General features: G+C 52.0%; 12 protein-coding genes across 30 annotated transcripts; 3 read left to right on the forward strand and 9 right to left on the reverse strand.

Moving 5' to 3' along the window:
• Positions 1 to 4,673: 4,673 nt before the first annotated feature.
• On the reverse strand, positions 4,674 to 27,913 carry RFWD3 (ring finger and WD repeat domain 3). Its single transcript, XM_074913476.1, has 13 exons — positions 27,876 to 27,913; positions 25,261 to 25,642; positions 23,672 to 23,907; positions 21,818 to 21,918; positions 21,520 to 21,717; positions 19,327 to 19,418; positions 17,105 to 17,219; positions 11,916 to 12,144; positions 10,568 to 10,718; positions 8,209 to 8,385; positions 7,403 to 7,617; positions 6,924 to 7,141; positions 4,674 to 6,316 (listed from the first exon to the last, which is right to left on the reverse strand). The coding sequence occupies exons 2-13, from the start codon at positions 25,638 to 25,640 to the stop codon at positions 6,173 to 6,175; spliced, it is 2,256 nt and encodes a 751-aa protein (XP_074769577.1). The 5' UTR covers positions 25,641 to 25,642; positions 27,876 to 27,913; the 3' UTR covers positions 4,674 to 6,172.
• Positions 27,911 to 34,380, reverse strand: MLKL (mixed lineage kinase domain like pseudokinase). 2 transcript variants are annotated; one of them, XM_074913477.1, is made up of 11 exons: positions 34,331 to 34,380; positions 32,977 to 33,546; positions 32,671 to 32,784; positions 32,393 to 32,567; positions 32,188 to 32,285; positions 31,921 to 32,056; positions 31,231 to 31,315; positions 30,674 to 30,822; positions 30,423 to 30,472; positions 29,811 to 29,951; positions 27,911 to 28,708 (listed from the first exon to the last, which is right to left on the reverse strand). In XM_074913477.1, the coding sequence occupies exons 2-11, from the start codon at positions 33,431 to 33,433 to the stop codon at positions 28,656 to 28,658; spliced, it is 1,458 nt and encodes a 485-aa protein (XP_074769578.1). In that variant the 5' UTR covers positions 33,434 to 33,546; positions 34,331 to 34,380; the 3' UTR covers positions 27,911 to 28,655. The 2 variants fall into 2 exon arrangements, with proteins under 2 accessions (XP_074769578.1, XP_074769579.1); XM_074913478.1 differs by lacking the exon at positions 34,331 to 34,380 and adding an exon at positions 34,228 to 34,269.
• Positions 34,381 to 35,768: 1,388 nt separating this feature from the next.
• On the reverse strand, positions 35,769 to 47,451 carry FA2H (fatty acid 2-hydroxylase). 3 transcript variants are annotated; one of them, XM_074913287.1, is made up of 8 exons: positions 47,155 to 47,451; positions 45,747 to 45,810; positions 41,007 to 41,047; positions 39,326 to 39,468; positions 39,133 to 39,239; positions 37,695 to 37,867; positions 36,944 to 37,196; positions 35,769 to 36,154 (listed from the first exon to the last, which is right to left on the reverse strand). In XM_074913287.1, the coding sequence occupies exons 1-8, from the start codon at positions 47,413 to 47,415 to the stop codon at positions 36,075 to 36,077; spliced, it is 1,122 nt and encodes a 373-aa protein (XP_074769388.1). In that variant the 5' UTR covers positions 47,416 to 47,451; the 3' UTR covers positions 35,769 to 36,074. The 3 variants fall into 3 exon arrangements, with proteins under 3 accessions (XP_074769388.1, XP_074769386.1, XP_074769387.1); XM_074913285.1 differs by lacking the exon at positions 45,747 to 45,810 and having other exon boundaries at positions 41,007 to 41,102; XM_074913286.1 differs by lacking the exon at positions 45,747 to 45,810 and having other exon boundaries at positions 47,103 to 47,451.
• A 4,730-nt stretch (positions 47,452 to 52,181) lies between these two features.
• Positions 52,182 to 102,355, reverse strand: WDR59 (WD repeat domain 59). 4 transcript variants are annotated; one of them, XM_074913262.1, is made up of 27 exons: positions 102,292 to 102,355; positions 98,370 to 98,419; positions 96,511 to 96,646; positions 91,917 to 92,002; positions 90,928 to 91,008; positions 88,970 to 89,007; positions 86,896 to 86,984; positions 86,333 to 86,449; positions 85,304 to 85,381; positions 84,134 to 84,290; positions 82,375 to 82,454; positions 80,171 to 80,303; positions 76,936 to 77,060; positions 75,933 to 76,097; positions 75,031 to 75,126; positions 73,449 to 73,605; positions 72,149 to 72,218; positions 71,704 to 71,857; positions 67,929 to 67,985; positions 61,850 to 61,983; positions 60,494 to 60,575; positions 58,516 to 58,628; positions 57,284 to 57,431; positions 57,124 to 57,196; positions 55,519 to 55,645; positions 54,954 to 55,096; positions 52,182 to 53,841 (listed from the first exon to the last, which is right to left on the reverse strand). In XM_074913262.1, exons 1-27 carry the CDS (start codon positions 102,343 to 102,345, stop codon positions 53,606 to 53,608), a joined length of 2,979 nt encoding a protein of 992 aa, XP_074769363.1. In that variant the 5' UTR covers positions 102,346 to 102,355; the 3' UTR covers positions 52,182 to 53,605. The 4 variants fall into 4 exon arrangements, with proteins under 4 accessions (XP_074769363.1, XP_074769364.1, XP_074769365.1 ...); XM_074913263.1 differs by lacking the exon at positions 67,929 to 67,985; XM_074913264.1 differs by lacking the exons at positions 52,182 to 53,841; positions 54,954 to 55,096; positions 55,519 to 55,645; ... (3 more) ...; positions 60,494 to 60,575; positions 67,929 to 67,985 and having other exon boundaries at positions 61,856 to 63,032.
• A 476-nt stretch (positions 102,356 to 102,831) lies between these two features.
• Positions 102,832 to 123,096, forward strand: ZNRF1 (zinc and ring finger 1). 2 transcript variants are annotated; one of them, XM_074913227.1, is made up of 5 exons: positions 102,832 to 103,822; positions 120,625 to 120,720; positions 121,387 to 121,492; positions 121,602 to 121,692; positions 122,055 to 123,096. In XM_074913227.1, the coding sequence occupies exons 1-4, from the start codon at positions 103,378 to 103,380 to the stop codon at positions 121,657 to 121,659; spliced, it is 705 nt and encodes a 234-aa protein (XP_074769328.1). In that variant the 5' UTR covers positions 102,832 to 103,377; the 3' UTR covers positions 121,660 to 121,692; positions 122,055 to 123,096. The 2 variants fall into 2 exon arrangements, with proteins under 2 accessions (XP_074769328.1, XP_074769327.1); XM_074913226.1 differs by having other exon boundaries at positions 102,836 to 103,822; positions 121,836 to 123,096.
• Positions 123,097 to 123,360: 264 nt separating this feature from the next.
• Positions 123,361 to 127,295, reverse strand: LDHD (lactate dehydrogenase D). The gene is made up of 11 exons (XM_074913225.1): positions 127,205 to 127,295; positions 126,941 to 127,053; positions 126,575 to 126,716; positions 126,354 to 126,495; positions 125,476 to 125,635; positions 125,208 to 125,407; positions 125,002 to 125,130; positions 124,186 to 124,313; positions 124,005 to 124,095; positions 123,799 to 123,910; positions 123,361 to 123,724 (listed from the first exon to the last, which is right to left on the reverse strand). The coding sequence occupies exons 1-11, from the start codon at positions 127,280 to 127,282 to the stop codon at positions 123,559 to 123,561; spliced, it is 1,461 nt and encodes a 486-aa protein (XP_074769326.1). The 5' UTR covers positions 127,283 to 127,295; the 3' UTR covers positions 123,361 to 123,558.
• Positions 127,296 to 127,817: 522 nt separating this feature from the next.
• On the reverse strand, positions 127,818 to 129,911 carry LOC141963677 (chymotrypsinogen 2-like). 2 transcript variants are annotated; one of them, XM_074913236.1, is made up of 7 exons: positions 129,863 to 129,911; positions 129,612 to 129,715; positions 129,393 to 129,472; positions 129,200 to 129,278; positions 128,391 to 128,571; positions 128,057 to 128,190; positions 127,818 to 127,979 (listed from the first exon to the last, which is right to left on the reverse strand). In XM_074913236.1, the coding sequence occupies exons 1-7, from the start codon at positions 129,909 to 129,911 to the stop codon at positions 127,818 to 127,820; spliced, it is 789 nt and encodes a 262-aa protein (XP_074769337.1). The 2 variants fall into 2 exon arrangements, with proteins under 2 accessions (XP_074769337.1, XP_074769336.1); XM_074913235.1 differs by having other exon boundaries at positions 129,842 to 129,911.
• Positions 129,912 to 130,413: 502 nt separating this feature from the next.
• On the forward strand, positions 130,414 to 132,519 carry LOC141963699 (chymotrypsinogen 2-like). 2 transcript variants are annotated; one of them, XM_074913273.1, is made up of 7 exons: positions 130,414 to 130,483; positions 130,610 to 130,713; positions 130,853 to 130,932; positions 131,059 to 131,137; positions 131,766 to 131,946; positions 132,147 to 132,280; positions 132,358 to 132,519. In XM_074913273.1, the coding sequence occupies exons 1-7, from the start codon at positions 130,414 to 130,416 to the stop codon at positions 132,517 to 132,519; spliced, it is 810 nt and encodes a 269-aa protein (XP_074769374.1). The 2 variants fall into 2 exon arrangements, with proteins under 2 accessions (XP_074769374.1, XP_074769375.1); XM_074913274.1 differs by having other exon boundaries at positions 130,414 to 130,462.
• A 2,865-nt stretch (positions 132,520 to 135,384) lies between these two features.
• On the reverse strand, positions 135,385 to 142,312 carry BCAR1 (BCAR1 scaffold protein, Cas family member). Of its 5 annotated transcripts, none has more exons than XM_074913362.1 (7): positions 142,186 to 142,312; positions 140,542 to 141,231; positions 139,141 to 139,302; positions 138,810 to 138,914; positions 137,259 to 138,407; positions 136,939 to 137,028; positions 135,385 to 136,613 (listed from the first exon to the last, which is right to left on the reverse strand). In XM_074913362.1, the coding sequence occupies exons 1-7, from the start codon at positions 142,195 to 142,197 to the stop codon at positions 136,098 to 136,100; spliced, it is 2,724 nt and encodes a 907-aa protein (XP_074769463.1). In that variant the 5' UTR covers positions 142,198 to 142,312; the 3' UTR covers positions 135,385 to 136,097. The 5 variants fall into 5 exon arrangements, with proteins under 5 accessions (XP_074769463.1, XP_074769462.1, XP_074769464.1 ...); XM_074913361.1 differs by having other exon boundaries at positions 138,786 to 138,914; XM_074913363.1 differs by lacking the exon at positions 142,186 to 142,312 and having other exon boundaries at positions 140,542 to 140,613; positions 140,686 to 141,402.
• A 7,642-nt stretch (positions 142,313 to 149,954) lies between these two features.
• Positions 149,955 to 217,600, reverse strand: CFDP1 (craniofacial development protein 1). Its single transcript, XM_074913175.1, has 7 exons — positions 217,467 to 217,600; positions 217,284 to 217,389; positions 216,439 to 216,664; positions 214,519 to 214,619; positions 197,542 to 197,646; positions 156,147 to 156,305; positions 149,955 to 150,688 (listed from the first exon to the last, which is right to left on the reverse strand). Exons 1-7 carry the CDS (start codon positions 217,519 to 217,521, stop codon positions 150,598 to 150,600), a joined length of 843 nt encoding a protein of 280 aa, XP_074769276.1. The 5' UTR covers positions 217,522 to 217,600; the 3' UTR covers positions 149,955 to 150,597.
• A 315-nt stretch (positions 217,601 to 217,915) lies between these two features.
• Positions 217,916 to 222,908, forward strand: TMEM170A (transmembrane protein 170A). The gene is made up of 3 exons (XM_074913465.1): positions 217,916 to 218,061; positions 218,173 to 218,343; positions 218,941 to 222,908. Exons 1-3 carry the CDS (start codon positions 217,941 to 217,943, stop codon positions 219,069 to 219,071), a joined length of 423 nt encoding a protein of 140 aa, XP_074769566.1. The 5' UTR covers positions 217,916 to 217,940; the 3' UTR covers positions 219,072 to 222,908.
• A 702-nt stretch (positions 222,909 to 223,610) lies between these two features.
• SLC12A3 (solute carrier family 12 member 3) lies at positions 223,611 to 232,558 on the reverse strand. Of its 6 annotated transcripts, XM_074912895.1 has the most exons (27): positions 232,077 to 232,558; positions 231,717 to 231,863; positions 231,386 to 231,461; positions 231,135 to 231,230; positions 230,828 to 230,967; positions 230,507 to 230,617; positions 230,203 to 230,314; positions 229,819 to 229,949; positions 229,475 to 229,559; positions 228,947 to 229,101; positions 228,515 to 228,622; positions 228,136 to 228,259; positions 227,927 to 228,028; positions 227,674 to 227,829; positions 227,497 to 227,596; positions 226,973 to 227,084; positions 226,274 to 226,414; positions 225,990 to 226,096; positions 225,744 to 225,826; positions 225,511 to 225,582; positions 225,386 to 225,388; positions 225,219 to 225,323; positions 224,919 to 225,030; positions 224,540 to 224,626; positions 224,318 to 224,453; positions 224,139 to 224,206; positions 223,611 to 223,764 (listed from the first exon to the last, which is right to left on the reverse strand). In XM_074912895.1, the coding sequence occupies exons 1-27, from the start codon at positions 232,374 to 232,376 to the stop codon at positions 223,623 to 223,625; spliced, it is 3,111 nt and encodes a 1,036-aa protein (XP_074768996.1). In that variant the 5' UTR covers positions 232,377 to 232,558; the 3' UTR covers positions 223,611 to 223,622. The 6 variants fall into 6 exon arrangements, with proteins under 6 accessions (XP_074768996.1, XP_074768995.1, XP_074768997.1 ...); XM_074912894.1 differs by lacking the exon at positions 225,386 to 225,388 and having other exon boundaries at positions 225,219 to 225,320; positions 232,077 to 232,557; XM_074912896.1 differs by lacking the exons at positions 225,386 to 225,388; positions 227,927 to 228,028 and having other exon boundaries at positions 225,219 to 225,320; positions 232,077 to 232,557.
• Positions 232,559 to 233,164: the final 606 nt, after the last annotated feature.

The raw sequence follows: 233,164 nt of genomic DNA on the forward strand, positions 1-233,164 counted from the left end.
CCAGCCATCTCACCCACGCCAGGAGCTACCAAAGCACCATGAGCAAACTGGAGCCCACCGTGGACACCAACCCGCAGCCGTCTCATCCAGGTGGAGACAAGGGCAGGAGAGGGAGGGGGGTCAGCTGGCAAAGTCCCTGTGAGTGTCATGCTGGGACATGGTGCTCGGGAAAGTGTCTTTGTGCTGGCGCCCAGGGGCTGCGCAGCTGGGAACACTTAAAAACAAAAGCCAGCAACATCCATCCCGTGCTTGGCAGCTTGTTTGGCTTTGTGGAAGTTATTTGAAGAGCTAGCCCAGCGCAAGAGCTGGCTCTGCTCCTCCACCCGTCACAGGACGAGGACAGAGAGGAGCAGTGGAGCTGGGTTACAGCTCTCTTCTCCTTCCCACACCCTTGGGAGCTCTCCAGAGGCTCATTTTTTGACAAGCAGCCCACATACTTCTGCCGAGCATCCTGTGCTCAAGGGAAACCTCCTCCCAACCTTGGATTTTACCATCCTGTGTAATCCACCATTAAATAAGCATTTCATAAAAAGAGCCCTACGCTCACTGTGTCCACGCAGCAAGTTAAACAAGGAAGAGGTATTTCTTTGTGCATAGCGACATCTCTGCCCATGCAATAATCCCAGCAGCTCATTACAACAGCAGCCCCTTTCCCTCAGCTCAGGCTTGGTGGAAATTCCCTTATTGCCACATTTTAAGCATTTTACCAGCAAGGCTCTCAGACTCTGGGTGCTGCATTAAGTGCTTGCAGTCGTCTGCTTTTGTAGCGGGCAGCCCATTTAAGTGTCACTGCTTCAAGCAATAAAATGCATTTATATTGCCCCCAGCTTTGCAGAGTGAGGCTGGGGTGAGCTGAGATGCTGGGATGCCTCTCACTCCTTCCCAGCAGCATCCTCACCCTCTAGCTCACCACCTCAGGGAGAAAAGCTCTTCCTCAGTCCACACAGAGGAGCTGCTCCAATTTTTAATTAGCTACAGACCGCTCACTCCCATGTAGCCATGATCATAGCTCCGAATCTCAGCTCAGCCTCCACACGGCACCCTGAGGCCCTCTCCCTTGCATGTACTGGCTCAGCTGCCTCCCTCCAACACTGTGGGTCCCCCAAAACTTTCCCAACCGGTGGTCATCTCCACCGGCAAATGCTGTTGCAGAGAACCTAGTTGGGTGCTTTGTTACCGCTACCATCCAACGCTTTTTCTTGATGGCCAAGGCAGCAACGCTAGCCTGGTATTTCAAGTTTTATTTGCACAACATGCACAGGTTCAGCCCCACTTTGTTTTAGCTTTTCTCATAGCTGAGAGTCCTGCAGCACCATTGTTCGTCCACGTTAGGAAATAACCAGAGGGCCACAGCAGTATTTAGCTTCCAAGGAGGCTGTGGACAAACACGAGACAATACTCCAGCTGCAGCCTCATGAGTGTCAAGCGCAAAGGGAGCTTTGTGCCTTTTATGCACAATTCCTCATCCAGGCCAACATGACATTTGTGGTTTTCACAAAAGAGCAATGCTGTTGACACATCTTTACTTCTTGAAGCATCAGATGCCCCAGGTTGTTCCTGCAGAGCTTGTTGCTCACCCCCATATGTGTGCAGCTCTGTGTTGCAGTTAGCATCTACCTTTACCAAAAAAAACGGGCAACTTTCCAACTCTTCCTCCAACCTGCCACAATTCTTTCCCAATCCTGCTTCTGCCTTCCCAAGCACTCGGTGCTGCTCCCAGCTTGACACCGTCGGAAGGATGGGGGGCTCACTCCCCCTTCTGCCACCTCTGCCGCTAGTGGAAACACCAAATTGGACTTGATGTGACACTAAACCCCCTGGACCTGCAAATTAATTATGCTTCACTGGGTAGGATAATCACTGAAATTAGTTTGAGGAATTTTTTTTCTCTTGACCAGCACAGGCCACACAGTGTTTGTTACCTGCTAAGTTTGTCCCAAGGCTTAGATAAGCATTTCAGGGCATAGTTCCCCAAATTCCTCTACTTTTTTTTTTTTTTTTTTCCTACTTAGAGGCACTATTTTGCAAGAAATGGGATAGGGACAACATCTCACATGCCCTTGGTGCTCTCAAGATGCTGCTACAGCTCCAAGATTTTACCAATGAACTCCCCTGTCCCGGAGCAGGATTTTCCTGCAGGCACCCCCCTCGCAGCACCCAGTGCTGTGATACCAGGGCACCCTCAGCTCTGGCTGCCACCCGAGCACAGCCCCTCTTTAGCAAAGAGAAGCATGAGGCCTTTCTGCCTTCTCAGCATTATCTCTAACTATCTCAAAAACAGATAAATAATGATAAATAGTGTTATCTTAAGTGGTGGAGGCTGTTTGCCCCAACATGCTTGACTTGGCAGGCAGAGAGCACTTGCAGGGGACACCAGCAGCTCAGCAGGGGGTCAGTCCCGCTACCAAGCTGCCCTGACCCGCTCTGTTCGATTTTGCAGGCAACTCTACAACCTTTAGGGAGGAAGCTGGACTCCCATTTTAGCTGGGCAAAGCCTTTACTGCAGATTTGCGAATAGAAAGTTGAAAGCGCATCCCAACAGGGGAGACCTATCCCCTTTCTCCTTAATCTCTCTTGGCAGTGAAATCTGTTCTTTTGCATTTACTAGTTCTTGTATTTGATGCAAATCAAGCCCAATAGAAAACTAGTTTTTTGCTTGCTTGTTCCTTTGTTTCCCTCCTCTCCTTTCTCCCGGAATTCCTTTTCCTCATATTCTCTCTCCTTCATAAACCAGCAGAAAGCCAGCTCTGTTAAGGGATTTGCTGCCTCAGTAGAAAATCTGCTAATCTACATTAGCAGAAGATCCTGCCACATCTCCTCACAAACCAGAAAGGGGAACCAAATGAAATCCTACTGGGATGCTCTGGCTACCTCAGTGTAACAAGGTTTAGATTAAGCTGCTTGTTTCACTTGCTGCATTGCCTGGTTTAAATCCAATTTGGTTTGGGACACATAAAATAGCTGCTTTTCCACCCTCCAGGAAGCAGCAGGCACAGCCAGAGCCAAGTGAAGCCCTGGCAGGTCCTCCCTTACGTGCACACATGCCAAGCTATGCTCGCTTCTTTGCTCACACTTTATTAGCACTACCTTTTGCCATCTGCAACATTTTGTACTATATTTGTTAAAAATCTTACCCCTGAAACGCTATGAACCAACAGCTCAAACACAAGGGTGGGTGCTGTGGCAGGGAAGCCCCCGTGGTGCAGAGGCCAGGCACAGACAGGGAGCTGGCTGCCTCCCGACCTTGCCCTGGCCAGACTTTGCTCGCCCCCATCACCCAGCCTGACCCCAGCTGGGTCACTCCTGCTCGAGGGACAGGAGGACAGCCCTTCTCAGGAAAACACGGATCCCTCCGACTCTGGCCTCCCCTTCCCAGCCTGCCTCCCCCCGACCCTGCACCTCCGCAGGGAGCAGCAGGGGCTGCCCAGGCTGGGTTGTGTTCAGCACCGGCGCAGCCCCTGGGTTTCCTGCCAAGCTGCCACCGCAGCCAGCTCTGGCCAACGCTGTCCCTCAGGCCTGGTTTTGCAAGAATTAAAATTAGAAAAGGTGCTCCCCTCCAACAGCCTGGAGAAAAATGTTTAAAAATGCTGGTGCAGAGCTAAGAGCAAGACCGTCTGCAGGAGCCACAGCGCTGCCCAGCTTTACCTATTGCCTCACATCAGATTTACTACAGGAATTGCCAAGGGGCCGCCCTGCTTCACAATAACAAAATCTTCCCAGAGACAGAGGCAGAAATAGCCACAGAGTGGCTTATTGCCTAAAACACCAGTGAAACAGCTCAGCCTCTAATGACAGCTGCCCTGCACCCTGCAGAGACACTGATTTTTTTCTTCCTTCTATCCCAGAATCTGCCCCTTTGACTCTAGGCAGTGATGAGCAAATATTTAATTAACATATTTGACCTTTTATCAGCCCTCAATACTGATAGCTTTCTGCATGCAATTTAGGTGCTCTTTTCCAGAACCTGCTGCAAACCTGTGAGTAGGACAGTGTTACAAGGTTCTTCACATCTCAAATCTTGGAAAGTTTTCTTAAACTCTGGATTTGAAAACTGAGAGAGTTTGTCATCTTCCATTATTATAGCATTTAAGTTTGTACTTCTTAGTCCTGTAGGGCAGTATAAAGTAGAAAACAAGTGCTACCTAGAAAATCAAAAAGCTAAAAAGTCCTTTAATTCCTTTTCCTGTATACATTTCCCAGATTTCTTGTGGGAAGGGGTTGGAGTTGACTGAGCATAAATGATGGCTCAAAATGGCTGAGAACAAGCAGTTCATTGCACTAAGTTGCCAGAGTGCAGCCTGCTTCCTCTGGTTTTAGCTGGTCTTACTGCAGACCGTCTCAGTTATTCTTTCTAACTCTTTGTTCCTGATCATCATTAAAATGCCAAAAAGTCTCACATCAGTGAGTTTGTTTCCAGTTAAAAAGACGTGTCAGTTGCAGCTTGGCTCAACCTTTCCTTTCCCCTCACCTGGTCAGAGCAGAGTGGTTCAGTGAAGACTATTTTGTCACTAAAGGCCTCCATTATTTCAGTTTGAAGCCAAGTGTGACTTGAAAACACTACAAAGCATGAGAAATCTCACCTGCATCCAGGGATGCTTGTTGATGTTCAAAGATACACACTGTATATCACTGAGACATATTTTTAAAGTACAGCAGCACCAGTTATACTTGATAAACTATGAAGACTTTATTTGTACAGTATATAAAAATATAGGAACAAAATACTATACAGAAAAATATAAAGTTAAAAATGAGATTGAGAAGATCTCTGTTTAAGAGGGAAGACAAACAGGATCACACTGTGCAAGCCTCAGACTTCAGAAAATAAAACTGTTCTGGCAATTTAAGTGGTGGCACACACAATCCAAACAGAAAAGATGCTGCTTACCACAGCCAGAGACAGAGGTGTGCCGAGGGATAAGTTTCCAGCACAGGGAACTTGTCTTGCAGCTTCCAACATCCTTGCAAGTTTGTTTTCGTTAAACAAAGTGAAACGTAAGTCCTCTTCCACGATCTGACCTGGAGATAAACATTCTCATACCCCGCAGCATATTTATGGTAAGGGTGCCAAGAGCCCACTGTACCTGGCCATCAACACATCTCCTGCCTGTGATCCCATGCCATGGGTTCAGATTTATGTAAACCAACAAGTCTGCAGCACACCTGCACACAAATACAACCGGAAGCTGCCTGTGACCTGCCAGTGAACTGCTAACTATGATTTAAGGAAGGCAAAAGGTCAGTGAAAGCAATCTGATGAAATCCCTGAGTCTCCACCAGTTCCTCAAAGGGAGGAAAAAACAAAAACCAACAACAAAAAAAACCCCCAACTGAAAAACAGCAACCAGCATTCCTTTCCAAGGTACTGTCTCAGTACACTGCTGTCTTTAAGGACAACACAGCCTTCAGCAGCCAATAGTACATCTCCTCCTCTTTACCTGTACTTCTAGTGTTTCATCTTCCACAATCAAACTGTCCAAGTTTGCTTGTGAGTGAAGCAGGAAAGAGAGGAGAAGGAAATGGGAGCAGAGATTAATGAATTACAGTGCAAAGTATATAGATTTTCCAAGCCTGTGCTCTCCATGAGTACAAAACAGGGTCTGTCCTCATCAGGCAATAACTGCCAACTGACCCTAGACCTTCAAAAGAACACGAGAGTATGTTCTCTAAAGCAGTGAGCCTGCCTTTACACTGAGTATCAGCCACGCTAGCAAGATGCCAATATTGCCACCTTTTTATCACCCAGTAATCACACCAGGACTCCACAAGAAAGTGTGGTGGGAGTCTCAGGTCTTCAAGTTCTTCTTATTTTGTTGATTTGTAGAAGAGATTTGCAAGTCCCTGTGCTGTATTCACACTGGAAAAGAGTGCAGCAACACACGCTGGAGACAGTCCAAGAATTACTGCTGTGCTGAGGCAACTTGCGGAGTCTGACTGAAGAAAATTGACCTAAGAAGAAATAAGGGTAGACATAAAAAGGAAGATGAAGGAAGAAGGGAATTGCTCCAGGCACCAGCACATTGCAGTTCCTGCCTACTGCCAGAAAGGTGCTGCAGCGGTTCCCGTCTCCTGTAAGCAGCATGTGCAGGACAGCAGAGCCTGGGACTGAGCAGTTGTGCAGGGTTGATCAGCAGCACGTTTGGAAAACCTCTGGCAGGCGTAGGGACCACTCTCACTGCCACCTGTAGATCTTCACCGCCTTCTCAGTCAGAGTAGCCAGGAGGTGGGTTTGGTTCACTTCCAGGGGGCAGATATCCAGCACAGGCAGGTCAGCCTGCAGCTTCTGCAGCAAGGAGCCACTGCCAGCATCCCAGAGCTGTGGGACAGAGAGGGTCAAAGGCTGCAGGAATCCCCCCTCCCATCCAGAACAGATTCCTCTCTCTAGAGGAAAGACTTTCAAGTTACTTACAGGACTCTTTCTCTACTTTTGTACCCTGCTTGGATGATCTCAACAGACTTGAACACGATGTTGCCCAGACTGCCCTCTCCTCTGACCCTGACTCACACAGCCCATCCCCTGCAGTCAAGCTGCTTTTTCACATAAAGGGCAGCCCTTCCCCTCAGCGTCCCTGTCAGTCCCAAAGAGCCTGCACCCTCTCTCACAGCACATACCACCTCAGCTATCCGGCCAAGCCTGTTACACCACTCACAGTGCCCAGTTGCACCAGCATGCCCAACTGCATTCCTCTGGTGGACAATTGGGGCTCGCTGTCTACATTCCTTTCAATGGATGTGGACCTTGGCTGATAATGAGTGTCCCATGCCATCAGAGAGTTACACCAGCTACAGCAAGTACAACAGTCCAGCCTGCACAGAGTAAGGTGCATGACAAGACCAAAACACACCGATGCTGTGACTGATAAGGCTTCTCTCCTAAGAAGTGCAATAAAACCCTCCACCACACTGAAGAGCAACATAGATACCAGGGCTGAATTAGACGCCTCATCACCGGCACACACAAAGATGCTGCCATCCTCCTCTGGGCTCTGAAAAATGGCGTTCTTGGTCAGCAACTTGCAGGTGGGCCCAGCACTGAAAGTCTGAACCGGGTTAGAAGAACACACCACGTCTTCCGAGGCCTCTGTCAGTGGGCTGCAAGTCAGTTCCATCATCACACAACGTACGCATGGGTTATTTTTACCTGTGGCAGAAATAAAAAGATAACCTTGGGAAAACTGAATTGCAGACAAGTTTTAACTGTAGGAATACAAGCAACACCACCTTGCAGCTGCCTCCTTTTGCCCTCACGCAATTCTTATCTATGTGCAGATGCTCATTGCTCCAGCTAGGGCAGCTACTACATTTCTGCTGTACCCTCGGCACCAAAGCTGCTCCTGAACTCAATGAGCAGCAGGCCAGAGCAGTGACGAAAAGCGCATTGCAGACACGTGCCATTACGTACTAGGCCTGTATGTCGCAAGGCAGTGCCGTGTGCTGATCTCCGTTTGAATATCGATGCATCCTCCAGGTTCCAGTGGCAGGTGATGAGGCCGGTAGGAGTTGCCAGCTTTCTGTTCCCAAAAACAGGCTCCTTCCAAGGTCCCAGCTAATATTCCACCGTGAGGCAGTGAGGCTGAGGCCATCCGGGGCAGATAGGACAGTGATACCATGGGGCACCTGCAAGTGGGACTGGTAAGTCAGTGCTGCCAGCTGCAACCACGTTGGCATTCTGCCTCACCACTTCAGAGCTCCTCTCTCCCACCACATTGCAAAGAAAGAGCCTAAGCAGGCTACAAAATGGTCCTTCAAGCAAGGAACCCCAATGAATTTCTTATTGACAAACTCAACTTAACTACTGAGCCTCATGTTTTAAAGGAGTGTAAATCAGCATTTGATTCCCTGAATATAAGAGATGGAAGTACCAGCATCTCACATCTCTTTCTAATTTGTTCTTTCTGAATTAAATACTAAACCCAACTCCAAAACAAATTCATTTCTCCTGCTTAGGCAGCACTGACTGGTGAGTCCTTTTTTGACCACTGTGTGCCTTGAAAAGCTACAGGTGCCAAGCACTCGTACTAAGTTATACATGTATCATGCAACCTTATGAAAGGCTTCTCACATCTGTGCTAAATTTGAACATCTGAACAAGAGATTCACATAAAACAATTTAAACTGTTATAATTGCTGTGTGATTTATGAAAGAAGCTATGTTTAGTTTAAGTATATTGGTGAAGTTGAAAGGAATGAAAAGTCCTTATTCTGTACTTGGACTTCTGAGGGACTAGTTCCTGGACATGAGAGTTGGTGTCTCTCAAATCATATATCATGATGGAGCCATTGACTAATCCAGCATAGATGTAGTTTGCATCATCGAGGCACCAGCAGCAGCTCCAGACAGGACGGCCAGCATTGTATGTCTGCACCACAGTGTTTGTTGCCAAGCTGCAGAAGAAGAGCAAAGTGTTGGCCCATTGCAAACATCTACTGATGACAAAATAGCATAATTAAGGTAAGTAAACATAGCTTTTAAAAGTCTTTAGACAAATGCCTTTCTCTCAAGTGAATTCTGAATTAACTCCTCCTTTATTCAAGACACGAATCTGGAAAATCTAGACAGAATCATCACTCAGATATTGTCAAGTGATTTATAATTCTTCTAGACCAACACTTCTTTTTCCAGATTCATTTTTGGAGACTGGGAAAGGAACTGCCAGAGCAGGGTCTCAGCTGCCTTACTGGAAAGAGAAAGCTAAGTTACTTTTCTGGAAACAGTTAGGAGAAGCGACTATAGTGTAATCCCGTAATACCACGTATTCCTGAGATCACATCTCTTCAGATTACATTTCTCTCTCTCTTTTTTCTTCCCACCCCCCCCCCCCCCCCAAGAGTAACAGTGCTTATGCCTCAAAAGAATCCAGTTTAAGCAAGAGTGGGACAGTGAGCAGGGTAAAGACAATTAAGTGTTAATTTTTTAGAAACAATTTGTGGAAGGAAGAAGAGGGGAGTACAGAGGGGCACAACCCAGAATAGCAGATAAAGTTGGTGTCCGATAGAACATACTTGCAGTGGACAGTGCTGTCAGCAGAAGCTTGGCACATTAAGAACAGTGCGAGATAGAAGACAGCACATGTCAAAGTCACTCTGGACATCCTTTGAAACACATGGGTTTCTCCCCAGGGGAGGTGATTATGCTCAGAACTCCAGAGAAGCAAGTCATTGCTCCCAGGTAAGTACAAGGGGAACAACCACAAAGACGAATCTGGCTGGGGAAACAGGGAGTTTGATATCAGAACAGCGACTAGTTCAAAACAACAGGAAAAAAACCCAAAGTCATGGTGCTATTTTAAACTCCTGCAAGCCAGAACAGGAGACTTAAGGACATCTAGCACAATTCCTTTTGGTAGGTTGACTATGAAATCGTAAGTAGAGAAGAAAGATGACCAGAGGAGAACTTCTATTTCAGAGGGAGACTGAAAGAAGTACAAGGATGCTGCTAAAGCAAGCACTTAACCCCAGGACATTCTGGGATCAAGCACAACAGCAAGAGGTTCACAAGTTCCGATGCAGAAAAGGCAGTGGGAGGCAGATAGGGGAGTCAAACGTCTAAGGAGATACTGCAATGAGAAGCCACTCTTCAGATTAAACCAGGAAAAGAATACCAACCTCATCAGTTAGAAATCTGACATGCTGACTTTAGCATAGGAGACACAGTTTTGTTTACTTTTAACTAGTCTAGCAAACATTTCAACATGGTAAGAAGAAAGCAACATTCTTTACGTTTTTGTTGCAGGATTAAGTTCTCTTCATTGCTTTGCTCATGGGAAAGAATTGGGACTAATCAGTCATAACAGGCACATACCCTGCCTAACCCTATACTGACAGACAGATGTGCGTAAAGATGTTAATAGAACTCAGTAAGAATCAATCAGCCAAAATTCTGAAGCAGCTTAAGTTTAGGATTGAAGAGCAGCAGAGTAGCAAGAAAACAGTCATAGGCTGTAAATTCTAACAGGACTGGACACATTTTTCTCTCAGCTTCTGCATAATTAGTCTCCAACCTGCTGCTTTAAGCCTCTGCTAGCTCTAGAGAACCCATGCTCCTCTAGCATGAGCTCAACAGTGCTGTCTACGCCTTCTGTGTCCCAGATGAACCCCATGCTCTGCAAGAAGTTTAAAGTCAGAGAAGCCTATGGAAGGGTTAGCTCAGGGAAGAAAGCACCCAACCTAAACCCCCTCATTTCTGTTTTATGCCATACAAGTTTCCATGCTTCACACTTCCCTGCAGTAACAGAAAACTAAGTGAACAGTAAATTTCACATCTATACATTAAGCTATGTTTGTTCTCAAGACAACTTGGCCAATCTGTGTTGAGTTCCTTGTTTTCCACTGGGAAAAGCATCACAGACAGCTGGCTCCGTAACACCTCCACCTAAAAGATCCAAAAGCATGAACAAGTCTTTCCCTCTTTTAGTTCCCTCACGCAGGGAGAATACACCTGATCTCATTTTAGCAACATACTTTAGAAAGCAGAATAGCAGTTGCTGCAAGACATTTCTAGCAAGACAGAAAAAAATCCAATCCACTCTCTTGCACATAAGCAAAACTCTGCTGGGACAGGGCTCACCTGGTAAGTTTGAGAGTGTTGTCCAGAGCAGCAGAGAGCAGCAAGCCGTCTGCTCGGCTGCCAAAAGCCAGTCCCCGAATCTGTTTACTATGGATGGGAATGTACTGACTGCTCTTCAGGTTGGCCACACTCATCATCTTAACACCACAACCTGTCACAGAGTAAGGATAAAGCAGGTTATCACAAAGCAGCATATGTGTAGAACCAGGAATTCAATGCCAGAACTACGTCTGTTCTGAAGCCTGTGGTGGGGTGAACATGTAAAAGTTATTTGCTGTTCTGGAGAAGAACTGCCACAAATCATTCTTTAGTTCAAAAGGCAACAGGCCTAAATCCTTAAGGATCCCAGCCAGAAAGAGCAAACTCAGTATCAGTGTTACAATTCTTGTTACAAGAGCCTGCTGCTCTTCAGCCAGTTTCTTCAAAGACATTCTTGCCTAGATAAAAACACACACAGTAGGATTACATGGCTATTTAAGAGAACAAGTGTCATTGCAAAGAATGGTTACAGGTGAACTTAGCCTGTGTGCTACAAGAATTACCACAAAGCCTCCATTCAGAGATTCATTCCCTGGCTCCAAAAGCCAGAAAAATAAGGTCAGTGGAATGCAGAAAACAATTTTGTTATGCCTAGATAAGGCATATTAATCTCAAAACCATTAACCAAATAAAGTAAGCTTCATCATTCAGCTGGCATTGAAGTACTTTGCAAATAAACTCTCTCAGACTCCTTATGCTACATCTATTTCATTGAAAAAGCAAGTTGGTGCTGGTCCAAATGTCAGGTCACTTGCCCCTGCCCCTAACAGTGAGACAAAAACAAGGCTGCCCATGACTGCTTGGCTTCCTATTTCCTCACTGAGAAACAGTGCTCCTATCAGTCATATTCAAAGGTTTTTTTGCCCACCCCCCTGATTTTTTTTTTTTTAAAGAGTATTGACAAATCAGCAGCACGTGGATCAATCCACCTGCAGTTTGGGGTAATATTTCTCACTCAAGCACTGGAAGCTTCTCTGCAGGCCCCCAGTGTGCTGGCCCCTTGTTATTTCAGAAGACTCACCTTTGCAAGGAGTACCAGACACACCTCTTCTTGTGGATGTGGCACTTCAGCAGAAGAGCCGGAGACCCTCTGCTAGAATTCTGCCATAGAAGTGACAGGGGAAAGAAGGTACCTCGCTAAGCAGAAGCAACCAGTGCAGGGGCCAGATGAACTGCAGGGAGTCTTACGAGTATTCCCAGTTTACAAGGCACATGCAGAGGTCAAGCAGAGAAGGGGGGAGCAGGGAGCAAGCAGAAAATACATTTTACCATCACCTATGAACCCCCAAATCTTGACTTGCTTAATTACCAGGAATAAAAGTAGACTGTGGAGAAGGCTGTGATACCACGAGACAACTCAGCGAGTCACAGTATGCCATTACTCTGCAGTTCCCAGTCTGAGACACCACAAAAACCTTTTCCAAGTGGTACTTGCGCTGGCTTTGGCTGGAGGGGAGACTGCCTGGGGGGCAGGTGCGGGAGCTGCCAGGTTGCTGAGAAGCACTCACATTGTGCTGGGCCACCAGAGCCTTCAGCTCCTGCAAAGAAAAAACCTAAAGAGCTTTAATGCGTCACTGTGATGTAACCTTCCATGCAATCTGTTCCAAATGCTCCAACTGTACTTGTTCTCAGATAAAGAGGGAAAATATGGTCCCATTTCCACGCTGTTCCTGAAATGCTGTATGACAGTGAGCAACAGAAGCATTCAAATGCTATGCAAGTTCTGGCATAGCGTACTCAAAGTCTGTTACTGTATGTATTAGACCCTGTGAAAGAGGACTCTTGGGCAACACATAAAAGCCAGTAACAATTATTACCAGATCAATGCTGTTTAGAAGAGAATGAACTGCCAAGTATTACATGCAGCTAAACCACAAGAGAAAGTCAATTAAAACCATTTTCCAGAATTTTCAGAATGCCCCATAAAAAAATAAAAGCCCAAGTTTTAACATAAAGGGTGTTGCAGGAAACAAGTCAGTCTATTTAATGAAGATGACCCTGTTCTTGTAAATCCTAGGCAGCAAATTCCAGGAACAACACAACTCTCAAGAGCTCCAGCCCTGTTTTCCACCACGTCCTCCCCCCTCTTCCTCCACCTCAGCTGATGAATGCTCGTGGATGCTCAGCAGAGACATGGCCAAAGGCAGCTTCCATCAGCAGCAACGTACTCCTAGAATTCCTCTTTCCACAGAGATTGTCAGGGGTGAGGTGGGTATGCAAGTAGTGGCACTGACATATTGTGAGTCAACTAAAAATGTCCCTCAAAAAAGCACGTTGACCACCTTATTGCAATCCAAGGGCAAAACCAGATAGTACAGAACCCCAGGGATATTAGAGGGAATGTACATATTAAGAAAATTGCTACTTGCTTTCTGTTATCTGAGCAAGATATGCTTCAAATACTATGTAATTTTTAAACAATTAAGGACCATAAGAGTGATATTATGAATATATTAGCAGACTGCAAGCTAGCTTCAGTACTGAACCAGCCACTACCACTTAAATGCTGTCTAAGGCAGGCAGCAGTTCCCAAAGACATAAGATCAAAGATCAAGCTCTACATTAATAGTTATCATCAAGACCTATAATGTTTGGAAACTGCTCAAGAGGAGAGCAATTCTGATATTTTACAGAGGTCTGATGTGTTTTGCATCAAGTGCATTGCAAATTCCCCAAGGAAATAAAAGAATTGAAGCTGAAAACTCAAGATGATCCCATTAGATCATGCAAAGACGAAACAACCTGGGGAGACAGGTGTGAGGGTTGCCAGGATTCTTATGATGGAAGCTATAGCGTTGGGCTTAAAGTAGCCAGTGAAAACACAGATAACTTAGAAAAAAGTGACTTTTAATCAAAAGTTTAATAAACTAATTTCTAAAAGGCAGGAGGATATTACCACCACTGAGGATCAGAAAAGATTAAAGTTATTTGTTGCTCTGGGGAGTTTACAAAACTCTCCTTGTCACCTGCACTCAACATACAACTTTTACACAAGTTATTAAAAAGGAAACCAGACAATTAAAAGCAAAGAACTATTAGTTCCATGTTTACATTTAAACACAATGGACGAACTCAGCAGAATCAGGAAGTCTTACTGGAGACACATTACCACGGGGATTAAAAATGTTACTCTGCAGAACAAATTCCACTAATTGTGCTCAAAAGAACACTCTCTTCTGATAAATGTAAGCCTATACTTTCCTTCAAGATGCTTTGCAAAGTTTTCCCTATGCCTGGTGTTAACTAAGGGCCTCGAGAGCACACTCGTGTCCACCTCCTAGATTTCAGCTTACCATTGCAGCGGTGAATGAACACAGTAACGCAGGTTGAGGAAAGAAGGGGATATAAAGCAGAAGTCTTCCCGAGGAGCATGCATGATAAGTAGAAGCAGGAGAGCGCAATGAATACGAAAGGAAAACCACCAACTACAAGAAATTCAGAACACTTTTCTTTTGAGTATTAGGTTACAGTCTTAATAGCCGGTATGAAGCTTTAAAGACAAAGGCAGTTATCAGATGACTGTCCCTCTCCGGCTGTGCCCCCACAGACCTCTCACAGAAGCCATGCCTGCTGGCTTGCACCACACTGCCCCAACCCTGCTTTAACAGAGAAACACAGAGGAGGGTACAACCTCGAGCTGTGGTGCAGTACACTACAGGCATTCCACCTTCCAGGTTCAGGTTCAAATTCAAAGGGTCACAGAGCATTTTTAATTGGCTTCACTATAAGTAACAGCTGAATGAAATATCATCTTTTACTTCTTGTAGATCTTCCCCAGACATCAACTGGAGGTGATCAAAGATGAAAGATTTTTATGTCATAAAACCATTAGCCTAAAATTTTTCTAAAGGTATTAGGTTCACAAATTTTAATTGATAATTTGCCACCCAATTCTTTTTGGATGCTCTGAAAATCATATTTAAAAAAGCTTTTCCAATACATCAAGCAATATAAACTGACCTTTGCAAGGCTCACAATTACACTTGCTTTCTTCTCCACAGCAGCATGCAATCTCCTGCCATTTCCCTGCCAGACCTCCTTTTACTGCTCCATACGCAAACAGAGATACTGTTTCCCACTTGCAGAAATGAAGCTAACTTACACTGAAAATTTTGGCAGATTCAGGAGGTGTACCGCAATAGCTCCCATCTGATTCCCTAGGCTTCCAAAATGCAAGTCTGAACCTGCCATGCAGTGCACACCATATAGCTCAGCATAGCACACACAGCAGGTTTGCAAATAGAAACAACAGTTTAGAGCTTTCTTCCAGAGTTTCAGTTAACTACCTACCCTCTCTCCCCTCAACTTCAAGTTCCTTTCCCCACGTATTTTCATATAGCTAAAGACTTAGAAAACATCCCTTTTCTAGCCTCAATCATTCTAAATACTTCAATAAAAGTACAACGCACAATACTGTTAATGGACAAGGGCAGGGAAAAACGTATACAAACCTAAAACCAGGTCATAATTAGTGACTGCTGATGAGGCACAGCTCTCAAGGCTGTTAGCAACAAAAAATGATTCACACAATGACTTCTGGGGGGAACCGATGGCATTTGCTTTCCTAAAACTTCAGACACTAAGGTTTGTACGCAACCAATGAACATCAAAACTATTCCAATAAAGTTCTGTGCAACTGAACTTTGCCATACCAACCATCCCTCTGTGTGTACGGACATTACATACATTTCTTTTGTAATCCCAAAGCACTTTGGTTTCTGTATTGACTTACAGCTTTATACCCCAGTTAAACATACTGTTTTCTTACACCATCAGTAACACCGCCTGCTGAAAGGACCAGGGCAACAGACTGCCTTGTTACATCTTCAAGTTCAACTTAGAGGTTAGGAAAAAACACCCCAATTTCTCAGTAAGGATGCTCAAACAATGGGATGTCCAGACAGGATGTGTGATCTGGTTGCGTACACTCAATGCCTGACATGACAGCGCCCTGAGCAACCCAGCCCAACGCTGAAGTTACCCAACTAGAGTTGGGCTAGAAACCTCCAGGGGTCCCTTCCAACCTAAACCATTCTATGCAAGCAATTGCTTTACTAGATGACCTCTCTCATAAGACGAGGAACTCGTTAGACATACGCTCCAAATATAATCAAACAACTTTAGAGACTTATTCCAGACTTCCTGCTCATTTTCTGCTCCCCAGCAAATTGTTTTACTTTCCGTTTAGTCACAGTATAAACAACCACCTTAAAATTGCTTCCAGCATTCACATTAACCACTACAGGACAGTGATGAATGCAATATAAATAGTGAACCAGAGCTGAAAGAACACAGGGTACTTAATCTTTAACACATGCAACTTCAATTCAGTTAGGCTGGGTACTCTATCATTTAACACCAAAAAAAATTGCAGGAAGACATTATGGACCTGCAGTTTTATCTTATTCACATTTTTCTTAAGCCAGAGTTTGAAGTGGACCAATTTTCTATTAGCTCCAATAAGCATACAGCTTCATGTAGGAATTTAGGCAAGCAATTTATAAAGCCTTATCTTACGTCACACAGGAAGATTTCAACAAAGAGGATGTTGCTTAATTTACAGACATGAATAGCCAAGGCTATAAAAAAAAAATCCAAGAGTAGAGAAAAAGCATAAAATCAAGTGAGTTGCTAGACAGCAAGAGATTAGATATTATCTACTTCATGCAACAAAAAAGTAGCAAACTGGCTATGAAACAGGCTCTTGGAAAACCTAGCACTGGTGGAACGTGCCAGATAATTCACAGTTGAGAGCACCGAGTCCACAATTTACAGGAATCCTGCAAAAGCAGCTGTGATAGGTTACAAAATATCACAGTATTGCATAAGCCAGAAAGGAAGAAATCATTTAGCAACCGGTCATTAATTTTCAGTAATTTGCATTCTAAGGGGACAGAGGTGCCTCTCAGCAGCTGTTCAGCCTACCCTACTGACAGGCCAGGTCTCATGGTACCAGTAGGTGCTTAAGGAGAACGCTGACTGACCTTCACAAAAAAATTAGGCTTTTTTTGTTGTTTCCTTTTGTTTTTGCAAATAGCCATACCTCTTCATAAATTACTTCTCAAAGGCTCTTGACTAACTAGTGATAACAGGTCCCATTATAGGTTTACTGTAGGCATTTTCAAAACTTATTTTGATGCAGCTGAGAGAAAGATGGGGAGAATAAGTTTGGTGTGTACTACGAGGCCTTTCCAGTCACCACAAAACCTGAGGAGGAATCTGCAACAGCAGCAAAAAAACTCTACTGCTAAACTGCACTTGCAACTTTGCTTAAGTCTTAGAAGCACAAAAAAAAAAAAAAAAAAAAAAAGTCAGTGTTATGTAGTATACATGAATATGCCAGCCTGGGATGTTTAGGATATTCCTGATGATTCACCAGTTGTTTACTAAATCTTGCTTATTAAAGCTGGAAGCCTACTTTCTCTCCTCTAAGGAAACACATAAAACACAGGTTGAAGAGAAAGGGAATCCTCTTTGTATTAGTAGCATGAGACTCACCTGAACTTGTTTGCGGAGTTTGCTGCATTCATCTGTCAAAACCTGCAACTGGAGACGGCTCTGTGCAGATTCCAGCTCTGCCTGTCTCCGTAACATTTGCTCCTTTTCTAAAGAGCTGAAGGAACAAGAGAAAAAGCAATCCTTAGGACTAGGATGCTTCTCCGGGCTGTCAATTCCTACCTTCAGACTTCACCCCAACTCAAGTCCTGTTCAATTCAATCCTGTAAATTCGTAAGTTACAGAAAATCTGGTACCACACTCATCCAGTACATTTACCTCAAGATGTTCTCAGTTATGCAATCGTACCAAATGACTCACTCAAGTATTGTTCCATAGAAACAACAGCCTTTCTCCTCACCCTCTCCAAATGTACTAATTTTGTAGAGAAGAGTGAAAGAGAAATCACTTTTTTTTTTCCCCTACAGAAACAGTTTAGCAAATTCTCTGCCATCAATGTCCATGTAATATACCATGTCAGCAACACAGCAAGTCATAGCACAGCAGGATCTTCAAGCTTGTTATTACTACCCATATCTAATTTTGTCTTTCAGGAAAATACAGCTGTATCAGAAATACACAGATAGAGGTAAGTTCTCTGTGACTGCCATATAGAAGCCATACCCCACCTTTAACCTAAAAGTGCACATCATTTAGCAGCAGCAGTTTTGATAACATACTTCAAGTTTTCTTTCATATAGGCTTTATGTATGAAGGAATAGTTAGAGGGGGAAGAAACACCAGTATTCCTTAAAATTATCTGTACATTTGGTCTATAATATTGACCATCGCATTCTGCACTTCAAAAGCTGCAATATTCCAGTTATTTCAGAAGTTCATGTGCAGGAAGATGTAGCTTGCCTAAGTACCTTCTAAATATACAGACCTAGCCTTGCATGTTCACAATGCACTGTCATTTCACTTCAGCTTTTTCATGCAATTTTTTTTTTCTGCAGAAGAAACAGGTGAAATGCTGTATTTAACCATAGCAAACACATCCTTTATGCAAGTACCCAGTGCCTGAAGGCGAAGAACAAAACCCATGATCTTACACCTAATTCAAGGCTATGTGCAGATAATATTGATGCCTGCATCGGTGTTCACATTTGTCCTCCACTTGTGGCCATGTGCCACAAAGCAGTTGCTGCCAGCAACTTCACGGGACTGACAGGCAGTCATTGCTGTCTGCCTCCCAAGAAAAACAGGAGGCAGAGGAGGTGTAGGGCAATTGGGGAAGGGCTGCAGTGAGATTCTGAGACACAAGCAGCAGTGAGAGATAACAAGATTTAAACACCCAAATGCCTTCTGTGCTTTTGAAAAAAAATACCATTCATCATTTGTTTTGCAGTGTCAAACCAGTAAAAGAAGCGTGACCCTCCTAAAGGTACAGTTCAAACACCATCGGGAAGTGGCAATCTGGACAGAAGAGATATTTTCCCTTCCTGACAGTTACTCCTCAATCATTTCTGATTAATAATTACCAGGATAGCAGGGCTTCTATTGAAAGACTGCACTGAAAGAACAGCAGTATAGTTGGAGATATGTGAAGATGACCCCAATTAAATTCTATTCACTACAACATTCGGGAGAACTCAGATATCTGCAGTCTTTTAATTTCAGAATAATATCTGTGACAACATCTTACCGAAATTAGTCCCCATTTTCATACCCGCTTCTCCTTTTTTTTCAACAAAATGTCTACCTTTACATTGGAGAGGGAAGTAGAGTCATAGTAATGCTTGCTGACCTTTTATAAGTAAAGCTACATGAAGAGTTTGACAAAGCACGATGGAAAGTGATTCATATGAGAGATTACTCTGTTTAATGCATGCAGAAAAGATGGCAGAAAAGGTCAGCTATTCACCCCCCTTGCATTTCTAACTATGTCTCACTTTTCTCATATAATGATGAATTAGCAATATAGGGCTTTCTGGCAACAACTCTGCATGTTCTCCCGTGATGACATTTCAGGATACAGCTACTTCAGTGCCACAAAGCACAAACTCAAGAATTCTGTTCCAAAAGAAAATTCTTCTCACAGGTAAGACACATGCAACCCAGCAAGGCCTTGGTTTGTTAAGCCACTCACACTCGTGATAATCCCCAAGAGAATGCACAAATTGCTTTAGACAATACAGGCAATTAAAGCATGAGGTGGAAGCCAGACTGCAGCTTTCAGTGGAATGCAATCAGAGAGGTCGTAGCTCTGTGTGGAGACTCTGTACCTTTTCATGTGCTCCTGTTCACTGGTATCCAGCGCTTTCAGAGTGCGAGCGTACAGGATCACAATGTCAGAACGTTTTGCTTTCTTATTACACTGAAATAAAAGACAAGTTTGGTTCATCTACAAGCATTTAAATATCTCTCAAAATAAAAAACTATGCACCCCTACAAGCTGCTAGGTATTATTCTGAAAAATCCCAATAGGTTTGAAGGGAGGGGTTGTCTACTTGAAAACAAATCCACAAAACCACAAACATTAACACAGCACGTTTGCAAGACGCTCCCTCATATAGACACCAGAGCTCTAATTGGGGCGACAACAGTTTAGGTCATGTATCCTACTGCAACTTTAATAGTGCATCTCCTTGTTTCCCACTAAATTTATTCTTCTAAAGCACCAGTGACACAGCATGGTCAGGTAAGTTCCAGGGACAAAAAAAAAAAAATTCAGACAAAGAGGGGAAAAAAGATCTAAAAGAAAACACCAGCCCAACCCTTATTATCAAAACTGGCTGCTTGGCTAACAGACAATGATCTTGGAACCCCTGAGCATACGCCCAACTCTGTTACTGACATTCTATATTCCTTTAATCAAATCCTATAGGCTCAAATCCATAAAAGCACTCCAGTGTCAGTATGAAACACTGACGTCCCACTGATTTCAGCAACACACAGAGAGTCAGATATTTCAATAATTTTGTGCATCTGGCTGTTAGATTCACCTTAAAAAGAAGGGATAATACCTCCCCCTGAGTTGGAACTTGGAAGAAATTATAGCATCTGCAAGCTCACTGTTTTGCAAATATACTCTGCTGATCAGAAAAGAGGCAGTGAATACTCAAATCAAGTAACCTCTGCTGAACATTAAATTACTATGTGCACTTAAAATGCAGACTTCTCTATTATTTAGTAGCATGAAGATATCATGGGCAACAGTTTCAGATCAGACAACCTCCCCTCCCTTTGTAAAGAGCTGCCTTGCAGAGCAGTAAGTGACTAAGACAGCTTTCCTGGCAGCCAGCAGCTGTCACTGGCAGGATCAGGAATGCTGCAATTTCACAGTAACTTGCACTCAAGCCACTTAGTATACAGAGCACCACGCACAGCAACTCTGTGCTATTCAATCAGAGAATGCCCAGTCGCAAAGGACAGCGACTGAAAATGAAGGGAAGATGATTTAGCTGCAAGGTTCTCTCCAGAGCAAGTTCTCCCGGGAAATTTTCAGTAAGTACATCACTGGAAGAAAAAGAGGGAGCAAGCACCCCTTAGGAGTTGTTAGTGTTCAAGAAGAAAGCAGTCACAAAATTCCTAAGAGCAAAGATGCCGGGAAGGTCTGAGAATTCTGTCTGGGCCTGGAGTGGGTGAAGAAAAGCTTACACAGAATTGACAGGGATGAGAAAAATAAGGTTTGGGCCTTTGCTATGGCAACAGTGATTCTTTAGGTTTAATCACAGTGCATGTCAACAGGAAGCTTCTTTGTGCAGGATTGCCTCCTCTCAACAAGTCAAGTAAGACTATGGAAGCTCTCAAAATGACAAAGCCAAAGAAAACCTGGGCTTCCAGCCACCAACTCGGAAAATGGCAGAACTGATTCCTATTTACAAGGTACTCATTGACCTATTTTTTGCCAACATTCTCTTCTGGAAAAAAGGAGTAAGTAATGGAAGCATACCACTTGCAAACAGACATTAAAGGATGCAACTTGTTTCTCAGTTCACTCTCTTCGAGCTACCTAAAAACAACCTGCTTAAAGGCTGTAAAAGCAGATAAAGCTCCAAACAGAAGATTAATTGACTGAAAACGGTTCTCAAACAGATTTCTTGTCCAATAACGTATTCTTTATGCTTAGTTAATTGCTTCTAGGAATCTGTCTGCCATTCCCACACTCCAGGACAACAGTGCAGTGCTCTGAAACCAATTACAGGTTTAGTACTTGAACTCTCAAACTTTTGAGTCTGCTACTCACAAATGTTCTACTTCAGAGAGAAAATCCAAGTCAGAATTCTCCCTTTAAAGGGGTGCTAGTTGTTCCTGGCCTAGCTACATCAAAATAAAGGTGATTTTGGTTATTGCTGACAGCAGCCAAAAGGGGATTCTTCATGCAGCAAACAGTTGTAACAGTTACAGCGAGCACACCTGCAGCACAAGTTACCCGCTAGCAAGTCCTCTCCAGTGGACATAAGCGTCCATTTTACCTGGGGGCACTTCCCTGCTTGTCCCTTGAGCCACCTCTCGATGCAGGTGTAACCAAACAGGTGTCCACACCGCAACGCTGAGAGACGGTGGTCCCCAGCGTTGGTCCACTGCTCAAAGCAGATTGCACAGGTATCCCCTTCCTCCTCATCCGGCGGCGCAACAGGAACCGACAGTTCCAGTTTCTTTAGTGGAGTTCTCTAGGATTAAAAATAAACACAAACACAATTTTTTTTTTTTTAGAAGAATACAGCACGGCCCATATTTAATCTGTCTCCAAAAGCATTTAGGTCATCTTACCTGTTTTTGCTGGACTTCAGCCTCTTCACCTTCTTGACTTCCATGTTCTGCAGAAGCTTGAGACAAAGCTTGAGATGGCTCTGCTTGGACCTGACTGGAAACTAAAGAAGGCATTGCTTAAATGAACTGATACATAATGGTGGGGAAAGGAGTTCTCCTTGACTTGATTGGAAAGCATCAGGGCAAGCAGTGCAACAACTGCACAAATTACACACAAAGCTTCAGATCAGCATCCTGGATCTGAAGGTCAGGCAGTCTGTGCATAAGCCCTTCTATTCACCCGTGGTAGTGCTGAAAAACTACAATTTCTTTTACAGAAAGCAGCAGAATTTCAGCATATTCAGTGGAAAAGGAGAGGTCTTTTAAAGACAGCAACTGTTATCAGGATTTTCTGTCCTGCTGGAAATAAATATATCTGTGTACAGGTCTCTAGTTAGGCTGATTTAAGGATAGAACCCTGCATCATTATGCCCAGAGAAAGACAGACCCCAATATGAAGAAGTTATTTTGCCAAGGGATCTAAGCATGCATATTTCATGCACCAAGAAAGCATTTACCGTATGCTATCTGCCCATTCACCCTGACTTAAGCAGTTTTCCAGCTTGTAGTTATCCGAACTATCAATTCTTCTGGGGTATATGTTTTTCTGGTGGGCCTCTGTTAGCCCTTCTGTTGAAGCATGGGCACACAGAAATGCTAAGTTTAGATTACCACCACTAGCATATTAAAAAAGGAGCAGAAATCACTGTCTCCCCCCCAGTCTCCTGACAAAACAAAAGAGTTTAGTCACATTTAGTATTCGAGGCAGGTATTCTCAATCCCGTAGAGAGGTATCACCTAACCCTGGCTAATGTCAATGAAGTTTTCAGCCTTTGTGGTCCAGGGCTGAACAGGAACCAGTGGCTTATATAAGCAAAAAAGACAAGGGAATTCCAGAAAACCCTACAGAGAGCATATGTTCACACAATATTAGACAGCACTGAACAGCTTGAGCTCCTGTCACGTGTAAGAGTAGCTCAAAGCAAGCAGAATGAATCTGTTCAAAAGACACCTCATCTATGTACCCTCAAAAAAAGTGTCAAGGTAGGCTAGCCAGTCAAAAACAAAACCAAGGGCAGAGAGTGAAGCCTAAGGACATTCCTTAAGAGACTGAAGTAAAAAAATAACCTTGTTCTCATATTCTCTGGGCATCAGTAACCTTGACTAGCAAGTTAACTACTTGTCACTCTTACATAAACTGCATATGTTCACCATAAACAATGTCACTGAAGTGATGTGGCAGCCTGTGAACATCAGTCTAGATAAAGGATTGCAAGCCAGAAAAAGCCAAGGAAAGAAAGAGACAAAGAGCCCACTGTCCTAAGTATCTCTACTTCCTCAGCTAACTGTCACAAGAAGTTACAGGAATGAAAACTCTAAATTGAAGCAGACCGAAATCACAAATAATTAAAAAAATACTGAATCATATCCTTCTCTGAAAGCACTGCTGATCTCCAGAGATGTGACAATGTTCAGTAACACTCCTTGATAATATATAACAGCAGAAGTGTGCTAAATACTAATCTCTAAGCCTGAAGTTATTCTGAACATTTCCAGGATTATTTATAAGCAACAGCCTGCAAACAGCAAAGACTGTATTTAACATTATGGTAGCAATCCCCCATTGCTGCTTCTACTCTCAGGAACTGCTTGCCAAAAAGCCTTGTGGTAGCAACCTGCTCCTGTCAGCTGTGGGCATAATGATCTCTTAGCACCGTCTGTCATGAAGCTTGAAAGGATTTCCCCACTGAGTTTTGAAACAGCAAGATGAGTTTCTGAAATCAAGTCTCTACACAGCTCAAATATAGCACAAACCTCCCGAGCTAGCTGCTGGAGGTGTCTCCTGGGCCGACGGTAACAGCAGTGCTGCAGCCTCCACCACTTCCTCCTCCTCAGCAGAAGAGCTGCTGTCAGAGCTGCTCACTACTATTGTTTCATCTGAGCTGTGTTCCTGGTTGTCCCTCACAATATGCAAGCGCTCCAGATGTGGAACTGGTCCTGTAGTTGGCTCTTGGGTCCTGCTGACTTGAAAGTAACTGTCCAATGCTGCCCTGAATCCAGAAAAGCAAGAAATAAAGCCAGTTATTTCAGGTAAGCTAAAGGCTCAGCATGTTCCTCCACACTTCTTTGCAGTAAAATTCCTAGGCTCTGACTGCAATAGGAAAGTATCAAAGTTATCAGGACAGACCTTCTCTGGTAGAGAAGCAATCCCATACAATTGCCCACTTTACAAATAATAGGCAGTTATCATACAGTGACCATTTATTTTACTCAGCTCAAAGAAAATCTCCCTTCTCGTTACAGCAACGATGTCTTCTTTTGGGGTGGTGGTGGGTTGTAGAGAAGAAAAGCAAAGACATAAGTCTTGTTTGCTAATAGCCTAAGGAACTCCTAACCTGTACTTAGAATCCTAACTTAGACCTGGTTCCCAAAGCCACTGGCAATATTAGATACATGAGGCCTGTATCAGAGTTTCATTCCGTGGACTACTTTTTCTTTCTTCTTTCCTACTGGAACTTCAACCCTGGATAGAAACACCCTCCCCTCTCCCCCCATCAGTTCAGCTATCATCTCAATCACCCTTCTGATTCAAAAGAGAAGTCTGTCAGGCTGCCTTCTAGCCCCAAGAACTCCAGTGACCTTCACAGACACATCAAGGGCAAACAGTACAGTTATGTTTAATCATCTGGGAGGAGAGGAGTTCTTGTTCTCACTGAATTTAAAGGTAATGCTCCGGTTAATTATAATCTCACCCACAGCATTTACAAAAGCTACAAAAATGAGACAAAACCCAAACAAACCAGAAATGGCTATTTCTTTCTGACTGGAGAGCAACACACTTTAAACCCATCACAAATGGTATTAAACACAGAATTTTTATTTTCTTTGCCCAGAGGTAACAAAAAAAACCTTTTAGAAAAATACTAGTTGGCATGTTTGTGAAAGCTTCTGCAGCAATTGTCACCAGAAAACCTAATCAGGCAATCCCCAAATCAAAGGTGAAATGCAAAACAGAGCACAAGATCCACAGAGCTAAATGCTGGCTGGAACTGCAAAGAGTCAGCACTGCTGCAGGAAGCACTGACAGGAATCTGGCAGAGCAGAGAGAATGGTGCGAGCAGAAGCTCTGCAAGCAAGATGGAAAGCATAGAAGGGCTCAGAAGTCAACACCACCACTTCCAACATTAAGAAACACGAAGATACACTCAAGAAGAGCAAAGATCCTGCCAGCAGAGATCAGAGAGCACTGTGCCATTATTGAGCTTAAAAGGTATGTGAGCTGCCCAGAACTTGGCCAAAACCCGGGCTGAGCTGGGCTCTGTAAGCCAGGAAGAAAAGTAGTTTTAAACCGATGCCAGACTTGGTAAGAGTGTAGTTCAGACCCAACTTCATTTCTGCTTTACCTGGCACTGACTGTCCTCTGGGAACCACCAGCTCTCTGCTGCCTGCGAGCTCTCCTCACTCGCGGACGCTGCGTGACCTGTGGCACAGGCACTGGCCGATACGGATCAAACGCTCCTTGCGGCCTTTGCAGCCTGTTGAGAGCCCCAGCTGGACCCACCTGCAAGTCAGGCTCAGCAGCTGCTTCCCTTGTACCAGCATTTATTATGCCAACAGCATCAGCAGCGGGAAGAACTGTAACGCTGCCTCCTCCATCATCAAGCACTGCAGCATGGGAGGACAGCGCTGTGTGACCAGACGGCTCTGTGGGAAGTATCCTGAGGTTCTCTACAGAGTAACCAGCCACTGGTTGGAGATCAACTTCCATCTCTTCTTGAGCCATTTCTGCAAAGATTTGAAGAAAACTAGTATTTATTTGCAAGCATGCACCTTACTTCTAGCCTGACGGTAGCAAGAATCAGGTGCAGCAGTCAGTGACGACAACAGACTTTGGAATTCAGACTCAAATTTATCCTTTTGCAGCAGAGCTAAATCATCTCAAGTCAATACACATACGCGAGCTGGTATAGCAGGGAGCACCCTCCCAGAGTCCTGGACTCCAAGTCTTTGGCTCAACAGCAGCTAGCACAAAAGGCACATTGCAAAATCAACTTAACTAAGCCTTGGGATGAATATGTAAAGTTAAGGATGTCTTGCTGGCATCACTTACTTGCCAGTAAATTCATATGGATCTTGGAGAAGAGAATTTGGAAATACTCTAGAGCAGCACTGCACAAACACCCAGAAATAGAGCCAGAAATAAGCTCCACAATGCAGTTGTGTGTCCATCACACCGCGCTCTCTGGAGGTGGGTTTATTTTCAAGTTTCTTCAGATAAAATTCCAGTACGGTAACAGATCACTGCAAACCTTGCCCACAGCTCACTCAACAGGCCTTCCAGGTACTTTAAATTCACCAACACCATGGAAACCCAGAAAGGGTATCACAACAGAACCCACAACTGAGATGTTATAGGTAGCAAGTTACCTACAGCATCAGCATTTGTGGATCCCTATTCAGCCTGAGACTAGATAAACATGAAATCTGCAGTAAAACCTCACATATATTACTTAAGGATGGTTGCCCTGCAAACATCTTTGGGATAAAGATTTCAGGTTCCCTCCTAAATAGTTAGGTTTGGAGAACAGAGACAACAGTCTGTGCATTGCTAATTATTGTGCTGCTGTCAGCTACCAAATTAGAGCACTTCAGTCACCCTGTTCTACAAGCTGTCTTACAACACAAAAAAAGTTCAAGATTATTTCATTAAATAGGTGCACCAAAAAAAATATAGTCCTTTTTTGGAGACGGGGGTGTGGATTAAATTCTGCAAGCTGCTGAAGGTCATTCACATTCTCAAAAAATACTTAGGCAATCAAAAACCTGAAAAGCCTTGGGAATTGTAGACCTTTAGTATTACTTAAGAGCCCAAAGCACACACCAAAAGTTATTAGGCCAGGTGTTGTGCAAACAGAGTAAAGGCTGCTCTTAGTACAAAGAATAACCAGAAAAATGTACACAAAGAGTTAGTAGAGGGGGATATTTTTATAGACTTTTTAAGAAATTCTAACTTACAAATAATTTTATAATTCTTATCCTAACTACCAATTCAGCCTGTTTGGTCAAAAATAGATGTTAAAAGCCACCTCCCACCAGAACATTGTCAAGATATAATAATATTCAATGACCAAGTACTGCTTCTTTAGCACTAAACTAGTTTGTAATAAAATTGCTACCTGTAAGCATAGCAGACCCTTTACTTTCCCCATAAATTAACTGTGAGACTTCAAAATACTGCATATATTCACCATCGTGGGTTAACTAAACCAGTGGATTTAAGAAAAAAAAAAAAAAAAGAAAAAAGTGAGATGTTAATACTGATATTTTCACTATTGGAGTCTCCCTGGAAGACCCCGCAGATGGAAGGTCTCCATAAACAAGCTTCTTGGGCCCAGCTGAGAAAGGCCGGAGTGCCTTCAGAGGACAGAGTGCGGGGCAGGGCAGCGCCACAGAAGCCTCTGCAGTCCCGACCCGCAGGCTGAACGCTGAAGCACAAGCTTCCCCTTGCGGAGGGCCGCCTCACTCGGCGCTGCTCGGGCAAAGCCAGGCCCGGCTCCGCCGCTCCAGGAGTGACTCCGCGGCACCTGTTTTCCCACAGTTAACCAAAAAAAAACGCGAAGCAAACGACGAGCACGCTCCACAGGCACGCGTTTATTTCTGGCTTTTTACAGGGCTCACTTATCCGAGCTAAGAGCCCGAATAAATTCGAACACACGGCGCGGGAGGGGGAACATTTCCCCTCCGGCAGCCGCAGGCACCCCGAGCGCTCGGGACACCACCCCCGACCTCCCCGCGGGCTCCTCGCAGCCCCCCGGGCCAGGGCCCGACACCACCCAGGCCTCCCGCCGCCCGGCCCCCGAGAGCCCAGGCCGCGGCGGGACCCCGCACCCCTCCCCAGCGCCCGGCCGTGGAGGCCCGGCCGCGCCCGCGGTGCTCGGGGGCCGCCGGGCCGGGGGGGGAGAGAGGCGGGGGCGGTAAGCCGCGGGCCCGGGCCCCGTCCCCGCCAGCCGCCGCTCACCTGCCAGCGGGCCCAACCGCCCCGCTCGAGCTCCGCGCCGCCCCACCCCCAACCGGCCTACTGGCTGGCCACTATCCTGCGCCCGCTTCTATTGGGCGAGCCGGGACCAAGCCCGCCTTCTCATTGGCCAGTCGTTCTGTCCGTCTGGCCGACGGAACTAGGGGTGAAGGGGGCGAGGGGAGGGGAGCCAGAGCCTGCTCTGATTGGCCAGAACGTCGTAGGGAAGGCCCGGCTGATTGGGCGGCCAGACGACCGGCAGCCGTAGGGGGCGGGGCAGGTTCCGGGGAGCGAATTTCCATTGGGGGAGCTGCGGCTGGGGCGAAAAGAGCGGGAGCTCCGGCGGATTCAAACAGGGATCGAGGTGGGCGGGGCGTTACCATGGCGGCGGGAGGGAGCCCGGAGGCAGCCGGGCCCCAGCGCCCCGCGGGCAGCGGCCGGGGCCGGGGGAAGGGCGCCGGGTGTCGTCCCTCTGGTTCCCCCGGCCCCTGGGGTTCCTGCGGCCTCCCCTGGAGTCCCCGGGGCGGTGTCTCGGGGTGTCTGTGGCAGGGTGCCCTCGCCCGCCAGCTGCCTCTGCAGCGAACCCAGGCACGGCCCCTCGGAGAGGTGAATGTCTGGGCATACAGAAATAAATACACGGGTATTGAGCGATCGGTCTCTGCGAGGCGGGGAAGAGGGGCGAGCCGCGAGCTTTGGCCTGCGAGGGGAAGGCCCGCTGCTTTCCCTTGGGTTGCTTTCCGAGGCACCCAACTGCTTTTGGTCACCCGATCCTGTTTTCTGCGGTTAACTTCCTTGGTTTCTGCTTTTCTGCAGGTCAGCCAGCGAGTCCACAATCTCTGCAAAACACAAGGTGCTGTTAATCAAAACGGAACATTTGTTGTAGGCGCTTTTTTTTTTTTTTTTTTTCCCCTTGATGAGAAGATAGCTTTCCCTCTGATAACAACTGGGACATGGAGTCACTCTCTCCTAAGGCCAGTGTGACTGGGCAGCCCTTAGCAGGGGACAGGCCTGAGCAGACACAGGTGAGTACAGCCCAAAGACAAGCAGCCACGTATACGGCGAGATGCTTGGAAACAGTGGCGGGAAGATGTCTTTCCAGCTCAGCACCACACAGGCACAGCTGGGCATTGGATTAGAGTAATAAAGACAGGTTGTATCCTCAGTGTGGCTTTGCCAATGTCTCGGATTATTTTTTGGGTGTCTTCACTTCAGCCAAGGCGATTCCCTGCAGCAGGGTCTGCTGAGGGAACTGCTGTTGGGTGATGGAGGCACAGAGAGCACAGCACACAGTGGTTTCTTATGCCCATTTTCCACATCTCTTGTGTGGAAACTGAGCCCATAGAATGGAGCAGATGAGACTGAAGGAAGGAAGGTTTCTGCCCTTAGATGAACTGAGGGAACCCCTGCTCCTTCAGGCACACCAGATTCCTCTATCTTTTCCTGCCATTTCTGCTAAGTCTTCTGATGGAGACCTGATCAGACCCAGACCAACTGCAGAGACACTGAAATCTTCCCTGCCACAGAGCAATTCCCAAGATTACAATTTACTGCTCAAAGCCCAAGGCAGGAATTGTTCCTGCGCTGTGTGGTGGCTACTCCTCCAATTTACGGGATCTTCAGGGCCTGAGAGGGGATTAACCCATGCACCCCTGCTCCCAGTTCAGCACTTGTCTGAGAAAAAAAAGCTTACTCTTATGTGATGCCAAATGAACAGCCTGGTGATTAGTGTCATGGCATGGGTAAATGTTAACTGTATCATCACGCTACAGAAGAGAGATCTAGTACTAGGGGACTCGTTAGCATGAGAAGGTAGATGAAGGAGGGATCCAAAACAGAGAGGCAGACAAATTCATATGGAAAATAAGGGGCAAACTGACCACTGAAGCAGGTGATTGAGAGATACAACAGGCCTTTGGAGTAGATGTCCAGGACACCTACCCTCAGCAGAAGGGCGTTGGGAAGGGTCAAAGGCCCGGCACTGGTCAATGACTTTCCGCAGGTCTTCAGGACAATCTTCCCCAACAGGGTCCTGGTAACGGTCGTTGCAGATTTTCTCCATGATCTCCTCAGGAGTGCAGCCTATACAATGTGCATGCAAACAGGAGCATCACGATGGAGCTCTGCTGCCACAGGAGGGTGCATGGGAGGAAACCCAGTACAAAGGCACGCCAATAGCCTTCCTGCAGCCCATGGCATGGTGAAACCAGCAGAGAAGCCACCCAAAATATCTGCAGTGAACCCCCCCCAGTATTTGGCATGACGCCGTTGGGCTCCAGTGGAGCACGGAGAAGAGTTTATGCTTCAATGCCCAGGAACATCAAATAGAGACAAAAATTACTTGAATGTTTGTGGTTTAAGTATGTTGCTGAAAAGCTTTACTGAATAGGAGTCCCAGGAGAAGCTATGAAGCTGTTGTGCAGAGCCAGGCACACCAGGCACTGCCACTGGGACTCACACAGGGTGGGATGCTCCAGGGAGGAGCAGGGAGCAGACAGGAGCAGTATTGGGCTGTGTGGCTTTTACACAGGGGACCGGATACTTCTGTCTCACCTTCAAATGGGATTTTGGAGGTTGCAATCTCCCACAGCACGATCCCAAAGCTGGAAAAAAGACAAGCAAGAGTCTCAGCATTCATCCCACCACATTGTCCTCCCTTCTAACAGAGGGGACTGTTGGGCTATGCCAACTGCAAACAGCTGCTTATGTGTTTGATTAAACCTGGCTGCCTTCCACAGCTCAGCAGCTATTCTGCCAGACATCTGCCTGCTTACGGTCATCTCTCCCAGGAGGGGCAGACACACCTGTATATTTCACAGGGCCTCTTGTAGGGGTAGTTGATGTCTTTCAGGTTCTCAGGGGCAACATAAGCCAGCATAGAGACTTGTTTCCGGTTCTTCTGGGCTTTCCTCTTGATGGATGACTCTGTTTCACACAGCTCAAATCCTGACAGCTAGTTAAGATAAAGAGAGAGAGAAAGGGAGAAGTGGTAGAAACACAGAAACCTGTGGCATGGCTGGGGACTGCCCTGAGATGGAGAAAACAGAGCGAGGTGCCCTGGGCATCAAAGGCTGGCATGCAGCTGTGTTCAGCCTGGAATGTGGTCTTTCTGCAAACACAGGTGGAAGCAGGTGAATTGCTCTAGTTTCAGCTCATCCCAGGGTGGATGGCTCAGAAACGCTTGCTTTGCAGATGATAAAACAGAGATAATGACAAACTGCGGTGTAAATGTCTAAGGTGACAGGAGAGATGGCTCTAATCCTGGGTTTTGTTCTGGACCATTGTAAATCCCTTTGGTGGTGGGGAGGCATCCACAAAAACATGCAAAACTCCCCAAAGCTTCTCCAAGCATTATCCTTACCTTCACACAGTAATCCCCGGCCACCAGGAACTTGATACTGCAGATGCAGCCATGGAGTCGGGACTTCTCCTCTGTCTGGTGCAACCTGCAGTCGGACAGAACCAAAGGCAAGATCTGATGGACCCATCCCCACCTTGAGGCTCTCTCCTGCTGCGTAGGGGATGGACTGACATGCACTCAGAGAAACTGGCAGCTCTTTGCCTGTCTTGGTGGATCAACCTTGTCAAGCCAACCTTTCCAGAAGGTGTTGAAAGAGCCGCTGTGGGCAAAATAATGAGCCTTTGGGATGAGCAGGACCCATAAGTAGAACTGGCCTTATGTAGGGAGAACTTATGTAAGGAGAACTTATCCTAGCCTTATGTAAGGAGAACTTATCCTAGCCTTATGTAAGGAGAACTTATCCTTATGTAGGATGCTCCTGAAGCTGCCCTATGGGGGTAGGGAAGAGGGTTTCTCCCTTCCAGGCCTTTGCAGGCTTGAAGCCAGATGTAGGGGCCAGTGACCAAGGGAGATGGACACTACTGCATCCAAACCCACTGCCTACCTCCTCACCAGCCTCCATCCCATTGTTCCCAGGTGGCGGAAACTGTGTCTAACAGGATACCACTGCTTACTGAGAGACACCAGGAAGCTGAGCGTGGCCTGTGGATCATCATGTGCACTTACTCACTGATTTATACAGGAGCTCACCTGTACAGGCCTCTGGCGGCTCCCAGGGCCATCCGAATGCGAACCTCCCAGGAGAGATGCCGTTGCTTGGTCAGCACATCCCGCAGCGTCCCGTGCTTACAGTACTCCATGACAATCGAGAAGCAGGGGCTCCCATCTGCAAGGTGAAACCTTGAGCACCCTGCCTTGTGCTACCTCTTGGGAGGGGACCACAACAAACTCTGCTACCAGCTAGTGCTGGGGACAAGCAGGGGAGGGAAAGGGTGACATTAATGTGACACCCTTTACCTTTCTCCTCAATGCAGATCCCATACATGCGCAGGATGTTTGGAGACTCAAACTTCTTCAGGGTCTGAATCTCCTTCTCAAAGATGTGTCTCACCTTCCTGCAGAAAGGGACAGCACAGTGAGATTTCTGGAACAAGTCATGGCACAGCTCTGTGCACCCTCCTGTCCTGGCTGCCCCGTGTCACTCCCATCCAAGACAACTCACGCTGGGTCAGTGGTCAGCGGCCTCTTGAAGGTTTTGATGGCGACAGGGTACTTGAGGTACTCGCCCTCGTAGAGGTCATAGCTCTCTGTGTCCTGCAGGTGGCTGTAGAAGGTGAGGTGGTCCCGCTCGATCTCCGTGATGTCTTCTCTTTTACCAACATTGACCTTCTTCAAACCTGCTCCCGCCGTGCATCGGGAGGGAACAAGGGACATATTAGTCAGGGCTCAGGGGGAAAGGACAGAGTGCACAGGGTGCTCAGAGGTGCTACGCCAACTTACATTCCATCACGCGCATGATTTTGTTCAGCTCACTTTGCATCCAGTCCACCTTGCTCTCCATACATTCCCTGTCGATGTAGATCTCCCTGGTCACATCTTCAGGCTCCTCAGTACCTGGGGAGAGAAACGCGCAGAGGTGAGACTGCTGGATGAAAGTACAGGACTGATGCAGTTAGTTTTTCTCATGGTTTAAATGTCCCTTTGGGTCTCCTTGGCCATGTCCATTAAGCCAAAGCTGGACAGCAGCTGGGGAGAGGTGCCAACCGCTGGTCTCAGGGAAAGAGGATTTGCTAAATGCGCACTTACTTGCAATCACCTGGTCCAAGAAAGCTCTGTCATCCCTCAGGTCCTCAGCATCCTGCCTGCGACATGTCTTTGACTGGAAAGCCTCCAGGAAAGCCTGCTTCTGTTCCGCCTGCAACAGGAGTGAGAGCCCCTGGGCAATGTCCTCCAGGCTCTCGTTCACCCAGATGAACTCCTCACCGGTGCTGCGGGCTCTCAGGAATTTCTGAATCCAGCTGGCCTGGCTATATTTCATCACCAGTTTCTGGGCTTCCCCCAGTGCTTGAAGCAGCTTTTTTAGCAGTTCTTCTTCTTGATGGGGGATGTACTTGTGTGGCTGAGCCTCAAGGATCCTCACGGGCTCCAGCAGGATCTGGATGCGCTCCACGAGGCGCTGGCACTGGTGCTTACAGCACTTCACCTGCTCGAGTTGGGCATGGATGGTCTGGGCCACGGAGAAGAGTCTCTCCACAATTTCCATGCTTACAGCAAAGGGCTTGGCCACTGGGGATGTAGGCTGGTGGTGTCTGGTGGAGATGAGCCTCAGGCACTGCTCGGAGATCAGCCGGATGCGGCTCTTCCACGACTTCCACCCTAAGGAAACACCCTTAATGTGGCACACCACCCTCCAAGTCTCCTATAGCCCCTTATACCTCCTCCGGCTGCTTTACTTCCTCTGCTTTGCCCGGCACCATGGCTACTCATGCAGCCCAGAGTGGGCACACGCAAACAGAGACATCAGTAGCAGCAGTATTGACACATCTCACTCCGCATTAGCAAGAGATGTTTTGACTTGATGTATGTAAATTAATTTAGTGATAGCCATTCTCAGAGGGTGTACACACAGACGAGCAGTGTCAGGAATGGCCCAAGGAGCATGCCCTGGGCAGTGCTCCCCAGCACCGGCCCCATGCCACCCTGGGGTCCTGCCCACAGAGCCTACATCTTTGACCATAAAGTTCCATTTTCATTTCTAGCCAACATCTCTCTCTGTTGTCACCCATCTAATAAAAACTTTCACGCCTTCACAGCCCCAGCGTCCCCAACTTCTTTAAATATTCTTCCCATAGCCCTGTCACTTAAGACTTTAAATTAAACTCTATGGCTCAGCCTCCCTGCAGAGATGGTTCCAGCTCCCCAGCCCACATCCAGGCAGTGGGGGCAGAAAATTGCCCCCATTGCAGGGAAATTAGCAGCAGCCACCTGCACCATTGATGCAGCCAGCGCTGAGAAGGGTGCCGGGCTCTGTCGGCTGGAAACGAGACAGAAACGCACCAGAGACAAGCTGCAGTCACTCTCCTTCCTCTTCAGGCTCTCTCCAGCATGGCCCCCAAGGAGGAAGCTAGTCTGCTTGCTAAGAGAAATCAGCTGGGTTTACCTGGTCCTGCTTCGCTCGCCTCTGTCTCTGCTGCCTCCGCCTCGGCTGCCTCTGCAGACTGAGGAGGCACAGCAGGACGACAGTGAATTTATAGGGTGCCTTCCCTGGCTGCTGCTCTGACCGGCAGCGGAAGGGATGTTGTGCAACCCACCGCGGCTTCCCATGCAACCTCAGCTCCCCTTTCCTGGCAAGCTGCTCGGGGTGGCAGAAGAAGGGGCCAGACAAGCTCTATCCCCCTCTGCTGGGTCTTGCCTGCTGGAAGATGGAGTTGCCCATGAGGAGCACAGCAGGAAGAAGGCAATGGAGGAGGCTGTGCACCCCACATTGACAATTTCGAGCACCCCAACCCCTTCTGCTGTGCCGCCAGCTGTGGAAAGGCTGGCCCAGGGTGCTATAACACCCTCGGCATCAGCTTGGCACCCTGCTGAACTTCTCGCTTCAGGCAGCAGGACCCTCGAGCACACCCATCCTGCATGAGGGATGCTGGTCCTTTGGGACCTTCCGCTCCCCTCCCCATCCCTGCAGGATCAGGACCCTCCAGCATCAAAGGGAGCAGGCTGCGGGCACCAGTGCTGGAAACAGCGCTTGGCCTCTGCCAGGAGCGCAGGAAGCTTGGCAGGTGGCTTCGTCAGAGGGCCAGGCAGATTTTGGGAAGTGTGAGGCAGCACATGATGTCATTGCCCAACTTCGGAGAATTGAGCGGTGGCTTCAGCCAGCTTCTGCTTACCGAGAGCCCAGGGTCAAGCAGGTTTGCTGTGGTTCCCCTCTACAAAAAGCATCTCCTTCGCTGGTGTCAACAGCACAGCTTTCGTCAGCGTGGGGAGCCAAGAAAGGCAACCGCAAGTTATCGCGGCATCGAGGGCCATCAGCGATGGGAAAGGATGCGCCAAGGGTGGGGGAACGTGGGAGCAGCCCTGAGGGATACAGTCACCAGACCCTTTTTTAATGGCTTTATTTTTCAAAATATACAGTTTATTTACAATTATAGTGTCTACAGTTTTATGTATAACTTTATTCCAGACCTTTAAATATCTGCAGTAAACATTAGAAAAAAAATAATCACAGGATCAGCAAAAAAAGGCATCTCGTAGCAATTCTGTTCATTGGAGTTTGAGTTTCAAGTAGCCAATGTCTACAAAAAACATGAACTTGATAAATCTGGCAGAGAAATATGGGTGCACTGGTTAGAAAATGGCAAAATCCAGACCTGCAGGATCCCCACCCAAAGGGCTGCAGGCCAAGAAAACCCTGTGCTGGGATCAGGCCGGGAGCAGGATCCGGGATACAAAAGCCCCTCGGCACAAGTTAGGTGATGAGGTTAACTGCAGCGTGTCGGATGCCCCAGGCAGGGGGGCACCCGGGAGGGCCAGGGGCTTGGGAGCTCCGACAAGGTGTCAGGGTTGAGGAGGGAGGGCAGCATCAGGCACTTCATCTCTTGGGCAGCAAGACCTGCCTGTGCATCCGTGGCCTGGAGCAGGAAGGCAGCGAGGAAGGGGCAGGAGCCCCCCAGGGAGCCCCACGACCTCCTCCTCCCCTTTCCCTGCATCCTCGCCCCCGCGTCCCCCTCAGCAGTACCACAGCTGGACCGCAGTGCGCCACGGGGGTGCTCTGTTGTGGGGTCACCGCTGTGGCACAGCCCCCGGGAAGGGGCCAGGGGCCAGCCGGCCTCACAGAGGGCTGGAGAGGGGTGCCAGCCCCAGCCCCGGAGGAACGGAGCCAGCAGCCAGGCACCGCGCCAGGGCCCTCAGTCCTCTTTCTCGAAGGTCTCCTCAGGGATGAGCGTCCGGAAGGGGTAATCCCAGAAGCGGGTGCTGATGCCGAAGCCTGCGAGCAGGGGAGAGAGCGCTCAGCCCACAGCACCGCCGTTATCGGGATGCTGTCGGGGACAGGGCGCAGCTCGCTCGATATTAACCGAGACGGTGCCACCGTCACTGAGAGCGGCAGGGCTGGGAGCAGCCCGCATGAGGGGCACGTGGCAGGGATGGGACCTGTCTGGGTGCAAAGATGACGACAGCTGCCAGCACTGCCGGGGCCAGGAGGGAGGACTGCCTGCATTTTAGGGAGGGAGGAAGGCAAGGCAAGGAGGAAGAGCCGCGGGAGCAGAAGGAGCTGGCTGGGCCATGCCACCAGCCCCATGGATGATAGCTTATCTGGACAGGGCGTTTTCTCCTAGGAAACCGGGCAAAGGGCAGGTTGAGCAAGTGTCGGGCTGGGGAAGGTGTGGGATGGACCCGGGGAAGCCTGGGGCCTCACCCTGTGCCTGCCAACGCCTCCCGGCAGGAGGAGATACTGCCCCAGGTGGGGATGGGCACCCACATCCCGGCGTCAAAAAGGCTCTGCCTCTACCCCGGCATCTCCCGGTGGCATTGGTGTCTGTCAGCAAGACAGGCTGCTGCCTTTGCCCCTGTGCTGCACTGGCTCCCCATCCTCAACCTGGGGGCCAAGAAACGTACCCCATGGGGCTGCAGCAGCTCGTAGGCCCCATCCCCAGCAATGCCTGGGTTTCCCCATCCCAAAGGCCAAATATTTCAGAGCATCAGCTGCACACACGCAGGCAGATGGGGCTTCTACAGCCCTTGTCCCTGCCGGCACGCACAGGGAACATGGTGCTACCTGATTTTTGGTGTTCAAAGTGGTGCTTGACGTGATAAGCCTTCAGTCCGTACAGGTAGGTGCCTTTTTTCGGCGAGCCATAGTGGAGGTAATAGTGCATCATGTCATAGATGACGTAGCCGCAGAGCCCCCCAACGAACACCGAGAGCCCCAGCACCTCAGGCAGCAGGAGCTGCAGGACGCCGTAGAAGAAGCCGATCACCAGCGAGGCTGGCACAGGAGGAAAGACCAGGCGGGAGCTGTCAAAGGGAGACTGGAAGCAGAGAAGGACGGTGGGACAGGCAGCTCCTAGCTCATCTCACGTCCCCACCATCGGGGAACACCAGCATTGGGCCCTGCCAAGCACTGGGGATGCCCATTCAGGACAAGCCAACATCAAAGCAGCCCCCAGAAACCCTCCCCAAAAGAGGTACCCGGTGGCAGGAGCAGCCCCTCGCCCACACCGAGGTGGCCAGCCAGGCAGTGGCTTTGGTTGGCAGGTCCCCAGGCTCCATGGAGACATTTCCTCCAGCAAAGCTAGAGGGAGCCCATGGCTTTTTTGGTCTTCCCCCTTGCCCAACCAGAGCTTGCAGATTTAACTCCAGCTCCTCCGAGCCCGTCTTGCAGTCCTCACCAGTATTAGGTAAGGGCCCAAGCTTGGGGCGAAGATGCCACGAGTCACGTCGAACACGCACAAACAGGCTCCGCCTGAGCAAAGGCCACGGTTCCCACAGCCCGGAGGGTGCCGGTGGAGGCGTAAGCTGCGACTCACCTTGTGATGCTGCCCATGCAGCAAGAAATGCAGGGTGATGAGATAGTAGTTACTAGCAGGTGGCTTCATGTGGAAGACAAAGCGATGGATGAGGTACTCTAGCAGGGACCACAGGAACATCCCCAGGAGGAAGATGAAGGGGAAGTAGTATTTGTGGACGGGGATGGAGTACTCTACACAACAAGACGTGCAGCGGTCAGCAGGGCAGGCAACATGCGGGTGCTCTTATCCATCGCCATCCTCCCATAGGCATTCAGGTGAAGCTCGGCTCTCCCTCCCTCTCACCCTGAGCTTCCCCAGGGAGCTTCCCAAGCCCCGCTCCAAAGCACGTTTTCCTTTGATTCCCATTAATTTACACTCTTTAAGAAACAGTCGGCTTCTCGCTGCCGCAATTTGCTGGCGAGGGGGGTCCCCTGCATCCCAGATGCCACTGGGAGCTTGGACATGACATGAACTCCAGGGATAGCCCCATCCTTACAGAGCTGCTTCACCCACCAGAACAAGGCAGGAGGGGCCTTCTCTGCACAGGCAGCATTTGTGATGGTTAAACAGTGTTGCTGGCGTTGGTTGGTTGTTTTTTTTTATGTTGGGGAAAAAGAATAGGTTTGTTGGGCACTTTCCCCCGCAGAGCATTTTTCAGCCACCTCCTCTTTTCAGGGCTGGCTGCCAGTCCTGCAGCCTCGCTAGCAGAATTCAGATCCCCCCCTCAAACCTGTTCATTTTTGAGGAAAAGAAAAACAAACCTCTTGGCAGCAAGGTGCCTAATGCCTCAAGGAGCAGGGGGGTGCCGGTGTAAATAGCTCCACCCTGCAGCCAGGCACAGCTGGCACTGGGTGGCACCTTGCAAAAAAAATAGGGAGCCCAGCAAAAAAAAGGACAACAAAGAAGACAGGCTGCCCCGGCCACGCTTGTTATTCCCGGGGGAGCAGACAGTGGGAGATTCAAGAACAAGTGCTTCAGGGAAACAAGCCCCGCACTGTGCAACGCCGGCAGCGCTGAGAGCCGGGTTTGTTCGCCCGCCACGCCGGCATTCAGCCGCAGCCCAGGGTGGGCGTCAGCGGGGGGGCACACACCACAGTCCTGGCGGGGCTCGGTTTTGGGGATGGAGGGAAGGGAGGCAATCAGGAGCAGGCTGCACCCTGGGCCAGTGGGCTCTGTGCCTCCCTCGATCCTCACAGGGTGACTGAATCATGTAGGTGAGAGGAGGGGATGGAGGTGGGTGAGCTCAAGCTTTAAAGCAGCGCAGGCGGCTTCGTGCAGGGGACAAGCTGGTGGCTGCAGGGACAGGGGGTCACCCTTGCATGTGGCTCATGGTGAGCATGCATGGAAGGAGGGATGGGGAAAGGATGCAAAGATTTCCCCTGTCCATGGCTGTCCGGCCCTCAGCCCCGGAGTGGGGGCAGTGAGCTGAGGCCAAAGGCTTTGCCACTGCTCGTACCTGTGGTGAAGGAGGAGAAGAGCCTGGTGTTGCCCTGGGCGAGGGAGGTGTAGCTGACCCAGCTGAGATAGAGCACCACGGGAGCCCACACCAGGAACACCACATACCTGCAGGGTAGAGGGAGATGTCAGAGGGAGCACCCCGTGGGGTGGCGAGCCATCCCCCCCTCCCCGTGCAGCCCCCGGGGGCTCACCATGCCGTTTTGGAGAGGGACTCGAGGAGATCTGAGTGGAAGAGGCGGATGGGCCGATCCACAGGCTGGTGCACCCACTCGTCGTACTTCTCCCCCAAGTAGCCCACCTGCCACAGCAAGGGCTTCTGCCAGTCCACCAGGTCCTGGGGAGCAGACAGCAGTTGTAACCCCGTGGGACCCACACACCACCCAGTACCAGGCACAAAGCTGCACTGCAGCTGCTGGATTTCAGGCTGGAAACCCCTTCTCATTCCCCAGAAGCAGCTGTTTCTTGCTCCAAGCAGCCCTAAGTTCCCCACAAGGAACGGGGCAGACAAGCAGAGCCAGGCACACATCAACCCCATCTACCCAGGAACACGGGGCTGAGGTCACCCCCGTGCCACCGGGTACCTGCTGGCAGTTCAAGGTGAAGGTGGCTGTATCTGGACCTGGCTCAGTGTCAGGCCCTGATAACCGAGGCTCCTTCCCCACCCCAGGAGCTGCCAAGATTAGATAGTGAGCAGCGGTGCTCTCCGCTCACTAGCCATGCCAGCGAGCCATCGGTAGGACATGGAGCCCACCCCCATAGCACTGCCCTGGCCAAGGGCTTTTCCCCTTGTGGAGAGGATGCGTGGGGTACCTGCAGCCATTCACGTGCTCTGGCAGCGAGGAGCAAAGCAGAAAAGGATGGGGAGCAGGGATACAGGATGGGAATGCAAATGCCAGTTGCTGCTCCAGCACCTGACTGTGTTCAGATGGTTGCAAGAGCAAGAAGGGACCTGTGCAGGCACGCATGTGTGCACAGGATGAAAATAGAGAGACCCAACCAGCAGCACCACCTCTACTGCCACTCAGCATCCCTGGACGTGTCTTCTGCTGCCCCGGCCAGATAAGGTGGTTTATCAGTCCCACCTCTGCCCCAAGACAGAAACCACGCTCGCCCAGCCGAACCCCAGGCCTGGCAGCTCTCCATCGGGGATGGAGACACCCTCTGTCAGGGAGACAGGGGAATAGTTAGAGCAAAAAGGTCACTTTGGGATGGCAGATTTGCTTTTACAGGCAGTCAGCAGCAAAATATTAAGAAAGGGGGAAGGTGTTCTCCTGCTTAAAAAAAAAAAAAATCCTTTTGCAAGAGAAAAGCATGCTCACTGTGAGCTGGGGCTGTGCAAGGCACGATGGCCAGATGGTACCGTGAAAGCTAAGGACGTCCAAAGGCACCTTGGGGACAAATCCCTGCTCCCGTGGTGTGTTCAGAGAGGAGCTGGCAGGGCAGGAAGCACCCTGCACCATGGGGATTGCCTTGTCTGGGCAGGGGACCCCTTAGTGTTCATTACTGGTACTCAGTCAAGAGGAAAAAATGAAAAAAATTTAAAAAAGAAAGGAAGAAAAAGATAAAATAAAGCAAGCAAGGTGCAGCTTGGCAGCACGTCCCGCTTGAAGGACACAGCTGCTGTCAGAGAAAGCCACCTCCACCCACGCTGCTGCCACAGGAGCCTCCCAGCGTGGCCACACCTGGGCAACAAAGCGCAAGCGATGCTGTCTGCTCTGGGAAAAAGGGCAGGAGCAGCCAGAACGGCTCCCTCCCAGCATCCCTCCCATCCCAGGGTCAGCAGAAAGCCAGTGCTCATGCGGGGAAGAGGAGACCTCGTCTGCCCCGGGAACACTCAGGCAAACAGCGTGCTGGAGGCACCCTGGCTCTTACTGTCTCCACATCCACCGTTTTGCAGCGGGGATCCATCCGCGCTGGGCTCTGGGCTGCAGCTTCCACCACTTTCTCATCCACCGGCTCAGGGTGGCTCTGAAAAGAGAAGGAAACCCCACGGTGAAACACTGGTGGCAGATGTGGTTGGGGATGGTGGTGGCCATGTCACCCAGGGGCACGGGCAGAATGAGTTTGCGCCCGCCTGCTAAATAAATAAGGGAAAAAATGTGATGAATTTAAGTCAGTCAGTTCCTGCAGAGCAGGTTCCCGAGGGAAACGGCTGCCAGCGAGCTGTGCTGCCCTTCAAACCGTGCGCCGAGCATCGTGTGCTCGGGTCTTTCAGGAAACCTTCCCCCAAGCCCGGTTTTGGGACCATCCCACCGGGCTGCATTGGGCCAGCGTTTCCCCGGCGGAGGGGCAGTGCCACAGCGCAGCTCACCCTCCCGCAGGCCAGTGGCCTGGTGAGCACCGGCCTGAGCCAACGCTGCGGCCAGCGAAGCGAGGGGCATCGCTGGGTTAGTGCCCACAATGCTGCCACCCCCCAACCCTGCTGCTCTCCAGCAAAAGCCCAGACTGGCGTTTTGGTCCCTGAGGAAGCTGGGCTGCCAGAGCAGGGGAGCGTGACACGGCCTCTGCCACCATCCTGGTTCTGGGCACAGGGGAAAAAAATGCAGCGGGACCTCACTTGCCCCAGGAAAAAAGGCAGAGTGCCCTTTGCAGGGCGGTGCTGGGCCAGGCAGCTTTGCCACGGGCCATGCAAGGTGGGGTGGAGGGTTGGTTTTGGCTGGAGAGGGCATGCCGAGGCCCGGGGGACTCGCTGGTGTGGCAGGACGAAGCCCAGGCTGTGGACCCGCTGCCAGGGCTGGCAGAGAAACAGGAGGAACCTGCCTCATCTGATGCTTGGAAACAAACACATCGCCGACTGCCAGCACCGTCCTCCTTCCCGCGGCCCTGCAAGCTCCGGCGCGGGCCCTGATGCCAGTGGGGGGCTTGGCGAGGCCGCAGTGTGTCCGTGCAAGCCCCGAGCCAGCCGTGCCCCCCGGCAGCCCGACGGCTCCGCAGGCAGGACGTGCCAAACATGCCTTTTCTCCTGCTTTGTCACCTTGAGTTACCCATTAACCCGGGAGCAGGGCACGGCGCGGCAGCCCCGGCACAGCACAGCAATGCCCGCCGGGGTTCCCAGCCCTGCCGCTTGCAGCCAGCAAGAGTTTTCTCCCAGCAGCTGCAGCACAAACGGAGCCCCTCGATGGATGCGATTCCCTTGAGGGACACGAGGGCATCACATCCCTGTTGGGAATAACCCCCCACCCCAGGAGCTGGGATGCAGGAGGACCTGCGTCACCTCACCGGCATGGACAGGACTTTGTGCCGTGTTGGTGACGCCGAGGCAGGGCCTGGGTGCTGTTTGCCGACAGCAGGCACTCCTTGCCAGCTGGGCTCCCACCCCTTTCCCAGGCTAGCCAGGTTTCAAGCCTCATCCCACTGGTAGAAGAGCTGCGCTACTCAGTCCAGGGTAGCCCCTTGCCCCGGGAGAGCAGCGGGGCAGGAGATATTTCTAGCCAGGCTGGACTCAAGCAGGCAGCAGAGCGCTGGTGCGAGCTTGTGCTGGGGACCACCACACCTCTCTCTGTGAGGGTTCCAACCACTAGTTTCAGCTTCGCATGCTCCATCCTTCCACCAGACAACCTGAAATCCCAGGGGAGGTGGGATGACTTGAAATCCAGATGAGGATGGTCAAGTCATGGTTTTGGTACCTCCCTGCAGGTGCTTTGGAAGAACATTTGGCTTGAAGAGAGAGAGAGACAACTTCTCCATCCCTCAAGAAATGAGCCTGGGCTCCACCTCACCACTTTCACCGCAGCCTCAGTGGCAGGAAGGATGCTTAGGAAAGCCAGGCTGATGCAACGTCCCGGTACTCTCCTCCCCTTTCCGAAACGTCCACGCGCCTCCAACTCCTCTGCCCCACAAATGCCCAAGCATCACGTCATGGCTGGAGGCAGACAGGGGGCTCAGACCCCACCTCGCCAGCAGCACCCAGGCTGGGGAGGATGGGTGCCACCAGTGAGATGCCATCCCCCTGCATGCCATGGCAGCTCCCTGCCAGCACCTGAGTCACCTCCTCCTCCTCTTTCTCGGCCAGGGAACAGGAGGAAGACTCTCCTCTTGTTCACCCCAGGGCTGGCACTGAAAGGACGGGCAGCCATGGCGCAACCAGGGTGCAAGCCATGCCTGCGTGCCCCAGCTTGCTCCCTGAAGCAGCAGCACGCTCCTGCCTGTCCTGAGCACACAGAGGCCCCATGGGGACTGAGCCCCAGCAGCACCTAGACCAGTGCTGGGGCTTCTGCCCGTCCTCCTCCTCCAAATAAAAGGTGGGTTCAAAGGAGGCTAGAGGGGTCTTGGCGAGTGCTGGGCTCTGCCTGTCACCCGTGGGTGATGCTGATGCATCTGACTCGTCCCCAGGCAAACAGGTCCTGCCAGGAAAGATGTGCAAGAGGCCTGATGTAACAAAGGGAAAGTTAACGCCTATGAAGCGCTGCCTTCCCACACTGCTGCCCTGGAAAATGGCAGCACCAGTGAGGTGCTGGCTCCCCTGCCGGCAGGCAATGGGGCCAAACACCCAGGGCACAGCACAGCGTGGTGACTGGGTGACCCAGCATCCACCTCCAAGCATCCCGCTGCCTGGCGTGGCTCCGGTGGAGAGCTTGGCACTGGTCCCACACCGGGTGGGGAGCACTGGCTATGCCACCATGGTGCTGCCCCAGAGCAGGACTCACGGTGTTAAAAGAAAACCAAAATCCAGCTGTGATGTGAGCAGGTACAGACAGGAGGGATGGTCCCGGCATAGTGCCTGGTGTGCCAGGGATGCAGGCAGGAAGAGAAGCTGGAAACCTCCCCCTGGCCCAAGCAGGGCAATGCTGCCTGCAGACAGCTACTCTGCCAGCAGCCCAGACCTGAGTTTTTCTTTCTGGACCCGTTTTCCCAGTGAGTCAAATACTGCAGGAGCCCTGCCGTACCTCTGCGTCACCCCACGGCCTCCAGCACCTTCACCGAGCTCCTAAACGGCTCAATTTGGTGATGTCCTCACAGGCCAGGCTGCGCTGGCAGCGCAGGTTCAGGCATGTAGCACAAGGACACCCCCTGAGGCACAGGGAGCCCAAGCGAGGTCCCCACCTGCAGTGGCACAGTCCCAGCATCACCATCCCAACAGCATCACGGCTCCCGGGCAGAGGCTGGCAGAGCCCCACCAGGTTGCATCTCAGCCCATTAAACACTGGGTGCAGCAGGACTATTAAAAGGAGGCTGACTTTAACTTGATCTAATAATAATTGAAAAATCCACTTCTTGTGACACCCCTGAAGAACATGCAAGCGCCTACGTCCAAGTGAGCTCAGGCTGGGATGGAGAGCCAGGACAAGCCCAACCCGCAGCAATGTGGGTGAAAGGAAGGGGAGGACACCAACCCCGAGAGGGACGAGGGATTTACTGTGACTCACAGCCACGTCACGCACCCCAAAGAGGCTGTGATGAAAGTCTCTCATTGCTTAAATTGGAGGGGTAATTAGATGATCCAGTTTCCCTCTAGCAAGGCTGTTAAAATCCACTGTCTAGTTTGGGCAATTATTGCTTCTCACTTTGATCTCCCCTATAGTTCTGTTTGCATAGATAAAAAGTTTGGGGGTTAATTTGTCCTTTGCCAAATGGGGCTGGGTGACGCAGAAGAGGCATCTGCGGCCGAAGGATGGAGCTGAGCTCCTGAGACCCACAGGAAGGGCTGTGGAGAGGTGTGCTGGTGTGATAAAAGCTTGCTCTCATCTTCCTCTTCACCCCTCCTGCATCAACGTATTTTTTTCCCCTTTTCTAAAACCCTTGAAGTCCCTGGGTGTAAGCAGGGGATGCTGGATGCCTGTGGGACCACAGGCTCCCACATCCCTCAACATGGGGATGGAGTAGCCCTGGGACCTCCGATGGATGAGGAGAGGCGCAGGCAAAGCCATGGGGGTCCAGACCTGGACTGGGGCCATGCAACGCCTCCTTCAAAGAGCTGCTTGGGGTACGCCTGCCCAAAAGCAGTCAAAGAAAGAGCCCAGGCACTACCAAGGCCATTGACTCCCCCCACCTCCCTCCAAAGGTGATATCTTGGGGGTGGCAAGTCTGGCAGAGCCGCTCACACGAGGCGCATGCCAGACACGGCATGGGCAGCCTCGTGGCGTGGCGGGCAGCTTTCATCCCTGCCCGCCATGTCACAGCCTGGGACGGTTTATCTAGGACCAGGCAGTGTCTGATCCCCTTGCGCCCCAGCGTTATCACACTGTGTATTTGCATTGGGACGGTGGCAATTCCCCTCAGCGCAGGCTGCGGCATGAGAACTCGTTTATCCGGTACCTTCCTTTGCCCCAACCCGTCAGGCTTGTCATGCCTGTGAGGTGGCGGCAACAAGTGTCCCAACAGAGGAGGTGCCATCGCCGGGATCTGGGGAAAGAGCAGGCATCGCACCGAGGCGGAACAAAGCCCCTTCTGTGGTGCTGCCGCCCATCGGGGCCGAGGCTGTGCCACGGGGAGGAAAACCCAGTGCAAACAACCAGCCTGGAGGGACCGACCGGTCACTGACCTCTCCGGGATGTCCGGAGGGGAAAGCGGCTGCTGGGCTGGCGAAGGGGGCTGGGCTGGCCCGCTGCTCGGGTGTCCTGCCCACGGCGTGCCGCGAGGGCCGGGAATCCGGGCGGCAGTGCCCAGTGCCACGCTGACTCCTGGAAGTTGAGACAGAGGCGGTGGCGATACTTCCCCGGGGCACTTTCCCTTCCGCCTGGGCAGTGGCTGAGCGTGGCGGGGACAGCACTGGGTGACGGCCACCCCACGCCTGGATGGTGAGCAAGGTGGCCAGGCTCCGCTCCTGGCAGCAGCCGCTTGTCACCAGCGGACCCCAGAGCCCAGCACTCTGACGTCCTGCTCCATCACCCACCCTGTGCCACATGGCCCTGCTAGAGCCAACACTGAGCTGCATGTCCCAGTGTCCCACACCCCTCCGAAGACCCAAAGGGCTCCGTGTTGTGCTGGCACACCAGGGTGACCCAGCAGCCCTGCCCCCTGGCTCAGGCAGGGTGGGATGTGACCACGGGGTGGGATGTTGTAGGTCCCAGGCTTTGCACAGCTGAGACAGGGTCCATCCCGGGACCTGAGGAGCCTGGACCCTCTGCACCTCGTTATCTTCAGGCCCACAGACCCCAGCCCTGCAGACCTCCCCAGAACCGCTGTGCCCCATGCACCCAGACCCTTGCACCCTGTACCCCTCAGGCCCCAGGGGACTCAAACACCCCTTGCCCCATACACCCCTCCTGCCTCAGACCCTGCTCAGCCTGGGCCCCGAGCATCCCATGCAGCTCAGACCCAACACACGCCACATCCCGCGCAGCTCAGACCTGGGCGCCCTATACACCCGGTACACTACATGCACCCCAAAGATTCCACGACCTATAGACCCCGCAGAGCCTCTACGTGCCCCGTATGGCTCAGACCCTGCACAGCCCGGTCCTGGGGTGCCCTATAGACCCTGTAAGGCTTAGGTCCTGTGCACCCTGGACCTGGGATGCCCTATAGACCCTGCACTGCCTGGTCCTGGGGGACCCTATAGACGCTGTACCTCCCAGACTTGGGGGCACTCTGTCGACTCTGTATGCCCCAGACATGGGACACCCTGGACCTGGGGCACCCTACAAACACTGCACCTCCTGGATCCGGGGGCACCCTACAGACTCTGCATACCCCAGACGCGGGACACCCCAGACCTGGGGCACCCTGCAGCCTCTGTATACCCCAGACACAGGACACCCCGGCCCCAGGGGCACCCTACAGACTCTGTATATCCCAGACATGGGACACCCCAGACCTGGGGCACCCTACAAGCTCTGCACCTCCCAGACCTGGGAGCACTCTATAGCCTCTGTATACCCCAGACACGGGACACCTCGGCCCTGGGGGCACCCTACAGACTCTATATATCCTAGACATGGGGCACCCTGGACCTGTGGACACCTTGTAGCCTCTGTATACCCCAGATACGGGACACCCCGGACCTGGGGCACTCAACAGCCTCCGCACCTCCCGGCCCCGGGGCAGCCGCAGAGCCCGGCCGCGGGGCAGCCGGCGGTACCTGCTCGTCGCCGGGCTCCATCTCCCCCACGTAGTACTGCTCCAGCCAGCGGCGGGCGTTGGCGGAGTGCCGGTGGGGCGGCCCGTCGAGCGCGGCGCTCACGTCGGTGCCCGCCCGGCGCCGCAGGAGCTGTTCGCCGCCCGGGTGCAGCCGCACGAAGCCGCTGAGGTCGTAGAGGCGGCGGCGGCAGCGGACCAGGCAGGCGCCCTGCGCGCAGCGCGCCCGCACCTCCGCGGCGCTGAAGGAGCGCGGCGCCGCCATGGCCCGCGCTGCCCGTCCCGCTGCCCGCCCCGCTGCTCGCCGCGCTCTGCCCGCACCTGCTCATCTGCATACATGCATATGCCGACAGGACACGCCCCCCGGCCACGCCCCCCTCACCGCCCGTTGGGCTGCGCCGAAGGGATGAGGCTCCGCCCCGCGGCAGGTGCCCTGCTCCGGGGGTAGGGGGCCCGCACCCACGGGGGGGCCTGCGGGGTGTCCTGGGGGAATGACGGCGGGAGTGGGTGCCCCGGGGGGAGGGGGGCGAACGGGCGCACATGTGGGGCACACTCGTGGGGGAGGGGAATGGGGGGGGTCTGGGCAAGCCCGGGTGGGTTTTGGGGGTCACCCGGGCACCCCGGGGAGAAGGGGAGTCTGGGCAACCTCGGGAGGGAATGGGGGGTGTAGGGCATCCCGGGCGGCGAGAGAGTACCTGGAGGGGGAGTTGGGTGTATAGGGCAAGCGCAGGGAGTTGTGGGGGGTGTGGGGGACCCCCGGGGGTATTGCCCTTCCCAGGGTGACCCCCTGCTGCAAGCTCAGCAGCGCTCAAGGCAGACGGAGCCCCAGTCCCTGCTCAGCCCCCAGGAGAGTGGGGGTCCCCCCTGGGGCCACCCCAAACTCTTGTTACCTGCCACGATGTGCCACATCTCCCGTTTGCAGATTTATTTAAATATTAATTAAATTTCACAGATGCAATTAGCCCAGGCGGGTGGCACTGCAGCTGGGGGGGGGCGGGACCAAGCAGCCCCAAACCCCCCAGAGATTCACAAACAAATAAATCACAAAGAAAGGAGTTTTTCTTCCCATTTTTTGGTAAGCCTTCCCTCCAAGCAGCCCCTGGGATTTGGGGGGAGCTGCTTTGGGGTGACACCCTTGACCACAGGGCTGGCCACGTGCCAGCAAATTTTTGGCGTCACCAGCCCCACCAGGCTGCAGCCAGTGATTAATGTGGGGTTTGCCGGCTCAGGAATGGGGAGCCCCCCGGCCCTGCCCTGGCCCCCCGGCTGTGGGGCGCTGTGGGGTGCTGTCAGGCACGGCTGGGCGGGCGTTAAGCGAGGCCTTTAATCAAGACGGATGCCAAACCAGCTGTGGTGGCTGGTGTCGGTGTCGGCTTCACCTCCCCACTGGGCTCCTGGCATCGCCCTGCCACCAGCTCCGGGAAGAAAGTCCTTTTTGGGGGGGTGGGGGGTGTTAATTTTTCACCCTGATGGGAGCAGCAGAACTGGGAGGTCACGTCCCTGAGCAGGGCTCCCACGGTGCATCAGCAGGCGGGTGCAGAGGGCTCCCATGGAGAGGTCTTAGGGTGGTGGTCAGACACATCCTTCGGGGGCCGGGCGCGAGGGCCGGAGGAGCCCCGAGAGGCTGCTGGGAGCCCCCAAAGGAGGTGCTGGGGGTGGGAGGCTCCGCTCACCCGGGGGGCTCTCCTGACACCCTCCGTGGCTGGGGGCGGCTCCAGTCTGGTGGGTGAGCTCAGCCCCGGTGTGGCAGGGAGGTTCCTTGGCGGGGGTGAAGGTTTTTCGGGCGAGTGTGTGTCGAGGTGGGGATGGAGGCGGATCCGGACAAGCTGGGGTGCTCAGCTGGAGGCGGCTGCACCCACACCCTGAACCTGGTGGGCACCCCAGACACCAGGCGTGTGCGGGGCGGGCACAATGGCCATCACCCCAGCGTGGGGTGCCAGGGGAGGCAGAGGGGATCCCTGGCCATGACCCCACCAGGCCATCCCCACTGGCTGTGCCGCCTCCCTGGCCAGCCCCACCAGTGGCGTGGGCTCAGGGTGACCTTTGGGGCCCAGCCCTGCCACAGCCTCCAGTGGCCATGGCAGTGTGGGGAGCAGCACCCCCCAGCGCTTCCAGGTCTGTCCCAGCCTCTCCCCGCAGCCGCAGGGGCTGGTGAAACCCAGGAAAGGCATTTCCTTCCCTTCCCTTCCCACCCACGCCCCAAACGGCACTCGCGGGCAAGGAGGGTGAGGGAGGGCAGGCCGGGTGCCACGGTGATGGCCCAGGAGCTGGGGGGATGCACTGCACACCTGGATTTTGGGGTGTCCAGGCCCCTTGGGTACCCCGTGGTTCAAAGGGTCATGCTGGGGGTTCGCTCGTGGTCCCAGCTTGGCGGGGCAGGGGTGTCCAGCCTTCACCAGCCCCAGGTTTCACGGCATGGCACAGGGTGCAAAGCCACTCGCTGCACCTGTGTGTCTCTGCCACCACCCTCTCCCTGGCACGGGGGGTTGCTGTCCTCAGCCTCACCGCAGCAAGCCTCGGGGACATCAGTGAGCCCATTGTGAGCTGACACCCCACCTGCCCCCCATTACAGGATGCTGATGGCTCCTGGGCTCCATCACGGGGGCTGTGTCCCTCACATGAGGGACTGGGGTGTCCCCAGGGCAGGCGAGCTGACCCCCAGCTCTGCAGTGAGCATGAGGGAGCAGGAATGCACCGAGCACTGAGAAGGACAGTGCTGGGACCGAGCTGTACAGCAGACGCTGCTGTAGCAGCACCAAAGTGGCAGCAGAGGGCTTTGCCAATGGCTGCCCATCCCCTTGCTGTCCCTGTCCCCACACCTTGCTGGTCCCCGGGCTGAGCAGCATCGGGGAGTGGAGCCGGCTGACAACCAGCCTGGCCAAAACGAGAGCAGCCAAATGGTTTTGGCTCATCAGTTCCTGAACTGGTTTACCCACCAGACAGACGAACTGACGCTGGGGCCGGCCCGAGGGAGACAGCAGGAATGTGCCGCTGGGCTTGGGGCAGGATCGGGCCCTACAGTGCTGGCACAGGCTGACGCTGGGCTAATGGGGCTGTGAGCACAGAGGAGGAGGGGGCTGACCCAAACAGAGCGAGGAGCAGTGTCCACGGGGAAAGGCTTTCCTTGGCACCTTCCCCAATATCATCATTCCTCAGATCTCTGCCAAACTCTAATCGTCGGAGATTAAAATTCCACATGCAGAGAGCCTCAGCAGGGATGGGGAAGGCACCCCACGCTCGTTACACCCCTGCTAGCTCCACGGAACACAGAAAAGGTTTAAAAAGCTGAGGGTGGCCTCGAGGGCAGAGCCTGGGTTTGTCGTGGGAGCGTTCTCCTCCAGCCCTCCTTGGGAAAGTCAGCACAGATGCACTGGAAACAGCCCTGAGGACGCGCTCAGCAGGCAGCTGAGGCAAGTCTTACCCAAGCAGCTACTTGGGGTCGGCCCAAAAGTCCCCCCCATGCTCAGCATCCGCCTCTGCAATGGCCGGCAGCGACGGGCAGGGAAGGCTGCAAGAGGGAGAGCAGGGTGCGGCGGCATCTCTGCAGAGCGCTGCCAGGGGGGAACACAGGGTCAGCTCTCCGACCACCGGCAGCCTCGGTGGTGGCCTGGGATGGAGATTCCCTCCCTGGAAGTGCCTGGTCGCTCCTGGAGCCCTGGCAAACCGTGGCACTGGCGATGCCCTGAGGGAAGCGGTTTTGCACCCTCCCCACGCAGCGTATGTGTGAGGAGCCTGCTCCTGCCTCTGGCTGAGCAGCGTTTAACTCGATGTCCCCCCATTCCTGCACCAGCAGGAAGGATGAAGGGTCACCGACCTCCCCAGCAGGCAGGACCAGCCCTGGTCTGTGGCACTGTCCTTCTCCTGGATGACTGGTTTGATTTGCCTGGTTTGACCACGTCAGTGGTTTGGTGCATGCCGAGACGCTTCGTGCTGAGCCCTGCTTCCCGAGCAGCACCCGCCATCTCTCCCTCTCCTGCCCCCTCTCCAAAGCCTTGATAAAGCCTGAAATTCAGAGTGAGATTTGGCCAGAATTTTTTTGCACTTTACCAAGTTATTCCAAAGAGTAGGTGGGTAAGAGAACAAGCAGATGGGGGGCAGAGCAGATGGAGGGGCTGGCATGGGTCACCAGTGCAGCAGCACACCCTGTTTCTGATCATTTATTCTGGAGAGGGGCTGCCGAGCACAGCGAAGGCAACGCATTTCCCTTCTTGCCAGGCTCCAGGCAGGTGAGAATAAGCCATTCCTGTTTCCTTGCAAGAGTCACTTCTGCATTGAGCAAGACCACTCCCAAAGCGACCGCCACACATGCTGCTGGGTGTGAGTCCGGGAAGAAATTCTACCTACCTGTGCAGGGTTGCACAAACACCCACGGCAAGAGGTGGTGCTTTTCCGCCTTCCTCTGAAGCACCAGCCGCCCTCCACCTCGGAGGTATTCAGATATTATGGAGATAGACCATAATGAACAGTAATAACACACATAAATACCACAATCTGTCGGTCTGTCACCTTTAAATAACAAGGCTCCTTTCCCTTCCACCCTACACACGCACTCAAGCATGGAAATGAAAATACTTCCGAGGTGAATGGCTGTCACGTAGGACGGCGAGGGCGGGAGCCCTCTCCCCGCGGCGCCGGGCAGGACCCCAGCGTGCCCGCCTGCCGGCTGGGGGTGCAGACGCTGCCCGGGGCCTCCCCAAACTGCAGGACGTGGGGTTTGGTTTGCCGGCAGCTCAGACACCGCCCGGGTTCGTTTTCGCAAGAGGCACACCAGGACCCACGGGCAGTTCCCAGCGCAGGGCCAGGCTGCGAGCGCCAGGGCTGGGGGTGCCAGTGCAGTCAGCGAGCCCCCCAGCTACTGCAGGTCTCTGCTGCCACTGAGCACCGGTATCCAGAGTGGGACCCCCTGCTTTGGGGTGCGGGGAGAGGGCTGTGGGGTGCAACGCTGACCGCCGTGCTGGGAGGGAGAGCTGCTGGGGGCTCCCCATGGAGGGAGAACTAGCACAGCGACACCAAGTTCGATCAGAACAGCACTTAAAAAAATAATTTTAATGTTTGAATGTTTAAGATACACCATCCTGTTTATTCCACAGCAGGAGCCCAGATCCGGAGTGAGCACAAAGGCTGGGAGCGGGCAGGGCAGGCGGCCCTGCTCAGCAGGCAAGCGCGGGGGGACAGGATCAGCGCCGCGCGGGCAGGGGGTGACTCCAGCCGGCTCGTCCCTGACCACACATTTGCCCAAAGCCAAAGCTCAGGCTGACGCTGCTCAGGAGAGGCAGAGGCTGCGTGCTCAGGGTGTGCACCCCCACAGGCAGCGGCACAGCCCGGAGGGATCCAGCGCTCACATTCTCCAACTGAAAGCTCCACAGGGAGGAAAGGCACAAACCTTTTGCCTCTGTGAATCCCACCACCCTTCCAAACCCTTTTTTCCCCTAGAAATTGCTGCCTCTCAGGCTCGGGAGCCTCATCTCTCAAGCATAGTGGCAGCAAATCTCAAATTATTCATTGATTTCCCCCCACAGAGCCTGGAGAAAACAGGCAATCCCAGTAAGGAAGCAAAGGCTTTTCGAAACGCCCTCAGGTGCCACTGTCCATGGAAACACCGTGTGGATCCCAAAGATGCCCTTCCCAGTCACCGGGTCACGCTGACAAGGCAGGGACAGGCAAGTTAAAGTGCATTGTATCACCCAGTCAGAGCAAGAGACGGAGACACCTTCAGAGTAAGGGTACTGGGCCAGCAGGAAGAAAGCAACTTGTCCTAGGGAGCCTGGGCGCAGGGCTGGGCTTTGCACACCAGCCACGGGTACGGACCAGGGAGTAGGAAGCGGTGCAGGAAATAATCCTGGAAAAAATGCAGTTTCATTCTCTTGTTTTATGGGGAAATCTAAACGATGTAAACAGCCATTCAAAACAAGGACCCTGTTGCTTCCAAAAGTAACCGAGCGCAGTCCCATGGAGTATTTGCTCTTCGAGCACAGTTTACAGGTCGCTTTTAGAGCTCACTGTTGCTTGTGAATTAGTTCTGCTTTAACTGTGCAAAGAACAACTACTTTTCTCACTTTGAGCCCCTGTCAGGAGGCACCTGGAAAGACACTATGTAGCTGGAGAGTCCGACTCTACCAGGTGAGCCCTTTCCAAAGGAGCTTTTTAAAACCACCTCATCCCAATGGAGAGTAGCCAATATTCACACACCCTTCTGCAGGAGAGAACAATTTTTCCAGTCTGGCATCCATTGCCAGCAATGGACACAGGGAGTTTGGTCAAATCAGTCTGAAAGCAACCTGGGAAGCGTAGGAATACTGGAAGGACTTGTAAACATCACTGCAGTGCACCGCCGGGACATCCTGCTTCAGCTCCCTGTGGCGTCTCCTCCAGACACCGTGGAGCAGCGCTGATTCAACATGGCTTGGGAATTAAATATTAAATCCAGTTTGCAGGCGCCCTGCTGTCAGCACTGCTCAGAAGGTGCTCTCGAGCAGGCAGTGGCATCCACAGCCCGTGGGACACACCTCCTGGGTGCGAAACCACTCCATCATATGGCTGGTGTGGCCTCCGTGTCCGCACGTCAGGCAGAAATTAGAGGAGCCCCGCACTGCCACGTGGCAGATGGCACACTGGAAGGTGAAGCCCTTGCAGATGGCACACTGGGTGCCACGCACCTCGCTGCGGCAGTGGCTGCAGTACACACCGAACTCTGGCCGGAGGAAAGAAATGGAGAGCAAGACAATTAGTGCTGGCAGAATCATGGACAGAGAAGCCCTGCACAGAGCCCCCCTTTGACAGATGAGTCTGCCGAGCCCATGGCCCAAGGGATCTGCCTCAAACTTCCTTCAGGGTGGGAAAAATGTATCTTTTAGAGATCTCCGTTTGGTCTCCATATGGAAGCAAAGAAATGGGGAATTGGCGTGCCGAGGCACACACTGGCCCACCGATCCCTGAGGGCCGAACAGCTGGGAACATGTGTCAGGTTTCTACCTTGGGACATGCTGACACACGCTGCGGAGATGAAGGCTTCCCGCTGGTCTCATCTGCCTCACATCACTGCAAAGTGTAACTAAGAGCAATCAAGAACAGCCTTTGTCTCTCATCACAGAGAGCACAGAGTGCGCTTGAAGTGTGCTACAGCAGCGCCCTGACTGTCAGCCAAGGAGGGGCAATGGCAGTGGTTGAAGTCACCAATTCTGACTCCAGCTACTCCCCAGGAGGAATCCCTGGTGACAAGGTGGGACAACCGCTGCTTCTCTGGCATCTCTCACCTGCTTCTCGCCTCCTTAAGTGCATTTTTTTCCCAGAGGCCTAGGAAGATGACATTTTGGCAGCTATTCTTAAGTGGCAGTTCTGGGCACCTACACTGCTGAAAATATTTTTGAGAAATGTTCTATTTGCCTATTTCTTGGCTAGCTCATCAACAGTTAGAGACCTTGCAGTTTTACGCATGCACTATAAGGACACTTCAGCCCAGAATCAGAGATTAGAACAGGGAATAAAGAATAGCCATCAGCATAAACAGCTGAACATTGCTAGCGTAGCAGTATGTGCGGTTCCAGCTTTGCTGGAGAGATGTTGCAGTCTACAAAGCCCTTGAACTAACATCTGCAAGCCTCATCTCCACCCAGGGCTGCAAAGCAGCCAAACCCCTCTGCTGGCAGAGCTAACCCCTGGGCCGACTGATGGGCGCTTTTCATCCCGCCAGCTGCTTGCATGTTCCTAAGGCAGAGCTGGATGGTTGGACTAGATGACCTTCAAGGTCTTTTCCAACCTAGATGATTCTGTGACTCTGCCTGGGCAGCCGGAGCAGACACTCACCAATGCCTTTGTGGGGATCAGGAGGACAAGAGACAAACTTCAGAACCTCAGCCCGCTTCTCGCGCAGGCCCCAGCGATAAAGGATTTCTCCATAGCACTTCTTAAAGTCATCAAATTGCTGAGTGTTGGCAGGATCCAGGAGCCTAGAGGAACAAGAGGGTTGTCATCCACCTGACTGACTCTGAGTCTCTGGTCGCAATCCTCTTCCCAGCAACAGCTACACAACCAGCTCACATGGCCAGAAGAGCAGCGGATTGCTTTCCACATGTTGCTGAAACATGGCCGAACGCTAACTGCTCTGGCATTCACGTGTTCTAACACTCAAGGGTGTAGACTCAACGGGTGGACTGCCCTCTGGGGCACCCGCCATGGCCACTTATAGATGTATCATATGCAGTCCCAGCAGAGCTCATCTGCAGCATGAAGCTTCTGCAAATGCCTACCTGAATGAAAAGGTCTAGGACCAGGTGAGGTACTTCACAGCATGAACAGAGACCTGGCTGTAGAGTTCCAGCTGACTTGGGTACAGAGAAACGCATCTCTTAGTGCCCCCAAGGCAACCTACCTTTTGTTTTTCTCATGCTGGTCTTTCTCACGCTCCCGATGATCGGGATACATTAGGTTTCCATAGCGGAAGTCATCCGGAGAAGACTCACACCAGGGAGTGGAGGCCTGCTCCGCATCTTTGTTTGCTGCAAGCATCAAAAGGTTGTGAGCACACCTCAGAAAGCACAACCTCATCAAAACCACGGAAGGAGATGTGAAAGGCCACACATTCGCCCACCTCGGTTTCCTCTCTAAGACACGGTTGTATCACCTTCTGCCCTGCCTCAGAAAACTAAGTGCCATCCTCTACTTGCCAAATGCTTCTACTGCACTTCTGGTGACAGGATGAGAATGAGGATCATCAGGCAGAGAAATCTAATATGAAGGAATCTGTTTTGCATTCCACTTTAGACAAAAAGTAACCAGGCAACCAATCCCATGGAGTTTCCTTGGGAATGTTATTCCCAGCGGGTCTGGGCTCCTCTTTCCTAGACAGGGAGGTCTCTCATCACCAGGGCTGATGTTATGTAAAGGGGCCTCTGTATGTAGGGCATTGCCCTGGGGCAGGGAGAAGACTGCTATTAACCACTACATCAGCTCAGCTAACCTGCATCCTCCACTCTTCCTCATGTGACAGACACCTTGGTATCACACTGAAACGGCACAGCTTTGGTGCTAACAGGGCAGATGCTGCCCCAGGCCACGTACATCACTAGGAATCAGCCAACAGCTTCAAACTGGACACGAACCCTTAAGAGTGACTTGTCTTTGACACCTTTGCAGCTCAACAGAAAAAGTCCTTAGGCCTGTGGGCATGCATGGCACCAAGAACCCAGCCTTCCCAACTGCAGCTGTTTTTCCAGTGACAGGAGAAAGCACAGCATTGCTTTTTCCCCAAAAACCCTGTGGAATTAGCTGGCTGATAACACTGTGAGGCCGCTCTTGATAACTGTTGAATGATTTTGGTGATTGGAAGGGGTGTCTGAGGACTGGAGGAAAGCAAGTGTCACTCCTGTCTTCACAAAGGACAAGGAGGAGGACCTAGGGAACTGCAGGCCAGACAGCCCGACCTTGATCCCTGGCAGCTAATCCTAGGAAAATATGTCCAGGCACATGCAGGATAAGGAAATTACCAGGAGTCACTGGCATGGATAACAGCTTCCAACTGTGCAAAGCGCTGGGGCTGTGGAAAGCTTATGGCACCAGGCAAGCACCCCGAGTGCTTGCTACAGCCAGGCTGGAAGCAAAACAGTACAAACTGGTCTGTCTCTTCACCTGTGTCCAACTGGAAAAGGCAGCAGTGGGAGCTCTTGGCTCTGGGTTAACCTGTGATCCAGGGGCCTAGCTTGCTAGGTCTAGGGTGTTTGTAACAGTTTCTCCCAGTTGCACACATGGAAATCAGAAGGGGAAAGACTGCAGGAACGTTGACATGGTTACTGCAAGCCCTGCTCACCTCCAGCCACAGAGTCACAACACATCGGCCAAACCCTGGAAAGCTGCTCTGGCAGAGCACATCTGCAGTCACAGCCAGTACTAACTCCCTTCTTCCCCCACCACAGGAGCCATCTAAAACCTAGGCCAGAAGGGAGGCAGATTCCTCTATTTACTACCCAGGTCTCAGTACCTATGCTCCAGCCTCCGGTGCCAAGTCCAGGATCTGACATGCTGGAACAGGAGCCAGAGGAAGTAAAGCTGGGCTGTTGAGGGGGAAAGGAAATCATGTCACCTACATGAGAGATGTTCAAAGATATGCAAGGCAAATGGGAAAGAAATGGCGATCATACGTATCGGCTGTGGGAGGCCAGGTTGGAGGCACGCTGAGGAAAGGGGCCGTAGGAGTTTGGGCACCCCTGTAGCCTGGATTGGGCTTCAAATACACTGCACAGCATGGCCAGGGTCTGCACATCGTGGAGCTGCGAGTAATGAGCCAGCCTGGGAAATGAAAAGACAGACAGCATGAGACTGGGCACAATTCAGCGGCAAAAGCATCGAGACTCCAGGGCAACTAATTTTGAGCCTGTTGCATAAATCAATTTGGGTCACATTACACCCACAGGAGGCATGTGCGCTCTGCGGGACCAGGTTGTCTTTTCTGCCATGCCTTTGAGAAGCTAAGTCCTCCTCCTGAAAACAGTCATGGCCTAACAGGCGGGAAAAAGATGGGAGTTCTGGAAACACTTCAGTACTTGTGGCCTGATTATCCCAAGTTTGTGCAGCTTCAGGAACAACATCACAGAACTGATTTTAAGTGGATGTAAAGCTGAAGCCATTAGACTCACCCCAAAAATGTCTTTTTGACAAAACCCTCTATGTGCAAGCATCCCACATCTAGATCACAAGGCAAAACCCCACCACAGGCTTTCTGGATGGCTGTGAAGTTTCTGGTTTGCTCTAAAGATTGAGAGCAACGAAGAACAACCTGCACTCCACTCCCATTGCTGCCATAACAGCAGGAAAAGAGCTAGGTCAAGCAACAACATGCAAAGTACACCACACAAATCCTGTGTCTCCAAACAAGGTGTATCGACAGATAATATCAATTACTAATTTTGTCCCCTCCTGGACAGATTCACTGGCAGGAAGATATCTGCAGCTAACACTTTTGAGACCAGTGGAATGATTTCTCAGTAATTCTATATGGCAACAGCAAATTTGAAGGTGAAAAAAAGCAGCTGCACCAACATGTTCATTTAAGAGGTGGGGAGTGGAAACCCAAAATCTCCAATCAGGCATTGTGGGCACGCTGGAAAGCAGAGCTCCAACTGCCCCTGGTCTATTGCTCAATGTTGGCCAAGGAAGACCTGGATGCTAGATGGGAGGCCAAATGCCACCTCCTGTATGTCTTAAACACACTTGCAGCTTCCTTTCTTGATGCATCTCAGGCTTGAATGGGTAAAAAAACTACACGCTGTGGCACTACTCCAAATGTGAAATGATGCCTTACAACTTACATAGTTATCGAGGGCTACGCTTCAGCAACCATTCCCCAACCCCTCCCTGGCATTCAGACACCTACAAGGACTCCAGTAATTGACGTCCAAATGGATGTTGTGCCCAAGGTATCTCCAAATCTGGGTCAGACTTTGGTCCAAGGCAGAGATCGGTGGCTACCATGGCCAGTGACCAAACCTGGCAGACAGGAAGGAAAAGCATCAAAGCTACAATTAGAAATCACCACACTCCCAGGGCATAGGCGTGCACAAATTCACTCACAGACAGATAATAATGGAGCTTGCCTCCCCCCCCCCCCCCCGCCCCCCACCCGGCAGCAGGGAACAGTTTCAGCCTCTGTGTCACAGATAATATACAGATTAACACAAACCTGTCCCACTTGCTTTGAGTTTGGGTTAAACTTTGAAGAATAGTCTAACAGACCTGTCAGGATAGCTTAACAGACCTATTAATGCATTTCATATTCGCAAACTTCCAACAGGTTTGATACAGTTCTTGGGTTCGGAGATGTCTGCTGGCAGAAAGTTTACCGGTGAATCATAATTATCATGAAAAGTATCTTTTGATTAGCTGTGAGTGTTACTGAACACCTCTGTTCTCCTAGCACAGCCCAGCGCAGACAAGAGTACAGTTTGCCATTTCTACTCCAACAGTTTAACTATCTCACATGAAATTTTCCTCTATTTACCATGGTCCCATCTTTTCAGTCTCTCTACCACTGTTCTGGGACTCTTTTTTCTGCTGTGCCTTTTAAAATGGGGCAATTAGAATACTCCAGAGAAAAGTAAAACTCCTAGTTTGGCATGAAAAAAGGGCAGGGAAGGGAAAGGAGCATGGTGCTGGAAAACCAGCAGAAATCAGAGAGCTCACAACATGGGAAAGTAAAGAAAAAACGTGCTCCAAATACAAAAAGCAGCCAGGAACAGTAGTCCCACAGCTGCTCGCTGTGAAGCCAGAGAGAAAGAAACAGGAGAGAAACTGATATGAGGACAAGGCTGAGTACAAGAGAGCACAGAAAGGAAATGGGAAAGATGCCACTTCCTACACTGCTATAAAGCACATCTTAAGTGTAACCTGCAACTCAAGCCTCTGTGTCTGCCAGGAACAAGGCAAGCTGCAGTACAGGCTGGACTTACACAGGACAGGGGAAAACAAGCAAGAAAGAGGTATCTCAGAGAAATCTTGCTGAAGCTATTCCACCCAAGCTCTGGCCCAGTGTGGGTAAACCAGACATCAAGATGAAGCACAGACAAAGGAGAACTAGACCTACCTTCTCTCCTCTGGTCTAGCAGAACTCACCAAGAAGCAAGACAACAGCCTGAGTTTGCTTCTGCTCAGATCAGGTAAGCCTACGTGTGTTCTCTGCCCAGGTCTAGGAAGAGCCAAATGCTCAGGAGAGGTGCACAGGCACCTCTGGCATTGCCAGCCCACTCCCATCTCTTTCAGGCACTCCAGAGTCCTGTCAAATGTTCTGCATGTTGCAATGACTGACCAAATGGAAAAGGATGGGCCACGATAACCATTTTTCTCCTATTATTAGCTGAAGGCAAGTAGCCAGTCCCATTCTGGAGCTGGGTCCCTGGGCTCAGACTCTTGGGGAGAAGCTAGCTGCAGTTAGCTCCCAGTGCCAGCACAGATGAATACCAAATGGGGACAATTACGTAAGTAAGAAAAAATCACCCATCAAAATGCTGACAGCAACTAGGCAACTCTGTGCACAGTTACTCCATTTGCTGACTCAAAAGCAGGCTGTGTTCCTCATTTTGCCTGCAGGAATTCCCTGAAAAACGTTCTTCACTCAGTTTGGCAAAGGGCATAACACAATCTGCTTGCAGCCCTGGGAAAGGATCTCTGGATGCCAAGAGTCAGCAAGGCTGTTCCTCAGGCTCCTATGTGGCTGTTACACAGGCCTTGGTTCACCAATCAGAGACTCCCTGGAACAACTTCTGAACCTAGGTGGCTGTTTGGGTATCCAGGTGACAGCACAGGCCATTGGAGCGTGGCAAGGCACACTGAGGAAGAGGTCCAATTCAACGTCATACCTGTACAAGATCCCTCCGTCCCACAGCCAAGGCTGAGGCAGCATTCTTCTGGCAAGTTTCCTGGATATTATTCACATTCAGTCTAAAAAGAAAGGAGATAGCTCAGCTCTAATTGGCACGTTACCTGCAAAGGTGGGGAGGGATGGGGGAAAAGTGGTACTGGCAGCAGTGAGCAGCCCAGAGCTTCCTGATCAATACGAGCCTGCTAGCACAGTCAGGATCCCATCCCTTCCTTCTCTGTTATTCAGGGATCCCTGCCATCCTTCTCCCACTATTCACCTTCAGTAACACATCGCACATCAAGTCCAGCTCCAGACTAGCTGAGATTGATTTTAAACAGCACCATTTCCAAGGAGGTATCAGACTGAACTTGTGCCAGGGTATCGCCAAGCCAAGATGCATTCTTGTCCCTAGAAGCTAGTGCCAGCAGTTAGGTGTCCTGTTCCCATTCAGCCTGTTGGTCTGCTCTGCCTGACCGGGAGGGACGCAGTGGTACACCGTGGAGAAGTAGGCTGGTCTTCAGCCTGTTCCCCAGTGGGATAACGCACCCACTGGAGGGTCTCCGAGAGGCTGGCAAGGTGGGCTGAGGAAACCCACATGGGCTTTCCTGCTTATCATCATAAATCTTCCTGAGACAACTGATATTTTCACCACTTAAGATGTTACAGCAAACAGAAAACAGTCTATGTCCATACACTGGAAATTCTGTGAAAGACCGGACAGTATTACCAAAGCTGAGGAAGCAAAAATTCAGTAACAGAGATTTTGTAACTGTCTGAATTAGACAGTTTGGAAAAAGAAGTTCCTTGTTTAAAAAAACCCCCAAACAAACAGAACTTCTCCGTCCTTTCCATTAAAGCAGAAGAACTTGCTATACAGTCACTGTCACGTACAACCAAGTCTCCAAGTGAATTGGGCACTCCAAACACTTCTGAAATTAAAAAGCCTTAGGAGCTAATAACAGTGTTATAGTATGACAGTGGGCATTTATTGGGATTTTTAAGCCTGTGTGTTTAAGTGTGGAGTTTAACATGACATTTGAAAAAGAATTGGTACTGATAATTTATCTCTTCAGCTGATGAAAACCTGAACCTGCAGTGGTGATGCTGGAGCACTGGTTCAAACTCTGTGTACAATACCCCATCACAAACTTCTTCTATCACACTTTTCAGATTTATAGGAGACAAGTCCCCTCTCACAGGCAGAGAGGGATACCACAAAAAAGCAGCAAGGCAAGAACAGAGGAAAAAGATAAGAAAACATTCAAAGATCAGTGTTGACTGATTCAAAATTAAAATATAGCAGTGCCAAAAGACAGCTGCTTTCATTTGGGAAAGGATGCCAGCTCGTACTCACATGTAGAGCTCTCCCAGCAGCTTGTGGACAGGCAGCAAGCAGGAAATATCTTGGATAATAACTTTCCCAGCAGCTTTGATGGGTCGGTTGTTGGCATCTGTCCCTTCTCGTTTGCTTTTCCACCTCCTTGATTTCTGAGAACAAATGGCACCGTGTTACTGGGAAGAGGACATGAGGCTTCTTGGGCCAGGGAACAAAGCACTAGGGTCAGGAATAATGCAAGCAGCACCCAAACCTGCCTTTCAGAAGGCTCTGTGTTACCCTGGAAAACATCCATGACATGCCCAGGAGAACAAGCATCTCCATCTGTAGGAAGTGAAAAGCAGGTCAAGGCAGCGAGCTCAAGGTCAAACTCACTCAAAAAGTATTTTGTGAGTTCCCCTGTGAAAGCCAATAAGAGAACAAATCATCATTGGGATGCCAATCAAACCTGGGCAGGTTTGGCAGGAGGATCGTTCAATTATCATTCTCATTAGGTCTGGCCTGGGAACCCTCTGCACAGACCACTGCTGACTTCAGCCAGCATCAGCACAGAGACATGTGGGAGGCAGCTTCTGCTTGCCCTTAGCTTCAGGGCAAGCTGACAGCTCCAGACTGTCTCTTTTGGGTCTCCTCTTTCAGTGTTTGAGTACGCCCCTGTTTAGTGCCAGGACAGGGCTCCCACCTCCTGCTTCACCAACAGCTTCAAACAAACATTGGCAGATGATAAAGCAGGGCCCAAGTTTTCCTAGCAAGGATCCTTAGCTACCATGCTCACAGCTACTTCCAGCTGGCTCAGGACATAAGGCAGGGGGGGAGAAGAAAGGAGCGGAATCAACACAAGGGGACAAAATCAAGAAGCCAAGATGATTCCCAAATACTCCCAGTAATAGACACAGAGGCTGTCTTAATGCCAAGCTGCGTAAAGCTACCTTGGCTGTATGAAACACCGTAGAGTATTTGGCTGGTATCCCGGTCTCTTCCAGCTCCTGGCTCTAGGAGGGTGAGGAGGAGGGATGAGAGGATGTGCGATGTGCGGCAGCACGACAGGCAGAAGGCACTGGAGCTCTACCGAGGAAGCACCGGCGGCTACGCAGGGTTCCCAATGCAGTGAAGGATGCTTTGCAATGCTGCTCCCCTGTGGCGTGTACCCTCATTGACACACGGAGTCCACGCTCCTGCGCAGAAGTGTCTCCTGGTCATACTGAATTATGGAGAGTCTCCTCAGGCACTTGAGGGGGGCTTCCTACACCCCTATCTGAAGCAGAACGGTACCTTGGAAGGGGCCAGCAAAGCAGCCTTGTGCTGATGGCTCCGCAGGGCAGGCAGAGCTCACACAGGCAACACACCGGCGCTCCTAAAGAGCAGGCTGGGCTACAGGAAGGGCAGGACTTGGACCTGCAAGCTGGGTCCCTTCTGCTGTGGATGTCAGGCCAGCTCTGGGATGGCTGGGTGCCAAACTGCCTTTGGCCGTGACCATGCAATCCTATGAGAATCTGAGCAGGCTTCTCACGGACACAAAATGCCCATAAAAAACCCTAAGAACCTTAAGAAATCAATTCCTTCTTCACTGCCTGCCTGGCCCAAGCTTAGGCCCGTGTGCTGAGAAGGTCTTGCCACACTGAGCATACTGCTAGCACATGCCACAAGAAGTAAAAAGGATGTGCTCCTGAAGTCACTGTGGACGTGGGGTGATCAAGGCTCAGAGGCTCAAGCATAGACCTGACAGTAAGTGCAGGAGGTGTTCCAGACTTGGAGGAGGTGCAGGTAGATTTTTTCCAAGGATGCCCAAGTGACAGAACATCACCAGAGTTCCCCTGATTTTCCATTGCTCCCCAGAGTAAAGAGGAACAGAGTGTGCATGCTGTCCAGCACTGAGGTGCCAAATGCTGGTGGGAACAGGGCTGTCAGTATTCAGTGCTTTGGAAAAGCTGGCTGACTAGGGCATGATCCTGTTCTCTGCCATGTCCCCTCAAGTCCTAATCCATTCAAGCAGAATTTGCCTGCAGTATTTATCTGCTACATAACTCTGAAGCCGAGAAGCATTATGCAGAGGAAGGCTAGAAGGTGGTTGGGCAGGAGACTGAACTCTCTTCAGTCCACAAGTACCTAATCAAGGCAGTGTCGGGATCAGCTCTGGCTCTCTTGCTGTCAGGCAGACTGTACCTCTTTTGGTAACACCTAAAACGTAACTACCCTTCCGTGCTGAAGGATGTGCACAGCAAGGAGCTGCTGATGCTGCCAAAACCAATACTTGAGCAAAGCTTGGGAGCCCCAGCACAATGCCATGCCATTGGTGCAAGAGCTCAGGCACTGTCCTGGAAGAGCTGCCAGGCTTTTCCCAACAAAAGCTGTTGTTTGTGCTGTGTCTGAGCAGGTATTTGAACCCAGGCTTACAGATGCAGAACCATATTCTGCTGGTCTATCACCATGGGCTTCTAAGAGCTTGGCAGGTAATTTGGAGAGCAACTTGTCACCTCCTGACCATCTGTAATCCAACTGCCCCCAGGTCTCACGGCAGATGGAAGGTTCCCCTCTGACCAAAGCAGGTTCACTGCCCCGTCATCAGGAACAGATTCAAGCTGCTCCTGCCCTCTGCAAAAGCGGACTGAAGAAGCCTCCCAACAGGCATTTCAAAGACTAGAAACATGGACAACACATATCACTTTCCACAGGTAATTAAGTCACTTTTTTTTTTGGAAGAAAATGACAACAAATGAGGATGAGAATGGACAAGAGATCCCATGAATGGTTTCCACTGCTTACTGTTAGCATATCACCAGACAAATGAAGACACTAAATGTATCAGAACCCCCTGAAAACTTGGACTCACAACAAAATCATCCTGTTTTCTTCCTCTTCACACTGCCTATTTTCTGGCAAAAAGGGAAGCCCTAATTCTTTACTGGTGCAGCTCCTGGAGTAGTCAGTGGATGGCCACATGCCCTGCCAGTACTACACTTTCATGACCACTACTTCCTGCCCCTCGAGCTGTGACAGAAGAAAAACCACAAAGCCACATGCAGAGTCACCATTAAAAACGTCCTGGTTTTTGCAATTAGGTTTGCCTCAGCTACAGCAACAAAGTGTTAGAAAAAACTACAATCAGAAGTATGGGAACCATTATGGATGAGATAAAGCCCATCACCATTGACAGCAGAAGCTCTACTTTGAGCCAAATAACTGCTAGTGTTTGTTACAGGAGTAGCTCTCCATCAGTCAGTATTTGAGCTCTATTAACAGGGATTACCAGAGCCAAGGAGAGCTTTAGCTTGGGTCTATCTGGTCAAGGTCCAGCTCAAAGTTCTTCTCTCCCTTCTGCTTCACCTCTTCTCCCAGGACAAGCTCCTTCTATGGTGTTATCAAAAGCTGTCACCAAGGCCCACGGTCATTAGGGTAGAACAGAAGGTAAGTCTCTTCCTAGGGGCTCGAGCACAGGTCATGAGGGGGAGCAGGGAACGTAACGGTTGGAGCTGAAGCAGAAATCAACACGCATGCACCAAGCTAACTGTTGACAGCTGAAGGTCAAAGACACAGGTCTTCTGTACTGCCCCCAACATTTCTAGCTCTTTCTGCAGCCTAGAATCCATGCCAAGGAGAACTGCATCTACCCAGCTGCTCCTGAGAGTTTAAGGAGAGGAAGAAAAGAAAATAGCAACAGTGATAGTAAATTAAGACTCATCAGTTCCTCACAGCACCAGAAGGAAAGAAACCAGAGCATTTATGACAATCATGGGGTTGGAGGTGACAGCGGGGAATAGCACTGAATAATGACTAAAAAAGCCAGCCTGCACCTTCACTACCATACCCAAGCCTGTAATTTGCCGCAATCTGAGGTGATAATGATGGCAGTAAATGGGTTACATGTAGAAACAGATAGCCCAAGAATAAGCCACCAACTGCTTCGTAGCAACCACCATCATCACTGCATACTCAGCAGAAGTAGTTACAAAATGCTGCATGCCTGCTCAGAAAGGATGCTGAACAGTTGGGGGGGTGTGTGTCTTTGGATCCTGTTGAGGCAGGCAGCGCTGTAAGTAGCATCGTGAAACAAAGTGTCGGTTTTGCATAAGCATATGCAAAATTTCAAAGTTCGTGGTATAAACTTGTGTTAGTAGGCCAAAAGGAAAGTTTGCAGACAGAAGGGAACAGACTTGATGCTGAACATTAAGCTGCAATAAGGCATTTACAAAATAGTTAAACCTGCTCAAAGTCAGGTTCAAGCTGCATCTAGTATTATTTTTTTAAAATAAAATCTTAAAATTGCTGCCTCCCTGAGGAAAGCTATGCTGCCTACAGATAAACTCCCCCATGTAGGTCATGCAGCACTGCCTGGATTTTCTCTTCAAAATAACCAACATTTACTATTTCCAGCATCTCCCACAGTAGCAAGCACTTTCCACAAAGGGACTAAAAAATCTGAGGCACTTTTGAATCAAGTGCCCCAGAGCAATAATATTTCTTTATAGCTTCCACCATTTAATAGCTGGCACCTGCCTGCAGCACAGGCATTTCTGAAGTGGAGGCTAGTCACTACCTAGAAAGAGGGCTGAATAATTCCTTCTTCTAGACTTGCTAAACTCTTGCTTCCCTGAGCACCTTCAGCAATGCTGAGCTCTGCTTCCAAAGGGAAGGCACTTGGTATGCACAATTAATACACACCTCTCTTGGTGCATGCCTGCGTCTTCGCCTTGGGCACTGTTGCCCACTTTAGAGAGGTGATTAGCCTCTTCCAAAGGTTATCCACAAATACAATAAATCCTTCAAGGCCTGGAAGAAGGCATGTATCATTTTTAAGCATACGCTACACAAAACTATAACTTTATCACATCACTGTTTGCTCTTCCTTCCAAGCCAGTGGTAAGGGAATTAAACTGTGGCCCTTTGTGCGCCCCAACTTACCACACCACAAGCTGGCAAATTCCTTGCTTGGTTTTCTTTCTTAGCCTGTTCCTGATCCAAGACAGAACTTCATTTCTTGCCTCCACTGCTCACATTTCTTTATAACCTCTTTGCAAAAAGCCTTAATGGAGTCAAGTAAATTACTTCTGGTTTCTTTCACCTATTATTTGCTAGTATAGTCTTAGAGCCTATACATTAGGAAGGCTTGATCCTATTACACCAAGTTAAATTGGGTGTTACAGGATTCTCTTTTATTCCCTGATGTCTTACAAAGAGATAGCATGAAGGACAGCGGCTGTGAAAAACCAGTTGTTCGCAGAGACATAAAGAAAAACGGACCTAAAGAGATCATCTTTAAATTGAAATGGAGTTTTCTAAGCTTTGCCTGTGCTTGGCAGATGAGTGATGAGACAGTAATTGCCCAAATTTACAGCACAGCTTGAGCAACGCTGATATCATCAAGACATTCACATGAATAATGTTCAAGCTTGAGGGACACGTGGACCTGACTAACAGAAAACGACCGTCAAAGCAGTCTTGAAAGGGCAGGTGCCAGGAGGAGGGAGTACCTGCCAGGGTGCCTGGAAATGCAACCACTCAAACTCAGTGCAGGGTGGTGCGATTCCAAGGGCTGCGAGAAGATCACAAATTAAGGAGAAATTCTATTTATTGCTCCAGGAAATAAGATCTCATGGTGCGTTGCACTGAGAATAGGCAGCTCATTTTAATGAGATGACAGATCGTTGTGAGCAACTCAACCAGTTTGTTTCTTCCACAGCTCTTAAGTGATCCTCCCTCTCCAGCAAGGCTTCATCATTCTCAGAAATGAGGTGCTCTAATGTCAGTCTCATCAGTTGGCTGGTGATGCATAAGAATCATTCAAGCTCCTCTACAGTGCACTCTGTTTCTTAGAGGTTGATTCTTTCTCACACTTCAAACTACCCCTTGGCATCCTTCCCTGACTGCTAGACCAGGGAAATTAGGCATGTTGTGGGTCAGTATTTGTACCCTGCAAGCTCGTGCCTGCTCCTGTCCACTTGCACGTGCATTCACTCTTACTGGAGAAGGCCCTGTGTAGAGTGCAAGTCCCCCACCTCTGTGCAGGTTACTCAAAGGCAGGCAGGTGGCATTTTATTCTTGGGCCCTTGGGCAGAAGACAGGGTTATATCAAGGACAGTATTAGCACAGCGCACAGTACCGGGAAGTCGTTAATTGCTTGTATGGACCAACGTCGCCGGGCAGAGCGAGGAGACATCTGTATGTGAAAACATTATACCCAGGAAAAGGGAAGAAAGACACCAAGAAAATTAAAGACAAAGGTAAATAAACTGAAACGAAAACTGCCCTGAACCAGCAGAGTAAAAGATACTGTTCCCAATGGTTCTGTTACACAACGAACAGTTGCAAACCATGATCCCCACTTTCATCCACACACCATTGTGCTGTACAACATTACCTACAGCCCCGCCAAGGCAAAGGCTGCTGTGTCTGTGCCCCACACCAGCCACTGTAGAAGACTTCAGCAACCACAAATCTGAATAAAGTCTTCCACATGGAGCTGTATTACTGCAAGAACCACTGAACTGCTTCATGGGACCTTGTTTGTACCATGAATTGACAGCAGAGCAGAGGACAACACCCTGGATCCCCACATGCCAAGCTCCTACTCTAATTACTTTACTCCTCTTGGCTGAAGAGGAAGGCAGCTAAGTGCAAACTGCATCCTTTTTAAACACAGCTGTCCAGCACCATGGCACAGAAATCTGCAGGAAAGTAAGTAAACACTCCTGCTTACTCAGATATCCCTTTAACATCCAGCATCCTCCAGGACTTAATTCACTGGAACCAGTTGTAACTGTTCACTTTAATTTTAAACAATAAAAGTCACATGTCAGGATATTAGAAGGGATGTACAGACCCTGCTACTTGGCAGGGCCATGTGGAAATTGTCATTATTGAGGTTGAGGAACTCATTCAGGTTGAGGGAGTAATCAAATTCACTGATTGGCTATGCAGAATAGCTCCATTACAAGTCTGCAGACGTTTCATTAAGTACTCAATGCAGTATTATAGCAACAATAAACGGAATCTCTCAAAGCACATTACTGTGACCTCACTTGAAAAAAGAATTCTGTTCTAGTTCTGTACAAGTCAACACCACAAAAACAGTTATTTGCATCGTGTGCAATGTATTTTACAATGATTTCTAGCTGATGATAGGCAGTCAGGCCCATCAGCCTCTACCTTCCCTCGCACCTCACTGCTGGGAGAACCCTGCAGCCAGGGAGGAGAGGCTGGCTGCAGGGCCCCACAGAAAGAGAAGACTGCAGCCTTGTGCTATGGGTTCCTCCAGCAGGCCTCACAAGAGGAGGAGAAAAGGGTTAGGTGAAGGAAATTCAGTATAGTAGATAAGCAAAACTAAGCTCAGTCACCCCCCCACAAAAGTCCTGCTCTCTTGTAGGCAGTCACTGCTGCCAGCCTACACTCCTGTGTGCTCAGAGCGTGAGGGCTGCAACCTGGTGGGCACCAGGCAAAGCCTGAGGGATGTTTTGAAACCAGAAGTTTCCAAGCTCTGCCAAATTCCCCAATGGGAAGTGTAAGGACACGGCTGTCACCACCCCTGTGTACAGCTGTCCCTCAGGCAAGGCTGAGCTGTCCCCAGGTCCCCACTGGCATGATGGTCTGACTGGAGGGAGAAAAACACAGCCACAGCACCTTCCTTAAGAGACATCCAGGTCTGAAACCCTGATGGCATTGCCACAGTACAGATACAGCCTCTCCTTTCTGCTGACTACTATTCTTTAGTCAGGGCTTTTTTTTGAGGAGTGAAAAAGAGGGACGAAGAAAGGAGGAGCGTGCATGTGTGAATAAAAAAAGATATATATATATATATGTGTGTGTGTGTGTGTGTGTCTCTCTCTCTCTCTCTGTATATATATACACACATTTAAATGAGCACAGAAAGGCTCAGTGCCAGATTTAGATTTTGGTTTACTAAGGAGATCTCTGCTGGGTTCAGCAGCTTCCCTGCCTTTATAGGAACATATTTCCTGTCTAGCAACGGGCAAATTCTATTTGTTTGCTAATGGCAGTGATGCCAGTGGTTGCTACATGGGATTTAAATATCTGGTTATGGCTGACAAATTCAGTTTTGGGGCTGAAGTTATATAACATGAGTGTTTAGGACATAAAATTTCAACTTTTCTTTAATGCAAATATAAAACCCAAGCTTCAGAGCAAGGAGTTAACTAGACTCAGAGTTTGGGATTTTTGAAATCCTCACAACAAAATGACATAAAAATATGTAGCATTGATCTAACAGAGGCCTGAAGAATCAGAAAACCTCTGCTGAACAGAGATACACATTGTTTTGGGTTTTTTAAACTATTTCATCTGCAAGAACATTTGAGCTAGCTGCCTGCTAGGGCCCTTACACTTCTTCCAATCCAGCGTGTGAGGAGATAGCTTGGCAGGGGGAAAGGGAACACAGGAATTTTCTCTGGCTTTCACCAGATGTGGCTACACACATGCTTTGTTCTCTCAATTTTTTTAATCCCATGACAAAAATCTTGTCACCATCAATACAAGGACTGAGGAGACAGGTCATATGAAATTGCACCAAGCTGCTTCTACATGTTATTTTTAGCCTTGTCTGTCATCTTAGAGAGCTGTGTGTCAGAGACAAGCACACTGCAGAGGACAGAGGTAGCTCTTTAAATAAACTCTCCTGCAAAGACTAGAACAGGCTGTAATCTTGTATCAGGCGGCACCATTTTCTCTTCTCATCAAAAAAAAGTTTGTGTGGGAAAAAAAACAGAAAGGGGACTCCAAGAGTCTTCTGGGGTCTGTATGAAGGCAAAGCTTGCAATGGGGAGGACTAACTTGCATCACGTCAGCAGGACACCATCCCAGAGGGCTCAGCAGTCATGTCCAGGACTACTGGAAAATTAAGACCTCTTTCAGTGCCAAGGAAGGATGAAAGCTCAAGGCTCTGACTTTCCTTCTGCTCCCAGAACAGGAGTTCCCAAGCTCCACTGCAGCAGAGTGCAGACAGCTCTTGGCTTTCCTTGGGGTACCTGGAAGTTCTCCGTTGCTGGAGCAGGTTAGTGTCCTCAGCATGGACAGTGGGCAAACTACTCAAATGTCCCAAGTTCTCAGACCCTCATCGAAGCTTACCATATTTTTGCAAGCCACCTTATCCCCTGCTGAAGCACAGGGAGTTTGCTTCTGATCAAGCTGCATGGCCCATTACTCCCAAAGCATCTGCTCCATGCAGGCCCCCAGCTACTTCAGAACTATCCTACGGTCATCCTACAGCTACCAACAGGTCTTCCTCACCCTCTGTGTCCCAGAAGGAAACAATTTCACTCTCCCCCAAAGCCTTGCTTGTAAACAGCAACAACAGCAAGACCTACCTAAACCAGAAGTATGTGGATTGGAAGATTTTTGGAGAATCATGTAGGAATGATTTTTGTTTAAGAAAAAGTCCAAAGGGACACATACCCCTGAAAAAGAAAATCTCTGTAATAGAAATAACCAAATATACCTCATAATCCAGAAGGAGGTAGTCAGTAAACTGCAGGAGAGCCACAACCCTTTGGTGTTTTATACGTCAGGGAGTACCAAGAAAAGCAGAGCTGCCTACATGTATTTATCTGGAGTCTACAACTTCTTAAGTGTGAGATTTTAACCCTAGATAATGCAAAGGGAGACAGTATAATGCACTGAAGGAAGCTGTGATGGCCAGTGTAGAGAGATATCAAAATAAGCAGGTCAAATGCTAGAGAGGATCAGTAAAGAAGTTACTAATAGAAGATAAATCCATGTGACATTTTTATGGAGCTGCCTGTAAAAGGATGCCTTCTTGAGAGGAATATGAAGCTTCTGTTACAAGAAGTCCTCACAGCTATATGACAGGAATACATATCACAAAAGCTGAAGTGTTAGGAACAGCTTTTTGGTCTGGTACTTACCCTCTCTTTGTAGTAAAAGGAGCTAATGGAGACCTGCTCCTTCTCGCTGCGTGTTGGACTCCCACTGTACAAACGCAGATTGCCTGGAGTCTCCGTGCGGATCTTCATTGGAGTAATGAGGCCACTGTGGTATGCTGATAAAGCTGACAGGGACCTGGAAACAACAGAATACACTTTCAGGAGCTTCCACCCACCAAATTGCCCCAGAGGCTCACACCACCACCTTCACTAATCCAAGCTGCTAGCCATGTTTCAGGTGTGCTGAGGAAAGGGATCTCTGCTGAGGACCAGTGATGTCAGGGACCAGCCTCTCTGCATCGAGGGCACAGCTAACACAAGAGGTCAGCACTTTCTGAGGGGCAGTAGCGCCAGTGCAGGGTATGATATTCTCCTGCTTTCCTGCCCGTGACAGCTGCATGCCTCAAATGCGACACAGGGTACTCACCTGGGTGTGGGCTCTGTCGGGGACACTGCACGGTGCATGGTCATGGGTCTTGTGAAATACACCAGGTACCCTGAAGAGACAGGACACAGCATAAAGATCATGCAAGGAGGAGTAGACTACCCAGAGAAACCTGGTCGTTTAAGGCAGAGTCAAGGGGCTGGGTGCCTATCCACTACCCTGAGCATTTTAAGACAAGTAGACAATCTCATTTTCTCTACCTAAATGTACTCCCTGCAAACCCATTAAAGAGCGTGCTTTGTTGAGATGACTGTCTTAAAAGCACCAACTCAGGTGGCTTGCAGATGTTAGAGAAAAGACAGTAAAAGAAAATGAGCAAATACATACTCATGTTTTAACTCTTCACCAGAACTTGTCAAGCACTTTGATACTCCCAGAGGCAAGTGAGGTAACATTTAGCTATGCAGAGAAACCACTGCAGGTTGTACGACTCTTCAAAAGGATACCCAAGCCATCTGAAGACAACTCCAAAGCACTCTCTCACAAGCCTTACCCCATTTTTACAGCATCTCAAGTGTCTTCAGCCACCCACTCTTGCAAGAGGTTCAGGACTTAGCAAGGTTTCACCGAGCCTATTCAATGCAATACTACTCTGCTTTACTTTTGCTGGGAAATCAATGAGGTCTGTATGAAAAGCAGCTTTCTTTCAAAACATGCAGTCAGGTCTGAAGGAGGCATGCTTGCATCTGAAACAGCTCAGTGGAACTTAACAGCTTGTATTCAGACCTTAAGCTGTTTTTTAAGGATGATCTTTGTACTGTACACTCTCCTGGAAACCTGGACAGGGAGAAGTTTCCCAATGACCCTGGGAAAGCTATTTTGGGCAACAGAAAGGGTGCAGAATGAGAAAAGTGTGGTTAGTAACAAGAATATGGCTTCAGCAAGGGGTATGTTCAACCTAAACCACAGTAATTTTGTGAAGACTGAGCGCCAGAATGTGTCCAGCAGTTTGATGCTGGTAGGAGAGAACTAGGCAAGGAAAACAGCTGTTCCCAGTCTTCTGTAAAAGGTCTGTCAATGCATCTGGTATGCCACAAGCCAAAGGGCTTCATCTAGTCCTCAATTTCCAAATCCTAAAATCCCACATGCAACACCAACTGCAAACCGTTGCTAAGTACTCATTATCTATAAATTTATCACAGCATCACTACTTTGATACCATTTCTTACCCACTGCATGGCAGTGACCAAAGCCTTATCCTGTTCAGAGGCAAGTGTTCTCCAAAATATCAAAAGGACCATTCCCCAGGTAGCCGTTGTAACATATGAGCGATGGGGCTAACCTGCACCACAGAACCTGGCTCCAGAGGTCCGTGGAAATGGGATGTTAGAGTCCTGGTAGGAGCCATAGGCATTGGAGACCCGGGCGAACGTGGGCAGGGGGGGTGTTACGGAGTTTGACAAAGCGTAGGGATTGCTGGACGTGCTGTCCTCTTGGTTCTGAAACAGAAGTTACCCAAGGTCACGCTCCTGCTGCCACAGGAAGGGAATCCAGCTGGAGCACTGGGCATCACCATGCCAAGCAGCCTCGTGGAAGGTGCTCGTCCTTTGAGCCAAAGCAGATCAAGCACAGAGCACAGTTACTGCTCTGGCTGCAAAGGCACTTGCAAGCACATTTATCACTGAGGAAAGGGCTCCTCTGGCTGCTTGTCCAGAGATTTCTCTCCCACCACAGCCATGCTGAAATACTAAGCTTAACTTGGGGTGAAATGGTGGGAAACTATACAGAAAATCTGGCCTTCAGACTCTGGATGTGACTCTCAACACAGGGAGCTGAGCTAAACCTGATATCTCAGTGATGTAAATGAGACCAAGTCACCTTAAATACAAATACCATGCAACTGTGAGGGGTCAAATGCAGGCTGAGAGTCTTGAAATGAGGAAGGCAGGTAGTGTGCAATACTGGGAGACCTCAGGTCTATCCATAGGAATTTTTGAAGAAATTTGCACTTATTTGGATAAAGAGTTCTACAGCTTAGGTTTAAAGGAATTCTTCAAAGGCAGCATTGCCTGACTTGAGTCATCAGATTTCCATACAATGGAGAAAGTTCCCACTCTTACGTTACTGCTGAAACCAAACAGAATTAAGACTTTCCATGTAAAAAAAGCTCGTTATTTGTGATGAATAAACAAAGACTCTTGGAAAAGAAACCTGAGGAGACTCTCCAATCTTTTCCTGAATGCTAAAAACATCCACTCCGGTACACTTCACCCACACACAGACCTAATACCTGGCACTGGGGTGCTGAGTAGGTATCACAGATCTCTCAGCTGAGGGCAGAGTGTGACTTAGATATATCTGCAGTATCCTCCCTAGAAAACCTCAGCACAAGGCCTCAGAAAAAACAGACTTTTACAGCTTTTTTTTTTTTTTTTTTTTAAGTGAAGAAAACAAAAATCCTAGAATAGGACTAACAGGATCTTTGACTAGAACCGAGGAGGTAAAGTTATCTGCCACTGCCTTTCTGACAAGAATGAATTCATCAGCTCCCTGAGGCCTCTCATCTTCTCTCACATACGATAACATGCCCTGGCACTTGGTGAGATATACTCAGAGCTGGGAAGTCACCATGCACCACTAAGATACTCCAAACCCCAGACATTCCTGCTAACCTGAGTATCAGTGAGCATGCAGAGCTCCCCAAAGCAGCAAGCCTTCAAGGCCTGATTTTTAGAAACAAAATGCATCTAATCATCTGCTCAGTTTTCTTCAACATTAACCAGAAGTGCTTACACAAATGTAATGCCAGGCACAGGGGTCTATTTACACATTTAATGAGGGCGGACTCTCACTGCAGAGTCAGAAGTGTGGGACGTGGGAGAAGACAACAAACTAGGGCAGAAAGCCCACGCAGTTCTCCATACCACAACAGACTCCAGCCAGGAGACCAGCTGACGCAGGCAGGGCTCCAGGCAGCTCTGGTTCCGCTTCACTTTCTGCAGAGAAGTGTCTTTCAATATCTGGAATACATACAAGACATAGCTTGAATCACGGTTACACCCAACACCTTCCCCACATCCTTTTTTGCCTGCAGAGCAGCTAAGATGCCAGGATCCAGAGAGGCCAAAGACATCCCATAATATCCACTGGAGCCACACTGACCCACTGGTGTGCTGTCTGCTTTGAGGAACAGCTCTGAGCTTTGATCAGAGCACCTAGATTTGGCACACTCTGAGCCAGGATTTGGGGTGCTCTACTGCTGTAGCCCATACATTCCATATCAGTTTCTGGCAAACTGGATTAGGTTTTTTTCAGGAAGGAACCCAAATTAATCCATCAACCTGCTGCCAGGGAAGGGATTTCATCAGCAATAGGACTTCCTACACCAGACGATCAAACACCCAGTCTGGAATGAGCAAGGCCTGTGTAAAACGTCTCCTCATTTTTAAAACAGTTTGTGGAGGAGAGCAGGAAGCAACATCCCAGCTCACAAATAGTATCTTTCTGCAGCTGGATGCTAGCTGGTCATTTTGTCTATTATGGGGTTGGGGGCAACTGCGTGAGGAGTAGGATGTTAGGGATCCTCAGGCAATACACATCACACCGGAATAGTGAAGAACACATTTAAAAAGCACCAGTGGAGAAAAGGCAAATACTAGGCTGCAAGGTCAACAAAAATCTCACCCTAGGAGCTCCACAATGTATCAGTTCAAAGTGACCTGTGGTATGTCTTCAGCGAGGTCAGATGTTTTATTGCGTCAGTAATCCAGACATCAAGTGTCCAGCACCTGTATATTTATAAAGACAGTGTATACTCCCCACACACCTTCAGCAGCTTTGCTTTCATGGAGGCAGTAATCGAGGTTGGGTTGATGAACTGGAAGGACGGTGCAGCATTATTGGGGTACTGGACAGGGAACATCACCAGCATCCTGACTCTGTGGTTGCCGCAGTGCACTGACACCGTACAGCTACGACTCACCGCATCCATCTGTGAGGAAAAGCAATTGCTCTGTAGTTACATTCCCAAGGACTTCTAAACTTACAGTGGCTTAAATTCACGCTGAGGGGATGATTCCTCCACACACTCATAAGAGGAAGGCATGCTGTTCTCAAGGGCAGCGAACGCAGCAGAAAACCCCAGGCAGATGGGGACAGACTTGGCTTGTGCCAGCAGACTGCCAGGCCAGCATTCCAGCATCTAGACCACAGCCAGCCCAGGTAGTGCCAGGAATCAGCCACTGCACCCCAGCCCACTTCACCAGGCTGTGGAGAGCTCCAGACCCACTGCAGCAGTACCAGGCAACACCTATAAGATCACATACCACTGTCTCAGAAAAACCACATCAGGGTTCATGCCATGAGCTGTGAAACCACACGAGTGGGGAAAGGAGGCAGCTGCCTCAAGTCTCCCATCCCGCCCCAGCACTGTGCCTCCAGCCAGCTTCCACACACAGAGGAGGGTTTGGCGTACAAGGGAGATAGTGCAGGGTAGGGAGAGGCCAGCAGATTGGGTTCAGAAACAGCTGAAATGAGATCAGCTGCACGTAGTGGAACAAGTCACTTTCCACTCCACAGTCTAGGCAGAGAGGAAAACACCATCCAGCCTTCTCAGGACCAGCCAGGGTACTCACTGTGCTGAGACACTTCCCTCACTCCCAGTGTCTGGGATTATCCTCCTTTCCTCTACCCCTGGCCAAGAGGATCTCTACAGCTCAAAATAAACCTTGTTTACAGACTGTAGCCAAGAAGGTTCCCCTCTAAAGGCTCTGATGAGCCAGCCTGCTCACATCCCCTCCTTAACAAGCCAGTAAAAGGAAACTCGCTACCTCGACATTGACATTTCGGATCTGCACGTTGATCAGTGAAAACTCCTGCTGCAGTGTTTGAGGCAGCCCCAGTTGGTCTGTTTTCTTTCCCACCAGGGGGTCATTCAGGAAATCTTCTTTTAAGGCTGACAGGAAAGATGGAGAACAGATTGAGACAAGCTATACTGCACAGACTTCTGGCAGGTGATGCCAGCAGGCAGTCAAGACAGCAGGCTTTCCTCTGCTCTTCTGATGCATGAAGGTATGAGTCTTACCTGGCAAAGACCTGCGAGCTGGAGGGTCTCAGCTGTTGTTTAGAGGCAGGCTTCTGAGCCTTGCTCTTCAAAAAAACCAAACCTGTCTGCACACAGGTTTCCCAGGAAGGTTACAGAAGCTGCCTGTACTCTGTACAGCCCTAAATGGTCTGTCTCTACTCATTTGAGACCCCTTCTCCTTCCTACACGGTACTGCCAGATCACCAACAGCTGAACTGGAGCCTCTTGGTTCAGCAGGAAAGAACTGCTGCCAGAGCAGTCTCCAGGAGGAGCTCTGATCTTTGGGACTCACACCCTACTGCTCTTGACTTTCAGGGAATGCTTCCAAAGCATAATAAGGCTTTGGGAGAGAGAAGAGGGTATTTCTGGACCTAGTAGAAACTTAATTAATTTGTAGCAGACATTTGCATTTAATGTTGCAAAGCACTCTACTACTTTAACAGTCTTTGAAGACTCATCTAAATGCTGGGTCTAGATGTCCAGTTCCAACAGTTTTCAGGACAATAACCCCTGAAGGCCAGAATACATTTAAACAGCCAGGCAAGCACTGCAGGACATGAGGAATCATGGTTAAGATAGCAAACTTGACTGAGTTTCAAAAGAATCGGCCTCTGCCCATGGTCGTGCCTGGCTTTTGCCTCGTACTTTGTTATGTATCCCCATTAGGGCAGGGGCAGCTCCTTCTGAAAGGTGTTTTGCTGTAGCACCACTTCCTAAGACCACCAAATGTATTTTTGATGATGGTTCCAAGTACACAAGGGAAATCCCAATTATTCAGTTGTCATTCTCATGATTGAAATATCACATGGCACAGACTATTCTTAGCAAGAAAATAAATTGCAGGAAATGCAAAAAGTTATTCTTTTACAGGCATTTGCCTAAAAGTTACTGACTTTGCTGTTGGGACAAATTTATCTGGTTTTACTGCTGCCTAGTGGGTTGCTGAATTTGGGTAAGTAGGATGCTTAGCTGCTCATTCCCAATTGCGATTTTATTGTAGTGCTTAGATATACTTCACAAAAGGGAGCTGAAAAGGGGATTAAAAGAAGATCAGTGGCTCTCAGGGAAGATAATAATTTCTAGCTCAAGACACCGCATAGCTTACTGAAAAGCCATCTCTGAAGTTCCCAATATGGGCAGCACCCTCCTTTTGTCTTCTCCTCCCATTCCCTTCCGATTAGTTTCTAATCCCGCAAAGCCCACATATTTGTCTAGATTCCTAAAGATCCTTTACAGGCAGCAGCCAGTGAGGAGAGCTGTACACTGAAGACACAGCTGGTGGGCTTTCTGATTTATCTTCTGAGCACTGTTCTCTTCAAAGATCCCCCAAAGTGCTTTACTAATAAAACATGGAGACTTTGTCTGCAGCTGAAATGCAGCCACCTCCAGGGTGAAACACAATAGCTTTTAGGCTAGAGAGGACTGAAATTCATACCTAGGGACTTGCCTGTGCATTAATCCTGCAGTCATGGTATTTGCAGCAAAATCTACCCTGCTACAGAAAAGCCATTTTCATCCCCTTTGGCTGCAAGGGAAACCCTACCAGTCTGAACCAAGGCCACACTCACGCAGAAACCACATAGGACGTATGAACGTGACCTCATCAGGGACAGTGAGAGAGTTAACTTTCTCCTGTGGAAAAAAAGTGAGGTCAGGCAGCCAGAATGAGAACACTTAATGCTCTCAGCTGGAGCAAGAGAGGCCATGCTTCCCCACACAGTACTGCTCATGGTGAGCACATGTAGCCAGGGCTTTTTCTACCATATTATAAAACTCTCACATAGATGGAGGTGCTGATGACTTTTAGAAACTTGCTCTGCTGCCACATAGGACAGGTGGCAGAGAGGAACTTCACTGCGATTTGCTGGGCAGGAAACTTCCAGTTAGGAAGAGATGCTTTCCCTAAGGGACCTCACAGCTGTCTCCTTTATTCAAAGGACAGATATTAGACCACTTCTTCCCCCTCTCTCCAGTTTGTTGGCAAGTCAAAGGGCAAATCAAATCACTTTCCTGTAAGGCCTTCACATGGGGATCCATTGTGGCACCCTGCTACAATACAGAAAGGAACTGTGAGTTTAAACCCAAGCTGAGACAAAGGCATGGGAGCTCCCAATTCTTCTTCCTCAGTTTTACATACAGAAATCTCTTTAGACAGCTTTTTCACATGCATATCATTGCCACAGGTCTCAGCTGCTGCAATCTCTTCTATTCTGGTACTCACACTCTTCAAACACTAACACCCTGAATGTTTAACCCTGCCAGAGCCTTAACCACCCAAACCCTCCTTTGCATTCCTTCTTTGATGCCTTCTCTTCCATAAAGCTAAATCAATGCTTTCTGCTAAAGCCTCTGACCTATTCTCATCCACCCATCTATATTCAGAAGTCAAAGACACCATCCCTCCCCTTCTGCTCTGCCAGCCTTCAGCCACCTCTCATTAATATGTGAGCAAAAATCCACTTGCTCTTTCCACACGACTTCTGGTGGATGGGAGAACACACCGGCAAACATCTCCACGTTCGATCAGTTCACACACTGATCCCAGCAGAAGTGTTTAGATACCAGGTGTGATGCAAGCAGCTTGTGTCAGAGTGCCTTACCATATGCTCCCCTCTTTTGTGGGCTCATCTCTCAGCTTAAACTAATCTACCTTCTTAAGAGCCAGAACTTACTTTCTGATTGCCTTATTTTTGGCAGCAAGCCACAACTATGACCTGAAGAGAATGTAATTAAATTATATTAGTGACAAGGAAGAGCTTTGTTTTACAGCTAGAATCATTGTGTTAGAGGAGAAAAAACTTGGGAGGACCATCCTGAGAAACCTCTAGTGTTTTCCCTCCTTCCAGATGGGGAATCCATTAACCTTTGAAACAGCACCAGTTTGGACTATGCCTACGAAGTTATTTTCTTATGCCAAGATGCATGTTCTTCCCAACACAGACAGCTGTGTCTGAAGTTCCACGGCCCATCACTTGTCTCACCTTCCTCATCCCCATGTCCAGAGTTATGCTGGGGCTCTGAATCCTGGGGGTGAAGGGTCTTGTCTGGCTCTGGCAGATGAGAAATCCCATCGATGAGGTCCTCAACTCCATCCAGGATATCATTAGCACAGAGCTGAAAAGAAGAAACACACCCACATACTGCACAACAGAAACCAGGCTGTGGAAGGAGCCACCACTAAACAACCCGTTTCTTCAGGGAGCTGAATTTGCAGCATAGGTCTGTCGACCCAGCAGTCATGACTAAGACCGCAGCATTGCTTCTGTGACAAAGACAGCCAATCTTCCACTTTCCAGCATCCTCTGCTCTCTTGCCTCAGACACCTGACCAAGTCTCCCACTCACAAAGCCACTTCATTGACAAGGCCAGTCTAAATAACAGATGTTTTACTTTAATCAAAACTAAAGCTGATATTACTTTAATTCCTTGAGTTAATTTGTCAAAAACAGTTCAATTTTTTAGATCAGGTGTAATAGTAGCACACTTTCTGCTTTTGATATTTACACTCCAGTAGGATCTAGAGACCCAGGAACATACTAGGGGCCCTTGTGTTCTAGGTCCTGTATCAAAAAGAGACGATGAAAACTTGTATTTTAAGTTCAGCACAAGAAAACAGGGAAGATGAAGAGAAGAAACATAGAGAGGAGAAAGGATAAGGGCACAGTGTAGCAAATTACAGCACTGGTCACCAGCAACATGCCATCGTGTGTGGTTTGATCCAGACAAAGACAAGGACAAAAGAGTGGGAGCCAGCAGAGTAAGAGTAAAGGCTCTGACGTGGATGGACAATTGATTTAAAGACAGGAATGAAATCAAATATTCACAAATATATCAAGTAGGAGTAAAGGGTCATTTTTCACAGAGAAATTTTGTTACAGACCTACAGGACTCCTGCAGGATCTGTGCTGGGACACATTCTTCTCAACTTATTCATTAAAAACCTGGAACAGGAGGTGAATAGCGACATGACTATATTTGCTGGTGCCAAGTTTTCTGGGGTAGTAAAAAGAGTGGCTGGCTGCAATCAACCACAGAAGGACCTTACAGATGTAACTGTATTATCGATAAAATGAAAGATGAACTTCAGGTCAGGTAAATATAAAGGAACGCACATAAAGGAAAAAACAGCAAGTTCAAGCTGACTGAGGGAATAAGATGTAGAGGCCGGACTAATCTGATGTTTTCATGGAATTATGCCCCACAATTTCGAAAACAAACCAAGTACTGAGGATTCTTTGGAAAGAACAAAGTTCAGATCCCCATCCCAAAAAGTATGTAGTAGAACTAAAAAAACTGTCATGAAAGGCAAAAGGACAATCAAAGTTCTTGTAGAAGGGATGAAGTAAATCAAGATCTTTTGATCTGAAAAAGGAGGCAGCTGAGGAGGCCTACAGAATCATCAGTAGCACAAAAAGATGGCTGCTCATTTAATCTTCAATGTAGTGAAACTAGCAGGTTGCAAAATAAATGAAAGGAGATGGGTTTTCATACAACATGTGGAAAAGCCATGAAACTCCTTGTTGATAGGATGTTTAAGATGACAAAACTTTGCACAGATCCAGGAAAAGACAGAATAAGTCTATGGAAGTGAAACTCATCAAGCTCTGTCAAATACAAAGATGGCAGACTCACTGAGCCTCTAAGCTGTGAACTGCAGGAGGCTGGCAGGGCACGTGAGAGAAACATCACTGCCTACTTGCCTCATTCTTATCCCCTTCCAAGATACCCACAGCTGAAAATGAGACAAGGCAATATGGGCCATCGTGGCCATAGGAACCTCCGGTCTGACCCAGCACAGCTGTTCTAGTAATTGCACCAGCAATTTGTAACTGCTGCCAGACAGCGGAACAGGATTCACACTGCCTGCACCAGGCTAAGAGGCAGTGGAAGCAAGGGGAGGAAGTGGAGGGCACTTTCCCCAAAAGACTTCTATATTTACAGTTATACAACAGAGCGGCCTTGCACTTCCACAGAAGGTTTTGAGGCACAGACGCGGAGAGGCCTCATCACAGGTCTTTTGAGGGATGTTTCTGGGCTGGTGTGGAAGAGGAAAGTGAAGTGGCAGCTGGCTGCTGTGTCTGCAGCTCTAGGACATCAGAGGAGGGACTGGGAGTGCGAGGCAAGGGAGGTGAATCCAGCCTGTAAGAAAACCGTCTATAGTTCAGGAGCAAAAGTGTTTACATACCCTCTGCAGCTGAGAGTCAATCCGCCACATCCGCAGGGTCTGATCACGGGACCACGTAACCAGCTGGTAGTCTTTAGAACCTAAAAAGGACAGAAACAACTTATAGAGCCAGCTGAAAACAGAGACTATCTCAGTCCTGTGTTTTGTGTAAACAGATTCAGACAAGCCAGCAGGGAGATCCAATGGATAAGGCACTAAACTGAAAGGCAGAGAGTCCTCTTCTGTTTCAAACTGACCTAGGTACATCAGGATTTACACCTCCCTGAACCACGGTTACCACACCTCTAAATGGGGTATAATTTCCAGGCGAGAAAGCACAAAGTATAATGAATGTGGTGCAAGTCTTCCAAGTAGAAGTGAACAAGACCTACTACCATACTTATTTAACAGAAGAAATAATACAGTTGAGAAACAAATTTATTTTTACGATAGAGTCAAAATATCTTTTAGTTCATCATATCTGTTTCAAGATGTGGATGTTTCAAAACATTTCTAAGCTAAGAGAAGTTGGTTCTGCCCTCCCCCTTTTTCCTTCTGAAAGACTTGGATGATGTCAAGACAAGTTCAGGTTGTAATGAAATACATCTAGCCACATACTATCTATTAACAGATAACAGAACACAGACATTTATGCCCACATTTAGGCCTTGTGATACAGTTTAAGTTTCCCTTGTCAAACAGCTGCTCCACTTAAGAATATGCTGCTGCACAGCTGCTTCCTACACCCCTCTGCTGAGGCACAGGGGCTGTCTAAATACAGCACAGTAGACTCTGTGGAAGGAGATTTGTGCTATCTTGGTTGTCTCTGCATTGAAGCAGACTTGGAATGCTTGTTTGATTGATTTATGTTGCTCAAGACAAGCAGTGAGACTTCCAGCCTCACATATTAACTCAGCTAAGACAACACAACTGTGGTTCAAGTCTGCTTGAATGTTCATTCACAGGCTGTCTTAGACTGCATCTCCAGATCCTAACATGGTTCTATATCACTCTCCTCTTTTTGAGAGGAAAAGCAAGGTAGAGAAAAAAGTGACTTCACTGAATTACCCCAGCAGCTGGTGGCACAGGGTTGGACCAGAACTTTTACATGGCACCGCAAAGCCATACCACAAATGACACCAAAGCCAGACGTGCTTGTTCTGTCGATGGCAGCTGAGGTGCTGGAAACAAAAGCTGCGCTGTGTGGTCATCCAGCCTTTAATATGGAATCTCCTATATTTAGCTACCTACACTGGAAAATTTAGTCAGGACCAAACTCTAACAGCAGCCTCTCTATCCCACGCTCTTCCTCCCCTGTTTTTGTCAGCACACAGATAAGGTGGGTTCACTGGGTCTGTGGCCAGGGACTGCTGGTCCAGGCAGTGGTGTGAGGGGTTAACTGGTTAGCCTGCAGCTCTGAGCAGGGGCAGGTTGCCTGCACTCATGCACCCATCTAATAGTTTGCACAATTTATTTGAAAGATCCATTTAAAAATAGACTCACAGGACAGTGGAAGCAATTAAGAGTCACCACTGACCCACTCAGCATTTGCTTTGTTAGCATGGACACAACAGGACTTATGTGGGCACTGCCATAAAGCAAGTATAAAACAGCTGTAGCATGGGGGGTGGGGGCAGGAAAGTGGGTAGGAGCTACTCCAAGGAAAGACAAGAGTCAAAAAGTGATAACACAAGCATTGCAGCCAGGAGCCAGGCCTCCACACCCCTGGTTGTCAATGGCCGCAGGACAGGGGAAAGAGCACACCCAGCCCTGAACTCACCTTCTTTCTGCTTCCTCCACTGAAACTCCAGCACCACGTCATCATGTCCCACGAAAGTGTGAACAGGCGTGTTCAAGTCAAAGACATTCCAGAGAAGGAGACTGTTCTCCCGACGGAGTTGGGGGACCATCACTGTCACCAGTCCATTGCTGAAAGGCTTAAGGGAGAAACACCCTTCCTGTTAGCCTTGCAGAGTTATGCTTCCATGCTGCTGTTATCATACTCTAATTTTTCCCTTTTCCCACCAACAAGAATGCATGGGTTTTAAAGGAGCTCAGCACAAAACAGAACCAGGCCTAAGGGTCCAAGGCAACTGCTGTGCAAAAACACTGTCTTACAAGGGATAAGATGTAGTACACTGAGATATTCAATGCAGCTCACTTAAGGTTAGTAGTTTCTTTCTGCTGCTGCCTCACTTTTCAGCTGGGAGGCTGGAGGGATTTCCCCACTGACTTTTCACATAGGATCCTTACTGCAATTTGCCTGGAGCTGTGAGAAATGCTACATGGGGACTGAGCCCCAGCAGCTGCTTGGGGTCACAACACTCAGAGGAACACTGGAACCCAGTCCTACACTCCCCATCATGGGGACAGGGGAAGGGGATCAAACATTCAAGGCACAGCACTGGCTTCAGGCCACATTCAGATGTCTGCGGAAGAGAATGGATATGGCTGATGTTAAGAGCCTTTGCTAAACATGGCTGGGTGCTTGCTCTGTAAAAGGCAACAGTTCTTGGATTTGATAAGCTGTAAGTGCCCACGGTGGCACACTTGGAAACCTTGCGAGCAGACGAAGCACTCAGTGTAGGAAGACAGCTGCTGCACTGCTCTGTGCAACAGGTACCTGAGTGGAAAAACAGGACAGCGAGAGCAGCAGTCACTTTCTGAGCCTTCTGATCCCAGAGCCAACCACCTGCCCCTGGATCTTCACCCCACAGGATGATGCCCAAGACTGGGATCCCTCACTGCTCATCATTCCTCCTCCTGAATGCCCCTCACTGTGGGTGTTGCTTTTCTAGGCCTTTTAAGCACCAAGAGGGATTTTTAAAATCAACTTAATAATGTCCAGCAGTAGAACTGGTGAGAAGTCCTTCAGCAGTTCTTTATTTAATGTCCCTTTGTGCATTTGCTCTCACAGCACAAGTGAGGCTGGTGGGAGTTTCTCACTCACTGTGTATCTTGCTTTCCAGACGGGAACCTGGCAGGGAAGGATATTGAGGTATTTCCGAGGCTGACGGTAATCCCAGAACTTTGAAAAAAACAAAAAAGACAAGCAAAGGCAGGAGTCAGCTGGCTATACTTTCAGGCTGCAGTTTTCCATGTGGCTTGCAGATATAACAGAGTGAAAAACATGCCAGGGTGCCCACAGCATCATTGGTAATCCCATTCATTAGTAGCAGAGATGGCCCCCAAAGGACAAATATCAAGCTATCAGCATCTGGCAGCATTCCTCAGACAACGAGTGACTTGGGGTCATATTCACAGTGATCATAGCTTGAGTAATTAGAGCAGGGAGACAGGCAGCCTGCTTGGGCTTTCAGAGCTACAAGGTACCCTGCAGGCTCCCAGCCAATGTGCCAGTCCAGACTGGAGGCAGGCCCACCCTGCTGTTACTGCTAATTTCGTAATGAAGAATCTAACCTTTTGCTTTGCTAGAATACACATCAATTGCATTTGCCTCAGAGCTTAGCTAAATGTGAATGAGCTCCATCTGGCTCATATACAAAGCACACTATTTCCTCCCAGGTAAAAGGCCCTGCATAGCAATGCTTACAGGCAGTCTCTTACTGATAACTCAATTTGATATGAGTTTGAGAACCCCAGGGGCTGGACTATGTCTCCCCCCAGGTTGCTGTAATCAGCCCAAGACTGGCAACACTGCATTTTGGGGAGCAGGCTCTTCTGGCATGTGCGGCCAGCTCCCTTCTGGCAAGCAACAAGCAGAGGCGGTTGTTTTCAGCTTCAGTACTGCCCAAACCACCACAGATATGCGGTAAACATATGCGCACCCATCCTGCAATGATTTCTCTGCCTGTTCTGTAAGTGCACCCCTGGCTCAACACAGGCTGCCAGAAACCAAAAAATAAGGATCCAGGCCTTGCCAATGGCAAGCACTCCCCAAGGCTTCGGTAGCAGTAGAAGGGGACCTGCTCTACCATCCTGACATCTCCCAAGCAGAAGTCCCAGAAGCGACACTTACCCTGACAGAGTTGTCCTGGCTGGAAGTGGCCAGTGTATACTCATTGTCAGGATGCCAATCCAGACCGTGGATTTTAGAGAGATGAGCTGCCAAGTACTCTACTGCAGTGCTGGGTTTCTGCAAGGAGAGACATTTTCCTTCTCAGCACAGGACTTCTGAAATTTGGTCTAGTTCTTTGGCATAAAAAGGGACACTTTAACAAGGGCAAGGGCTCCAGCTGGGGAAAGGCAAATAGCTCAGCAAAAGTAGTTGAAGAAAAGGTCCTGTGAAGGTGTGGCAAATTCCAGTCATCAAGTGCAGCCCTGAACAATACTTTATACTCAATAAAACAGTGAAGTAATATGAGAGCTAAATCTTTGTGGGCACAGTTTCTGGGGAAGGCAGCTATCTACCTGCCCTCTTCAGGCTCGTAGGCTCCCAGTTCCCTCTAGTTTAAATCAATCCACAAGAGAGATTTGGGATAAAGTAGTAGATTCTTCTCAGTATTTATCTGTGACCAGACAGATGTCTGTATTGGGTAGGTGGGAATATGCCCCAACTGCTCAAAAAACCCCTCAGCTTACCCTTTTGTCCCATATTCGGACATCCCCGTCATGGCTTGTTGCTAAACAGTTGGCATTTTTCTTGTTCCATTTCACCTGGGAAGCTCCAGCTGCAGCAGAAATAGAGCAGGTCAAAACAAGTAATTAAAAAGTAAATGGCACAGCAGACCCTTGACCTGGGCTTAGAACTCCTTAGCACAGGAAAGGCAGTTCAGAGGACAGATATTCCACAAGTCAGCATGAAGGATGGCATGAAAAGGATTAACTCCTCATTCCTCAGAATAGTGTTTGTGTCCTCAGGACCACACAGTAAGACTGTTCCACTTACATGCCTAGAGACCTGCATCACAATTTCTAGCGATGGGTTGTACCCAATTATATAACTTGTGTCCATTAGCTCAGATGGAGCAACTTCCTCCAGACAAAACTGCAGGTTCATCACCTTCCTCTGAAATCCCTTCTGTTTTCACTCTAGCTGCTTAAGGATTGATTCATTTGTGTCCCCAACACCCTCTATACTATCTGATGCTATACAGGGAACCAGTGTTATTGAGCTATTATTAAAATATAAGTGTAGAAGGCTGCAGTGCAGGGGGACCTTGTGCCTGGCCAGCGAGAGGTAGACTCACTGGGTGGACCAGAAGGCCCACCTGTCAAAGTACACCACAGAAGTCAAAGACATCAATGGCATTGTAAAGAAACTGGATGATGGTCCAGGTATGATTATATATGATATCACAAGGGATTCAGTCAAGTGCCTAAAATCAGAAAATGGGTGGCTATGTCTAATAAGAAGCGAAACACAGCTCTGGTTGATATGGCTTGTTCAGATACTGTAAGAGAAATACACATTTTGTTCATCCTGCTCACGTTCAGAGTAACTGGCAGTATTTTCAAAACATTTTAAGCTATCAGGAAGGTGATGTCCATGAGAAAGCTAAACAGATATTAGCCTGCTACTACGTCCCACCTTCACTACCCACCTCCAGCTGCACAGTGAACAGATTCATCGTGGCAACCCAGCAAAAAGCTATTCCAGGGAAAAAAGGCTGCAAACAGGTTGCCAGTCGATTGAGTTGATTCATTCACTGAAGGGTGCACAAACATCTGGATCAGTACTAAACAGAATCGGGCACGGGAGGAAGGAAGCTTTCTGGGGAGCTAGTTGCTGGGCTGGCTCAGCTGACCTGTGAAACCTCACCCCAGGCACCAGAACAAAACGCTGCTTCTTCCTGCTTCAGTAAGGGTTTTGCATGGCTGTGATGGAGAGGTTTGCTGGCTGGGAGGGAAGGGGAAGTCACTGCAGATGTGTAGCCTAAGGAGATCTAAGCAGCAGAGCATAAGAGTTATGTGCTACGAGAATTGCTGTAATACTGGGGACAGTAAGTCAGGAAAAGGACGTTTTGCTCATCATCCATACTTTGCCCAGTTCCAACAGGCAGCTGGGGAGGACTGACACACAGCACCTGCCAGCAGGCACTATTACAAGCAGCTGGACAGTCACGCTGCCAACAGCCGTGACAAGTGCCTTTCCAGAGCAAGTGTGGTCCAAAGAGAGCACCTTGGTGTCACCACTGCGGCTCCCTGCACGCTGAAGGCTCCCCAGGGAAGCAGAGGCAGGCAGGTAATGTACCCAGCCCCTCAGTAAATAAGGGGGCAGGCTGGCAGGCGGCAGCATGCAACACCGCTGCCTGGTGTGCGATTTAGGTTCTCAGCTGATTTAATCAAATGTAAAAGGACACGGAGAAATTGCAGACGAGGCAACACAGCACAAACAATGCAGCACGGTGGATAAGCAGGGAAGGAGCCATGTCTAAAAGGCACAAATGACTGTCCAACAATTTCAGGACAGTCGGTCCAAGTACCAGCATTGCCCTCCATGCCTGGGAACCTCCAAGGGCTCCACATCCCCTCTGAACTCTGCAAAAGGAGCTCTGAACTAGAGCCTCTTGGGCCGTTCCCACACGGCACAATCACTTCTGTACTCTGCCATGTTTATCCTTGAAGCATGAAGGGAGGGAGAAATACCAGCAGGGACATATGACACTAAATGTAGGCATTAAACAAGCCTATATCACACACACGCCATACTTACCAACCGCAGAGAGGGAGACTGTAGGCTTCCTAGTGTCTCTGAAACACAAGAAGGCTAATGTGAGCGCCCATGGCATAGCCCAGCAGGTCCAGACAGCTCAGTGATCTCCCTGCTATTCCAGGACTAATTTTATTGCTGCCTCTTGGGAGCTAACGTGCCTTCTTGCTAACCAAATACACCATGTTAAATGGAAGAAAGAGGTGACCAGCTGGAGGACAACAGCCATCCTGTCTTGCCACCACATACAGCAGCAAGTTTAGGATACAGAGTGGAGTTGGAGGGGCCTAGAAGGACAAACACGTGCCAAGTGTGGCATGCTGCAACTGGGCAGGCAAGGCAACTGGGTTTACAAAGTGTTGCTGCAGGAATCATCAAAACAGCCTTTCCCAGGACGATTAAAAGGAACAAACAGAGCTGTGCAAAAACTTGACAAAAGCCACTGATGTGTTTGTCAAGCCTCTGCAGACCCTGATTCAAGGCAGATGGAGCAGTGATTTCAGAGCAAAGACTTCATGTCTAGCATATAACATCGAGATTAGTAGGAAATAAGCCCAGACTACATTCTGCAGTAGCAGAAGCCAGTGTGGCATCATGACAACTCCTGGCAGCCAGAACATGGATCAAGGCAATAATTCACTCCTTAACCTTGCTCTTCAGGAATTCACCTGCCCTTTCATGAAAAATGCCAGTGAAAATCAGGAATATTGTCTTCAGCTTTCTGTGTTTGCTGAAAAGCAGAACATTTTCTGTAATGGACTGCACCTCTCCCTCTAAGAATTTCTGCCTAATCAAAAAGTTATTTTGCATGAAAATTTAAGTGGGGAATTTCCAGCTGCCCTTACTGCAGGGCTACCTCCCTAGGGTGTCATTAGAGACAGGTGCTTCAGCAGGATGTTCATTTGCTGGAGGCCAACAGCCCCAGGACCTCACTGCTCCAGCAAGCTCAGAGACTTTACCAGCACAAGTGGGATGTAGAGGCTAGTCAGAAACTGCCTAAGCAAGCACTTCTGGAGAAGTGATACATGCAGACACAAAATGATGGAAGGGCACAACAGAGTTAAAGCAGAGCTTCTGACAACAACCTTAAGAGAACTCTGGTTTTTGCTCAGTGCTAAGATAGTATCACAGGAAAACGCAACCAGCAGTTATTGTCTCTCTATGTCTTTTAATTACACATTAATAATATATTGCCATTCTCAAGCACCATTTAACCAAGGATCTAAGTGCTCCATAGGAGCTAAACAAGCCTTAGGGTAGCCTGGTGCAGTGGGGTTATGTAATTATCCTCCTATTATAACTGAGGAAGGGAGGCAGAGAGGAACAAACTGACTTGCCGGGGGTCATAAAGAGTTGCTGTACAGCCAGCAAGAGAACCCAGCAGTCCCTGTGCCAGCTCCTTGCTTCTCAGGTGTAAAATACAGGGTTTTAATATTGGTGGTTTTGGAAAGATCCGTTATCCTGAAATTACTCATGACAGAAAGCACCAGGAAGCAAGGGAAAGCACAAACAGGAAAAGGTTCCTGAACACCACTACCAGTCTTTCCACTGAGAGAGAGTCAGCACCAATCACTGAATTTAGTGGAAAATGGCTGCAGGATCACAAAATGGTGCTCATTCACTCAGCTAAAAAACCCAAGAGGCTGAGGATTGTCCTTGGGTTCCAGGAAAAGCTCTTGAGGAAACTTGTGAAATGAGTAGTGAGTGAAACCAGTCAGTATTTTTTTCCAATCAGGAATGCAACTGTGGCTTAGCCATACCACTCTACTGTCCTTCATGGACTCTGAACTGGCTTGAAAATGGGGAACAGAAGCTATCTTTGAGATTAGAGGAAGCAGATAAAGCCCCTGCAAGCACAGCTGAAGAGCAGCACCCATCAGTGCATGCTTTGTCATGCAAGCTGCTAATTATGGAAGGGGTCCAGTGATTCCCCTGCAGTGCAGAAACATATTGATTCTTACTTGATGTCCCAGATGTAGATGTATGTGTCCACAGAACTGGTGACCAGCAGGTCTGGCTCAAACACTGCCCAGTCCAAGTCACTGCAAATGCAAAATCATAGCAGGTCAGTGAAAAGCACGTGCAGTTTGCATCAACTTCTCGCAAGCCCTCAGTACATTTCTCCAACAAATTCATGGCCACTCTATGACATCTACTGAAACTCTTTAAGTAAAAAGCAAGATCTTAATCATTTCTCTAAGTAAATTCCAAGAAGCAATGAATTGCTTCTAAGTAAATTCCAGTGAAGCATCCTCCTAGCCCTGAACTTTACAGCTACTGTGTGTGTGCTCTCTCCACCACAGTAAAAGGGACACTTGTCTCAGCAAGCTCTCAGTCGCCCTGCATTCTTGGCATCAGCCCCTCACTCTGGGATGCCTTCCCGTTGGGCTCACCAGGTGCACCTGGGCCACAAACAGCCTCCAGTCAATCATTTCAAGGGGTGCGATTACTTTCCATATTCAGGAGCTGTAGTATAAACAGTTCTTCACTTGTATTTCCAGCCCAGCACTAAAATACACTCCTAGAACCAGAGGCAGAAATCTCCCCTGCACCACCATAACACACTGTGAACTTGATCTTTGGGATTACCTGCTTTAATTAGGCTGCTATCACAAACACACACGGCTGGAATTCAATTTAACAAACATGCTGCTGTTTCCCAGATGACAGTTGCTGTTCAGTACAAGCACAGCAGCCTAAGGCAATGACACTCTGAGCCATCAAAGGCTAATTTGATATACTGGGGGAGCCACGAGAGGATGAGCTCTTCACATCTGATGTCGTCTCCAAATGGGAAGGCAGGGCAGAGGGGCAGATAGTATGGTCCAGAAAAGTAAGCAAAAACAGGCTCAGAGCAGAGCCTGAGTGGGGCCAGGACCAAAACATTCAGCTTTTAGGAAACAAGCCATTGTTTTCTACCCAGTAGTGTGCGGCATCACTTCTTCCTCACCTGATCACACGAGTGTGTCCTTGCAGTGATGTGCAAACTTCACCATTACCTTCCTTCCACTTATACAGGTCAACTCGCTGATTGCTCTGAAATTAGATGGAAGAAAGAAGACAGTGTCAGGCAAACAAGGTAGGACAGGAATATGTGTGTTAGGACCAGGTTCCCTTCACTGTGAACAACCTCAGTTACCAATGAGTCACACTGTGATTAGCAAAGTCCTTGCCCAAAGCAGGAGAGCAACGATGAACCTACAGGCTGCAAGGACTATCAAAAAGCTTACACTTTAATTACACCCACTTAAAATCAGAGATAAACAAGAATGGGAGGAAAAAAGGCACATTGCAAAATGTTTCCATGAAATGATGTTCTTGGAGCTTTTATTTCCTAACAACATGCTGTAACTGCAGGCAAAAGGCAGCCAAATTCTCTCTGCAGGAATACCCTGCCAGTCTGTTCAGATTCACAACTGGAGTTTTCAGTGAGGGGGATGATGGATCACCACTGGTCCTCCTCAACTCTCCCTTGATTCCCTTCTGGGATAATCAGGCCCATTGCCAAACACAAACAATACAGTCTAATGGTGTCAAGGTCACCTCTTCAAGGGTACTTCCATCCTTGCCAGCCCAGGAGAAAAGCCTTAAGTGCTTATCACTAACTGTAAACCACAGGAGCAAATGAATCAATGACAACATTATTTAGGGCTTCTTCACTCATTCCAGGAATAAATCCTCCCCCAAATGCAGCCACACACAAAGTTACTTGAAACTAGTTATTGTGCTTTAAGTTCACGTTCTGCCTTAATCAAGGTTCACTTCAGCCCAGGCCAACTCTAATCTTTCTGGGACAGGAATTGCCTTTTTGGGTGCATATACAGCATTGAGCACAGTGGGTCTTGGGCCATGAATGGAAATTCACGTTGATTTTGCAAAAACAGAAATAAAATTACTTCAATATTTTATTTCATTAGCTTCTTGTTTTCAAACTTACAGGTAGATAAGGGAAAAGATAATAAAGACTTATTTTACAGGTTTTATGACAGGTTATTGTGGTGGTGTTTTTGTTTGGTTGTTTTTTTCTATCCCAAAGCTGCTTCATAAGAATTTAAACTTTCAGACAAGATAAAACACTCCAGCCTTCCCTGAAATGGAAGGTCTCCTCCCAGCTCAGCAATAATATATGGCATTTCTCTAATAGCTCACAGCAGGGTTGCACAAGAGCTCGGGGCAAGGAAAACTCTTTGCATGTTTCTCATTGACAAAAAGATTTAAGGGGGTAAATTAGCCAGTGGGAATTGTCCAGGATTCCAGAGTTGATGCTACAAGATAAGGATCACCAGAAGTTTCTCAGACTCTTTGTGGGGCATCTCACATGGAAAGTGTTGCCCAGGTGTGGGAGAACAACAGCTCCTCCCAGCACAATCTTAAAAAAAAACATGTTGCTTGTGATAAGTATGAGTATATGCTTCCAACAGTTTCATTGCCCTCTTGTTCAAGCATTTGTGGCCACACAAAAGAAGTAACAAGGATCTAGGATGGAAAACAATGGCATTTCTGAAACAACAGCTTAGGAGTCCTCAGAAATATGCCTCAGCCAGAGGGCAGACACAGCCAAGCACAGCAAGAGGATGTGTTTCAGCTCTTCTGGAAAGAAGCTAAAAAAATAAGAAGCCCTTAACCAAACATAAGGACAGACTTGCCCTCTGCCTGCACCACTTTGGATAACTGGCACTGCAAACCGGGTGAAGCTGCTGGCAAACAGGATGGCAGCGTTTTACACTTCCTTTGCATCCACCAGGATGCAGAGGGGCAGGACCCTCAGGGCTGCCTACAACACTTGTGTGGTATACCTGAACAAATGACGACCTCAGCAGTGCAGTTACAGGGTTCTGACAACCAGCTTGAGTCCAGAAGTAGCAAATCTCATCTTCACAGGGCTGAATCCAAGCTGACTGAGCCTTCCCAATGCATCTTTACCCCCTTAGGTATCACCCTCAAACACATCCACACCGCCTCCAGACCTGACCTGGGACACACAGATCTGAGGACATCCACTTCCATAAAACCGACAAATTAAATTGTAGTTTGTCATGGTTTGAGCTCAGAGGGCAACTGAGCACCATGCAGCTGCTCATTCCCTCCTTCCCCCTCAGGACTGGGAAGGAGAAAATAAAGCAAAAGGCTCATGAATCAAGATAAGGACAGGGATGGATGACTCACCCGTTACGGTCACGGGCAAAAGACAGACTCATTAGGGGAAGAAAAAGAACATCAATTTAATTCAAACACCACCGCCACCAACACTTAACAGAGTAGGACAGTGAGAAGTACAACCACATCTCAAAAACACCCTCCCCCCACCCCTCCCTTCTTCCTGGGCTCAGCTTTGCTCCCCATTTCTCTACCTCCTCCCCACAGTGGCACAGGGGATGAGGTTATGGTCAGTCCTGCTGCTTCTTTCTCCTCAGTGGGGGGCAGGGGAGAAGAGATCACACAGGGACTCCTCGCATACTTCACCTGCACCAGCATGATTCCCCTCTCACAGGACATGGTCATTCACAAACTTTCTCTGACATGAGTCCTTCCCACAGGCTGCAGCTCTTCCTGAGCTGTTCCAGCGTGGGTCCCCCCACGTGTTGCAATCCTCCCAGTGCTGAACTACAACAGTGGGGGCTTCTTCCCACAGGGTTCCAGCCTTCTTCAGGCACAGCCACCTGCTCCAGCATGGGCCCCCCATGGGTCACCAGTTGGTATCTGCTCCACTGTAGACCACCGTGGGTGGCAGGGGGGCAACAGAGTGGGATACTCTGCACTGGTGCACCTCCTCCACATCTCCTCCTTCCTTCCACTAACCTCAGTGTTTGCACAGATGTTCTCCTCACAACTCCAACTCCTCCTCCCAGGTTCCCCTTCTTAAATATGTAATCACAAGGGCACAGTCACCGTCACCAATTGGCTCAGCCTTGGCCAGAGGCAGGTCCAACTTGGAGCCGGGGAGGGGCTTCGCAAAGCTTCTCACAGGGGCCACCACCCCTCCTCTGCTACCAAGCCCCCCCTGCCACTCATTCAAACCCAGCACATACTCCTAGGACAGGGCTGTAATGCATCAGCACCAAAACGCCAGCTAACTGTGAGATGGCTGGAAAAGAGGTGTTTCTGACTCAAACTGGAAACACTGCCTGATCTCATCTTGGGGATTCCTCACTTGATGTGCACTAGCAACTATGTCTAAATCACCAGAGCATCTCAGCATCTTAATTTATAAACAAGAGCAGCGAGGTTTGGTGTCACCTACACCTAGTTTCTGCCTGGAACAAGAGAGCTTCCTGTGTCTGCTCAGGGCAGCAAGACACAGGAGTGCTCAGATGGGCAAGATGGGCACAGCTTCCCGTTGCAGCAGGGTCCTGCTCAGATCAGCATTAAATGACTGACTGGATGTTGCCTTTAGAATGTGTCTGAAAAGAAGTTTGCCTGCTCTACTCACAGCCTACACAGCCTGTTTCTTACTTGGTTTTGATTTTCACAGACTGTATCCAGAAGTGGTGCTGAAGGACACCCTTTTGCAAGTCTTACTAACTCTCTACTCAGAAGCAGACTGACACTGAAGGCACCTTTGAGATGTCAGTGATGTGCCAGAGCTGTGATGAGACAGGCTGGGGAAAGTCAGAGAACAAAGAAGCAAAGGGTCCTAACTGATGACACTGGTCCACTTTTAAGACTGCCTTTAATTGTAGCCATTCCAGGAAGCAAAAGTAACAAAAATCCTAGGAAAGCACCTTCAGCTAAGTGTTTTCTCAAAAAAACAGATGAAATATCTCTACCCCCAGCTATTCCAGGACTCTCAGGCTATAAAAGCAGATGCAACACTGCAACACAGGCACCTCACCATGAGAACAGTCTGTGCCCAGCTAGTGCTGGTCACTGCAGCGCTGTGGTTGATGGCTAAGACTGTCACTAGCAGAAGCTCAGGGCTCTGGGAGATCAAGCTACAGAGCCTGATAGACTGAATAAAAATCAGAGTCAAAAACTGCACTCAAGGCTCAGATGGCCACTACTGCTTCTTCAGACCAGCCTATTTACTTCTCCACACACTGAATAAGAACTCCTTGCTGACTCAGTCCCTGCCCACCTGCAAACCAAGACTGCTACAGCAGTGAGCCAGTATTGACTCATGCTATTTACAGACTGCCTGGTGCACCGTATCCCACCAGGAGGGCAGGGAGCTGAAAACAAAGTAGCACAGAGCAAGAAATTCAGTAAGTGCACAAATCTCATAATGGAATGGAATAGAAGTTAAGAAAAGAGCATATCCCCAATTCCTTCCAGAAAAGGACCATTTGGATGCCCGATTTATTTGGCAGGGTGTTTTAACAAAAGACAAGCAAGCAAAACCAGATTCAACACTGACCAACCAATAACTGAGAGCCGTCAAGCCAAATAGCTCACTGGCAGTAAATCAGAGTTAGGCCTTGATCTTGCAATGTGATTTGCAGAAGCGTGCCTGTGCCAGCTCCGTACAACCTTCCAAGCCTGCTGAAGTCCACCCATCAAAGACCAGGGAAGATGGTGAGTTACAGCTTTTAAATGAGTTAACTTACCGAAGCTGCAAAGTAGTACGCGTAGCTGTCATGTGGGTTCCACTGCACTGCCCCAATGTCCCACTTGCTCTGCCGGGAGATCTTTCGATGACCCTCATTTGGTGCATCCAGGTTGACTATGTAGAGGAAACGGCGGCTGCAAGACAGACACAAAGGGGCTGTAATGCACAGGACTGAGCTCAAAACCCCAAGCTCACAAGCAGCTCACAGCCTTGTGCTGAGAGGAGCAAAGAACAGAAGCATTTGACAAGACAGATGAAAATATTATTCCTGAGAATGGCACATTTGACCACATACTTCAAAGAAGGGCTATGTTTTAAAAAACAAAACACTGAAATTAGACAGGATCTGCAAATGTAATGGGTAGTTCAGACCACAGAAAACCCCAGATAACTAGGATACAAAAGGAAGCACTGGGAAATGGTGCAGACATCCAAATACACTTTGCTGGCCTAATGCTGCAGTAGCAGAGCCGAGGTGGCTCAGGGCTGGGAGTGCAACGCAATAGCTTCACGAGAGCCAGCTTCAGTCTGGAGAGGTTGCTCTGAGCAAGAGTTAACGAGCCCTGACAAACAAATATGGTTCTATGTGGCTGCATCTTTCCACACCATGCTGTTTGGGGGGCTTGGTTCCGCAGACAGCACAAGTACAGCTGCACAGAGGTAGCTCAGCTGCAGCAGTTCATTAACGTGGGTGGACACAGCCCTGCACAGATCCGGTTATACTACTTACCTGAGCTAACCCCAAATGCAGCAGAGACATATTTGCATGATGCTAAACCTGAGCTCATGCATCCTGCTGGATGTGGTCAACTCCCCACAAAGCTAGGCAAGGTATCATTCCCTCCACAGTGTGATTCATCTTACAAGCAGATAAACCACACAGAAATAATTGTGAGCCAGCTGAACTCTAATGGAAGACCAGCACCAAAACATATTGAACCATATATAATTAACCACACCAGCATCACATGTCAGCTGTGTAACAAGCATACAGCTGCTCTGAGCACTGTGAATTTTCCCAAGAGAAGAAACATAAAGAACATCTTTGCTATGTTTCCAGACCAAAGTCCTCAGGGCTCTCTACTGAAGAGTGAAGATGCTGAGCCTTTGGAGGCTCTCACACAGCTTTAAAAGAAAGAAGGCAAATCCTGAAAGGCTGATGAGTCTGCAGAAGAAGCTTGAAAAGCAGAGGGCCACAAACTCGATGCTGAATGGCAGACAGGTTGTCCCCAGCCTGCTGTTGGCCCAAATAAGCAAGCTGTGAAACTGCAGTGTAAGGAGGAAGAGGCATTAAGTTAGACCCAAACCAGCTGCTGAGCTGGTTATTCCTGTGCAGGGCTGCTGGGCTAAGGGTTTACACTGAAGCTGGCAGGCCTCTGAGTTGTATCAAAGGATCCTGGGAGTTCTGGCAGCTTGGAGTCTAGGGCACCTACTGCTGTTGTTGAGCATCATCCTGCACTGAAGCAGCACAGGAGCAGGTCAGAGAGCTTGGCTCCCCTGTCCAAGTACACCATAGGAATATTTGGGGCAAATTTTGTCTTAAGGAAATCATTCAATCTGTAATTCAAGCAGAATCCAAACAGTACTTCATGATGCTCCACCTCCCACAAGTGGATTTGGGAAAGTACGTATGAGGAAAGTCACAACAGTATTTTATTGTGCCACTGTTGCTGGCTTTCCACTCTGTATCCCATTGGAAATGTGACCCAGAATTCTTTTCATCAAGCTTTCAACGGAATTCAGCTGCACCTTTCTGAAACAATACATCAGCCCTTCAATTGAGGTCAGCTTGAAGGTTGCTGATTTGGCTCGTGGGAATGACTGTCATACGTTTCTAATGGGGACTGTTACACTCACCCTGAGAGTACTGCACGCTGTCCCAAGCAATCCACCGACATCGCTGTCGCCTGTTAACGAGAAAGAGAGAACAAAGCTAAATTATACCTGTCAGGTCAGCTTCTCAGTCAAACACACAGCTTTGGGGAGGAGTTCAGGAAAACCTGCCAGCTCATCTTCAAGGAATAAACCGCTATGATAAAGAGTCAAGGCTGATTTCTGTCAGGGATGGCAGAAGTAACATCCCCTTGAAGAAGCACAGATGGGTGACAGGGTGTAGAAGTTGATTTTGGGATGCAGGATAGTGCACAGAAAACATCGAGTAAAGTGAAGACAAGACCTAGCAGACACCATTACAGGCACTGAGACCTTGCTCCCTTCTCCCTGCTACAGCAATCACAGTTGCAGCCTTTCAATCAGCAATCTCTAATAATCCGTATTAATCAGCCTCTTCTCCTGCTCTGGAGCTTCCTCACTGCAGGGCCAGATTTAATTATATGTGGACAGGGAGATAGAAGTGCAACCATTTGTGTATGGCTGATCTCCAAAAATGAGATGGCTAAGAGGCATCAGAATTTACTTTGGCAATGCTTGTAAAGAAGGCTAAGAGGTAACTTAAATGCCATAAGAAGACAAAAGAAAGACTGTTTGAACATTGTCTCCCCCTCTTTTCATTCAGAATGGAATTGGCTGATCATTCCGTGTAACTGCCAAGACAATAAAGGAAAATTTTACTTGGAAAGCTGAAGAGTTCAGCCCGTAAACATAGATACGACTTCAATGCAGTTTTTAGCATTCAGAGTACAAAATCAGAATATGCCCCATATTCTTCAAACTAACTGCTGTCATCTTCAAAGCTACCTCTCTGAAGGCTCAGGATGTCTCTACTGCTGTTCAGGATTCTGCTCAGCACGGATGTAACAACTTCAGGATGTCCCACAGCTACTACTTATAAGCATCACCAAACCCAGACAGACAATACGGCAATGCCACTCCATTTCAATCAAATTTGACAGGAGAATAACCATCACAAAACCCTATTTTTTTCAACCAGGGGCCCATCCGCTGCTTGGAAGTACCCCAGCTAAGGGAAAACCAGCATCACAGTCTCATTCTTCACTAGAGACCAGAAGTCCACATGGCAAAGAGCTATGCCTGCTTTGTAGCCAGGCCTACATCTATACCCCAACAAAGCCGAGCTTCACCACTTTTGCTGTTCCAGGAACAATCCACTTTCATTGCTTTTTCCTATGTAGCAAATACTGTCTTCTGGCAAGGTCTTCCTGGTACTAAAGCTAATGCTGTAAATAAGAAGCTAGTTTTAAAATCTCTAAAGGGTGAAGACATAATTTCAGCTTCCTAGATTTCACAGTACCTTGTGAAACAACAAAATAGGTTACTAAATTTGTAAAAAAAGCAAGCAGGAGAAAGACATTTTCCCAGAAGACACATATTTCACATCTGAGGAACTAAAGTGAGGATCAATAAAGCTATTATCAGAACCAGAACTTTCTCATGTGACAAAGAGCTAGTCAGCTGACATATCTCATACAGCTTCAGCCATCTTTGCTCAAGACAGAAAAAACCCTGTAAATTTAAAGTGATTGATAATTTCATTTATGAGTTTATTTTTTTCTGGTGTGGCACCAGAATCTCATACAAATTGTTTTTAATAATGAACATGGGTAAACTGTTTTTCCAGGCACCAAACATCATAAAATGAAATGTAATGAATGAACTAAAAAGCTTCACATGTCAGGCTGCTACTCTGGTGGATCACAAATAAGTTGTTTTATGGCAATAAACAGTTCTCTACAACACTACAGTCTTATCTATGCAACAGGAAAAAAAAACAAACAGCTGACATTTAATGTGCTTGGTGTACTGATACGTCAGTCTTCACAGCACAACCTTCCGGAAGGGGGGAGTTGAAACTGAACAAACAAGCCTGAAAGCAGTTTTTATCCTAAAACAACAATCAGGATAGCTAGAGTTGCTGTTTATGAGTAACAATTATGTGAATAAGCATGGTGGGAACACCGCATATTTGAAAACCAGCTCTGAGCCCACAGCTCGGGCAGCATCTTCTCATACTTCAAACATCTGCTTTGGCATTTCACTGGAATTCTGCTAGCCAAGCCAAGGAAAACACCTTTTCATGTCTGAACTTCGATTAGTTTTGAACCTAGCTTCATTCCCTTCACCCAAAAGGCAAAAGACAAACTCAATTTGCCAAGGCTATCCTGGTTTTTAAGAGCTGCAAACTCTCAGCAAGAAATACCAGTTCCCTGCGTACCTGACTTCCTGTCTACACGCTGAGTTGCTACAAATGGTACTACTTCACCGTTGGACATGGGGAGCTTTAACCTCCTTTTGATAGCATGGACGGCCTGAGAAGAGCCTGCAGGTCACATCTAAACCAGAAGAGGGCTGAGACTGCACCTCTGTCACTTGTACAGAAATACTGGCCCCAAACTACCCAGGGATTTTGTGAAGTGTTACAGGTTGGGTGCTGTAGTTTTCACATGACACACTCTGGCACGGTGAACGAAGACAACTGCAGTGCTCACAGACATGCATGGGCTGTAAATGCAACAGCTGCCCACTCTTCCGTCTCGTTTCCATTTAAGTTGGTTTTGGGGTAGGGATTTTGGCGATAGCGTGGCCTACAGGCAGAGCTCAAGCCCGGTACAGGATGGTTACAGCCAAGCTGTTTCAATTTCTCAAGCTCAAGTTTCTCATCTGCAAAAACATTCATGCAGACTCCTAAAAAATGCTCAAGCACAAATATATAACTGAGTTCAGCCACTGAAGCTCTCTGGTTTCATACAGGACAGCAGACAGGTCTGAATGGCTCGAGAAGGATCAGACCAGAGTAAACCTAAACAACGAAAATACCAGTGGTTAACCTCTCTATTAAGGTATACGCCTGCACAAGAGCAAGACTGAAACCAACTGCTGCAGAAGAGGATGGAAACACCTGTTCTCTCCCCTCTCCACTTCCACACACCAATCATCATGAATAAGCAATCAAATCATGAGGCCACATATCTCCTGAGCCAGATGCAATCTGAACCTGTGACCTAAGACGTACCTTCAAAGCTCATTACCAGTTTCCCAAGAGCAAATCTTCACCAGCAGTCAAGACTGCTTTAACATTTACTCCAGGAGGAAAAAAAAACTGATATAAAGCTTTTGGGGTATAAAAATGAAAAACTTTGTGAGCCTACAGAGGGTAGGGTGGATGTAGCACACAGGATTCAATGCTCCTATTTGGTGAATGCAGAGCTGACATTGCTCCAGCACAAGAGGGTAAAATAGAAAATGAGTTTCCAGAACTATTTTCTTTTAATCTTTCTAGGTTTCCTGCTGAAACCCAGTTCACAGCTGACTCACCATATCCAGCTTTGCTAAGCGACTGTCAACGTCTTAATAAATGAACTTTTTTAGAACAGCTTCTAAGAAAGCATGTAAGCAAACTCTGAGGGGAGCTCTGTAACCAGCAACTTCAAAAACAAAAGCTAACATTTCTGCTATTTATTAAAAAAAAAAAAAATCTAACTCGCTTTTCCTAGTAATCGAGTAATAATAATTTATATCGCAGCCGAGAAAGTAGCTATAATAGTCTCAGAGAAGAAATTAGGAAAGATGTGTGGGAAGTGGTAATATCTTCTATTAGGCCTGCCAATATACTTTAAAAAAAAAAATCCAAGATCTAATTAAGATTATAAATAAAGTGCCTCGTGAATTCGGCATTATATCCGCGCAAACAGCTCCGAGACCAGCTCAGCCCCGTCCACAGCCGGCGAAAGGCCCCGCAGGGCCCGCCCGGGCCGGGCCCCCCTCCCGCTCCTCACGGGGGCGACCAGGCCCACCCGGGGCGGCCCCCCCAGGGCCGGTCAGAGCGACAATCCGCGGCAGCCGCGGCGGCGGCCCCCCCGACCTGGGCGTCGCGGAACTCCACCACCACATTCTCGCTGCTCCAGCGCGCCGCCATCTTGGGCCGCCCCAGCAACCCCCGACGCCGGCGGGGCAGGGGCGGGGCGGCCGCAGTGCGCCTGCGCGCAGCGGGGGCGCCGCGCGGGGGCGGCTGGGAAGCGTAGTCCGCCCCTCACAGCCCCCCCGCCCGGTGAACCGGGGGCAGAGTGTCCCGAGGAGCCGGCGGGGCCTCACGGCCCGGGCGGCGCAGCGAGAGCCGCGTGGGTCCGGCCGTCCCGGAGGGGCTCGTTGTGGCGGCCTCCGGGCGGTTGCGGTCCCGCAGCATGGCTCTGGCGAAGCGGGGTGTGTAGATGAGGAGGAGGTGGAGGTAGGGGGGTATCGAGGCCTGTGCTCCACCGGGCAGCGCCCGCCCGTCCAGGGAGCGGCGTCTCCGTGACCCGCAGGCCGCAGCGGCGAGCGCAGGCCCAGGCCACGGCGGCCGGCAGCAGCGCAGGGGTTAAGGGCGGCGGGCCGGGGGGGCCGGGGGCGGGAGCATGCGTGCTGCCGGCCTCTATTGTCTCCGGCGCGGCGCCGAGCACCCAGGCGGCTGGCGGCGGCCGGCAGCGAGGCCGTGCCCAGCGCAGCGGAGCGGGGCGCACCGCCCCCGCCGCCCCCCGCCGCCCCATGGGCCGCAGCTGATCGTCGCCCGGCTGCCGGCCGCGCCCCGGGCAGGAGCGAGGCGGGCGGAGCGACCCGGCCGGCGTCCACCCCCACCCCCCCCCCCCTTCCCTTCCCCTCCCCTCCCCTCCCCTCCCCCGCCGTCCCGTTCCCTTCCTCCCCACCCCCCCGCCCCGCTCCTCGGCCCCGGAGCCCTCGGCGGCCCCCGCCGGGGGTGACGGCGGCGGCGGCGGCGGCGGACTCGGGGCGCCCTCGCCCCTGCGGGCCCGGCGGGGGGAGGATGCCTGGGGCGGGGATGGGTTTTCGCCCGTAGCTCCCCGCGCCCCCCCGCTTCCTTCCGCCCCCTCTCGCCTCTCAGCGGCGGCGGGGGCGGCGCGGCCCCGTTCCCCGCGGGGGGCTGTCGCTCGGCTCCCTCCGGCCCGGCGGCGCCCATATGGGGGGCAAGCAGAGCACGGCGGCCCGTTCGCGGGGCCCCTTCCCGGGGGTGTCGACGGATGACAGCGCCGTGCCGCCGCCGGGAGGAGGGGGGGGGCCGCCCCCCTTCGGCCATTACCGGGCGGGCGGCGGCGGCGGCGCCATGGGGCTGCGCAGCCGCTCCGTCAGCTCGGTGGCCGGTATGGGCATGGACCCCGCGGCGGCCGGCGCCGTCCCCTTTGGGCTGTACGCGGCGGCGGCGCGGGCGGCGGGGGAGGCCGAGCGGGCCCCGGGCGGCGGCGGCGGCGGCCCGGGCTCCGACTCCACGTACGCCCATGGCAACGGTTACCAGGAGACGGGAGGCGGTCACCATAGAGATGGGATGCTGTACCTGGGCGCCAGGGCCTCGCTGGCCGACGCGCTGCCCCTCCACATCGCACCGCGGTGGTTCAGCTCGCACAGCGGTGAGTGCCGGCTCCCTGGAGCCGTCCCCCGGCTTCCCCTCCCTCGGTGGCTCACCGGGCCCAGGGGTGGCGGTGGCCACGGTTCACCCGGCAGGGGGGGCGCTGGGAAGGGGGGACTGCCCCTTGCCTAGCCAGCTGGTTGGACCCAGTTGTGCCAAGCCTGAAAGCAGGACCCCCAACCCCTCCCCGGCGTGGAGGGGTGGGTGCGTGCTGGGGCTGGCATCTGTGTCAAGGTCAAGGGAGGAAGGGGCTGTGGAGGGAGGAGGCTTTCCAAAAGGGAGGTGTTTTTGTCTGGGATGCGAAGCAGGGGATGTGGCACCCCCTCCTTGACTCGAGGCCAAGTGGTCTGCGGTGCTGTAGTTGGAGCCCTTGGGTTTGAAGACCAGGCTGAGCTGCTCGTGGCTCTTCAGAAGGTGTTCAGGGAGTGCTGGTCCGGTATAGTGGTTCCCATGCATTAGAAACTGGGAAATGGGCAGAAGAAGCCTTTGAAAGCGAGGTGTGGGAATTTTTTTCCTTTGTTTCGTCTGATAAAGGGCCAAGGAGAGGCCAGAGTGGGTTTTCTCATTCAAGCCAGCTGGCATGTTAAGGTGCTGGGGAGGAAGCAGAGGAGGAACTGCCTGCTTCTTTAACAGGGCTGGGGACTCTTGCAGGAAACATGCCGGGCAAGGTTGCCCCCATCCTCGTCCTCCTGGCTGGACCCTGCCATGTGTTTTGGTGTCTGGAGAGGAGCTCTGGCTGCGAGCAGGGCTGTGTCACTGACCTAGTTTTGGCTGGGTACAGGGAACGTGGTGGGAGGTCCTCCCTTCCCCTCCTGGTTAGAGGGGAAGTCATTTCAGGGATGTCTCCTTGTGTTTCCTGGAATAGTCTGGGATTTCTCTCCCACCCGGCCCCCTTGCAAATGCTGTAAGTGTTCTCCTTGCATGACGTGGTCTGGGAATTTCGTAATACGCCTTGGGACAATGCCTCATTTTCAGGAAGGCTTGAAATTGAACCAGTGGACAAGAACAAAGTGCAAAACGAGGCTCACGGGACCCATTTTCCTACTTCCATCTTGGGATTTTTCCCCTTTACCCAGTCTCTGGGGGCAGCTCTTCTCAGTTAGATGAAAGCTGTATGTCTTGCATCGCATCCTCAGTGACAGAATGCCCCAGGTCCGGTTCCTATTGATCTGGATAAACCGGGCACTTGCAGTACTCCCCTGGCAGATGGAGAGGGCTGGCTGGCATGTGACACCAGAGTTGAGACAGAGTGCTTCTGCAAACTTTCTTGCTCTGTGACCTTGTTCAAACTGTGCCACTGCTCTGGTTTTTAGACACAGAAAGAAACTAAGGTGCATCGTTCTTCCAGGTGTTCCACAAGCCTCTGTGTGAATGAGTGCCACAGGGCCTTCTACTGTGCCTGATGCTGCAACAAGGAGGGTTTCATTACAGAAACACCCTGTAGCTAATCTGCACGTAGAGGTGGTCGATCAGAGAGTATCAGTTACATTAAGTGATAGTTCTCAAACTGCAACATCAAGAGGCAAAAACCTGTTCTTAAACCAACTGCAAAATGGAGTAAGCTTTCTCCAGCCGCTTGAATGAGTTAGTGTGATGCTGCTGTTAAACCCTGTGCCCTTGGAAGATTGCAGCATGAGCTATGGGAAGTGCTGCAAGAACTGGGTTTCTCTGGTGCCTCTTTTGGGGCCCTCTGAGAGCCTTTGAGCTGTGCCTAAGCGTGTGCCAGCCATTCAGTCTGTGCCGAAGCCTCTCCCGATGGTGGTTCTTCCTCCTTGCTAATTAATAGCAAAAAGAGAAGAGGATGCTTAAAAACTGTTTTGAAAACTTGTCAGAGCCTATTAAACTTTTGCATTCTTCCTCTTAGCGTAAGAATGGAGGATTTGGAGACCAAGGGGAAGGAGAAGTAAGCCACCTCAAGATTCCTAAATTCCTGCTCTCTCCTGTTGCAGCGGGTTAACCTGTGGCAGGGCAGTCAGGAGCTGCTTGCTCTCTTCCCGCTGCCTCCCCATCGACCTGCTCCTCTTGCGATGCTGAGCCACTCCATTAGCCGCTGGAAAGTGCTGAAGCAGCAGCGCTCTGGTAAATGGAGAGGAGCTTTGACATTGCTGCGCGTGACCATCCCTGCTCCTTTTGAAGGATGACTCAAGGGTGGGGATGAGGGGACATGCCGACACACCAAGCCCACTTCAGGAGGACACATGCCTGGGGTCTCAGGGTTCTGCCTGAGTTGCTGTACTGCCTCAAGGAGAGGAGCCCCCCAAACCCTGTGGCTAACAGGTCTTGGAGAGTGGATCCTTGCCCTGCCTGCCTTCCTCCTGCCTCTGGACAGTGCCGATCTTGGCACGTGGGGAGGGTTGTCTTCATGGGCTTGCTCTTCAGGAGTAATTGGGTTTGGGGGAAGAGCCAGGAGCCTCAAAGTGCAGCCTGGGCTCTGCAGGGACCTCAGTGGGACAGTGAGGAGCCCTGGCTTAGTGTGGGTGATAAGGTGCTGTTGTTGCAGCAGCGTGTTTGTGATAACAGGAGCTTGCAGATAGGCTCGGCCCCTTGCTGCTCCCTTTATCTGCGATGCTGATTTTATGCGGCTCTCTGGCTCCTTCGTGGCTCATCTGGCCCGTCAGCAGTGACCCTGAGGAGTGAGCTGGGGTGGGCTGAGCTCTCTTCTCCCTGTCTGGTGTCACTCCTTCCCCTCTCTGCCATCAAAGGCTTGCAGAAGAGCCAAGTGTGCCCAGGGAGGGAGAAAGGAGAGCTGCGCTGGGAAGCCTGTGCAGAGGGAGTGGGTTGTGAAGTGGTCCCCAGGGCCAGCACGTGCTGCAGCATCAATGTCGGGTGCTGTGTGTCGTGACAGTCCGTGAGAAGAGCCCACTGCTGAATCCCTCTGGGCTCTGCCATGGCTGCCAGGGTGCAGGGATGGCAGGAGAAGTTATGGACTGATGGAGTCTAGCCCTTCCAGGGTCAGGGAAGGAGAGCTGCTGCTCTTATGAATAGCAAAGCCTAAATGCATCTTTCAAAGAGGTGGGTGAGGGGGCTCTGACCTTTGTGGCGGAGCTTGTCCCTCCCTCTGAGGGGACAACACCTTCTTCGGTAAGTGGATCCCATTTTCTGATGGGGATTTTCCCAGGCATGCCCACCATCCACGCGAGTGATGTAACTGCTCCGGGGTTTCCCTGTCTGCCCAGGGTTTCTGGGGTCCACTTCCTGGCCTGTGCAGGTGGAAGATGACAGAACATCTTTTGCAACTTTGGAGTTTGCTTGTAGTGCTTGACCCTGTCTCTGTAGCTTCATGACCATTAGGAATTCTCAGCAAAGCCAAGGCTAGCAGGAAGAAAGGAGGAAAAAGGAGATGTGTGGTTTAATGCTGTATGTCTTCAGCTTTGTGTGGTTCTTTTAGTATCACTTGCATTATTCATCTTCATCAGAAGATCTTGGGGAGTTTGCAGAGGCTGTAAGTAGCTTAAAGTTTATCTGGAAATCCCCCTCATCACCCAAAGCCCTTGAGAGTTTGAAGCTCCAGTAAATCCATATCTCCTTGTCTGCTGGGTAGCCCAAGGAAATGCCTAGCTCATCCTTCTGTGCAGTGCCATCAGGAGTGTTGCAGGCTTTCTGTGTGCTGACAAAACAAGCTGTTTGTCCTGGATGCTGGCAGCAGCAAGGTCGGGAGGTTTCTTGCCGAGCGAGCTGCTGCGTTCTCAGTAGCGCCGTGCCCTGGGCAGGCTGGCCCAGCCTAGGGGAGAAGGGTGTCTGGTGCAGAGACAGCAGCCAGGCTGCTGGGCTGGGTTCTTCTCCATGAAGGGTTAGAGTGTGAAAGCTGAAAGTGCTCTTTGATCGGGCTCTGGAGTAAGGGATGTGGAATAGGGATCACTTGTTGGAGGGTGAGCTGAAGGGGGGGTGTGAACACCTGTGTTGGGTGGCCCCAGTCTGCCCACCTGGAAAGAGGCAGGTCTGTGGTGTGCCCTTGCTGTGCTCCGACAGCTTCGAGTCCTGAGCCTTTTCTTGCCGGTCCTTGGTGATCTTCACTCTTGAGCTTGTCTTGCCGTTGCAATCTCTACACCAAAACCAGAAGACTTAATTCTAGTTGGCCAGTCAGTGAGCTGCTGGAGGGAGTCCACTTTCAGCCCTGACTTTCCTGTCACCAACTTTTCAACATGCAGACATCATACCCTAACCATTCTGTGATTCTACGATACATGCTTCCCTCCCCCTTCTACAGGGGCTAGGCTAAGGGAAGGGCACCCCAAGGTCTGCAGAACTTGCTATTGTGAATCTGTTTTTGCCAGTGGAAATTTCCAGAGGAGATTGTTTTCAGACCATCTTTTTGTAGGTTTGGTGTTGGTGACTGCCTGGCAGTCAGGTCGGGCAGCCGCGGCATTGTGAGGCCTGCACATTGTTTGGGAAGTGGTGCAGGAATGGTCCTAATAATGCCCCAGGCCGGACATATTCAGCCGTTGGACTCTGCGGGTCTGGAGGGGTTGCTCTTCCACTTCTGCTATCTCTGAGCTGGCTGCAGGGCAGTGTATGCCCAGGGCCCGGGGAAGAGGCAGCAGCTACCTTGAAAGAACGAAGCACCAAATACCAGAAGATGGGAGACTCGAAGGCAGCTTTAATGCACACCAGACCCACAGCCTGGAGATGAAGTTTAAGTATGTCAACGTTGGCGTTGTGCGTGAGAAGCCGGCAGCAGCAGCGGTTATCTTCAGTCTCTGCAGCGGGAGCTAGCGCAGGCTGTCGCTGCGCTGCCTTGCCACTCTGGTGCCCTCCGAAATCTCTCGGCCTCCTTGCCTGGGAGCGAGGCACTAATTACTGTGCATGTGAACTGGCTTGGCTGGGCTCACTCCTCTCTAAAGCTGTGCATAAATCAGCGCAGGGGAGCTGTGTGCCCTCTCCCCTCTCCGCACATGTACTCTCCGGAGATGCTGAGAATGATGCTCTCGTGCTCCCTGGGCTGACCCACTTCCCAACCAGGGTTGTCTTCCTGGCTCGTGATTTAAGTTTATTCCATGCTGGTTTGTTTTGCTGAGATGTTTGTTCCAGTGACTGGAATAACCGTAAAGGCTTCTCTTATTTATTAATGTGCTATTAGGGCTTCTCTTCCCCTCTCTCTCCCGTTCACTGGCCGGAGGATCAATCAGATGCAGACATCTTTGGTGGAGGAGCAGTACCAGGGCTGGCACCTGGCCAAGGGAGCCGTGGAGAGTCATGGGAAAATGCTGCTAAATGCCGAAAATTAATTTCAAGAGAAACACAGGGAGGGAGAAAAACCCACTTTAGCTGGGGGGGGGGGGGGGAAGAAAAGCTTTTTTTCTCCCATGTAATCTCCCGTGTGACAAATCAGACAGGCAGCAAAGAGCTCTTTAAATAAATTCCCTCTGCGGGATCCGGTCCCGTGGCATGCTGGCTGGCCGGTGGGCAAGCACGAGGCATGTCTCATTGCCTCTGCTGCTGGTAGGCTGAAACCTCAGATGTGTCAGATATTTGGGTTTGAGTAAATGTGACCTGGTATTCTCCTGGTTTCCTTGAAAACTGAAATCATATAGGCTCATGAGTGATTTACATGAGTGGCCGAGTGATGCTGTAAAGCAGTGTGCCCTGATGCAGAGTGTTTTACCTTCCTGCTCTGGTGTGGCTGTGTGTCGGGGTACAACAAACTGTAGAGGCAGGCCCATTTTTTATTTCAGATAGAGCAGGAGTGGTTAAAGCTGGGCCTTAAGATGTCTCACCTGCACTAGTCCCACCAGGTACATTTCAAATGTGGGTGAACCCACTAGGGGCTTGGGTCTCCCCCAAGGGTGCTCCCTCTGTCCCTTGCAGGTGCTGCTTGGACAAATGCTTTTTGCTTTCTGGTGAGAGGCTGCTGGGAGGTGAAGAAGCTGCAGGAAGCTCTTCTGGGCTGGGGCCTCTTCTTGTGCTGCTGCACAGTGTTTCCCGTGGGCAGAGCCCAGCTGCCAGGGGGTTTCCTTCCTTGCCGGCTACGGGCAGGGGAGGGGAGTGCCTGCCACAGGGGACAGGGGCTGCTTTTCTCTTGGTGTGGTTTAGCTTTCCAGCCCGCTGCGGGTCCCCCACAGCTCAGGGTTTGCGGAGGGCAGCAGGGAGAGCTGGGGAGCCAGCTGGCGGGTCCTCGTGGCTGGTTTCTGTGCTGCTGGCACAGGGCTGCTGTGGTCCCTGTGCCTGCATGCTGCTGGGTTTTTGCCACATGTGGCCAACTGAGCTTGTGCAGATGCTCAGCACTGGCCTTGTCCTTCCCCAGGCCCCAGTGGCGTGTCTATGGGCAGCTGGAGGTGTTTGGTGCAAGGTGTATTTTGCCAGTGGAGATGGTCCCTCGCTTTTGGAGAGGCCGCAGTGCACCCCCGAGGTGGAGCTGACTCTCCCCTCCTTCCCCGTGGAGCTGAGCTGCACTGGCCAGTGTCAGCGGCAGGTCGGCCCCGGGACAGCTGCGGTGTCATGCTGCTGCAGGCTGAATTAGCCTGGGAAATTCCTGGCTCTCTGTGCTCATACACACTGTTGCAGCTGTGGGCCTCCCATCAGCAGTGCAGAAAGGAGACTGTGTGCCTTGTGCAACAGTCTTGTGGCACTTTGTAGAGGAGCAGAGAAATGTGGTGGAAATATTTACCCTTTTGCTAGTTTTAGCAACGTTAGCAGAAATTTCCCAGGGCTGTATATTCCCAGCGAGCACCCTCGGCTCCTTGAGCTGTCTCAGGTTATGGCCACAGTTTCTGAAAGACTGTCACCTACCAGGCACAGAAATGGAGCTGGGATGGGTCCTGGTGAGGGAAGCACAATGGCACAGATGAAGAATTGAACTGAAAACCGCTCAGAGCTGTTTCCTGGCCCTAGCAGGCAGGACGGCGTGACAACAGCGGGTATTTTTAGAGGCCAGCTGCCTGCAACGCAAGAGAAGGAAAGCAGCAGTCAGGCTGGAGACACGAGTGATGCTTCCCCTGTCCTGCATCTCTGCCCAGCATTTTCTTTCCTCCCAGGACGGGGCTGCTGGCATTAAGGACTTTTCCACACCTCCGTGCCTCTTTGCCTGTTGCTGCCTTGAAAGGCGGCTGGCAGCATTCTCCCCTCAGCTTTCACCATGGTTGTGTGTTCCTCTGATCACGGCTCAGCAGCTCGAGTGTGGTGTTGGGGGCTCCGCGCCTTGCATCCCAGACGATTGCATTACAGCTTGGTGTGGTGGGCGTTTGGGGGATTGTTTTTCAGAGAAGTCTTTGTCGCCAGTGAGGGAAAACCCGCAGTTTCTCCTGCAGCTGGGGTAATTGCAGTAATTCATTTGGGAGCTCTCCCTACAAGGTGGTGGAGCTGCGTTTCATCAGAAATGCTGCAGGGGAATTAGATCCACCTTTCAATCCATTCATCCAAGGCCTGTACATTTGTAGCCAGGGAAAATGAGGGGGGATTTGGCTGTAGCCAGATGGCTAGAATTACCGTCAGCAGGGAGGTTGAGTCAGTATGGCTTGAGCTTGGTTTTGGGGCCAGCTGTCTGTTAAGCTGGTGCTGAGCAGGACAGGGTGAGACTGAGCACCCTGCCTGAGCTGCCTCGGCATTTCGAGTTATCCCCACCTGGATCTTGCTGCTCTGAAGCTTTTGTCCATCCACTTATTTATTGCAACGTTGATTTCATAGCCCTTGAGGTCTGCTATTTCCCTGAATCTTACCCTTCCAAGGGTGGCTGTAGATGCCTTTGATTTCTTTTTGCTCCCTGTAGACAGGTACAAAGCAGACAGCACCCTGTGGCCAATCCTGGGTGAGTGTTTCACGGGGGAACTCTGCTTCCCAAGACCCTGCTCAGCTCTGGAAGCGGGGGTACCCTGTGCTCTTCTTGGTGTTATCTTGGTATTTTTCCTTTCCTGAGGAAGAGAGAGCTTGAAATCTCACAGCTGAGATTTTTGTCATCTGCAACCTCACTATCTCCCTCCTGCTCCCAGCGGCCTCTGGCTGCAAGAGAGCTCAGCTCACCGTGTTTATGGGTGACACCTGTTGAAACAAAGGGAAGGCAGGAGCAGAGAAGGTGGGACAGCTGGGCAGGGGTGTTCCTGCCTGTGGCACAGTGTGAAGCCCCTCCTGCCCCCGCTAGCAGGATTCAATGTGGGCAGACCCTGCCCCTTGCTGAAGGGTTCATTCCTCTGAGATGTTGTGCTTTGTGGTTCAGAGGTTCGGTTCCCGGAGCTGCAGAAAGCTGGCTCTGCCTGCCAGCCACCTCCATGCCACAAAGGCAGCGGGAAGCGCACAGGGCAGTGCCGCTCCAGAGCGAAAGCAAGTCATGTGTGGCCCCATCCCTGGCACGGAGGGGTCTCTCCCAAACTCCCAGCCTCTGGCTGGAGAAGGGGAGTTCATGCAGCCTGGCTGGGCAGCGTGGTGCTGTCAAACATCCCTCCCCTCCTGCATCACACACAGCAGAGGTGTGATCATCCTGCAGGTCTGCACCCCACTTTTTCCCTTCCTGCTGGCCTGGTAGCCTGGGGCATTCACTGGGCATCCCTCAGCACTTGCAGACCCTCCTGGGAAGCAGGGAGATGCTCTCTGCCCTGCATCTCTTCCTACCATGCAAGGGGCAGGCGAGATAGAGCTTGCTCTGCAGTGTGCTTCTCCCCAGGATTTTTTTCCAGTGGTCTCTTTCCTTCTGCAGAAATAACCAGTGTTAACTGGCCATAAGTGTTTCCCAGCCATGTGCTGTCTGTGGGTGTAGCTCTGTGTGCCTTTTGTGCTCTTTTCTGCCCTCTGCATAAAAACTGCCCTTCCTCTACCCTGAAAAGCAGCACTTCATCTTTCCCATGCATGCTGGAGGCCGGGGGTCTTGCACTGATGAAAACCAGTTGCCCCAGTAACTCCTGCCACTGTGGCCCAGGCATGAATTACCACAGGAGACTCTCCACCACGCTGCTTGGGCAGTGCTGCCGTGGGATGCTGCGGGAGGAGATGTCCCAGGAGCTGGATGGGATCATTTCCCGGCAGGAGCGGGTACATGGGTGAGATCAGGGCTGGGCTCTGCTCCCTCTGCCAGCATTGCGAAGCTGGGGCACGTCATCATGCATCTCTGGAGTGTCCCTTCAATCCTCCCAGTGACATCAGCTGAAGCTGAGGCTTGACAGAGCCTCAGCAGCATCAAGGCACAAGTTTTCTGCTTTGGAAAAACCCAGAGGTCAGGAGGGAGGTAGCCAGGGAGCTACCGCTTCACCCCGTGACATTGGATCTGATTGCGTTTGGGAGTGGCTCAGGTCAGGCTTTTGTGCTTAAGCCTTTGCGAAAGCGGGAGTTCCTCTGGCAGCTCAGCAGCAGCGGGAGCCCAGCAGTGGGGACTCCGTGGGTGCCTCCCCAGTGGATGGCTTAGTCATAAGTGACTCACCTCGCCGGTCCCCGCATGACGTTGCCTCACTGCTCCCTCCCAGCCCCTGCCAAGCCAAAATGTCCAGCTCTCCCATTCTGCTCCGATTTCCAAGCTGCTGTGTCCCCTGTGCTCATTCATTTCAGCACTGGGACCTGCCGGTTGCCCTGTTGGCTCTTGTGGATCTTGTGGATGGTTGCTGCTTGCAGTTGGGCTTCCTCCTTTGCACAAGAAATATTCAGGAGGAAAAAAGCAGGCATGTAGGCAAACCCTTTGGAAATTCCCAAGTGTGCCTGCACGATCCCTCTCCTCTCTGGTCAGTGATTTTGAAACTTTGAGCATCCCCTGAGAGGTGGGGAGGCAGCACCAGGCATCCCTGCAGCTCTTCTGCACAGAGGTGGCCACAGGCTGGTTTTGTGACTAGCAGGAGCCCTGAATGAGCTTGTAACTTGGTAAATTCAAGCTCTGCAGCCCAATGGCAGGAGTCTAAGGTGTTAATGCCTTGCTGGGCTGTTGCCCAGGTCCCCTCTGCTTAACTTTGCTATTCTCCGGGATGCTAAAATTAGCCTTGGGCTACACTCTCTTCCTTATGAAGCCTGTTCCCAGAAGCTGGGGGAATGTTTCTGCAGTAAACTAGGACTCACTGGAAGGCAGAGTGACTCTGGGAGGTTGCCTTTTTCATCCAGGTCTGGGGGAACTGATCCTGCAGCACAACCTGGGCTGTAGGAGGGAGATGCTCTCTACCTGTAGCATAGGTACTTCCATTCAAAATTTGCAATTGCAGCCACGAAAGGGGCAATACTCAAACAGCAACAGGCAGGGGGATGCTTGCAGTGCAGAGGCTCTTTGCACATCTCCTCAGAGGATCTGTGTGCAAGGAGGGTGGCTCTGGACGTCTTTGCCCTCCTGCTTCTCAGTGTCCATGGGCTATGCTGGCGATGTCTTGTAGGGCTTTGGTGTGTCCATCTGCTGAGGCTCAATGGCTTTGGGTACTCTGAAGCAAATGTCCTTGTGGGGCTCCCTCTCTCATATCTCCTGCCCCTTCCCAATTCTCTGGCTTCCCTCAGACCTGGTATTGCAATCTGTTCTGCTTCTTCCCATCCTCCCCTGCCACCCCCATAAGAAACCAGCTAGCTAAAAAAAGATTATCTCTGCCTCCCAGATTGCAGCAAGCCGGCCCTGGGCTGCTGTGACGTGATGCCACTCAGCCCCTCCTACATCCCTCTGCTCTTAGTGGCTTCCCCACGTCATATCCAGAGCACCGATGCCTTTTCCTTGTTGCTGCATGGCTTGAGTTGGGTGGGAGTGGGCAGAGGCATCTCCAAAACCTGCTGCCGTGAGCATTACAGCCGTGCTGGCCTTGGCCAGCTTCATGGTCCATGGCATGCCCCCATCACCCTTGGCTGGTGTGTGGCCAACCTGACAGCAAACACCTGCAGCGTGGGGGCTTTGCTGGGAGTCACCGTGAACCAGGGACAGCTTTTCTTTGACGCTGCACAGGAGTGGCTTCCTTTTGGGGTGTTGCTTCATGTTACATACACTTATTTTCTCCCATCTCAGCCAGCTGAACTGGCTCAGTCAACAAGGAAATGGTGGGATGAGATGGGAATGGAGCAGGACTGTCCCTTTGCTGAGGCAGCAGCCTGCATTGTTGGGTTTCTCTCCAGGCGTTGCCATCCAGGGACATCCTGGCCCAGCCACATCCCTGCTTCCTGGCTTATCATCTGGGGCTGGCCTGTTGGCATCCCCCACCTCCAGAAAGGGTCTTGTTTCCACCCTGAACCCCTCCTTTATGCTTTCCCCACCTCCCTGCAGCCTTGAATCAGGAGGAAGGACTCTTATACAGCTCTTTTTCGGAGCTGGTAAATGAGTCCCCTTAAGTGCTTTACTCCTTCCTGCCTACGTGTCCCTGCTCGTGTCAAGCCTGTGCTGCACAATAGCCGAGCACCGTTGCGGCGCCTTGTGTCCTGCCAGGGCAGCAGGCAGTGGGGCTGTGTCAGGCTCCAGCTCCTGCATCTGCCTGTCCACCTGATGCTGTTTCCTTCTGCAAGGGCAAGTGGGTTCGGGCCAGATTCTGCTGGGTGCCCCTGACCTCCAGGCGCTCAATGCAAGCACTTTGCTGGCAGAGGGAGCTTGGTCCTTGGTGGGACAGGGCCTGAATGCAGCTGCGAGCTGCCTCCTGACCCCAGTGCGAGGCGGCGGCACTGGCTGCATCGCTCAGAGGCCGGTAGAGCACCCCTTCCCTGGTGGGTGGTGCTCTCAGAAGAGGAGACCCATGGAGGTCCTCAGTGCTGGAGATACGCTCTATGCGCCCCATGTGCCATCTCCAGTGTGCCGTCCTGCGACCATCGCTTTCGAACAATGAGGCTGTTTTAAGCCAGTAGGGAATTTATTTTCCAGATGTCAGCTCTGAATATCTTGGCGCTGCAGGTTTCTTCGCTCGGCTGACAAGGAGGACAAGTCCTCTGTGATCCTGTCCCTCGTGGGGCTGCACTGGAGCCCATGAGGGGTAAAGGAACTGGAGGACGTGGTATTCTTGCTCCTTACTCAGTCCTACATGTTTCTGCTTGAAACTGGCTGATGGGGCCTGTGTATGTGCTCTTTTATTCTTGCCCTCCACTTCAAGCCCTAGTGTTGTGTGGTTTTTTAAAAAGATAATCCATTTCTTCTAGCTTCCCCCTGGTGCTGGTTCAGGGGCTGATGCCAGGGAAGCTGTGGGAGGAAGTGGGATGCTCAGGGTTTGCTCAGCAAGGAGGTGGCACCTGCCTCAGCTGCGTGCTCAGACCAGATATTCCGTGCATTTATCTTGTGCTCGGCTGCACCCTCACCTGGTGTAAGCCAGCATCCTTGGCCAGAGGCCCGGGATGCTCTCTGGAGATGCGGACGTGGACTGTGCAGCTGAGGTTTCCAGATCTCCCGTGGATGTGAGGCAGCCTGGGGCTCACCCCTGAGCTCCCTGATGCCTGGGGTGTCCCATGGGGTGGATGGGCATGGGGGAGGGACCCCTCCTGGGGCAGGTGTGTTTTGGGGAGTTTGTGTAGCCACTTCTGAAGGACTGGTTTATCCCACTGCAGTAGCAGGGTCCTGGGCAGCTCGGGATCCCTGTAGTGAAAATTACTCTGGTGGGGTGGCTTTGCTGGGGTTGCACCCACTTGTTTGTGCCTGGTCTGCTGCTTCTGCTGCCTCCAGGGCACGTCAGCCCCCACCAGCGTCTTCCTCATGTCACTAGAGGTGCTGCACAGAGGTGAAGCTGCTGCTTCCCACATTTCCACCATCTACTAGTGATAGAGCCAGGGTCTCCTACTGCTGGGGCGATGCTGTGTCTCCTGGTGACACCATAGCCTGTAAGTGGCCCGTCTGCAGGCACACTGAGCTAGCAGAGGGTTTGGCAAGTGAATGCAGTCGTGGCACAGGCCTTTCCCTGTGGTCTTGCCCAACCCTGAGGGGAGCAGCAACTTCCACTCACAGTGTGCCACAGGCTGACTCCACTGTACTGCTCAGTGCCTTCCCCAGGCCGTACAGGTTGCTGTGGGCATCAGTTGTAGACACAAGTGATGGGGATTTCCTATCCCAGCTTCAGAAGCAGCTGTGTTTGAGATGTTTACAGATAGGTTGGAAAAATGTCTTGACCCTCCCACCACCACCACCAAAACCCCGGCAGCCTGTGTTGCAGTGCTTTTGGCACCATGAGGGTTAACTGTGGGGCTTTTTCAGCTTGCATAGGACCTGGTGGAGGTTTTCAGAGGTTCCCAGCTCTGCTTTGCCCAGCTCTCTAAAATTAACCATGTAACCTTCCTAAAAATACTCAGAGGGCAGTAGCCCCCAGAGAGCACCAGCGCTGCCTGCTCCCAGTTTCTAGACCAAGCCATGAGAGAGATGAGATCACCTGGCAACGTGTGTCTCGCAGCCCTGGAAAGCCCTTGGCTTTCTCAAAGTCTCCTGCAGGGTACAAGAGTCCAGGTCTGGATCCGAACGTGCCTTTCCGGGCCAGCCCGCTTCCCGCAGCACCTTCCTCTTCCTTGCTTGCTCCTGGCAAGAGATGGTGCCTGCCTGCATGTCTCTGCTTGCGGAGATGGTGCCGGCTTCCGATTTAACAAGCTGCAGGCAGGAGCGTTGCCAGCTGCCTTGGGAGGGAGGAAGGGTCCATGGCCTTTTCCCAGAGCATCCCCCCAGCCTCCCTGTGGGCGTGGGAGGCCCAGGCGAGGAGAAATAACTGGGCCCTTCCTCTCTCATTTTTCTTTTTAGGCATGTGGGAAGAGGGCGGAAAGGGCTCAAGGAGGAGGGAGGGAGCTGAATTTTCCGTGAGCAGCTGTCAAAATGTAATCTCCTGTGTTGCTCGGGCTGGCAGCTTAGGCAGGATAAATTAACGGGGATTTTGGGGAACGTGGAAAATGCCATGGCCTGGAGGGGGCTGGCCGTGTGGGGAGCGGCCCCAGGCCCCAGCGCCTGCCTGAACTGCGGAGGGATGCTCCGAGGCGCTGGGCCCTGTGCCTGCTGCTGGTGGGTGCTGGCTGCCCCCTGGCCTTAGTGGTTTTCCATCCACCACCTGCCCCCAAAGGTCACCTAGAGAAGGGGTGAAGGAGACCAACCCCCCCCCGCCTCCCCTTTCCTGCTGGCGCTGGGCTCCCAGTGCCTGCCGTGGAGGGGGGTGCCAACAGTTGCTCTTGCAATGTCAAGTATTTGTGCCGACAGCTGGGGTGCGGGGCAGCCCCCTGCCCTGGGGGCCTTTCGACACCAGCTCCTCGCTCCTGCTCAGACCCAGGAATTTATGCAGTTGCATTTTCATCATTTTATTTATTTGTTTGTTCCCCCTTCCATCTTGCAAAATGCAGAGATGGGGAAGTAAGTGTGTGTGCTTCTGTGCTTGGCTCAGCCCCCGGGCCCGTTTGGCAGCCAGCGGCTGTGGCTGGAGCACACTGTGCTCGTGCTGGGGTTTGAGCCTGGGCCCCTCTGTCTGCCCAGGTGTCCCTGCCACCCCCCACGGGGCCACAGCAGTGCTGGGGGGTCCCCGTTCCCCCCCACCCAGCTGCCCAGGGAGCACTGAAGAGTGTGATGGGTGTTCATGCCAGCTATTTATAACCGTGCTAAAGCTACCCCAGCTAGAGAAGAGGCCAGAGATATGGCAACAACCGCTCACCGGAGCCTGCACAGGGCCCTGCTCTTCCTCCAGCTCCTGCTGTTTTGACAGTGGTCGTGCCCTGGCAGCCACAGGCCAGGCAGTCGCTTCCAGGGCCCTCTCCCTTTGCCCTGGTTGCACATTTCGTAGGATCCCTTTGGGTGCTGCCAGAGCCAGCAGATCTAGGGCGGCTGTTTAAAATAACACATTGGCACAGAAAAATGGGGGAAACTGAGAAAACAAGGTCTTTCTGTGCAGTGCACGGGGGACAGTACCTAACCTCTGCAAATGCCTCACCCTGACACTGACTTCGCAGCCAAAACACCTTTTCCAAAGGGAGCCCATTCTCAGCTGCCCTGCGCCAGGGGCCTACTGCTGGATACCAGTCCCCGGAGCTTTCCCAGTAGGGACTGGTGCCCGCGGTGCTGGCAGACCATCCGCGTTCAAGCAGGATCAGTTCAGCTGGGGACAGGGGCAGGCAGGGTGCCAGGGGAGCCGGGGGATGGGGAAGGTGTCTCGCAAGGGGAGGCTAGTTGGGTCTTGCAGAAGGCAGGCTTGGAGGCTATCTGAGCCTGCTCTATAAATACACCAGGCGGGTAAACACTTGGGAGGAGAAAAAAAAACAACTATGTCAGCTAATGGGCACTGCTGCCACAAGGTATAAATCGGTCAGGAGTAAAATTAGGCTGGAGAGGAGAAGGCAGATAGATCGGTGCTGCTGCCTGCGAGGCTCCGGCTGCCAGTGCTGCCCTTTCAGCTGGGCCTTGGTGCAAACAGGGCTGGACTTGCAGCAGAGGTCCCGTGGCTTGGCCTGGCTGGGGCAGGGATATGTCCCTGCGGTGGCACACTGCGGACCAGCCTGGCACGCTGCCGGAGCAGCCTCTGGGCTCCAGGGCTCCTTGTTCTAGAAAGTCCCTTCAGAGCCAGTCACCCACCATCCGTGACGCTTGTCCTTGCTGTGCCCTTCTGGGAAATAACCACCCTCTGGAGGGGCAGAAGTCAGCATTCCCGTCCCAGGCTTTCATCCAGGAAGCTGGGAAGGATTCTGTATTTACCACCGCTGCTAATGAGGGTGCTTGGGTGTCGTGCAGTTATCCTGGCCATTTCCACAGCACAGGTCTGAGCTTCCTCCCATTAAAGCCACCCGTACTTTCCCCCTTCCAAGAAGCAAAAAAAATACCCTCACCACATCCACATGGTGGCAAACAAGAACCTGATTCATCCTTAGATAATTTGTGTACATTCCTTTTCTCTTCTTTCCTGAGCAGCCTTTGCATATATATGAAGAAAGCTCTTAAGCGGCACTGCAGTCAAACCTGATCTGCTTTTAGAAGATAGGTCCTTAAATTACCCTCTCCCTCTCTGCAGGCAGGGAATTGCTAGATATTCTGGTGCAAACCCATGGTGGCGGTGGTGTCACACACGTGTTTGGCTGCATCTGCTCGAGCCCCGCTGCGCTGGGCAGGGACAAACTGCACGGCCTTGAGCCGGCTGCGGTGGGAGGGCAGGGAGTGGCGGGCAGGTGAGCGGCAGGGCTGCCGGGGGATTTGCTCCCTGGGAGTTTGGGGCTTGGAAACTTGGATTTGGGGCAACCTGGGAATGATGACGTGGCAGTCTGCATGGCTCAAGCAGGCGGTAGCCCCGGTGTGATACCCTCATGCCCGAGCAAGGACGCAGAGTGGGTCTGGACATCATGGCCAGCTTCACCCGAGAGTCCAGGTCACCAGGCAGGTCCGGGTGACAAGGCAGGGCCAAGGTCAAGCTGGGACATCAGCCTGCAGGGTCCCCCTGCTCCTGGGGCTGCTGGCTGGCATCGGAAGAGCGAGCACCCACCTCGTTCCTGCAAAAAGCTGGAGAAAGCAGTAATTTGGGCCTGCCAGGCCTCTGCTGAAGCCCTACAGAAAAACCTCCTTTGCAGCTTTTCTGGCTCAGCCAGGCAGGGTTGAGCTACGGCAGCAGGGACAGCACTGGCCTGGCACGGGGACGTGCCCCTGCACTTGCCAGCCTCAGGGTGCTGCGTGTCCCGTGCTGCTCCTCGCCCTTTAAGGGCCGGCAGCAGCTGATGGCCACGTGTGCGCTGCCTTGGCACGCTGTCCGTGCCCTCTGCGCGGCGGGCACGGGGACAACCGGCGCGCCGGCCTGGGTGGCTGTGCCCCGTTGGGCGGCTGTGCCCCACGCTGCTGGCGGCCGGCACAGGATGAGCGAGTGCCCGGCGGGCGCGGTGTGGGGTGCGTGCCACCATGCAGGCAGCAGGTGAGGGGCTGCCCGCTGCCGTGGCCCGCTGGGGCCTCGGGGACTCCCCAGGATGCAGGATGGACTCTTCTCCTCCTTCCTCCAGTAAGAGCTCATCTCTCTGCTTTCCCTCCAGGTTTCAAGTGCCCCATTTGCTCCAAATCCGTGGCTTCTGATGAGATGGAAATGCACTTTATCATGTGTCTGAGCAAACCTCGCCTCTCCTACAACGGTAAGGGCTGTGCGCGGGGACACGGCGTCCTGCCGGCTTGGGGTGGCTCCGGGCAGGCTGGGGAGACGCTTGCCGCAGGCTGCGCGGGCAGGCGGCTTGGCTGGGCTTGCCAAGAGGGCTGTGCTCCAGCGGTGCAGCTCACGGTCCCTGCTCCGCTCCCCCAGCACAGCTCAACCCCGCTGCTCTGCCTTTGGGACCCTTTATAACACAGCCCCCTCCCCGTGTTGCTCACCGCGGTGTGCCACACCGGAGGGAGCTGGGTGTCCTGCCTGCCTAGGGCGGGGGACGTGCCCTCCTGGGCTGCCCCTCTGAGGCGTTCCTGCCCTCCTCCTCCTGCGAGGCTTGCAGGGCTGAGGACTGGGCCGCAAGCTCCTGCATCTCCCATCCTCCCTCCTGACCCCTCCCGGGAGAGAGATGCTCACCCCCTACTCAGTGGTGGTGGTTTGGGAGCCAGGAGTAGGGGCGTGGGGGGTGTTCACTGCAGCTTCCCCAGCCACATCTCCCCGCGGCGTGCCTCCACCTGAGCCTCCTGCCAGCGTTTGCCGGCGCTGCTGCTGCTCAGCTGGCCCATCCCAGCCCATCTCCGCAGAGGAGGCCCTGGGCTCCCCCCACCCCGGTCCCGCGGCGGTGGCCCATGCCTCATGCTGCCCTCTGCTCCCCTCCCAGATGACGTGCTGACCAAGGATGCCGGCGAGTGTGTGATCTGCCTGGAGGAGCTGCTGCAGGGGGACACGATAGCCAGGCTGCCCTGCCTCTGCATTTATCACAAAAGGTACCGCCTGGGTGCCGGGAGCGAGGGGACGCAGCCGGGCGGGTGGGGGGCACAGGCGGGGCACCCCGCGGCTCAGCAGCACAGTGGTGATTCACTCTCCTCTCCGCAGCTGTATAGACTCATGGTTTGAAGTGAACAGATCTTGCCCGGAGCATCCTTCTGATTGACCCACCGGGCGTGCTTGCTGACTTCTCTCTAAGGTGAGCTTGCAGTGGGCAGTTCAAACCTCATTTTCCTCGTGCTGGGATTAAATCTTGGGCCAGGAGAGGAGGGTGGGGTGGGATGGGGTGAGATGGAGTGGCTCCTGCTCCTCACCTGGGATCGCCTCTCTCTGCTGTTGCAGGGCACCTTGCTATACCTGCTGTACCTCCTCTCCCTGTCCCCCCCACCCCACCTGGAGTTTTGGACTGACTTTAAATTCCTCAAGAAGACAAAAATAAAACCCAGAAACTTGAATCCACTTGGGACAACGGCAAATTTTTTTTATTTTTATTTTATTGGTTTTATTTGTTTTGTTGTTTTGGGGTTTTTTTTGGTTTTTTTAATTTAAAATATTTTAAAGAAAAGAAACATCCAGGAGAAGACAGTGTGAGAAAAGCGGAGCGACCCGCTCTCCCCTCCACAGCCGCTGGTCACCAGGAGAGCTCTGCCTGCCAGGGAGGCCCCAGGGACACCCTTGGCCGAAACCCTGCCATGATGTTTGGCTTTTCTCCCCAAAATGAAGGGGAAAGCTGCCGGGGGACAGCTGGCCAAACGGAGCACGCGGCATTTCTCACCGGCAACCCCCCCACCTCCCACCCGGACTCGCCCGGGGGCTCTGCTCGGTTTTTTTGCACTGACTAAACGGGAATTTTCTCCTCTCTCCCGTCTCCCTTTTGGAGATCTCCACCCCAGCCCCGGCAGCGCGAGACAGGGACTCTGACCCACGCCGGGAGCGGGGCCACTGCTCCCCCCTGCCGAGCTGCGGGGGTCCGTCTTTCAAGTGTTTACAACGAGCAAAAAAAAAGAAAAAAAGAAGAAAAAAAAGAGAAAACCGACAAAAAAAAACAAAAAAACAAAAACCAAACCACAACTGAAGCTTCGTGTTGACTGGCGTGTTCTTCGATTTGAGCTTCCCTGCCCCGGTGATGTTTACAGACTGGTCACTCTTTAACTCAGCTATAACCACTCAGAGACTGGAGAGCCGCAGCATCCCCGCCGCCCCCTCCCGCTGCCCCCTTGCCAAAACCGCCCCCACCCTCTTTCTTTCCATTACCTTTGAGTCAAACCCTTTTGCGGAGGGTACGGGGAAAGGCCCCCGATGGCCCCTGGCTGCCCCTGGCCGCGGGGGTGGCTTTGCCGGAGGTGCCAAGACAGAGTCATTTCACGGCAGTGATCCCCCCAGCCCATCCCATCCCCTCCCGGTGCGGCGGGCGCGTTTTCGTTGGTGAGACCTCCCCTGCCGGTGGCCGTGCCCCTGCGGGAAACCTTTCTGTATTTATATATTAAAAAAAAAAACGGGGGAAAAAAACCTTAAGAGTTCAGAGCTTGGGGGGAGCTTCCTTCATTAGTCAAGGTGTTTTGATATGGTATTAAAACAATGTTCAATAAAATATTCACTGTTATTTTATTTCACTGGCTTTCCTGATGAAGCAGATGATGGCCGGGGGGGGCGGAGCCCTCCACCTGTGCCGATGCCCCTTCCCCATGTCCGCTTGGCGTGGGGATGGCCGCGGCGGCGCTCATCATGTCCCAGAGAGCTCCCAGCCCTGCACCACTGGCGTGGCAGCTCTGGGGAAGCAGCTAAAGAGGGTCGTTGTCCCCTCCCCAGCCCCTCTGCCCTGTGGAGGTCTGTGTGTGCACTGTGTGGCACAGGGACCCCCAGGGGAGGGGCTGGGGTGTCCTGTCCCCCAAAAGACATCGCGGCACATGGAGGCTGCAGGTGCAAAAGGGTTTATTGGGAGTCCCTGACCCATAGGGGGGGCAATGGGGGGATTTGGGGGCAAACAGGGTGTGACAAAGCAGTGGGGCCACCCCAACTCTGACGCCAGGGGGCTGCTGCCCTCCCCACAGGCACTGGGAGTCCTTCAGAGCACCTTGCCGGGGTTCATGAGGTTGTGGGGGTCCAGCGCAGTCTTGATGCGGCGCAGAGTGTCCAGCCCCTCCTGGCCCAGCTCCTCCAGCAGCAGCGCCCTCTTGCCCAGCCCCACACCGTGCTCCCCGGTGCAGGTGCCCCCTGCCGCCAGCGCCCGCCTGCAGGACGGGGGGGTCAGGGGGTGCCACAGGACCCCCCTGTCCCCATCCCCCCAGAGCATCCCCGTCACCACCTGCCCAGGCGCTGGGTGAAGGCGTGGACACGCTGGGCCTCGGCCGGGTCCTGGGCGTCGAAGATAAGGAGGCAGTGGAAGTTCCCATCACCCACGTGTCCCACCATGGGGCCTGTGAGGCTGCAGGTCAGGACAGACACAACTGGGAGGACAGCAGCCCCCCCCAGCCGACCCCTCCCACCCCAGGGAGCTGCAGCCCTGCTGACCTGTGAGGCCGGAGTCCTGCAGGTCCTGCTTGGTCTCCACCACCACGTCGGGCAGGCGGGAGATGGGCACGCAGACATCCGTGGAGTAGCCCTGGGCCAGGCAGGGCAGAGCCGTGGCGCCCGCAGCTCCATGGGGCGCTGCTGCCCTCGTCCCGTGCCCATGCCTGTGCCCGTTCCTCACCTGGCAGCCGGGGCGCAGGGCCAGGGCCGCGTACCAGGCACTGTGGCGCATGGCCCAGAGCCGCCCGCGCTCCTCCGGCTCCTCCGCCCAGGCCAGGCCGGAGCCACCGTTCAGCCGCACGATCTCCTCTGCCGGTGGCCAGGAGCCCTGGGATGGGGGGACGGGACCCGCAGCAGCCCCGGGCACCCGGCCCTCACCCCGGGACCCCCAGTCCCCACCCCAGGCAGCCGTCCCACACCTCAGGACACCCCAGAGCCCCCTGAGTCCAGGCACTTCTGCCTTGCGCTGGGCCCTCCAGCCCATGCACTCATCCCTCACCCTGGTGACCCACCCCTTGTTCCCTAGTCCCCATTCTAGGCACCCATCCCCATCCCTGAGACCCCGGACCCTCAGACCTCTGGTCCCCTGCTCTGGGCACCACTCCATCACCCTGGTGACCCCGAGGTCCCCCCGTCAATGGCCTTGGGCACCCACCCGTCATGCCGGCACACCCCTGGTCCACCTGTCCCTGGGCACCCATCACACACCCCAGAGCCACACCATGGCCCCCCCACAGCAGCATCCCTCACCCCAGGGCACCCCCAATCCATAGGCACCCATCCCTTATCCTGGTGACACCCCAGTCCCCAGCTCTGGGCACCCATCCCTCAGCCTGGTGACCCTTCAGGTCCTGCACATCCCATACTTGGGCACCTTCACCCCAGGACACCTATGATCCCCCCATCCCCTGTCCAAAAGCACCCTTCCCTCACCCCTGAGTGCCCACCATGGCCCACAGCCCCGGCCGGGATGTCCCTGTGCCAGCACCCTCCTTACCTGCCTGCCGCTGCTGCTCGGCCAGGCCGTGCCGGGAGCCGTGGAGCTCCAGGAGGAGCGTGGCCGCTGCCGGCAGCTCCATCCCACTGAAGCGGCTGCAGGCACCCACCATCACCTCGTCCAGGAACTCTGGGTGGGATGAGGTGGCGCTGAGCCCCACTGCCAGTCCCCAATCCCCAGCGCTGCTGCCGGCCCCCGGCACCCACCGATGCGGGCCACGGGCACGGCGGCCTGCAGGACCTGGACGGTGCAAGCCACGGCCGCCCGCACGCTGGGGAAGGTGGCGATGGTGGCGGCGACGGCCTCGGGCAGCGGGTGCAGGCGCAGCGTGGCCTGTGTCAGGAATCCCAGGGTGCCCTCAGAGCCCACGAAGAGTGAGGTCAGGTCGTAGCCAGCAGCCCGCTTCCTGCGCGAGGCCGGTGAGCGGGTGCCCGTGTGACACACGCCCAGCCCTGCCCGGCCCCCAGCACCTACCTGGGCTGGCGCCCGGGGCCGGCGGTGTGGAGCAGGCGCCCATCTGGCAGCACCACGCGCAGGTTGAGCACGTTGGGACGCATGGTGCCGTAGCGCACCGCGTTGGTGCCTGAGGCGCCCGTGGCCGCCATGCCGCACAGTGAGGCGTCCGCCCCGGGGTCTGCGGGCAGGGGATGGCGATGGGGACAGGGGCAGGATGGGCGGCTGGTGTGGGGACAGGGCCACGAGATGTCCCCATGGGACCCCACGTGTCCGGCCAGTATCCCGGGACTCCAGCACCACAAGAGCCTCAGTGCACCACTGGGACCGTGGGGACCCATCACCCCTGGGACCACAACGCCCACCTCCCTTGGACACTTCTGGGACCACAACACCTCAGTGGGGACCCCCAGCACCCTTGGGACCACAGCACACCCATGGGCACCCCCACCACCTCTGGGGTGACAGCAGCCCAGTCCCATGAGGACCCCGGCACCCCTGGCACCACAGCATCCCCAGCTCCGTGGGCACCCATGGTACACCCCTGGGAGCATGGCACACCCCAGGTGACACCCCCCACCCAGAAACTCTGGGGCCACAGGACCCCATGGGGACATCAGCACCCCTAGGACCCTGGCACTGCAGATCCATGAGCTTCCCCCAGCACCCCCTGGGACCATGGCAGGCCCAGGACCACAGCACTACTGGGGCCATGGCACCCCTACCCCATGAGCACCCCTCCTACACCCCTGGAACCACAGCACCCTTGGCCCCATGGGCACAACCAGCCCCCCCCAGTGCTCCCAGCAGCCCCAGCCCCACAGGTGTCCCCAGCACCTCCAGTTCTGTCACACCCAGCCCTGGATCCCCCCCAGGTGCTGCGCCAGTGCCCACGGTACCGACGGGGAACCAGAGCCCGGTGCCACGCAGGTGGCTGTTGAGGGTCTTGCGGGTGACGCCGGGCTCCACCGCCACCGAGAAGTCCTCGAGGCTCAGCTCCGCGATGGCGTCCATGCGGCTCAGGTCAAAGCAGATGCCGCCCTGGCACGGGGGCACCGGCGTGGCTGGGCACGGCCGGGCACCGAGAGCCCCCGCGCAGGGGGTGCCGGGGGGGCTGTACCTGCACGGCGTTGACGCCTCCCTCGAGGCCGGTGCCGGTGCCGAAGGGCACCATGGGCACGCGGCAGCGGTAGCAGAGCGCTGCCAGCTCCTGCACCTGCCCCACCGCCTGGGGCCACACCACGGCGTCCGGGGGGGCACAGCTGGGGGCACAGGGTGGCACCGCAGCCCCATGGACCTCCCTTCCCTGACACCCTTCCCTGCTCCAGCCTCCTCCCCTCCCCATGGCCCTTCCCCTCCGCAGACCCTTCCCCTCCCCAGACCCTTCCCCTCCCCAGACCCTACCTCTCCCATGCCCCTTCCCTTTCCCTTTTCCCTTCCCCTCCCCAGACCCTTCCCCCCGAGGCTCCCAGCCCCGGGCACCCACGTGTGCATGGACTCGTCGTGGCCATGCTGCTCTCGCACCGCCATGGCCGTGGAGACGTTGGGGCTCCCAACCACGGCCCTCAGGGCCTCCACAAAGTCAGGGGGCAGTGGGTGCTGTGGGGAGGGGGGGCAAGATCCTTGTCAGGGCAGGGACAGATGGGTCTGGCCCAGGGGCCAGGAGCCCTCCTGAAACTGGGGGTGCAGTGCCACTCTAGGGCCCCCATCTCTCCGTGCCCCGTAGGACCCTGTTGCCCCCCCCCCCCACCTTGGAGCAGCAGTTCCGGCGCCCCAGGGCCCGACCCAGCCCCAGCACCCTCCGCAGAGCCATGGTGGGGACAGCCATCAACAGGCCGGGACACTGCCCCTCCCTAGGCCACCCTGGCCCTTTCTTTCCACTCCCTCTGCAATCAGCACCGTCACCTTAAGGTGGCTCCAGCTGACGGGACTGCAGTGCTCGGACAAGGGTTCCCCCCCAGCCAACGGGACCTGTGCCATGCCTGGGGTGCCCACAGCTGACCGAGTGTCATGCCAGGTCACATGCCCCCACACCTGTCCAGGTGCCCCTGACCCCACGGGAGGCCACGTGTCCCTGAGTCTCCAGCCCTCCTGACCAGGTGTCCCCACACATAGACAGGTGTCCCCACACCCCCCCAACCTCATGTCCCCATGCCTGAACAGGTGTGTCCCCCCCCAGCCGGGTGTCCCCATCCCTCCAGCCATGCTGGCGAGGTGTCCCCCCAACCACAGAAGTGTTCCCACGATGCCCGACCATTCATCCCCCGGCCACCCAGCTGCCCCCCACGGCACTCCTGCCCATCCCAGTGCCACAGTGAGGAGGCAGCGTGTTTGGTGTGGGGTGACAGCATTTATTGCCAGCCTCAGTTGGCCGCCAGGATGTCGTTGACCCAGCTGCGGAGCTTGGTGACACGGGCGTAGACGCCGGGCACGTTGGTGGCGCAGGTGCTGCTGCCCCAGGAGACGATGCCCACCAGGTTCCAGGCGCCGTCCTTCTCGCACACCAGCGGGCCCCCGGAGTCGCCCTGCGGGCAGCGGGTGAGCGCAGGGGCCAGGGGGAGAAGGGGGAGACGGGGGTCTGGGGGGATCTGGGGGCACCTACCATGCAGGAGGAGGCACCGTTGGCGCCGGCGCACACCATCACGTCAGCGATGCGGAACCCCCAGTACTGCTTGCACTGGGTGTTGGTGAGCAGGGGCAGGGCCACCTGCTGCAGCACCGGCGGAGTCTGGGAGGCTGCGGGCGAGCGAGCGGGGGTCAGCACCGGGGCCAAGATTGGGAGAGAGGACAGATGTGGGGACGGGGATTGGGATGGGGACGGGGATGGGGGTGAGGAGGAGGACGATGGTGGCGATTGGGATGGGGGTGGAGATGGGGATGGGCAAGGGTTGGGAATTGGGAATGGGGATGGGGAAGGGGACAGGAAGGTGCGGTACCGTTGGGGTCAGTGAGCCCCCAGCCGGTGGTGACACAGGTCATGCCCCCTGGGAAGTCGTCGGTGGCCTGGGGCAGGCAGACAGGGGACACACGGTCCGACAGCTGCGCCGGGGTGGCCAGTTTGATCAGGGCGATGTCGTCACGGATGGTCAGCATGTTGAACTTGGGGTTCTTGAAAACCTGCAGCAGGCAGCACCACTCCCAGCGCCCGCACCCCAGCCAGGGCAACGGGCACTGGGGACTCCACAGGGACTGATGGGAGCCCCGGATATTGATGGGGACCCTGGGGAACGGCCTGTGGGTCCCGGGCTGACGGGGTCCCTGGGATGCAGATCCCACCCCTGGGGCGCAGGGGAGAAGGGACGCAGAAGGGACTCGTGGGGCCCTGAGGGAGCAGACCCCGTCTTGAGCTGGAAGGGACACAGGGAGCAGATCCCAACCCCAGGGGCAGGTGGTGGCAGGGACACCCACAGGAACCGGGGACACCCAGGGATGGGGTCCCTGGGAGCAAACCTGTGCCCCTGAGGCACTGGGCAATGGGGACACTCGAGGGAGCAGGGACACCAAGAGGGACTCTGGGAACTTGGGACCCCTGGGGACCCAACCCGAGGGATGAGCGGGAGCAGGAACACCCCAGGGGACCCCAGTCCAGGGATGTGGGACACCCCAGAGACCCTGATCCTCAGGAAAAGGGGAAGCAGAGACCCCCTGGGGACCTGACCCGCAAGACAAGGGGGACCCAGACCCGTAGGGCTCCCCGCGGGAGCTGCGGGACCCCGCAGGCACACGGTCCCCACCCCGGCGGTACCTTCTCGATGGACAGCCTCTGCTCGTCAGGGGAGGGCGAGTCCTGGTCGTACGCACCCACCACCACGGTGTCGGTGGTCCTGGGCACAGGCAGGCGCTGAGCACCAGGCACAAGTGGGGGGGGGGGGGGGGCCGATGGGGACCCCGTACCCGTTGCCCAGCCCACGCTGGCCGGTGGCAGAGCCGGTGCCTACCTGACGCCACAGTGGGCAGCGGTGACCACCCAGTTCTCGCTGATCAGCGACCCGCCGCAGAAGTGGAAGCCATCGTAGCGCTGCCGGGGAGAGCTGCCATCAGCACCCAGTGCCACCGTCACCGCCGCCGGGGTGCTCTGTGCCCAGCTCCCACCCCGGCACGCACCCTGGCCCCTGACACGGCTCCCACCCTGCCTCTGGCCCCCCTCAGGCACTCACCTGGAGGGAGACCTGCCACGGCCAGGACCCTGGCACCGCTGGCTCCCCGTTGACGATGCGGTTGTAGCCGCGGATGACAGGTGTGATGGCGGGCACGCCGCAGTCTGCGGGGCACAGACAGCCGTGGGACGGGGGCTCCAGCTGCCCTGGACCCATATCCCCATACCCCCGCACAGCTGCCTCCCACCAAGCCCCTAGCCCACCCCGCTATGCCCCACGGCCTCACGCACTCTCCACGGAGAGGGTGGCACGGGCAGAGCCCGCCAGCGCCAGGCAGCTCAGTAGCCACAGGAGAGCCATTGCCACTTGTGGGGACAAACCCTGCCTGGGGCCTGGCACCTCTTATACCCACTGCTGGGCATGTCCCTGCTGCTGGCCTTGCTCCAGTGGCCTCGGGAGATAGCGTGTCACCTGGCACAGTGACAGGACAGGGCCTGGGAGCATGGCATCTGGAGCTAGTGGCCTTCACCAGGCCTGTGGGTCAGTACTGGTGGAGTCTAAGTGGTGGCTTCAACATGTTCCTTGGCCTGGTGCATGGGTTGGGCTGTGGCCACGTCTCAGAGTGGTTGAAGTTGGAAGGGATCTTGGAGCAAACCTGGTCCAAACCTAACAGGGCCACTGAGGGACTACAGGTGGCTTATGAGTATTTCCAGATGCCATGCTCCCAGGCCCTGTCCTGTCACTGTGCCAGGTGACACGCTATCTCCCGAGGCCACTGGAGCAAGGCCAGCAGCAGGGACATGCCCAGCAGTGGGTATAAGAGGTGCCAGGCCCCAGGCAGGGTTTGTCCCCACAAGTGGCAATGGCTCTCCTGTGGCTACTGAGCTGCCTGGCGCTGGCGGGCTCTGCCCGTGCCACCCTCTCCGTGGAGAGTGCGTGAGGCCGTGGGGCTCAGCGGGGTGGGCTAGGGGCTTGGTGGGAGGCAGCTGTGCGGGGGTATGGGGATATGGGTCCAGGGCAGCTGGAGCCCCCGTCCCACGGCTGTCTGTGCCCCGCAGACTGCGGCGTGCCCGCCATCACACCTGTCATCCGCGGCTACAACCGCATCGTCAACGGGGAGCCAGCGGTGCCAGGGTCCTGGCCGTGGCAGGTCTCCCTCCAGGTGAGTGCCTGAGGGGGGCCAGAGGCAGGGTGGGAGCCGTGTCAGGGGCCAGGGTGCGTGCCGGGGTGGGAGCTGGGCACAGAGCACCCCGGCGGCGGTGACGGTGGCACTGGGTGCTGATGGCAGCTCTCCCCGGCAGCGCTACGATGGCTTCCACTTCTGCGGCGGGTCGCTGATCAGCGAGAACTGGGTGGTCACCGCTGCCCACTGTGGCGTCAGGTAGGCACCGGCTCTGCCACCGGCCAGCGTGGGCTGGGCAACGGGTACGGGGTCCCCATCGGCCCCCCCCCCCCCCCCCCCCCCCCCCCCACTTGTGCCTGGTGCTCAGCGCCTGCCTGTGCCCAGGACCACCGACACCGTGGTGGTGGGTGCGTACGACCAGGACTCGCCCTCCCCTGACGAGCAGAGGCTGTCCATCGAGAAGGTACCGCCGGGGTGGGGACCGTGTGCCTGCGGGGTCCCGCAGCTCCCGCGGGGAGCCCTACGGGTCTGGGTCCCCCTTGTCTTGCGGGTCAGGTCCCCAGGGGGTCTCTGCTTCCCCTTTTCCTGAGGATCAGGGTCTCTGGGGTGTCCCACATCCCTGGACTGGGGTCCCCTGGGGTGTTCCTGCTCCCGCTCATCCCTCGGGTTGGGTCCCCAGGGGTCCCAAGTTCCCAGAGTCCCTCTTGGTGTCCCTGCTCCCTCGAGTGTCCCCATTGCCCAGTGCCTCAGGGGCACAGGTTTGCTCCCAGGGACCCCATCCCTGGGTGTCCCCGGTTCCTGTGGGTGTCCCTGCCACCACCTGCCCCTGGGGTTGGGATCTGCTCCCTGTGTCCCTTCCAGCTCAAGACGGGGTCTGCTCCCTCAGGGCCCCACGAGTCCCTTCTGCGTCCCTTCTCCCCTGCGCCCCAGGGGTGGGATCTGCATCCCAGGGACCCCGTCAGCCCGGGACCCACAGGCCGTTCCCCAGGGTCCCCATCAATACCCGGGGCTCCCATCAGTCCCTGTGGAGTCCCCAGTGCCCGTTGCCCTGGCTGGGGTGCGGGCGCTGGGAGTGGTGCTGCCTGCTGCAGGTTTTCAAGAACCCCAAGTTCAACATGCTGACCATCCGTGACGACATCGCCCTGATCAAACTGGCCACCCCGGCGCAGCTGTCGGACCGTGTGTCCCCTGTCTGCCTGCCCCAGGCCACCGACGACTTCCCAGGGGGCATGACCTGTGTCACCACCGGCTGGGGGCTCACTGACCCCAACGGTACCGCACCTTCCTGTCCCCTTCCCCATCCCCATTCCCAATTCCCAACCCTTGCCCATCCCCATCTCCACCCCCATCCCAATCGCCACCATCGTCCTCCTCCTCACCCCCATCCCCGTCCCCATCCCAATCCCCGTCCCCACATCTGTCCTCTCTCCCAATCTTGGCCCCGGCGCTGACCCCCGCTCGCTCGCCCGCAGCCTCCCAGACTCCGCCGGTGCTGCAGCAGGTGGCCCTGCCCCTGCTCACCAACACCCAGTGCAAGCAGTACTGGGGGTTCCGCATCGCTGACGTGATGGTGTGCGCCGGCGCCAACGGTGCCTCCTCCTGCATGGTAGGTGCCCCCAGATCCCCCCAGACCCCCGTCTCCCCCTTCTCCCCCTGGCCCCTGCGCTCACCCGCTGCCCGCAGGGCGACTCCGGGGGCCCGCTGGTGTGCGAGAAGGACGGCGCCTGGAACCTGGTGGGCATCGTCTCCTGGGGCAGCAGCACCTGCGCCACCAACGTGCCCGGCGTCTACGCCCGTGTCACCAAGCTCCGCAGCTGGGTCAACGACATCCTGGCAGCCAACTGAGGCTGGCAATAAATGCTGTCACCCCACACCAAACACGCTGCCTCCTCACTGTGGCACTGGGATGGGCAGGAGTGCCGTGGGGGGCAGCTGGGTGGCCGGGGGATGAATGGTCGGGCATCGTGGGAACACTTCTGTGGTTGGGGGGACACCTCGCCAGCATGGCTGGAGGGATGGGGACACCCGGCTGGGGGGGGACACACCTGTTAAGGCATGGGGACATGAGGTTGGGGGGGTGTGGGGACACCTGGTCAGGAGGGCTGGAGACTCAGGGACACGTGGCCTCCCGTGGGGTCAGGGGCACCTGGACAGGTGTGGGGACTCATGGCCAAGTATAGGGACCCAGGCCAGGCAGGGGACACCTGGCTGAGCTTAGGGATAAGGCTTTTCCAGGGCCAAGGCGAGCAGAAGGCCTGGGGACATGTGGCCTCCCCTGGGAACACTTGAGCAAGGCAGGGGCACATGGCTACGTGGAGCCACACCTGAGCAGGCCGTGGGGACACCCGGCTGTACACCAGGCATGGGGACACAAGGACATGTGTGCGGACACCAGGCCAGGCACAGGGACCCCCAGCATGTGTGCTGGGCCTCCAGATGGGAGGGGACACTTGTCCCAGCCCCATGGCCCTGTCAGCCAGAGCCACCTTAAGATGACAGTGCAGATGACAGAGGGAGGGGACAGAAATGCCAGCAGCTGGGGAGGGCAAAGTCCTGGTGCTGGCCCCAGCACGGCTCTGCAGCTCGTGCTGGGGCTGGGGTGGTGGAGCTGCTGGTCCAAGGCGGGGCTGGATGGGGACACTTGGGTCCTGTGGGGCACAGAGGGACAGGGGACACCAGAAGCCAGGGGTCCCAGTGTGGCCCCATGCCCTCAGCTGTGTGTGAGGATTGCAGGCCAATGGCTCCCAGGCCAGACCCTCCCAGCCTCACCCTGACGGGGCCCTCACCCCCGGGGCACCTGTGTGCTTGGCGGAGGCCCTGAGGGCCATGGCTGGGGGCGCCAAGGAGCAGCCCCAACACCAGTCCATGTACATGGGGGTGACCCAGGGGGCAGGGTCCTGGGTTGGGGAAGGGCCATGGGGAGGGGAAAGGGGAAGGGAAGGGGCATGGGAGAGGTACGGTCTGGGGAGGGGAAGGGTCTGGGGAGGGGAAGGGTCTGCGGAGGGGAAGGGTCTGCGGAGGGGAAGGGCCATGGGGAGGGGAGGAGGCTGGAGCAGGGAAGGGTGTCAGGGAAGGGAGGTCCATGGGGCTGCGGTGCCACCCTGTGCCCCCAGCTGTGCCCCCCCGGACGCCGTGGTGTGGCCCCAGGCGGTGGGGCAGGTGCAGGAGCTGGCAGCGCTCTGCTACCGCTGCCGCGTGCCCATGGTGCCCTTCGGCACCGGCACCGGCCTCGAGGGAGGCGTCAACGCCGTGCAGGTGCAGCCCCCCCGGCACCCCCTGCGCGGGGGCTCTCGGTGCCCGGCCGTGCCCAGCCACGCCGGTGCCCCCGTGCCAGGGCGGCATCTGCTTTGACCTGAGCCGCATGGACGCCATCGCGGAGCTGAGCCTCGAGGACTTCTCGGTGGCGGTGGAGCCCGGCGTCACCCGCAAGACCCTCAACAGCCACCTGCGTGGCACCGGGCTCTGGTTCCCCGTCGGTACCGTGGGCACTGGCGCAGCACCTGGGGGGGATCCAGGGCTGGGTGTGACAGAACTGGAGGTGCTGGGGACACCTGTGGGGCTGGGGCTGCTGGGAGCACTGGGGGGGGCTGGTTGTGCCCATGGGGCCAAGGGTGCTGTGGTTCCAGGGGTGTAGGAGGGGTGCTCATGGGGTAGGGGTGCCATGGCCCCAGTAGTGCTGTGGTCCTGGGCCTGCCATGGTCCCAGGGGGTGCTGGGGGAAGCTCATGGATCTGCAGTGCCAGGGTCCTAGGGGTGCTGATGTCCCCATGGGGTCCTGTGGCCCCAGAGTTTCTGGGTGGGGGGTGTCACCTGGGGTGTGCCATGCTCCCAGGGGTGTACCATGGGTGCCCACGGAGCTGGGGATGCTGTGGTGCCAGGGGTGCCGGGGTCCTCATGGGACTGGGCTGCTGTCACCCCAGAGGTGGTGGGGGTGCCCATGGGTGTGCTGTGGTCCCAAGGGTGCTGGGGGTCCCCACTGAGGTGTTGTGGTCCCAGAAGTGTCCATGGGAGGTGAGCGTTGTGGGCCCAGGGGTGCACCGGGGCTGTTGTGGAGCCAGGCTCCTGCTGTGCTGGCTGGGCATGGCATGGGGTCCCACGTGGACATCCCATGGCCCTGTCCCCACACAAGCCACCCATCCTGCCCCCATTGCCATTCCCTGCCCATCCCCCTGCCCGCAGACCCCTGGGTGTCCACCCAGGGACACAGGGGTGATGGCATCTTTCACTGTCTCCTCAGCAATACTCAGGACCCAGCTGAGGCCTGGCACATCCACACCTTCACCCAGTGACTGGGCAGGTGGGGACCTGGATGACCCAGGGGGATGGGAACAGGGGGACAGATGGCCCTGTGCCAGCCCCTGACTCCTCCATCCTGCAGGCAGGCGCTGGCAGCATGGGGCTGGGCAAGCAGGGGCTGCTGCTGGAGGAGCTGGGCCAGGAGGGGCTGGACACTCTGCACCGCATCAAGGCTGCGCTGGACCCCCACAACCTCATGAACCCTAGCAAGGTGCTCTGAGGGACTCCCAGTGCCAGTAGGGAAGTGACAGTCCCCTAGAGGGCTGGGGGGCCCTACTGCTCTGCCACCCCCATAGCCCTCCCTGGGGGTCAGGGACTCCCCATAAACCCCATGTGCTGTGATGTCTTTTGGGGGACAGAACACCCCAGCATGTCCCTCTGGCAGGCAGACACAGAGAGCCAGGAGATAGGGGCATTTCTAGCCAAATCTTTATGCTGCTAAGGGGCAGGGGGCTCAGTTTCAGGGGGCTGTGACTCCGTAGCTCTGGAAACTAGGGGACGCTTCCCCTGTTTTCAAAAGGCACCAATTTCGGTTTGCGTTTCAGTTACAGCTGGTATGGTAGCACAACCCACGCCAGGCTATACCCCTGTCACCCCCTACCACCCTGGGGCCACTCATCCACAGCCCCTGGTGTGGGGCAGCATAACTCATCCCTGCCACACTGTCCCAGCATGAGAGGTGGTTTTCTGACCATTCAAACCTGCTGGCTGCCAGAGACTACTGGGGAGCCTCACCATGAGTGGAGCAGCCAGGTCATCACCCCAAATTGCTGGGCACATATCTGTCTCGATTGAACAGGGACACAGCCCCATGGTCTCCAAGCCAGGAACAGCTGCCCGATTTGTACAGAGAGGGGACAGCAGGGAGGGAGCAGGCACAAAACCGCCTCCCGGCTTTGCTTTGTTATGGCCACAGCTCTGAATCCAATCCTGGCATCTGACCAGATGGAGGAAGAAGAGTAAAGGGGGATGATGGCCACAGCCTCTCACCCCTCTACCAGCAGAGCCCCAGGCCCACAGTGCACAGGTGAGTCTCTATGTACATGTCCGCATACACAGGGCAGAGGGCTCTCATAGAGGGGGACGCGTGTCTGGGGGCCGTGGGGAGGGGACAGAAGCCCCAGGCCATCACATGGCTGCCAGCTGGCCCAGCACCATCCTGAACTGCTGCGTGCTGTTGGCAAGGTCCTTGACACGCTCCACCATGTCCTTAGAGGCGGCAGGAGAAGGGTAGTGGAGGGCGGCCGCCTTGGTGGTCACCACGATCTCCTTGAGCATCTCGCAGAGGAGGTTGCTGTAGTGCATCACCTTGTGCTGCACATCCTGGGCCTTGGCCTGGCGAGACAGCGTGTCCCCGATGAAGACAAGCTTGTGGGCGCTGAGGATGACGAACTTGCTGTGGGCCACGAAGATCTTGGGGGGTTGGTTGGTGCTGACGGCAGTGAAGAAGGCATCGACAGCATTGGTGAGCGTGGTGAGGTTGGCCTCACACTGCTCCAGGTAGAAGAGGAGGAGCTGGCGGTCGGCAGGACACAGTGTCCCTCCAGCCCGCGCTGGGCCGTAGTGCTGGGGGGGACTCCAGTTGGACAGGTCATTGTCGATGGGGCGCGTCACCTCCTGCTCCAGCCGCTCAAACTGCTTCAGCTGCGAGAGGGACAGTTGTGAGGCAGAATGGCCGCTGAGTCAGTGCCCTCTCCCCTCCCTGGGGCCACCAGCACAGGTGGCTGCGGCCACCTCCACCAGGAAAATGGCAAGGTACAGCATCAGCCCCAGGACAGCCGTGCCAGGCTCCTCCCCAGGAGGAAGGCGCTGACAGGGAGCTGAGGCAGAACCCACCGTGGGGATGGCCACGCAAGAGCGGGCCATGGCCCAGACCGGCAGCTGGGGGCACAAGGGCAGCAGAGCCAAAACCCTGCTGCCCGCCCCAAGAGCTGTGCCCAGCAACACCTGCCCACCCCGGCTCTGTTACCTGCTGGTGCTCCAGCTGGTCCTTGCTCTGCCGGATGATGTTGCCTTTCTCCAGCAGCTCCTTCTGGGTCTTCTCAAATTCCTCCTTGCCCTGCAGTGAAGGAAGGGGCATGACATGGGGGTCACCAACACCAGCCTTGCCAGGAGTGAGCCCCCATCTGCCCTGGGACATCCCTGGTCACCCCCATCCTCAAGCCAGAGAGTAAGAGCAAGATGTGAGTGGCAGAAGCATCACCAGTCAGAGCTGCCCAATGCTCCTGGGCCAGGGAGCCACCGGCACAAAGCCCACCTGTGGGAGCAGCCCCCCCTGCCCGTGCCCACCTGGAGATGGACGTAGTCGTAATCCTCCATCCAGCCGCTCTCGCTGTTCTCGTAGGGCCCATCAGGCGACTCCTGGGCCAGCAGTTTGGGCGGGGAGGGCAGGGGCCGTGACTGGATGCTGCTGGCCTTGTCGGAGGGGTGAGGGGGCCCATGGCCGCCGCTCTCCACCACCGGCTTTGTCCGTTTGAAGAGGAGGGAGGCGTTGCCGTGCAGGAAGGAGGCCAACTGCTTGGTGTCATCGGGGATGCCGCGCGAGTGCATGACAAAGTGCTCCAAGTCATCCGTGCCCTGCTTGCCACCAGCCAGGGCACTCGGGGCCCAGTGGCAAGCGTCCAGCGCTTGGCCGTGCCGTGCCAGGGCCTGGTAGACCTCCTCCATCTTCTGCAGCTGCTTGCTGAGCTTGGCGTAGAGGGAACGGTCGGAGGCCTGGGCGGCATTGCCCACTGCCCCCCGGGCAAACTCCAGCAGGTCCCGGAGGGCTGTCCGCACACCCTCAGCTGCCCCGCGGATGCTGGCGGCATTGGCCTCCATGTGCTCGGGGCTGCGCCAGTTGGCACTGATGAAGGACATGAGGTAGGAGACGGCGCCACTGACGCTGTGCTGGAGCTTGGCCAGCGTCTCCATGGCAGCATCCAAGTCCAGGGAGAACTCCTTGCCGGTTCCCTTGGCCGGCTCCTTCACAGGCACCACATCCAGCGAGGACGTGGAGATGTTGCTGCGGGTGCTGCCCGTGCTGGAGGCCGAGAGGCGTTTGGCATCGGCCCCCTTGGCCTCACGGTCCACTTGCGGCGGGACGTCATAGATGTACTCACCCTCCGTGTCCAGGGAGCCCTTGCCTGCGGTGTGCAGGTCCCGGGGCACATCGTACACCTCCTGGGAGGGGAAAGCTGATCCCCCCAGCTTCTTGAGGCTGGGGGGCACATCGTAGATCTCGTGGGAGAGCTGCGGCTCAGGGGCACCTTTCCCAGCCGCCGGTGGCACGTCGTAGACATCCTCTGGCAAGTAGGGCTCCTGCTGGGCCAGGATGAGGGGGTGGCGGGAGGGGTCGAAGTTTTTCTGCTTGGCAAAGGCGGGGGGCACATCATAGGTCTCCTCCCGCGCTGGGCCATCCGGCACGTCCTTGCTCACCGAGGGGGGGACGTCGTACACCTGCGAGGGCAGCAGCAGGCACCATCAGCGCTGCGGGGAGCAGACTCCAGGCGTGCAGGACAGCCCCAGGTGAGCCCTGGGATGGAGCCGTGCACCCCAGGGGTGCCCCTGTCCCCAGAGGCCAGCACAGCCCTGCTGCAGCACCCCCAGCCTCCCACGTCCCCTGTGGGGTGGGAATTACAAAATCCCAGAGCAGCCCAGGTTGGAAGGGACCTCCAAAGACCATCTGATCCAACCTCATCCCCAAATGAGATCATCTAGCACCGTCCCCTCACACTTTGAAAGCCTCCAGTGCCAGGGACACCGCCGCATCCCTGGGGAGGTTGTATCAGTGAATGATGATTCTCATAAAAATGTGTCTTTCTTATACGGAGAAGCCGGGAGCTTCCCAGCAGCACTTACAGTTTGGTGCAGGTTCTTCTCCACACTGGGGGGCACATCGTAGATCTCCTGCCCCGGGTCCTGCCCATTGGGACCCTTCACTGCCATGGGGGGGGTGTCATAGACCTGGAGGGGGGGACACAAGACAGTGTGTCAGGGACGGTGTGGACACCCACCTCCTCCCAGGGACCAGCTGGGAAGGACGGAGGTGCCAGAAGCAGCCCCAAGGCCCACAGCATGCCCAGCTTTGGACATATTTTGCCCAGGGCTGTTATCCAGGTTGTGTCAGAGCATCTCCTGGGGTATAGGATAGAGTCAGCAAGACCCCCCCCCAAGCCTTGCCCAGCCTCACCTCCTGGCTGAACTGATTTGGGACACCCCCTCGGACAGGTGGCACGTCGTAGATCTCCTGGGAGCCCGCGGAGAGGAGGTGGCGAGGGAAATCATACTCATCCTGCTCACTCTTGGGGGAGTCATAGACGTACACTTGCCCCACACGGGTGGGCACCAGCACCTGGCAGGAAGGAATAGGATGAAGTGGGCACAGCCGAGCACCCCCAGCCTGCATCCAACACCCCAAAACCCACCGAATGGGGCTGGAGGGAGGATGTGTGCCAAATCCCATACCAAACTGTCCAGCACCGGGCAAACTGGTGCCCACGGGAGGGCGCTCCCCAGCCGGGCGTACACACTTCTGTGGCGACGCCGGGGACGGGGATGATATCACCGGTTATTTATAGCGGCGAGCCTCGGCGAGAGACAAAGCCCAGCCGGCACGGCCGCGGTGTGAAGGAGGGAATGGCCGATTTGGGCACCACGCCGCGGGCAGGGATCTGCCAACACCCTGTGGGCGTTGGCAGATCCCTGCCCGCGGCGTGGTGCCCACCTTGCCCTACCATGGGGACACAAGAGCAGCAAGTAACCAAACCCAGAGGGTCATGGCATCCTGCCCAGCCAGTGCTAGGGGCAGTGGTCCCCTTTTAGGAGCCCTAGCCACGATTTAGCAGTCCCTTCTCTCACGGGTTGCTTCCCAGGAAGGTGAGGAAAAGCCTTCCCGGAAAAGGCGACGCTGAAAGCGCCTTGCTCCTCTTCCCCAGGGTGACGTGCCAGGGAAGGGAAAGAACCGGGAGGAGCCCGGTGTCTGGGATGCAGCCGTTGGGCTGCTCTGGACAAAGTCCCCATGCTGGGGAAAGGATGGTGGCTCACCCTTGTCTCGCTGGCAAATCCAACCAGCAAGTGCTGGCAGGCTCCCTGGCACAGCCAGGACAAGGTGGTACCGGCTGCCTGCCCCTGCCCACGCTCCCGGGGGAGAAGAAAACAGCTCAGCACTGCTCCAGGTACCACAACTACCTGAACAGCTGCAGGCTCTAGCCATGTAGCATCTCCAAGCAGCATCTCGGGTTACCAGCACCCCGTGCGCTCCCCAAATGCAGCTGCCATGCCCTGGGTGACACTGGTAAAGCTCACACGAGAGACCAAGAGGACCCAAATGCCAAACGCTGTGCCAGCTCCAAGCCAGGCAGCCCACACCAAGCGGGGCACCTCAGCCACCGCAGGGACCACCCCCAGCATGTCCGTTCCTGCCAGCAACGCGGGGAAGGATGCCCACGCGCCCCCCACGAGAGGTGCAAGGAGCACCTGCTCCAAGAGACACCGACAGGCAGATATCCCGCAGCCCCGGCACCCACTTGCCGCCACAGACCGCAGAGAGCCCTACAACCGTACTGCCAGCCCCCCAGTGCCCCCATCCTACCTTTCCCTGGGGCTTGTGCCCTTCCCAGCTCCTCATGTCCAACGATGGGGGCACCTGATAGATGTCTTGAGCCTGACCGGCCAAGGGAGGAACCTGGTAGACGTCCTGGGGGGGGCTGGCAGAGCCCCCAGGGTACGCCTCCGCCGCTTGGCCCAGGGAGGGGGGCACCTGGTAGATCTCCTGGCCGGGGCTGGGGAAAGCGTGGGGAGGCGTCTGCTTCGGGTAGGCGGGCGGCTGCTTAGCCGGGGCCGGTGGAAACTGTCCGGTGGGCGCCGAGCCCGGGTAGAGACCCTGCTGTCCCTTGCTGGGGACCGGCATCAGGTAGACGTTGTCCCCTTGGGGGGCATAAGCAGGGTGCATGGGTGTGTACTGCGAGGCGGGTGACAGCGGGGTGTATCCCCCTTGGTGGTGGTAGGGCAGGGGCGGCTGGGGCACCGGCGGCTGCGGGGGGGCCTGTCCCTGCGCCGGGCCAGGCGCCTGCTGCTGCTGCTGCTTCTTGTCGTACATCCCCACCAGGATCTTGAGGCGGTTCCCAGGGACGATGCCCTGCCGGCCGTGGAGCGAGCAGAGCCACCAGCCGTCCAGGCCCTGGGTGTTGCGCTCCAGCACCGTCATGATGTCACCCTTGCGGAAGGAGAGCTCGTCCGGGGACTCGGCCACGTTGTCGTACAGCGCCTTGGCCAGCACGTTCTGCAAGAGAGCCCCACGCCGGGGCGGTGAGCTGCCGGGGGGGGGCATCCCGGCAGACGGCGGTGCCCAGCGCCGGGACGGAGCCCCGCGGGCCGGGGCCAGGTTTTGCCGCGCGGGTCCCAGCGGCTGGATCTCCCCGCTCCAGCCGCCTTTTCCTTCCCCGCTGGAGTTCAACCCATCCTTCCCGGAGGTGGTGCTAGGAAGGGGCCGGGCCCTTCCGCCTCCCCGGTTTCGGGGGGACCTCCTCTGCCTTTCCCTCCCCTTCCCGCCGCCGCCGGGGAGGAAGTGCCAGGGCGGTGAGTCAGCCGGAGCCGGACCGGAGCCGTCCCCACGCCAGCCCCCGCCGCGCCCGGGCCCCGGCCAGCCCCCGGGCCGTGCCACCGCATCACGTCGGTGCCCGGGCCCGCGGCGCGGGGTCACCTGCCAGAGCTCGCCGGCCCCCGCCGGGACTTACCGGTGCCATGGCGGCGGCGGGACGGGCCGCAGCCCGCCGCAGGCTCCCACCGCCGCCCGGGATGGCGGGACCAGGCCCACCGGCTCTCCCGCCTCCCCGCAGGGGGGCCCGGGCTGCCCGCGGCCGGCGCCCCCCCCGCACCTGGCAGGGCTGTCGAGGCCTGGGGAGGCCCGCCGCCCCGGGGGGTCTCCCCGGGGGTCCAGCAGCGCCGCCGGCCGCCGGGCGGGAGGAGCGGGAGCCAAGGCCTCGCCGGCCTCGGCACGGCGGGGCTGGGCCAAGGTCACGCGAGGGGGCTCGGCCGCTCCAGGGGGGCCCTGCCCGGGCTGCGGCCTTCCCCTTCCCCCTCCTCCTCCTCCTCCTCCTCCTCCTCCGCACCGGAGCAGAGGCCGGGGGGAGGAGGCCCGTGAGCCGTTACCCCGCGGCCCCGCGTCCTGCCCGGGGGGGCCCACGCGTGCCCCTTCTCCCCGCGGGGAGGTTTCCCCCGCCCGGCCCCCGCTCACCAGGTAGTTCATCTTCCCGCAGGGCTGCTCCGGCCCTAGCGCCGGTCGGCCGGGGGCCGGGGCCGGGCCGGGGGCGGCGGGGCGGGCGGACGGCGCGGCGGCAGCGGCGGCGCCGTAGGGATCATTATAGCGCGGTGCCCGCCCGGGCCCGGCGGCCCCGCCCGCCCCCATTGGCTGCGCCCGCCCGGCGGGGGGCGGTGCCGCCACGGGAGGGGCGGGGCGGGGCCGGGGGCGGGGCACCGGCACCGGCACCGGCACCGGCCCCGGCACCGGGGGGCAGCCGGAGGCGGCGGGGGGCGAAGGGTGACGGGCCTGCCAGGGGTAACGGGAGTGCGACGGGCGTGCGAGGCACAACGCGAGTGCAGCGGGCGTGTAACGGGAGTACAACGGGTGTGTAACGGGAGCGCTGCGTGTGTGCAAACGGTAATGGGTGTGCAGCGGGTGTGCAACGAGTGTGGGAAGGGCAATGAGTGTGTAACGGGAGTGCAGCGCGTGTGTAACGGGAGTACAACGGGTGTGCAAAGGGTAATGAGTGTGCAGCGGGTGTGTAACTGGAGTGCAGTGGGTAATGGGTGTGCAGCAGGTGTGTAACGAGTGTGGAAAGGGCAATGGGTGTGTAACGGGAGTGCAGTGGGTGTGTAATGGGAGTGCAGAAGCTGTGCAAAGGGTAATGGGTGTGCAGTGGGTGTGTAACAGCAGTGCAACAGGTAACGGGCCTGCAAAGGGCATATAAAGGGTAGTGGGTGTGCCAAGGCAACCGGTGTGCAAAGGGTGTGCAAAGGGTAACGGGTTTGCAGAGGGCGTGCAACAGGTAATGGGAGCGCAAAGGGTGTGTAATCGGAATGCGGAGGATGTACAATGGGTAATGACTGTGCAGAGGGTGTGCAACAGGCACGGAGGAGTGTACTGGGCTGTATTTGGTGCCCAGAAGAGATGATGGGGGGTGTGCACCGAGGGTGTAACGGAGGTAAGTGGCCCTCTGATAGGCGTGGAAGAGGCACAGGGGTGTAACAGGGGTGTAAGGGACAGGGGGTGCAATGAGGGGTTATGGGGTGTAACAGGATGTTACAGGGGTATAACACGCAGGGGTGTGCATTACAGGGGTGTAATGGGCTTCGGGCACATATGTGTGGGTGTAACGTGTGTGTAGCAGGGGGATGTGTGTGTGAACACTGCAACAGGCATGCAGCCAGTGTGTAAGGGTGTTGTCCTGGGCAGGCAGTGGGTGCGTAATGCACAGGGGGGTGTTGGGAGGGTACAAGGGACATGTGGTGGGTGGGTGCAGGCACAAGGGCTGTAGAAGCGTGTGATGGGTGTGTAAGGCGGGGGGTGATGTGTGCAGTGGGGGTGTGTGCAAGGGCAGTTCACATCAGGGCGGGGTGTGCACACAGCGGGGTGGCACAGGCCGGGGGGCAGCACTGTTGCTCCCTGCAGCCCCTCGCCTTCCCCGGCTGGTGGGAGGGGGTCGCCCCATCCCTCCCGGGGGTGCCATCAGCAATGAACCCTTGTGGTTAAACCCTTTCCTCTCCCGCTTGTCTGTTTGCCCTCGGCTGCACGGCACATCGTGGCACACCATGGCACACCATGGCACACCACGCCACCTCACACCACACCATGCCATGCCACGGTAGCCCACATGCTTTCCACCCGGCCTGTTCCAGCAGCCCGGCCACGAGGCCCACGGGCACCGAAACAGCCGGTGAGCCCGGGCCTGACACCGCCGCACGCTGAGCAGCAGTCCCTGCCCGCAGCTCCAGCGCTGCCGGCGTCTGCACGGAGCTGGGAGCAGGCTGGGAGGCCGGCTGCAGGGCTCCCTTGTGGGAGGCACCGGTGCGACTTACACAGATGTGTGAGCTGCGGGATGTGCAAGCTGCACGGGCATGCACGAGCTGCAGGACAGGGTAAGCTGCATGGGCCCAGCAGACGTGCAAGCTGCATGGGCGTGTGTGAGCTGTATGAAGGCACCGGACCTGCAGGACACACACGAGCTGCAGGGATGTGCCTGAGCTGCACAGACATGTGAAAGTGGCAGAGACACGCACGCGGCTCACCAAGCAAGCGTGGCCCAGCGCAGCAGCGTGCGAGAGCCGGGTGTGCACAGGCAGCGGGGAGCATGGGGCTCTGTGTGAGTGTGGGCAGAGCAGGCAGGTTGTGGGGGTGCCCAGCGAGCGTGCGAAGCGCACACACGTGCAGGGAGCACACGAAGGGCACCCAGCACCACATGGGCACACACACATGTGAGAGGCAGCAAGTGAGTCTGCGTGAGAGCCGCGGGGCCGGCGAGCGAGCGGCGCTCGCAGAAGCAGGCCAGGAACACACCTCTGCCCATGCACGTGCCTCCCGGCCGCGTTGCCCCACCACGGCATTTCCTCTTGGCCGTGCTCGCCCTCGGCGGTTGCCTTTGGGCCATGCTGGCATGTGGCGGTGGGTTCGAGGCCAGACTGCAAACACGTGCCCTTCCCCAAGAATTGGGGCTTGTTCTGCTCCCTGAGAGCCACCAGCACCGTTCCCCAGCACCGCAACCTCCCCGCACCATCCCCTGCTCGGGGGCAGGTTCCCCTGTGCATCGCTGGCAGCCGGGGAACTGAGGCACGGCTGAGGGTGGGCAATACCTAGCAGTGGGGACTGCGGTCGCGCCCGCAAACCGCAGCCACCCTGGCAGGCACAGCCGGAAGACTGCGGTTTCCTCTTGCTGATGGCAGCGGTGACAGTGGTGACAGCGCAGGGGCTGAGCCCCGCAGGGGTTCCCAGGGTGTGCTCCGAGCTCCCCGGCGCCTCTCCTGCTGCCACGGCCGATCCCACGAGGCCACAGTGTGTTTGCTTCAGAGATGCCAAGGCTGGCCAGCACCCACCCGCCCCGCAGTGAGTGTCTCTCCTGGGATCCCTGAGCTGTCCCCAGGGTGAACCTGCCACCTCATGGTGCTGAGGGGGTCACAGACTCCTCACTTCGGTACTTAGAGCAGCAGGGATTCTATTTTTCCCCCTCCCCATGGCGATGTTCAGATCAAAGCGTCCCCTGTCGATACTCAATACTGGCCATTTTTGGTGCATTAGAGCCAAAATCGCTGCTTGCATCTGCTGCGTGCCCTGAGCTGGCAACAGCTCCTGCGCCCCCCTGCTTCTGCAGCCAAGCGCCCAGGGGGTGGCAGGCACCAACAGGTCTCCCTTCAGCTTCTCCCACCTCTAAGAAAATGGAAGTGCCAAAAAGAAGATCAAAAGTACGAGTGTTACAGGGGCCCTGCGGCACTGGGGATGCTCAGAGCTGTGTTGGCGCAGCCGGAGCCTCCCTGTGCCACTGGCGGTGGGATACGGTGAGGGCTCCACCAGTCCCTCACCGTGGTTCTTCACCGGCTCCGGCAGATGCAGGGCTGGACATTTTGGGATGGATGCTGCTCGGGATGCAGGTTGCCCCAGCAACGGTTGCTACGGAAAACACTTCGGCGACAAAATTTCCAGCCATATTCATGTGTCCGTCATTGTCTTCAGGAGAGTCCCTGGCGTCCAGCGAGCCAGGCATGGCTGGCTCTGCACCGGCCAGGCTGCCACCACCTCTGGGGGGGACTGCCTGGGCTGGGCCCAGCTTTTCCTGGCTTCTTCTGCTGGGTCCTGGCATGGGAAGGCGTTGGAACCCTAAAGGGGTGGTTCAGGGGAGCACGCATGGGACCGGAGGCGCAGGCTGTGCCGTGCCACATCATGTTAATTGGCTAATTGCTGATTGACGCCCCGTTGGCCCAGCCAAGCCCCGACCGTTGGACTGGATGTGTTTTGGTGAACCCTTGCTGGGGCACAGCTCTGGGGCAGTGGGACATCGCAGGAAAGGGGGTGGCACTGGGACATTTGTGGAGCTGGACCCATCCCCAGTGGGGACCAGCAGCTCCGGATGGGGCTGCCTGCTCCTGCCCACAGCACCTGCCTGCAGCCCCATCGGGCCTGTGCTTCGGAAAGCTGCCTCCTGCCTCCCGGAGCAGCAATAGGATTACACGGGACTGAGTCTCCTAGTGATGAACGGAGAAATAAATCCTGTAAGGCAGGATGGGATTTATTAGACTTCAATATTCTGGAAATAATGAGGACGTTTCTCTTGGCTTGTAATATCATGGGACCCAACAGGATCACAACAAGGATTTATCCCCATGACTTTCCGTGGTGCTGCGTCGGTTTTTGGCTGTGGGGAGGGGACAGCAGGGGAGACCGCTTGCCTTTCCAGAGAGCAGGATGGTGGGGCTCCCCCTCATCTCCAGAAGAGCCAAGGCGGAGCACGGGCCTCGGGCTGCCCCAACAGTAGTGACTCTGTTCATCTCCTCATTCATCCCCCAGCGAGGGCTGGCGCTGATCCTCGCCCCCGGCCGGGGCTCGCTGCTGGAAGCAGGAAGGGCTGGCGGTGCCACCGCCACCGGCTGAACTTCAAATGCTGGTGCCACCACCACAGGGATGCCCCGGGGTGGGGACCCTCACTCGGATGGGGTGGGAGACCTCCGAGCTGCCCTGTTACTCCCTGTTATTCCTGATCCCACTGCAGTCAGAAACCCCACTGTGCTGCCGGATGGCACACGGCTGTGAGGAAAAGAGGGGGGAGAGGCTGAAAACAGCAGCTTGGAGCAGAGGATGCGGTGCCCCCAGCATCACCTCCCAGAGCCCCACAGGGAACTGGGGCTCTGGCTGTGGGGAGATGCCCCCTGGGGCCCACCCCGAACGCTGCTTCCTCCTTCTCTCACCTGCCAGCTGGGGCACAGCACACAGTCATGCTTTGCACCGTGGTGGCTCAGCTGCCCCAAATCCCATTGTGGTCCTTGGGATGACCTGGGGGGGCCCACGGGATGCAACCTCAGGCCAGCTCTCAACCTCCTCCCATGTCAAGAGCCGGAGGCATCCCTATCAGTGCATCCCTATCACCGAAGCAGCTTTAAATGCGCGACATTACCTCCCCGCCCGCGAGTCCGGCAGCCCCATAACAGCCTCCCCTGGGCAGCCTCCCCAAACCCCGGCAAACGGCTCCATAAAGGCGAGCCCGCGGGCGCGGGTGGGATGCGGCTGGTTTTACCGCAGCTCCAGAGCGCGGCCGTGGCGGCAGAAGCCCCGACCGTCGGGGCGCACAGACACAATCGCTGCCTTGTTCGGGGCCTGGCCGCACAAGGGGCCCCTTCAGGCGGGCGGGGAAGGGGGAGCTTCTCGGGGTGAGGTGACGCTCGGGCCATGAGGGACTCCTTGTAGGGCCAAAATTAATCAGAGCAAATGCCCTGGGTGGGTTCCGAACCACAGAGAATACGTGAGCTTCTTGGAGAAGACAGCTCAAGGTGGGAATGTCTTGAAAGAGGCGCCCACATTTCCTGGGAGCTTTGCTCCTTCCAGAAAGCTCAGGGCTGGTGGGGATGCCGGGGACGGCGGGTACCGGGGCCACCCCGCCTTCATGAGAAGGCAGCTGGGCAATGTGGGCAATGGAAATAGCAAGCGGAGTGGGGTTTTGGCTTTTTTTCTTTTTTTTTTTTTTTTCCTTCCTTAGCAGCCAAGCTGTGTTTTCTGGAGACCTGTAAATCACTCCTCGTCTTCAGGAAAGAGAGGCGAGGAATACATGATCCAACCCAGCAAAAACGCCGGACGCTTGGGAGCGCGCATGGAGGGAGCCAGGAATCAGCCCCAGGCCGGAGGCTGCCTCAGGCCATCCCGCCAAGCCTGCCCCAGCTTGCCGGGCCAGGAGCTGGCACTGCAGCCCAGCATCCTCCAGCCGAGCCAGGCACGCCACACTGCTGCGAGCTGGGGAGCCCAGCGGAGAGGAGTCGAGGCTCTCGGCCACCGCTGTTAAACCACACTTTTCCAGCAGGTCAGATTGCTTCCAAGATTTCAAAAATTTCCACGTTTGCTCAGCTGAAGGGAAGGAAAAACCCTGGAGAAGAAAGGCTGGAGAGTCTCTGGAGAGCAGAGCTGGGGCTGGCAGGCAGGATCCCATAAACTGAGGGTCACTGATTTTCCCAGTTCACCTGCATGCCAGTGGAGGCTGTGCTGGCTAGATCCCACTAACACACCATTAGTGTGTGTGTAAATCCAAAGCCACCCCCCACAGCCATCTGGGGCCGATGCTGCTGCGAGGCTCTCTCTGAACACAGCCTGGAGCTCAGCTCTTCAAGGCTTTTAAGAGCAGGGCTGGGGTTGGTGCCTCTGGCCTTCGGGATCTCCAAAGGTTCCCCTGTTGCATCTCCATTCAGCCTTTGCTCATAATACGATGCACAGAATTATCTTCCATTTCTAACCTACTTTTCACCCCAGGATGCTGCCGAGCTGCTGGAGCAGAATGAGCCCTAAAATGCAGCTGTGCTGGGGACCTGATAGGGCAGGCAGCACCCAGCAGCACCCAGGATGCCCATGCCGTGGCAAAGATTTTGGTCCCGGGGAGACAGACGCTGCGGGGACCCAGCCTGTGTGGGGGTGACGGGGCCCTTCCCCACCTCCATCCAGCGTGCGAGGTCCCAGGATCACTGTCCTGAGGGGCCACAGGGGAGAGAAGATCCCCAATATCCTCTCCTCTCCTCCTCAGACCCAGCAGAGCAAAGTGCAGCAAAAGGCAAATCATTTCCCCAGCCGCCTGCTCAGTGCTTAGGGCAGGCCCAGCCATCCCAGCCCCGCTCGCAGCCGCCCTGGCTGAGCTGCTGTGCCATCAGCAAGGCCCCGCTGCAAAACAAGACGGGGCTGCCTCGGGGCCCCTGCTGGGAGGGCCCCTGGAAGCAGGGCAGGACCCAGCTGCCTCCCCAACCCAGGACACGTGGAGGAGAGAGCGGCCCGGGCATGGCCCCCACACTGCCCCGAGCAGGACCACAGCACCACAACGCCCCCACCTTAGCCCACAGCCCCCACCAAGGTCCAAGCTGAAACCTCCCCACAACCGTGCCCTGAACAACTCCAGTTGTTTTTGCAATGAAAACCAAAGCAGCAACTGACTTGGAAGCATTTGGAGATGAAAACATGTCATCACCCTCCTTGTTTTGTTTTTGTCCAATTTCAGGCTCGTTTAAGCAGGTCCCTCACAGCTGATTCTGTACATAACAGGGCGCCAAAGGCTGCAGCTCCCCCTGAGCACGTGGTGTTTTGTTCTCAGCTCCGGCCACAGAGCAGGGCTGACTCAGCAGCTGACACGTGAGTCCAAAGCCGAGACCGTGCTCAGAGCCGCGGGCAAGGGGCCAGTGGCAGCAGTGGCATCGCTCACCCCATTAGCGGGAAGGATGGGGCTTGTGCCGCCTCCATCCCCTCACAGCACCGGCACGGGCTGCCCCACCGAGCAGGCCCAGAGCATCCCGAGGTGGGAGGCTGGTGAGCACCTCAGCTTCGAGGCCGTGCACAGGCCAAACACCGGGAGCTGCCGAACTCAGGCAGCACCGGCCCAGAAGGGATGGCTGAGGCGACGGTGCATTGCCGGCTCCAGCTCTGGCTGCTTGCTCCACGCCCAGGCGCCTTGCTCTGCCTCCCAGGCAGCTCCCCTTGCTGAATGTCCCTGCATGGCCGTGCCTTGGGCGCGTTTCCTCACCCCTGCAGCACTGCTACAGGACTGCTTTGTCCTCATCGTCCCCCAGTTCTGCATTTAATCCCACCACCAGCACCAGTACTGCAGAGGGAAAGTGATCCAAGCACTTGCTCTGACCCTCAGGCTGCTATCAAGGCAGACACCAGGCACCTCGGAGCAGGGATTTTCACCAGGACAGTCAGACACTCATTACTGTACGTGACCCTTAATTTCTTTATCCTCTGCGTCTCGCACAAACCACACTGCCAGCATGCAAGGCTGTTGGGATGGAATACTTTATTCACGTGAACACCCCTGCTGCAGCTGCTCCCATCTTCTTGACAGCATGAACAAGGAAGGATTTCTTCATCGGCTTGCTTAACCCCCCCCCCAGCATCATCAGACCCCACAAACAAGTACAGACAGTTCGGCTTTGTCCGGGCAAGAGCACAGCGTGGAGGGGCAGGGATCGCTGCGGGGCTGGCGGGGCAGGGAGAAGGGCTCCAACCCACAGCTTACGCACGCACAGCAGCCACAAAACCTTCCCGCAGCTCCGCTCGCACAACCAAATATGCCAGCCCAGCCTTCACCAGGCTCCAGCACCCTCCCAGCCTTGGCGGCTCCGCCTGCTGCCAGGAGCGCCAAGGGATGACAAACGATGGGTGCCACCAATCTCTTCTCCTTGGAAAGCTGCCTGCCAGAATCATGCTGGTCGCTCCTGTCACCTGCTGGGCCATTTAATGCTCAAAGTGCCCCCTGCCCACTGACAAATACCCTCCCCAAACTATTACAGTAAAAGGAAAAACCTGTACGTTGAGACATACAGGCTGAGTCTTGGGTAGAGAACGGTTTCTGTGCCTGGTGGTCCAGCGGAGGCGGGCAGCTGGCTGGGAGCAGGATCCCCCGCGGCCACACCCGGCACATCAGGGCTTCATACTGCTCAGTCTGATGTCGCGTTCAATTTCAAACTGCCTGTGATCCACGCGCTCCAGGAATGCTTTCCTCTCGATGTACCTGCAGGGAGGCAGAGAGGCAGAGGCTTAGGCAGTGCCTGCAGCAGCCAGTGCTGCCCCCAGCCTGGGGCAAAGCTGACCTGAAGGGATGAGCAGGGAGGGAAGGCATCCTCTGCCTCCCTCCCTCTCTCTCCAGGAGCTGATCACTGCACAGAGCATGTCCCACAGACACCAAAACTGCTCTGTGGCCTGCTGGGTGTCTCCTGGGGTGAGAAACCAGGAATCTCCCAGGGGCCTGGGGTGGAGGGTCCCCATGTGCTGGAGAAATGGGCTGGCTGCTTCTCGTCCCAGCTCTCCTCTTACATCTGAGAAATGACCTTCACAACTTGAATGGGTTCAGGGATGGTCCTTGGCAGGAGAGGCAGCTCTGATGCTCCTCTCTGACTGCCCAGGTGACCCTGCCCATGCACCTCCAACCCAACGACAGCAGCACAACTCACCATACAAGCTGGTAACGCACAGGAAGCACTAGGGACCCAACTGGCATCGCCCAGCGAGCCTGCAGCAGCTGAGGGATCCAGGCCAGGTGTTTCCCAGCCACAGACCCGCTCCTAACCACCGCAGAGTATTTACTTCTCCCTCTCAGTGAGGCACCTGAGTGCTGCAAGGAAGAAAGCAAGCACGCCTGCGCCTGGAAAAGCACCTTGCCGCTCATTAACGGCATGCAGCTGAATTTTAATGTGCTTTGCTGCAAACCCTTGCCACAGATAGCCTGGGGCTGTGCTACTAATTAACCTACAGAGGGAGCGAAATTGCAATTCAAAACAGGAGCTGTAATTGAATCATCACAATTGTTTTGCATTTGTTCCAGGGTGGCAAACGCTTGGCTGTCATGACAAGGTCATTACTCTCGGATGCATGAGACACCGCCTTCGGCTTCTCTCTGCGGCCACTGCTTCTCCTGCACCACAGCCGGTGCCTGCTAACCAGAGAAGCCCATTGCTTGGAAGCAAGACTGAAAGCTGAAGGAAAGATGAGTATCCTGCGGGCTCGGAGGTTTTCCAGGCTCGTGGGCAGCAGGCGGTGTGCACGCAGGTGCATGGGAAGGGTGAAGCCCCCTCCCACCACCAGTGGCCCCTCCAGGACAAAGGGGTTCTGCTGCCTTTGGTGACGAGGTCTCTGCTTTATGCTCCAACTATCCAACCAGCACTCAATGTGCTCCTAGCACGAGGGTGCCTTCATCCTTGCTGCAAGGGACGGCCTTGATGCTCCTGCCCACCCAGCCATCACTGGAAATAAATTAACCCAAATTCATTTCAGCGAGTGATTCCCCGGGGAGGATGAACAGCCCCGCACATCCCTGCCACCACCCCATTCCCATCGCAGCCCGTCTCGTGCTGACACAACTGGGTCAGCTCCTCTCTGCTGGCTGTGAGGGGCAGGGGCCCAGCGCGGTGTAAGACAGACGATGTGCCGGCCGTGAGGAGGTATTTTTCTGGCGCCCTCCCCACACCGACTCAGGAAAGGCGAGCAGGGGAGTGTCGCTTCCCTTCATCCCCACAAGCAGGGAGGTGACCCGCTCCTGCAGCCGGGCTCGGAGAGGCCACGGGAAGGAAGTCAGGGGGGGTCATGTTGTATATTACAGCGTGTCATATTGCTGGGTGTGTGGTTTTCCTCCCCCTCTGCTGCTAAACACCAACCACAACCACGGCCAGGAAGGCAAGGGACAGAGGTTACCGCTGTTAACCTGGGAACACCCCAACTGCTGGGGCAGCAACTGCCCAAGTTACTGAATTTGAAGCTCCTACAGCCTCTCTGCGACTCCCTTCCCCCAGCCCCAGTAAGGGGTCAGTGCCTTCCTCCTCTTCCGTGGCTGCTGTGCCTCTCTGGCGGGCAGGAACTGGCTCCTGGAGGATCGATACGGATCATGACCCAGGAATGTGGCCTCAGGGCTGCAGCCAGCAGCTCTGCGTAGAGGAGGAACTGCGACGTTGCCCCGTGGCGTTGTCCTTGGCTGGCCACAGAAAAGCACCGTGGGGGCCAGAGCAGACCCTGCAAGGCACTACCTGTGCGTACACCGCGGTTTATGGGGCAGGCAACAAGCCTGGCCAGCCTGTACTGCACGCACACCGGGGCTGGAGGTGCTGACAGACACAACTGAGGAAGCAGCATGTCTGCAGGGTCAGCACAAGCTCCCCTGCACCCCAAACCCTGCGCCGGAGCTGCAGCTCAATCTCCAGTTCCCAGCCTGGCTCCGTGCAGCCGACAGCAAGGTGCTGCCAAACGGCAGTGCAAAGTGCACGAGCAAGGCACAAACACCCGTCTGGTGCTTGTCCAAATAACCTTTGCTACCTGAATCAATACCCTCTGGTAAGTTATCAGCCTGACTGGAAACAGAGCAGATGTGACCCACAGCAGAGAAGGTGAATTTGTTGGGAGAAGAGGCTGTCTGTCTCTGCTAACAAGGGCAGGTGCAAACTGCTATGGGGAGGGTTTCATCAGTGCTGCCTGTCCCCAGCCAGTCACCATCAGTTACCCAGTGCACGAGCACATGGGACTGGCCCCACACCCGGAGCAGGGCTGCTCCCCCACTGGGCCTGCCCTACAAAGGTGGCCCAATTAAGAGGCTGCTACACATTTCCATTTATAAAGCCCATCAGAGAGATCAACAGCGAAGGGGATAGCTGTCTCTGCTCCTTACTTCAGCTCCCCCTGTCAAATCCAGGACAGGCCCTCAGGATCTGACACAACCAGGCTGCACAAGCCTGGATCCTGCTGTGGGGGGAATGCAAATCACTGCCTGGGGATGGTGACAGGAAGGGAGGAAAATCAGAGGCAAGGGTGGACACAGCCACGGGGCAGCACAGGTCCCCTCTGCCTCGGGAATCCCAGGGCCAGGCTGTGGCTGGCCGATAACTGATGCTCAGCTGCCCACCAGTGCACTGGCCGAGCACGTGTCGCTGCTGGAGAAGGGCAGGGGAGGTCCAAGGCACCAGGAGCTCTGAGCTGTGAACTTTTGCAAGGTTGCTATAAAAAAGAAATGCAGCCTGCCTTCCCTTCCGAGAAAAAAAAAAAAAAAAGTGCCTCCTGCTTTGCTCGAGACAGGCATGGACCATCCCCACAGTGTGCAGGCACCCGTGGCACCGGGCAGACCCCTCCGGGGGCCGGCTGTGGCTCTCCTCCTCAGGCAGATATTTACAATTACAAAGCAGGATAGGCGGTGACCAGAGGTTTCTAACGCACGTCAGCACCAGGGATAAAGGCAGCGCCCCACTCCCTCCTGCCTGGGTCGAAGGGTTAACAACGGCTCATTACAATTTTTATAGAGATGTGTAAATGATTGCCCACTGAAGGGTGAGCAGAGCCTACATTATTAAAGGAGAAGAGGCGGCTTCGGAAGGGACAATAGGCTCCTGCAAAACAACGTGAAGCCAGCAGCAGCTGTGTCTGTGTGATCTGCCCCCCAGGCAGGCTGGCTGCCCTGTCACGCTGTGGCACGCTTCACCCCACGGGTGTTTACAGGTGGCCTGTGAGCAGAAATGAAGTGGGCTGCACATCCATCAGCGCTCCTCCCTTCTCCCTTTACCTTGACGGTGGAAGTAATTCTCAGTGAGCAGATACTTGGTTGATCCCCTCACATTACATGCTTGACTAGCACAAACAGATTTGTAAGGAGTGTCTAAAGTTATCATGGCATCATGTTTCTCATTTGTATAATGACAAAAACTGCTTGCCAATAGCCCAGTAGATTTTCCAGCCTGGGATGTGACAGGCAGCAAAACCCAAAGCTGTTCAAGTTTACAGATGCTCTTGAAATTGCTTCTCTGCTTTTCAGTGTGCTGATCCCTTCTTCAGCCTTCAAGGGCCATTATGTCAGCGTCTCCAGAAAGGTCTGCCGGGCGTGAAGGGCGAGCTGTCCTACTTGTGTAGGGTGGGAAAGAAAACAGCACTGGCCAAGAAAGGTCAGCATACTGGGTTTGAACAAGCAAGAGATGCCACAGAACGCTCATGCAGGGCAGCCTGGCCTGTTTGGGGTGTATATAGTCCAGCTGAGAGTGATGGACCCCAATTCAGGCTGATTCCACCAACTGAAGAAAGAAACAGTGTGTCCCAGCAACCATCAGGAGATGGTCTGGTTTTTAATGGTGGTACTACCACCATCAGCCCAGTCCAGAGCAGTGAAAGCCCAAAGCTGTTATCACAGTTGGCAGCCTCTCAGGATATCTGTGTAGGGCAAATTATCACTCCACACCCTGTTGGGACAAGCCAGCCAGGTGCCACAGACAGAAACAGGACCCTCCCCTGGAGGTGTGTTCTTCCAAAGCAACCTGCAGCTCCTGATGGGGCTTCATGGGAGAAGCTCACCCTCCTCCTCCTCCTCCATCTCAGTATACGGCCTGGTTCTGCCTCCAGGGTCGTGGCATGGACATTTCACCGGAAAGCCTCATGTACAGGGCTCTGACCGTGATATTCACCACGCCGCAGACGGCATCAGCAGTGATCTGGTGCACACGTGCTCTGCCACACCTAAGGTGAGGTAAATTGCTCACCTCCTGGGATCTCAGAGGAATGCCCTGTCCCCCTGCAGCACTCCCACTGAATCACTCTACTTGTTCAAGGGCAAATGTCCAGAGACAGATCAGAGCAGATCTGATGGAGAAGAGGTGTTGTGGAAGGGTGCAAGGCCAAACTGAAAAAAAACAGCAGTTGTAAAATATCTATTTGAAATACAAAATCCAATCTGTTGGAATGCAGAAGCTCTGAGTTTTTTCCTGCAGAGTAGAAGAACAGCTTACAATAAAAATACATTTTATGAGCTGTCCAGTAAGCTGGTTACGTTTTCCCAGAGCTTAGTGAAGCACTTGTAGTGGAAATGCCGCTTCTGATCTTATTATCCTTCCCTGCAGTGCATGTTATTAACTTTCTGTTTTATTTACAGCATCGCCATTTACTTTTACGATACTTCCATTAACTTCATTGGAGTGAACATTGCTTGATGCACAGAATCAACACCCAGTGCTGCCATAATCTTTAACGCACCTTGCCAGCTGTTCTGGGTTTGCATACATCTTTACACAGGAGGAGGGAGGACAGACGCAGCTGGAATATGTCATTTGAAGAACGGAACAAAAACCGTACCTCCCAATTGGAGACTTTAAAAAAAACCAAACAAACAACCAGGTCAAAGGCAATTGTGTTTCCTCGTGGGAGTTCTGCATTAGACTGGTTCACCCTGTATCTGTGCCACTAGCACTAGCAGGAGAGAAGATAAAGCACAGCCAGACTCTAGCTGGACTTGAAGAGCTCACAAGGTTCTCAGCAGAGAGCAGCACGTGCTTCCAGACTTACCTGTCTCCCCGTGATACCTAGAGCAGCTACCAGCTTTATGTATCCCTGGAATAAATCCTTCAGAAATCCCATGGGTTTGCTGAATGCTCTCTGCAGCAAGCAATGGGGTTCCTACATGTATAGGAAGTGGTGGGAAATGCTGGACTACTATTAGGTAAAGTCCCTCTTACCCGTCTTTCCCTCGGTTATGGATCGCCAGCTCCTCCACAATTCCTTCCTCCTCCTTAAAGTTCTCCCAGTCCAGTTTAGATTTCTCCAGTGTGCTCATCTTCTGCTTTTTGGAGCCAATCTTCCCCAGGAGGCTGCTCATACCGCTTGGCCTCTTCACCCTGATGGAGATAAGTGAGCAAATGTTACTTAAATGCAGGAAGACAGCATCAGTTAGCAATTAAAAATAAAGCTGAGAAACGTTATGCATGAGAGAAGTGGCCTTGATGGTGGTGAGCCACCACCACTAAACAGATGGCCACCAACTTCAGGCAGCCCGCGGGCAGCAAGGTCACGCTTCCTGCAGATCCTGCTCCGCCGTTCCCCTGGAAGCAGCAGAGTTCATTACACACATATCTCAAGTGCTCACTTTTTGTGAAAGGGCTTTTTCATTTATCTTCTTAAGAGAACAGAAAGCTTTCAGGCCAAAAGAGATCATTAAATCATCTAGTTTGACCCCTTGTATATACCAGGCCAAGCTGTTCCACTGATCACCTCCGTGCTAAGCCCGGTTCTTTGTCTTCGGTTTAAAGTGTTGTTTTCTGGAAGGGATCCAGCCTCAGTGCGTCACCAGTGCTGACAACACATCTAGGAATTAACCATTTAATTGTTTTCAACTTGATTTTGACTAGCTTTAGGTTCTGGTTGCTGTTGCTTATTTTATCCAAGAGTCCTTTGGTGCCTAGGCAGGTCTCATTGATAATGTACTCGTATACCGTAACAAATCTACATCAGAATATTTTTTTTGACAAACAGATGGAGGTCTTTACGCCTCTCATTGAAATGGATTTTGTCCTAGCCCCTACATCTTTTCTAAGGTTTTGTCCCCCTGCTTATATTTCAACACTCTCTGAAGACAGGTGCACCAGAACCGCATGTAACCCCCACCCTTCTCCTGACTGCAAACCTGTTTCTGTCCAAGGATTGCTTAAATCCCGTTTGTTACACCATCACGCGACATGCTGAGTCCCAGTGCACATGCACTGTGATCCCGCACCACTTCCCAGGTCCCTGTGTAGCAGAAAGACCACCTTGGTCTTTCATCTCCTTGTTCTTAAAGGACCAAAATCCCACCTGCGTGGTGGGGCCCCCGAACCTCCCCTTTATTCTGGGAAATGCACACACAGGGACTTGGGTCAGCCAGGTCACCCTCCGAGAAAGACAATTCTCAGGGCTAGGAACCCGTAAAACAAACTTGTATTAACCCTTCTTAAACCCCCCCAGGAGAGGGGGGCAAACAGCATCCCATTGAACTCTGTGTTTACACACATTCCAGAGATAACTTCAGGTCTGCAGGGCCTTTGCCTCTGCAAGAAGCCGGAGAGGAAATGATTCTCGTTCCTGAGAGATGGAGGAATTCGGGGAAGGGGGGGCCCAAGGAAGGCAGCCAGGTAAGCGTGGCAGACTGCACTCCATCAGTACTCGCCAAGCAAAGCCCTGCCCAGGGGTAGCTGTTCTTGGGAACATATCCAAAGCTGTACTTATCGCATCATTAGCATGGTTTATGCTTCCATAATTTGCAAGCCTCTAAAGGAAAATAATTCCACAGTTTATATGGAATTAAATCAAAGAAAATGACATCTTTGTAGGGCTCAGCCAGAAGATTCGCAATGCAAGAATGGCTGGCCATAGTCACTTGGGGTTGTAGCTTCCCGACGTTGATATATTTAGGCTACTAACCTTAGATTAAGGGCACTTTGGCAGGCTCCATAGCCACCAGACAAAGCTGCCTGCCCCTCCTCATACTGCCCAGGCAGAGGAGCGGCAATGTCCTAGGACTCAGCCCTCATTTCTTTTCAGGCCACCACTAGAGCACACGCTGACAGCCAGCACTTTCCACTCTGCAGAGACACAGAGTAAGCTGGATGCTCTTTTATTCATCTCTATCCCTGAATGTCTCATCAAGACTTCTACAGCTCTTCAGATCACAATCATACAATAAAACCTTGATCCTCACTCAGCCTCTGAGTCTCTCTTACTTTTCAAGACATGATGGCCCCAACTATCCTTATCTGCAGGTAGCAGGAAAGTGGTGCAAGCAACGAAGCTGGTGCAGGGTCTGAAGCACAGGTCTTCTGAGGAGTGGCTGAGGGAACTGGGGTTGTTTAGTCTGGAGAAGAGGAGGCTGAGGGGAGACCTCCTGGCCCTCTACAGCTCCCTGAAAGGAGGGTGCAGAGACGGGGGATGAGTCTCTTTAATCAAGTAACCAGCAATAGGACAAGAGGGAATGGCCTCAAGCTGTGCCAGGGCAGGGTCAGGCTGGCTCTGAGGAAGGATTTCTGTGCAGAAGGGGCTGTTGGGCGTTGGAATGGGCTGCCCAGGGCAGGGGGGGAGTCCCCATCCCTGGGGGGGTTGAAGAGTCAGGTTGACCCAGTGCTGAGGGATCTGATGGAGTTGAGAACAGTCAGTGTGACGTTAATGGTTGGACTAGGTGATCTTCAAAGTCTTTTCCAACCGAGGTGATTCTGTGATTCTGTGAAGGAGCAAAATGTGCAAAGATGTTCTCAGCACAAGATAAAATTGGAGTGATTCAGTTCCCACATCTGGCTATCCAGGACTACACACAAACCTTGCACAACCACCAAACCCAGTATCAGATGAGTGTTCAAGTTGCGAGGGAGTGGGAGGAGAGGAGATATGACAGGTAAGAAAGCAAAACCAAACAAAATATTGGGCAAGCATGCCCCATGGTATTCCCTGCTGAGCAGCTGCCTGGACAGCAGAGCCTGGTACTCATGCATGGCAGTTCCTCGTGCTGCAGTGGGAGGCCTTGAGTTTTACCACGGGACTTAAAGTAAAGATGCTCTGAGACAGCTCTAGAAAAGTGCTATGGCTGTTCCAGCTGGCAACACTCCTCTCTCCCCAGCCTGGCAGGCAGAAGGTGTTTAAATTAACACAAGGCATTCAGTAACACATTTCACTGAATATACTTAACTTTCCAGACTCACTTGTGCTCACAATTTTGCCTACCTTTGAAGGAGGAGAAGCAGGGATGTAGAAATGAAGGGTGCTGTCCCTTGCCCCTAGATGTCACCCAAATGGTTTATGGGGCAAAGAACCCTGATGGTGTAAGAGTCATCTCACCTGTCTAAGGGCACTCACAGATCACCTGCATGCACCAACTCTTCCACGGGCAGGAGCCTACAGCCACTGTCCAGCTGTGCTACAGACAGCCCTAACTGCAAAAGACACAGCATGCACCTGGAAAACCCACTTGAAGCCATTTCAGGATCTCTGCTGTGTGTTAGAGGAATGCCTGCCCCGCAGAGTGACAAGCAGGCTCAGAGGCAGGCTTGCACATGCCGAGCCTGGTGCCTTTTCGGCTGAACCTCAGTCTGTCAGCTGCTGGTGGGGAAGAGCTGAGTCAGGACAGGGACCAATCTGCCAGGCTGGGCTGCCGCGTCCATCCCTGCACAAACGCAGACTGGGACATGCTGCCGTGTCCCCAAAACACAGTGGAAGGATCTACACGAGGGAAGGGAACCAAAGGCAAGATGGTTGGTGGCCAGTGGTGGGAGCAGAGGCAGTGCTGGCTTCCCAGCAGGGAGCAGGGGCTGCAGACGACAAAGGTTGCTTGTCGCACATCTTTTCTCCCATGGTAAGTCCTGGCATAAATTAACATTGTCTACATGCACACGTCTATCTGTAACAGTGCTCAAGGCCTCTGTATCTCCTCTTGGCCATGGATCTCAGGAATATCCCTTAAAAGATATAAGTCAGCTGAAGTTTGAGGCTACAGAGTCTAGGTTACGAACATGGACCTCCATCAAGGGCTTCCTGATAGCCACACTTCAAGTCAATGGTCCCTTCAATGCAAGGGAACCTAACGGAACAGGGCAGGCAATGCTGTGCCCTCGTGTTGATGACTACTCCAAAAATACTGCTAATATCCAGTGTCAGCCCCATGCTGGAGACAGGCCCTGGGCTGGATGACCTGGCTCTGCTCCTGCCCGGACAATTCTGTGCTGTTTGAAGCAAGACCAAGCCTGGGCCAGGCAATGAGACAAGGCCAGGCACAGGCTGAAGGACATGTTTGAGTCTGCTGCTGATTCTTCACTCTGCGCTGAGCCTTTCATCACCCTGAATAAATCCAACAGCAAATCTGGGGGTGGGAATTCCTATGCCTGTGCCAAAATGAAGTAAATGAGAGACATTAAAGTCCAATTAAAAACTTGCTTGGCCTTAAATGCCTCATCTGTTTAAAAAGCAAGTAAAGGGGACTGATTAATTGCATTCAGTGCCAACAAGAGGAATTATTACCCTTTTTGTACTCATTAAGGGTATCTGCTGTGGCATCTTTAATCACTAAGGCATTTAAAAGAGAGAAAGTAATTTGCTAAGACATAATGGATCCCGGGGATGAGAATCAGGACAATCGCCTATTCAGGACACAAAAGACATGTTCTTACTTTCCACGATTAAAAAGTACAGCCCCAATCTGCCCGTGAACCAGCAAATAAGTGTGCCGGAGAGCTCTGCCTTGGCAGGGGAATCCCCTGTACCCATCTAGTGTCTTCAGGACAAGGACCGTGCCTGTGTATCACCCAGCACGGTCACACACAGGGACAAAGAGCAAGCCAAGGGCTCCCTTGCTGCCCTACCACAGGCAAACATGCCCTCTATTCCTGTCCGTAACTACAAAGCTTCCTCCCATCTCCGTGCAAGCCTGCAGCCTGACCAGGACCTTGGATAACTGCTGCTATACCAACGATAAAGTCACACTGTCACATGTAATCCCTGCCGTCTTGTAACACGAAGGTTGGCAACATCCAGGAAATGCATGCCTACCTCCAAAGAGGCAGACTTCATCACAAGCTTTATAAAATAATCTTCAAGCAATAGGAAAACAGGGCTACAAAGATCTCGCAGTGCATCATGCCAGCCAAAGCAAGATGAGTTCCTCTCCCACTCAGCCAGAGATGGGTGCTCTGAAGGCCTCCTGACACCGATCCCACACGCAGCAGAGGTTTCAATGCTTCATCAGCCTTTCACTTATATAAGTTTTCCCCAGTGACTAAATTTCCTTGCTCAGCCCATGACTTGTTATCTTATTCCTAGTAGCTACTAAGAACAGATCATTCTCTCACTTTTCGCTGCAGCCTTTTATGTCTTTGAAAGCTTTCCATATTCCCCCCTGCTCAGCTTGCTCTTTCCTAGACTAAACAATCTCAGGTCCTTTCAAGCTTTTCTCATTCTTCATGGTTTCCAGCCCTCTGACTGCTCTCGCTGCTCTCCCTGGACTCTCTGCTATTGGCCCACAACTTCCTCGAAATGCAGCATCCAAAACGGGAAAGAAAGGGCTCCAGCCACAGCTTTACCGGCACCGGGAGCGGGAGGAATACTTCAGATGCTTTGCAAAGCATGCAACTCCTTACACGGCATCCTATGACGTGTGCCTTTTTCACAACCGTGTGACAGCGTTGACTCATGTTGAGCCTGTGATTCACTGAGATTTTTGTCTGCTCTGCTGCTGCCGAGCCAGTTATTTCCTTCCTTAACTGGTACAGATGATTACTGCTACCCAAAGGCGGAGGTTTGCACTGGACATTCTGTGCTGTTCCTCCTGTTTGCCCTCACGTTTCCCATGACACAGTGGATCTCGGATGTCTTCACAAATCAGCCTCTCCTATTCACAACACCCATGTTGCTGCTGTTGAAGAGCAACACTGGGGAAAGTACCTCCTGTCTTTGTGAAATACCTACAGAGACTATTTAGCAGCTGAACCAGCACCAGCTGGCCAAACAAGATCAAGCCGAAGGCCAGAAGCAGGCAGGGACCAGGCAGGTCAGGCTGCCAGAGCTGCTGTTCATGCTGTCCAACTCCAGTGAATGAGGGGTGCCCAAAGGACACCTACTCGTGTGTTGATCAAGCAGTATCCCCAGCTCCAGCCTGACCTCCACCCTTGGGGACCACAAACCCTCTGCTACTTCTCCATTGGCCATATATCATCCTCATTGTTGCAGTTAACAAAAACTTCTATAGCAGGAAGGTCCTACTTTTGCTTCTTACCAATACTTTTAAGGGCTCAATTTGTAAGAAGCAAACACTGAACACAAAATAAGATGTTACTAATGCTTAGCTAACATCCCAACACTCCCCCACTCCCCTTCTTGTTATGTCATGTTTTGGGGAAATAGTGTGAGCAAATGCACTTAAGACGACAGTTACTGAAGTACACAAATCACGAGTGAGATGCTTGTTTTCCCTCTCTTAATGAAATCCAGTCCTCCAAGCTCCTGTTAAACAGAGTGGCTAATAACCTATTTTGTCTATGAGAATCTTGTGACAAAGTGGCTGCTGCAAGACTTAGGCCAAGAAGCACATTTTTTTAGATGATGCTGATTCCACCAAGGCATCCTGCACACCCTGCAGCTACATGGTGGAGGAGACAAGACAACCGAGTGGGTCTTCTCCTCTGGCCTCATTACAGGCTTCTGTACTTCCCAGAGCAGAGACTATTTGGTGCTGGGCACTCTATCACCTTCCAGCACACATCCAAAACATCTGGTGACTCTCCTTGAGGCATTAAAGAGAAATCTTTTTTTTTCAGAAATGAATCTAGGCTCACAGAAATGACATGATTTCATCCGTAGGAAATCTTGTGAGGCCAGGAAAACCCTGTATCTCCTGCCCCAGCATTTGTACACAGATTATCAAAGAAATCACCTTTACCATTTAAAAAGGCAGGTTACACCTACAAACTAAAAAATCCACTTTCAAGGAAGGCTCAGAACTAGGATAGATAAGTTTTTGTTGTGCGTTAGATGATGAGAGCATTGCAATGGGCAAGGGCACTTCTGCTGTCTGGCACAAGAGGAGAAGCAAGAGGCATCCACTCACAGGCCTTTTTCAGCATGGCTGAATGGCTTTGTGAATCTTCACGTAGAAGAACCAAACTCAGACATAAGCTATAACACAAACTGTTTCCCTGCTGGCTCCCTGTGACAGAGGACCACGTCAGATCCCACTGTCAGAATAGGATGCTGGTGAGTACATGTCACCAAATGCAGAAATATGGCATCTAGGGCCCAGCAGCCCTGAAAGTACCATGTTCATCATCAAGCCCTGGCTCTCCTGCAGCCCCTCTCCTGCCTACCTCCCTTCCCTACTGGAGCCCACCGTATTTCCTTGCAACACAGCAGTGGTAGCTCTGCTCCTGTCACCCCAAGCACCTCGGTGGCAGGGACGAGGTGAGAAACTCCACCGTTCAGCAAAAAGAAGAGCACAAGGTTTTGTAAATAGTAATATCTATTCCCCCCACGAACTGCTGTAAAGCTGAATAGTTTCCTTAACGGCAGGAAATGGTTCTCATACAAACTAACCACAGCTGGGCAACTGATGCAGCCAGTACATACTTTCATTTTAATAAAGTGGAAGATTCCTACCCAGCGCACCACGGATCACCCGCCCTGCTGCCCTCCCTTCAAACAACACCACCACTCGTGAGTGTGTAAGAGACATGTATGCCAAGACCTGGCTGGGGCCCGTGTGCCAGCTCTGCTGTTCACTCCCAGCCTCTCCAGACCATCTTCCTTGTCAGAGGAGCAAAAACGCTGGTGGGGAGGAAGAGGGGCACACGGCAGGAAGGGAAACACGGTGCCATCTGCTCCTCAAGGTTAGGGTGGTCTGGCTGGCAGGAGCAGGCAGCAGCAGAACGATGGCACCCAGTATTGCCAGCTTGCAGGAACCTTCCCCAGGATGATAAAACAGGTCTGCCTCTTCAGACACTAAAACCAACCAGCTCTTCCCAACCCTCACTCCACATAAGTGGCCAAGGACAGAAACATCTCTCAGGCAAAACCCTACTGTCTGTCTTTTTTTTTTCCCCCCACTTGGCACCATTTCCCAAACAGACACTGGTATGGATGCAGAGAGCAGCCCAGCTTGTTCTTAGCCCTGCCTGTCATAACAGGTATTTAAAAAAAGCAAACAAGAAAGCCTCCCCCATGCCAAATAAACAAACATTTAAGTCCCAGGTGGAAAAAAAGCAAGTGAGGAGGAAATGGAAGATAAAAGGCAGGGTGGATGCTGCTGGAGGGCTGGAAGGGTGGTAGTAATCCTGTTTGGAGAGCAGCACCCAGGACCGAGTGAATGTGGGCAGGCTGTCAGGGAGAGGAGCCCCTGATTCCCACTGCCTGGCCAGGGCAGCGCAGTCCAAGGAGCTCGCTGCCAACTCAGTGGCGCCTGTCCATATGCTCCACTTGCTGAGCTGGTAGCAGATACTCAGCATTTACACCCTAAAGCACACATAAACTGAGCCAAAGAACCTGCCTGATATGCTCTGGGAGTAACAGTGATTTCTGAGGCAGGGTTACAAACCCGTATCTCTATAGTGAGGATCACAAAGCTTCTTGCACTCTGAAGTGTGACATGCATCAGTCTGCTGTAGAAAAGCAGCTGCAAGTGGGGCAAAACCCACTCGGTGGTGCCATGGGGCACGACAGAGCAGGAAGCTACATCCAAAGGTAGCAAGAGATGTAAGTACACTGGCAAAATATAATTACTCTGCCTGCAATCCTGCCAAGGCAGGATTGACCGAGGCAAATTTATTTCTACTGCATGGAGGGCTTTGCTGACAGGAGCAATTGGCAGCTCCTGGTGAAAACACTCCCAAGTACAATTACCCTGCAGAAGGTGGCTGGTCTGACTGCAGTAAAGCCAGCCTGAAGTACTTAAAACAATGGCAAGGAAACGTGGGTTTTAACTTGAGCTGACAGCATGAGTTAACTCTTCTCGGCCTTTGTTCAGGCTTGCCAACCTAAGTTAACCCCAAGTTGCTTTGCCATCGCTGCTGTTGCAATGCAAGCTAGCAAAATCTGAAGACCTGAACTGAGCCCCAGGTCTTTTCTAGTTTTTGATGTGACCCCATACACCCCGGGACCTCCAGACAGCCTCATAGCGAAGACCCCTACATGAACACTGATGCTCACAGCTTCTTTCCACTTGTAGGAAGTCTTTGACACTGACTGCTGAGCTGAGGAGGTAATCCAGGATCACAGCACAAAGCAGAACTATTGTTAAAATAATCAATGTGTCAGGCATACGGAAGAGAAGGTGTAACCTCTCAAGAAGCGAGAGTGATAGTTCTCCTTCCCACACACCTGCCTGCAGCCAGGGTCTACACAGAAAAAAAGCTTAAGATGGAAGTAAAAGGCACACTGCCAGACAGACCAGCAACTGAAGTCTGGCTGAGGTGACGCGGTTTCCGTCAGCGTGGAAAGGCAAGGGCAGATGTGACAGACTGAATGCACGCGTGATGCTGCCTTGGTGAGGGTTGCTGCAGGCAGTGGCAGAGCCGGCCATGGACGCAGTTGATTCTGGATGTATTTGTGTCTAAATATAGTCAGTGGGGGAACAGAGATTTGTCACAGGGGAAAAAACGTGTCACTCCCACCTCCCAGCAGCAGTGAGCAATGGCCCGCCAAAGGGCAACGCTCTGGTATTCCAGCTACTGTTTTATTGCTGGATTTGTTATTAATCCAGCACAGCGAGTTTCGGTGTGACTTTTACAAGTTGTGCAATGCTGCTTTGCTCTGGCAGAGCACACCTCACCTTTGGGAGGGAAATAAGTGTCACGGTTCCAGCTTATAAACAACAAAACCGACACAGCAGGTGGTGAAGGTTCTCACAGAGCCTCATGCCATGGGGTGCCAGAGGAGATCCCAGTTAGTGACTTCTCTTCTGGTGCATCCTCCAAGATATACAAATACTTCATGCTCATCTCCATGTCATGAATTGTGCTGGATAGGCCTTTCTAAAGCACAGGGCTGGAAAAACAGACCTAACGGCTGCCTTGCTCCAAAACAGGACAGCATAGATGCGGTACCACCTTGTTCTCCAGTCCACTCCCCAAACTGGGGAACAACTCAGGTGTAAACACAGTAATACTGCATACACAAATACGGTTATTCCAGGAATAAAACCAGAGTTCGGTCTCCACATACCCCAAGAGGCAAGGAGGTAGAGTTCGGTCTCCACATCCCCCAAGAGCAGGGGAAAGATGGGATGCTTCTGCTCAGGAATGGCAGAGAGGCGCAGCAGTAACACAGGTAGGCAGCTCCGTTGGAGCTGGCCTCTCCTCAAGCAGGTCCCACAACATCTAGGTCTGCACCCACCTCCCTGAAGGGCCTGGTTAAGAAGCACAGGCTGGAGTCTCATTTTGCAGGCTCTGGAGGACATGCTCATTAAGAAGCACATCAGTTCTCAGGGAGCTGGCTGGCTCAGGCAGAGCCCCTGACCTGCAGGTCCCCTTATCAGCAGGAAGGGCTCATTAGGGAACGGACCAGGGTTTCCTGCTCAGGACGGAACCCTCTGTGAGGGGACTGCTGCCATGGAGAACCCGCTTCCTAAGAGCCAGAGAAAGCAAAATATTTTCCTTAGGCCTCCCAGACAGTTGTTGTGAGGTGACTGTCAAAAAATAAAGTTGCACTTGTGGAGCTGGGCAGCACACGCCATGCACGGGCTGTTATTGCAGGATAAAGGTACTCCCAGCAGTACCGCTGCCTGCCCCCAGAGCCAGGGACAATTCAGAGTGGCATAAGGCCCCTCTGTACCAGTAAAACTGCAGCTGCCCTCCGGGCTGTACTAGCAGAACTATTTCAGCAAAACCAAAATCTCGCACCCTCCTAATCAGTATGACATTGTGTGGAGACCATGGCTCGCCCTGGCTCCTCTCCAGCCCTGAACACAGACGGAGGCTGTTTCAGTAGCAGACTCTCCTAATGCATTTGCAGCGGGCCAGCCAATTACGTTACAATATCTGCGTATGGAGCTCAACAGGAGCTTAATTGAAAGAGCTGTAGCATTCAAATTACTTTTGATACTATGAAGACGTTAACAATTCCAACCCAGCACTAACTAGCCCTGTCTGATGCTCAGCTGATGGGTGAGGACCTGTAACGCCGGGCTTGGTCTGCAGCCAAAGCTACGCCCCTGTTAACTCAGCACGGCGCCGCAGCTGTGGCCAGATGCTGACGGAGTTGCCCCTTCCCAGCTGGAAGCTGCAGCAGCAGCTCCTCACGTGAGCTCTCCTCCGCTCAGGGCACACATGCAATACAAACCAGACCTGCTCCTGCCTCTGAAGGACCATGTACATCCACCAGAACTCCCCAAACTGTGCCTACATGGACTGATTTGAAAGCGCAAAGCACTGCTTGCACTTTTTTTTTAATTGAAAAAAAATCATGCATGCTCTTCATATATATTTTACATTGCTCTTAAGTTCTGTAAATGTTTTGGGATAATAAATGTGCCAGTTTCAGATGAATTTTGCTACACCGGCAGAGAACCAGTACACCTCCCCACTCCAAGGCGGTGAGCTACATTTAATTTGGTGTCTTAGTGCTGTCACTGAGAAGTGGCAAGAAGTGCCTTTTATAAAGCTGTAACTGTCCACACTGTGTATTGTGGGTGGGAAGATACCCTGCTGCTACTATTCTCATTTCAGATCCAACGCACAGAAATCAGCAAAAATGCACACACACACATGTTGCCAGCGAGCTTACACTCCCACACGGCTGTGAAGCATCTCACACCCCAACAGCAGGCAAGAGCAAAAAATAAAAGTGAGAAGGCATGATGGTTTTGGTACCCATGTCTAACAGGCTGATGACCTGAAAGCTGCCAGAAGCTACTGCAATCAGTAGCTGTGGCATACAGCGTGCTTGCTGGGCTACATCCTGGGTCTCATGCTGGAGCATTTGAGAGTAACACCCTGTATTACGCCCATATTTAGCCATGGAAATAAGCGTGACTTGACTTTCAAACACTTGCAGCTCTCACTGACTTCACTGGGTTCAGTTGGGACATTTCAAATAAAACAATAACGACAACAACTCTGGGCTGGGACCAAGCACAGGCCATTTTTATCTTAAAAGGCATTTGTTTGAGAACATTCAGAGCTGCTAGAACCAACAGCACTAAAGTTATTTCACCGTGCAACCTTAAAAACAGCTTTGTCTGCAAAATGACACGGATTAATTGGTGACCAATCCTTAAAAAAAGAAAAGTTAGAAAAAAATTGCTGGCAAACAGAGGAGAAATTCTTCCTCTCTTCAGAGGCTCACTCCTTCCTCCTTTGTCTAACAGCAGATCTTTTGTTCAGGATTTCAGCTGCGAGCAGCCCCGAGGTACGTGGGGAATGTCTTGGTTATGACGAGCCCTCCAGACTGGTGCGCGGACTCGGTTTTAATCAGCAGAGAAACCACTCCAAATCACGCCTAAGAAGTACTGCTAATGGAATTGTTCCAGCGCTAAAGGGATTTTGAAGTGAATGAGTGCGGATGGCAGAGCAGCTGGTGTGACTCCCAGGTTGCTCTTTACAGTGCAGGGTGCCACGCAAGGAGGATCTAACACCCCAACCACCCCAGCCTTGAGAAACCACCCCCGGTGCATCCCCCCAGCAAGGCAGAGTCCCTGGCTTTGTCCTTGTGATTCGTTGACAGCCCCAGCGTTTAGTCCCGATTAGCTTCCGACTGTATCAGATCAATGCCAGTCTTTGATCAAAATGAGGTGAGAAAGGCAGAACAGAAGTAGGGAGGGACCCCCCTCAGCAATTAATCTGACAGCTTTAAGAATAGTTCTGATTAAAACAAATACATGCCTTCCACTGGCAAACGTTTGCAAAGCTCTGCAGCCTAGAGCAGGGGAAAGTTCCCAGGAAGTGAAGTCAGGGCTCCCCAGCACAAATGCATCACTATAACGAGCAACAAGCTAGAGCCCAATGGAGCAGTTGCTCTGCAGTGTCACGCAAGTTAATAAATAGCACGAATATAATGTGTTATCTTCCAGTGGAAAACCTGGCCTGGCAGCATGTGGGACTATGGGGGACAGTAAACATTTGGGCACTGCTACAAGCAGCCATAAAACAAGAACGAGGGTTTGATCACACTTCATTGCTTTTAGGAAGGGTAACATCACCAGGATATCCATCACAATTACCTTCCCTTCCCCAAAACTGCTCCATCCCAGATTAAGAGCTGGCCAAATGATCAAAAAGGATATTTTCATGGGGTAAGGAAAGGAGGGAAATACCCTAAAAGATTTAAAGATGTTTACCATATAAAAGCTGAAGTCCATCCCACGAGAAAGTGGCAATAAAAAGTTAACTGATGAGAGGATGTGCTTTTCTTCTCAACTACAACTTTCTAAGGCTGGTGGCTGCAGAAAAAAGCTCAGTAACAAACCAGGCAACAGCAGAGAGAGCCCAAAATGTATGTAAGAGGAGAAACTAAGATTATCCCATGTTTTATTTCCAGGGCTTGACTGAAGTTTTTTAAATGCCTGAGGCTGGCAAGATTACCTCAGAGTGCCTTCCAGCTTTGACAGCAGTCAATTAGAAGAGCTGCCCTTCCTCTTCCCAGGGACCCACCTCACTGGAAATAGATCTCAAGTCCCCAAGAGGAAGAACATGGAAACAGCTAACTTTTCCCTGCCACAAGCTCAGTTGTCACCTTCCAGCTGGAGGCAGGCAGAGGGGTAAGAGCAAGGCTTCCCTTCTGCCCACAGAAAGCAGGAGGCTCCCAAACAGATTCAGCAGCTAAAGTCCACCTATCAAAAGCTGCTCGGGAAGCCGAAGCTCTCACTCAATGTGGGGACCGCAACTCGGCAGGGCTCCCACTACCTCCAGCAGCCCCATGCAGAGGGGGGTGGCAGGGCCGGGGTTTTCATGACACATCATCTCTGGAATTCACTGGTGAGCGTCCCACAGCCTCTGCTTGGTACCATGCCAGAGCCGTTTCTCAAATCCTGCATGACCTACCAGCTGCTGAGGGCAAAACAGCAAGATATACATCATCCAGAGAGGAGACAAGATCAGCGGGCTCCTGATGAATGAACAGACAAAGACTTCACAAAACTCACTCCCATACTCTTGGTTGGAGGGAGCAGGCTCAGGTCCCCAGCTCTCCCAGACAGCCCGCATGACCCCGGGCAGGTCATTTAGTCCCTTTGTAACAAGACTTTTGTCTCAGGAGACAGAGAGCTATGCAGCAAGCAATGCTGAGCAAGGCAGGCAGGCTGCCAGCTGAGGATTCAAACTCCTTCAGGGAACTGTAACAGTTACGCGGTAAACGCATTAACCATGGGAACAGCTTCCCAAAGGATGTGGTGGATCCCAAATTGTAAGTCTTTCCATTGCAAGTGGATGCCTCTTTCAAAAATGCAAGCTGTAGTTCAACCACAAGCGCTCGCAGGGAGCTCTCAGGGAAACGCCACAATCCCAGTGAAGGCAGGAGCTCAGATCAAGTGACTGAGCAGTTGCTTCTGACCTTCAGCTACAAACCTATGAAATCCCTGCCCTTTTACACCTTGACATGGCAATTCAAGACTCTTCCTGCTATGACCCTTTTTTGTGTCTCTGCCCAGCTCAATTTTCTGCTGTTTCTGTGATCTGCCCCAGGCCAGCTAAATTCCCTTTGACCTGACCTGTTAGGCAATCCTCTAAACCTTGTCACCCCTCTAGGTGGTTGTTTGGTTTTTAATTAGAAATCAGATCTCCTAGTGAAAGTTCCTCTGTTTCTTTACTTCACATTCCCAGCACCAGTTTCTCGGTGAAAGTCCCAGATGAGGACTAGTGAATGCCTCTACAGCGTGCAGTACCCAACAACCCACACTGCTAGAGACAGGTCCTCCACCACTCTGCCTGCTCTCAGTTCCTGGAGAAGATTCCTTGGCAAGAGAGAGATGAGATTGAGCCTCACCCACAGCACAACCCCTTGTTTTCTTTGACTTCATCTATGACAAATGCATCAAGGGTCAAGGCTATCACGCTCTGCCTGGGAGCTGCCTCAGATACCAACACACATACCACAGTGTGCTCAATGATTGCTAAGCACCCAGTTACATGTGTATTCAGAGTCCTCTCCTGTCCAACTGCATGCCTCAAGTTGCTCCAAAACATTTGGTGGTTTCCAGTGGTTTGCACTGGAGAATTTGCCTGCAAACAGTTCTGATGTATGGAAACATTTAGGTTGGAAAAGACCTTTAAGATCATGGAGTCCAACCGTTAACCCAGCACTGCCAAGCCCACCACTAAACCATGTCCCTAAGTGCCACATCTACACGTCTTTCAGATACCTCCAGGGATGGCAACTCAACCACTTCCCAGGGCAGCCTGTTCAAATGCTTGACAACCCTTTCAATGAAGAAATTTTTCCTAATATCCAATGTAAACCTCCCCTGGTGCAACTTGAGGCCATTCCTCTTGTCCTATCGCTTACTTGGGAGAAGAGACCGACCTCCACCTCTGACACCCTCCTTTCAGGGAGTTGCAGGGAGTGATGAGGTCTCCCCTCAGCCTCCCTTTCTGCAGGCTAAACCACCCCAGTTCCCTCAACCACTCTTCATACGACTTCTGCTCCAGACCCTTCACCAGCTTCATTGCTCTTCTTTGGACACGCTCCAGCACCTCAATGTCTGTCTTATAGTGAGGGGCCCAAAACTGAACACAGAATGTGTGGTGTGACCTCACCAGGGACAAATACAGGGGGACGATCACTTCCCTGGTCCTGCTGGCCACACTATTTCTGATACTATTAGCAAAGGGGAAGAAAAATACATTTTGAGGGAGGAGAGAGGTGGGGATAAGCAGGGATTCACTTTAGTGAAGTCCACCCAAACCAGCCTCTGCTTGTCAGGATGCTGGAGCAGCCCCCCTGACTGCAAACCATGCTGCAGGGCTCTCCATCACCAGGACCAGGCTCTGCAAATAGCAAGGAGGTCACACTGAACACCCCAGGAGACCAGCATGAAACAGGAAGCCTACAGAAACAAAAAAATCTTATCTCCCTCAATAACAGTAATATTTGGATAAAGTGTTCTTGTCTGTATCTGGACTGTAATCTGGCATTTCAGTGGGCCAGCTCTCGGATCTCTAGCAGTGCTCAGCTGATCCACATGTGCACCTTGGTGGAAAGGTTTATTATATCATATACAAAGTTGTTCCTCCTTTTCTTATCTCTTGGCTTCTGAATGTCTACTTCTCTTCAGGGACTATAATCAGAGATTTGAGGAGTCAATTTATACCCAATAAAAAGTGTCAGCCCCCTCCAGGACGTCTCAGCTACAGCATTTCTTCTTCCGAGACTCTTTTCTTCCCATTCACCAACCTAAACCATCTCCATGAGCAGAAAAGCCCAAGCAGGGTAAAGCCTTGCCAAGGAAAGAAACCCTCCCATTATTCCCATTCAGAAAGTGGCACAAAGGAAAGACCAGAAGGGATGGCTCACATCCCTGGGTCACAGCAGAGAGCTGGAAAAGGCTCATCTCCAGGAGGACAGAGTGCCAGGACTTCTTTTTTTAACTTAGCCAGCAGCTGCAGAATTTAAGCTTTATTAAAAGCCTATTTTGCCCTTGCTGCTGCAAAGGAAACTACCTCCCTCCTCTCCCCTCCCAAATAAAAGGACAAAGTCCACAGACAGACATCCTGTAATGCCACCTTAGAAAGAGGTGGCAACGTGACTCATCTCAGTGGGATGTGCAGCACGGAGCAGCTCTACTTTCACTTCAGGTTACAACAGGAATATACTGCTCTCATGGCTGATTCCTGCTTTGAGGTTTTATTACAAGCAATACAACAAACCAATATTCTCTGATTACAAGTGTCTGGAGCAAGAAAGGAAGAGATAGTCAGGGAAAACAGGCAGACTGGATTTTGAGGCTCTAGACACCACTTACCCACAGTCTTCCACTCTGTTCGCAGCATCGCTGCACACAGAAGCCCTCACTCCTAGAGATACACGCTATGTGACGGGTCATAAAGACCCCACTTAAACGGCTTTCTTACAATGTATTTTAGTATAACATAAACAAGAGGCCACCTTTTTTTGTCAGGTCAGAACAAGAGACAGAGAGCACTGAAATAGATACCATTTACTAAACACTGTTCTCCAACGACTACTCCAAGCCTACCTCAATTTATAGATTAATCTGCTGGATCAGTAATTTAGGCTATTTGATGATTAGCATTTAGAAGTGCACATTTCTGGGAAGGCTGAAAACCTGCTTGTGATTTACAAAATGACTGTGGGGTCTCCAGTGGCTTGGGCATTTGTCAGAGGCAGGTGTTCTGCGTTAGCCACATTCTCCCTCTCTTCCCACATCCAGGTTTAATAACATCAATGAAATACCAACTGCTCCTGGAGCACTGACTCTAAAACAGCAAAGCAAGCATAAGCCTTGTCCTCCTTCCCATTTCTAGCCTGCTGCATCAGTTGCCACACATATTAAGGCTTTAGGATGATGTATATCAACCAGCTGGGGTGGGGGAGAATGGGACTGGAAAGCATCCAAATAATCTGCGTCCTCCCCACGCCCTGGGGAGGGCACCCTGAGCCTCCCAGGACAAGGAGCATGCCTCCCCTGCAACCCTACTTGCGGAGGATGGTGCCAGGGGCCGGCCTAGCCCAACAAAACAGAGCAGGATTTGAAGAGGGAAAGAGCAAGCCTGCCTCTGTTTGCAGCCAGTCCCTCCTTTTGCCCAGCCCTTCCTGACTCCAACCCCAAGCTGCTACTATCTTTCAGGCCTGGGTTGGGATTCCCTCTGGAGTCTGTCAGCAGAGCTCTTTAAAATGGCAGTGGGAATCCTTGCTAAACAACGGGACTAACCATCCTTCCTCCAGCACCAAAACCCTCCTGGAGCTAGCAGTGTCTCTGCAAAGCCGGCAGTGAGCATTGCTTCAGCCGGCTCTCAGCATGGCCTGTTTCATAACACAAAAGGAAGCTCAAATCCCTCTGGGCTCAGATTTTTTCCAAACTGGGTAAACACACGCAAACACGCATTATTTGCATGCACAGCAACTGGGACAAAGGATCTGTGGCCAGGTAGGTGTCTAACCGGTGGTCCAGGCATGCGGTAACATGCGTGCAATCCTAGATATGTTGAGCTAAAAGAGACTTATCTCTAGACTGTGCTGCTTCCAAGTCTCGCTTCGAGATTAAAAAGCAGCCTTTGTTGTTTGGAACATTAACATTTCAGAAAAAAACCACCCCTGCTCAGCCTCACACCCCAAAGGTTTGGTTTGTAACCCAAAACATTGGCACCTTAATACTAGAAGGTCAAAGCCCTCCAGTCATTAGGCAGATTATATTTAAGAGCCCTATGTGCAGCTGATCAGAGATTTATTCCTTAAAGGATTGAAACGGCACGACGGCGCACCTCAGCAAGCAATCTCATTTAATAGTCAATTAGCAGAGATGTGCTCTTCTGAGCTAAAGATCACTACAGACAAAAAATCCCCCAACACGCACCACCATCAGCTTTCCTCTGCTTCTACTATTAAACTAAACCTGCAGATCCACTCTTTGAGTCCATCATTAACTGCCAAGAAAGGGATGCATCTAAAAGTCACGCAGCAGTTTTATCCCAACTAGGACAGTAATATTCTTGATAATAAACACTTTTTTTTAGAGTAGAGGGGGACTGTATGGACTCAGAAGCAAAAACCTCTACTTTTTCAATACAAAGCCTTGTCTCTGAGCATGTAATTAAACCAGGGCGAATTACAATCCTCCAACAGTGACTTCCCTTGCAGATCCGAACGCCTAAACCCCACACACACTGTCATACATCTGGGAGAAGGAAACAGCTAACTAAAGGCAGATTTGCATAGTGTTGATGTATTAGCATCAGCCAAATTACAGATGAGGGCAGGCCACCTACATCCAGCCACATGTTGGTAACAAGCAGTGCTGCGAACCAGAGCACACACCCAAATTTCACAGGCACATGGACATCAGCGTAACCAAGAGCACATGGGAGCTCTTCTCTAGAGCTGCCAACCCCAGTGTTCAAAAGCCATGAGTCAGCCTCTGCACCCCCTCCAGTCGAAGTTAGCTTAAAAGCTAGACATTGCAGAAAAGTAAGAAAATCAGAAACAGTTTTAATTTGCCTCCTAGTTTCTAAGCCTTAGGTGAAGCCAGCCAGAGTGGCTGTCCTTCCCATCCAGCCAATAGAGGCAGAAACTCTTGTCCTTGTTCTGAAGCTGAGGTTTTTACCTGATCGCTTTTCCCCGGGACTTGAGCATTAGGAGGAAAATTTGCCAAATATTTTAAGACTTGGCAGTTCATTCAAAGCTAGCATCACCCCTTCCCACATTCAATCAAATATGACGCTGGGTGACTTGGGATTTGCAACAAGAGGCTTGTGCTAGCTGGTTAAGAGTAGAAGAGAGCTATTGTCCACAAGCCAGCCCAGAGAGACTGAGGGAAAGGTTTATGCCACCAAACCAGTGCACTTCAAGTGTCTTCGGCAGGGAGACTAAAGGCTTAAACTGTGCACGGACTCTGAATGAAGATGTTGTGACCACAGACCATGTGAACGACCCTCTAAAATCCTCTGTGCTGGAGAAGATGCAGTGCAATGTCATGCTGCAGAAAAACAGGGTTATTAGTGCAATCCTCCAAGAAGCAGCAAAAGCAGGGTATGAAAACTGTCAATACCAGCACAGCAGTACTGACAGAACAGAAATGCCAGAGATTTCAGAAAAACATTCCTCTGATGCAACACAAACAACTCATAGGCACAGCAGAGAAGCAATATGGAAGGGCCTGCATGTCAAATTAGGGTTCCTCTTAGCTTGTGGGTTACCACAAACATCTCTGCAGGCTGAAACCTACCCTGGGGACTCTGATTTACTCTCCCGCCTTGAAGAGTGGGAAGAACACAAAGATGCCCAAATCCTGATAGCCAGTCTGGTGACAATGCGCAAGGAGAAATCAAAGCTTACTTTCTAGTCTTAACATTGCTGTGCTGACTCCGCACAGAGATAACAAAAGCAAAGCAAGACTGCCTGAATGCTCTTTTTTAGCAGCAGAGCTAAACAAGGCCAATTCTGAATGGCAAAATGCTGCAGAGTGAAGCTGCCACTAGAGACAATCATTTTTCACAGTTATACCCTCGCCTGAATGAGGCAACGAGAAGAATAAATCCTGATGGAAGAAAAACTGACAGCTCTTGCCATTTAAATATATGCCTAAAGGCACAGCTTAGAAGCAGGATGCTTAAGAACAAAAAAACCCTTCAGTTTTCTCCTCTCTTATACCAAAATCCTACAAGAACACCTCCTGGGTGGGGTGATGCTTACCTGAGCAGATCCTGCCATGTTCAACTCCATAGAGAAGAGAGCAGATGGGAAAGTCTGCGTCGGTACAATCCCAAGTAACCACTTCAGAAGGCAAGTGTTTATTTTACCTGGTTCCTCTCCTTTATTAGTTTGAGGCAGAATTTCCCTGCTGGCTTCCTGACCTTGCCCATTCAGCTGAGATGAGGGTGTGAAGCACCAAGCACTTCTTTCAAACTCATGAGGAGCAAAGAACTGCTGGGGTGCAAACACATGAGCAGAGGGACCAAAGTTACAGGTGATGCTGGTTTATACCAGGAAAGGTGACCCAGAGCTATTAACTCCCAGGGTTAAACCATCACAAGGAATGAGGCCGCACTTCAGAAGAGGCCAGACACAACCCCTCAGCCCTCCATGGGTGTGAATGAGGCACACCCTGGGACTTGGGGAGAGAACAGCAGTACAGAGAGATGAAGTCTCACAGTGAACTTGGAGGCAGGCCTAAGGAGAGCTGATGTGTTCTGGCTCCTAGCTACACCTGGCTACCAGGATCACCTCCTTTTCACCTTGCACTTCTTAGCTTCAGACCCTGAGGCTGTTACAACTGGATAAGCTAAAAAAGCAAAGGAATCAAGGCACAGCAACAAAAATCCCTAATCAGGATTAGACATGCAGCTGAGTTATTGGCACAGCCAGGCTTTCTCAGCCAAGCTGCACATACAGGTCGAGTACAATCCAAATGAAAACAAATCAGACAAAATTTTAGCTGCAGGGTTTCCCCAAGGCCTTCACTCTTCATGGGGTGGCTGCACCCAGAACCACACGGAAGACCCAAGCTGGTTTGGAGCATGCCAGCAGTGGGATGGACAGATTCACTCTGCATCCCCAAAGCCGTGCTGTGCCTAGGCTGCCTGCATCTGGTGATACAGAGGGTGCTGGGGCTGGTGTGCCACACCCCCAAGCCTACTGATCATGAAGTCAGAGCTTTCTATGTCCAGTTCAGCTCTTAAAGTCTGTTATGTCACACACAACCAGCTCACCATGAATTCCCTTGAAGCAACTCCATCACTTGTTTCAACCTGCTGGCGTAAGGATGAACGGCTGGCAGGAGGACGTTAAATACTGTTTCAGGCTGCTCTTGAGAAGGTTGTGTGGGAACCAGTCACACCCTTCTCCTGAGCACACAGTGGTGTGAATGCAGTCTGTGCGCTACTCATTTCTATGATCATGCAGCTATAGCAAGGGGAGCATCTCTGTTCCTGCCACGTGTGTCTGCCCTGAAGGCGACATAAAAGCTGCTGTCTTTGTTTTACGCTGGGATCCATGCCTTTCTCCCTGCTTCCCACATTTTTAAATATAGACAGCTAGAAGCCCTTTTCCAAGTTATTTTTCCCTGCTTCTTTGAGGTTTTTTTTGTTTAGGACAATGTTAATCTGGTCCTCTCTGATTTTGCCCGATGATTTTCTGGAGATCTCAGGGATGGTTATTTTCTGATTGAAGGGCTGAAGCACCACAAGGCTAATGAAGACATCCCTTCCCCAGAAAGGGTTTGCTAGTCAGCAGAGACAGCAAAAACAGGTGACTACAGGAATCTTTTAAAGCTTCTTGCATTACAGGCAGAGAGATCATCCTCCCCTTTGCTGTTCACGTTTAAAGCATACAAAGCCCCATATATTTAATTCTCACGTACACTGCTCAGTCTCCTGCACTGCAAACAAGGCTATGTCATGAGAACTCCAGCACGGCACATCCTTACCCATCAATTTTGGGAACCGGGGCAGGGCTGTGGTAAGCAGCAGCCCAAGAGGCACATGGTTTTATTCCCTGTAGGATCTCCACACACTCCCCTACCCCCACCCCACTTGGAGGAAGAAGCAGGAAAAAGAGGAGAATGTTAGATGCTTCAGTCTTTGGTCGTCTTTGATATTTGCAAATACAAGTTTCTTATTAAAAGATAAAGAAAAAAACCCTTTCATCCTCTATGCCCTGACCTAATCTTTAAATACCTAGTGAAATATAAGTAATCGAGAGATGCTTTTAGCAGCTGTGGGCTCAGTCATCCCTTTCATGTACATAGTCAGAAGCTGACTAGGACTAAGGGTTGCTTAACTTAAAACTGACAAAGTTTGATCGCTGTGCCTGGCAATGAATATTAAAAGCAATGACAAGATTGACATTATCTAGCTGCACTGTAGCTTCTATTTTTTTCTATTTAAATGCTCCATTCCTTAGTTCTTACTGCAAGGATCCAAGTCAGGAAAATACAGCTCAGGCTGACATCTTCCAGAAGTGCCTGCTAAAGCCCAGCTTTTGGGGTGCCAAACCTAAGACACTTAAAAGGGCTCAGCTTACAAAGCAACATGATTTCCTGAGAACAAACAGAAATAAAAACACTCCTTGCATGTCATGTGCTGCGCACACGTTTGAGGCTTCAAAGAGGCACTGCTTGATTTTTCTAGATGTAGAGCAACATTGCTAAACCACCTTCACCTTTCACAGCCAGCTCTGTTCTCTGAGAAGTGGCTGCATAGCAGCAGTAAGGAATTGGAGCTCTCCCACACGCTCCAGGGACCGTGTTAACTACAATTTCTGCTCCGAATGATGACAGATGTTTCCCTGAATGCGTAGAATTCATTTTCTCCCCGAAAGAACTGTTTTAAAAGCTGCTAAGTGGCTCTAACTGAACGAGTGGTGGTTAAACAAGGGCATGAGATGGAACAAGCAAGTTGCCAAAATGCTTTCTCTCTTTAAATAGGAGGAGAAAGCACCATCGCCTGCACAGACTTGCTCCAATGCCCAAATTGCTCTCACCACAAAACGTATACCTTATTTCTAGCTCCAGCTCTTTCAACCACTGCTTACAGTTGCTTCTTGGTGGGTTGGGTTAAAGCGCACCTCCCTCACCTGAAAATGATGCCCTCGACCTTAGCCTGTAGTTTTCTGCACAAGTCATACTGTACACAATCCCTTCTAACCCAAAAGCTGTACTTCGGCTCTCAAGTTAATTGGAGCCACCACGTGATCTGACGACAACTCACATTGTGTTTTTTTAGTGGAGGTGGGAGCTGTTTCCAAGTAACAGGGCTAAAACCTTCGGCTGCCCAAGGTCGCAGAGGATATCTCCGCTGCGGAGCACGCTAAGGCACTTCTGCAGCTGCTGCCTCAAACTCCACAGAGAGCGTACAAAGCCTCTCGGGGGACCCCCTCATATGTTAAAGCTGGGCCAGCTGGTTTCTCTGCAGCTGTACAGCAAATCTAAGTGGAGCTCTCACATGGGCTGACAGCCCCACTATTCTGCAGCAAGGATGCAGGCAGCAACAGCACCTCTCGCTTCTCCACAGTGGAGATGTTCTCCCGCACCTCCCCAGGCTTCACCTCTCCACTGCTTTCACCCAGCAGTGATGCATGAGAATTGCTGGCAGGCTGGTCCCACGCTGCCACCAAGTCTCAGTGCTGTCCTGGACTTGCCTATTCAGGCTACCTCATGGTACCAATTTAATCACTATAACTTCAGAGAGGCCCACCTCTTACTACCTCTTCCCCGCCTTGCCCCACCCTTCAAAGAAAAGAGACATTCGCTATCAGTCAACCAAGAACAGTGTTTTCATCAGTAGATGTTCTCCTTGAGCATCTTGTCACCATAATTTGTGCTCTTAAATCTTTAAGTAACAAGATGCTTGCTGAATGCTGATGGTCAAGTGCTTGCACAGCAAAATCTAGCTTGGCCTGCCCAATTTGCAAGTAGGATATTGTTTTACTGTATGAGAAAAAAGGTAAGAAAGCCCAGCACTGGCCATAAACAAGCTGACTGTACATAATGGACATTGTTAGGTGTCTGAATAGGTCACTGACTCAAAGGAAAGTTCAGCTCCACAATGCAGGCCTTGAGCTCTGAATACCAAGCAGAAAGCATCCCTGCACACTCACGCCCCGTGCATTCAGTGCAGCTGGATCTTTTTGTATTTCTCACTGTCCATTTCCTCCTGAATTTCCCTAGTTTCCTTCCATTCGTATTATGAGTCTTTGTTCTTTCTCTGCCCTTTTCCTCCTACTATTTTGAAGTGTACAGATGGAGTCTAAGGGTGGGGAAACAAGCAGAGTCACAGCATGTTAGAAAAACAACTTTCGCAGCTTAACAAAAATAGGATAAACCAGCTCTAGCATTATATGGAAGTAGTGACCCCTGTTGCAAGAGGTAGGACCCTGCCAAACTGAAGCTACAAAAAATCTTTATGTTAAGAAGTTAAAAATAGGGTCCTTCATGGAATTAATTTCATCCTAATATTTGCTAGTTGTTCAAACCTCGTGCGTGGCACTTTCTACCAGGACTCCCACTGTCCATCATGGTGGAATAGTCTTCCACCCCCCAAAAGGTCTAAGTATCAATGGCACAGCAGTCTGTGCAGTAGTTACCCCAACTCTCAACACTGCTTAGGTGAGACATCCTGAGCAACCAGTCTGAGCGGCCCTTCAGTCTTACAGCACAGGAGGAAGGTATTTGCACACTGACAACCTGGGTTTGGGTCTGATGCTGATAAGCTCCTCCTTTGGATGCAGACAAGTAATAAATTACCCACTAAGGAGATTAATTTTGTAAAACACACCTGCTGTGAAAAAACAAACCCAGAAGCTGGGGTCACTCCAGGCATGTGCACTGGCACAGGGGAAGCCCAGCTGGGAGAACGACAAGCTGAGAGAGGTATTCACCCCAAACATGGAGGGTTAGAAAACAGCACTAAAGACAGAGCCAGGGAAATGTTGAAAACACCTACGGAAGGACTGTCTAGTGGCCAATGTCCTCACTTTGCTCCAAATTTCACAACTAGAAGTGCTCCCCATTGAGGTCAAAGACACTCTGTGATCTTAGGGGCACTCTGGGACCAGGGTAGGTCTTACCCTAACAGAGCAGTGCTCAGCACTCCCACTCACACCAACACAGACAAGCTTCATATCGTGCGAGTCTTCTACAGTCTTTGTTTCCAAATACTCAAAGACAACCTGCATGCATTAAAACCAGCATCAGGACTTCTGCAGCACTTGAGACTACCAGAGCTGTCAGCTCTTTCAGTGATAATAATCACCTGTCAAAAATGCAGATCAGACTGGAGAACAAATAAGGGTTAAAAGGAAAAAATACGTAAGTACCTGGAGCTGTAGCCAAGGCAATCAAGAGGCTGAAATCAGCTGCTTTGGTAAGTACCTTTTAATGCAACATGTTCCTCCTCCAGTGCAGGGGTCCTAGGGTGACTCCACAACAGTTTTGTGCCTGTGGCTTTAAATTTGCTAATAAATAGCCTATGCATTCACGCACACGATGGATGTGGGGGAGGGAGAAGAGAGAAAGATTTCAGATTACAAGAACAGCATTTGTCACTTGCTTTAGATGGTGTGAGCGGCAGTTTCCAGGCTCTTGGACTCAGGAAGAATATTTTCTGTTCGATTCCTGATGTGCTTGGTTGCCTTCTGCCAAAACCTGTTTTAAATCCATTAACGAAACTAGGCTGAGTCCACATAACTTCTTAAATCCCCGATGGAAAAAGGGCACTTAAGTATATTTCCGGGAATGACAGACACCCACAGTTCCCACCATTGTCAAGTGAAGCACTGCTATGTGGCCAGCTCCCTCCTCAAAACCCACTTTCTCCCTGGAATATCACTCCAGGTTGTCACTGGTTGCTTTATGGACAACACAGGAACTTGATAAGATTCTCTTTCCTCTTTATAGCAGCACCTCACTGGTCAGTCCTGCATTGCTGCCGTGTTCACATCCAGTTTCATACACATTAGTGAGATTGCACGCAGGCACATGGATAAGGTCTTGACACCCATCTGGTCTGAGGTCACAAACAGATCTGCTCCTGGTAGTAAGGATGATGGGAACGATAAGGAACGCTTTTAATTCCTGTATTGCCCTGTGCCTGCTCTAAAGGGACCCACTCAGCACCACATCCATGCACCCTCTTGTCAACGGAGGAAGCACGGAAGAGCAGCAACGCATCCCTACAGCTTCAGGCAGTGTGGAAGAGCTGGGGAAATGCTCCTAGCGGGAACTAGGTTTAGCAGCTCCAGAACTAATCCTCCTTCCAGGAGCTGAAGTGGTCCCCAGCAGAAAGCTGGTGGGTTACTCTTTCTAGATCGAGGCACAACCTGGAGAGGCCTATGGGGGAGAGAAAGACCTGATCTGGTGGACCACAGGTGGGCCTGGAGCAGTAAAGCCCATCAACATTCAGATTACAAGCATGGCCCATTCACCTCCATACAGCAACTCCCAGGACTTCAGTTTGCATGACTTGAAATCCTTTAAGGATGGAGGCCACTGCTGGTAGTGACATGAGCTTTTCTCCAGAGATCTGGAGAAGAGATGCCAAATGCTTCTTATAGAAAAATCAGAATCATTCCAGCATATGAAAACTTGCTTTTCCAAAGTGTTTAGGCACTAGTAGACTACATTCTTTAAAAAACTAAGTTAAAGGACACAGCAACAGCTAATAAAATGGGCACCAGTTCCATTACAGCCACAGTATTTTTTAGCAGAAGTATTTTAAGGCTAACCTCCTGTTCCATGAACAGCGGCAGCCTAAATGGGAAGGATTGCTGAGTCAGCTTTCGCTTTGGGCTTCACAATGTACTCTATGTTTTCCAGCAGGCTATAATCTACCAGGGAAAGCTGAAGTTGGGGGAAGGGGCCGAACATAAGAGCTTTGAAGAAATGTGGAAAGAAATATATGAATTTCAAGCCTCTGTTTAATTAAAAAGCTGAAGAAAATGATATCACGACATTGTAGTCTGAGCAATACGGCTGCAAAGACCTCAGGCACTAGCAGTTGCATGTATGTGACTGCAGTGATGCTGTTGGGACATGAAATATTTTTTTCTTGCAACTCTAATAATGTTATCCTAATAGTCACCTTAATATACACAGGCTTAGAGCAGCTTTCAGAACAGGAGATACTTCAAGTCATCCATTGTCCAAAGGTTGCAACCAGGACCTTGCGTCTTCCACTGCCCAAGAGCACACACATAGGGAAAGAGGAAAGTTCAAGTGTAAAATGATCCTTCCTTGGTGGTACCTTCACTGCCTCAGGAAATCAAGCTCATTTGGGAAAGATGAGGATCTTTAAGACTGAAGGTCCTTCACAGTTTAAAGCCCATCTACCTCTTCTCTGACACTGGCTTCAGCACTCAGCTGTTGCACAGCTGTTTTAGCATGCGACATTGGCAGTCGGGCTAGTTTCAGCTAAGTGCACCGAAATAGCTCAGCAAAAAGCTCCAACAAACATAGATGTGAGAGGAATAGTGGGAACACAAGTCAGTGGCCAGATCTTGTGGCTGATGTTGCAGTGGAGCCTCTCAGCCTGAAAGAGGTATCATGCACAGGACCACTCTACTAACAGTATCTTTTGCAAGTAGCCAGGAAAAGCCTTTATGTTTAAATAACGGACTTGGCAGAGAAAAATCACTTCCTCTCATTTACTCTCTCTGAGTGAAACTTCAGCTGAATTAAGAGACCGGGTTGTTGTCCACTTCTCCCAGCCTCTCTGCTTTTTTACATGCAGGTAGTTGTTCAAAAGTTTTAAGCTTGCTTTTTCTTTAAAAAAAAAGTTTTAAGCTTGCTTTTTCTTTACCAACTAAACATGCTAAGCTGCTCAAACTCTACAGGGCAGTGTCTGCAACTGGTGTGCACACTAACTCACAACAACATGCTCCCATGCTGCTACCTGATGTGTCAGATGCTGAGACCCCTCTGGCACAGGACAAGAGGTGAGTCCTCCCTGCACAGCTTTACCTTGCCCAGATGAGTCCCAGCTATGCTGTGATGTTCTCTGCTACCTTCATTAACAACTACTCTTAAATTTTGAACATTTCTCCATGCCCTACACCCGAACAGCCTGCAAAAATTAAATAACCAGAGACTACTAGTTATGTTGTAGACGACACTTCTTACAACCACTTAATGTAAAAGCCAGCACTGAGATGCAGAAAATATCTTGCAGTCAGCTCTCCATCTTCACAACAACAGGGGAGGAAGGGTGGCTGCAATGCCCAGACCAAGTGCCAGACCTCTGCTCGCTGCTATGCAGCCAGTCCGCGTGCCTCGACAGGCACTACCCAGCAAATCCCATTTGGAGGGAGCTTATTAGACCAGGCACAGCAAGGCACAAAGCCAGCTCGGATTTGGAAGCAGCACAGCTCAGCCTGCACAAAGCTATGCCTTTGCTAGCAAGCCTTCCAAGAACTGGCAGGTACGCTCCGCATGGAGCCAGCTCAGGGGTCCGCAGGCCCCTGTTACAGTCTCTTCCCCAGCCACATGATGGGTGCCTTGCTGGGGAAGGGGCAACTGCACACACAAGAAACCCAGCATGTTCTGACTGTGCGTTAACTCTGCATGTGGCTCCAAGCCCTGACAGGATTGGATAGATGAGAACAACACTGAAAGTGACTTTAAAAAGTTTCTCAGCCCTTACCGTGCCTTCTGGATGACTGTTCAGCTTGATTAGCTGAAGCAGCAGCACACAGCAGAACTACTCGGTACTCTCTGAACTGAGGCTCTAGAGATGATGACAACCTACCACATCCAAATCACCATGACTCGAGCATTTCCAAGGAACAGGGTCTTCACCTCTTCCTCCACAGCAATCAATCCATAGGCGCCTGGGTTTCTGGGCAGCTGCTTTCTTTTCAGTTACATCACAAATCAAAGTAAATAAAAAAACTCTGTCAGGGGCCTCTTCCCAAGACTCAGTCTGAACCTTTCCTTTCCCGTTTTCAGCCCCACACTTTCACAGCCTGTGGACCCAAGAGGACCCCATCCATTATTTCTGCATCTGAAGCACATTATCACTTTGCAAAGCTTTTCCTTTTATTTTGCACAACACTGAATTCCCCATGGCATTCAGCATAATCTCCAAGCTAATGCTTCAAGGCTCCCAGATTGTCACAGCCACAGTCCTGTTATATTGGTATCAATATTTAAAACCAAAAGGCCCTCCTTCCTCCGACACAATCTATGTTTCCAGGTTTATCACAAACAGTAAAAAAATGCAGGCACATACTCTCAGCTCAAGGTGCACATATGAAAACAGATTCACTCCTGCGTTGGCCAGACAGCTGACACTCATCTTGACATTCATCTCCCCGTATGAGGAGGAAAGATGAATCACTCACAGCTATATGGCTCTGGAGTTTGCCCTTGGTCAAGCTGGTAAGTGCCATAAATCAGCCACCGTGCACCCTCAAACACAGAGGCAGGCACCTGGAGAGCAAGAGGGGCAGCAGCAGCCTCTTCTGAATTAAACAGGCATAAACACAACTGTGTCCTAGTGACACCTAAATAAAACTCACAAGAGCAGAGCTCAAGCAATTTGCTGTATTATGGGAAGTTCCAACATACTTTTAGCTGTTTCAAACAATTTGTTCAACAATTAGCTGCTGCATTTAACCTCAAAGAAAGGGGAGGATTCTTCATTTATTGAGGTCTTCAACTCAAGATTAGCTAAAATCCTCTACCAGAAAGGCCAAACAAAGGCCGCTGGTTTGGCACAGAGGTGACCAGGGAGAAGCCTGCTGTACAAAAGTTTAGGCCAGATGAACTCACGAGCATTTCTGGCCTTCAGCTCTAGCAGCCAGGCAGAGGTTGTAGCTGAAAGTAGTTGACTAAGGAGCTATCTCACAGGTCTGCCACACTGGGCATACCCAATTGAGACAGGGGTTTTGGGTTTTATTTTTTTTATAATTATAAATCTCTTTCCATGTACAATCAGGCTTTTCACATAAAAGCAGCAGCTTTTAACGCAGCAGACATGAAGGCTACGTGGAAAGCAAGCGCTACAAAAACAGCAATCCAGAAGCTCAGGGTCAGCCTCAGATTTGGGAAACCTCATCTGCCAGACTTCCTGGGTAACCTCAAGGCAAACCAGCTTGCTGGTGCCTTCACTGCTCCGTTTAACAGTCAGGATGAAAACACTAACCACACTGCAGCAATGAGGACCAGGCAAAAGGCATCTCCAGGGGGTACACAAACAGGACGGTCAGTCCCAAACATTTTTCAGCATCCATCATGAACCCACTTATTTTGCCTTAAATGCCTAGAGAATTATGCTAAAGCCTAGAGTCTCTCCTGCAAAGCACAGGTCCTGTCAAAAAAAGGGCACTGAGGGTTTGCATTTTTTCATTGCTACTCAAAAAAAACCCCAGCAGCAGCAAGAGGCCAGGGTGGGCTTGTAAAGGCACCACGTTCCTGATGCAGTTGTGCATACTGCCCAAAGCTGTTTCAGGCGATGGTTTAGCCTGCCAGCGTGGACAAAACTGGATGGCACTCAAAGCCCTCCTTTTATTTCAGGAACAGATCTGACTCCAAATAATCTTCTAGTGTGACTTGGGACCCTACACTTCTACTGGCTAAAAAACATACAGGCTGACTGAGGTCTCCACCCCAACATAAGCAGAGTTTAGGATTCACCCCACTGAATCCCCACTTACTGAACTCTTAGGTCTTCCAACAGAATGAGGGGCTTGGATCTTCTTCCAGGAGCTATCTGTCCTACAGAGCAGATAGTGGCAGTAAATCTGCATATCGTGAAGGGTTTTTTTTCCTCCTGTGTACCATATCTAGCTGTAAACAATGAAGCCAATCCACCAACAACAAATGTACAGGCACCCTGAAAGCTTTCCCCATCACCCTGAGAATGGAATTGCTGGAAAGCCATTCGGGCATGCCTTGGCAGGTGTCTAGTTCAGGGTTGCACCCCATAGTAAAGTTACACCCAGCAGAGACTGGTTACGTTAACTGGTAATCAACGCTACAGTGCAACACAGGAGGTGTGGAAGGGGGAATAAAAACACAGCAAATGGGAGAAGACACAACTGCAGGGTTTTCTTTGGGAATCCTAGACAAACCATTACTTGGGAGCTTCCAGGACTGTCCCAGGCTCCCCCAGTTTTTAAGTTTGGTATAGAAAATTAAGACTTTATAACTGCAGTGGCTGATATCCAGCCACACCCCTTCCCAGCCTGTCATGCATCAAGCGAAGCAGAAGCTCCGGCACAAAGACGAGTGCGTGTAGGGAGTGTGCCAAGTTCTGCCTGGGTTTTAAGCCCCAAGACACCACACTCAAGGTTTTCTACAACCTGTGGCAGAGCCTGCATGGATTTATATTCTCAGTCCTGTCAATATGATCTCATTGTCTCCTAAAGGAAGAGCATGACCAGAAATCCCATGGGCAAAGACAACACTCACTTTATTTGCTTAGAGGTGTCTGTGGAGCCATTGCTGTCCCTCCCAAGCTCCCCCAGACCTGACACCGAGTCCCATGCTTGATAAAGATGGCTTCAGCAGCTAAGAACAACGCAGCACAAATACCTACCAATCCAGCACAACGTCAGCATGGCAGGTCATGCAGCGGGAAGGTATCAAAGCTGACCAAAGTATTCCTGTGCCATGCAGGGACAGTAAAGCACTCCTTGCAACAGCAGTGCTATCTAATTCCCACCCAGCTCGCCTAGTGATAAAGAAAGCAGGCAGAAGGCATTTTTTTTTCCAGGAGACATTTGTTTGCAACAAAGGAAGTTGAAGACAGCTCTGTAGTGTCCCTCAACAGTTATGACCAACAGCCTCTCATTAATATACACCAACACACTTTTACTCCTGAAGGCTTTGGAGAAAAGTCAGTATGAAGAACCCTACCCATTCGTCTGAGTGCAAATACTCTGCCCCCATAAAAGATTCAAGCCCTGCCCTGCAATCACAGCACTGACTAGGGGAAAGCTGCTAAGCATCTTGACTGTCTCATAGGACTAGTAAAGCTGATGCTATACTACTCCTTCAAAGGTTTCTTAAGAGTCCTTGTTAAATGCAATGGCCATGAAACCATAAAGTGAGGAAGGAGACAGCTATCTTGTAGAGTTTTCAGAGTCAGGCCAAAGCACATGACTTGTTTTGTACTGATCTGTTTGCAGAGGCCATGTAACTCTCTAGAAGTGGTTCTGTTTCCAAAACAAATGCTACACACTCTTGACTTGGGAAAGTAGGAAAAAATCCCCCCCAGCGCAAACAGCCAAACAGTGCTGGCGAGGCTCACAAGTGCACGCGTGTGAGCGGGAAAGGAAACGGAGAGCCCTTCCAGCTTTCCAAAGGGTTATTGCAAACAGCAGGGAGGGAGAAGGGATTTTACACATTAGGAAAAATACCGTGATGGTTCTTGTCCTTAAAGTGAACGCTGCACAACAAAAGGCCTGGGCTGCATTGTCTGTTTAGCATTTCTTCAATGCAAAATGTGTGTTGTACAGTGAGACAGAGACCCTGGTAGCAGGGTGCTACGTCACAGGAACTGTTCCTGGCTGCAGCACAGGTCAGCATGCCAGGTGCTGTACAAACCACTGCTGAACCACCTTCACATTTTCCTGGCCGAAGCGACTTTGCTGTGCATCATCCAAAGCCTACAGCAAAGCCAAGGACATCCCCACATACCAGTCTCCTGAGAGTTAGAGATATCGTATATACCAGCTGCTTCCTCAGCCGTCCTGCAATGGGAAATCTGCAGGTCACAGATGAAGAGGCAGGCATGCTGCGTACCAGCCATAGTGTAAGGAAACAGCACGACCACGCTGGAAAATGACTCTTTCTGTGCTCTCCCAAGAAAGTTTAATAATCTCATCTTTCACGCGCTTACGCCTCTGCTGGTTTTTTGCAGAGCTTCCCTGTGTGAGTCGTACTGGCAGGGATGCAGCTCCAGACGAGTCAGGAAGGTTAGCCTGCCTCTAGCAGCAGGGAAGGGGGGTAGGGGGAGATGAAGCCTTCAGCTGAATTCCCACCGGCTTTGCATTATGAAAGCCATGAGCTGCAATCAGCCAGCCTTTGCGGGTTTGCTTTAACCCCCTCCTTGCTGCCAAACAAGCATCTCAACTGACCTCCTAACAGTGTAGATACACTGGTGACGCACAGCATATGCATACTCGACCACAAGGCAAAAACAGGCAAGTGCCTAAAGAACAAGCATTTGTTTTCTTTTGGCGAGTATTTCCCAAAAGGTGCAAGTTTCCTCTGCGCTTGCATTCACGGGTGCTGCAATGCAGCCTGCTGCTCTCAAGCCTGCAGCTTAAGGGGAAAAAAAAAAAAAAGTGCTACAATCCAAACCTGCACATGCCCAGGACTTGCTACTTCAAGAAATGCCATCATTGTTCTCCAGCCAGGCAGTAGGGCGATGAACAGGCGTCTGTATTGTCCACTGGCTGCCTGGAGGCTTACAGCAACAACCCTGAAGTATGAACTCCCAAAAGGGCATCAAAGTTGCTGCACAAAGTTGAATCAAACATGTATCCACAATTATTTGCTGATCATTGATAGTAGATGCTATGAGAAGAGAGAGCACAAAATGCATCTTCCCCTGGGATTCCCAGAAAAAAAGAGCAGTCTCCAACAGAAACTTCAAACAAATCAGTTCCCTCCACTCCCTGTCTCAGCAGGTACAAGACCATCTCACACATGTCCTCGCACACCCAGAAGGACATCTGCTGCCACCACAACACCAGTTATCTGCCTCCGCAGAGGGTCCCTCGGTACAGCAACTGCCCCAAGGACTGTGCTCGCTCTGAAGAGTGTGACGGCAAGAGCTCCAGGGCAAAGCTAACTGGGCTGGAACCCAACACATCAGGAAAGCTTTGAAACTCCTCGGACAAGGAAATAAACTACTCCATGGCGTGGCAGACTGGATTAGAGCACCCTAGAGAGCTTGAGACAGTCTGGAGCTTGTTTAAGGTGCCTTTTCAGCTCAGCCTGTGTACCAGTTCAGTTGAGGCTCAGGGTTTCGGGCAGGAATAAGTAAGGGGAATGCAAGAACTGGTGGACTCAGCCACCTCCACACCAGGACAGTAATAGCCAAAGTGAACCCCAGCCATGCTAACCATTCTCATAGCAGAAGAAATCCCCATGGCTGAGGCAGACACTTGTTCAGCCTCTCTCGGGCTTTTTCTGGAAACAAACAAAAGAGCAGTTGCTGCCAACCGAAAAGGTTGGCGCTCTGAAGAGAGACCACACGCCTTCTAAGAGCTCAGAGTCACACCAACATCTCCTTTAAGACAGGAAGGGAGAAAGCCAGCATTTTACTTAGTAACTAACCCTAATTGCTTGGCTTCACATCTTGATATCAAGACTGGGCATGCCCGTTTTCCAAGCCTAATCCCGACAACCTAGCGTGCAGATCAAAGTTTTGGCTAACAAATGTGCTGGAAAATATTGGTGTGCTGATTTTCCATGAATGAGGCCACCAGTATGTGATTTTCCATGAATGAAGCCACTAGTACGTGAAAAGCCTGGGGCAACGGGACTGCTTGAAAGCAGGGAGCACTGCTCTGCTCTGACTGCCACTCCAGCCTTACTTAGTTGGTTCATATTTTATAAAGAATGATTCAGCTGAACTTGTTCCTTGACGTGAGAAAAAGGGAGGAACACGAGTGTGGGAAAGTAAGAGGATGTAACACAAGCATCTGGTATGGGGGAGACACTCTAGGGACATGGTACAGCTCAGTTAATATGCAAGGAAGCACTATAAAAGCAAAATAAGACAGGAGTGGAAACAAATCTTGGCAGACACACCCCCAAGCCATGGCACAGCTGGGAACAGGAGCTCCTAGCATCCACCTCCAGTTCCAGGCTTTAATGATAAAGCAAGGCTGTCCCTCTCGCTTCTCACTCCAACCAGACCCAGCCTGGCATGGGAAGATACAAGGATTTCCCTTTGCAATCTTGCAAGGGGTCTGGAATAAAAATACAGCTGGCTTCATTCCCCATTAGCAGTTAATTTCCTCAATCATTTTCAGAGGGAGAAAGAGAAATGCTCATGAACTAAGAGATGAAAGCAAATGAAAATAAGCCTCATAAAACCTGTACTGCCCTAAGGGAAAACTGCCCCACAACTTTCATTGGGGAATTATCAAAGGCCCCAGACTGGTGGGGGGTTGTTTGTATTTTATAAGACAGATGCTTTAGAGAGTATAAGTCCTCAAATAGCTGAGATTCCATTCTGCTGAACCTCCAACGAGACTAGAAAAAGAAACAGCTGATCCCAGTTAGTCCAGCCTGGGGATCCAGCTCAGCCACATCAATACTGAAGAGGACTGAAGCAAGACAGAGCTGTATAGGCACTGCTAAACTTCTTTCCAATAAGATGCCATTGCCCCAAGCAAAAGCAACCACACGCGTGCTAGCATGGCCTCAGGAAAGTGCAGAATGGAACTAAAAAAATCTCATTCATTTCCATTGCAAAATAGAGGCTGGGGTAGAAGGCACTGGCTCATTTAGCCTGAGAACAAGAAAAGATTGCTCCTGAGAGACTAGTTTAAGAAGTTTAGTGCACATTTTGCTTTGAGTCTGGGAGAGCGGGTACAAAACTTCCCACACTCAGAGCTCTATTTCTTATCGGAAAAGACAACATAAACTCAAGAGCAAGAACGTTCAAAGAAGGGGCAAAGACCCAAAATGGGTCTCTCCCACCCACAGTTAAGCCTCAGAGGTGACCGCAGCCCTGGATAAGCCTGTCTGCAGGTAGCAGTCAGGTCCCCAGCAGAGGAACCAAGGGCAGCATGGCCATGGCTCACAGCTTGGACAGTCTGACTAACTTTGCTCCTCAGCTGGGCTGTGAAGCCCACGCTGGTGCCCTTGCTGCTGCCAAACCTGCGCCAGCCGGAGCCTGGCATCCTCACTGCTGCGGGCTCTGCAAGGGGTCTGACTTCGTGTGATGCTGGAAACCTCAGTCCATGCTGACTTCAAGAGGGGAGGCAGATGCTCAGAGGCTAAGGTTGTTTGGCACGTTTTACAAGTGTGCAGCAATCAGTGTATTATTTATTACAGCTGATGGAAACCCTTCTCTTCAATGCTGAACCAGCCAACATCTTTTCTGATGACAAACCTCCCCTTCCCATACAAACACCTTTCCACACTCATCCCCATGGGGTAATTAATTCCAGTCCCCCTAGCAAATAAAACCAGGATACTCCAAAAAATCACCCAGGCTCATTACCATGTTGACTCAAGGAGCAGATATTTGTAAACCAGTAGACAGATACTAACAATGAATAATTAAAACCAAAATAAAACTGAAAGATCTAAGACCTGAAGAGAAATTACTCACTTGAAACAGCTACCACCACATTTAATCTTTCATATCCAAAGTGTATGAATAGGAAATAAGTAAAACTAGCTCTAGAGCACAAGAATATTGTCCCTGGCTGGCTCATCTCGCTGTGCACAGAAAAATATGTCATGTGCTACTCACACCCAGACATTTGGCTATGGTGCAAGGGGCTGGATGGATCTCTCCGTCTGGGAGAACAGCACTCTCTGGAGCACAGTAAGGGAAGCACAGGAGAAAGCTGAGAAACCTTGAAATCACTAGCAAGAACAGAGCTATTCCACTGCTTAAGTGGCTACTGAAAAAAACCCCACCTCCAGCTTCCCCAAAGGTCTTGATTACTTGCTTTATTTGCATCCTTGTTCAGCCCGTACAAGCAAAATGTGCAAGAGTTTTAGCTAAATAAACTGCTTGCAGTTGATGCTGAACTGAAATTGGACTGTAAATTCCTGCCTTCTAAAGAAAAAAAGCCCATGGGATTGCTAAGAAATGAAATTGCTCCCTGGAGGCGAGTGCTGCAGCACTTGCTCTAGATCACCTGAGGTTTACAGAAGCTGAGAGCCTGTGCCTGTCTCACCAGTGTCCACTTAAGATCTCAAGTAACCAGTTTTGGTCATGATAGCAAAGGGATCCAATTAGCTTCATCCAACTCAAGCAGAAAGAGCATCTTTTGAATGCTTTCTTTTCAATGCTTGAAAGAAAAAGCTTTGGATGCAAAGCAGCTCCTAGGAATAGCCAGGCTGGAAGGGAAGGCTAACTTAGAAATGACAGTAACAGGTCAGGATGCTGCAAACGGGCTCCAGGTTCTCCCACCAACCATATCCTTCCCCAAAGACTGCCACCATTCCTCCTTCTGCACACTGAGGGTGGGAGAGAAGCCATGGACAGATATCTTTCTGGTGGAGTCCCTCTACCGCAACATTAGCATGCAGCAGAGTAAGTAACGCCTAAAAGCAAAGGCCTGAAGCTTTTCACACCATTTAATGGTCAGTCCACATGAACTGCTCTACTGTAGACTAGGGAAGGAAAGCATCCACAATGAGCAGGCTAGAGTTTATCTTGTTTTCTTTGTGCAGGGCAAGTATGTGTCTCTGGGTCAGAGCTTTCTTGCACTGCCTCCTCCTGCTGGGTCTTGCAACAAGGTCCAAACCCTCACAGACCAAAATCAGCCCAGGGGTCGGCAAGCACCGCACCTCCTGAACTCCGTGGGAGTGGTGCCCACTTGCTTCAAAGGCAAATTCTACCCTGTGTTTATACCAGCCTACAAGGCATGAAAAGGCCTATAGGTCACATATCCACCACTGTAATTTCAGGCAGGATCAAACAGAAAAGCAACAGCTGGGCTGAGTGAGCAAGTCCACCTTTAATTACAAATGGTTTTGGTAAAGGCAAGAACAAAGCCAGTGAAAAACCTCTCTTTTTCTTCCTGGCTCCTGTTCAGGCTGTGTAGAAACAGCTGCCTAGAGGAGAATATCAAATAAGATCTAGCAAGTACATTTTTTTCATTTTCAGGACTGCTACAGCAGCACTGTTCCCTATGCAATGCTGCTGTGCTTTGACAAGCGTCAAGGACTGATGGGCAGATCGCAGCCGCTCACACCAAAGGGCTTAGGTCTGTGCAGGTATTTCCCAGACTATAGCTCAACCCCTGCATTGTGTCTCAAGTCACACGTGCACAAGTACATGCACACAATCAATCTGCAGTAAGCTGCACAGTGGATTTAATTTGCTTTAACATCCTCTGAATATGAAATGGTGGTTGCAAAATAGGATTACTAGTGCAGAGGATGATGGACTCAGCTTGCGGGTCCCGCCTGGCCCAGGGAGAGGGCAGAAAGCAGCTCTCCGAGCAGCAGGAATGCCCACAGAGCTGATCGACCCCTCCATCAGGTCATGCATTTACAGCCAGAAGCTACTCTTGCTCGCCCTCAAAAGGCCCAGGAGCAGTGGTAAGGAGGAAACAAGCCCTAAAATGCAGACAGGCAAGACGGCTTAGCAGGGTGAGTGGAAAGCTTTTTTTGAATGCTGGGAGCCTTCCACCCAGTTTTTGTGACAGCAAATTAGAAGGAATTGGTGGATCCCTTCATCACATCTGATACCTCTGACAACACCAGAGAGAACCTAACACAACCAAAGACAGGACAAACACGGCTGGCACAGAGTATCAACCTCAAATCCCTCCAAGAAACTGATAACCACTGCTGACAGACTGCTGCCTAGCTGGGTGTCACGGGGGGACACAATGGGAATAATGGAAAGGCTGGGAAACCATCACATCCCTGGGAACCAAGGGCTTCTGACCTTTCTAGCAAAGCCTGCTGAGAGAAACTGGGTGGGTTGTTTTGTACTCCTGGCTTTAATTACAGCCAAGTGTTTAAGTTATTCTCCTCCAACCAACCCCATGTCCCTCACAAGCACAAATCTAGCTTTTTATAGCACATCCGGTATGGATGTTAAACACATTCAGGAAATGCACTTTCAGCCCCAAACATCCCTTCCCCCGGACCAGTTAGGCTGCAAGGGTTTGTAACGAGGAGATGTGGAACCGGATGTTTGGTTTTGTGACCGCTGCTTTCCTGGATTACTTCTGTCTGTTTAGAGAAGGGAAATTAAATAAATGCAGGGTAGGCTGGCTGCATTTAGAAATAATGCAAGCTGCTTGCAAGGTGAAGAAAGAAAAGCCAGATGGAGAGGCCACTCAGCTGCTCAAATGCCCTGCACACAGGGCAAGGTTTGTGCCTTTTTTTTTTGTTTTGTTAAAATAGCCGACAAAGCTCCTGAGGGCTGACAAGGACTCCCAGCACAATGGGTGTCCACAGGCATGTCTAGGGTGGCAAACCACATGTTTTTCACTGCCTTCTGCCTACTGACCCAGACTGGCTCTCCTGTAACGCACAAGGGAAACCAAAACTTCTCCCTCAAATCTTCTATTTTAAGTATCTAAAGGGCATCAGCAAAGAACCATCAGGTGACGCCATGCTCCGCTGGTCCCCAGATGCTGCTCTGGCACGTCACTGAGGCTTGTGGCTCTTTGCTCAGAGGAGCAGGGCTTGGACAATAGATTGGCTCCGAGTCTAAAACCTGACCTTTGTAATTTTCTTAACATAAGGGACTCACCTCTGGCTTTAAGGAACACAGCAAGCCTGTTAGTAATTTTCTCACCTGAAAATAACCCACTTGACTTCCCAGCTGGAACAAGCCTCCTAAACCCAAAGGAAGGCATGTTTGCTGGCAGTCTCGGGGATCAGTCTCAGATACCATCCCGAGGTAGAAGACTCCCTGGAGCACTCAGACCAGAGGACACATACTGGCCAGGCTGCTAAGCCCTCAAGAATGCTGGGCTGTTCCACACATTGATCAAAACACCGTTGCTACACCTCTGCCATAGTATCACTGCACTAAACCAGGATATTCTGCAGCAGGTTGCAAAAGAGAAGGCGCACAGGGCTGCACTGCATGAGGGTTTGCTGTTCTGAAGGAAGAGAGATGTAAAAGCCCAGGGTTATTTCTCCCCTCCCTTCCCCACAGCCAGGCCACCTCACGTTCTGGGCAAGCAACCGTCAGTAGGACATCACACATCAGCAAGCTGAACAATGACCTAATTAAGCTGCTTCCAAAATAATCACACTAGAGGAAAGTTAAAGGAGTCCTTGAACTTGTTATTTCTTATATTGATTTTTATTCCTTTTTTCCATATTTGATGTAGCTTCTTCACTTCAGACATCTGCAGTGTTAAGTCAAACTGGGCTCTGGCTATTTCTTCTGAGTGATCAGAGCTCCAGCACAAGCAGCCGTGCACCTTGGTAACAACCAGGCTGTGCAGGCCTGCTGGCCATCCATCTCCTTCCCTGGGCCAGTAATGAACAGGAGGAAACATGGATATCAGCAGAGCAGGCAGGTGAGCAGCCCGTGGGCTCTCTCAGCGGGCTACCAAAGCTGCCTGCGCTCAGAGCAGCGGCGCGTTTGTTGGGGGAACTGGAAGGCAGCTCTAAAGACATGGGACCACCAGCAGCGTGCATGGCAAGGAGCTGCCCTAGCTTCAGCTACCACCCAAACCACCTCCGTGGCCGCCCAGATTGAACAAAGAATGCCAGTCCAACTCAAGACAAGTTTTTTCCAGCACAAAACCCTGTACACAACACTTAAGTTACAATTAATGAGCTCTGCAGGGACAAACCCTTGTGCAGCATGAACAACAGCACCAAGACTGTGCTCATCTATGCATTCATTCATCTCGGGGAACAGCAGCTGTCAAGAGTCACACACACATACTATGCTTTCACCACCCGGATCTAACTACAAGCTATGCAACACTTAGCTGGAAAAGTGAGTGACAATCCAGCTGCAGCAACTGAATAACAGCCTATCTCAGGGAAAGGCAGCCTTAACTCACACTGGAGAATTGCTCTTCAGCAGATGGGAAGGACAATGTATTTATTTGGTGGGTGTTGTTTCTATGTGACCAACTCATACGCAGCTTATGTCTTTCAAATATAAATGCAAATGACTGACTTAAATAAAAATCATTGCTGGAACACAGAAGCACTTCCTCCATTCCTGAGAGGCGGATGATCTCCCAAGCTCATCAAGAGCCACACAGAGTGGCACGTCAGATGCACAGGGGACCTGACCTCTTTGTATCTTTGACAAGCATTATGATAATCTCAGAATTAGGCTTTAGAGCTTGAACAGAAAGTGACAAATCCATACTGAAATGATATTAGAGAACATCAAAGAGGCAAAGGCATCTCTCATTCAAATGCTTCCCCAAAGTTTATAAGAAGCCACAGCTCAGCCTGTCATGGCTTTTTACGGTCCTGAGAAGCACCTTTCAAAGGAACTGCAGACAATCTCAGGCATGTTTCTTGGCTACCTGCAGTTTCATCAGGCTGCTCAAGACATTCAAAACAATATTTTCTTACTAGGATGAATGATTTATGAGGATTGAGAAATCTGAGCCTGAACCTATGAAGTGAGTCACTGGGACTCATGGGTTGCTTCCCCCGCTTCCCTCCCCCCCACATCATCACACCTTCCAGGCCTAGTCTTGCTCCCACTGAAATCCTGCAGAAAACAAATACCCATTAATTTAAATACCGCAGAGCCTATATTATTGGATCGAGTGCTGTCTTTCTCACTAAGAGTCCATATCTGGGCAGAGAAACCACATACTCACCCAGAGCCTGTCGGGAGAGAGCCTGGAGCTGCTGACTGCCATTTCTCTTGCTGCTTCAGGAAAGATTTAGCTTCTTTTGAGTTTGAGTCCACTTCTTTAGTCACCCTGTTGGAGAAAAAGAGACAAACCAGACGGTAAGGAAGAGCTGTAGTCACAACAGCAAAAACAAAGATCCAGCAAGGAAACAAAGAAAATAGGTACAGGAGTCCCCACACCACCTGCACAGAGATCAACTCCATCAGCAGCAAGCTGCAGAACACGCATCTTGTAAAGGTTTCGTTCCAGTGACAAACCCTCTATATTCGTGGCAGAAAAAAAGGAAAAGTGTAGCTAATTAGAGCTGGGGGAGGAGGTGGGTTTTTTTCTTCAAATGAACAGGAATGCTTATTCATTCAAACAGGCCTGTCTCACTAGCAGCTACTGAATGCTTTGCTTGGGTCACTGGGGGCAACTCTAGGCTCTTAATTGGGCTCTTGATTTCCTCATTTGTTGGTCAGTGAGGCAGCTCTTCTGCCACAGCTGTTCTGCCACCCACGGCACATGGGCTTGGAAACATCTGCAACCCAAACAGGAGCACGGAAACTGGCTACGAGGATGAATAACGGGAAAGAAAGCTTTGACAAGGCAGAACGCAGAAATTTTCTCTCATTTTCTAGTTAATTTTTGTTTGAGGCCCTGAGGGTGCAAAATATTGAAGTTGAAAAAAATATAAATCAATACTGCATCTATAGCAGGGAACAAATTACAAACGTGAGAAAGAATCTCTAGAAAACCACTCAATAATTAATTGTTAGGAAAACCCAGGTATTTTAGCCCCCTCATTTACAATGACCTGCCTCCAGCAACATGCTTTTCACACTCTCAGTAGCTCTTAATGAGGTTGCCCTGGCTTGCGAAGCTAATCATTTTGATCCCTTGGAGCCCAGGCCTGTGAGGCTCTCTGGGGCCCTGTAGCGCTGTGGGCAGAGGCAGCCTGACCCATGGCTGGGCTAGCCCAGAAGGCACAGTCCTCCATCCCACCTTCCTGCAGCCTGGGGCTCTGGCTGCATCTGCCACCAGCAAGGGTGGGCAGGCTTGTCCCCAGTCTAGAGCATGTGCAATGAGAGGCTTGAAAGCCTCGTCAGTCAAAGGATCTGCCCTGGTTACAAGTCAGGCCAATTGCTGCTTGCTTCCTACCCACCAACCTGACCCTGCAACTTCCACGTAGAAATTGGCTGATGGATGTGGAGAAACCCGAGGAGCTACAAGCCCAGCTGGGTTACTGCTGGGTTGGCAGCAAGGAAAGCACCGTGGAGTTATTTGATAAGCCTGGAGTCATCAATGCCCTGAAATCACACGTGCACACAACTAGTGTACCCGCATCCCTGTCCTAACAGTGAATCAGCATCTGAAGCAGTAATTAGGGAAAGGAAACTGTTCTTCCTCCTCCTCCTCCGCAGACTGCAAATAGTGGAAAAGGCATGTTCAGAAATAAGAATTCTTGTGCGGTACACCTCCTGCTCAGCCTTGTTCTGCCACTGCAGGAAGAGATTAACCCTATTTCCCCCCCTGCACTGTCACATGCCTTTCAAACCAGCAGCAGTCACGTAGATAGAGACAAATCCCATGTTATGAATATGTAGAAATGTTTGCTGATCAGATTGGAAAGAAGCAGAGTGGGAAAAGGGAAAAAGCAGTTCAGGAAGAAACAACAGCGTCATCACAATTTAGGGCATCCCAGATGCACCACCCAATCACTGCCCTTGGCAAGGACAGTCACATCATGCAGCAGTCACACGCCAAAGGATACTCTATGTCCACGAATTTCCTTTGACAGAATAAACTCAGCGTCTTCACGCAGCAATTAGCCAGAACTCCCCACAGAGCCCCCTCAAGCCACGACTGCTGAGTTCAGATTAATACAATCACGCAGCCTATTTATTTTCAAATGCAGCATCCAAAGAGCTGGCTCCATCCCCTGCCCAGCTGGGGAGCAGCACCATTTCTCATGCACTCTGCAGCACTGGCTCCCAGCACGGTTCCCCTCCTCCTGTCACCCCCCTGCACTCTCACACCATCAGGGTCCACCCCCAGTGTGCAGGGAGCATGCAAGCTGCCGTGAGAAACACTAGGCAGACCCCAAGCATGCAGGAATTTCAGAAGCATAGCATAGTAACCACATGCCCTGGAACAAAAACCAAACCAAACCAAAAAAAAAAAAAAAGCTCTGTGTTGGCCTCAACACAGCCATAGGACCTGCTCTGGGTTAGATCCCAACTGTTAGACCCTGCACATTTCTGGGACTTGAAGAGTATAGGACCAAGAGTAGGCAGGGGTTGAGAAAGGAAGCAGAGGTCAAAGAACACATACCTCGCCACTAACTCTGCTTGTCGTGCTAAGAGATGACAGCCCAGTTCAGCTCCCATAAACCTACAGGAATTTGGCAATTAAAATAGCTTACAGGATCTGGACACGCACAATGGGGAGCAGGTCTTCAAAGCCTGTGGCAGAGCTACCTTCACAACTACCTTCAGTCTTCTCCAACCCAGAGACAAAACTGAACAACCCACCAGCTAAGGAAGGCCCAAAGCTAAGATGTACATGAAAAATGGCTCCAGGAAGGGTTTACCAGCCTGCAGTCTGACAGAGTTAGCGTGACAGAATTGGACTAGCACCACAAGCCACAGCTCTTGGACCAGAAAGATGGTCAATCCCAGAAAGGGTGAGAAAGGAGGAATCTCTACCCGCTGTGGCCCCTCAACATGATGTGCAGGGAGGATCTGGCACAGCCCTTCAATTTGGACAGTCAGTTCAGCAGCAAAGAAATCACCTTGCTATCCAAGGGCTCGAGAGAGGTTATTACCAAGGGATTACTTAGGCTTTGATACTCACTTCCTCCACAACCTCAGGGTACCAACAGCAATGACTGGGCACAGAACATAACGCTTAGTTCTATTTCTTCTGTCCACTTTGGCCTGCCAGCAGCTGCTCTAGAGTGTATTTTTGAAGTTGCCTCCTGTAGCAACAGAGCCGCAAAGCTGCAGGCAACCTGTTCCACCAGCATTGCCCAGCTGGGGACTGAGGAATGCGTCAGAAATGTAATTAAAAGTGACCTTTCAAGGCAATTCCATCACAAGACCCACTGATTGCCTCATAAACTGAAACAAAAGCAGCTCTGAGGCAGGCTGCTGCTGGGCTGATGCCAGCACCGACTCCTGCACCACTCCAACAGGAATGACAAAAGAAAGAATATTAAAGCGCTTTACAAGGTATTAATTCAGGTTATGCACATTTCAACCTTTCCCAGATCCCAGGCCAGGAAAAAAAAAAAATCCTCTGGTCTGCATTATTATGGGAGACAATAACTCTCCATGTAAAAACCAAAACACTTCTTGTTCTTCATGGGGAGAAATGGGAGCCATTAATCCAGCTGGAAGAAATCACAGTCATTACTAAGGAAAATTACAAGACCTTTCACTTTTAAATACTTGATAAATAACTATTTGCCTGACTGTTTACTAGGATGCTATTCACACATTGTAATCCAGGAATAAACATGAAAATAAGTATATTGTCAGCAATAAAACAAGTAGCTAGTGTCTCGCCCACTCGCAGACCCTGTAATTCACACACAAAACCACTCACTCTCATCACTTTCCCTTAAAGATTTCATTATGCTGCTATGCTATTCAATTACATAGTAAGACTTCCAAAACACAGAACAGTTATGAATTTTTTTGATCATGCTGGAGCCTGGTAGCACAGACGATGCCTACTGTACAAGGTGCTGTGCAACTGTAAAATACAAAGGTCTTCTATATTATAACATTATTATAAGGAAAACATGCTAGAAACTAGATCACTAAGTGCCTCTTATACTTACAGGCGTCATCCTTCGGGCCTTTCATCTCTGAATCAAGCTCAAAGTAGTACCCAACCCTTCAAGCATACCCACATCCTCCCAGCCTGCTGGTTTGGTGCCAAGCCATGGGTTCGTTACTTCCATCTTCCACTGAAGAACTTCTCACCCTTCCCTTCACATTTGCCAACTGAACTGCTGTAACCTACGTGCATGGAAAAGGCCCCAGTTATGTATGCTGGGCACCAAACCACATGAAGACAACCCACATGCTGTCATGGGCTGTTCCGGAAGTTGTTCCACGGAGCACTTACAGTACAGAACTGTAGCATCTTAATTTAAGAACAAGTGTTTGATCTGCTCCCAGCAGTCCCCTTAGCCACATAAGCAGCTAAAAAGGAGGAATACAGGCTAAAATGAGCACCGCATTCACACAGCTCCAGCTAATCTGCAAAAGGGGCTTAAAACCAAATGTTCATGCTTTGGTTCAGTGGCAGAGTAAGTCTAATGCACCAGCTTTCCTCCTGCGTTCTGGCCTTACATCAGGTGCAGAGGAAGGTCTCACTCCATCACATCATCCCACTCCTGCTACTGTGGCACAGCACAACACCTGCACCCCAGGGTTCACCCCAGTGCAGTGGCCAGGTGCCTCTGCTCTAACACAGCTGAATCCAGTCCTGTTTGCAACAAACAGAACTAACGTAAGGGCTGCCAAGGGTGAGTTCTGTCAGGAAAGTGCCCAGCTCAGTAGTGAGGTGTCCTGCAAGCCCTTACAGAAGCACATCAGCAGAGCCACTTCCTTGCATGGCCAGGAAAAGGAGGCAAGGTCTCAGAGGCAGGATAGGGGAAGCTGGGAAAGGAAAAGAGCCACATTAAGAAGGCTTGCAGGCTTCTGTCCATAGTCTGCTGTCTAATAGCAACCTTATGCATCCCAAGTGCCAAAATCCCTCCACCTTACCCCCAGGTGGCTCAACACACCGGCATTCTCCTAAAACGCCTGGTGCACATCAGGCTGAGAAAGCACCTGTTGGTATTTGGGTACAAGGGGACTTGGGAACTGAGAAGATAGTTAAGATCCCTGATCGCAGCAGCACAAAGGTACCATCTCTCCTGACTTCCATGCTGAGAAAGAGAGAGCAAGAGTGAAAGCCCTGGAAAATGCCAGCTCTACACCACTTGTACTCAGGACACACAGCCCCACTTGGGAAACCTGTCCCAGTTTAGACCTGACACAGTTATAAAACTTTCCACATGAACTTAATGTTGTTAGCTCTGGGGAATCACAGACCAAGGCAGAGGGTGTGGGGTGTGTGTGAAATGAGGCTAATTATCCTTTTTCAATATTCCCCATCTGTGACTAGCCTCATTAAGTAGTCCTCCAGCCTTCTGGAATGATCACTTGAGGAGCAAGCAATACTCATCTACAGGGGTTTGTAAAAAAACTAATCCCTTATGAGCCAAGAGGAATATTTTGTGCTTGAGCTGCCATGTCCTGGGTGCTTTCCACAGACAGATGAATTGTATGAGAGGCAGGTCCTCCTGCCTGCAAAATCCTGAAGCTGCTGGAGTGCCCATGTTCAGCACTTTCCAGGAGAGAATTAAGTCCACACACAACTGAGCCTCAAGTCACATCTGCCTGCACACTGGGTATCTATTTATTTTATGATGGATTACCTGGTGCAAAGCAAACAGACCCAAAATTAATAGGCCCCCATCACTTTTCTAATTTCAAAGTAAATTATTAGTTTTCTCCTTTTCAGAAAAAACCCAACATTCTCTAAAGCTTGCTCTTCAAACCAGGTGGGAGAAGCTGTTCCTTGGGAAACTGAGCCTATTCCCTGAAGCAACACAGACAAGACGAGGCTGGACTGACTGATAATTTTGTGGGCTGCCTATCTGCACAGAAGCTGCTGGCTGTTTTTTAAAAAGAAACAAAATCTGATCAGAGCTCTTCTGGAGTCAGGTGAGGGCCAAGCTGCCTGCCTGGTGCTGCTCCTCGCAGCAGGTGTGTGCTGCTACCCAAGCAGTCAACCCAGGCTACATCTCAAACAAATTATTTTGAAAACAGGCAGAGATGAATGGTATTTTAACACCAGCAATGAATAAAATGTGTTTTTTGACATCCACGTCCTAACCTTGTAAACCTTGAAGGAGATGACCAATTTTCTATCATCTTCTGTATGACAAAGACTCTGTCGCAGATGTAAAGAAAATGTATGGACCGTGCTACCAACTGAGATGCTGGCCAAGCTGCCAGGCCCCTTTTGGGTTTCTCCTTGCTACTTCTGCAAGAGGCTCTCTAAATCCAAAGGGAAGTAACACTCCAGTTACCAAGCTCCCACTGGGGCTTGCAATAGGTGGAGCACACCAAACACGGCTTTCTAGAGTAGCTGACCCACAGAAAGAGCACAAGGCTTTACCTCCTTGTTGACTGGAGCTTTACTCACCCCAGTTTTAAGTATCTCCAAGCATCAGGTCTCTGCTTGCTTCATCAGGTCCCATGGGCAGCCTAAAATTGCAACATGCTGTTTGCATTTCAACCTTTGAGGCATCCCATCATTTTTATTTGTACCTTCCAAAAGGATTAACTTCAAATTATGGAGCACACCTCTGAGCTGAGCAATCCGCGTGAAGAGACGCTGTACGTATGAGTGTGACAGTCTCTGACCCCGTTAACCATGACTTGTAAGCATGGCAAAAGCAAAATAGATCCCTGCGACCCCTCAACTCCTGCAAAGTAGCGCAACGTTCGAGTTACAGATCTTTTACTGAGGGAATGGGTATCGTTGTTTTCAAGAGCAGGGGTTCAAAATGCATTTACAGCTATGAACACTGAACACAAAGGTTACACAGATTACAACAGGAACCAACACACACTACAAAGGAGAAGCATCCCCATGGGGAAAAGGCCAGACTAAGCTTGACTCAGTTTGTAATGTGTTAATGAGACAGCAAGGCAGTGAAGAGCTTTGCCTTCCCTTCAGGCTAACATAGAAACCCTCCTGTTTCAGAATCTTAGTTACAAAAAAAAGAAGAAAAATCCATCTCACAAGCTGCACTTTCCGGCAGGGAAAACCCCAGGCCCAAGGGCTGCAAAGCAGGCTCTGCCAGCATCGCACCAGACATCAAAAGCCCCTTTCTGAGCCTGGAGCTCCCAGGAATGAGGCAGCAGCTTGGAAGCATGGGAAACAAGGCAAGCAGCAAAATGCAAGGACTGGATCTGAGGGCCCTGTGATGAAGGCATGAACAGAGGGACAAAAGACCTCCTTACTAACAGCAAAAGAGCCCCTGTGAGACCTGAATAGGTCACTAAACACCTTCTGTTTCCAGATTTTTAAAAGTCAGGAAATTGTCTGAGAGCCACATAGAGAAACAATGTCTCCTCCTGTACCTGCTGGGGAAGGGTGGGATTTTTTTCTTAAGCATTTTCACATTAACTACACACAACACAGGCAGAAAATTCTTAGAAGAACTTGAAAATGGGAGAACACAGTTGGTCATCCAGTTCCCACAGCTGATGCAGCACTCAGATAGCACAGCTTGGACAGCCCTAGCAATATCCAAGTTAATCTGGAGGTCAAGCCATCATTTTGGAGATGCTGTGAGACTCCTCCCACCTTTGGAGATCCCAGCTGAGCCTTCTTTTTCATCACACTAATTACCAGAAAAAAGTGCACAGATGAAACCAGCACACATCAATTACTTCCCTAAAAGCATCAATCCATATCAGAGGCACAAAATGACTTTGAGGTGGACATCTGCTGGGTCACTCTGGGATTTTCAAGAGCATGGTAAGATAAAGGAAGACAGGAGTCAGCATGCTGGTGAATTCCAGATAACACACTGGACAAAGCTGGCACTACTGTGTTACACTTTGTAAGTCACAGCCCCTCTGTGCTTCAGTTTCCCTATCTAAGCAGAAGCCTCATTTGTACATCTACTAATGAAAACCTTGAATCGAAGCTGTTCTTTAGGCCCTTCCCCTTCTCAAAGCACATTAAGCAGACCATAACATGATTTACTTCAGAAGCAAGTGCTCTGGTTTAGAGTTCTGGCTAGGTTTGTCACACTGTTTATGAAGTTTTAATTTCTGCAGGTGCCCTTGAGAAAGGCAAATGCCTAGCAAGTGAACCAGCACACAACACAGCTCCTGCTCACGCTTACTGACCTCATCTCTGAGCCACCATCCTGCCCATCAGCACTGTACATCAGGATTCCCTAAGAAAATTCTGAAGCATGAGGGAATGTATGCACACAGAGGAAAGGATATCAAAACAGTCAGAACAGGCCCCTGAGACCCTTTCATTCTTAAGCATCTTTTGAAAGATAACATTTTCACTTACTGGCTTCCAAAAAAAAAAAAATTTTTTTAAAAAAAACAATAGCTGTTTTTTAAATTGGAAAAAGCCAGTATAAACTGTGGATAACCAAGGCACGCTCTGACCTCTAAGAATAACAACGGTGTAAGGACAGGAACAGCCTACTTCCTACACTCTATTATGCCAAAATCAGCATTTTGATGCTAGAAAATCAAGCAGTCACTTTTTAGACTGCCACCTCTAAACAGTGGTCACATTGATATTCCAGGTGGTTTGATTTGTCTTATGGTCCCAAGGCATCATCCCCAGGCTCCTGATGTTCAGATTAAATTTCTGGAAAAATCTTAAAAGCCAAGGTTTCTGCACTACGTAAGCTTCATTGAGGAAGTGGAATGTCACTGTAAAGTGGCTAGAATTCCTTAGACAAGGAGGACGGAGGATGAAACCCTGTGAACTTTAGCATCACTGGTCATCAACACAGAAGTCCTCAGAGAAGCTGGACTTTGGAATGGCTTTTCAAGGGGCTACTGAAATTCATTTGTCTTATTTCTCTTAACACTTCCTTGCTACTGTAGTCAAAGCCATTGCAAAAAGCACCCCAAAATACAGCGAGTGCTTTCTTCCTCTGCCCATTAGTTCAGTTCACAGTCTCCCATATCTAATCTGACAACGCCCATCTACCTTATCTGGTGGAAGCTGTGTATCGCTTGTTATCCGCCTGGGCAAAAAGGCAGGGCTTTATAAATATAAGGCTTCAGGACACAGATTCTGGTAATGTTAATCTCTCTCACATGTGTAAGCAATACAGCAAAGGCTTTTGCAAAAAAAGCACATATGGAACATGGCACACACCTATCAGCCTTGATCTGACATGCACCACATCACCTACATCAGCAGTAAGAGATACACACCCAAACTGCTGATCTTTCTCCTGATTTTAAAAGCCACTGGTCTTCACTCAGCATTGCACAAAATCTCATGAGCACAAAATAAATGACCAAGATTCACACCTAACAAGAAGTGTGAGCATGCTGCTGTCAAGCCCTTGCTGTTATTCATCCACTGAGTTTCCTGAAAAGCATCACAAGGTAAGGACAGAGTTAATGGTATTACATGTTCTCTCAGTGCTAATTAACCAACACATCTGACAGAGCCATGCTGAGACCACAGAGCAAGAACACAGATGGACAATTACACATTTTTAAGACTGTTCTCTGTGCCAGCTCTAAATCTTGAGACTTGTGGGAGTAAATTCCCTGCTCTTTTTTCCCCTTCCCCTTCAAATACATTAACTCTATCAGCCTCAGCATTCTTCTCACTCCTGCTCAGTGCTTGCCAGGAAGAAGCAGAAGCAGCAGCTATTGCTCAGACAGCTACCTTAACTATCTTCAAAGCAAAGCAATAAAATATGTGATAGTGTGCCAAACTCCTTGGCTTGGAAACGGCTTTTCCAAAGTTGGAAAAACCCCTTTGTTTCCCAACTCTGTCACATCTGATTGGTCTCAGTTGTCATATAAAGAGCAGAGAGGACATCACAGCCACTGAGAAGGAAATCAAGAGGCTGAAGCTCTGGAAACTTTGGAGAGCTCAGGCTGTTCTCAGATATCTGATCCGCTTCTCCTGTAGCCATTTCCACCTGCTCTCTCCTGAAAAGGTTGGGATCAAGAGGCTGAAGCTCTGGAAGAGGACAGCAGATCTGGGGTTGGAAACAGTGAGCAGTCTAGGGCACAGGTGTTGTGGTAAGGTATTAGCTGTCTTTTTCTACCTGCCAATCCACAGACATGTGGCGCTCAGATCACAGCTAACCCTTGCAGGAGGTTAAAACCTTTGCAGGAACAAAAGCACAAACGCCAATATGGTGGTTGCTATTTGCTCAGTTTATTAACTGCACAATTGCTTTATATACGCCTTTCTGTACATCGCAAGATCTTTAGTTCCCCGTCCTTTCCGTACATCACAAGATCTTTCATGCGCCTCTATTCTTCCCATACGTCGCGAGATTTTCCGAGCGCCTCTCCCTACACACAGGTGTCCATTCAACAGGTGAGCCAAGATCAAAAAAAGAAAACTAGTATTTCAGTAACGAGGCAGCATCAAGAAATCCCCAAGAAACGGCACTGTGCAACTGCAGAGTACTGAATTATAACCTCAGCTCTGCTGCGCACAGGTCAGCACTTCTCCTGGCTGTGAGGGAATAAATCAGTCCTTAACCAGCCCTGCACAGGTCTCCTGAGGAGCTCACCAAGGCGAGGAGTCCAGCAGCCCAGCTAACACCACAGACTGGGCTCAGACCTCACCACCCCACTCAACCAGGCCTACGTTAAAGGATATGTTGACCTTGATGACTCCATGGGACACCAAAAAAAAAAAACCAAAAACCAACAAACAACTTTGGCCATGGCCTGTAATCCTGCCTGCAATATTCCAGTCACCAGTGGCGTTCTTGTACAAAGGAGATCTGCACTATTGCCCAAGAAAGGCCTTTTACTAGCCCAGGCAAGCCTCCTGCCAAGAACCTGCCCTCAGCCACTTCACTACACCTTTGCTGCTTCTGCTCAAAAGGTCATGAATTTCACCACCAAAACCCACTGATCCAATTCAAGGTCCTTAAGTTCCAGTTTAAGAACAATCTCCTCTGAATAATCTTTTTTTCTTGAATCCTTAAGGTAGGATGAAAATCTGTGAAGCAGCAACACAGAATGAGTAATGATGTTTTTTCCATGAACATCCTAGGTGGCAACCTTTTACAAACAGTAACAGATGAAAATCAAGTTCTCTTTCACCCCACACTTCAACTGTGGCAGATGAAATATCAGTCTCAGCCAGTATAAACCCCAGTAATTACTACAATGATTTAAGCTTTTAACTATTTGGTTATTAGATCAGATGTTTTATGTACCTCTAAAACTTTGTATTTTGCTTAAGATGCAACAGCCCCACTGTGAACCATCATCTTCCCTAACCGACAGCATACACACTGCCCCTCAACTCTGTTCAGCACACATAGTCAGCACAACTTGTTTCCTCACAGCGCAGTGGGCACACAAATAAAAGGAGTCACATTGCGGGAGACCAGAGGCTATTCTAAGTCACAAATTTGGTCTCTTTTAAGAGCCAACAGCAGGGAGCCCTCATCCCGAGATGGAGTTCATGTCTCACATATAACAGCCCAGACAAATTTTTGTGACATGAGTTTGCCCATATCCTTCTACAAAACTGTATGAACTTTTAACCATTCATTATAGCCAGCAGCAAGTCCCATACTCAGCGTGACACCGCTCATTGCCCAGTGTGTTTGGCACCTGGCTCTTCCTAGTTTAATTAGGTATATGCAACGCACAGGTGAAGCTTGGTTCCCTGGGTATCCTGAGCCATGAGATCCAGGAGTGCATCAGTGGATGTGATTAACTCCAGCATGCCTCAGCTTTCATATTCCCAAATAGGGAATAACAGCACTTCTTTAAAGAGTGCTTTGAGGTACATGGACAGAAAGTTCTGTAAGAAAGCTAAGGATTTTCCCTCTTTACATCTGTAAAGCCTTCAAGGACTTCAAAAACATCAGAGAGCTTTCTGCTCCTTTGTATATACACCTCTGGACTAAATGCCTTATTAAAACACACCTAAAAACAATTTTTAAAAAAAAGCAAACAATATCCATGGATTTGGGTCATCATCTGTCCCTTGGAGCAAGAAAAAAACGACCACCTCAAATCAGGTGATTTTCACAGCTGTGATTTTAAGCTGAGAGTTCTCTCAGTGAGAGCACTGTGCAGGGCTTGCTGCCCCACCAAACATGGGCATTACAGCACTGAGTTTCAAAGCAACAGTAAGCTTTAATCAGGGAAACACTGAAGAACACTTTCAGAAGCAGCCTGAATTAATCAGGAAACAGGCACTTAAGAAGCAGATAAAGATTACTGAGCTCAACCTGAAAGGATGAGCTTTAGTCAAACTCAGCAAAATCTCACCCATCTGCTCAGCCTTCAAACATGAAAGTAACTGAAGAGTTCCCTGGACAAACATTTACCCATTATGCAAGGTCTCACAGTAAACCCCCAGCTCCCTGGGTGTAAATGCTTCAGGTTCAGGGAGGTCTCTGTGGTCTGGCAATTCTGACATAGCAGTAGTAATGATGCCTTCAGCACTTATCAGCTGCTTGGCAAGAGGAAGACACGCAGCTTGCAAAGAAGTACTGGCTGGATCTTTGGACTCACTTATCCCAGCATCTAGACAGCAGAAGGGAGCTCACACTGCAAACAGGGAGAAGAGATCTTGCAATCTCTTCCTGAAACATTTCTATATGGATCCAGCCCCAGCATGCTGCCAGCGGCCATGCAGCTTGCATGACAATTCTGGCCCCACATGTGGCAAGAAGCCAAGAATTACTCACATCACAGGAACACCTGCCAGATGCACGAGTGCTGAAACAAACAGGTTCAGAGCTTGCAAGCACAGCAAAGACGCTCAAGAAAAAGGCTCAAGGGTTAGTACAAAATCTAATCCACAAGTCCTCCAGGGATCAGGAGCAGTTGTCTTTGAGAAATTAGCTATTTGCCACTTACTAGCAGTGGGGACTGGGCAGGAAGGGACCACAGTGCAGAGGTCCAAGGCCATCGCCCAGCCTGCTGGGAGTCCTTCTGGATCCCCAACACTGGCACTCCTGGAGAAGGCAGCCTTGTGGGAAAGTAAAGGAAGCTCTGACAGGAACACCTTGCCAGATTTCAGGAAAAGAGCAGGGCTCTCCCCAGTGACAGACAGAGGGGAGCCCTACTATGGCTTTATTTTGGTTTGCCTGCTTTGTCCACACACATGGGCAAGTAGCTGAGGGTCACTGAAGCAGCACAAGCCAGTGTTGCCAGCACAACACAACACTATTGGTACAGCACAGCAACTCTGCAGTGCCAGGAAAGTATTCCCACAAGAACAACAACCTGAGTGTGTAAAGCTTCGGATTTACGACACACAAACAAAGCACATATGCACAGAAATATGAAGCTTCTAGTTTTGAGTCCTCTACTTGGAATTTATGACGTATGAACAAAACGCAGGCCTCCCCTTCCTGAACTAGCACCCAAGACAGACACCGTTACTCCTCCCAACTTTGTTTTGCCTCCCACAAGACAAATGAAGGTACACAGGAGATGTTTCAAACTGAAACCTACCCCTGCTAGCATTCGGTGTCCCCACTTTGCAGGTTGTTACACTGACTGCAGTTGACACCACCTGGCAGGGCCAGCTCCATGTGTGTGAGCTGCATTCTGCTGCAGTCCTGGATGGACACAAAGTTGACTTTCACGAGGGGAACACAGAAGAACCATTCTGATACACTGAGCACAGCAGTGGTTTAAAGAAAGCCCAAGGCCAATGTAGTTTGGAGTGCCAAAAAGAAAACAAGCCTCATCATACAGCAAATTACATTTTGCAGCAGATAAACCTTGGCACCAGGGATGTGATTCCCTAATAATGCAACCACACATCCTGCATCATGAGGCAAATTCATAAACCAGAGGCTTCAAAGGAGCTTCAATCTCCTCTGCCAGTGAGAAATGACTTGAACTTACATTTAGATGCTGAACTGCCTTTGCAAATTGCTCCCACTGCCCACAATTACAGCCATTTGGGTGACAGTCACCTGCTGCTCCTCATCTATTTAACACCAGGGAGGAATGAAAAGCAGGCAGAAGTCACAACTGGAAAACACAGACATCACTTAAAGATTATTTCTAGTTCCAGGATTCAACAACTTTGGTTTTACAAGGTAATACTAAATCATGTATTTTATAAAATTAAAGGCCACTAAACTTAATTCTTTATTTGGTAATTGGCAATTTGTAATACTCTGAACCTGAAGTCCAGCATTAGCAACTGATACAAGTACAGACTAATTAAAATGGACATTAAGTGCAACAATAACCTATAGGGGAGTTGACAGCTTAAACAGGAAGATCTTTCACTATTCGAGCATAGGCCTGTAGCTGGAGGTTTCTTTCAAGAGATTTCTGCTACTCCAATCATGCAAGAGAGATTATACCATCTTCTTACAGGAGAAAATAAATTGTTCTGCAACATGAGATCAGGGCTAAATGATCTTCTGTTAAGAGCTTCACTGAGCAGACTGTCGAAATTTGTGCCCTGAATCTATCAGTGCTTAAATACTGATCTAAATTCTTCTCAAGCTTTCAATAGAGCAACACTCAAAAGTAGCCTCAAACCATTTAGAAAAGAAAGCAACAGAGACAGCTCTCTCATTTCAGTTCTTTCAGTTCAGAAACACGCACGCACACACACACACACATAACTACCGTGTGTTGGCCTTTGTAACTAACAATTTGCCAGCTGCTTCCCCAGGCAAGGAAGTTAGTGTTTGGTATTCAGAGCATTTGCAGACTAGGTTGGTGCAAAGGCAACCTCCTGCTATTCTAAAGAAAAAGCGGCCCTCTGGCCCTCACCTACTGCCATTACAGGAAAGTACCAGTAGCTGTAAGCAGCGATAACTCCTTATATCCTACCCACAGCTAACAGTGTAATACATTTAGAGACACAAGATGTAACAAACAACACAAAAGCTTCAGCTCTGAATATCACAAAAATCAAGGGGGAAAAAAAATTGAAGGATTTTTTTCATTATCAAAAGGCTAAAGAAAGTAGCATGTTGTAACTCAGGCATCAGCAGAAAACAGTCCTCCAGACCTTGCTGCAAGCTTTCTGTTGCTGGTTCTGTAACCTGTCGCTACAATGGCTGCTGTAAACAAAAAAATACATTAGCCTTGGTGCTTTGCAGGAGTACAGTCTCATTGTTGCCCAGGCTCCAGCGTTTACCTATTTGACCAAAAATTAGTAGAAACTTGTATCACTGCCTTTGCAATTCCCCAAGGGAAACAGTAAGTACTGAGCAGTACTAAGGACACTAGAAAAGCAACTGGTACAGAAAAATACACCTTTAACTTAGCTATAGATATTACAAAACTACAGATAAGTTACTCATGTCAAAAGCACAAACTCAGCATCTTAGGAACCCTGGACAATTTCTGTTCACATAAGGTAAGGCACTTTTTGGAGGACCCCTCCAACTAATATTACCAACAAAAGCAAAAGCAGCACCAGTAAAGCTAATCTGTAACCACCACGCAAAATCCAGAATGCCAGAATCAGACCAATGCCTGAGTCATTCTATGCTTAAATCATAATTATCTGGGACTTCTTTTCATAGAGACGGGTAAACATGAAGCTTCAAGGCAGATGTTTTTACTTGCTTCCTACTTTAAAGGGTCCTATACTTCACAAAAGTTGCACAAAAAAATTCCTTTCCACAAGTGGAAGACCCATGTATTGAAGTAAGCCTACAAGTTAAGTTTCCCTGTAAACCAGCCTCCTCCTTTAAGTGATACACTTCTATGCTCATGTTGGGACACGACACTCACCTACAATACACAGGTGGACATGTCCAGACTCCAAAAGAGATTGCATGATGATTTCATGCAACCACAAAGCACCAGAACTCAGTTCTGCTGTATGCCATCCGATCATACGTCAGAACCCAACACGGCCCTGCGATCCTACAGCTTCAGGTATTCTCACCTGGCAGGACATTGCATTTGAACGAGAAAAAAAAAAACAAAACAAACAGGAAAGCCAGGGACAAACAAGCTGGCAGCTGAGGAGGGGAGTGTGCACCAAAAGACAAAATTTTTGTCTGTAATTCTGCCAGAGATTTTTATCTGTCCACAGGAAAGAGCCTTTCCTTCGTAGAAAGAGTATGACAATACTCTCAGAAAAGCTGCAGAGGTACAGTTCTTTGCCATTTCTCCAGTGAATGAAGGGTATTCCTACAGCCCAGATTGTGCAGAGAAATAGGAAAGTCGCTACTATGACTCATCGCTCTCCTCAGATTTTTCAAACAGCTCCGGCAGCAGTGCTGACATGAAAAGCAAGAGCAGCGGAAGCCCCTGCTCTCGGCTTCCTCCTCCAGATTTAGGCAGCGTGGGTGTTATTGTTGGGAACTGCTGCCCTCTGCTGTCACACAAAATAGAAGCGAAATTCTCATCTGACAAAACCAGGTTTACATCTACATATAAAAAAAAAAAAATACAGCATGATGATAACCACAAGGTCACAGTGCATTCGGATTTCAAGTGGGTTCACTCAGGCCCATCAGTGCCGGTCTTACACATTTACAAAACGCCTGTCCCTTTTTTCATCGCATCCTGAGAGGCATCTTGCAAGCCAAACTCAGCCTAAAGGATGATTTTACCCAGCCCATCACATTTACTGCAGCTGTTCTAAGAGGTAGAAAAAAAAAAAAAAAAAAAAAAAAGAGGCTATTAGTCCATTCAGCAAAACACTTCTTACTGTCTGCAGATCTTCTAGTGGATTGTGAACATCATCAGGGAAAGTGCCAGCAAATATCCTGCCCCCAACATAGGGCTTGGACTCGACTGAAGGAATAAAATGCATTTCCATCATCCCTGCGGGGCCATATGCTGTTCTCTCCTTGTCTCAACCTTCACAGTGGCAGAGCCACTGGGAAGCTTTCCCAACCATTCTAAACACTGTCCAGACAGGGAAGCTTAAGTGAATTTACAGGCATGTTTTGAAGTTGAGCAAAGACTGAAGTCTGCATATAAGGATATTCTGCAGCCCTCAGGCAGAAAAATCTTGGCCTCATTCTCCTTCAGTTATGTATGTGCTCATGATCAAAAAAAAGTGTAAAGGAAAGAGAAGATACATCGTGCTTCACAGCACATCTCCAGCCTATCAGCAGAAAAGCAGCACCCAGTTTGCCCTGAGCCCAAAGCAGACACATCCCATCTGGCAGCTTACCTGACTTCCTCACCAGCAAAATCAAACACTTTGGTGATTGTCACTTTTCCTGAATCTTTTGGTTTCTCCTGAAGCTTCTTCCCACTCTTCTCTTCTTCAGCCTGTGAGACATATGAAGGAGAAAGCAAAACAATGCATTTGTGAAGCCAAGCCAACTCATCACTCTAAGGGGCCAAGGACAGACCCCAGGTAGCACGGCAATTTAGGCTGGCTGGTCAGAGCAAGTCACGCACAGACAAGAAAAAGGAAACAAATGCCCCTGCCAGAAGAAGGAAATTCCCCACTTTGGTTCCAGGCTCTCACTGGAGCTCAAAGATCAAAACAGACCCAACACAAAATAGTGAAATTGTAATTCAGTGGAAGAAGGAGCAAGAATACACTGCTATGGTTCAGAAAGCAAGCAAAAGCCTAAAGACTCAGTTCTTCCAAACTAAGCACCACCAGGCAGTAAAGCTGCCAGGGTCAATTACACAGAAATATGTTTATTTTCACTCAAGCATATAGAAGAACACAACCCATCATCAGGAAAAGCAAGGCTGATCTTCATAGAGAACCCTGAAGATCTTAAGCTGCTTGTCAATAACAGCTCTTTGAGAGGAAAATATCTTTATTAAGCAATCTGCACCTCTTAATTTACTCAGTCACAACCACAGCTTTAAACAGCATACATAAAAAAACCTCAGACCCTATAAACAATTAAAATAAACCCCAGAATTTTTACTCTAAAGCAACCACACCACAGAGATCTTCAAGCAGACAAGTCCAAATTAAGAAGTTCACAAAGAGAACAGAAGAACTGCATCTCTCCGTAAATTATTACGGAGGAACTTTCAAAGACCACTCATTTTTAAGCAATCTGCCCATAAAAGTAGAATTGCTCAGAAGAGAACTTCTCCTCTCTCCATCTAATTCTACCTGTAACCATCTCAGCTGTTCAGCCAGTAACAAAGGAGGTGGAGAGAAGCAGCAGGGTTCAGATGAAAGGACTCTTCTTCTAAAGGTTTCAAGCAAAGATACACAACTACACTTGTTCTCCTGCTTTCCAGCAGTTGCAGAAAGAAGCTTCACACAGTGAGAACTGTACTTGCCTGGCATCACTGAGTCAAGAGTCCAGACTTTTGTTACAAAATACTTTTTTCACTGACCACTCTAAATAAATAAAAAGACAATTCTAGTGACAGAAGGTCAGTTTTGGTACCTTCGTCACTTCTACCACCTTCTTTTAGTGTGAACGGTTTTGCAAGGCAAATACATGCATTTGGTTTTAAGAACCAAATCCTTTTAAATAGTTGATTACACACAGAATTCTCTCAACAGAAAACCTCTGCAGACAGAAAGCAAAAGCATATTAACGGGGCTTATAAAGGAAACTAGAGAAAGCTAGGTCCATGCTTGTTACAATGCCCATTGCAACATGCAGCACCTTCCAGACCCTCTCACTGTATGAGGATGAAGGGGAAGGCACAGAGATGTCAGCACAGATCTTGTTTCCCCACTCACACACAGACACACAGAGTCTCCCTTTTTTTCTGAGCATCAGGAAAGGCACAAGCCTCAGGGGAGAGCTGTGCCCACAACCAACAGCTCAGACCAAAGTCCACTGTGCTGCTCCTATGTCACAAGGAGAATCCAGGACTAGGAAGGGAAGGCAAGAGGGCTCGGTGGGACACTCTGAGATGCTGACAAGCAGCTCCAAAAGCAGTGCCACCAGATCACAGACCTCCCCACCTGGAAGGAAACCAGCAGCTTACAGTTTGCCCCATGGTGGGGCTTCAGGTTTACAAAGCAGATGGGGCAGGGGTAAACCCGGCCTCTTCCCAGCTCTGACTGCCATCTGGTACCAGCTAGAACCAACGCTGTGTGCTCTAAAGCTTCAGGCCCTTCCCACACTCCCTGGGTGAAGGCCCAGGCCCTCGTTACCTTCTTAGCTTGAGTCACTTGTGTGGTAGCCCCTGCTTTGGGTTTCTGTCCCACATCACTAAGGAAACTGGCCCAGAGAGCATCCTCTTTCTTTTTTTCTTCTTCTTCTCTGTTTCTTTCCATCTGCTCTACATTATCCACTTCCTCTTCCTCCTCTTCATTCTGCTGAGCCTTTTCTTCCTCTTTCTCATCTGGCTCTAGCAAGAGACCTCCTTTCTTCCTCTTCCTGGAAGCAGATGCCAAAACCAAAAAATATAGTGAGGTGCTGCAACACTATTCCAGAGCTGAACAGTAAACATGGGTGAAGCAACACAATATTTCATATTCTTACTAAGACAATCTACTTGAGAAATTCAGGCCCCTAATCTTGGACCTGAAGCTGCTTAATTAAATGATGATACTGTTCAGAAAACACAGCGACTGAAGCAGGCAGTCCCCTGAAAGGGGCTGGCACGCGTGTGTGCACGTACATGGACTCTGGGATACTGTGGGAACCGCGAGCAGAGCACAACTTGGGCTGGATAGAAAACAACCATAAATAAACTGTATATATAGGGTTTTTTCTCCCACCGAAAAGTGTTTTGCACTTAAAAAGGCTTATGAAAGAAAATACCTAGCTCCCGAGGAGGGTTTTCAGGCACGATGCCTTTCAAACCCGAGCATCTCCGCCTCTGACGTTAAACCAGAACGAAAAAAAGCGTTTCTCAGCCCCTCAGCGCTGCGCCCGGCGGAACGAGCACCGGCGGAGGCGGCTCCCAGCCGGGCCGGGCAGGGCCAACACGGATTCTCCCACCCGAGATACCGCGTCTGTGCGGCACCCGGGGCGGCTCCGCCCACGGCCGTACCTGCTGGCGGGGCGGCGGGGGCTCCTCCTGCCGCGGGGCGGCCGCGGGCTGTCCGCCACCTCCTCCTGCACCAGCTCACTCACGTCGTCCTCGCTGTACTCCGCACCTGCAAGCACAGCCGGTGAGCGCCGGGACCGCCGAGAGCGCCGCCCTGCCCTCCCCTCCCGGTCCGCCGCGGTTCACCTGAGGGCACGTAGTCCTCGTCCTCGGCCGAGGAATACTCCTCCGAGCCCGACATGGTACCGGCCCCGCTGCCGCCGCCTCACGCCCGTCACCGCCTCCTCACGCGCTCTCGCCGCCGCCCAGAGCGTCGCCGCCGGCCCCGAGCGCCCCCTGGCGGGGCGGGAGGTGGCTGCGCCTCCAAAGCGGCGCCGAGCACGGGGAGCAGAGACGAGCTCGCAGGCAGCCGGCTAGAGCGTCCCCCCAGCGCCCGGCGCCTCCAGTGCTGAGGCCTCCCAGCATTCTTTGCGGCCGACAGCCGTTCCCATGGCAGCGCGGGGGTGGGGACAGGGCCCGGCTGCCCGGGCGCCCTCGGCGAGCGGCGGTTGGCGGAGAGTCTTGCCTGTCACCGTGCGGCGCTTCCCATTGGCTAGAACGGGCGGAAGGGGGCAGGCGGAAGAGGAGCCCGCGGATGGCGGCGGCGGGGCCGGTGAGGGGATGGAGGGCGGCGAGTCGGGCGGCGGCGGCGGCGGGCTCCTGCAGCAGATCCTCAGCCTCCGCCTGGTGCCCCGCGTGGGAAATGGCACCACCTACTCCAGCCCGCTCTCCACTTTCCCAGGTACCCTCCCCGTTGCGGGGCCTGCTCGGAGTGGGGCCCTCCCGCCTCCTCTGCCGGCCTCCCTGAGGGCCTGCGGGCCCCGAGCATGCCTCACAGCCCTTCTCTCCACAGAGATGTGGTATGGTGTCTTCCTGTGGGCCCTCGTCTCATCCCTCTCCTTCCACGTCCCGGCAGCTTTGCTAGCGCTCTTCACGCTCAGGCACCACAAGTACGGCAGGTTCATGTCCGTGAGCCTCCTGCTGATGGGCATCGTGGGACCCATTACTGCCGGCATCCTAACAAGTACGGTAGATGCTCGAAAATACCGACCAGGTGGCTCTGTAGTGATCAGAGTTTGCTTTCGGGAGCGCACCGAACCGCGGCATTCCCCGGGGTAGAGGAGATTAATGTTTTGGCTGTGTTCTCCCCTTGCCCCGTGTTTGAACTGGACCATCCCACCTATCGAGCTCTTTGTCGGTGGCCCCAAACATGCTTGTCAGGTGCAGCACCAGGTGGGCTTTCAGGTTTCTAAGCACCCAGAGAAAAAACAGTCGCACATTTGGTGTCTCAGCCCAGAACTGGGTAATGTTTACAGCATGTGGGCTATGGTGTAGAGGATCTTGTGAGTATGTCCAAAACTGTGCCAACCTCCACACCTTCTGGAGGCCTCAGCAGAGTTTCACCACCAATTTACCCACTGCTGCCAGCATGTGTTGGTTACTGGCTGAGGTTTGTCACGGCAAAAACCCAGTCTGGCATTCCTGCCAGCCCGTGTGCAGGGGTTCAGGGCCCTTTCCCGCAGACCCCCCTGTTCAATGCCCTATTCTCGCATCCTCTGAGTATTCCCCCTTTGTCCCTGAGGTACAACATTGATGTTTCAGCTATTTCCCCTCTCCACAGGTGCTGCCATTGCTGGAGTTTACAGAGCTGCAGGGAAAAAAATGATTCCCTTTGAAGCCCTCATTTTGGGAGTGGGCCAGACATTCTGCGTGGTGGTTGTTTCGTTTCTACGGATTTTAGCCACTCTCTAGCTCTTCTTCAGACTCTAGAGTTCACAAATTGAAGGGAGAACAAAGGATCTGTTGCCTGCACCAACTCTGAAACAAATCATGAGAGAGCACAACTTGAGGCTTGCCTCAGTGTGTGCTGCCTCCACTGGTTAAAGTCTACAGGAAGCTTGCTCCTGCCTCCAGGTGGCTTGAAATTAAGCTAAAAATTATGAATTTTGTTACTTTTTGGTAACATTAAGTGCCAAGTGAAACTTTATTTCTCTGGAGGATAGGAAAATGGCTTCCAGAGGAGGAGGCCCACATACCTTTTACCCGCGATGAATTGTAGTGACAGGATGTAACTAAGATGTAACACGGGCTGTTCTGGGGTAGGAACAGTTCTACAGAGTGACTGGGATGTCTTCAGAGCTCACTTAATGTTTTGATCCTCTACTGCTTTGTTTGCAGTGAGCCTGAAGCTCTTTTAATGTGAATTTTTTAAATGAGAAAATTAATTTGTTTTCTTCCTGGCTCTCAATTCCTAATACCAGGTCTTGGTCATAGTGACTTTGGGAGCAGCAAAAGGAAAAATCACTTTAGACAGATGAAAGTGCAAATTAGTGTCTGAGAGCTGTGACTATGAATGCTGCAGTGGGGAAAAACTGTTGTAGAGAAGATTCTCGGTTTTTTTGAATTTTATTACGGTTAAGCTCTTCTGGCTCTGTGTACCTTCTGCCTGAGAGGCCAAGCACAGCTGAAGGGGTGCTACGCCCCACTGCCCACACTAGGAATCCCAGGGCGCCTGTGTGAGTGTGTGCTGTTCCTTCTCGGGCTCTGAAAGAGACTCATAATTTTAAACTTCTCTGTTCTGCTTTTACTTCCTGATCACGTTTACATTGGTGTAGCAGAATTGGGTGTCTTTGCTGATTGCCAGTCAGAGAGGGACCTGGGGGTGTTATTTGACAGCCAGCTGAACAGGAGCCAGCAGTGTGCCCACGTGGCCAGGAAGGCCAATGGCATCCTGGCTTGTGTCAGCAATAGCGTGGCCAGCAGGGACAGGGAAGGGATCTTGCCCCTGTACTCGGCACTGGTGAGGCCGCACCTCGATTCCTGGGTTCAGTTTTGGGCCCCTCACTACAAAAAGGACATTGTATGACTCGAGCGTGTCCAGAGAAGGGCAACGGAGCTGGTGCAGGGTCTGGAGCACAGGTCTGATGAGGAGCAGCTGAGGGGACTGGGGGGGTTTAGTCTGGAGAAGAGGAGGCTGAGGGGAGACCTCCTGGCCCTCTACAGCTCCCTGAAAGGAGGGTGCAGAGAGGGGGGATGAGTCTCTTTAACCAAGTAGTAAGTGACAGGACAAGAGGGAATGGCCTCAAGTTGCCCCAGGGAAGGTTTAGACTGGATATTAGGAAGCATTTCTTTCCAGAGGGGGTTGTTGGGCGTTGGAATGGGCTGCCCAGGGAGGTGATGGAGTCCCCATCCCTGCAGGTGTTTAAGAGTAGAGTCGACATAGCACTGAGGGATCTGGTGTATTTGGGAATGGTTAGCTCATGGTTGGACTGGATCTTCAAGGTCTTTTCCAACCGAGACGATTCTGTGGTTCTGTGATATGTAAACATCACTGGCCAACTGATAGAAAATCCAGCACGCTGCTGCTTCGGTGACCGCGCTGGTGAGAACTTCATGGCCGGCACTGGCTTCTTGTGACTTGAGGCTTCCCGGCTGCAGAGGCGGGAGCACGCTGTGTTTTCGGCATCCAGCCCGCAGCGTGCCGCTGGGTGGGTGCCTGTGAGGGTCCCAGGGAGAGCCTGGGTGATTCTCGTGACTGTCAGGCACGAGCCATGTGAACACAGCCCCAGACCAACCCTTTCCAGCAGGCAGTGTGCTCTCCTCTAATGAACTGTTTTAGTTTGTTTTAAGTGGCTTTTAACTAACTCTTAGATCTACCCTCTTGCCTGGAGGCATGCCACATGGCTGGAGCTGTCAGGGGGCTAGCTGGGGGCTTTCTGGGGGCTTGGTTTTTTTGGAGCCCTTGGGGAAGCTGCAGTTATATCCCATGGATGTGGCTGGGCAGTGTAGCCAGCCCCGTGGATTTACTGTGGTCCTGGTTGGTTTATTACCAGCTGACATTCATGTGGGCTGCCGAGGGAAGGTGTTCCTGTGTCCACCCTCCCAGGATACATGTCCCTTCTGTGTTTTTGCTGAACTCCTTTGGTTTCCAAATGAGCTCACCGTTTGTACCTGCAAAATTTTGTAAAGCCAGTTATCTTCCATCAAGCCCATGTCCCCTGTGCTGAAACAACCCTCAGCAGGGCCATGTGGTTATCATGAAAACAAACTTCTCTCTATGTACTAACTTCTCCAGAGTGGTCTGTTGACAGTTGATGGATCGAGGTGCTTTTTGGGAGCTACTTACTGAGATTACTCTAAATTTTAGCCCATGTTAATTCAGGGAATAAAGCTGTGCATTTTAGGAAAGACTTTAACATGAATCCTTCTCCTTAGGTGGGTGAGGCCCAAGTAGCATAACCTAGACTAAACTTGGGATCTTCAGATTCAGAATGCCCTGTGTGCTGTGCTGCTTGTAGAGAGCCTGTCTTCCTACCATGGCATTCCCCCAGGGCTTCCCTTCCCTCTTTGCTTCTGCCCTCAGCTAAAAAGCAGGAATAGTGATCTCTCTAGATGTCTTTCTCCCTTCCCACTTCTTATTTCAAATGGCTGTATACTCAGTGTGTGTCCAGAGTGCCTGGTTTAATTCATGGGAATTATCCTGCATTTTCTGGGATGGATTCAAACTTAGAGTAGGCAGATCTGGCCTTACCTTTCAGGTCACACTAGAAACCAGTGTCTGGGCCCCTGCTGTGCTCCCTTTCCCCCCTGCCCCAGTGCCTGGCATCCCTCAGTAGCAAGGACTAAGGTGATTGCAACTGGAAAAGCACTTTTATCAGTGTGCCACATGCTACAGCATGAGGGTGGTTCCAGTGTAGTAGCGGGGCTGAGGCATGCAGGACACAAATCCGGACTGTTAAGAGCTCAGAACAAAGGAAAAAAAAATTGTTTGATAAAATCACTTGGTGCTGAGTGAACTGAAAACTTCTTTTCTACCCACTGTGATCTCCTGAAGTCTCTCGTGGTGGGGAGGTCTGCTTTACTTGACGAGTTGGCAGCTTGGCCACTAATTGGAAATTGAGTGGTTGGAGCCGGTGGTGCCTCTGTGCCCAGGAACCGTGAAATTTTCAGGGAATTCTTGCATGAAAGGTGAGCTGTCAGCTGACTTGTCTTGATGGGTATTAACACTGAGGATGAGTTCTTTGTGTCACCTCGGTACTCGCAGAGCATCCTCCGCCCCCCTGGCTGCCTTCCCAACCTCCCTCTCCAGTAAAACCTGATCCCCAGATCCAGATGGGAAGGAGGAGGAGTCCTGAGCTGATGCACCAGATGGGTCACCGCCGGCATCCGTTTGGTCCTCCCTTTGCTTTCCTTATCCTGAGTGAGGCAAGCACAGGAATCCCTTCAGTTTTCAGCGGGTGGCGGTAGACTTTGCTCAGTCAAACTTGCCAAAAGCTGCAAAGAGCTTGCAAAAATGTCAGTGCTGAGGTGTCCCGGTCTGGGCAGTGCTGTGAACCCCTGGCCAGGGGGCGCAGCCAGGACAAGCTGCTTGCCCTGAAGGAACGTCACTGCTCGAGCTGAGAGTCATGGCCCTGCTCTCTGTGTGCAAACATCCCTGTGCTGGGCTGATTTAGATACTGCCCGGCTTCCTGTCTCACTAACGACTGCAGCTGTCATGAACAAATCTTTGTATGATCGAAAACTCTGTAAATTTTATTTTTCTACTGACTGTTCTAATCCTGGTGGTGATTATCAGTAAATTCTGTAACAATCGAGGCAAATGAAATTGTGTGTTTCTCCTGCAGTGTGACATGGGGTCTGGGTTGTGCTTTTGGAAATGAGCCTTGCTCCTGCCTTGCATAGGGGCAGGTTTCTCCAACCTGGGACCACCTGCACCAGGAAATGTTCTGGTTCTGGGTGTTCATTTTGTCTCCATTAGGAGCCAGACCTGCACCTCAGCTCAAGACGACATTTTGCTGCTGCTTGGCTGTCAGGGATGGGCTCAGCCCGTTTTGAGGCCAGGAGTCCCTGTCCCTGAGTGGAGGTGCAGGGTCCCTGCAGCCCCTGGGCTTGGTGCTGACCCCCCTCCCGTCCCCCTGGGGCAGTTTTCACCCTGGACGGTGGCTTTGCTGGGGCTGTGGATCAGTCCCTGCGTGCTGCTCTGGCTCTCCTGGGAGAGCTCAGGGACTGTCCCATCGCTGTCAGGATGGGACCCCACACCTCAGGGGCATGGTGCTGGCTAAACCCAGAGCGATGCCTGCACCACGGGGCCTGCATTATTTTATATCTACATACAGCCCACAAAAGCTGAGATCACCAAAATGAGTCTTTTGTAAGAGGGTGGCAGCTGTGCATCAGGGGCATTTCCCGAGAGCTGGCAACCACATGCTTGCACTGCTCCCCCAGCCCCCCGGGCGAGTGCGCTCTGAGATCAAAACTGGCCTGAAAAATTAACATCCCGAGTCGGCAGGGATCCCGGAGGCTTTATTGGCAGTAAAAGGTCAGCACATTCTCTTGGTTTCCTCGGGTGAGGATGATGGGGGGTCTCAGGTCCTGCGAGAGGGTCTCGAGCCAGGCCATGTAGAGGGAGCTGGGGCAGCGACCCTTCCTGCCGATGGGCAGCGTGCTGTGGTGGCAGCAAGGGGCTGGCTGAGGCCCAGCCAGCGTGGCCCCCTCCAGCCACCTCCCCCACCCCCCCAGCCAAGCTCCATCCTCAGCCCTTCTCTCAAACCAGTGCTAATTTGTAGGTTATTTCCCTAAAAAGGGGCAACATCTCATACTTGTCCTCCCCCCTCCCGCCCCCCCAACCCGATAGGACCCAGGCCGGACCCTTTGGTGCCTCCCAAGGGCTTTTTCCTGCAGTGCAGCGCCATCCCAGCACAGCGCTGGGGGGGTCTGCCCAGGATAACCCTGTATTGGGGGGGGTGTGTGTGTGTGAACATCCAGAGGGTTCATTTCCACAGGGCAAGAAATGGGCGCGAGGGTGTTGCTGGCACCTACATGGCGATGAGCGCCGCGTCCCGCGAGTAATCCAGCAAAATCTCATTCAGCCTCACTTGTCGGAGTGACTGTGGAGCAAAGAGGATCAAGAAATGCAAAATAATTGTTTCTAAAAGGACTGAATTTTGTCTCAAAAGCAGGAAACCCTTTGTGGGAGCTCTCCCTGGCACCACTGCTACCTTGGCTCTGTTTTTATCGACCTCCTCATCAGAAATCTTCCAGGGACAGCCCTGCCTCATCTCATTCACTGTGGCCTCGTCTTTGAAGCCATCGTTCAGCCTAAAGGGAGCGATCAGGTCGTCGAACCTCTTGATGCTGCAAGACAAGCAGATGGTGCCGGGGAATGGGGTCTGGGCAGGTTTGGGGTGCTGGAAGGGGGAGAAGGGGTGGGGGGTGGTTACTGCTCTGGCCGGGGTTTCTGGTTGATGTCGGGGAGGATGTGGACCTCATGGAAGCCGAGGCGGAACTTGCTCAGCAGAGAGACGATCCTACCAGAGAGAAAAGGGCACGTTTTCCAAAAATTGACAGGGCACGATGGCTCCAGCAGGGACCTGCCCTGGCAGAAACCGCCGCTGCCGTCCTCGGTTTGTGCTTGGGCTTCTCCCACTCTGCAGTCCCACTGATTTTCGGAGGAGTGAGGCAAAGCAGCACAGACCCTGTTGTGGCAAAGCCTGGGGGGCTCGGTGCGGGACACAGCTCCTGCCACCCACCCATGGGGACAGCGGCAGTGGCCGTGTGGCTCAGAGGGGCTGCGGGGTGCCAGCAGCCGCCAGCACTTACGCCTTCCTCTCCTCGTCCATCCTGTTGATCTGCCCGCCGACGAACACCCGGATTTTGCACTTTCCCCACCGCTTCTTGCGCCCCAGGAGGTAGGGGATGAGCAGCGTGAGACCTGTCCCCAAAACACCCCATGGGAGATGCGGCGACCCCGTGGGCTCGCCAGTGCTTCCTTGATGCCGGATGCCCTGGCACCATTCCGCAGGGACCGAGCCCTCCTGGGCACCACGGTGGAGCTGCTGCGTTCGCGTTAGCTGGACAGATGGACGGCGAAGAGCCGCGGCAGCCAAAGGTGGAAGTTACCTCCATCATCAAAGAGCCAGTAAATGTCAATGGTCTTCTTGCCCTGCTCACTCTGGAAGATGGTGCTTGCCTGCTGCTCACCAGCCAAGGCGATAGGATCTGCTGCTGGGGCAAGAGGGTCCTGGTGTTGGCGAGGGGCACCACTGGCCACGGATGAAAGGCACCACTTCCTCCTGGTCCCAGCCCTGCTCCCCGTCGCTGCTCGGAACCCACCCCCTGCCTGCAAACCTTGATCCCCAAAAATAATCCTCAGAGCCAGGGCTGCTCCCAGCAGCCCCAAGCCAGGACCAACCTGTGCCCAGGGCTGCTCTGCCACTGATGCCGTTCTCCTCAGGGTGCTCTGCTGCCTCAAACGTGGGGTTAACTGGGGAGAGAGGACAAGAGCTGTCCCCATCTCCCTCAGTCCCAGCCCAGGAGTCATGTCCCCCCAGGACTGTGACCTTTGCCTGGAGACAGAGTGCCAGGTGGCATGTCCTACAGCTCCGGCATATGTCTGAGCATCCCTGGCTGCCCAAAACCGCTTACTGTGAGCCTGCATCACTCTGGAAACATTCAGCCCTTCCTTCATTCTCATTAAGCACACACCATACTTGAAATCAAAGGCGTCACTGGAAGGAGGGAGGAGAAGGCAGTTAACGGTGGCTGGCTTGTGGGGAGCACAAGCACTGGCAGCACTGCCAGCCCGGCCCGACCCTGCACGCGTGGCTGCAGCGTCCCCGCACACCACCGTGGGGCCACTTCCCCGGGGCAGAGGAGCCGGCGTGGCCGTACTGCAGGATGCCCACGTAGTCCTCCAGGCTCTGCGGGGACGCCATCTGCCAGTTCCTCTTGTAGCCCAGCACCAGGATGTTGGGTCTCATCTTCCCAAGGCCAGCAGCCTACGGATAGATGTCCCCGTGAGACCCCTCTGCAGGGCAGACGGACATGGGTGGTGTCAGTCTGCAGGGGAGCCACACAAAGGTGGGGGCCTGGAGATCAGGGAGGGGGTTCAGAGTCCACCGAGCTGTGATGGAAGAGGAGGGACCCTGAAGGTTGATGGTTGAGGATGGCCCTACCTGGATGAGCATTTGGACGCCAATTCTGAGATCCTCAGCCACCACATCTGTGTAGAAAGCCTTGATCTTCCTCTTCACAAGCCACTTGGTGTGGCCGTCTGCCATCAGCCGGGACTCCGGCATCTTCTGCTTCCGCGGTCCCTGGGGGGAGCAGGGGCAGGGGCTGAGGCACAGGTGGCCCCTTCCAGCTGATGGTCTTGCCGCCAAGGACCTCTAGCTCTTCTCTTCCCAAATCATTGGCAAGACCTGGATGTAACCACTGCACACATGGGAGGTTGCAATCACAGCAAGAAAAAGCAGATTTTGGGAGTCAACAGCCAACGCACACAATGCCAGCAGTCCCCTGGCTGTATCGAGCTGGTGTTTGCTGCACCCATGTCTCCAGTTGCTCATGAGGCTTCAGGGCTGCAGGACCACCCCTGTCCTCTGAGCAACCGCCTCATCCTACCACATCTTTGCTTCAGCAATTAATTGTCAAGGGGAAGCCGTTAGCCCACAGGGACATCCCAGTGCTTCATCAATATTGCTTAACAAGCTGGAGAGGCTTCCAGACAAAACATTTCATCATTCAGTGGCACATAAATGGGCACATTTCAATCCCCATCCCATGAGCCCACCAGGACGCATCTGGACTTCCCAGCCCACAGGTGGGCAGAGCCCCCAGGACAAGGAACCAGCTGGCTTTTGCAGGTGACTCACAATCAGCACGTTGCCACAGAGCATCAGGCTGAGGTTCTTGGTGAACGTCCCCACGAAATCCACCAGAGCTGGGCGGAAGTTGGGAGGGCCAGTCAGCACCAGGCACTGCGGTCTGCGGACAGGGAGAGAAACATGGGCACAGGCTGGTACTTTGGAGGTGCTGAGCCTCTCTGGAACAAGCTGCGTCTCTTCTCCCATGCCTGGCCAGCAGCAACTATAGGGAGTATCTTTAGGATGAGATGAAATCACATGGCTGAGGATTCAGCCTCAGTGTTTGGTCTTTTTATATCGGATGAGACCAACGTGTCTGCATCTGCCTGGTATGGGGATGGCAAGCTTTGCCCTGCCCACACAGCAAAGACGTGGGATTTTGGAGACTGCCACATTTTGTTGGGGCTCCCAGTTACTGAGGATGGTGGTGAGGAGGTGGCTGTGGCATGAGGCTGTGCTGGGTTTGCCACCAGCAGTGGCTGGCCCTGCATCACTCTTCCTCTGTGCCCAGCACCAAGTTGAGCTGCCCTTGCCTGTAGTTCTTGATGTGCTCATCCACTTCGCTCAGCCCCACCGAGTAGTTGAGGGCCATGTTGTACGAGCTGGCTTGCATGGAGGAGCCCCAGTTGACATCTACATGGGGGAGATGGATTAACAACGGGGCCAGACACGTCCTGGGGCATCGCCGGTGCCGGGTTACTGCCACGCACCCGGCTTTTTGTAGAGGACGTATCCCAGGAGGAAGATGACGATGCCAAAGGCAATGAGGGCCGCCCACCAGGTCAGCAGGAACATGATCACCACCGAGACGGTGGCCCCAAAGAGCGCGGCCCACTTGCTGTAATACCGAAAGGAGGGTCGCCAGCCTGCAGGCAAACACACAGAGCGGCCGCTGCCGGGATGGGGAGTTGCACGGGGAGCCGCATGGCGTGGCACGGCGCGGCACGGCCCGGCACGGCCCACCTGGGGAGTTGGTGATGGAGGCGTGGAAGCAGCTGAAGTTGATGAGGGCATAGGAGCAGAGGAAGAAGTTGGAGATGATGGGGGCGATGGCGTTGAGCTCAGCTGCGGGAAGGAGGAAGAGGAGGAGGAGAGAGGGCTGTCAGCAGCAGGGACTGAGCGACCTGGCTGGCAGCGGGCACCAGAAGGGCGCCGGGGCGGCAAGCACCCACCGATGAGGATGAAGCCAATGGCAATGATGTAGGTGAGCATGTAGCCACGGATGGGCTCGCTGTTCCTCCCATAGCCCTTCCCAAAGAAGCCTATGAGAGGGTAGAGCTGGTCCTTGCAGAGACACTGTGGGGAGAGACACGTTGGGGACAGCGGGCTTTGCTGGGGACATGGGATGACAGCATCATGGTGGCTCTTACACCCATAAGAGCAAGGGCTGAACTGGCCTCATGCCTTCGCCAGTGGCAGCATCCTCCTCACCCCAGGGCTGCTCATGGCTGCAAAGCCCTGCAGTGCTGGCTCACGCCCAGGAGCATCGCCTGCTCCTGCTGCCAGGCTCAGGAATGTGAGCTGGGAGACACAGACACACCACTTCCTCACCTGGAAGACTTTGGGGGCTGAGACAAGGCAGGCCAGTGCCGAGGAGAGGGTAGCGCCAAAAATCCCCGCCGTGATGAGGGGGCCGAATCCAGACACCATGCTCATGCTCTGCCCAAAAAACAGGTCATCAGGAACCCCGGCACCCCCAGCGCCCCAACCTCTGCCCTGGCCCTAAGGGATTTCCAGCCCCTGGGCCCCATCCTGCTGCCCTCAGTACTTTCCCATCAACATTATCCAGGCAACAAAGTCCAGCCACGTCCAAAAGCCCAAGGAAGATGCGCTCCCCAGTGCATCCTCATTACACAGGGGCTTTAATGGCACAGGTGCCTCCCAGGATGCGGGGGGCATGGGGCTGCCCCAGGAAACCCATCCCTTGTGGCACAAACCCAGCCAGGAGCAGGGCCCAGGACGGGTGATGGTGCCGAGCAGCACCTGGTAGTAGTTGCTGAGCCCGTATCGGCAGCTTTGCCGCTGGGCGCAGGCGGTGAAGTTCCAGCCATAGCCGCAGGCCAGTCCCTCGCAGCCCGGCGAGCCCAACGGCACGCTGTCATTCAGGCTGCCCGAGGCATCCCGGACCACGCAGGCACCTGGGGGGACACGCAGCACTGCCCACTCACCTCCTGCACCATCCCAGCAGCCCTCCGGGGGGGCTGGAGCAGGGCTGGCATCTCTCTGCGGTTTCATGCAATCCAGCCCCACATCCCTGCAACATCCCCCGGGTCCCTGCCACGGGGCTGCCCCGCTGCACGATGGCTGTGAGCAATGCCGTGAGCTGCGATGCCAACCCAGGAGGACTTTGCCCCCCGTGGGAGCAGGAAGGAGGGTTGGCACCTGCAGCTCTTGCCCGAGGTATCAGTGCCAGCATCCACAGCTTGCTCCCAGCTCCCACGCCCTGCATCCTCCCAGGCCCATTTTGGGGTGGGGGGTCCCACCCAGCTCACCCAAGGACGTGCCACTTACCAATTGTAGCAGAAAGCACCAGGTAAGACACGGTGGTCCAGAAGATGGCCATCAAAGTGCCCTTGGGGATGGCCACAGCAGGATCCTGCCCAAGGGAGTCACAGAGAGATGTCAGACAGCTTTCCAGCAGAACCACTAAAATGGCATTTTAATTGCGGCTGCTAGACAGGATGAATTTTAATTCACTGCGACACAGAACCAGAGAGCGTCTCTTGCCTGAGCCTTCCCCAAAGTTTCCAGAAGAAATAAAATGGGATCTAAGTTGGATCAAAACCAAAGCCCCAGGGAAAATGGGGCTTGAGCCCTGAGAAATGCCAGCTCGGGCAGCAACAGTCAAAACCCACCTTCAGGTCACCTGAAATGTTGGCTCCAGCCAGGATGCCAGTTGCTGACGGGAAGAAAATGGAAAACAAGCCGAAGAAGGAGCCCTCGGGTCCACGCCAGCTGGGCACAAAGTTCTGGGCAAAAATGTCAGCTGGGGAGGAAGCAGAGGAGAAGCATTTGGGGCCTCCCAACCACCATTCTCCTGGCTGAAGCATCTCAGTGTTGGACAGAGGCACACCGCTGGTGGCAGGTCCCCCGTGAGAGGCAAACACCTGCTTTTAATGACATCTCTCAGCGAGGAGCACCTTCCCACAGCAAACTGCTCCCTCAGAAGCCACAGAGAGCCAGGCTCCAGCGATGCACATGGACCTGTTGAGTGTCACCCCAACCCATGGTGGACCCACCTCGATAGCTGAAGAAGCCCTTTGCTTGCTTCTCGGCAGTGGCTGGGATCACTGTCCCCACCAGGTAATTTATGAAGGAAACCAAGATGACCAGGAAAAACAGTATCTGTGCCTGGCAGACCAGAAAGAGCCACCTGAGGGGTTGGGGTTTGGGCACCAAAGAGGGTGAAAAACTCATTAGGAGAAACCCTTGTCTGATTTTGGGGAGTTATGGGCATCCTCTGCTCCTCGAATGCCCGGCAGGCAGCAGGGACGGCTCTGATCAGTCCAGGGGAATAAGGTGAGCAGGAGAAGTGAGCGTTACCTTGGCCTCCCACTCCATGCCGGCCAGGGAGATGCCCAGCAGCACTGTCACGGTGACCACCCCGATGATGCGGATGTCGTTGGTGGGGTCCACGATGAGGGAGTTGTGCTCCTGGGGAGGGGAAACCACCCACAACTTGGAAATAACCCTTTTTCTTACCAAACCACTGGGATTACAACAAGTTTTAGCAGCTGGTGGTTGATTATCTGTGGCCCAACAGGAGCACAAATGTTGATAATTAATACAGCGTGTGTGTGGAGGAGGTGGGGATGGAGGAGGTGAGGGGTGGGACCCAGGGAACACACAGAGCCACTTTCTCACCTGCAGCAGGTCCCGGACAGTTTCGGCGAAGCCCACCGTGTGCATGGCCACAGCCACCGCGTTTGCAAAGGCGAAGATCAGCCCGATGGAGCCGCCCAGCTCTGGCCCAAGGCTCCGCGAGATGAGGAAGTAGGTGCCCCCTAAGGTGGTGGGAACATGCCGTGGTGTTACCTGCCTCCACGATGTGTTTTCAGGGGCCCCCCTGCACCTCGCAGCCCGTGCTAGGAGTTTATGTCCACAGGGCAGCCCCAGGGTGGAGGAGACCCACCCCGGGGTGGCCAGAGGCTGTGCTGGGAGCGCACGCTACCTGACTTCACTTTGCCGTTGGTGGATATGGCGGAGATGGACAAGCCGGTGATGGTGGTCACTGTCACGGACATCAGGATGATGAGCCATGTCAGGGCTGCAGGGAGAGGACATGGCTTTGTTCCTGTGTCTCCCAGCCCCACAGAGCCCCCCCACATCATCCCATGCTCGATGCTGCTGGCTTCCACCCCCCCATGGGTGTTTTGGGCCACTGGTGCTGCCATCCTGCCCGTGATGTGCCACAGCACCCACCGATTCCCGCCTGGGCCGTGATCCAGGGTAGGCGCAGGTAGAGGATGACTCCCCAGATGTTCAGCATGCAGCGGATCTGGGGGGACAGAGAGGGGGAGCGGCCCTCAGAGTGCAGGCACCCAGGGAGGGCTGGGGCCACGCCGGCTCCCCTGCTGCTCCGAGCAAAAAACAACCCACTGCGGAGGACAGGGGAATCGTTCTGAGTGCAGAAGCTTACAGAAAAAAAGATATATATTGGGAAAAACATCACGATGAGGGGCAAATACATCGTGCCTCTGTTTCAGGGGTGGGAGGGCAGGATGATGCTCCCCATGGGATGAGTCGCACTCACCATCACACCCTTCACCCACCCGAAGCGGACGGGCTCCGGCGTGGGGGCTCTGCCGGGCTCCCCCGCCGCCTCCTCCGGCCCGGGCTCCGGGAGGCCGTTGCTCCGCTGCGGGTCGGACACCGGGGTGCGGAGGTGGCCTGGGTCAGGCTGTGGGGACAGGGGAAGGGTGGTGAGGGCGGGCAGGGCTGAAGGTAGCCAGCCGTTCCCAGAAGGTGCAGGTGGGGCGAGAGCTCTGGCTGAATGCACAGCTGGAAACAGCTGGATTGTCCCTCCCGGGGAAGTGCTGGACCCATCGCAGGGAGCGGTGGCACGGGCAAAGGATGCCGGAGGTGCCGGCGGCACGGCCGAACCCCACCTTACCTTGAGGATGGAGTGCAGGTCCGCCAGCGAGGGCCTGCCCTTCCCGGCATCGCGCACCCCCTTGCTGTTGGCGTAGTGCTCGTAGGCGGGCACCACGTCCACCGTGTTGTAGCCAAAGGTCCTGGTGCAGAGGGTGCCGCCGGAGAGGTGGGTGGGGTGGGCGCTGTCGCAGCCGGCCCCCTCGGCGGGTGCGTAGGGACCCCAGCCGCCCTCCTCCATGCCCAGGAGGGTGCTGATGGTGAAGCGGCCGCTGCAGCGGGCCGGGGCAGCGGGCAGCTCCGGGACAGGCAGCTCGGCCATTGCCCCTGCCCAGGTGCCTGCTGGGCAAGGGCCAGAGCAGAGAGGGGCTCCCCGGCTTTATACCCAGCAAAACCGGAGAGAGGCAACTGGCACCCACCCGCTGCTGCTGCTAACAGGGGAAAGGAATCGGCTCGAACCACCCAGAGCTGGTCAGGGGGAAAAAAATAGCTGGAAGGGATATCAAAACCGCCATAATCAGTATCGCTGCCTCCCAGCGCTTGATGGGGGCAGTGATAACGGATTTGAGATTAAGTCCCAAGGACAGATCGGCAGAGAAACACAGTCCTGAGTTTGCCTCTGGCCCCAACCCAGGAACATTCAGTTCCCACCAGGATTTATTATGGAAAATGGGAGCAAGACTCCCACGCACCCTCACCCTTCCTTGGGATACTGCCCCAGACCCGGCGGATCCTGTAAACCATCTTGGCCTGCCTCTGAGTTGCTGCCTGTGGCACTGAGCTGTGCTGGATGCGAGGAGGGAAACAGCCCCTTTCTCTCAGGGTGAATCCAGGGGGAAGGGGGGTGTGTGTGACACAGAGGGGTGGGAGGGATACCCCTGCCTGGGAGCTGATGCCAAGGGGCTGGAAAGGGGGATGGAAGAGCTGGGGGACACAGAGCAGACACAGTCCCTTCATGATTGCCCAGGGCTGGAGCTGGCAGCTCTGTGGTACCAGGCAGCAGAGATGCCCACAGTCCCACAACCCCCCTCCCCTCCCAACCCCAAGGAGGGGGAACTGCTGAGCATCCAGCGTTCAAACCCCCCCCCAATCCCACCCGATTTAAGAAGC

The sequence above is a fragment of the Athene noctua genome, chromosome 9 (genome assembly GCF_965140245.1).
Source record: "Athene noctua chromosome 9, bAthNoc1.hap1.1, whole genome shotgun sequence".
Classification (NCBI taxonomy): Eukaryota; Metazoa; Chordata; class Aves; order Strigiformes; family Strigidae; genus Athene; species Athene noctua.

Bases quoted from the DNA above. Each gene is read 5' to 3' on its own strand.
- LDHD (XM_074913225.1), bottom strand. From the start codon at position 127,282: ATGGCTGTCCCCACCATGGCTCTGCGGAGGGTGCTGGGGCTGGGTCGG. The intron at 125,408-125,475 runs GTAGGTGCTGGG...GGCCTCGCGCAG, and splicing joins GGCCCCGGGCGCCAGCCCAG to GAAGCGGGCTGCTGGCTACG. The intron at 123,911-124,004 runs GTCAGCAGGGCT...GCAGCCTCACAG, and splicing joins GCAGGACTCCGGCCTCACAG to GCCCCATGGTGGGACACGTG.
- CFDP1 (XM_074913175.1), bottom strand. From the start codon at position 217,521: ATGTCGGGCTCGGAGGAGTATTCCTCGGCCGAGGACGAGGACTACGTG. The intron at 217,390-217,466 runs GTGAACCGCGGC...CTGTGCTTGCAG, and splicing joins CGAGGACTACGTGCCCTCAG to GTGCGGAGTACAGCGAGGAC. The intron at 214,620-216,438 runs GTAACGAGGGCC...TATGTCTCACAG, and splicing joins AAGTGACTCAAGCTAAGAAG to GCTGAAGAAGAGAAGAGTGG.
- WDR59 (XM_074913262.1), bottom strand. From the start codon at position 102,345: ATGGCGGCGCGCTGGAGCAGCGAGAATGTGGTGGTGGAGTTCCGCGAC. The intron at 85,382-86,332 runs GTAAGTGTCGCT...TTTTTTTCAAAG, and splicing joins GCCAGGACAACTCTGTCAGG to TTCTGGGATTACCGTCAGCC. The intron at 75,127-75,932 runs GTGTGTGGGGAG...TATGTATTCCAG, and splicing joins TGAAAGCAAAGCTGCTGAAG to ATATTGAAAGACACTTCTCT.
- BCAR1 (XM_074913360.1), bottom strand. From the start codon at position 141,279: ATGCCCCCCCCCGGCAGCTCACCGCCCCGGCGTGGGGCTCTCTTGCAG. The intron at 139,303-140,541 runs GTAGGATGGGGG...CCTTCCTGCCAG, and splicing joins GGCACAAGCCCCAGGGAAAG to GTGCTGGTGCCCACCCGTGT. The intron at 137,029-137,258 runs GTGGGCACGGGC...CCTTCACTGCAG, and splicing joins ACGACTACGTCCATCTCCAG to GGCAAGGAGGAATTTGAGAA.
- LOC141963699 (XM_074913273.1), top strand. From the start codon at position 130,414: ATGGCTCTCCTGTGGCTACTGAGCTGCCTGGCGCTGGCGGGCTCTGCC. The intron at 130,714-130,852 runs GTGAGTGCCTGA...TCTCCCCGGCAG, and splicing joins CGTGGCAGGTCTCCCTCCAG to CGCTACGATGGCTTCCACTT. The intron at 132,281-132,357 runs GTAGGTGCCCCC...CGCTGCCCGCAG, and splicing joins ACGGTGCCTCCTCCTGCATG to GGCGACTCCGGGGGCCCGCT.
- ZNRF1 (XM_074913227.1), top strand. From the start codon at position 103,378: ATGGGGGGCAAGCAGAGCACGGCGGCCCGTTCGCGGGGCCCCTTCCCG. The intron at 103,823-120,624 runs GTGAGTGCCGGC...CTTTCCCTCCAG, and splicing joins GTGGTTCAGCTCGCACAGCG to GTTTCAAGTGCCCCATTTGC. The intron at 121,493-121,601 runs GTACCGCCTGGG...TCCTCTCCGCAG, and splicing joins CTCTGCATTTATCACAAAAG to CTGTATAGACTCATGGTTTG.
- LOC141963677 (XM_074913235.1), bottom strand. From the start codon at position 129,911: ATGGCTCTCCTGTGGCTACTGAGCTGCCTGGCGCTGGCGGGCTCTGCC. The intron at 129,473-129,611 runs GTGAGTGCCTGA...TCTCCCCGGCAG, and splicing joins CGTGGCAGGTCTCCCTCCAG to CGCTACGATGGCTTCCACTT. The intron at 128,191-128,390 runs GTACCGCACCTT...GCTCGCCCGCAG, and splicing joins GGGGCTCACTGACCCCAACG to CCTCCCAGACTCCGCCGGTG.
- TMEM170A (XM_074913465.1), top strand. From the start codon at position 217,941: ATGGAGGGCGGCGAGTCGGGCGGCGGCGGCGGCGGGCTCCTGCAGCAG. The intron at 218,062-218,172 runs GTACCCTCCCCG...TTCTCTCCACAG, and splicing joins CCCGCTCTCCACTTTCCCAG to AGATGTGGTATGGTGTCTTC. The intron at 218,344-218,940 runs GTACGGTAGATG...CCCTCTCCACAG, and splicing joins TACTGCCGGCATCCTAACAA to GTGCTGCCATTGCTGGAGTT.
- RFWD3 (XM_074913476.1), bottom strand. From the start codon at position 25,640: ATGGCTCAAGAAGAGATGGAAGTTGATCTCCAACCAGTGGCTGGTTAC. The intron at 8,386-10,567 runs GTGAGCCCTGTC...CTTCTTCTGCAG, and splicing joins AACACTCTCAAACTTACCAG to CTTGGCAACAAACACTGTGG. The intron at 7,142-7,402 runs GTACGTAATGGC...TTTCTGCCACAG, and splicing joins CCTTGCGACATACAGGCCTA to GTAAAAATAACCCATGCGTA.
- FA2H (XM_074913287.1), bottom strand. From the start codon at position 47,415: ATGGCGGCGCCGCGCTCCTTCAGCGCCGCGGAGGTGCGGGCGCGCTGC. The intron at 45,811-47,154 runs GTACCGCCGGCT...GCCACTGCCCAG, and splicing joins TGGAGCCCGGCGACGAGCAG to GCGGAAGGGAAAGTGCCCCG. The intron at 36,155-36,943 runs GTAGCACCATGT...CCCTGCTCGCAG, and splicing joins CTTTGAACACCAAAAATCAG to GCTTCGGCATCAGCACCCGC.
- MLKL (XM_074913477.1), bottom strand. From the start codon at position 33,433: ATGGAAATTGTGGAGAGACTCTTCTCCGTGGCCCAGACCATCCATGCC. The intron at 32,785-32,976 runs GTAAGTGCGCAT...TTCTCTCCCCAG, and splicing joins CTTGGACCAGGTGATTGCAA to GTACTGAGGAGCCTGAAGAT. The intron at 32,568-32,670 runs GTAAGTTGGCGT...CGGCGGGAGCAG, and splicing joins AATCATGCGCGTGATGGAAT to GTTTGAAGAAGGTCAATGTT.
- SLC12A3 (XM_074912895.1), bottom strand. From the start codon at position 232,376: ATGGCCGAGCTGCCTGTCCCGGAGCTGCCCGCTGCCCCGGCCCGCTGC. The intron at 228,623-228,946 runs GTGCTGCTCGGC...TTTTTTGGGCAG, and splicing joins GGCTCAGCAACTACTACCAG to AGCATGAGCATGGTGTCTGG. The intron at 228,029-228,135 runs GTGGGTGCTTGC...TCCTTCCCGCAG, and splicing joins CATTGGCTTCATCCTCATCG to CTGAGCTCAACGCCATCGCC.